Genomic DNA, 288,358 nt, shown 5'->3' with positions numbered 1-288,358 from the left:
TGCATTTTATAAAATCTTTGTAAGCAGATTAAGTTACAGGAAAAATGTTATTGTCTTGGTGTTTCTTAAAGAACGTTTGTCCCGCCTTATAAAACTTCAAGGTCTGAAATGGTATAACTTAATTTTGTCATACACTGATACCATCTTAGAAAACTTTTACTGGCCTGTTTTCCTCCTATCCACGTGTTAAATGACCAGTATCATCAGCATCAATCATTAGAAACACCCTCTCAGGCAAACAAAGGATGAACAAGCTAGAAGGGCAGGTAGGGGGTATTTGCTACTGAGTAAGATGTTTATTTAAGGATATGCTTCAATACTTGTCAACATCACAAAATTCTGTATTATGCTGAAATCAACAGTTTTTGAAATGAATAACCATAGCGTGACAGAGTATCACTTGGGCAGAAGGGGTCTTGTGCATCCATAGGCAGAGAAGGCTATGTTCAAGAGCTCTGCAGCATCTCCTATCTGGCTCTGAGGCACATTGACTGCAATGTCATTTGTTTTTCCTTCAGGTTAGTTCATTATCAGGCCAATGAGAGCTTCACATTTGTAAATGAACTACAAGCAAAGCTGTATAGATATGATGTGACTGTGCGAGTTCTATTGGTTTGTTAGCAGTGGTGTAGGCACATGTCATACGAGCATGTTATGAGTGTTACACCAGAAAGACTTTTGGCACATTAGATTGTTCTTTTTAGATTTCTAAGATGATGGATTTATGCCCTTTTCTATGTTCACATACAAAAAATTGCACAGTTTTGAATAATGTTTCAAAAATTACATGAACATGACAATGTCCTGCCAATCTTTTGGAGGGCCACTATGACATTGCTTTGTTGTTGTCTTTGTTGGCAGTCCTATAGTCTTACCTTACCTACAGAAGTTAGGGTTTGACTGAGTCCCTGTGCATTAACAATAATAAAAAAGGCAATAAAGTGTATTCCATGTGTAATAAGGACAAATGGAGTCACAAAAAGGTTTGGGGATGGACACCCTGTATACTTGGAAAAACATGGCAAAAAATAACCACGTCTTTACAGACTGGTGTCCAAAACAGAACTGCCTAACAGGTGGAAAAGCTGTTCTATAAATATAGCTGAACTGAGGAAGAGGTGGAGTCAGGGAGGCCGAAATGGGAAATGGCATGGCAGGAAGAGTGGTTCTGGGCACCGGATGTGATGTCATCAAATAATGCCAGAAGTGACATCAACAGGGGCTGGACTGGCGGTGATGTCTTTGGGAGGTAGGTTCTTTGGCTGGTCTGCAGAATGACAAAAGGAGAAAGGATCAGGTGGCAGCACCAACCCCTGGTCCGACTGAGAAATAGCACTATGTGAGCCTGTAAACCGTCTTCTATGCGTCACATGCTAAATCCCCCAGCCTCAATGGCTGACTGTCAAATGTTCATTTTATTGTAAGTTTTTCACAACTTTTTGGCAGGCTAGCAATCTTTTGATATGCATGATGGTGTAATGAAGTAGTATGTGACATCCTTTGATACGCTCATATTACTCACCTAACTAAATTTATCGAATGTCATTGCCCACTCTTGGTAATACCAAGATGATCAGCTCTTCCCAACCCTTTTGTCTTTTTCCATTTATTTTGCAATATTTTTGAAGCACTTCTTCCACCTGTGAAAAGATATTTTTGCATTATTTTTCTGAGTATGTTAAGCATGTTGTGCTTTTTGCAATCTGTTGTATTTTCTCTATTTAAAAATCGATTTATCTTTAAAGCACTGAGGAAGCAGATTTCCTCCCCATTTCATTTTCTTCTCCATTTACCTTTATTCACTTATTAATTCATCTATTGATTTATTTTTACTAGCTTTAAATGTTATTCTGCTGCCCATGCTCTCTTTCTCAGGGGTGGAGGTTGATTTGTTTTCAATCATATTTTTGTAAAATTAATCTATTTGTGTAGAATGTTGTGTGCTTTCAATCAAATCTACACCTCTCCCTGGCTTCTTTCTTTTGTACTTTTGATTTGTTCCCAGTTATTTTTGGTGTTATTCTTTTATATTGAGTTTTGAGCCAGCAGGGCCAGAGCATAACACACTATTATGACTCTCAGGTGCTGTGGTCATCAGGGCTGCAGTCACTGGATTTTTATTAATGTTGTTTTATTTTATTATGTTACACCATACCCAGGTTTTGACCTATGGTTCAAATATTTATATCTTTAGTTTGTTCAGTTTGAATGATATTACACTCATTTTGGGGCATTTTGGAGTTATAAAATTGAATTCTGATGTTGATTTTTTCATTTAACCGTTGTCACAGGTGGCTGGGGGGCGACCCGGCTGGGATGCCCTGGAGGACCGGAGGAGGGCTTATGCCTCCCCCAGACCACGTGGGGGCGACCCAATGCCTATGGAGCCCTGGACCTCAGCACTTCCGCCACACCTGGAAGTGCTGGGGGGAAGAGGATCGGGGACACCCAGAGTGGTTCCGGGTACACAGCTGGCACTTCCACCACACTGGGGAGAGCCATCTGAAGAGTGTCGGGAGGCTCCTTGAGCACATCTGGGTGATTATAAAAGGGGCCGCCTCCCACCGTTCGAGGGCTGGTGTCAGGAGGTCGAGAAGACAAGATCTTGGTGGAGAGGCAAGGAGGCGGCCTGAAGAGAGAGGCATTGTATTGTTGGCCTGGACTTTTGGGGAATTTGGGGTTGTGTGGCACAATTGTAAATAGTACATATGTAGATTAAACATGTGTTGGGTGAACTGTCGGTGTACGCCTGTCTGTGACCAGGCTGCTTTCCACACCATTTACTTTATTAATGGTCTAATTATCTAGTTTCTTTTGGTGGCCGTCTTATATTTTAATGATCACCATCATTTTAGACACCCTGTGTTGTCAGAGGCATGACCTCAGAGGTTGTGACCTATGGGTAATCGATGTGATGGGCTAAAAGGCCAGTTGAAAGTTAACTTCCTCATCTAACATGCAGATTCAAGACCCCTTTCTGTGTAAAACTATCAGTTGGATATTTTTTTTCAACTTTGATTTTTGCTGCATGTTTTGGCTTAACAATTGTATTTTTTTGATCTCCCAGTTTTGACCTTTTCTGCCCTTCATATATCTCTCGGTGCTCACTAAAAATTCCTTGTCTGTTTGCTTCACTTGACTAAACTTATGCTCACAATGCTTTTTAGTGTTCATTCTTAGTAGTTATATGCATGCGGCTACTGTCACAATGATTTGACCCTTAAGCCCCGCCCCTGTGGACTTTGGACCGGAAGTCCCACCCTATGATTGATGAACCTGAAGCCACGCCCCTATGACGCAATACCGGAAGTCCCTCCCGGCTGATGCAATACCGGAAGTCACGCCTCTGCTGACGTCACATCTCCCCCCACGTGACCTAGCCCCCGCCCTCTGGCACCTGATTGGTTCAGGAAACTGTCAAAGGCCTTTTGATGGATGTCTGCCCCCTGTTTGAACTCATCCCCGGCACCTGATTGGTTCAGGAAACCGTCAAGGGCAGTTTGATGGATGTCTGACCCTCCTTGAACCCGCCCCCACGGCACCTGATTGGTTCAGGAAAATGTCAAGGGGAATTTGATGGATGTCTGACCCCTGTTTGAACTCATCCCACCGGTGCTTAATTAAACAAACTGTCAAGAGCAGCCCCCCCTCCTTGAACGGGCATGCCCTGGGCATGTCCTGACAAATCCGGGCCATTTACAGACCTGTTGGTGTCCCCACTTCTCTCGAAGACACACAAGCGTTTCAAGGGGCTGAGCTGCCTGCCTCTACGGTTTGGGTAAGAACTCCTGTATCTATTATTTAAAATAATCTACGACTTTAAAGATCTAAACCTTAGTTCAGCACTTGTAAACCGTTTTTTATTTTATCTAAGTCAAGCCCCCAGACATTCTCTGCACTGACAAGATGTCCCTTCACTCACTCTACACAGTTGATGCGTAAGAGCTGAGAGCTGAGACAGCCTCTGCGTGCACCCCCGAGATGCGACTGGGTCGAAGCTCCAAGCGGACATGCAGTCAAGTTCGAAAGACACATCCCAGTCCCCCACACGTCCCTGCCAGTTCTGAAAGGCGGTATAAAAAGCGAAGCATTTTGTTCTATCTACGTTTTTAAGATGAACACGCAATTAAAACATCTGATCTTTGCTTCAAACTAAGTCAAGCTGCTTCTTTTCCATCTCACAGACAGATTCTGCAGTAAAAAGCAGCCTTAGCGGTGATTCAAGCATCCCACCTCACAGAAATCAAGCAGCCCCTGCTCTCAAAAAAATGACAGGCTCTGTGTAGACAGAGAGAGTCGGACAGCCCCCCTGCCCGGCCCTGTCATGCAAACTGTATGAGGCCGGAGCTCTGCTGACAGAAACACCCCCAAACCTTGCTGTGTTCTGCGAGCGCATGCTTGCCATCCCCCCACCCTAACCCGGAACGGGAGCGCGCATCAAGCTCGCACGTTCAAGAGCTGCTCAGTCCGGGAGAACAAGTTACGTGTGTAAGTTTTAAAGTTAAAGGATTTAAAAATCACTCGCACAGTTAAATAATAGGCCACAGGGACCTTTTAAAGAACGTTTGAGACGCTAGCCTCGGTTGTATATTTTGTATATCTTTAAAAAAAGCCCTGTTCCATCCATTACCTGCCATTTTACATAATCGCATACGGACAATCCTTCCTTTCCACAACCGTCAGTAAACTCCCCGCAGCCCTCTACTTCGCATACGGACAATCCTTCCTCTCCAGATCCGCAACCGTCCACTTCTATAACGGAGCGTCCAAAATTTAACAATATCGAGATTAGACACCGTTTCAATTTTTCTGAGGCCTACACACTCGATTCATTCGCCGAGGTATTTAATCATATACACGAGACCGTTCAACAAATATTAGACAGTTTTACGAGCACTTTGGATCCTAGGGATCTAGTGCAGTTAGAATTACAGGCTGAATCACTCAATCCCAGTGTTTTTTCCCTAACCCCCGTGGGTATGCTTTCTGTGGAGGATTTTTTTAATCAAATTGAATTACTTCTCCAGAGTCACGCTACTATTTTAGCCGATTCCAGTCTGACGCTAATCATTCAGGTAGTGAGGGTTCCATCCGGTGGTGGGGGTCCTAGGCGTAAAGCCCATACCCTTTTCAGCGATGTAATCGTTCAAAAGAAACGGAAACACCTATGGATCTCCTTCAACCCGGATGATCAGTGTTGTTTTGCCAGATGTTTGCTGGCTGTATTAAATGCTAGATTCAGAATCAATCAGAAATTGTGTGACCAAGAGGCTCGTCGATTGCACGTCAGGGTCGGATTATCAACGGATCAGAAAATAACGTTTTCAGATATTGAAAAGTTTGAGAGTTTAATGGGAATTAAAATTATCGTCTGGTACCGGGAACCGAGCACTAGCACACTATTAAAATTTGAAGCGGCATCACGAGCATTATTACGGCATTTTGAATCTAAAAGGCTTTATGGGTTTTTCCTACATCTGCGATTTTTGCTACACGGGGTATTCTAACCCTTCACGACATTGTTGTGAGCAACACTGTGACGTCTGTTTATCTACAGACTGTCACTGGGTTGACGGAGAGGCCTTCCGATGTTCCGACTGCCAGCGTTTCTGTCGATCAAGTCTTTGCCCAAATGGAATGAAAAGACGCGCAGGTCTGAAAGTATCTGCGACGTCCATAAAGTCTGCCCCCTCTGCAAACTGAGATACACCTCGAAAGACAATTCAAAACCTCACAAGTGTCGAACCAAACACTGTCGCGTTTGTAGAATGGTCCTGAAAAAATCGGATGAAAATCATCAGTGTTTTATTCAAAGTTTACGGCTAAGACCGCTCCAGGAAAAGTACGTGTTCTATGATTTTGAGTGCCGTCAAGATGACGGCATCCACGTCCCCAATTACATCCACTGCATGCATTGGAACGGTCAATCGTGGAGTTGGGCCGGGGAGGACTGTGTCGCAGAGTTCTTCCACAGATATCGATGTCCGAAATACCAAGAGTACACGTTCATAGCTCGTAATTCTAAGGGGTATGACGGCTATTTCCTACTGAAATATCTCGTTGAGAGGGGGCAAACTCCGACAGTTACAGCTCAGGGTTGTAAACTACTTTGTTTTATAGAAGAAGATTATGAATTGAGATTTATCGACTCGTTGAGCTTCTTACCCATGAAATTGAGCGGGATGCCCAAGGCCCTGGGATTCCAGGCTCAAAAAGGATACTTTCCCCATTTCTTTAACACCGCTGAAAATCAAAATTACATCGGACCGTACCCCGAGCCTAAATATTCAATACATGATGAGTCGGGAAAGAGAGGAATTTCTGTCTTGGTACGAATCGATTAAAAGCGGTACCTTCAACTTTAGACGAGAAATGGCTTTCTACTGTAGAAACGACGTGGTTATTTTGAGAACGGCGTGCATGAAATTTAGAGAGGAAGTGCTCAGGATCGGTAATATCGATCCTTTTCAGTGTATGACCCTAGCTTCTCTCTGCCTGTCCATGTACAGACAAAATTGCATGCCTGATAACATGATTGGAATCATTCCGAGCGATCATTACAAAAGTACTCACAAAGCTTATTCTAATGCTTCTATTCAATGGCTGATGTTTCTTTCCGAGAAGGAAAATATAAACATTCGACACGCCCTGAATCACGGTGAAGTAAAGATGGGTCCTTTTATCTAGACGGTTACGCTGAAGTTCAGGGCGTCCCGACGGCCTTTGAGTTTGCCGGATGTTTTTATCACGGCTGCCCCAATTGCTACGACGCGCAAGCTAAACATCCTCTCACAGGGACGCATTTTGCCGAATTGTTTAAGTCGTTTGACGACAAGGTGAAGGAATTGCGTGAAAAATTTAATCTGACGGTTAGAGTTCTCTGGGAACATCAATGGGAGAGCATGAAAAAAGAGGATTCGGAGCTTCAGGATTTCTTAAGACGCTTTGAGTGTCCTGAACCTATCAACCCCCGTGATGCCCTGTATGGAGGGCGCACCAACGCTATCAAATTATATCATAAGGTTCAAGGCGCCGAGCAAATGCATTATTACGATTTTACAAGTCTATACCCTTACGTCAACAAAACAAAAACCTACCCGATCGGCCACCCGACCTTTGTTTTTGAGGACTTTGGGGATCTTAAAGATTACTTCGGGCTTATTAAAATCACCGTGCTAGCCCTCGTAATCTGTATTTTCCGGTCCTCCCTTTAAGAATTTGCGGTAAATTGATGTTCACTCTGTGTCGTACGTGTGCAGAAACCCAAACAACTACCAGCCTTTGCTGTCACAATGATCGGGAAAGGTCTTTAACAGGAACCTGGTGCAGCGTCGAAATACTAAAAGCCTTAGATAAAGGGTATAGAGTTTTAAAAATACACGAGATATGGCACTACGAACAGAGCACATCCGATTTATTTGCCGATTACATCAAAATTCATCTGAAAGGCAAACAGGAAGCCTCCGGTTGGCCCTCGTGGGCCCAGGATGGGGCCTCCCGCTGGCGCTATGTTGAAGACTATTTCATAAAAGAAGGCGTCTTATTGGAGAGTAATAACATCGCCTCCAACCCCGCTAAGAGACAAATTTCCAAGTTATTTCTGAATTCTCTTTGGGGAAAATTCGGTCAGAAACCTAATCAACCGACCACAACATTTGTTAAACACAGCCAAGAGTTCTTCGATTACCTGTTCTCAGACATGTACAGGGTGTCCTATTTTGGTTTCGTCAGTGACGAAATCGCTCAAGTGCAGTGGAGGTATGCGGATGACAGATACGTTGTACCCGGCCCAGTCAATGTGGTGATTGCTGCTTTTACCACGGCCTATGCCCTTCTAGAATTGTATGGTTTGCTGGAACGTTTAGGGTCGAGGATTTTGTATCATGATACAGATTCCATTATTTTCACAGCTTCGCCCGGGCAGTACACTCCGCCGCTCGGGGACTATTTAGGGGAACTCACCAGCGAACTAGATCCTGACGATTTCATAGAAGAGTTTGTTTCTGGGGGTCCGAAAACGTACGCGTACAGAACGTTCAAAGGCAAGGTCTGCATGAAGGTAAAGGGCATTACTCTCAATCACGAACGGCTCAAGCGGTAAACCTATACTCGCTATTGGATTTAGTGCATAGTTTTGTGGAACTCGATCTCGAAAGAAATAACGGTTCATGGCGCTCAGATTTATAGGAACAAAAAGAACCTGACGTTACAAACTTGTCCACTCAGAAAAAGATTCAGAGTGGTGTACAACAAAAGGGTTCTGTTGCCCGATTTCACCACTCTCCCCTATGGATACTAAAGAGGGTTTTGACGTTAGATTTCAACATCCGTTCTCAAAAATAGTCTCGGGACCCTCTTGTTCGGGCAAATCGCATTATGTGAAAAAGCTCTTGGAGCACGGGACCATGTGCTTTCTTGCCGCCCTGACAATATAGTCTGGTTTTACAGCTGTTGGCAGCCTCTGTACGACGAGCTACTAGCTCGATTTCCCAAAACCAAATTTTTGGAGGGGCTACCCGCCTCCTTAAGCGATGACGAACTACTGCCCCCTGACCGCGTTAACCTGGTGATCGTCGACGATTTAATGGAACAGGCGAGTCATAGCGGTGAGATAGAGAGGGCCTTCACAAAATATACTCACCACAGGAATCTGTCCATCATTTACTTGGTCCAAAATTTATTTTTTCAAGGCAAGAAAAGTAGAACGATAAATCTGAATGCCAATTACATTACCCTCTTTAAAAACCCTAGAGATAAACTGCAAATTACCAATTTAGCGCGTCAAATGTACCCTGGGAGGGTTAAATTTTTCTTGGAGGCCTTTGAGGACGCTACAAGACAACCTTACGGTTATCTGTTGGTGGATCTAAAAGCCCCTACGCCTGACGAATTTCGTTTACGTACCGGATTGTTTCCTCCCGACTGGCCCGCGGTGTACGTCGTGAAAAGATAAAGACGGGCAATTTTCCGAGTATTTGAGAAAGAGCCGACATGTCGTGCAGAATAAAAAGAAATCTCCCTCTGCTCAAGACCCTACACAGGGTCTCCTGTCGTCGAAGAAAAGCGTTGCTGAGCGAGGCTCCGGACGATTTAATTTACGCTCTGTCAGAAATAGCTCTCAATACTTTAAAAGGCCGCGTCCCCCTGACGTCCAGACAGTTCAAGTTGTTGAAGAAGCATCGTTGCTCCGTTAAAAAACTTGGCGATAAAAAACTCACCGTTAAAAAGAAAAAAGCCCTTTTAAATCAGAAAGGGGGGTTTCTCGGTGCCCTATTAAGCGCCGCCATTCCTTTCATTACTAGTTTAATAGGGTTGAGAGTATAAATATGGAATACACGCGCAAGATGTACCTGGTCCCTCAACAACAAATGGCTCAATGGCGTCAGAAAGCCCCAAATTCCACCGGTCTTTTAAGCGCTACAGAAAGTGAACTGGATAAGCAAATGAAACTCATACTTGAACGCGGTGACTTGAGCGCCGACGCAAAAGTAAAACTTTATACGACCGTCTTGCAAAGATACCTGACCTTTGTGAAAAAAGCGGATAAACAATCCGGTTCTCTGACGTTATTGCTGCCTGACGAGAGCCAGGAGGAACCGTCGGGAGCTCTCAAACAGGCTCCTAGTACCCCAGAAGAAAGGGTGTACGACGAGATTTTGAAAAGTGCTCCGGATAAATCAAAGAAATATACCGAAATTATTTTACAGAAAATGTCGCATCACCCTAATACAACCTACTGGAATGGCTTGGGAGAGTTTGTGTTTCGCGGAGAACCTTTACCCGGTACGAATATGGTCGATCTAATGCGAAATTTAACCGCCCGTCACAACATACCGTCCTATCGGAGACCCAGGGGGTGGAAAGAATTTATGAAGGCCCTGGCCGGTTTGAACATTCCGACCTCTGCCGTACCAAACATCGACACGAGAGAACTTCTAGAGAGTTTCAAAACTACTCCCCCGGACGGGAGTTCTGCCTTTGCTGCCTCTGCTGCCTCGGTCCCTGCTTCCGCTACACCTGGGGCAAGAAAACCAAATCTCGCAAAAGAATGAATGGATTCCTTATTGAAATGTAATTATATTTTTGTTTAATAAAATATTACATTTGATTATACAGACTGTCTATTCTTTATTAAGATAATGACAGGGCATAGAACTTTGCATGCAGGGAAGATCCTGAAAACCTCGGGAATTGTTCTTAGACAATGTGTTGATAAATTTTTGAACCATATCATCGTTCTTGGTGACTTCATTAAAATACAGGTTCATAACCTCTTGATAAGAACGTCCTTTTCCTCTGTGATGCAGGAAAAAAATACAGTGTTGCCGCAGACGCTGGAAAACCAGCTTTGAAGCTGTCGGGTATGGTGAATAATTTCTTTACAGTTTCTGTTTAAAAAGCGGTATATTTCCTCAGGAAAATAGATAAAGTCTGGCGGGCATCCGTAAGAGTCAAAAAATTCACCAATTCCGTCTTCTCTGAGATGTATCGCCAACCAGTGCTCTCCGGGTTGGTTTTGACGGTGAGTATTGACGATGATCATGGCGGGAGGTTCGTAAGTATTTTTCCGGCAGTTCGTCGCACGCCAACACTCCGTGAAATAGATTTCCTGTGTACGGATTACCGGCCAGGAGTTCCTCGATCTGCAGGGTGTTCATGCTTTTTTAGTAATCATAAAGGATGTTTCTTCTCTGGTTTATTTCAATAATGTTGTCAAAGACGGCGTACACTATTAGATTCACAGTATGGGGTAGGGGCTGTCGAAAACGGATTTCAATTCTCATGTTCCCGGTTTTCACCAAGGAGAAATGGTCTCCGCATTCTTGATCGGGCGTCAAATCAAAGGCAAACAGGGTGTATCCCCGGGAGAAGTCAGAACGACTGATGGCTAGAGGCTGGTCTTTCAAATGCTTTCCGGAGGCCAACACGAGGTTGTAATATTCTCTAGCTGTGATGTCATTGCAAAATCAGGTTGAAATGGTTTGGCTGGAATCTGCTCTCCGTCCAAATACAAGGCCAGGAATTCCACCTGGTTATGCTTGAAATTGAAGGGGTTTCTGGCGTAATCTCCCGAAAAGGCATCATTATCCACCAGGCCTAGGACCACGTACTTGGGTATCTGTCCCAAGAACAGGTTCTCCTGATTGCTCACTCGTATCCCGGCTGGCATACTCAGAACTTTCATATTCACTCTTTCCACGGGGTACTTGGCATTGGCGGTGGTGAGAGCTTGGGCGTGCCCTATTTTCACCGCCGACGAAACTTTAACTTTCTTGACAAAAAGAGCGGCGGATAAAATGTTTACTTTGTAACGCTCGGCATCTCCGGACATCAGACAGAATTCATTTTTGCTCCGTACCATTTTTATTCTGACATCCACCCCATTTAGAATTAATTTTTCTTGAAAAATAGGTCGGAATGAATAGGCCCGAGGAGTTCTACTGTTTTACCCTGGGCCGTATATCCGTTTCTTTTTTTGAAACCATCATTCGGCCCGTCCAAGGCTGTGTTTTCATGTTCGTTGGCCGTGTCTTTGTAAAAAAGACCCGAAGCAAATTGGAACTTGAGAGTTTCATTGCTGTAATTTAACAGTTCCTCAAAAAGGGCCCTGTACGGGTAAAGGCTGGAACTCTGGGATATTAAGCGATCTCCCAAGGTGACATCCACTTGTGAAAATAAAGCGGCTATCGGATAATTAACCAAGGCTACCCGGGCCCTTGGCCCGGATTAGTTCCGTCGGCATTGACGATTTTGCATCGGATGTGTAGAAGCGTGTTATTCAGGTCCAAGTAGTCTTCCCCATTCCCAGTAATCAGAAACTCCAACGGGGCGACTTCCGATAGAGCTGAGAGAGGGGGGACCTCGACGTAGATGCTTTTTTCTACGCTAGTCTGAGTATAAGGTACCGTAAACAAGTCCAGTTCGGATTTCACACACTCTTGAGACATTCGATGAACGAAAGACATCTTGAACTAAAAATGTTTTTCGATTTCTTTTTTCTGCGGGACTTATCCTTGTGGCGGAGAGAAGAAAATGATGTAAAAGCTGAACGGCGCGTCTTTTTGAGGACGGGTCCGGCTCGTGATCCGGGCGGTCTCTTACGCTTAGTTTTCCTCATCACCATCAGACCCGACCCCGATTGATTTTCTTCGCTTCCTCGAGTCATCGCTCCCGACATGGCCCCTGCCACCACGTCTTTGACAATATTCTTAGCGGCTGATTTAATGTGAGGTTTGACAATTTCGAAACCTCTTTTTAAGAGAGGCAAAGCCCGTCTAAACAATCCGCGAAATATTCCGCCGATCCCAGAACCGTACATCACGGGGGCCCCAGAAAACCCGGGGAGACCGTTGCCGCTTGGGTTTCATAATAATGCACGTAGGGGCTAGGGTCCAGGTAAGATCTCATCTCTGTATTAGTCGTGTATACAACTTTTACAGGGTCTGAAATGTAACTTGACAATGACTTTACCAAACTGAAATGGAACCGGTTTGTTCTGATCCGTCTTTATTTCAACGGTCAAAGTATCAAACTGACTCTTGCTGACAGGAGCGTAGTGCGGCCTGTCGTAGGTGATTGTGGTAATCTTATTCATCTCATCCTCAATATGTACGCATCTCAAGAGAGGGACGTAGCTGTCTCCGACTCTTTGGTGAGACACAATATCGCTGTAGACGTACAAGGTATAAAAACCCGCTCTGATATCCGCGGGGTATGGAGCTTCATTCACCAGACCTATGCTCACGTCCCCATGAGCTCCTAAAAGCCTCGCCAACTGTCCCTTGACATGCAAAGATTCATCCTTCACGCTGCTAAAGACGTAGAATCTTCGCTCGATAGCGCTGTAGCGGAATCTCATAGTGTTTTCAGGTGTTGGTGTGTTGGCTGAACCGCCCTCGACGGCCTGGGGTTCTTTCGCCAACGCTTCATTCATCTTAGAAGTCACTTTCGAGGCTAGCGTAATACCCCGACGGAATAGTATAATATTTAACTATTCGCGGGGACACCACAATAAAATTATTATCCAGTTTATCTAGGGTATTCCAGGTGTGCGGATACTGAATTTCGGCCAATGCAACTTCCCAGGGGCCCTGTAGTTCGATGGGGGCGGCTAATTTGACGGTAAATTCGCGATGGTGTTATTAGGGAAAACATCCCGGGAAGAATTGCTGGGGAGAACGACGTAAAAGCTTTTTCTCTCCATCGTGAAAACCCTGTGAATGAAATACTATTTTTCATTCTCAGTATTTAACATCTTGCGCATAGCTTTCAGGGATCCAACTGTTAAACTTTTCGGGCCATCCGAGCCATTTCACCAAAATATGCTTTTTTCTACGGATATTTTTTCGCCAGAATCTTTTCAATCCTAAAGATGTCCGCCCTCAAATCTTTTGTAACTCTGCGTCGTAAAAGGAGCCTATAATGTCTTCGCCATCATAATCTTTGAGCCTGTAGACAGGCGGCTCCCTCGGGACTAGTTCAGAAACGGTAAATACCTCGTCTGAAAAGGTTTGTTCGTATCCTTTAGTAAAAGGATTCCGGGATTTCGACACTCTCACCGCATCACCGACTTTGAACTTATATATATAAAACTTATATATTGGGTTTCTTTGGGGTTTAGTTAGGCCGTATAAGGTTTTAAAGACTTTCCAAGAATTGGAACTATTCACCTCGGCGGGGGGCATTTTTATACCTCGGTGATGACTCAGATTATAAGATTTCACCAAGTCCTGTAACCCTTGCAGATAGGACCGGGTATTCCGGGAGCTGAAATAACGCCACATTTTGGTCTTCAGAGTTCGGTTAAATCTCTCCACCACCGAAGCCTTTAATTCACTAGCGGTGGTAAAATGTTTAATTCCGTGTTTCTTGAGCAGGCTTTGAAATTCCCGATTGAGAAACTCTTTACCGCTATCGGTCTGAAGTTTGACGGGAACTCTACCTTGCTCCAAAATTTCTCGAAAAGCCCTCGTTACTTCTTTACCCGTTTTGTTTTTCAGTACCCTGACCCAGGCATATTTAGAAAGAATATCTATACAAGTCAGTAGATACTTGTAACCCTGGTTATAGTCGGCCAGGTTTGTCATATCCACCAGATCGATCTGCCATTGCCCATCTATATTGGAAACGTACACCTTATTCCTTTTAAAGTGGACTCTGGCCGGTTTATGGATCGTGTAGGTGTATTGCCCCGATAACCAATCGGATACCTCTTGGTCCCCAATACGGTGCCCCGCATGCCGGAGAGCTCTTTTCAAGGAATCTTTACCCCCCAAGCCCCCGGCGTTCTCAGAGTTATAATATGTTTTTTCCAAGACCTGCTCCATCGCCGGTGATAAAACAGACACTGACAACACTTAACCTTATAGAAAACATTTATTTAGGAGTCTGAATTGTTCACACAGTTTCAGGTACAAAATTACAACTCAGTTCTATCATATCATCAAATTCCAGGTCATATTTAGTCCACAGGTTCATATGACCCTCATGATTAAGATTCCGCTTACAAAACTCATTTGCCACACGGCGGGCTACAGTGTAAGAGTATTCATCCATATCATAAAATGACTGCATTACTGTATCATGAATAGAGTTGGTATTATCAAACTCACACACAGTCTTTTCAACCACAGTGTGTATTTTGTGTATCGGCAGTAGAATATTAAAATAACCTAGAATTTTCACCACCAGTCCTTTCAGCCAAGACTTGCGAAAAATCTTCAGAATCTTCTGAAAGCGCCCTTGACGGTAGGTGGTTTCAGGTTCAAAGAGGCAGGTATGTCTTCTCTGGCTGGGATGGGCTATCTCGCAGCCTTGACATTCTTTTTTCTGATCGTAGTAGACGATGATATCCAGCAGACTCGTCATCAGCCCTTTAACAATTTGCTGAGCCTTTTTCCAGGTTTCAGGCAGCACACCATCCGGGCAATCCAATGCTGTCTCAGCCGGATCGATCGACATCGGTTCCTCCGGCTCCTCCGGACCTTGTCTGATCACCCATGGTTGTCCTGGAGCTAGGTAAGAGATGTCCGTCTGAGTACCCTTATCGGAGACGGTACTATCCGTCTGAGCACCATTGGCTGAGATGGGGTTATCCGTCTGATCATCAGCGGAGGCGGCGCAAGACCATCCCGGACCTGGAGAATGGAATCCGCAATCCGGCTCGAGGTCTCTTGACCAGAGACTGTAATCGGGTCGTATATTAAAATACCGGAGGTCAGATTTTTGGGGATCTTGAAGACCGTCAGTCCGGACCGAGTTATGGAACTGGTAAGTCTCAGACCACGAAGCTTCAGGCTTTGGAGATTCAGGCGGTATCCCGGAGGGTGTTACACCGATCCCCGTCATTTCAAAGTCAGTAGCTACCGACATGCTGGTGAGCTTTAAATGGTCCTTCTTTTGGTCCTCTGATTAACAGGCTGTGTATTTATGATAAAAGGGGAAGGCGTGGCTTAAAATAAAGGAGGGTTTTCAGTGGCGTCATCACACGAATCGAGTTACGTTTCAGCCCTCATAGTCCGTTACTCGACCGCCGTTTCAATTGGCAGAATTCAGTCCTTCAATACTAAAGCTGGCGGACAGTTTTCCTTGTTGTCCTCCGATAACAGCCGGGCTTCGCACAATTTAGACCGAGCTTCAGCTTCGAGAAACTCAGGCACCAAACATCTTTTAACCCTTCTCAAACGATCCTTCAAATAGATTCTGCGGAACGGACGCTTCACCGGGGCATTGGGCATAGATTCCATTTTTCTTCAGAGTCTTTAGAAAATGCTTCGCTTTTTATACAGCCCTTTTCAGAAGGGGTGAATGGCAGGGTCTGGATAGAAACAGGTCTGTAAATGGCCCGGATTTGTCAGGACATGCCCAGGGCATGCCCGTTCAAGGAGGGGGGCTGCTCTTGACAGTTTGTTTAATTAAGCACCGGTGGGATGAGTTCAAACAGGGGTCAGACATCCATCAAACTGCCCTTGACGGTTTCCTGAACCAATCAGGTGCCGGGGATGAGTTCAAACAGGGGGCAGACATCCATCAAAAGGCCTTTGACAGTTTCCTGAGCCAATCAGGGGCCGGGGGCGGGTTCAACGAGGGGACAGACATCCATCAAAAGGCCCTTGACAGTTTCCTGAACCAATCAGGTGCCAGAGGGAGGGGGCTAGGTCACGTGGGGGGAGATGTGACGTCAGCAGGGGCGGGACTTCCGGTGTTGCATCAGCCGGGAGGGACTTCCGGTATTGCATCATAGGGGCGGGCTTCAGGGCCATCAATCCTAGGGCGGGACTTCCGGTCCAAAGTCCAAGGGGGCGGGGCTTAAGGGTCATAAATCATTGTGACAGTAGCCGCATGCATATAACTACTTTCTTTGATTTTGATTATTGTGTTGAGGTGGTCATCTCTTTGGAAAAATTTGTTCAGTAATAGAGGTTCTTATACTGTATTTGTTGAGATGTTTGCATGTTGGATTGTTCTGACTTTTTATTTTGGATATTTTCGCTTAGTGTTACGATATACCCAGTTTCATCCATGGTTCAAGTTTGTTGTCATTTAATTGAACTCTTTTGTTGTTCTTTAAACATTTTGTTAGTTAGAACATTTTCAATTGTTTATTAAAAAACTACAAGAAGCAAAATTAGAATTTTTTTTAAACATCAGTCTTGCCAGAAATGTTACTGCCACCCGTACCTCCTCCCCCCATTCAAAGTCTGGCAGACCCCTAGGTAGCCATGGGCCCTAGTTTGAAAACTACTGCCATATTTCAGGACCACCACCCTTTCATCTAGGCAATATATTCTAAATAGCTAACAACTTTGTATCAAAGCCCACCAAAAACGTCTGCTAACATTTGCTCTGCATCACCTACTTACAATCAACATAAGACATGACATCTCTAAGGTATTTGATTCTTGAGACAATTCCTTTTCACAAAATAAGGCATCTATACTTCTGGGTCTCTTTATCAATGAACAAAATAAATCCACTGAAATCACCTAACCTTGACAGAGGTTAATATCCATAACAAACACACTAATATTTAGAATAAAAACAAAACAAAATGTCAAATCTGAATGGTCAGAACACATCTAAACGTACAGTATAAAAAGGAAATGAGCACAAAAAAGAACTGAAGAACAGAGTTGGGAAACTAATGCCAATCCAAAGAAGCAATGGCCACAGGTTGTTTAGGATAGCCTCGAGCATGGAACCAAACTGACTGTAGCACCCGAGGGTTGTCATGTAATCAGAGTGTTTTCTCATCTGTTTCTCAATAAACATAATGACATAATTAACACAGAATGTAACTAACAGCTAATAACAAAACCTAACAGAATCAAACTGGCAAAAATAACACAACAGAGTTGCAAGTAAAAGGGGAAATTTGACAAAAAAGAAAGAAAACAAAATGAAAAATAGTACAAAACAGAAATCAGGGGTGAGGCCCTTAAGGAATCCCAATGCTAAGTATATAATTGGAGAACACTACTCACTTGGAAACGTCACACTTTCAGACTGGAAGACACAAGTTTCTACATCGGCAGCTTTAGAAAGTTCATTCTTTACAATCAACAGATCTGCATATTTAGTAAGCATATGTTTAACAGATTTTTCCATAAATACCACATCAGTATTATTATACATATGGCTTTTATCAAAGGCAACCTCAATGAGCAATATACAGTATAACTGATTGCATGTGTTTTTTACATGTCTTTTAGTATTGACTTTAAAATGCTACAAATGATATTCAAATCTTTAAATAATCTTGCTCCTTCTTATATTTTGCAGTGCCTATCCCCCTAAATTTCAAATCTTCTAATAGCAGCCTACTTATTATTCTAAGAGCCAAGAATAAAAAAAGTGATGAGGCGGCTTTCTGCTCTAATGCACCAAAAATCTGGAATACTTTCCTGTTAGAGGTACACCAGGCTAACCCAGTGGATCATTGTAAAAAAACTCCTAAAATCCCACTTTTTTTAATTTGACCTTCTTGTAACTACAGTTTAGTTCTACCCTTAATAAACTAGATGTGCGTAAAATGATGCTACTTTTCAATGAACCTGCAATCTTTATTAACATTTACTTTTCTCTGTTTTCTTTTCCGGTTCTTCTGTGGTAGCGTTCTGTGCCACCACCATCTGCTCAGAGTCCTGCACAGCCACCTGTGATGTTTGAATGTTAGAATGACAGCGGATACCCCAACCTGCCACGAGACCCACTGCATCGAATCTTCTAAGACAAAGCCTTAAAAAATTAAATAAATAAATAAATAGAGCATTTCTTAAAATCACTGTTTTTTTTTTCCTGCTTAACTGGAGTGTTTTTGATTTTTTTTTTCTGTCCGTCCTGACCAACTAACCTTATTGTCGAGCTGTCATTTAAAGACTTAAAAAAAATCTGTATTTAAAGACTGTATTTTCATCCATCCATCCATTGATTTTCCAACCCACTGAATCTGAACACTGGGTCATGGGAGTCTGCTGGAGCCAATCCCAGCCAACAAGGCAGGAACCAATCCTGGGCAGGATGCCAACCCACACACTAGGGCCAATTTAGAATCGCCAATCCACCTAACCTGCATGTCTTTGGACTGTGGGAGGAAACCCACGCAGACACGGGGAGAACATGCAAACTGCATGCAAGCAGGGAGGACGCGAGAAGCGAACCCAGGTCTCCTAACTGTGAGGCAGCAGCGCTAAAACTGCACCACCGTGCCGCCCAAAGACTTTATTTTTCTTAATTATATACCTTTATTATGTAAATGTGCATAATTTATTTTTTGCATACTATGTGAAAGGAAATGCCTTGACACAGGAAAAGGTTTGGGGCAGCCACCCATATACTTGAATAAGGCTGCAAAGAAGTGAAAAGTGTGAAGAAGTGAAGAGTCCAAAACAGAACTGAGTTCACAAACAGAAGCTGACTGGTATTTAAAGCAGATTAGTAGAAGCAATGTCATCATGGCTGGAACAGGAAATTACATCATCGGGGCCGAAACAGGAAGCAACGGCACTGGGTCCAAGCAGAATCTTGTGTGTATTTGATCTGCAGTAATAGAAAGAGGTTTACTGCACCCTGCCACCCCCTGGCTTGGCGTGAAATTACCTTCTTTTGGTCCTTTTAGCTGCCTCCCATGTGCATGTGACAACTATTTATATATTAGATAGATACATTGATGATTATTATTGTTATCTACTTTTAATTTGTTTTTCTTTGCATGTAATTAGTTGCTGATATCTTGTAAAGCACTTTGATCCATATCCTCTGTACAAATGTAGTATAGAAATAAATGATGCTACTTACTGCTAGATCGCAGGCAGGCTACGTGACTAACTAGACTTAACACAGTTTGTTAAGAGCAGGAACCAAACCAGAAACCAGTAACTTTGAGGAATTAGATTCAATGTTGTCACAACTGTTCTGCCATCCACAGATATTTTTTTAAACAAAAGATCTGGAGATGAAACATAGTTAAAAAGCCAGGACAAGTTCAATACCAAAAAAACGTGACTTCTAATCCATCCATCCATCCATTTTCCAACCCGCTGAATCCGAATACAGGGTCACTGGGGTCTGCTGGAACCAATCCCAGCCAACACAGGGCACAAGGCAGGAACCAATCCTGGGCAGGGTGCCAACCCACCGCAGGACTTCTAATCCCCAAACACTAAACCAAAATTCTTCATCAAGAAGGCGCATGCAGAGAATCATTAACCAGAAAAACAAGTAAAGAAAAACTTCATTGACAAGCCTTTTCAAATTGCATCAAATTGCATACTGACTCAGCACAAGTTGGACCTCCCAGATAAGTTGCATTTATACTACAATCAACTGAAACAGAGAAGGTGATCTCCATTGACCTAATGACGTCACTTCTTAAACCAATTGGCTGCACCAGTGAGGATGTAGGTGTGTCATATTAAATAGGCTGCGGTGGGCTGGCACCCTGCCCAAGGTTTGTTTCCTGCCTTGCGCCCTGTGTTGGCTGGGATTGGCTCCAGCAGACCCCCGTGACCTTATAGTCAGGATTTAGCGGGTTGGATAATGGATGGATTGATATTGAAGGGGGTGAATACTTCTGTGTGCAATGATTATATTTGCAATTCATTTAGATAAAAATTAAATTAATTGTGGTTCAATATTTTGAAACAATAAAATGTGAAAACTTCCAAGGAGGTGAATACTTTTCATAGACATTGAATATTTATATAAATACACACACACGCACATATATATATATATATATATACTCAGCAAAAAAAGAAACGTCCTCTGACTTTCAACTGTTTTACTTTCAGTAAACTTAATGTGTAAATATTTGTATGAACACTAAAAGAGTCAACACCATAAGACATAAACTAAAAATGTTTCACAATGTGTCCCTGAATGAAGGGAGGCTCAAAATCAAAAGTACCAGTCAGTATCTGGTGTGGCCAACAGCTGCTTGAAGTACTGCAGTGCATCTACTGGAGCGCAGATGGAGAACAACAAAGCTACATGTCTTTCAAATTGCATGGACAGAGAGTGTAAATAAATATAAAAGAGCCCTCTTTAAAGCTCGCTCAGAATACTATTCTACATTAATAGATAGCAATAATAAAAATCCTAGGGTACATTTTAGAGCAGTGGCTAAATTAACAAATGGCAATTCAGATCAACAGTGCAAAATACCATCAGATATTAGCAGTACAGACTTTATGAACTTCTTCAATGAGAAAATTAAAAATAAAAGATCCCAGATCTCAGCATCACAGTACAAACCAAATACTAACTTAGCAGACCCTGTGCACATTGCATTCAGCACTTTAGTAATTTTAATCCTGTAACTCACCAGGAAGTCTTAACTTTAATTACTAAAATGAAGCCCACTACTTGTTCCCTAGATCCAGTGCCAACAAAACTAGTAATAAGTGCAATGGATGTTCTTGCAGCGCTATTCTAACCGTTATCAATAGTTCATTACTGCATGGCACGTACCTGATGCACTAAAAGTGTCAGTCATTAAACATTTACTTAAAAAGTCAGACCTAGACCCACACATACTAAATAACTATAGGCCTATTTCAAATTTACCATTTCTCTCTAAAATACTAGAGAAAGTAGTCGCCAGTCAGCTTCAGTCACACCTTAGCGTTACAATTTATTTGAGAAATTCCAGTCTGGCTTTCGCACTGGTCATAGTACAGAAACGGCACTAACACGGGTTGTAAATGACATTCTGATATCCTCTGTTGAAGGAAATTCCACTGTAATTATGTTGTTGGACTTAAGTGCAGCGTTTGACACCATTGACCATTCTATTTTACTGCACAGGCTAGAAAGCGATGTTGGGCTTACAGGCCCGTGCTCGCTTGGTTCAATTCTTATTTATCAAATCGATTCCAGTATGTACAGAAATGTGCTGACAGTACTCCATCATTATACACAGAAGTTCAATATGGTGTCCCAGGGCTCTGTACTGGGACCTTTACTGTTTTCACCTTACATGCTTCCACTGGGATCTCTCATTAGGAAACATAATGTTAATTTTCACTCGTATGCAGATGACACCCAGTTATACCTTTCATTTAAATCAAATGAAGTTTCTCCGATGTTGTCTTTAATTAGTTGTGTTAGTGAATTAAAGGAATGGATGAATGAAAACTACTTGTCTTTAAATACAGATAAAACAGAGATGTTAATTGTTGGAGGGAATGACACTGATCACAGGAATGACGCTGCGTCATTTAACTCAGTTGGAATCCCAATTCATTTTACTGAATCAGCCCGCAATCTAGGAGTTATCTTTGACTCTAGCAGTCATTTAAAGCGCATATTACAAAGTCGTCCAAAATATGTTTTTCCATCTTAAAAATGTTAGGAAATTAAGGCTTTCTAAATAAACAGGATTGTGAGAAATTAATTCATGCATTTATCTCTAGTAGGATTGACTACTGCAATGCGGTGTTCACCTGGCTGTCTCAAACTGTTCTTTATACTTCTCCAGTTAATCCAAAATGCGGCTGCAAGAATTATTACAAGAGCAAGAAAATATGAACACATAACCCCAGTTCTTAAATCCTTACACTGGCTCCCAGTTAAGTTCAGGGCAGATTTCAAAATCCTCCTTTTAACATATAAGGCATTAAATGGCCAAGGTCCGGCTTACTTGTCTGAACTTATCATGACTTACAAACCTGAGCGCACATTAAGATCTCAAGATGCCGGTCTGCTTAGGATCCCAAGGATTAATAAAATAATAGTGGGAGGTCGAGCTTTTAGTTACAGGGCCCCTAAACTGTGGAATGGTCTTCCTGCTTCCATAAGAGATGCCCCTTCAGTCTCAGCCTTTAAATCCCGGCTGAAGACTCACTACTTCAGTTTAGCATATCCTGACTAGAGCTGCTGATTAACTGTACATACTGCATCTCTGTTGTTAGTCATTAGCATAAGTAACATGATAATTATATTTGAATACTAACCCTCACCTATTCTGTTTCTTTTCTCGGTACCCAAATGTGGCAATTGGTGCCACGCCCACCTGCCAAGTTGTTTGCCTGCCTATGGTAAAGTCATCCCTGATGGAGGATCACAGGAATCATGAGAAAAAGGGGTCCTTTCATCGGAGCATCGTTTCAGCCGTGGCATGGCCAAATGGGGAGGCAGCTAGATGGATGAGGTCTCCAGGACTCTAAAAATATCCAAACCTAATTATGTCATATCATCTACTATTAAACCGTACTTCTAAAATTTTTATTATTATGCTGTCTTAAGGAATTGTTCTGTTCTGTATATTGTATTGTATTGACCCCGTACTTTTGACACCCACTGCACGCCCAACCTACCTGGAAAGGGGTCTCTCTTTGAACTGCCTTTCCCGAGGTTTCTTCCATTTTCCTACAAGGTTTTATTGGGAGTTTTTCCTTGTCTTCTCAGAGAGTCAAGGCTGGGGGGCTGTCAAAAGGCAGGGCCTGTTAAAGCCCATTGCGGCACTTCCTGTGTGATTTTGGGCTATACAAAAATAAACTGTATTGTGTTGTATTGTATCTCCTCCTCATGGACTGGACCAGATTTGTCAGTTCTTGCTGTGAGATGTTACCCCACTCTTCCACCAAGGCACCTGCAAGTTCCTGGACATTTCTGGGGAATGGCCTAGCCCTCACCCTGCGTCCCAGACGTGCTCAATGGGATTGAGATCCGGGCTCTTCAGCTGTCCTTCCTGTCTCCCTGTAGCGCTGTCTTAGGCGTCTCACAGTGCGGACACGGCAATTTATTGCCCTAGCCACATCAGCAGTCCTCATGCCTCCCTGCAGCATGCCTAATGCACGTTCACGCAGATGAGCAGGGACCCTGGGCATCTTTCTTTGGGTGTTTTTCACAGTCGGTAGACAAGTCTCTTTAGTGTCCTGCGTTTTTAGAACTGTGACCTTAAATGCCTACTTTCTGTAAGCTGTTAAGGTCTTAACGACCATTCCACAGGTGCATGTTAATTAATTGATTATGGTTAATTGAACATGCATGGAAAACATTGTTTAAACCCTTTACAATGAAGATCTGTAAAGTTATTTGGATTTTTAAAACATTATTGTTGAAATACACAGTCCTGAAAAAGGGACGTTTCTTTTTTTGCTGAGTATATATGTAAATATTTAGAGAGGTGGGCAAAAGTAAGTTTATAGTTATTCGTATGGAAAAGATGCAGTGGCGCCACATAGGGGATTCATTTGTTTATAGGTATGTCTGGTTTGCTGTTTGTTGAATGTGAATAACAACACCAGCCACATAAATTGTTGTTTTTAATTAAGGGCTCTGTATCTTTAAACAGGTTTGCATGGTTGTAGAGGGCTTGTGGGACTTTTGTAGTTTTGGGCACTGAGCACACAAAGATGTGGCGGTCTTCTTGATTTGTTCATTTTTGATCAACTTCATTTTGGCAGCAGCGAAACCCCTTTATTAACTGGATGTTTGTAGCGTAGAAGGATTGTGCACGCCAACAGATTTAGGGGCAGCAGTGGGTTCTTTTACCCCAATATAGTCCATCAATGCTGTTTGTGAAGAGGCTACTTCAGAAGACCATTTATCTTCTGCACTCTGGTGGTAGGACTGTGTTCTCTATCCATGTTCCCGGAAGCAATTTACTAAAGGGGAGTATTATGCCACATCTATCCGTCCATTAAATGGTGATTGCACTTCAAGATCCACCTTCATTATCTACTGTAAAGACTCTTTCCATGGATGTAAATATCATGGGATTGGGGGTTGTTCGTGATGTTCATTTTGTGCTCACCTTTGTTTGTTGTGTTTGTAATTAGTTATTGTTGTAAATAAGGAATATATATATTTCTTGATGAATACATTTAATCTATTTGGATCTTTTTCTGGTCTGTTGTTAATATTCTGGTGTCGGGGTGGAGATACTGTAGGACATGGGTTTTGGCCTGATTCTATCTGTCCCTCATTTTAAAAGCGGTGTGGTTTCTTCACTAAGCAAATCTGGAAGCAACCTCTGTGCTTTCCTAGAAGTCAGGGTTTGCTTCAGATTTGGCAACCAAACAAGGACCATGCAGGTTATGATTATTACAATAGCTTTATTAACTCAATAGCTTTATTAACTTTATTAACTGAAAAAGTCACAGTGCACTTAGTGCACTTAAGACATGAATAAACTTTCTTTCAAGTACTCACAACTGTATATATATATAATATATATGTATAATAATATATATATACTGTATATATATATATATATATATATATATATATATATATATATATATATAATTGTCATGCATGCACCTTGAAGGATCTCTACAAGTGCTCTGTTGAGGTATGTAATAACCGCTGCCAGGACGAGAGGGGGCACTCTCACTAACAATGTCTTCTCCTTCTCTGCACACAGCACCGAGGAACCGCCCAATCAAGGCATCTAACTCTGCCCCTTCTGGTTCCCTGACCATAAGAACCCCAGCTTTCCACAAACCGCCAAAAGTAACTCCCGAACTGATAACAAACTGATCTTACTTCCTGGCTAGGAGCCGGGCCTTACTTTATTATTTGAGGCCACAAGGCAAAGACAATAACACCTAAGGATTGTTTTCTTTTGTTTGAACTTTTTGTCAATTAAAAACAACAACCCAGTTGGCACCCCAGATTTTCCGAGTGATCACTGCTGCACTTGGCAACAATATATATATAGACAAAATATATTGTACTGTAATATAATGTCCCAATAAGCAATATAATGCCCCAATTCACCAACAAAAACATTTACTTCTATAGCACATTTTCATACATTAAATGTAGCTTAAAGTGTTTTACAAGATGTGAAAGAAGAAAAGAAAAGCAAATTAAAAATAGAAAAAAATGAGATAACCCATTAACTTCTCCAGCAGAAGCTTTGCTTTTTTGACAATCCATTAGACCCCCTGCAACTCTGAACAGGGGACAGCATGTTTGAAATTGGACAGATGAAGGAACTGAACTGAAAAGAGAGCAGTGGTTGCAGCTGTCATATTGAATTTATGATTACATAACACATATTTACATACTGAAAATGTAAAGAGGATAATTCAGAGTAAGATTCAATGTAAATATAACTTTAAAATAACCCAACTCGCTGGAGGCAAGGGAGCCTCAAAGTTGATCACCGCTTTCTGTTTTGTCAGTTTCTCTTTTATCTTCTTTTCATTGCTCTTTGTTAAAGATTTAATAGAAGTAGGAAAACAAAACAAAACAAAAAAACCCCTCTGCAGTCACTTAAACAAGACTGAACAGCAAGCACACTCCTTGCCTGTCCTCCAGGGTGAAAGCAGCACTTTCTGCATTTTGAACGCATCATCAGGTTCTACAGAGCGGTGCTTTCGACGGCCATTCCAAGGTCAGAGCCTAAGGATTTTCTCCAGCTGGCTTATGGGATGCAGAGAGTCAGCAACTGAGCTGTGATGTAACTCTGAAGTTCTGCTATCCTTTCTTCTGTGTAGTTCACAGCGAGGATCTCAAACCCTGCCCTGTCACCACACAAATTCAAAAGTGAACTCCTACTTTAAATTCACGTTTTTATTCAACTGTTCACCTAGTTTTGGGACCCTCTCATGCAATTTGAATTTCAGCTGGAGCGTATCCTGTCAGCATTAAATACAAAGCTAAAGAGAATTAAGGGCAATCACAGGAGATTGAAATCATCCCTACAGTCATGCATACCAAGCAAATTCAAAATTACTAATAAACCTGACAGCACATTTTTGGAATATGGGAAGAAAGTCCATAGATAATTTGAATGAAACATTTTGAGATATAGTGAAAAAGGTTAAAGAATTATCTCATATTTGCAGCCTTTTATGATTTTGTAAAGCATTCAACACAGTTGATTGAGCTGCCGTGTGGGACATCCTGAGGATTTGTGGGATCCCCTCAAGATTATCATGACTGGCCTGCACACTGGTACTGTGAGTGCTGTGCAGAGTGGAGGCAGAACCTCTGTGTTTTTCCCAGTTGATTCTGGGGTTCATCAGGGGTGTGTTTTTGCTCCTACTCTGTTCAATGCTTGTATGGACTGGGTGTTGGGCAAAGTTGTGGGGTCCAGCGGCTGTGGGGCATCTGTTGGTGAAGAAAGATTCACGGATCTTGACTTTGCTGACGATGCTGTGATCTTCACAGAGTCAATGGAGGCTCTGATCGGGGCGCGTGAGAGACTGAGCGAGGAGTCTGAGTGTCTGGGCTTGCAAGTGTCCTGGATAAAAACCAAGATCCAGGCCTTTAATGACCTTTTTGGCACAGCATTCAGCAGTGTGTCTGTTTGCGGAGAGAGTGTCGACCTTGTTGAGAGGTTTACTTACCTTGGCAGTGACATTAATGTCTCTGGTGACTCTTCCTGTGAAGTCAGTATATGGATTGGGAGAACATGGGGGTCATGAGGTCGCTGGAATGGGGTGTGTGGCGCTCCTAATATCTATGCAAAAGGACAAAGGTCCAAGTCTTTCGAGTCCTAGTGCTTCCTGTCTTGCTATATGGTTGTGAGACATGGACGCTATCCAGTGACCTGAGACGAACACTGGACCCCTTTGGTACTGTATCTCTCCAGAAAATCCTTGGGTACCGTTGGTTTGACTTTGTGTTGAATGAGCAGTTGCTCATGGAGTCCCAAAATAGAGGCACATTACCTGCATTGTGAGGGAGCGTCAGTTACAGCACTAAGGCCACGTGGCACGATTCCCTGAGGGTGATCCAGCACGTAGGATCCTTATTGTTGTGGACCCGTGTGGCTGGACCAGGCCAAGGGGACACCCATGTAACACCTCGCTTCAGCAGATAGATGGTCATTTCCGGGGGGTGGAACTAGACCGTGTGTCTGCCTGGGGGGTTGCCAACCGGGATCCCAAGCTTTTTCGTTGTGTGGTGTGTGCAGCAATGCACCCTATCAGTGCATGCTCCCCAACTTAACTTGACTTGATACAAACAGCCGGACAGCCATTCAGACTTATTTGTATACTCTGTTGACCTGTAGTTATTACTCTGAGGAGCAGTTAAAGCTCAGTCTCAATAGACAACTTGCTGATGTGGTCTTTTCATTAATAATAGTTTCATTATTTGTTGAGTGGGCATGGGTGAAGTTGCTTGCACCTTTTTTTTACTACTGACATCTATGTGGTGGCTACTTTCCATTCATTGCATCTTTTTTGCAAACAAGTACACTTATTTTTCCTCACATCTTTAAATTGACACTTTCTTTGGTGCACCTTTTGTAATTTGGTTATGGTGTTCTACCATAACAAAGCTCTGTCTCATCCTCCAAGGACAAGGAGTCAAATTGCCATGCATGCTTTTCCCTAAACAAACCTCTTGCCATTTTCTAGCAATAACTGCATCAAGTTACAGTGTGTGTCAGCACTGCATGAAATTAATTTTCTTCTTAATAATATCCTGAATCTTAAGAATTTTATAAATCCCAACTGAGATTTTATACGTCCAAAAAAAAACATGTCTGGTCAGCCTTTCTTACTTATCCAAATCTCCTTACCCTGGAACCAAAAATATCAGATCTCTTTAATTCAAAATCTTAACTAATTCTCTGTTGTGATTCTGGCATCACAAACTAGCCAAAAAGGGTGAGTCTTTCAAAGAGACCCACAAAAAACAGTCCAGAAACCTTACAGGTCTGCTCTTATGTAGGCCTTACCCAGGCAACTGGGAGGCCTCAGGCCAATCTAGACCCCTCACTGGAGAACATGCCCTTAAAGTTAAAAAATTACAAGAGAGTCTCAAAATTCTCAAAATATGTTTAAAAAGTGGGAGAACCATGAAAATTCCATCCTGCCAAGAGGCAAGTGCCAAAGAATCTTTATAAATGTTATGAACTAGGAGTCCCAAAGCACATAGTCCCAAATCCTACATAAACACTTCCCAAAATGAATGCTAGAGGGGGCTGTAAGATGCAAGAAGCAAGGATAAGGGCCGACACAGAATCCTTATGAAATTAAAAGATTTATTTTTCAGAATGCTCTGCCACATAAAAAAAAGCTCTGTGGAGCACAAGGGGCAAAAATGAATTGCTGAAAACAATAAGGCAATTCAAAGTAAAGACAGTCCCAATACAGAAATTACATAAGCACAGCAAAACACAAAAACTCACCAACTCCAGAGAACATTCACAATGAACTGCCAGAAACTGTGGGAAACACTCCAATTACATAGAGGGAGTGATTGGCAAGTGACCATGCCTCTCGGGGAACCACCCATAAAACACATGGCACTTAGCACAGCAGACAGTTAAGAGAAATGACATTTACATAAATGAAACACTCAATGAGGAGCAAAAAAGACACAACAGATCAGAGAACAGCCATAGGTGGATCCTATGTAGAAGAAAAAAGCCACCAGAGAGCAATGGAATGAACTATGGGCACACAAAATGTGAATGTTGGAAGCAGCCCCCTAATAATGAGGTAAGGGTGGCCCTGCCACAGGAGGATCTACCCATAAAATATAAGGAACATGGCAGAACAAAAATATACACATAGAAACAACATAATAACTAAAAAGAATAAAATTCACAGAAAATACATAATTAGACAAATAATAACTGCACGGAACAATATCTCTCTATTATAAAAAAAATCCTGGAGAAAAACACTAGGGCATCGAGACAGGAAGCCACTTAAAAGACCTGCGAGACTAAAGAGATCGGCCACAGAGCGTCTCGTGGGGACCTTAAACATGAGACTTTGAGCCAAGAGATTGACCCAGGACCGTCTCACGATGACGTAGAACATGAGATTCTTGCAAAACACTCCCTACTTACAACCAAATAAGAGCACGGACAGCCAGCAACACACTCAGTCGTGTTTTGGCTTTGAGCACACAGATCCAGGGCTCTCAGCGCATATATAACGTATAAGGACAATTTGTTATAAATGAAACGTAGACGACTAAGCGAAGAAGAAAGCAGCGGTGAGAAAAGAGACTCAAAAGTGTTGGAGAGACAAAAAAGAAAAAGAATAATCTAGGTGCAAATTCAGAAAATAAGGAAAGTAATTATCAGCTTGGAACAAGTGGAATTGAAAAAAAGCACGTCCAATCCAGATGTTGGCGCTATACACAAGCAGAGCAGGTTAGAGATTATGAAAGCAGTGAAATTCGAAAGGCTAAAAGAAAAAAACAGTGCAATACACATGTGGAGAAAGTTAAAGAATATGAAAATAGGAAAATTAGAAAGTATAAAAAAAAGAAAGTAAAGATCGCAGTAGCACAAACAAATGAAATTATTACTTGAAAAAGGGAAAATAATCACCACGGACCAGGTGTCATTAAAAAAAGCAGGACAAAGAGAGGTCAGAAATAAAAGACAGAGTAGAAAACAAAGTAAAACGTCATAAAGACGTTTAAAGATGTTAAAAAACAAGGAGGCCAAACACATGCAGAGCAGGTTAGCGATAATGAAAACTGGAATTCAAAAGACTCAAAAAAAAAACGTAGGCTCGAAACAAATGCAGAGCAAAATACAGAATATGAAAGCAGAAAATAACGACAGTGTCAAAACATAGAAAGTAAACATCGCGTTAGCGCAAAGAAAGAGAAATTATTACTCAGAGAAATAAAGAAAAGGCGAGTTGAGATCGAATATATGGACATAGGTGATATGTCAGAAGTATGTAAATATTGTAAGGCTTTGAAGTTTAAGTCAAGAGAATTTCAAAAACGGAGTTTACGTCACATGCATTTATTGGTTACTTTGCAAAAAAAATAATTAACTGCTGATGATGTAGATCATTTTGTCTGTGCTGAAATTCCAAACAGAGAAACCTATCCTGAATTATGGTACAAAGTCATTAAACACATCTCATTGACCTCATTTAAAAGATTCTGCACATTGGGACTTGAAAGATTCCAAATATTGCTTTTTACAGAAGTTCTGAAATAAAAGTGAAACTAATGAAATAGCAACAATTCAAAGAAAACAAATTGTGTATCCAGAAAAACAAAAACGGGGGTTGGCGAGCGAAATGAGCAGGGGGCAAAGCCCCCTAGTTTTAAAAATGGATGAAAATGAACAATAATAAAAAATGAACAAAAAAGACAAGAAAGGTTCTTTAAACAAAAGCCAGAGGAGGCTTGACCATAGCAAGCACTAAGTGCAAGGCTAAAGCCAGCAGATTAGGGGGCACATTCATGCATGCATGTCCACTCACTCATAATGGGCCAGTGTGCAGTTAACTAACATTCAAGACATAGTGGGGGGAGATCGGGGCATCTAAGGAAGACTCATCCACCCAATCCAACAACAACAACAACAAAATTTATTTATATAGCACATTTTCATACAAACAGTAGCTCAAAGTGCTTTACATATTAAAGAATAGAAAAATGAAAGACACAATTATAAAACAAAATACATCAACATTAATTAACATCGAATCCAAGGGTGACCCATTCATCCAAACATCAATCCATCAAATCTGCTTATCCTGTGCTGAGTTCCAAGACTTTTGTGCCTCTCCTGCAGCAGCTGGTACTGAAGAGAACCCACTCTGATCAGGGTGACAGTTCATTACAGAGACAATTTACGCACACGTGCAAACTTTAGAGTTAACCATAAACCTAATATCTTTGGGATGCTTCTTGTAAAACCAGGGCAACAGAGACAAATTTATGCAGGGTAGAAGGTGCAAATGTCACACAAGCAGAAGCTGAGCAAGGAACCAGAAGCACTGGAGCTACAGTATTGTTATACTTCAGCCAGGGTTCCGCCACTACTGGGTTTCAAAACTTTTATGTATGTTCCTTGTTATATTTGTTAATTTTGTTGATTATTTAGTTTCTGAATGTGAAAGCATCTTTTACTATGAGCCATGCGTTTTGTGGGTAGTCTCCCAAGAGACTGGTCATCTTCCCATCAATGTGAATGGACTGCCATCTTCCCTATAAAGGCTGAGGATAACCCACAGTCCCTTGCGGTTCATTGTAAATGCACTCGTGGTGGTGAGTTCTCCTGTGTTTATTGCTTTTGATTATTGTGAATTACTGGATTTGTATGACAACTCTTGGATTTGCGTACTGGTACTTTAGGGTGTTTGTTTTTAGGATTGCCTATTTTGTTGCCACAGAACATTTTTTGTATTAATAAACCCTTTAAAATAATAAAGATTCTTCATTGTCTTTTTTGTGTGTCCAACCAAGGTTGATAGTTTTGTCCTATAATGGGCATTTTGAATCTTTGTTTGGGACCTTAAGCTTAGGGACTCTCTGTTTCATAACAGCTATAAGGTTTCATCATTAACTAGTGCCAAACAAAACCCATGCAATTTATAACATTCTCAAATACAATTCAGGGTCACAGAAGGCTTGAACCACTCCCAGCAACATGCAAGTCAGGAAGTCAGGAAGTAGCTCTGGATGGGGCACTAGTCCATCACAGTGCCCACTCACACAGTCACACATGGAACATGTAATAAAGAAACATAGGAGGCAATCAGAATACCCAGAAGAAAAAAAACACACAGAGACACAGGGAGAGCACATAGACCAGGGGTCTCCAATTCAAGTCCTGCAGCACTACTATGGCTGCAGGTTTTCATTCTAACCATTTGCTCAATTAGTGAACACTTTGTGTTGCTAAGTAACACTTTTGCTTTAATTTTAATTGACTTACTTAAGACTCAGACGTCTTAATTATTTCTTTTTTCCTTAATTAGCAGCCTAACAACGATGAGATATAAAGCAAACCAACATATGACCATCATACAGTATCTAAAAAATAAAGAAAGTCTCAGTAATACTGATATGCTCAGATCCACAAGACATTTTAACAGTGTTCTTAGAAAAAAGAAAACCAACAGCTTTGTAATTATCTGCTGGCGCAAAAGGAGATCAGCAATAAGCCATAGAACTACAGTAAATGATGGATTTAATTAACTACAAGAATCAGCTTCTAATTAAGAAACAGGCTGGAATAAAATTGGTTGGAGTCTGAAGCTTTAACTTAGCTGGTCACCTGTTGGCTCCTTTCACATTTCATTTTTGTATGGCTGCCATTTAAGGAAAAAACTGAAGCATTTCAGAGGACCAAGCATTAAAAAACAAGTCAATTGAAACAGAATAGATAAGTTAATTAGCAGCAGAAAAATAGTTACTAATAAAGAAAAGGGTAAGAATGAAAATTTGCAGTTACAGTAATGCTCCAAGACCCAAGCTGGACACCTCTGATATCAACAGTGACTGATCTAGAAGCAGTAGCTGCTGCACTTCCATAACCGTAACAGGGCTTTAACAAGTCCTGGTTTTTGACAGCTCACCCAGCATTGACTCCCTAAGAAGGCAAGTAAAAACTCCCAAAAACCTATGTACAGAAAAAAATAATATAAGAAATCTTGGGAAAAGCAATTCAATGAGAGACCCCCTTCCAGGTAGGTTGGTGTAATTGGTGTCAAACAATGGGGTAAATACAAAACACAAAACAGAACACGAGTAATCCTCTTCACATACTCTAGCTAAATGGCCAGTTCATCATTGCCACCTCAGAAATGCAATACAAGAGTGAAACTACTTTGCTCTTGCAAAGTACTCCTCACTAAGTGCAGGCACAGAGTGCCATGACAACTCTCAAGGCAAAATGCAAGAAAAGATTATACCACTCACTAAATACAGAACTTTCACATATTGTTAAAATACATCAAAACAAAATGGAAACTAATTAATATAAATGAAAATAACAATATCTGTCCATCAGCTAATTGTAGAACCACAGCCAGATTGTAGAAAAGGAGTCAGACGAGCCAAACACGGTCAGAGTCCTGCAGACCTCTGACAACGAGTCGCCTCCTTCCTATTGGCCATTCCACAGCTGAATCAGTGCTGGGCCAGCCAATCTGACGTAAAGATCCTTCTACTCCATGATTCCAGTGCTTGTTTAAATGATACTGTGTGTATGACAATAGTAACATGTAAATATAACAGAAGCACTGGAGCTGGCAAAGGTCCTTAAAGAGACTCAAGTCCGTTCTTGGGCTCTCTTCCCTGTTGTGAACGCCAGTCTTTTCTGCTCATATCTGTTTCAGCACTGCAGCTAGCCATCTCTCTGATATCCCTCTGTTCTTCTTTTCAGGACAAAGGTGCCACAGATTTAAAATATAATCTTACAAAATAGGTTATAAAGCTGAAACGCCCAAGACCACACGTAGAGACACAGGCTCAGCAAGTTCAAAGACAGCCATTGTCTCTGTGTTCACAATTGTATACTGTATAATAAAAGAGAAAGCCCACTTCACTAAACCTGTGGATCAGGTTTCAAAATCAAATATCGCTGGTTTATATTGTAACACTGACTGTAAATAAAAAGCACACTTTGTGGCTTTGTCTTAAAGGTAAACACAAGCAGAAGAAACTGATAGCTCAGTTAAATATCCATCTATCTAGACGGGTTTTATCCTATTCAGAGTCACATTGGAGTGAAAAATATGTTTCACTAGGGGCAATAGTAAGATCAGGAATGTGTTCTGTGAGGAATGCCAATGCACTATCATTGAATTACAACAATTGAATCAGGAAATGGCTTCCCAGCGGCCTTTGCTGCAGGTGCATTATCTAAGAACTTTTGTTAATATTTGAAATTAATGGTCTGAATGGATTAAATTGTGACGCTCCCATGAGTTCACTCTTGTCTGGCCGTTTCATATTTTTCCTTTCAAATCCATGAATTGTAAGAAGGTTTATAAGTTTATTTGATTATATTTGTCATTTGTACAGGGTAACATGAAATTCTTACTTGCATGAACTAATCAAAATGCAGCAATACACTCTGGCATCATGATTCCTGAGTATAACAACCTAATGTTGAAACTTCAGCTGTCTTTTCCTAAAAACATCTCAGACCATATTTGTCTTTAGCAGAAGCTTAGAATGATCGTCCCATCTTAATAAAAGATCCTGTTGCTATGTCTCTGTTATCCAACAGATGGTGCACCACAAATATTAGCAGTGCTTTACCGAGTCCTGCACCAGGTGGCATGTGACAGAGACATAGCAAGGGGACAGGCACACTGCACTGTAAATGCTAACCCTGATAGTAACTGCCTATGGGACAGAAATAAGCTTATCCACCTTAAAAAAAGAAAATGTCTGTGTCATTCCAACAAATGGCATTTTATTACTACAAATGTTTGTGGTATGCCATCTGTTGTAATTGCAAAAGCAATGCATTTAACTACTACATGCATTACAAAATATGTTTCCAATAAACTAACACTGAGTTCTACATTGATTACTTAGATTTCAAAGCTAGTTTATAATATTAGAAAAGGAACAGGCAACTGCAGTATCTAAAACCACTTTTGAAAATGTGACTCTCTTTAGTCGTAGCAATAGATATTGTTAAATTTAAGAAAATACAGTAATGATTGCGTGCAACATTATCCAATATTTGAGTAACGTCAATTCTAAGCATGTACAAGATGATCTAATGTGTGGCCCCCTTTATGTGTGAGTGACATAATGAGTAAGGTCAAAAGTGATCAAAAGATCCATAAATTCTGTTCCTTTTGGGTTTTGATCAACGAATAAGGGGGAGAGGCAGATCTTCAGTTCAAATACACAACACTGTGGGATTGACATCTTCCCTGTCTGCATACAATGCAGAGTTTTCAAGAAGTAAATGTTAATCTAATAAATAAGCAAGAAGGTTTGTCTGGCCCAATGTTTGTCGCAATGCAACTACCAAGTGAAAGGAAGAGTAATTATCCAAAAGCTTTTGTTTCGGTGATTAATAAGATATTTAAATACTCTGTGGACCACCTGGGGGCGTACAGCCGCTCCAACCCAATCACAGATAGGTAAAGACACAATTCCAGGACACAGCACACATTTATTTTTCTGTGTGGGAAACACTTTCTCTTGTTTCCCACCTCACAGCACAGTCACAATAAGCATAGTCCACAGTACTTTCTCTTCTTTCTCTCTCTTCACCTCCATACCTCCTGGCAAGCTTCATCTTCTTCATTCCGACTCTGGCTCTCCGAGTAGCGTTTGCTGGCTCCTTTTATACAGCACCCGGAAGTGCTCCAGGTGCTGGTTGACCTACATCTGGCAGCACTTCCAGGTGTGGTGGAAGTGCTGAAAACCAGGGCTCAGCAGTAGATGCAGCACCCCGTGGCAGTGCTCATGGACCCCAACAGGGCTGCACCAAGCTCCAATTCCCATGGAGCCCTGTGGCAGTCCGAGGCACCACTGCACTGCCACCTAGTACACCGGCGGAGCCATGCTCTGGATACACTCCCTCACCTGGTTCTTCCAATGTAGAGGCATCCTGGCCATATGTCACAAGAAGAACATGATTCAAAAAATTAGAGGAAGTCCTGAAACAGTAAATTCTAATTTAATTCAGAAAAAAATTATATATGAAGGTTGTGCGAAATGCAGCAACAACAATGTCATCCAAACATTATTGAGGCTATTATTCTATCCAAAATCAGAAAGGGCGAGGACGTTTTCATTCCACATATATCTATGATTTCCAATTAACTTCCTTTCAAATTCAAACAACTTCAATTTCCAGCACGTCTTGCATTTGCAATGTCCATAAATAAAGCACACAGACAATCACTTAAAATTACTGGAGTTTACCTCAAAGCACGGTGCTGTTCATACGGCTGGCTACATGCCGCCTGTTCCAGAGTAGGATCAGGAAAGAATGTAAATGTTATTGCTCCTAATGGTGAAACTAAAAACATTGTGTATCATAAGGCACTCTAAATGATTCGTAGCAACTATAATCCATCCATCCATCCATTCTCCAATCAGCTGAATCCGAACACAGGGTCACGGGGGTCTGCTGGAGCCAATCCCAGCCAACACAGGGCACAAGGCAGAAACCAATCCTGGGCAGGGTGCCATCCCACCGCAGAACTATAATCCATTATTCGTTATTAATGGCACTTAGAATTTTGAACAGTGTTCAAATAATAAATTATTTGCCAAATAATAAATGGAAACTTTCTATTTTTTCCACCCTGAGTGACAGCTGGGTATCCCCGCTAGTAATATTTTAGCAAAATTGCACACATCTTTACCTTTTGACTATACAACTGGATATCAAACATTTGGAATATGTGACACAAAGTAATGTGAGAATTATTTTTTCTTCAATGGACATTTTTTCATATCATTTGCCATTGTCCAGAAATGGTCACCACAAGGCCCTGTTGAGCTTGAATATGTAATTTCTCTGTAATTTGTTTTGGCCACCTCTATAAAGTTCATAGGGTAAGTAAAATTTAAAAAACAATTTTTGGGTGGAATATTCTTTTAAGAGAGAAACTCTGGGAGTGGACCATTTCAGATTTGACAACTCAGATTAGAGTTTCATGGTGGGAATGTGTCCACAGCAATCTCCTATAAGAAAGGCTTTTGAAAAGTTCAGAAATTCAGGATTTTTGGTTGGAGCTCATTGATTTCGCTATTGCCTCGGGAACCATATCAAAGTTCATTTTCTGATTTCCTTCTCTGGTCTTGCATAACACACAAACACATGAACAAGTCATGCTTTTTAACATCTTTCCAAGTCTCTGACGAATAGATTTCTATTTTTACTTTTGATGCATTTAGTTCTGATATTTATGGGGCATAAGCCCCTAGTACAGAAACTGATTATGAGTTGATGCCAAAATAAACACCTTTCTTGTTTCATCAATGACATGAATTTCGCTGGAAGTGAAACATCATTTGTTTGAAATTTTTTTTGCAAAGTAAAACACTGAGTTTTTCTGAAAATTCAGTTTTGCTTGAACCGTTACACAAGGTAATGACAGAATCACAGTGACCAAAATCTGTAAAGTGGCAGCACCCAATTAGACTGACACATAGAGTGAAAGTACCCCTAAAAACAAGTACAGAAACTGACTATGAGTTGATGACACCAAAATAACAATAAAAAAACATAAAGCGTCAAGAGTAAAGATGAATTATGCACTAAATATATACAAACATACAAAAAAATCAATATCAGCGTGGTAACAAAATAATCAATAACAAAAATAATGAAAGTGGGTTTTTCTATAGATACTTTGGTTTTATCGCATATTCCAACAAGATTTGTATTAAGTTAATATGCAACTCTCAACTGGTTGTGCCTGAGTGGGTGCATCATTGTAGCTCCTACTTTGGGCCCAAAGGAATGGGTCCAGCTCCCTAAACATCCATAATGGAGAAACTGTATGGATTGTTGGATAAGGACATGCATGGATATTCACAAAGTGGAGAAGTCTGAGGAACAGCTTTTCATTATTTCAGAGTCTGAAAACAAATGTAGGTATTTGTTCACTTTAGCTTGAATTGATCTTAACTTGTTTGACAAAAAGTCAGATAATTACACTACAAAAAAAGTGTGGAATCCAGAGAATGAACACCCTTCAGGCTTTCCGTAAGCTGGGCAGTTTTCTAAAAAGGTGAAGGGTTTACAAAAGTTGGCTTTAGGGATATAAATATTTGAAGTCAGGGTTATATCTTCATTTGTCATTGACATAGATTTTCTTCAAAAGTTTTGCCTCCAAAGCCAATTGATCTGTTCTTTCCGGAAGGAATTTCTGACCTTAGGTATTGAGAATGAGTTTCTGCTCTGGTAACCTCCAAGACTTAACATTCAGAAAGAGGATATTTTCAAGGTAACTTGAGTCTATTAACTCAGAACACAACTGGAATGGTTGCTGTATTATTTTGTTTTTGATGTATGTTTTTCTTTGATTATGTTCTTTTAATTATTTAATGTATACATTTTGTTCTTTTCTTTTTTGTTCCTTGTGTTTTGTGTGTGGTGTGGGTACCATGGGGTGCTCCAGCACCCCAAACAACCAACACAAACAAGCATGGACAACATGTATAACCCCAAAGAGTCTTTTATTGGGGAAAATTCTTCTCAACAAGAATTTCCCACCACTACAGCCATAAGTATAAGCAATAAATACTATAAAGCACAATAAACACACTCTGTCTTTCTTCTCTTGGTCTTTCACTGCCTGCTCCACTCCTCTTTGCAAGCTTCGTCCACCTTCAATCTGACTCTGGCTCAATGATTCAAGGTAGGCAATTACTTTTATTTTAGCCACCCCGGATGTGCTTGCGATCTTCCACACACATGGTCATGTATGCACTTCTGGGTGAAGCAGAAACCCCATGACACAGGGACTCCCCAATCCAGCAGCTCCCCCTGGTGGCCCTCACAGGACTACAATACCTGCCATGTCCTGCGGGCGGTCATGGGGATCCATCTGAGCCTGGGCTTGCTGCCATTTAGCATTCTGGGGGAGACAAAACCCTGTGTAAGCTATCTCCCCTATCCTTCCATCTTAAAGGCATGTTGGCCAGCCGCCCCTTACAGTGAAATACCCTTGACATCACAGTGGAGGACTTCCCTCAGCCTAGATATTGTGAGATTGAGAACAACATCCTTCAATGGCTCACTTAAGGTTTATAGAGTGCTTAGTGAGTATTGTTTTTCTTTGATATTTTCCTGGTTCCTTGGATTTATTCACCACCATTCTTGGTTTTAATCATTGGATGACATATTGGGACTTGTTTGTTATGGATTGCCTTTTTCCCCTTGTTTCTCACATTTTCACCATTTTGTGCTTCTTTTTGTGACTTACAAATAAGTAACTTTATTTTCATAGAGGATCACTGGCCTTATTCTTTTTTGACTGTCTTTTAGTGCATGTTTGAAACTTTAAAGCCTGTTTCGTATTTTTAGGGCCAGGAAAGGCTGAAGCTTGTGAATAGAGTTTGGGTTCAGGTGCCCAAGGGTGAGGCCTATTTCTGGGTAGGCTAGTGAAGATCTTGGCCTGATTTATGAGTTTTTTTCGACGCCTTATATCTTTTTGCTGTTTTTAGTGTGTACTTAAATCACAACAACCACCATGACAACTTACATTTGAACAGGAAGGGTAAAATAAGGTTGTAAGATAAGACGCCTTGACACAAGACAAAGGTTTGGGGCAGCCAACCATGTACTTGACCTTGGCTGTCAAACAAGCAAAATATTCAGCACAATAATGTACAGAATGAAGTCTAAAACAGAACTGATCAACAGAGGAAGGGAGTGGGTTTTTATAGGGAGGTTGGCGGAAGTGATGTGGTCCTTGGGCTGGGAGAGGAAGTGATGTGGTCGTATAGGCTGGGACAGGAAGAGATGTCTTCAGAGCTGAGGCGGAAGTGACGTCTTCGTATTCAGGTGGAATTTACCGTGTCTGGTCTGCGGGGACAAAATAAGAGCGTTGAATACACCTAACCACCTTCTGGCTGGGCATAGATTTACTTTCTTTTGGTCCTTGTGGCTGGCTCCCATTCGCACATATGTGACACCATATACTGGAGCGGCATATGAGTAGGTCAGTCAAATTTTGTTTAAACTAGATAATTGTGGGTGGAGTTAGGACAAAATGGGCTTATTACTTCATATAAAAGTAACGAAGGTATAGTATTAATACAGATAAAGTTGACATTTCTAACTTACAGTTATAAGCCCAGAGAAAAGGAGTTTTAAACTAAATATTGCTTGGCTTAAGTATGAAAAATAAAAAAATGAATTGAGGTTGTATGTAGTTGCACATAATCATGATATTATACCAATAATGGAAACCTTGTCATGTCCAAGAGATGCGGATGATCTATATACTAAAACACTAATGTCTCTGTGTGTCCAGTCCTTCAGAGCAATCTGACTGGTCAGTTTTTCTGTGATCGCCCAGTCAAGTACAGTCAAGACAGGAAGCACCGTGCAGGGAAAGACATAGTAGGATCACTGAGAATTGTCTTCAGAGATAGCAAGTATTTGCAAGAATACTAATGATGTGTTCACAGAGGGTAATGGAGGCCCATCTACCATTGGTGGCAGTCAAAAACCTGACAGGAGGTGAGCAAGGCACCTCCAAATGACAGTCTAAGAAGCAGGCTTTACAGGAACGCAACTGACAGAGGACGCCGTGGCCAAGAGAGGCTGAGACACACGAGTATACTGAAGAAAGGTTTAGGAGGAAAGCTGAGGATCCATGTAAGGCAAGAGATATCAAATAGTATATATTTTTAAATGCATTCCGTTAGCTGTCTGACAGGTAACATAGCTAGTTGTAACCCAAATGGCTACACATAAGTCAGGGAAGACTGGAAAAATCAAAAGGTGGGAGAGTAAATATTATTATTATGAAGGAAATATTAAATGCATGTGTGCTTTAAATAGGTAATGAGTCACATCTTAGTGGGCACATTACACCACATGTGGAGTATTCTGTACCGTTCTGGTCACCACACTGTAGGAAAGACATAGCAGCACTGTGCAGAGGAGAGCAACTTTGGGCATCTCCGGACTTAAGGACATGTCCTACTGTGACAGATTCAAATAATTAAACCTGTTTAGAAGAGAGAAGGTTGCATGGGGACCTAATTCAGGTCTTCAGAATTCTCAGAGGCATTGATAACTTATATCCAGTGGAATTCTTTCAGCAAAACAGTGAATCACGTACTCAAGGACAAAAGCAAAAATCAAGGGGAAGAGCATTTAGGACTGAAGCTAGGAAGCTCTTTTTTACAGAAAGAATTGTGTGACTCTGGGACAAACTACCGAGACATGTAGTTGAAAACCTTTAAGAAGAATCTGAATGAGAAATTTGGACAACTTAGCTATTAGTTAAACAAACAAGTCTGATTGACTGAATGGTTTCTTCTCCTTTACCAAATATCTGGCGTTCTTATGTTCTAAAATTTAATAAATTATTTTTTTTTAACAAAGTAAACTTGTTGAACTCGCTGTTTTAATTCTTTTTTATAGCATACAGTGCAATGGCCATGGCAGCTGGTGGCCCATAGAGAAAAAGATTCCACCTGTCCCCATGGTTAATATGATCCTGGTATGCGTGGAGTAAACCCTTAAAAAACGTAAGTGACAAGGAGAACTTTACTATCTAATATTAATTCTAAACTCACTGGTGTCTAGTTAGGAGCCAGAAAATAAATAGTTTTACATTTTAGTGTTAGTTGTGGTCCTTACTGCCTTGTTTTGAATGAATAGTAAGTGACCAGTGAACAGTCAGATCATAAATAATTCAATAGTCAATTCTGCAAGAGACGAATGAATAAACTAGCTTTTCAAGATCCGTCAGCTTAAGAAACCATCTTAATTTCACAATATTTTTAAGCTAGTGAAAGCAAGATTTAGAGAAAATGTAGAAATGTGACAAATGAAGGGTAAATCCATGTCAAATATAATATGTACTGTAAATGATGGGTGGATTCAGCCAAACTACAATTTAAGCCTTGTGAGAGAGTAATTTGGAGGTAACAATAGCTAAGTATTTTGGTTTGCAGTGCACATTGAAATATATAATAATTTGTTTTAGAAATGTCATGAAGAGACTGCTGCGATGGTCAAGTAAACAAGCAGAATGTTCCAGGGGGATGGTTCAAGAAACTGGCTAATGTAATATTCTTTCATGCACCTAGTAAGACTTGCTAATTGGCACGTACATCAACAACAACATTTATTCATATAGCACATTTTCATACAAAAGATGTAGGTCAAAGTGCTTTACAGGATGAAGAAAGAGAAAAAAAGAAAAAATCAAAATATAAAAACAAAAGGTCTGATGGTCAGGGAAGACAGAAAAAACAAACAAAAAAAAAACAACCCCCAGACATCTTGAGAAATAAACAAAATCTGGGGTTAGTATGGATTTTGGAGCTACCAAGAATGATAATGATAATTAAATGCATATACAGAGTATCAGGATTAAACTAAAATGAAGCCATGAGAAAGCCATATAAAAAAATTAGTTTTTAGCAATTTTGTTAAAGTGCTCCACTGTATTAGCCTGGTAAATTTCTGTTGGTAAACTATTCCAGATTTTAGGTGCACAACAGCAGAAGGCTGCCTCACCACTTCTTTTAAGTTTAGCTCTTGGAATTCTAAATAGACACACATTTGAAGATCTAAGGTTATGATTTGGAGTGTAAGATGTAAGACATTCCGAAATATAAGGTAGAGCGAGATTATTTAAGGCTTTGTAAACCATAAGCAGTGTTTGAAAGTAAATTCTAAATGGCACGGGTAACCAATGTAGTGACATCAGAACAGGAGAGGTGTGCTCAGATTTTCTTTTCCTAGTTAAGATTCCAGCAGCTGCATTCTGCACTTGTTGCAATCGATTGATGTCTTTTTTGAGTGGTCCTGAAAGGAGTGCATTACAGTAATCTAACCGACTAAAAACAAAAATGTGAACTAATTTCTCAGCATGTTGCAAAGTTATAAGAGATTTAACGTTTGCTATATTTCTTAAGTGAAAAAATGATGTCCTAGTAATCTGATTAATATGTGATTTAAAATTAGGTCAGAGTCAATATATATATAATAACATATGCAGTTTTCATAACAAAATAAGAGCTGAATTCGAGAGATATTGAAGAACAAGGATATAATGGAGAAAGACTTTTATTCTAGTTGTTTGTGCTCTATGCTAAAGCACCTCATGTCTTTAAACCAGAGTATGATATGTAAGCATTAATACAGCACCGTTATGAAAATTAGTTTTTTTATAAAATGGACCTCTGCCCTTACTTTTTTGACCAATCTTTAACAAACTACTGTGATGAATGCTCCATCTTCAGCATTTGCTGAAGAGACAGAGATGCAGTGAAGAGGTTTTTAACGACTCAATGAACAGGTTTCCTCCTGCCTGGTTTCGAACTCAAAGAGGTTTTTTTCAAACTTGTCCTAGTAGAGGATAAGTTTCTTTCTTTAATCAATATGTTGATTTCTTACACAGCCTTTTCAGGCAGGACTTTTCAGTACAGCCTTGCTATTAACGCTATTGTGTTTACGAAAAGCACTCAGTTTTATTTGTATTTTATTTTAAAGGCAAACAACTTTCATTTATTTAGTTATGGTTGGAAGTCCCAAAGCATGAAAGTTCCAAAAATTCCCACTAGAGGAGGAAAAAAACTCCTGCTGGATACAAAAAGGGCCACTTAGAATCTTTATCAAATAAAAGATTTATTATCCCAAAAATGCTCAGCATGTACATTAAGATCCACAGAGAACACAATGCAAACAGCCAATAAGTCGCAATACACAATCTAAGCCAAGGTCAAGAAACAGAACAAAATGGTCGGAAATCTAAATAAAATCACAAAGCACGAAAGAACACAAGAAAACTCACCAAATCTCAGGCTTGTTGTAATTAACCTCCAGGAATTGTGGCAGTTCTTGGAGATGATTAGCAGGTGGCCTCACCTATTGGGGGACCACACCCAAAACAAATGGGGAATACAGATACATAAGACATAAAAAATACTACAAATCAACAGCAAAAGAAATAGTAGCACATACAAATAAATCAAAAATGTACAAGAGAGACCCAAAAGAAGCATCTGAACCCCAGTCAGAGAAGGAACCCTGGCTGAGATTTAACACATTGATTGTTTTACCACACCACAGGCAAACTAAATTAGCTACTTCATAAGGAAATTGAAGAAATATAATACTGTTTATTTCAAAAATGTCAATTAAAATGATAATGTTTACAAATAACAAGCAACATTTAATCAAAAAAATCAAGAAAAAGAAGTGGTGTCAGGAATGAATGCTGAAGGACACCAAGTCTAACTGGAGAGAGAAATGAATGTGCACTATTTTAGACTTCACCTGTTGAAAAGCTATTTGAAAATGAACAAATAAACCACAAATGAACAGTGTCTGCTAGTCTAACTAAAGTATCAGTTGCAGAATGGTGCTGTCAGTAATATCCAAATCTAAACACATGATGAATGTGGTATGAACTATTATTTCATTTTTTATAAATTGTCCCTAGTGTGTGCTTGGTGTATGTGTGTGTGCGTGCCCTGATATAGCGGGTTGGATAATGGATGGATGGATGTTCTTCCTTGAATATTTTGTGACCAACTGTACGTCATTTCTAGTCTCTCTTGATCCAAGGGATTCAATAATGATACTTATTTTTTGATCTAGGTTTACTTAAAAAGTTTACACATTTAGTACCGTGAAAACTTTTTTGTTTTCCACATGGGCCCCATCTTTTTCTGGCATTAATGTTGTTGGTTGCCATAGTGATGTTTTCCCAGAATTATTGGGGATGACTCAGCTTGTAACAATGAGACAGTATAAAAGTCTGCACAAACATTTCAACAGTATCCAAGATTAGATAAAAACTGTTTATTAGTAATTTTGTCTAAACAGGCAAATATATCACTAATCACTATAATAATAAATACAATTCTCTCCTCCACACCTCCCAGCAAGCTTTGTGCAGCTCCACCCGACTCAGGCTCTCATGTTGGGTCTCCAAGAGTCCTTTACATAACCCTTGACCCGGAAGTGCTTCTGCGCTTCCATCCACATGACTTGCTAGCACTTCCGGGTCAGATGGAAAACTGGCTTTTCTTCAGCCCAGAAGTACTTCAGAGCTTCCGTCCTCATGACTTGTGAGTACTTCTGGTCTATGGATGAGGCATGGCTCCTTTGGTCCTTTCAAAGCTCCTCCTGGCGGTACTCAAGTTACCCAACTGGGCTGAGAAATCGCACTCCAATTCCCAGGATGCCCTGCAGGAATCTGGAGCACCATTACATTCCAGGGGAGCTGCCATCTAGCGTTTTTGGGGGAGGCAGTGTCCAAAAGTAGCTGCCGGCTGTCTATCACAATAGACAGATAAACCTTTATTTGACCCCAGGGAGAATATGGAATTACATAAATAGAAAGATAAATAAATAAATATATACACACACTATGGTCTAAAAACACACCCGGATGACTAAAAAGCAAGACAATTTAAAAGAAAGACAGACTTGGCTGTCACAGTCCCAGTGAGTCTCATTATGCAGACGTACTGCTGTTGGTGCAAAGGAGCTTCAATCGCATTTCTTGACATACTTTTGCTGAATGATTTATTGGCTGAAAGTCCTCAGTGTTAGTGAGTCAGAGAGAGGATGTATAACATTGTTCATAATGGTACTCAGTTATCTGAGTTGTTTTGATTCTCCTCTTTGCTACTACCGCCAGGGACTTTAAGGAGCGTGTGCTTGTGGGGTATAGTGAGTCCACTAGTGACCAGTTTTTAAATAAGTAATTGAATAGCCAGCTCAATCTCCATGGATGTGCGGTCTCGTGCAGCTGCAGGAGGTGGTGAGTTAATTGATACAAGACGCACCTGCACATGAGGGTGTGATCCGTCTCGGTTGCTTCATCTGCCTTCTGTAGTGTGTGATTGAGGCAGTGCACCCACAAAGATATATAAGGGGGAGCCAACATGAGAAATATGGGAGACAAAAAAACAAAAATAACAATAACAACCAGAACCACTACCATCACCACCAACAAAGAGGCAGAAAAGAAAAGAAAAGAAAAGCAGAACCTTGAGAACAGCACTTTTGGGAAGAAGCAGGTATGAGCCAGCCAGTGTGGTGAAGGGCAGCGCAGGTTTGAGCCCTGTGAAGGAGTGAAGAGTCAGCACTCTAGGAGGGGGTCATTCCCACTAAATGAGGAGTGGGTGTCATCGAGATGGAATCCTACCCTAAGGATCCAAGGTATGCCAGGGGAGCAAGAAGGAAGACGGGAGGACAACCGATCTCAAGCAGTCTGACTGATGCCACTCAAAGGAGTTAAGTTTGGGGTCGGAAGGTGTGGACTACAGCTGCTCGTGTCTCCACCTGCTGAGTGAGCAATGGGTGAGCTGGGGAGACTAAGAAGTAGTTGCGCTGCGCTCATCCTACAGAGCTTGAAAATCCCAATGACTGTTGGTTTACTCTCATTTTTAATTTTGGTTTTTAATCCCATGGATTGTCACCTGTTTTTTAAAGATTATTTCTTTTTTGAAGACAGCACTGCACTCTTTGGACACTGCTTGTTTTAATTGTTTTAATAAAAGCACCAAGGCACATTTACTCCTTTCCCTTTCTATGTTTGTGTGTTATGCTGGCAGAGGATTCAAGAGGCTCCCCAAAAGGACCTGGTGGCGTTGGCCTAACCCGCACTGTCCCAGCTCTCTGTGGTGTATAGAGCATGTACACTTTTACTTTCATAAATGGTGCCCAGTGGGTAATAGTGCCCACTCGGTATCACCAGAGCTCAGCGAGCTTGTCCCTCTTTGTGTCCATAGCGTGGTGTCCTTCAGTAGCACAAACACCACCCTTCACATGAAGGCATTCTTGCTGGCCGCCTGTGTCACCTAATGGATTGACTGGCTTTGCCTAAAGACACAGATTAAACATTTAAACAAAAGTGGAGATTCATTATCTCTTTTTCACTCCAAAGAGAGATTTTGTGTCCCCACCTCTAACAGGATGGTTTGCTTTTGAGCTACATTTTTGTTTGTATGAAGATGTGCTATATAAATTAATGTTGTTGTTGTTGTTGTTGATGGCAAAATGATTAGTTAGAAGTAAGGCAATCCCACTATCTACTATAGTTTTAGGATATGAACAGAATTCCTTATCCTGACAAAAGATGAATGTTTTTCTCTTTTTCCTTCACTGTTTGTATCCTCTCAGTCTTTTTAATTTAATTAGTTACATCTACCCTCTCTGATGCCACTGATCTGCTTCTAGGCCTACAGCCTGTTTTTGGTCTATCTATCTTCATGTCTTTTCCAGTCCTGTAGAGCTAATGCTGCTCCTTTCATGACATTTGAATTAGTCCAGCGTCATTCCTATAACCACTGTGAGTTCTGACCTTACTAAATAAACCAACTTTGCACCCTTTTATTCTCCCCCACATTATTTATCCAATGTCAAGTCTACCTTTCTTATCTAAAAACTCTTCAATTCATAGTTTCTTTTCAACTTATTCAATATCTAACTATTTCCTTTCAATCTAAATATTTCTGCATGGATGTCAACCTGATTATTAAACTGAAGTGTTAATACTGGTTGTTCCACTTGACTACTCATAGTTCGGCTTGACCTCACACCTGCTTTTGCTGCTGCTGATCTCTTTTGAAATGTCTGAAAAATTGTGTTAGATGAAGGTCCAGTACTGCTGGATGTCTTCCTCTGTCTCTGGCTGTCCTCACAAGCAATTCCATTTCTTACAGCCTATTTCACTTATGAATTTAGATATTGTTTAACTTTTCATAGGTTATTTTGGATGTGTTTTCATACATTTAGTACCCTCCTGGGGTTTTCCATTGTGCTGAATCAGAAACTTTAATCAGTTTATTAGTTAAGATACATTTTGTGATTGTTATTTTATTTTAAAATCTTACTGCAAGGCCTTGTTTATTGTTACTAGGCTACTTGCTACCTTGTGATGACCAGAAGTCATGATAGGTGAAATAAAGGCTGCCAATGTAGATTTCTTTTTTGTCCAAGATTCTGGATAAACAACAACATGTGTTTTGCTTTCTTGGCAACATTTCTTTTTGAGGTCAAATTTTCCTTTAAGATTTCTGGTTTGCATTTTGGCTTAGGAATCACAGTTTGGTAACAAACCCACATGTGTTCTTCATACTTTGATTTTTGAAATTCACCTTCTCCCTGTCTATTCTTTCTTTCAAATCTGCTGTTTCCGGTCTGTAGCAGAACACTGTCCAGTGGGGTCTTCCAAGCTTCCAGACTCGATCAACTTCTTTTCTGCATCTACATGCTGTCAGTGAGGCAATTAGTTTGCTGTCACAACCTCAGATTGCCTGGGCACTCTATCTGTAGAGTTTGTGCATTCTTCTCATGTCTACACGAGTCTTTTTATTTTTGGTACTTTCCCACATCCCAAAACAGGCAGGTTAGTTTAATGTTAGATTCCAAACTTGCCCAATTTGATAGTGTGTGGGTGTTCTGTGATGGTTTGTACAGTGCATATAAAAGGTATACACCTCATTGGAAGTTTTCTCATTTCATTTTTATACTTTGAATTACTGTGGATTTAGTTTGGCTTTATAGGCACCGATAAACATAAAAAAGTCTCTGAAAAGTGGTGCAACAAGACCAACCTCAAGCATAAAGCCAAAGCTACACAAGAATGTCCTGAAGTCCAGATCAAAGTCCAATTAATAATTAGTACCAGGACTTGAAAAAGGCTATTAACTCACAGTCTCCATACAAGCTGAGCTTGAGAAGCTTTCTGAAGAAGAATAGAGAAAAATGGCCGTGTCCAGATGTGCAATGCCGATAGACACCTGTGTACAAGGCTGTCAAAGCTGTCAAAGGTGCAGCTACTAAATGCTCACTTGAAGGGGGTGAATACTTAGTTGATCAATTGCTTTGTGTTTTATATTTGTTAATAATTTAGAACATTTAGTAGGGATCTGTTTTCACATCTACATTAAAGACGCTTTTTATGTTATCAGTGATGTAAAAGCCACATATAACCCACTGTGATTCAATGTTGTATAGCAATAACATGTGAAGCCTTCAAAGGGTGTGAATACTTCTTATAGGCAGTGCATGTGGATGTTGGTGTGAATGTAGCTTATGCTGACCTGACATCCCATCCAGGGCCAGCTCCGGTTTTAAACTTCATGCTGCAGATCGGATCTGATCTCCTGCAACCATGCAGCGAAGAAAGGGGTTTGAGAAAATGGACGCATAGATGATAAAATAATATCCAACACTGGTATAATATTAATAAAAAAAACACATGCACATCCATTCCCTTGAACAGTGAAAACATATGACCTCATATTTGCTACACTTGTCCGATTTGGAAGGCCATTCTAGACGTCTGCTCAGCTAATTGCACTCTCCTCCATTTTCATAGCAGATGGTCTTACTCAACAGCACCAGGACAATCCTGTTTTTTCTGTTTTTTTCCTCTCCCTGTCACTAAGTAGTTCTTTACTCAAACATTCAGACTGCTGTTATCTTCTGATTTGCAAACTAGAATTTTGACATTCTTTGAAGACCTGTAGAAATTGGGGTGGATCATTTTGCATTCTTTAAATGCAATGACTGACACCCTTTAAAAAATATGTGCGAAAAGGAGCACTTTTTTATTTTTTTGTAGACTTTTTTTTTTTTGTAGCGTTTGCCAACCACAAAGGCAGCTCCTTTGGCTCAATATACTTTATATTCACCATTTTAGTGTGGGAGATTAATAACTGACCTTGCGTTTCAGCAGTTTCCCTTAAGGCAAATAGAAAGGTGCTGAAGATATCAGGTATGCTAATTTTTTCCAGCAAACCTCATAGATTTGCTCTAATTGGTGCCGGGTAGGATAATGCACTATTGTCTGCTGTCCTGAGAATGTCAGCCATGCTATTTTGGTGACAGAAGGGGGTGGCTGAGGCCCATGTTAGGTTGCTAAGTTCAGAAGGGTGTATTTGTTTGTGAAATGATTTGCTGACATTGTTCAAATGTTTGTCTTTGCCCACAAAGAGAGAGAGACAGAGAAGCTCACATTCCTTTGATCCTTTTGGCGCTCTGCTTGTGTGTAAATGATGAATGATCTATGTTACATGTTGAAATTTTCTAGGAAGCCCTGCCCACAAAAAATATTCCTGCCTGAGAATTCACAGCATTTACTCACACTTTGAATAATTAGCATGAAATGCAGTGCAAATGCTTTGCCTTTGTACGTTCAATGGGAGCAGTGTATAGGAACGAAAGGTATGAATGGGCTAGAAGATTTCTACTTGGTAAGCCTATGCTAGAAAACAGACCCCAGTATGCCTCTCACATCCAATGCGATGGTATGAAAAGATCATAGTTGTGCTTGGATTTAAATGAGGTGTCTCTAAATAGAAGGCAGTCAATAGGGCAAGGGCACCATTGGGATGGCACGTAGTAGGGACTGTAAGAACAGAGAGGATGAGATCAAGCTGGGGTGAAAAGGCAGGGTCCACTAGGGCGCAGTATGCTATACACATGTAGTGACTTCACGAGACAGGTAACTAGTAAGCAACTAGCAGAACTCCAGAGAGTGATAGAGTCGAGAAGAAGAGAGATGGAGAAAATGTCAGCAGTCAGGACATTTGAGGATATGTGATTCAGCCAGTAACCAGGAGAGCTGGCAGGTAGTTCAAACACCTCCTTACGGACTGGTGTCAGCGCATTGTTCCAGCTGAAGAGAGGTGGGAACATGTTAAAAGGTGAGCACTGGCAGGAACCCAGATCTGTTAGGCTGCAGCACATAGTCCCAAGGCTGGAAGGTGTAGGCTCACATTACCTTTTTTGAAAGCAGGCCTTAAGGACCCTAGTCTCCTAGAGCCATACAGTTGTGCTTGAAAGTTTGTGAACCCTTTAGAATTTTCTATATTTCTGCATAAATATGACCTAAAACATCATCAGGTTTTCACTCAAGTCCTAAAAGTAGATAAAGAGAAACCAGTTTAACAAATGAGACAAAAATATTATACTTGGTCATTTATTTATTAGGAAAATGATTGAATATTACATATTTCTGAGTGGCAAAAGTAGGTGAACCTTTGCTTTCAGTAACTGGTGTGACCCCCCTTTGCAGCAATAACTGCAACTGAACATTTCCGGTAACTTTTGATCATTCCTGCACACCAGCTTGGAAGAATTTTGGCCCATTCCTCAGTACAGAACAGCATCAACTCTGGGATGTTGGTGGGTTTCTTCACATTAACTGCTCGCTTCAGGTCCTTCCACAACATTTCGTTTGGATTAAGATCAGGACTTTGACTTGACCATTCCAAAACATTAACTTTATTCTTCTTTAACCATTCTTTGGTAGAACGACTTGTGTGCTTAGGGTCATTGTCTTGCTGCATGACCCACCTTCTCTTGAGATGCAGTTCATGGACAGATGTCCTGACATTTTCCTTCAGAATTCTCTGATATAATTCAGAATTCATTGTTCCATCAATGAAGGCAAGCCCAGATGCAGCAAAACAGCCCCAGACCATGATACTACCACCACCATGTTTCACAGATGGGATTCTTATGCTGGAATGCAGTGTTTTCCTTTCTCCAAACATAAAAAAAAGTTCTATTTTGGTCTCATCTGTCCACAAAACATTCTTCCAATAGCCTTCTGGTTTGTCCATGTGATCTTTAGCAAACTGCAGATGAGCAGCAATGTTTTTTTTGGAGAGCAGTGGCTTTCTCCTTTCAACCCAGCCATGCACACCATTGTTGTTCAGTGTTCTCCTGATGGTGGACTCATGAACATGAACATTAGCCAATGTAAGAGAGGCCTTCAGTTGCTTAGAAGTTACCCTGGGGTTCTTTGTGACCTCGCCGACTATTACACGGCTTGCTCTTGGAGTGATCTTTGTTGGTCGACAACTTCTGGGGAGGGTAACAATGGTCTTGAATTTCCTCCATTTGTACACAATCTGTCTGACTGTGGATTGGTGGAGTCCAAACTCTTTAGAGATGGTTTTGTAACCTTTTCCAGTCTGATGAGCATCAACAACTCTTTTTCTGAGGTCCTCAGAAGTCTCCTTTGTTCGTGCCATGATACACTTCCACAAACATGTGTTGTGAAGAGCAGACTTTGATAGATCCTGTTCTTTAAATAACACAGGGTGCCCACTCACACCTGATTGTCATCCCATTGATTGAAAACACCTGACTCGAATTTCACCTTCAAACTAACTGCTAATCCTAGAGGTTCACATATCTTTTGCCACTCACAAATATGTAATATTCGATCATTTTCCTTAATAAATAAATGACCAAGTATAATATTTTTGTCTCATTTGTTTAACTGGTTTCTCTTGATCTACTTTTAGGACTTAAGTGAAAATCTGATGATATTTTAAGTCATATTTTATGCAGAAATATAGAAAATTCTAAAGTGTTCACAAAATTTCAAGCACAACTGCATGCATAAAACATGCATCTGGAGACAACTATGAGTAAATGTGGCTTGAACATGGGTGGGAACAATTAGATGGTTTAGTCAGTTTGACATTTCTAAATCAGTTCAATGCCTCATGAAGGCAGAGCTCAGCTTGGTGATTAAAAGAGAAAAGTGTCACGGTGTGGTTGTTAACTTGGTGCTGAGAGACAACAAGCCGGTGGTAATGATGAATAAACCTTCTATGGCTGATAAATCTACTAAAAGATAGATAGATAGATAGATAGATAGATAGATAGATAGATAGATAGATAGATAGATAGATAGATAGATAGATAGATAGATAGATAGATAGATACTTTATTAATCCCAAGGGGAAATTCACATAATCCAGCAGCAGTATACTGATACAAAGAAACAATATTAAATTAAATAGTAATAAAAATGAAAAGAAATAAAATAAAATTAATGTTCGTGATTTACTCCGGGTGGAATTGAAGAGTCGCATAGTGTGGGGGAGGAACAATCTCCTCAGTCTGTCAGTGGAGCAGGACAGTGACAAAAGTCTGTCACTGAAGCTACTCCTCTGTCTGGAGATGACACTGTTAAGTGGATGCAGTGGATTATTCATGATTGACAGGAGTTTGCTTAGTGCCCGTCGCTCTGCCACAGATGTTAAACTGTCCAACTTTAATCCTACAATGGAGCCTGCCTTCTTAACAAGTTTGTCCAGGCGTGAGGCGTCTTTCATCTTTATGCTGCCACCCCAGCACACCACCGCGTAGAAGAGGGCACTCGCCACAACCGTCTGGTAGAACATCTGCAGCATCTTACTGCAGATGTTGAAGGATGCCAACCTTCTCAGAAAGTATAGTCTGCTCTGAGCTTTCTTACATAGAGCATCAGTATTGGCAGTCCAGTCCAATTTGTCATCCAGCTGCACTCCCAGATATTTATAGGTATGCACCCTCTGCACACAGTCACCTCTGATGATCACAGGGTCCATGAGGGGCCTGGGCCTCCTAAAATCCACCATCAGCTCCTTGGTCTTGCTGGTGTTAAGGTGTAAGTGGTTTGAGTCGCACCATTTAACAAAGTCTTTGATTAACTTTCTGTACTCCTCCTCCTGCCCACTCCTGATGCAGCCCACAATAGCAGTGTCATCAGCGAACTTTTGCACGTGGCAGGACTCCGAGTCATATTGGAAGTAAAACAACTCCTTAAAGATATAAATGTGTGTCACACTTTTCATGTGTTTAAAGTAAACATATATCAGGATAAATCAAAGAGTAAAGGTGATTTGTAAATTGTGCAATAATCTCAAAGGAGAGAAGCTAATACAATACAACACACTTGTGAAGGCTTATAAGTACGTCGAGCACACACACACACACAGCACAGCACTCTGCTCTTAGTCTAGTTGAAGCCAAGGTCAAATGAACACGGATGCTTCATTTCAGGATTGCACAATTGCTGAAAAACGCATTGTAGTGGGATTTCTTTGGGCAGAGGGAGTGAAACCTGTTGAAATTAACCCAATGATGTTGGCTTGTGCAGATCAGTAAGCTCTTAGGATGCACATCATGTGCAAAGTTAACGGTACCCCAAGTCATCATACACTATGACATTTGCAAATCCATATCAGATATCCCAATGTGTAGCAACAGTGGCCAACGTAATCTGACACCCTGCGTATTTTGTGTGTGTTACCTATAATTTTGTGGGCACCACTTGTTATTCATTTTCTGCCACATTTTAATTTTATTTTTTATTTTATTGTATTTGGCTCCTATCACCCCCCTCTATTTTATGCGTGTCACTTGTTTAAATTTTGTATGTGTCACCTTATATTGTGTGCATCACTTGTTTTAATTTGTTCCTGTTTGCCCTTTGGGGTCACTGTAAATATAAGTTAGACAGAAATTCACCAAACAAGAGAGACTTCAAATGCTTCTTAAATTCATTGAAGGAGTCAGAATTTCGAATAGAGGTGGGCAGCTCATTTCACCAGCTAGGAGCTATACATAAAATCAATCTGGACTGAGATTGTAGAAGTGGCCTCACAAGCTACCATTCATCACTAGACATGAAAGGTCAAGATGGAGCATAGGACCTCACCAGTGTATCCTCATGCATACTATATGTGCTGACCCATTTTAGTCAATACATAAATACACAATGCAGTACAGAAATACTAAATACTAATTAAAAATAACAATATTGTCAAGAATTACATATAAAGTAAAATATCACATGAAAAATCTTCTTCTTCTTCTTTTGGCTGCTCCCGTTAGGGGTTGCCACAGCGGATCATCTTCTTCCATAACTTTCTGTCCTCTGCATCTTGTTCTGTTACACCCATCACCTGCATGTCCTCTCTCACCACATCCATAAACCTTCGCTTAGGCCTTCCTCTTTTCCTCTTCCCTGTCAGCTCTATCCTTAGCATCCTTATCCCAATATACCCAGCTTCTCTCCTCTGCACATGTCCAAACCAACACAATCTCGCCTCTCTGACTTTGTCTCCCAGCCGTCCAACTTGAGCTGACCCTCTAATGTACTCATTTCTAATCCTATTCATCCTCGTCACACCCAATGCAAATCTTAACATCTTTAACTCTGCCACCTCCAGCTCTGTCTCCTGCTTTCTGCTCAGTGCCACCGTCTCCAACCCTTATAACATAGCTGGTTTCACTACCGTCCTGTAGACCTTCCCTTTCAGTCTTGCTGATGACTGTCTGTCACATATTACTCCTGACACTCTTCTCCACCCTTTCCACCCTGCCTGCACTCTTTTCGCCTCTCTTCCACAATCCCCATTACTCTGTACTGTTGATCCCAATTATTTAAACTCATCACCTTCACCAACTCTACTCCCTGCATCCTCACCATTCCACTGGCCTCCCTTTCATTTACACACATGTATTCTGTCTTGTTCATACTGACCTTCATTCTTCTTTCTGTAGAGCATATCTCCACCTCTCCAGGGTCTCCTCGACCTGCTCCCTTCTATCCCTACAGATCACAATGTCATCAGCAAACATCATAGTCCACGGGGACTCCTGTCTAGTCTCGTCTGTCAACCTGTCCATCACCATTGCAAATCAGAAAGGGCTCAGAGCCGGTCCCTGATGTAATCCCACCTCCATGTTGAATGCATCCATCGCTCCTACCGCAGACCTCACCACTGTCACACTTCCCTCGTACATATCCTGTACAACTCTTACATACTTCTCTGCCACTCCTGACTTCCTCATACAATACCATAGCTCCTCTCGAGGCACCCTGTCATATGCTTTCTCCAGGTCCACAAAGACACAATGCAACTCCTTCTGGCCTTCTCTAAACTTCTCCATCAACATGCTCAGAGCAAACATTGCATCTGTGGTGCTCTTTCTTGGCATGAAACCATATTGCTGCTCACTAATCATCACCTCACTTCTTAACTTAGCTTCCACTACTCTTTCCCATAATTTCATGCTGTGGCTCATCAATTTTATTCACCTGTAGTTACTGCAGTCCTGCACATCCCCCTTATTCTTAAATATCGGCACCAGTACACTTCTTGTAAAACAGCAATAAAATAGAAAATACACATAAGCAAGGTTCCCTGCTCATAACATAACACCAGGCACGAGAAAGACAGAGAGAGAAACCTTCTGTACGATGGGTCCTGTACATGTTGAAACACGGAAGCCACTAGGGGGTGGTATGTCCTGAATGCCTCATACCCTAGAAGGTCAGTAAGCTGGGACACCTGAGTATGACAGAGAAACAGAGAAAAAAGAAGACTGGAGAGATGTAATCCTCTCCTGGAATATTAGGGGACAGGGTGTCCATATGTAGGCAGCAATGCCTTCCGCTCTATAGAGAGAGAAATTGAGAATGAGAGATAGTAAGGCCAAGGAGGAATTTCCAGAATAAGGGGGTATGTTTGGAACCATACTATCCCCAAAATAGCCTAGGGGACAACATCACCCTTAAAGTCTAGCAGAGGTGGACTAGGAGCTGGTAAAAGGAGTTCTGGCTTGGAGCAAAATGATCCCAGGTTTGATTCTGAAGGCTGTCTAGAAAGTGACCCCAGGAGGAAGGCCATCTGAATGCAGAGGTGTTGAGGAGAGTGGGACAGATTCTCAGGGTGAGGAAGGTGGAGATTAGAGGGAGAGACTAGATGTGAGATGGATAGTGCTTTTATGTGGTACTGCTTTGGGCAAACAGGCCTGCCTAAGAGACAAGAGTTCAGTAACAGTTTAGGCAGGCCAAGAACTGCTGTTAGTTGTGTTGAACCTGTGTGTTCTCTCTGTTTATTCTTTCCAGTTCTTATTTTGTTTAATAAAGGAGTCATTGTAATTATAACTTTGTCACCAGTGTATTGATCTGGGTGCAAAGGGCTGGCACAAGGGTCCCCTTCTATCACAAAGTAAACTGAATTGTAATAATTAATCCAATATGACAGTGCATGCTGTGCTAGGAGGTGCACCCTGACCATGATCCTTACCCAGTAGTGTCTGTAGTTGGTGTGTTGCTTTTCATTTCGTTCTGGGTGTGTTAAACACATTGCAGTCCTCTTTGCAAGACACAGTCGGCATTGTTTTCTTGTGCCTGTTTGTGAGACATCTTCACCTTCTGAAGACCTAATTAAACAAATAAAATGACTCGATGGTAATGAGCAGGACAAAACTGGTTTGAAAAAGAAGACTTCAAAACAAACAGGTCAAGGTAAAAAAAAAACCTGTTCTTTGAATTGAATTTCTAATTTACACAGTGACTCACATTCATGATGTTTCATGGAAAAGAACATGATGTAGGGCCCTCTACAATTTGTACTTGACAACCAAAGATTCAAAATGTCATAATATTTTTTAACCCAGTTATTTCAGACCAGGGTTGTGGGGGTGTATTGGGGTGCTGCAAGCTAACCCAGTTAGCTAGCCCAGGGCTGCAGTCCATCACAAAACAAACAAAACACACACACACACATCCATACACCAAACACACATTAGGGCCAATTGACTTTCATCAATTCACTTAACCTATATGTCTTTAGGAAACTGGAGCACATTGAGGAAACCAACGCAGACATAGGGAAATAACGTAAACTCCACCGCAGGGAGAACCCAGAACACGAACCCTGGTACCCTTACTGCAAGGCAGCATTGCTACCACTGCACCACTTTGCCATTCAGATTCATAATGGCAAAGAAAAAAGGAACCAAACAAGCAATAATTGATTCCTCCACTTATTTTCTTATCTACTTATCCATTTCACAGTTCTGGAAAGCTGCTGCCCATCTCAGTAGTGCTGGGCACAAGGTATGTACTAAACCCAGGGGCAGTGCCAGTCTGTCTTCTGCACCTGCTCCATTACACACCCATGCTTACTCACATTAAACCAGCTTAACCAAACATGCAAGTGTTTTTGATGTGGGAGGAAAATCAGTAAGTAGCATGGTGACATCGCTCTGTATGTGCACCATAAGTCAGCTGAGTGGGTCACAAGTCAAGTACAAGACAGGCTGTAAACTCACAAATGTAAGGGCAAAGACATTAATGATGAGGTCGTAAAATTGTAATGAAACACCACAGGATTAAGTATTAGAGACAGACTGAAATGAAATTTTGCAAGCCCTCTGGATAGACCAAATTTCAGGTAATTGTCTGTCTACGTGAGGTCTTTATGTTCATGCTAGGTTTTTCAGGGATTCCTCTGCAAACTCCAGTTTCCTTTAACACAGCAAAGGCATACAGATGTTAAGGTGAGTGGAAAATCTAAGGTAGCTGAGCATGTGAGCATTTCATTTCATGGTATCAGTGCAGGTTTGGGTAACCCTGTGACATCATAAAAAGCAAAGTAGGTTAAACAATGGAACAAGAAATATAAATAATGACCGTGATAGTAATTATTATAGACAGACTTTCGCTCCCTATCAACATCCCTAGTATGAATTGGATAAAAAAAAAGTAAAAAAATCTAGAATGAATACAGCTATTATTTACTATCTTGCATTCAGTGTCAGATTCCCATAAATTTAAGATGCACCCCCGATCAAAAACTGTAGTGGAACAGTGTCTACAAAACGTTTTCATCCCCTTGGGAGTTTTCATATTTTATTATTATACAAAATTGGATCACAATGAATATCATTTTTTTAACTAATCAACAGAAACAGATCAGTGCAGAATGGTCTAAATTAATTACAAATGTAAAACACAAAATAATTAATAACTGTAGTAAAATTATGCAGCAGACTGAAAAAGGGTTAGGGATGGCAACCCTGTATATTGAAAAAAATCAGCAAAATAAAAGAAATACGTCTTTACAGATGCAGAGTTCTCAACTGAACTGACTAACAAGTTGTATACTCGTCTTAAATAAGGTGGAACAAAGGAAGAGGTGGAGTCGGGGCAGCCAGAACCGGAACTGATGTGGTGGTAAGATGGATTCTGTGTACTGGAAATTACGTTATCCTGGGTTGCCGGAAGTGACATCAACAGTGGGTGGACCGGATGATGATTTCATTTGGCGCTTTTCCACTGCATAGTACGGCACAACACGGTTCAGTTCAGTTCACTTTTGGGGGGTTTTCCACTGGGAACAGTACCTGGTACCTGGTCCTTTTTTTAGTACCACCTCAGCTGAGGTTCCAAGCGCCGAACCGTTACCAAAGCGTGGCGTGTAAACTCTGCTGGTCACTGATTGGCCGGAGAAAATCGTCATTACTGCGTCACTGAACTTGCGACACGAGACACAACAGACCCGCTAGATTTTTAGCACGGCCAGCGAAGGTTCGGACGCACCATTTTGTTTTAGCCGAGGAGCGGATCCAGCGAGAGCTGGATGGGGCGACGCGGAATGAAAAAGTTTTTCAGGAGGTCGCTTGTGGCACGTTTACGATGATGTCACGGCAGTAGAGGCGGCGCAACTATAATGACACGTGAATAATCCCGCCCACTCTAAAGCGGTACTAAACTGCAGTCGAACGCAAACCGAGCCGAACTGAGCCGAACCAAGGTGAGCTGTACTGAACCGTGCTGTGCCGTACTATGCAGTGGAAAAGCGCCTATTGAGAATCAGGGTCCTTGGCTGAACTACAGAGGAACAAGAGGAGAGAGGATCAGGTGAGAGCGCCAACCCCTGGTCTGCTGACGAATAACACTATTTGAACTTATAAACAGTCCCCCATGTGCACGTGTGACATCACGTAAGTATTCATTCCCCTTGTGTCACTATTTAGTAGCTGCACCTTTGGCAGCCATGACAGTCTTGAGTCTGTGTGCACAGGTATCTCTTCCTCTACTAGTTTTGCATATCTGGACACTCATTTTCCCCATTCTTCTTTGCAAAACTGCTCAAGCTGTTGGGGTCTTGTGGTCTGGGTTGTCATTTTCATGAAAAACAAATCTTCTCTCAAGGCACTGGTTTCTTGCAGATAGCATCAGGTTTTCCTTGTGAACCGACAAAATCGCGCAGACAAAATCGCGAAATTTTCATTAAATATGAATTACTAGTTTAACCCATATATAATAATGTTTATTTTAGAAGTCAATATTATGACTTCTGCCATCAGCACGGCACGCAGATAGTCCTTAAGATCACGCCCTGCATATGTAGGAAGAATTGCAGCAAGACGTCTTGATAGTTGAGCGTATTTAGACTTGGTGGCTGCCTGACTGCTAGTAATTCCGCTTTGTATATGACGCGTTATGCCAACCCTCGACTGAGTTATTTGTTCGCGGCATGTCATCAGCAGTTATAACAGATATAACCTAGCACTTAATGTCTATATAATGCGCACGTACGCGTCCAACTCTCTTGGCTTCTCTCGCAATTTTGTCGTGGCGATTTTGTCGGCGTGCATTTGTCGAAAACCAGTTAGCGGGTTTGTCGGCGCTCATTTGTCCGTCGCGGTTTTGTCGAGGCTCATATGTCTATCGCGCTTTTGTCGGTGAACCGGTTTTCCTTCAGGATTTCTCTGTGCTTTTCTGCATTTATTTTACTATCTACCCTGACAAGCCTTTTAGAACCAGCTGCAGAAAAGCATTCCCACAACATGATTTTGCCACCACTATGCTTCGCGGTTCTTGATAATGCCCTGGCATAGCTATGTGGGGTGGAGGGGACGGTCTGCTCTGGGCAGAACTATTTAAGGTGTGGCACTTTTTATTAAACTTAAGTCCTATACCTTTTCAACTTTTTTGACAATTTTGTTTGATAAGGCTTTGGCAAGCTTATGTGTGTTGTCTATGATAAAATGACTCAATTTTTAGTGTTTAAAAACTGTTACAAATGAATATGTTGCAAACTTATATTTTACAATCTTGATCAGTTCTCTGACTTACTCCGACTAAAGACTCTTTCAGTTGACTTACTCTGACCAAAAGAGACAAACCCTTCAGTGTTATTATTAATATTTTATCATTTTTCTCAATCTCAAGAAGAAGCAAACAAAAGAGAGTGGTACTGCTATTAGAAAAAAGAAAAAGGCTGGGGTAGAAGTATTAAAAGAGAATGAAGGGGCATTAAACAGCTTCACTTACTGAGAAATATAAATTTCTCACTCAATCCAGTCCTTTAAATACTGATTACGAGTGTCAATGACATTGACAAGGAAGAATTCCTCATTGAGGAATTGCTGTTGCTGCTATTTCAAGATGAAACAGAGGCGTGGAAATGTATTCAAAAATTCAATCATGGAAGTTCAGCTATAAATAACATAATACTTCAGCAAATTTTCATCACAATTGCTATTAGTGTTGTTAGCTGTGAGAGAAGTTTCTCCAAACTGAAACTTATAAAAAAATATTAAAAATTTCTTATAGTGAGTACTTTTCAATGAGTACATTGTGTTTAAGAAACCTTGCCATACTTTCCATAGTACTAGAGTGTTGTACTGTGTTAGCCATTATGGATGTAATGAGAAGTCAAGCAAAATGACCCCTTTTATTGGCTAACTAAAAAGATTACAATATGCAAGCTTTGGAGGCAACGTAGGCCCCCCTTCTTCAAGCAAGATGTAATACCTTCCACAGAGCAGCAACCGACCATCAAAATCAACATAAAAGCAACATAAGTAGTATTGCAGATTTATAATTTGAATAGTTGTTGATTATAGATTTTAGATTGTAATTAAATTGTAATTGTAATTAATAATTATGTACGTAGTTTAAAAGTTCATTGTCATTGTTTTTATTTACAGTATGTGTATGATATATATTTTATTTTGTAAGTGGGGTGGGGTGGCAAACTAAAAGACCTCCCTAGGCGACTAACACTCTAGCTATGCTACTGTGAAAATGTTCAGTGTTTTGCTTACATCAAACATGGTGTTTAGTCTGAAGGCTGAAAAGCTCAATTTTGTTCTCATCAGAACAATATATGCTGTGCTTATCAAAAGTACTCACCACTTGGAAGGTGAAGGTTATAATGGCACAAGATTGACTCCCAATGGATTTAACTTGACTTTTTAAAAACCTATTAACAGATCAGTGCAAAGTGCTCTCAATTACTTACAAACATAAAACACAAAAATAATTGCCTTTTGTCTGTGTGAGCAGGTGTCTGTCCGTTTTCTGCATCTGGACACTGCTGTTATTCTCCATCCTTCTTTGCCAAACTACTCTTGCTCTGTCAAGTTTTGTGGGGATTGTGAGTGAACAGCCTTTTTCAAGTTCAGCCACAAACTCTCAATGGAACTGAGATTTGGACTCCAACTCTGTCACTGCAGGTCTTTAACATTTTTGTTTTAAAGCCATTTCTTTGTAGCGTTGGCTTTATGCTTTGGGTTCTGATCTTGTTGGGAAACAAATCTCCTCAAAAGTTTAGGTTTCTTCCAAACTGCATTAGGTTGTTCTTCACAGGTTGCATTTTGCTGCATTCTTTTTACCCTTTGCCTTCAACATGCCTTCCAGGGTCTGCTGCAGAGAAGTGTCCATGCAGTATGATATCACCACCACCACCATGCTCACAGTAGATGAGGTGTACTTTTGATAATATGCAGGGTTCAAACATGGCATTTACTCTGATGGCCAAAAATCTCAATTTTATTCTTATAAGTCCATGGAACCTTCTTCCAGCTGACTTCAGAGTGTCCCGTGTGCCTTCTGGCAGACTAAGATTTCATGTGTGTTTTTTTAACAGTGGCTTTCTCTGTGCAACTGTTCCATGATGCTGTGACTGGTAAAACACATGGGCAGCAGTTGTTGTTTACACAGCCTGCCCAATTTCAGCCACTGTAGCCTGTAACTTCTTTGGAGTTCTCAGAAGTCTCTTAGTGGCTTCCCTCACTAGTCTTCTTCTTGCACAATCACTCAGTTTTTGTAGTTGGCCATTTCTGGGCAGATTTACAGTTGGGTCCATACTCTGTCCATTTCTTAATGATTGACTTAACTGGGATCTAAGGGTGACTTGGATATTTCCATCTGTCATTTCACCGATTTGTGCTTTGTAGTCACCTTTTCATGAAGTTGCTTGGAGTGTTCTTTTGTCTTCACCGTGTATTTTAGGCCACCATACTGACTCATCACATGTTGGACCTTTCAGATCAGGAGCATTTATAGTACGGTAAATGGAAGTCCCAGATAGATGCTCTCCATTCAACTAATTCTGGGATTTCTAAAACCAGCTGCTGGCACCAGTGATGATTTAGGTGTGTCATTTTAGTGGAAGTCAATACTTATGCAATCAATTATTTTGTGATTTATATTTATAACTAATTTAGATCATTTTTCAGAGATCTGTTCTCACTATTTCTGTTGATCAGTGCCAAATTCAATCCACTATGATTTAATGTTGTATAGCAATAAAAAGTGAAGACTTCCAATGAGATGAATACTTTTCTATAGGCACGGTATGTACAAGAATTACAAGTAAACATACCGGTATACCAAGATCTTTTTTTTCTCTCTTTGTGGAATCACTTTCCCTTGACAAGACCAAGCATGCTGGTTCAATTTCTGTTTCATAAACCTGTGTGCACCAATTCACTTTCTCCTTCACAAGCCCGTGTGAGCCTACTTATCGTATTTCTTTAGCTGCAGAAGCTCTTATGCACTGTAACAAAGAAATACCTTGAATTTGAGATTCACTCCAATTTTAAATTTGAAAACATATATGTCTTAAATTGGAAGCAATACAGTAATTACATTTTTCACATTGGCAGATTGGACAGTACAGTGACATTGTGGGTACTACTGCTGCCTCATAGCTTTGGAGTCCTGGATTTCAACACTCTGTGTCAGGTCCGCACATTCACCCCATTTCTTTTTTTGTTTTCCTCCGGGTACTCTTAGTTTTCCTCCTACATGACAGAGATGTTTATGTGTGGTTAATTAGCAATTTTAAAAGGGCACATTGTAGGTTTATACTCTGTGAACCCAACTTATACTCTCCACTTGTGTCCTTGACCCAGTCCCAACAGGAGATTTTAAAGAAGTTTCCAATGTGCTCATTGATAAGTGTATTTGACATAGTGAACTCGGCATTAGATACGGAGGTCTTCTCATATTGTCTAAAGACTGCAGTAGCTAAACCCCTACTCAAGAAAAATAATCTCGACGAAACCGCGATAGACATATGAGCCCCGACAAAACCGCGACAGACAAATGAGCGCCGACAAACCCGCTAACTGGTTTTCGACAAATGCGCGCCGCCAAAATCGCCACGACAAAATTGCGAGAGAGGCCAAGAGAGTGGGACTCATACGTGCGCATTATGTACACATTATGTGCTAGTTTATAACTGTTATAACTGCTGATGGCATGCCACTAACAAATAACTCAGTCGAGGGTTGGCATAACGCGTCGTATACAAAGCGGAATTACCAGCAGTCAGGCAGCCAGCAAGTCTAAATATTCTCAACTATCAAGACGTTTTGCTGCAATTCTTCCTACATATGCAGGGCGTGATCTTAAGGACTATCTGCGTGCCGGGCTGATGGCATGCCGTGTCTCATAATATTGACTTCTAAAAAAAACATTATATATACAGTACTTTAAACTAGTAATTCATATTTAATGAAACTCGCGATTTTGTCTGCGCGATTTTGTCGGTGCGATTTTGACGCCGCGTTTTACTCGCCGCTATTTTGTCGGTGCTCATATGTCTATCGGTCACAATCCTGGTTAAGTTTCAGAAAGATTTTAGAACAAATCTTTGTACAGAAACTGCACTGGTTAAAGTAGTCATGAGGACAGAGGCCATATATCTGTTCTTGTTCTATCAGACGTGAGCACAGAATTTGACACCAGAGACCACAATACTCTTATAAATCGCCTCAGACAATGGGTGGGCCTCTCTGCCAGTGTCTAAAATTTGGTTTCAGCCTTGTTTAACAGGAAGAAAATCCTTTGTTATTTGTGGTGAAGGAAAGTGAGGAATCCATGATATAACCATACTGTACCATAAGAATGTTCTGGGACTGCTGTAATTTAACTCTTTGAGGGCTGAATATTTTTTCCAAAAAACTCTGTTTTCTGAAAAGCACAAAAAGCAATGGTTTCACACATAGGTCAACATAAAACATCTGTTGCTATGTACTGTGGCTGCTGTTGGCACTTGTTCGGCATCTCTGTGGCTGCGTTGGGGGCACCTCAATCGTCAGCAGGAACACTTTAAGAAACATCTAAAATCCCACTTTTTTAATTTAGCTTTTTCGTAGCTTCAGTTTAGCTCTGGTCTTAATAACTTACAGTAGTCTTCTTATATAATATGCTACCGTGACTGTCTGTTTGTCTGTCCAGGATTTTAAATTACCTGTAGCTCACAAACCATTTGACCTATTGACCTGATATTTGGTACACATATACTACGTGGCATCTACTATCGGCTTTCAGGGTGATGATTGACCTCCAAGGTTATTCCTCTTTTTATTTTACTGTACAGTAGAATCAATTCTCGGCAGTGGGCAGCAGGGCTGCTGTGCAGCGCATGCATACAGGTGCCGTTCTCATTCTTACCACCTTCACCGTCACTTCACCTACCTCATCATATCTTAAATCATTCTTGAGGCAGATTGAAGACTTAAGTGCCAGTTTAAATGAAACAATAAGGAAAACGTACTAAGTAATTGCAACACAAACACTGACTTAATCAGTTTAAATGCAAAAAGATTCCGACGAAAGAAGAGAAGCAGCGGGCCGCTAAGGTAGAGAAAATAAGAGCTGCTCAGGAAGCAGCAAGAGCATCAACCTCTGAGCAAACGAATGCTAAACGTACAGAGAAAGAGTCTGAAAACAAGGAATGCTCAAGTCAAGTGTATTCACTGAACGTTATCATGCAATTTACAGTTACTGGTTATGCAATAATTAGCATTCTCTTCAGTGAATCTGCAATCATTATCAATCTTTACTTTTCCCTGTTTTCTTTTCTGGTTCCTCTATAGTGGCATTCTATGCCACCACCCGCAAATGAAAATTCTCTGTAGCCACCTGTGATGTCTGAATGAAAGCAGATGCCTGAGCTTAACACAACACGCGCTGTATTGACGAAGACGAAGCCTTAAAAAAGAACCAATAAAGAACCACTTAAGAACATTTATGTTGGGGCTGGGTGGTCTTTTGGTTTGGAACCCCTACTGATTTTGCTTTTCTCTCCGGCACAACTTTTTTTTTTTTTTTTCTGTCCACCCTGGCCATCTGACCTTATCATTAGACTGAGATTTAGAAACTTAAAAAACTATTCTGTACTTAAGGACTCTACTTCTCTTAATTACATATGTTTCTCGTGTTAGTGTGCATTATTTATGATATTTAGATTATTTATTATTATTATATTAGATTATTTAGATTACATTATTTAGATACAAAAGTCATTTGTATCTTATTTATTCATTATTATTCTTTTTATTCTAAACTGAATTTTCTTTTCTTTGCACATAACTACTTCTTTGACATGTTGTAAAACACTCTGAGCTACATCCTTTGTTTGAAAATGTGCGATGGGAAAACATAATGTTGTGTTGTTTTGATTAAGTGGTGCGCTGATCCCATCCTTGTACCAAATTCTGCCAGCATTGACAAAGGCTCTCTTAAGACCTGAAGTTAATAAGCAAAAGAAGACTTCATGGATCTTGGCTACAGGATTATTAAGTTAAGGCTGATCATAACACTTCAGTAAATCAATGGCTGGTTTGTTCTTTCTTGGGAATTCCTTGCTTATCTAGATGTTGCTGTTTGGTCAGTTTCTGCACTAACAAAGTACATTATAGAATCATTTTTGTTTTTTCCAAAAATATCCATCCATCCATCCATTATTCAACCTGCTATATCCTAACTACAGGGTCACCGGGGTCAGCTGGAGCCAATCCCAGCCAACACAGGGCCAAGGCAGGAAACAAACCCCAGGCAGGGCGCCAGCCCACTGCAGGGCACACACACACACACACACCAGGGACAGTTTAGGATCGCCAATGCACCTAACCTGCATGTCTGTGGACTGTGGGAGGAAACTGGAGTACCCGGAGGAAACCCACGCAGACACGGGGAGAACATGCAAACTCCATGCAGGGAGGACCCGGGAAGCGAACCTGAGTCTCCTAACTGCAAGGCAGCAGTGCTACCCACCGTGCCACTTCCCAAAAATATTCAACCAGATATTTTCTTTTGTATTTATATTTAATGCTGACATGTCATCCAGTATTTAGTTTGAGCCTTGTCTTATCTTCGAAATGTTTTAGATAGACCCTCTGAGATAACTAATACTGAAGAGTACTATATGAAAAAAAATGATGTGGAACAGATATGAATGATCAGCTTGTGGTTACTAGCCTGGATGGAAAACGATAATGTGCTTTTCAGTACACTCTCATTTATGACTGGTTCTAATCTATTTAGCCATTTTCTTCTCAGCCTGTCATGTGAAAAGCTCTTGCGAATGGTGAACACAGACATCAGTTGCCCAAAGAGACTATAAACAATTAGCTAAAATAATGGATGGCACAATGGCCCAGGGGTTAATGCAACTGCCTCACAGCCAAAATGTCACTGTCTAAATGGCCACATGGCTTTTCATCCAGGACTTCAGTTTCTTTCCACATCCTAAAGACATGCTGGTTTTTAAATTGCAGCTTTGGCTCCTTGTAATAGTGTATTTTATTGTATATATACGTCAGAAGATACTTGGTGGGATATACAGTCATCTAAGTATTTTCTTTAATTAAAGGACAATACTCAGATGTCTTTTGTCACTGCTTCCTGACAGACCATAATACCTGTAGGTGGTGACTTAACCAAACCCTTGAAGCTTTTTATATGTAGAGATATTGCTAGACCCCTGTTCGACTGTTTTTTCTTCTCAAAACACCAAAGGGGGCCTTTGAAGTGAGTTGTCCGCTGCCATCCTCTTCTCCTTTACGTCTCTTAAAGAAAAATCGTATAAGTGTAGTCGTTTTAGCAGTAGTATCATCACTGGTACAGAGTACAGTGAAATTCTTTCTTACAGCATGCAACATGTTCATAACTCTCCAGCACCACCTTATATAAACTGCAGCTGCACAGCCTGCCAGTCTCTTGCTCAGTCTCTTCTCTGTCCTAACCACACCCAGAAGTGCAGGAAGTGGAGTACTGAGGATGCCACCATGCCACACGTAACTGCTTTGCACTCCCAGTTTTTCACATGCAGTAACAATGTGAGGTCAATTGCCACTTACAAGTGACATTCACCAAGAGGTACTTCCACCCTAATGACACATAGCATGTTCATCTTTGAATTAGATTGCCCTATCATAAGATAAGAGCAAGTGGAGTATGCCTTCAACCAAAATCACCTTCTCCTCACTCAGTCACAGTTAGTGGTGCTGTTCCCAAAACAGGGACATCAGTTGGACTATGGGCTGCCAATGTCACACCTCAGAGGCTGGAACAAGTGCTAACATCAAGACCTATTGAGGTGTGACACGAAATGCTGAAAATGCCTTTATATTTTTTTTCAAAAAAGAACAACAGGACAATTTAAAAACCAGAACTCTGTTTACTGAACCTGTCTCTAAACTTTAAATTATATTAAAAAAAATCTCAAGTCACCTAGTCTTTTTTTATCAGATTTTACCGTTAATATTTCAAACTAGCATGTAACGGCATACATGTGAGGTTAGTTATTTAGCAGATAACTCATCTTTATTTTATAAAGAAACTTAAACTAAATGCAATTAAATAGCAATCATAACATAATGTCACATAAACCAAGTAGGTAAATCAGAAAAATTATTTCTGCACTTGTGATAGAAACTCCTTCCAAAATGGTGCCACAATGATTTAAATGATAAAAATAACAAGTAGAAAAAACTAAATTGCTTTGTAAAAAAAATGCAAAAATATGAACCCTAGGAATCTAAAACCAAAAATCATTGTCAGTCAGTGATTGTCTGGCCTGCTTAGACCTGAACAGGGTCATGTGGGTCTGCTGGAGCCTATCCCAGCTAGCACAGGATGCAAGACAGGAACAAACCGTGGACAGGGCGCCAATCCATCACACAGCAAACACACACACCCCAAGCACACACACGCATACACCAACCACACACTAGAGCTAATCTGGGATCACCAGTTCACATAGCTTGCATGTCTTTAGGCTGTGGGAGGAAACTGGAGCATCCAGCGGAAATCCACGCGGGGAGGACCCAGGACTCGAACCCTGGTCACATTACTACCACTGCCTACCCACCAAAAATCAAAACATGCTACATTTATCCTTACTCTAATTTATAATATTCTTTTTATACATGTAAGAGTCAATCCTAGAAAGTTAAAGCTTAGAGTTAAACTCATATTAGTGTCTACTTAATTTGAATAGAATATAAATTTCTTTCATAGTTATAGACAATGGTATAGTCTTTGCCCCCTATAAGTTAGTAAGAGATAGAACTTTCTTATTATAACTAAGATACAGTGTGATAACTGAGACAGTTGTTGTTTACAATAGGTCCCAGTAAACGGGGACTTGAAAGACCCATTTTCAACTCAGAAATGGGACAGGCATACAGTTTTCTGACTGTCGTCATTTTAAAATGGTTCAGAAACGTTTTTTGAAGTGATTTGTAGCGATTTGAAATGTAACAAGACTTTTCTTAACAAGAACTTTAATTTTTTTGCAATTTTTATTTTCTTTTTTGTGTGAATTGTTTAACTTTGAATTTTAACTAAAACTTTTAAAAACAAGGATATTTTGTCTGTGGAATTATTTCGGCACGTCAGGCTTTTGTTAAATCTCATTTTTTAAGTTAGAGCTGCTGAACTTTTGTAATTTTGGTAAAACGCAGCTACAATACATATATTCTTTTAAATTATATATAAATATTGTTTGCTTAATAATATACAAAGAGAGGTAAGCCACATCCATCTGTCTCTCCATCCAATTTTTTGAAGATGAAGGGTCTAAAATGTATGCCTGCATGAATGGGATAAACAAGAACAAAAATAATAGTGCAAAAAATCAAGAAGTACATTCCAAAAAAGCAAACCCAGAAGCTAACAAACCAAGTCCATAATCCAGAAATTGAGATGAAAAAACTTGGCCAAAGTTCAATAAACCAAAACTAATCAAACAAAAGCAGAAATCTAAGTTGTTATGTAAATATTCAAGAGCAAAATGAGTGCCAAACAGTAATAGTTCGGAACTAATGCGACAGCAGAAACGCTGAGGCTCGCTCAGACTTTTATTGTCCTGGAGGCAGTTCCACCACTGGAGCATCAAGTGGCCTCACCCCCCTAGGCTCAACATATAAATGACAAGGACAACAATCAACATCAATTACAAAATGATGAATAAACAGTGAATAAACACTATTACATAAAGAATTACAACATTAGAACATTAAAGGAGAACTAAAACATATTTAGTAACAAAATGTATAAAATACTAGTTAAAGAAAGTTGACAAAGGTAAATTTGTCTAATGTGTTAAGGTAAAAAAGTGAATCTGTATGTGTTTTTTAAGTAATGACCTTTTTGTCAGTGCTGGCTGAAATGTTAGTTATGTACAACACATTTGAATCAATTTCTCTGCTCACGAGTCAAAAATTTGTTCATTTTGTGTATAATTGGATTCCATAATTGTAGTAGTTGCATGGGCTGGAACTACCAACTGTGTTTTTTAGCATTTCATTGTTTACTGTGGTTTCATGAAAAGATGTTTGATCATATACTGTATTAGTAAACTGGATGGCTCTAATCTTTGAATCGTGATATGACATGTAAGCTAGGCAAAACTATTTTTTTTTGTTGCTCCCTCTATTGAACCTCTATTCATAATGAAACTTTTAATACTCCATAAACTGTTAAGCTGGGTTAACTGGAATATATATGCAAAATTTAATGAACATCCTCTCAGCTCATTTGCAATAATGTGTGGTTTTTGTGATATTGGCCCTCTCATTACGACCTCCTCCCCCCCATGAAATTATTTAAACTCTATGAAGCCAATATTTTAATGATGATGTAAATGCAAACTATTTTTGAGTGGTTCATAGTTTTTGTGTTGGCCTCCATTATTGTGCTCTGCCACCCTAAACTGGGTGGATTCAATTTATCCCTCAGCAAATGCATAATTACAGTGCTTCCTGAAAGTATTCACAGCGCATCACTTTTTCCACATTTTATGTTACAGCCTTATTCCAAAATGGATTAAATTCATTTTTTTCCTTAGAATTCTACACACAACACCCCATAATGACAATATGAAGAAAGTTTATTTGAGGTTTTTGCAAATGTATTAAAAATAAAAAAGATGAGAAATCACATGTACATAAGTATTCACAGCCTTTGCTCAATACTTTGTCGATGCACCTTTGGCGCAATTACAGCCTCAAGTCTTTTTGAATATGATGCCACAAGCTTGGCACACCTATCCTTGGCCAGTTTCGCCCATTCCTCTTTGCAGCACCTCTCAAGCTCCATCAGGTTGGATGGGAAGCATCGGTGCACAGCCATTTTAAGATCTCTCCAGAGATGTTCAATCGGATTCAAGTCTGGGCTCTGGCTAGGCCACTCAAGGACATTCACAGAGTTGTCCTGAAGCCACTCCTTTGATATCTTGGCTGTGTGCTTAGGGTTGTTGTCCTGCTGAAAGATGAACCGTCGCCCCAGTCTGAGGTCAAGAGCACTCTGTAGCAGGTTTTCATCCAGGATGTCTCTGTACATTGCTGCAGTCATCTTTCCCTTTATCCTGACTAGTCTCCCAGTTCCTGCCGCTGAAAAACATTCCCACAGCATGATGCTGCCACAACCATGCTTCACTGTAGGGATGGTATTGGCCTGGTGATGAGCGGTGCCTGGTTTCCTCCAAATGTGACGCCTGGCATTCACACCAAAGAGTTCAATCTTTGTCTCATCAGACCAGAGAATTTTGTTTCTCATGGTCTGAGAGTCCTTCAGGTGCCTTTTGGCAAATTCCAGGTGGGCTGCCATGTGCCTTTTACTAAGGAGTGGCTTCCGTCTGGCCACTCTACCATACAGGCCTGATTGGTGGATTGCTGTAGAAATGGTCGTCCTTCTGGAAGGTTCCCCTTTCTCCACAGACGACTGCTGGAGCTTTGACAGAGTAACCATCGGGTTCTTGGTCACCTCCCTGACTAAGGCCCTTCTCCCCTGATCGCTCTGTTTAGATGGCCGGCCAGCTCTAGGAAGAGTCTTCGTGGTTTCGAACTTCTTCCACTTACGGATGATGGAGGCTACTGTGCTCATTGGGACCTTCAAAGCAGCAGAAATGTTTTTGTAACCTTCCCCAGATTTGTGCCTCAAGATAATCCTGTCTCGGAGGTCTACAGACAATTCCTTTGACTTCATGCTTGGTTTGTGGTCTGACATGAACTGTCAACTGTGGGACCTTCTATAGACAGGTATGTGCCTTTCCAAATCGTGTCCAATCAACTGAATTTACCACAGGTGGACTCCAATTAAGCTGCAGAAACATCTCAAGGATGATCAGGGGAAACAGAATGCACCTGAGCTCAATTTTGAGCTTCATGACAAAGGCTGTGAATACTTATGTACAGTACATGTGCTTTCTCAATCTTTTTTTATTTTTAATACATTTGCAAAAACCTCAAGTAAACTTTTTTCACGTTGTCATTATGGGGTGTAGTGTGTAGAATTCTGAGGAAAAAAATGAATTTAATCCATTTTGCAATAAGGCTGTGACATAACAAAATGTGAAAAAAGGGATGTGCTGTGAATACTTTCCGGATGCACTGTAAATGTACCAGATATGCCTAGAGTGTCAGTTCAGTTATCACTTGACCGCACACTATGACTGCTTCACCTCTTCCTCACTAGCTATAACTAGGCAGCTGGAAGATATGAGTGCATGACGTTACCGAGCGCAGTATGCAATATATTTTCAAAATAATTAAAATATTTTGTAAAATAATATGATACCTTTGTAAAATAATTCAAGTCTTTTGCAAAATAACACAATGTTTTTTGAAATAATACAATACTATTCCAAAAAAAATCAAATCTTTTGCAAAATAAATCAAACCTTATGAGGAATAACACAATAAAACTTTTTTTTGCGTAGCAGAAATAAACTTCTGTGCATATTCTGTTCATTTTTTTATACAAGGCACTTCCATTTTCATGGCCAAAGAACCATATGTTATATTTCAGCCAGGATTACACTCCCACCGGCTGTGCTTCAAATTCACATTTTATGTCTGTTTTGTTTGTTCTTGATGCTTTTATTTATGCTAATGTTACTTAGGTTGATTATGTGCATTGTTCTTTGTTTTTTTATTTTGTCTATGTATGTAAGCTGCCTGTGTTACGTTCAATGTGTTTTGTTGGTGGTCCTCCAAATTACCACCAGGAACTGCTGTCAGCATTATAAATCCAGACGGTCTCCCACAGTTCTTGGTGGTTTATTTCGAAGGTGCTTTGGAATTGGTGAATGTTACATTTGTTTTAGCTGTGCTTTGCTATTTTGAGTCATTGAATGTTTGATCATTTCGCCATGTTTATTGACTTTACTACTGAATTGTGTAGTTGGGCTTTTTAGCCTTGGATTCTTCTTGCTGGCAACTCTGTTTTTGTCTTGTGTGCACTAGGGAGGTTTGTATACTTTCAGAGCATTTCTATGCTAATCATAAATGTTTTATTCTATAAAGATTCTACATGTCCCTTTTTGTATCTAGCTGGGGTTTTTAACAGGATTTCCCTCTCTAGTGGGCATTTTTGAAAGTGTTCTTGGAACCTTTAGTGCTTTGGAGCTGTCAGTCATATCATTATGCGTATTTACAATCATTTTCCTTCCTTCATGATCAGGGAACTGTGTGCCTATACCTTGCAGCACTGGGCTCAAGCCATGAACGAAGCATGGATGGGACTCTAGTCCTAAGTGGGGAAATTCAGTTCAGCCCAATTCCTCACCTGTTTACTGAACCTACTTAAACCAGTTTTAGACTTGTGGGAGGCAAGAGCCTGGCCCATCACCATCAGGCATAAAGAAAGGCTCAGTTGCAAGGAAACTCAATTTGTATATTTTAATAAGCAAATCAGGAGTTCTGAACATTTACAAATATGATGTACGAGTTGAAAGAGTATACAACATAACATGCAAATGTGGAAAATGTCCCATGCTGTATATGCCAGAAAATATGCATACTGTGAAACTTTCTTTTTAACATTGTAGATGTCAAGGAGGACAGACAGACATTGCGGCTGGAGGAGAGAATGACTTCTTGCCTGGCCAGAAGGATATAAGGGATGAAGTAGTAGAAGCCAGAGGCCAGGAGCAATTTCATTCCCCATACAACATGTGGCAGTCATTCTCGCATGGGAGCTGGAGTCTGCAAGTGCAGCCCTGTTGGGGTCCTTAGGTGCCATTAGAGGGATCTGCGGGGGGAGGGCTTACCTGGTTCCTGCACAACCTGGAAGCGCTTCCAATAGGACATACCACGGTACCAGTAACACTCCTGGTGTGCTGCCTCAAAACGTCTACTGAAAATTTGAATGTTCCTCTTCTGACGTTTTTTTTGGCTGATTTTATGGCTATTGACGTTCTGTTGTATTGGTGCTTGGTGTATGGGATTGTAAAGGTTGGGGTCTGGTCACAATATTTAAATGTAGGTTCCTGCCAGGCAGAAAATCCTGCCAACTATGTCAGTGTAACCTACATAACCTCAACAAACATATAAACTCACACCCACAGAGACAGTTTAAATATACTGTAGCAATTAATCTAATTGTGAGAGGTGACTGACAAAAAAAAAGGGAAAAATGAAAATTCCACACAGTTAGCTCTGTAGCCAGAGAATTGCAGAAGGGTGAAGAGTGATTGCTACCTGCTGTCCATTCCCTATAAAAATGCAAATTATATTAAATTTAATAAGCTAATGACATCCTCTTTGTATTGACTCCTGTAGGCACAACCTTCTCTCTTAGTCCTGCTGTCAGCCATCCCTGGAATAAACCACAATTCAAACAAGCTGATAAGAATGTGGGCCCTTCCTTTAAAACGAATACGGTTCTTAAACATATTTTTACACATTTTGTAAAGTATTACCCAAAATAAACAATCACAGAGGCAAGGATTAATGCAAAAAAAATATTTGTTCAGAATCCCCGCCCAGTAAAAACTAAACAATCTAAAATGTCTGTGACACTCAGCTGTCTGAGCTGTAGAACTGGTTGCCTTTCCATTTAAAAAGCCCAATTGTTTAACCTTCTTCTGGCTAATCCACGCCCATACTACATGTCTGTATGCAGTCTAGATGATTGATTGATTGTGAGTGTTGTATACCCTTAACCAAGGACAGTAACTGTATGGCAGAGCTGCTGACTCGTGTAGTGCCCATCCATTTAGATGTGGGTGTTTCATTTACTTGCAGTTATACAGATAGATAGATAGATAGATAGATAGATAGATAGATAGATAGATAGATAGATAGATAGATAGATAGATAGATAGATAGACTTTTTGATCCCAATTATTAAAAACTGTCAGATACACTCAAAAAGAACACACTTAAGTTTTAACAGTAAAAAAAATAAAATAAATCCATAAAAGATTTTAAACTTAACATATTGGAATGGCAGAAAATTAAATTCTAGTCAGAGAGTATATAATAAAGTCTAATGAAAGGTGGTAAGAAAAAATTTAATTGTGAACATATGTACAGTGGCTATCAAAAGTACTCACCCCCTGGAAGTTTTCACATGCTATTATCACACAAAACATTGAATCTCAGTCAGTGGCGTAGCTGGGGGGGGCGCAGGGGGCGGTCTGGCCCCGTCGGCACATTTTTGGGGACGGCATTATTGGCCACAAGGCTCAGTACAATTTGTGTGTAAGCAGCAGGGTTCGGAAAAATATCACTCATGTATGAAAAAAGTCAAATTCTCTGATTTTTAACCACAAATGCTTGAAAAATAACGTTCAGACTGTCCATGTGCATCAGACACAGCAGTTGAAATGTATGCAGCAATGACAAAAATAAACATAAACATTACACCGATAATAACTTCTAGGAAGATAAACAACTAATTTACAATTTATAATTTCATTTTGTTATTAATCCGAATGCGTTCTGGTTCTGCGCAGAAAACATCCCCACCTATTGCTTGTACCCTACTTTGGTTCTGGTTTTCACAGCGTAATTATATTAAACTAATAATTAGAACACGGCTTATCAGTGCATCTATACTATATTCTTGTCTAGTTGATACTTATAAATGTATATAAAAAATTATTGCTGGGGGCGGCACGGTGGTGCAGTGGTAACGCCGCTGCCTCGCAGTTAGGAGGGTTCAATTCCCGGGTGCTCCCTGTGTGGAGTTTGCATGTTCTCCCCGTGTCTGCGTGGGTTTCCTCCCACAATCCAAAGACATGCAGGTTAGGTGGATTGGCCATTCTAAATTGGCCCTGGTGTGTTTGTGTGTGTCCTGTGGTGGGTTGGCACCCTGCCCAGGATTGGTTCCTGCCTTGTGCCCTGTGTTGGCTGGGATTGGCTCCAGCAGACCCCCGTGACCCTGTATTCGGATTCAGCGGGTTAGAAGATGGATGGAAATTATTGCTGTTTCTTTATATATGAATAAATCTATGCAAAATGTATCTTAATTTTTCTCTATACGTCATTTTAATTTTCTATTTAAATAGTTTAACATATTCAGATATGTTGGAGGAGAGCAAATTGAAGCCCCGCCCCACCCAGCCCCGAGCGGCACGAACTCGAGCTATGCCACTGATCTCAGTGGATTTAACTTGGCTTTTTAAAAAATTGTAACAGAAAAAACAGGCCTGTGCAAAGTGGTCTCAATTAATTACAAACATGAGACACAAAGATAATTGATTGCATAAATATTTTCTCCGGTGATGGAAAACAGGACGTCAGCTTGCCCCAAACTCCAAAACATAAACACACCAGCACAGTCCCAGTTTCAAATGGTGGATGGTTTATTACAAAATACCTCCAAAAGTAAGAAAAGCATGAAGCACAGGTTTAACTCTCTTCACAATCAACACACAATTCCTCTCCTCTTACCTCCATACTGACCTCCTCCAGTTGAGTGTTGCCTTCTGCCCTCCCAGGTCCAACTCGCCTGGATAAGGGAGTGTAGTCCCTTTTATTGAAGACCAGGGAGTACCTCCGGTGGCAGGGCCACTGCCCGATGGAAGTTCTTCCAGGTCATATGGAAGTCACAGGAATCTTCCCCTTCGGCACCCACAGACACCAACAGGGCTGTGCTGCCAGACTACAACTTCCGTTTCCATATGGGTGCTGATATGGAGGGCTGCTGCCATCTAGTGCCTGCGGGGGATTAAACTTCCCCCAGAGACTGTCCTTCCCCGTCCTCTTCTTTTCTCATGGCCATGGAAGGTATTAAGCCCATGTCCGGTCAGGAAACCTGTCCATTTATTTGGGGCTCACTGCCCAGGTAAGGAACCATCAGTTCTGTTTGTGATGTCCATCCATCCATTTGGGCTTCCTAGTCCAGTTGAGACCTCCTTCCCTGTCTTGGCCGGGATGCCTTTATGTTCCCTCGGGGCCTCCTGTCTCAGTAAGTAATCTTCCATCGTTCCTGGCCGGGATGCTGGTTCTTCCTGTGTGCTGCCTACAACCCCTTCTAGTCAGTATTTAGTCTTTGAAAGCCAAGACAGTCTTGTCTGTGTGTACAGGTCTCTGTCAGCTTTCCACATCTGAACACAGCCATTACTCTCCAACCTTCTCAATTGAATTGTGATCTGGTCTATGATTGGGCTACTACAGGACATTAACATTCTTGTTTAAAAGGCTGTATAGGTTTCGCTTTATGCTTGGGGTTGTTGTCTTGTGGCAGACTGCATTAGGTTGTTCTTGGGGGGGTGCATTTTGCTACATTCATTTCACCTTCTGTCTTCAACAAGCCTCCCAGGGCCTGCTGCAGAGACGCATCTCCACATTATAGTGCTAGCACCACCATGCTTCACAGTGGACATGGTGTATTTTTGAGAATATGCAGGGTTCAGGCAAGCAGTATTTAATCTGGTGGACAAAAATGTCAATTTTATTCTTATCAGACCAAAGAACCTTCTTCCAGCTGCCTTCACAGTCTTGTGCCTACTGACAAACTCTAACTGAGATGTCATGTGTGTTTTTTTAACAGCGACTTTCTCCTTACCACTCTCCTATGAAGCTGTAACAGGTGACGCACCCAATCAACAGTTTTTGTCTGCATAAGCTGTCTAATCTCAGTGACTGTACCGTGTAACTCCTTTAGAGATCTCACAGGTGTCCTGGAAACCTCCCTCACTAGTCAAAAATCTTAGTGATTGTCAAACATGGATATAATGAGGCAATTAGAAAGAAACTTAATCACTTAGCTTTAAAAATCAAGGCAGAGGTAAAGAATTTAGGGCTAATCATTGACTCTGACCTAAACTTTAAATCACATATTAACCAAGTTATGAGAACTGCATTTTTTCACTCAAGGAATAGAGCAAAAGTTAGTCAGTCATTGTCCAACCCGCTATATTCTAAAACAGGTTCACAGGGGTCTGCTGGAGCCAATCTCAGCAACAAATCCCAGGCAGGGTGCCAGCCCACCGCAGGGCACACACTAGGGACAATTTAGAAATGCCAACTCACCTAACCTGCATATCTTTGGACTGTGGGAGGAAACTGGAGCACCTGGAGGAAACCCACACAGACATGGAGAGAACATGCAAACTCCACACAGGGAGAACCTGGGAAGCAAACCCGGGTCTCCTAACTGCAAGGCACCAGAGCTACCACTGTGCCACCCCAGAGCAAAAGTTAGACCCCTTAAAACTTTACAAGACAGAAAAATTAATTCACGCTGTTGTTTTTAGTCGACCAGATTAATACAATGCACTCCTAACAAAACTACTTAAGAGGTTGCAATTAGTGCAGAATGCAGCAGTGAGAATCTTAAACAGGAAAAGAAAATCTGAACACATCTCATCAGTTTTAGTGTTGTTTCATTGGTTACCTGAGCCATACAGAAGTGACTTTAAAATACTACTAATGGTGTATAACTCATTAAATAATCTTGTCCTATATTTTGGAATGCCTGTCCCCTTACACTCCAAGTTGTTGTAACCTTAGATCTTCTAATGGTGGTCTATTTATAATTCCAAGTGCTAAGCTTAAAGAAGTGGTGAGGTGGTCTTTTGTTGTTACGCACCTAAAATTTGGAATATTTCACTTATAGGAATTTGCCATGTGAAACATTTTAAAAAAACTATTGAAAACCCATTACTTTAATATGGCTTTTTAGTAGCTACATTTCAGTTGTATTCCTAATAGACTGTATGGGTCTTGTAGAATTATCATATTCTTCAGGGATTCTTAATCTGTACTAATGCCCATTATTCTCTGCTGTCTTTTCCGGTTCTTCTGAGGTGGCGATCTGTGCCACCACTTCCTGATGAAAGCACCATGCAGCTGTTCACCAAATCCTATCATGTGAAGCATGAAAACTAAGAGGTTTGATTTAAAAACACTTATGTGAGGCAGAATGCCCATTGGGGGCTTGGCAGTCTTTTGGATTTGGTACCCCTGCACATTTTGTTTTTTTCTCCAGCCTAACTGGATTTGTTTTTGTTTATTCTGTCCTTACCCTGTTTTGTTGTTATTTATTCTTTAATATTACTGCCTGATCTTAATTTTTAGTTTTTCTTTTCTTGTAACTTTCTCTTTGTTATCTTTTAAAGCACATCGAGATAAATTGTTGTATGAAAATGTGCCATATAAATAAATGTTGTTGTAGTCTTTGTCTTGCACAATCACTCAGTTTTTGTGGATGGCCTGCTTTGGACAGATTTACAGCTCTCAGATTTACTATTGAGTGAGGCAGGGTGAACCATCTGCAACTAAGCCTGGTGGTGGACGTCAGGATAAGCAAACATTCCCTGACTCTGATCTCCATCCACCTGAAACATTCTAGGTGATCCAAGTATATACAGTAGTATCTGGCTGTACAATTAAACAGACATCAGTATTGAGCTGTAACAAAATATATAAGAAGGGCAAGAATCAAATGTATTTCCTGAGGGGGTGCAGGTCCTGTAGTGTGGGAGCAGCATTCTTGCTTCTGTTCACTATGAGGTTTGTAAGTTTTTATACTACCATTGAAGACTTTTTTCTTATCACCTTTCATTACACTTTACTACATACCCTCTGACTAGAATATACAGTGGTGTGAAAAACTATTTGCCCCCTTCCTCATTTCTTATTCTTTTGCATGTTTGTCACACAAAATGTTTCTTATCATCAAACACATTTAACCATTAGTCAAATATAACACAGGCAAACACAAAATGCAGTTTTTAAATGATGGTTTTTATTATTTAGGGAGAAAAAATCCAAACCTACATGGCCCTGTGTGAAAAAGTAATTGCCCCCTTGTTAAAAATAGCCTAACTGTGGTGTATCACACCTGAGTTCAATTTCCGAAGCCACCCCCAGGCCTGATTACTGCCACACCTGTTTCAATCAAGAAATCACTTAAATAGGAGCTGCCTGACACAGAGAAGTAGACCAAAAGCACCTCAAAAGCTAGACATCATGCCAAGATTCAAAGAAATTCAGGAACAAATGAGAACAGAAGTAATTGAGATCTATCAGTCTGGTAAAGGTTATGAAGCCATTTCTAAAGCTTTGGGACTCCAGCGAACCACAGTGAGAGCCATTATCCACAAATGGCAAAAACATGGAACAATGGTGAACCTTCCCAGGAGTGGCCGGGCCGACCAAAATTACCCCAAGAGCGCAGAGACGACTCATCCGAGAGGTCACAAAAGACCCCAGGACAACGTCTAAAGAACTGCAGGCCTCACTTGCCTCAATTAAGGTCAGTGTTCACAATTCCACCATAAGAAAGAGACTGGGTAAAATGGCCAGCATGGCAGATTTCCAAGACGCAAACCACTGTTAAGCAAAAAGAACATTAGGGCTCGTCTCAATTTTGCTAAGAAACATCTCAATGATTGCCAAGACTTTTGGGAAAATACCTTGTGGACTGATGAGACAAAAGTTGAACTTTTTGGAAGGCAAATGTCCCGTTACATCTGGCGTAAGAGGAACACAGCATTTCAGAAAAAGAACATCATACCAACAGTAAAATATGGTGGTGGTAGTGTGATGGTCTGGGGTTGTTTTGCTGCTTCAGGACCTGGAAGGCTTGCTGTGATAGATGGAACCATGAATTCTACTGTCTACCAAAAAATCCTGAAGGAGCATGTCCGGCCATCTGTTCGTCAACTCAAGCTGAAGCGATCTTGGGTGCTGCAACAGGACAATGACCCAAAACACACCAGCAAATCCACCTCTGAATGGCTGAAGAAAAACAAAATGAAGACTTTGGAGTGGCCTAGTCAAAGTCCTGACCTGAATCCAATTGAGATGCTATGGCATGACCTTAAAAAGGCGGTTCATGCTAGAAAACCCTCAAATAAAGCTGAATTACAACAATTCTGCAAAGATGAGTGGGCCACAATTCCTCCAGAGCGCTTTAAAAGACTCATTGCAAGTTATCGCAAACACTTGATTGCAGTTAATCCTGCTAAGGGTGGCCCAACCAGTTATTAGGCTCAGGGGGCAATTACTTTTTCACACAGGGCCATGTAGGTTTGGATTTTTTTTTCTCCCTAAATAATAAAAACCGTCATTTAAAAACTGCATTTTGTGTTTACTTGTGTTATATTTGACTAATGGTTAAATGTGTTTGATGATCAGAAACATTCTGTGTGACAAAAATGCAAAAGAATAAGAAATCAGGAAGGGGGCAAATAGTTTTTCACACCACTGTACATTTCTGCCATTCCAATATGTTATGTTAAGTTTAAGTTTTAACAATATTCTCTCTATATATCTCCCCCATACCTCCCAGCAAGCTTCGTCCACCTCCACCTGACTCTGGCTCGCTTTTTGGGTCTGGCTTGCTTGCTTTTCTTCCTTCCATGTAACTTGCCAGCACTTCCGGGTAAGATGGAGAATTAAAATGCTTTAATCAGCCCAGAAATACTTCGGGGCTTCCGTCTTCATGAATTCATACTTCTGTTCTATGGGTAAGATATGGCTCCACAGCTTCTCTCATAGCATCCCCTGCCAACACCCATGGTACCCAGCAAGGCTGTGATATAAAACTACATGTCCCATTTGCCCTGTGGGAATCCTGGACACCGTTACACTGCAGGTAAACTGCCATCTAATGTCTTGGCAATGAGGATGCCTTTCCCCATCCTTCCACTCTGTGAGCATCCTAGCTCGGTTTAGCTGCTGGCCGTCTCTCACACTATCTATCTATCTATCTATCTATCTATCTATCTATCTATCTATCTATCTATCTATCTATCTATCTATCTATCTATCTATCTATCTATCTATCTATCTATCTATCTAACTGCTCACTCAATTGTTTGTTGCACCATTTGCAAAAGATCAGCAGGGATACAAGAAGCGAAGCACACTGAAATATAACATGGCTCATTTCTTCACTTTAAACACACCTTAACGTTTGTACACTATTTCTCAACTATGATGTCCTGTTTTGAGGAGATCTTGAAGTCCTGATCTTGTTTAATATGCCTTCTTGTTCTCTAGATTGGCTGTTGCTCATGTTTAAACTTGTACCTTAAAGTAATCTGCAGGTATCCCAATCAATGTTTATATACAGTACTTCTAAATCTGATTTTGATGGCACTGATGGTGCCCTTTCATGCCAACTCCACCTCACATTCTGTTCTCCGTTAAACATGAAAAAGTTCATTTGTCTTTACTGTTGCGGACAAACAAACAATTGTGTTCAAGCAATTCCATTTCAGAGTCACTGACGTCTAAAGTCTAGAAAGAATGACAGACACCAAAGACTGACCAGCATTTTTAGACATGTTCCTGAGGATGCTGGGTTGGAATTGCTTTAATATCTCAGGATGCACACCTCTTTGGATTTTCTTGCTGTCAGAACCTATCCCAGCACCAACAGAGCACAAGGCAATAAATTGTCCTGAATCATTCCTAGAAACTCATTAATACATTCAAGTGAAATACAAAGCCAACTGTCACTGTGATGAGCCCTACATAATGCTGATCTCTTTTGACCAATAATGTCATGCAATTAAAGTAAACTACAGAATGAGGATCTGTGGCGTCAGCCATCAGAGATGCTTCACTCTTATGTCATGACTTCCAAGAACTGTCAGCCTTAATATTCCAGCTCTGGAGAACATGTCATGGGAAAAGACATTAAATCTAATGTTAAACTTTAGGTCATTAGAACGCAAAAATGTAATTTTTGTAAGTTCATTTTTTTGTCCTCAGCAGCATATACAAGGGTATTCTTTGGATAACTCAATGAACTTGTTACATTCTTCAGTCTTGTGCAAAATCTCCATTAAATTCAACAACTTGGCACCAGACAGAAACAAGAGCAGGTATCCCATTTTTTTACCAGTTCGGATCCTGCACTTACAGCTACTGTACTTCTTCCCTTCATCAATAACAACAACAACAACAACATTTATTTATATAGCACATTTTCATACAAACAGTAGCTCAAAGTGCTTTACATATTAAAGAATAGAAAAATGAAAGACACAATTATAAAACAAAATAAATCAACATTAACATTGAATAATAATAATCTTATCATCCCATTGACAGCATCATTGAAGTCTCCAAAGAAGTAAAAATAGTTTTTGAACAGCTAATGAATTTTGCTACTGAAAACAGTAAATTCAATAAAGTCCCAAAAACACACATTACTGCGTGACACCATTTTGAGGGCCGAGTGGTCCACTGCAGTGAAAGGGTCGTTTTCTGGCACTCTTGTTATGTTGAAGCCTTGTGCTAAAATCATTAAAATTCATTTTTCCCTCATCAAACAACACTCAATACTATAGGATGACACAAGAAAAGCTGGATTTCAGAAAATGTAGCAAATGTATTAAAAATAAAAAAACTGAAATAAATAATTAATTGATACAAGTATTCAGATCCTTGGTTATTACAATTGAAATTGGACTCAGGTGCTATCCCATTCTAAGTCGAGTCCACATATTGGTTGGACATGATTAGAAAAGACACAGTCTTGCAGAAGCCAGATGTCTTCTTATATAATACGCTACTGTGGCTGTCCATTTGTCTACCCAGGATTTTAAATCACCTGTAGCTCACAAACCGTTTGACCTATTGACCTGAAATTGGGTACACATATGCTACATGACCTCTAATGTTCGTTTTCAGGGTGATGATTTTAATTATTTTTTTTATTTTTAGTTTATTTTATTGTTGAATCAACTGTCGGCAGCAGGGCGGCAGTGTGACGCATGCATACGGGCGCCGTTATCATCCTTACCACCTTCGCTGTCACTTCCTCTACATCTTCATATCTTAAATCATTCTTGAGGCAGATTGAGCACTTAAATGCCAGCTTAAGTGAAAAATGAAGATAAACACACTCAGTAATTGCAACAGAAAAACTGACTTAATCAGTTTTAACGCGAAAAGATGCCGACGGAAGAAGAGAAGAAGCAGGCCAATAGAGTGGAGAAAACGAGTTGCTCACGAAGCAGCAAGCGTATCAACCTCTGAGCAAACGAATGCTAAACGTACAGAGAAAGAGCATGAAAACTATAAGTTAAGTGCACGTTATAATGCAGTCCACCGCTACTGGTATAATTTAAATGTCCAGAGACAACCCGGAGTGAAATTTACTTAAAACTGGTTGGAAACAATTAGACGGCTCCCTGATTGACATTTTTTAAATCTATCCTACACCTCAGGAAGGTGCTGCTCAAAGTAGTGGTGATGACTTTGAACTGCAAAGATCAGAGGTGCTCTCGTTAACCTGGTTCGACAGACAGCAAGCTTTGGTTTATGGTTTCTACAGTCAACAAGTCTCCTAAAAGAACCCTAATAGACATATACGTGTGTGTTGCATGTGCAGAGAGCACATTGCACATTTTAAAAATAAATATAACCTAATGCAAGGGAAAAACTTTTCTGTAGCATCAGATTATAGGTTGGCATTCAATAGGATAAGTGGACGAGTGGTAAACGTGAACAATACGTTGTTGCAGGTGTTGCATGTGCTCTCTGTTGTTCAGGAATATGATATTAGTGTAATGAAAGGATTGGCAGCTATGTTCATGCAAAATATGCATTTGAAGTAAACATTATGTCACAGTCCATCAAAAGGACTACTGTTAGGAGAGCTGTTAATGAAGAGCCACAGGAGATGCAGATTTCAGCACTCAAAACACCTGAATCAACAAATCTGCCTAATAACTCCAGCAGAGGCACAGATCAGGCTACAAAACATCCACCTTCTGACTGCACATCTAAATAAAGAACTAAAGGAATTTAACATTACTGTCTAATTGGAAATGCAAACAAGCCATAAGAAAAATAGCTACTGCGTTATAACACGTTGTACATCCATAGACCACAATGCTTATCTAAACTCTGTTTGCTGTTGTTATGTCATACAGTGATGCAATAGTTAAAGCTACAAAAAGATATTATATCAGACAGAGACGCTTCTCAAACATTTGGAGCCCAGTAGCTGCAGTAGTCTATGTGTGTGTGTGTGTGTGTTTATCTGTGTCCACTGTCACTGCACTGATTACAATGTGCAAATGAATTATTAAGCTTTAGTTACTTTGTGCTACTGAACCCCTGAATGGATGACAGCAATTTTAGCTTTTTATGTCCTTACAGCATCAAGTCTTTTGTTCAGTATCATTTGCTGTTTCCCTGATACCCCAGCAGCCGTTTAAAATGCATAGACTGGAGGAATTGAGGTTGGGTGTTTTAAGAAGAAGCCCTGTGGGTGAAGCCTTTGCAGCACAGGATTTCGCTGTTATTTACTACACACTTTTTAATTTGTTGTTCCCCAGAAGTGTATTCTAGTTTGGGGATCATGTCTGGCCTACCCAAGACTAGGAAAAACACACGTCTGTCCATATAAGATTCCACAGTTGAGAAAGTGTATCAGAGCAAAAACCAAGCAATGATGATGACGGAATTGCCTGCAGAGTTTAGAGACAGGATTAATACGAGGCACAGATCTGGGGAAGGCTACAAAAAAATTCTTGCAGCATTGAAGATACCAAAGAGCACGGTGACCTCCATAATTCTTAAAAGGAAAAAGTTTGGAACAGCTATGACTCATCCTAGAGCTGATTACCTGGCTAAACTGAGCAATCGTAAGAGAAGGGTCATGATAACAGAGGTGAGCAAGAACCTGATGGTCACTCTGGGTGAGCTCTAAAGACCCTGTGTGGAGATAAGAGACATTTCCATGAAGACAAACATCATCACAACACTCCATAGATCTGGCTTTATGACAGAGTGGCCAGACATTGGCTTCTCCTCAGTTAAATACACATGGAATCCTGCTAGGAGATGGCAAAAGTACGTAAAGGACTCCCAGACTGTGAGAATCAAGTGCTACCATGTGATTAGATGGATAGAACATCACATGTTCTTGTATGGCCAAACTCAGTATATGACAAGTAACTAAAATTGCAACCTCCTGCTTTTGCTTTATTAATTTGTGTAATATTTAGTAGGTTGGCATCTTGAGATCATAATGCATGCTTTGGTTTTTAGGTAACAATAAGTTTAGATAGGTAAGCCGGACCTTGGCCATTTAAGGCTACCTGTACAAAATCAGCCCTAAACTTAATTAAAAGCCAATGTGATCACTTGGCCTTCTTGTCTGCCAGAGCTCTAAAGGAGTATTGCTGAGCACTTTGCCACCCTGATGTTCATGAAATAAATTTACAAAACAAATCCAGCATAAAACATTTTATACAGAAGCACTGAAATTCACATTTGAAATTGCAGATTTTCTGACACCTAGTCATTAAATAATGCCACAAACTAAATGTACTCAAGACTAAAAGGCAAGAAAGAAGTGGCAAGACTGTGGGGCACTGCAGGAAGCCCTATGAAGAAAAAAAAATCGGAATTTTACGTTGCCTATAGCGGGAACAAGCTAACATTGATGTGCTTCATTTGCCCCTTAAAGAGGAACACTGGAGTTCTTATTGCTTTGTATTTCTTGTTTTTAATTGTATGGAGGCCCCGGGACCTAACCTCACACGCCCTGCCAGAGTATTTTAAAAGAATGTCGCTTCATTTCAGCTTCTCTCCTCATTCTGTGAGCACACCCAAGTACAGGCCAGAAGCCTGGGATGGGCTCTTGCTCATGAGTCATGTACGGTACCAGGGCGGGCACTCGGCTTGCCTCAGTTTACACATTTATCTGTTGTAAGTGAGAGGCTGGAGACATTCCCAAAAATTTTGGCTGTGAGACCAGTTAAAGGGGCATTAAAGTTATTGATTTAATTACAAACAAAAGAAAAACAAGTTTATGAATTGTTGGAGTTTATAATCGCTCTCACGTCTTGCCTTTAATTTGCCTACAAATTTTTAATCTTTAAAGAGGAGTGGGAAATCACAGCACGGCTGTGTTGGTTTGCTTTTCTCAAACACCTCCTGGCGTCTTCTTTAGTGACACGCAGAGCGTCTTTATCTCCACTCTTAATGCCTCACACCCTTGATTTGTAGAATTCTTCATACAGAGCTTTTAGTAAATAGTGAAAACTCCATCATTTGACTTCGGGCCAATTTATAGTGAAACAAAGTATTTAATGGCAAAGTCTGTTCATATCTACAGATCTTTCTAAATGTTAGAAGTGAGCATGTACATGAGTGTTTGGTTTCATGTTTGTATGTTATTTTTATTTCTATAAACATTTTATTATTAGTTTTAGGATATCATTATGGCACTATTTGGACTACCATTGTTTTTGTATCATCACCATTTTGTGTATGGATTTTCTTGGGCACTGTCATGTCATTTGTGGCAACAGCATCTAACAAAACCCATTGCTATCCACGTGGTTGGTCGATGCATTGTGCATGATGTCATCATCATGATTTATGACTTTTAAACATGTATTTCTATGTACTATAAGAGACGGCCGGGACGCCCCAAAAGTGTAAGGATGGGGGAAGGCAGCTACCTCTCCCAAGACACTAGGTGGAAACTCCCTTGGAGTGTAGCAGGGCATCCTGGAACTTGGAGTTCAGTTTCTCAGCCCTGTTGGGTGTCGTGGGTGCTGCCAGGGGGAGCTGTCGAAGGACCTGGGGACTCATGCTTTCCCTTTCCAACTGCCCCACGACCCTTCCCTGCAAAACGTTTAAAAATGAATGAATGGATAAATGTCTACTGTGCTGCCATTTTGTGAGGGCATTATAAAGACATGACCATACATTACAAATAGAAGGTGTGTGCAGTTAAGGCCAGCTTGTAAGGTGCAGCGACAATAATAATACAAAAAATATGAACCTTACATAAAAATCCAGTTCCTGTCAGAAATATTTCATTTTAAAAGTTTCAAGTTTTACATACAGTATCAAAGTTTGCACAGCGAGGGTCCGATAATCAAAATGGCATATGCGCATTTCAAGGCTACATACGCTAGCATGAGATCTTCAGAGCATGTATCAGTCCAGGTCCGTGCAGGAGCTGGGAGCTGGGAGCTGGGTGAACAATGGTGCATGTAGAAGTACACCACTGCAGCTTTCCCTTCCACTGAATAATATTGGTCCCTCCTTCATTGATGACTAAGATTGAACAATGTCTTTTTACTGGTGAGCAGTGCTTACCTGCCACTCCACAGAGTAAATTCCTGGACTGAGACAGCGCAGTGAAAAGTGTGGTAGCTGCCAAAACAGGCTATAGGATGTTTCTAAGTATCAGGGTCTGAAAAATCTCTGATGAACAAAGGCAAAGTGAGTTCAACAAAGTGTAAGGAAAGCCTACAAGAAACTCTGCTGCACTCTATGAACAGGCTGAGAATTTCAAATATGATTCACCCTCCAGCAAGACATTGGCACTGCAGAGTCACTAATGAAACATAAATGTCAACATTCCAGAATGCCCTGGTCCGAGCTGTAACGCCCTACCTACCATTCCTGAAAATGAGTTCTATCAAACTTTTGTAAGACTGACAAAACTAGGGAAACACTGTTGTCTTCAGATTTACTAACCTGTTAGAAAAGTACTCATGAATTCTAGAATCAGATCTTTTTTATTTTATTTATGCAATTAATTTAAACAACTTAAAAAAGTCATAAAAAAAAATCAGATGAAAACTCCGCACTGTATGTACAGTGATATAACATTCTTAAACCTGTCACCCAGGATTGTAGGACTATATGGGACAAAGTAGGAGCCAACCATAGATGGGATGCCAATCCACCATAGGGTCTTCTCATATATAGGAGCAGACAGGGTCTCAAAACCGGCCCGTGCATCATTCAACAAGTGAGGTGACGTGTTCGACCCACTCAGCCCATTATTCATTTTAATTTTCTTAAAATTTGTGAAGTATGCGGCTCACTACTAGCTATGAGCCTATGATATGAACTCTAAAATCTAGACCGCTGCCAAACGTAATCTGTACACTCTTGTTTAGACACAACTTAAAATTTGACAACATGCTTAGAAATAAAATTTAATGAAAATACAAATTTAGTAACATGGCTTACATTTTTTTGAGTACATGTCAAATGTCAATGTCATGTCCAAGTGCCAGTACCCTAGTAGGCTAGTAGCTTAGCAGCCACATCATCAACAATACTGTTAGTGTCAAGTTTGGCTAGGATACTTTTCTCCACCGACATCAACATGAATGCCTCAAGATGTTCTTGCGTCATTGTGCTTCTCAGGTGGCTTTTGCTTCACTTCAACGCAGACAATTATCTTTCACACTGCCCCCTCAACACAGGCAGCGTTAGCAGTAGCTTGTAGGCAAGCCCAATGCTCTTGTAAGCATCAGTTAAGAGGTTCAACCGGAGTAGCACCTTGTAGCAGCAGAAAGACAGTCTTTACAAGACCTGCAAATTGACACAGTTGTCCCATCCTGGTGGTTAGGCGGCCTAAAGCAAAGTAAGTGATTAAAGGTATGAAACAATTATTTTCAACTCGAAAATCAAACTGCTCATTTACAACTAAATAATTTATAATCAAGGTTATAATGAAAACCTCACATGATTGAAATGTTCTATTAACTTAATGATAAACTATAAATGTTTTGTCCTAATATGAAAAATTCCTATCCTGTGCTTTATAACTTTATTTCATCATACTAATAATTGCAGCTGAAAACCACTATCACTCACACCACGGACCAGAGAACAATAAAACGCATAATACATAATCTAAACTAATTATAAGTACCGAAGAATTTAAATACTAGACATGAGATAAAATAAATTGCAATAATGTATAAGCTAACTGAAATGTAACGGTATCGAAACAGAAATCGGCGCAAGGCAGTTTTGACCAAATTTTTCGCTGCAACGTTGTGTACTGACAACTAAAACAACTTGATGACGTAATACAGTATATTATATAGGACTATATAAATCGCAGTGCCGGACAGATAATGTTTAGTAGTTTTAGAAATGTCAAACAGTAACCAGTACATAAAATTTATTTCATGACACGGCCGGGCCATGACCAGACCAGAGTCCGTGGCCAACCGGGCATTGCCCAAATGCCCTAATGACCAGTCCGCCCCTGTATGCAAGTGCCACTTACCATGGGGATAACCTCAGTAGTCATTCAGTATGGTGTTGTGGTTAAGGCTTTGGACTTCAAACCTTGGGGTTGTGGGTTCAAATCTTGCTATTGGCACTGTGTGACCACAAGTAAGCCACTTGACCTGTCTTGGCTCCAATTGGAAAACCAAAAGAAATAAAACAGATTGTATCATAAATATTGTAAATTGCCTTGGATAAAGGCATCAAATAAAGAAATGCATTTTGTATAGCACCTTGAACACCACCACCAAATAAAAAAATGGTTATCCCTCTTCTTTCACAAATATTGAGCAAACAAAAGGAATGTAGAACTCAAAGACTGGCCTTTGAAAGAATTTACAGGTCAACAGAGTAAAGGACTCTCCTTATCCAGAAAAATAACAAGGGTGATGGTATGGCGCATGTTTTAGAATAAAATGCCCAAGGGATGGATGAAGAAAGGGAACACTCAAAATAACAGGATAATAGCAGACACAGAATATCCTGTTGCCTCTTTGAGTCTGTTTATACAGGTCTTGAAACTCTGCTTGGTTAGTGGGGTGCTTTATCCACTTTCCCACATTCCTGGAACTACCAAGGCACTCCATAAACCTACCCCCAAAAATCCAATGTAATGCCACGGCCAGTAAGTATTGGCCAAAAAGATTTTCTTCTAGACTCCAATGTTACTCCAAGGTGAAACTGATTTCACTTGAATATATTAATGAGTTTCTAGGAATGATTCAGGATGGGGGCGGCTTGGTGGCGCAGTGGGTAGCGCCACTGCCTCGCAGTTAGGAGACCCGGGTTTCGCTTCCCGGGTCCTCCCTGCGTGGTGTTTGCATGTTCTCCCCGTGTCTGTGTGGGTTTCCTCCGGGTACTCCGGTTTCCTCCCACAGTCCAAAGACATGCAGGTTAGATGCATTGGCGATTCTAAATTGTCCCTAGTGTGTGCTTGGTGTGTGGGTATGTCTGTTTGTTGTTGTCGGGGTTTGTTTCCTGCCTTGCGCCCTGTGTTGGCTGGGATTGGCTCCAGCAGACCCCGTGACCCTGTAGTTAGGATATAGCGGGTTGGATCATGGATGGATGGATGGATCCAGGACAGTTTACTGCTTCGTGATCTGTTGGTCCTGGGATAGGTCCTGACAGCAAGAACATCCAAAGAGGTGTGTTTCCTGAGATACTAAATAGTTTCAGTGTGATGGAGCTCATGCAGCTTATGGCACAAGACAGAATTCAGCCTGGATTCTTATAGGCATTATAGGGTGTAAAGGATGGAAGGATGACTGGAGTCCCAAAGAATAGATCGGGTACCAAGCAGGCCACCCTGTTTAATAAAACAGAAAAAAAAATACACAGTCGAGAGCATGAGAGAAATAAGGCTTATCAAGCTTCCTCTAGGGGGAGTTCTGTTTATTTTTAATTTACTTTTGATTTATTCACAAGCCTGGACTGTCAGGAAGTGTATGCTGCTGATGGTCACAGTAATTAAGTCAGGTGTCGTACATTCCTTGTCATTCTGCCTGCCTGGCAACCCTGCATCACAAGCAGCAAACAATAGTGGCATCCATAATAAAAAGAAAATGGCACTGCTACAAGACATACAGTATTTCAAAAATATAATTTTCAAAAATGTTCTAAATCAGAAGAAAACATTATATTCCCTGACCTCTAAACCCCCCACAATGATATATAGGTTGGCCCTTGTGATTCACAGGTTTACGACTCACAGATCTGCCTATTTGCTGGTATGTCATTAATAAATAATTTTATTTATTGATTCATTTTCTGACCTATTGTGTAAAACCGCAGGTGATGTTGTAGCCCTGCTACTTAAATGGACTGCAACTCCCAGCAACAACTGGGCAGCTTCAGTGGTTGCAGCAAGTACTGCTGGGTGAAAGATGAGGGTGCTAGTTTTAAAGGTGAGCCATATCAAGGTTGCAGGACTGTAATAGGTGGTGTCTTCTTTGTTTCAATGCTTTACTGCACAATTGGATTACAATTCCATAAGCCCGTCAGGTTACAGGTTTCTATTGATTTATGTTCTTGTCCTGTGCCCGCTTGTTCATGTAAATTTGTCTGGGTTGGAAAATGCTTTCATCAGAGAGGGCTCACACCTTCTATAAATCTTCACATCCATCACAGCATCACAGTAGGACAAAACTTTGCAGAACTTTCAGGAGACTCTGCACAGGGGTTTTAATTTCATAACTACATCACCATCATCTGCATTCTGCAAAACTGTACTGTGTCGTGAGCGTTCATCGTTTTGTGCTTAGGGTTTTGTTGAATTTCTTTGTTTTTCTCACATCATTTTGCATGTTATTTAGTGCAATAAACTTATACAGGAATCAAGGGCCCAAGACGCATTCACAGATTTTTTTGAGGCCTAAGAAAAGCAGAAAAAATATCAACTAAAGTTCAGATCCTGACAATGATAAAACAAAAACATGTAATCTAATATATAAAGCAGAGTCTAAGTGTGTATGTATGTTTGTTTGTCCGCCATACAAATCTGTACCGGGATTCCGATCAGCACCAAACTGGGGATTGGGCTACTTTGTGACCAGCAGGAGGTCATGCGGTATGTTTGGTTGAGATAAATGTTCGTGGTGAAGCACAGGGCACCTTTTCACCAACACAACGTTCGGCAAACGCTCCCGTACTTATCATCGACAAGATGGCCGCACGTTGCAACAGACGTTCATAGCGGCGCCATCTAGCGGCAGCTTTGGTCTCTGTGTGTTGCTCTTTACCCATGTTTCTTTAAATTGCCAAGAGATGGCGGAACTGTCCAAGTATGAGAAGGCTGACTGCTTTGATCGGGTGAAGAGGAACTACCGTATGGATGTAAAATGTGAACGGCCCAGTGCACATGACTGGCTGACACACCCGCGTTTCTGCAGGTCACACTCCCACGCGCACTGATAGTGCTGTATTTCATTCGCCGACGTCCGTTATATGCAAGCACGTTTGAACAGAGACTCGCCATAAAAAGACAGCATCCTTCCCCCACCATGTTGTATGTCACTTCTCTCTGTAGTTACCATCGCCAACGTCCATTAGATGGCACCACGGTTCAACACAGATGCTCCTTACAAACAGACCACCCTTCCCCGCCATTTTACCCATTACGGTTTCAGTGCTACTCTTTCTCACTGGCTTTCCGTATTTGTGGTGCTATTTGCTTGCTTTCCGACTCACAGTACGATTTCAGTGTTGCTCTTTCTGACTGACTGGTGCTATTTGTTCGCTTTCCGACATATTGTAAATAACGTAAATTCATCTCACTGTGGTGCTTATTCCGTATGTAATACCATGTAACACATTATAATTGTTCTGCTTTTCACTAATATATCCATGCCACAGAAAAAAAGACATAGAATTGGAAGGTCCACTTCAGATGCCAGAAGAAAGTCCATTTCAAGGTTGTTGGAAACGCCATAGCAGACACAATCCAGAGTGGAGGAACTTACAATAAAATTTGAATCAGAAAACTGTTTGTTCTATTTCTATGTTTTGTTTCTGTCATTTGGGAAATTCCCCGGTTATACATTCCCGGGCAACGCCGGGTACTCCTGCTAGTCTTAGATAAAAGCTGAGAGAAAACTAAACTGTTATCCAAACTGGTTAATGCAAAAACAAAATATTAAATGAGATTCGGGTTTTGCAAGTGCTTGGCCTCTTATTTAGCCTTTGTATGCAATATCCAAGATGTCCTCCTGTCAGGCCCATCACACTCCTTCTGCCTGAAAGGAATTGTAGTCCTCACATCAGCATTGCCATAAGGATGCTAATGAGATGAATATGTTGGTAATAAAAGGGTTTTATATATACGAAACTTCTTTTTACTGGGTCAATGAATTTCACTGGTTGTGAAAAAGGACAGTTTTATAATTCTTCTTCGAGGCAAGATTCTAAGTTTCGCTATGAATTCAATTTCTTACTGATCTCTGGTTCATCATTAGTAATAGGAAGAAGGTAACATGGGACATCCTCCCAGTTCAGTAGCCTATGTTCACTCATACTGGGCCAATTTAGGAGTGCTAATAAGCTTAAAATGTACATTTTGGGGAAGTGGGAGAAAAATCCACATGAAAACCCAGGGAGAATGTGATAGACTCCAGATGGACAGTGACTTGAACTCAAGAGTCTAGAGCTGTAAAACAGCAGGGCTATCCAGTGTACTAGTATTATCTTTTAACTTATTTCATAATGATATTTGTCAGGGTTTCCACTGTCAAATGTACAACAGATTACCAAACTAACTGAAGAGATGAGCAACATAATTTCCACATTCCTGATGCGCCTCTGTGAAAACAATTTGTCAGTCACTCCATCAAATAGCACCCTTAGCAGAGAGCACCATCACAGACTGCTTTACAAAGAGCTCAAGTGAAGGCAAACACATTTCAAAGAAAGCTGTCATTAAGGGTTAAAATATCTGTCACTCGTGCTTGCTTGCTCACCTTTCAAATGCTGGGTATAAGGGAGGACAGCAGCACAGTCCATGTGTGCTCTTTACTCTGTTTTAAGTATGCGGTTCACCTGCCAAATCTCCCTCAAGCAGCTTTCCTTTCTTTTCCAAAACTTGCATTTGATCTGCCTGCCACTTATCTTCCTTTTCAGGGAATGTGAATTGTAGCAAATGCATCAGCCACTTCAGTGCCGCTCTCAGCATTTCTTCTGTCAAGTTAAACCGCTGATGTTTTGCAGTTCCATTGTGACAGCATTAGGCTAATTACAGCTACTGTATATCTTCTTTAGGCCTACTAGTTTGCCTGGCTAATTTATAGTTCACAATTTAAATGAATAAATGTTTATTTTATATACCTTGATTTCATTAACATTCAGCTGTATTTCAAGGCATTTTACAGAGCTAAAATAATTTACAACAATATAATATAAAACAACCAGAAAGAAAGTGAGGAATGCTGGCTGGGCTTTCATTTAATGGTGCCTCCCAAACAGACCTCTGTCCATATTGTGTTCCCACTTTGTTAGGAGCAGAAAGCAAGACCTAACCTGCATTATGATGCCAGTCCATCACAGACTCACACTTTAGAGTTGAGGCTTTAAGGACTTGCTGTAGTGTATCTGTTATTGCTACATAATACAATCACAGCTTTGAAGGTCGTAATTCTATTAGATCTTAGTGCAGCATGTTATACTGTATAGCATAACATTCAAATGTCCAAAATGGAGAACATTCTGAGTATCTCTGGCACCGTCCTCCAGTGGTTTAAGTTCTATCTAACTGATAGGCAAGAATTTGCTAGTTTTGACAACAGTAGGTCCAGCTTAGCGCCAGTCACACAAGGATTTCCTCATGGCTCTGTCCTCGGCCCTCTACTGTTTTCTGTCTACATGCTTCCCTTGGCCATATTATTCATAACTTTGACCGGTGTTATAATTTTTAGGCAGTTCAATTTCAGTGTTAAAAGTGAAAGGTCATCAAAGTTTTCTCAGCTCACATGAAATAAAAACTTGAATGGAACATAACTCTATAAAATTAAACTGCAGCATAACCCAAGTCAAGCCAATTGGCACTAAAGCTTAGTTTATGAAAATAAGCTCCTTTTTCAATCAAGAATATCATTAGAACTATTTCTTCTGCATGGCACGGTGGCGCAGTGGTAGCACTGCTCCCTTGCTGTTAGGAGACTTGGGTTCACTTCCCGGGTCTTCCCTGTGTGGAATTTGCACGTTCTTCCTGTGTCTGTGTGAGTTTCCTCCGGGTACTCCAGTTTCCTCCCACAGTCCAAAGACATGCAGATTAGGTGCATTGGCGATTCTAAATTGTGCTTGGTGTGTGTGCACCCTGCCCAGGAATTGTTTCTGCCTTGCATGCTGGGATTGGCTCCAGCAGAAGCCCATGGGTTAGAGGATGGATGGATATTTCTTTTGCTAGGAATCCTGGTGTCATTTTTTAAACCTCCCTTCCTTATTCTACCCAAATAAATCACATTAAGAAACTTTGTAACATATTCCATTTTTGCTCATTCTTCTCATTTTCTGATGCTGAGAGACTTGTCTGTGCTTTTATTATGTTTATTATGGCTGCTGTAACAGCCTACTGGCAGCTGCCCCTTCTGATCTGTTATCTCAGCTCCAAGTGGTTCAAAACTCTGCTAAAAGAGTCCTTATATGCAGCCGTAACACCCATCCTGTTCCATCTTTGCTGGATCCCAGCATCTTACAGGATTGAAAATAAAATTCTGTTACTAACCTATAAAGCTTTAAATGGTCTTACACTGGACTGAATCAGTAACCTCCTCCATCACTATACTCGTGTTTGCCCACTAAGGTCCACTGATGTAATCTTGTTCTGCTCCAAACTAATGCTCTATGTGTGGGTGAGCCCTCAGCTCTATAGCAGCTACACTTTGGAATGAACTCCCTAAATTAATCAGATCTGCTAACTCGATTCATTCTATTGCCACACATGTGCGAACAGGAGACAGCTAAATTGCCTGAGTAACAGTAATTCCAGGCCAGACCAGGGGGCGCTGAGGTTCACTAACTGTCTTTCTCGATCCCTTGCAGACCATTCTCAGGAAACCCTGCACAGTTCTGGCACCTATGATGACATCACTTCCGGTCCCGAGGACAACACTTCCTGGTCCGGTGCTGTCAACGATGTCACTTCCAGTCCCTGACGATGTCACTTCTGGCCCCTGGCCCCGATGACGTCACTTCCTCCACTGGCCTTTAAAGCTGCCATCTTGCCATTTTGGACTCTCACAATTATTTCAATTACCTTTTGTAGCCAAGGCATATTATACGGGTGGCTGCCCCAAACCTTTATGGTATTTTTGTGTCATTCTTGTGACACTATTAAAAAAACAATTCTAACGCTGCATTCAGTTTACCTTCTTTCTTCAGATGCTCAGGATGATTTGCATTCACATCACAAATGATGTTATTTGTTCAGGGTCTTCTTGTAGTATTTTATATATCCTGGTTTATTATCTCTTTGTCTAATTCAAAGCTTTCCTTTCTTACATTTACCTTTATTTAGTGTTTAATGCAGATATTATGTGTATACAATGCTGTATATGCCCAGTTGTTCATTTAGATTTTCTGTGAAGCGTTTTTGAGCATGAGAAAGGTGCTTATAAATAAAATTAATCTTTATTATTATTATTATTATTACAAAATATTGTGTGACTAGTATAGGTAGCCACCATTTGAAATTTCTCAATGTATTTTTAAAGTCTTATTAAGGCCAAACAAAGCATCTGTTAAGGTCTTGCTACATACCATTAACTGAATAATAGAGGCACTGCGGCCACATGCTGACCCCCACTCCTCTGTTAGAGCTGCTGTGCGGCAGCTGTGTAGAGGGCAGTATGGGTACTGCTTTACCTTTTTTATGTTATGTAGGCAAAACCGATGTTAGAATTTTGCAGATTTGGCTTAAACAGCACTAGACATGCCATTGATCACTAATTACAGCACTCCACAGTGATCTAAAGCAGCTGCACAGCGTCTGTAGGCTGGCTCAAGAGCTAGTGGATGGCAGGAAATATGTTTAAACGTAATTCACAACTTGGCTTAAAACTGGCCAGAAACTAGAAGAGTCCAATCAGGGTTATATTTGACACCAGTGGGATGGATTCACTGGTACTTCACAAACTGCATTCCTAAACTGTCTGGCAGCTCACTAGATATTTAATCACTGTGCGTTCGAATGGAGGACTAGGCATCTGTCCTTTGGAATCTGTAATAGGAGAGCACCACCTGCTGAACACATCTATAAAAAGAACAAAGTAACTGATCCATTAAACAAAGAAACTGCACTTTATCTTCAAATTTTTACAACAGCTTTGTCACAACCCGCATCCTGCTTGAAGATCTGTCATACCTTCACTCGCACTTGGCTGTCTGGCCATTCCTCTTTTTCACAAATATTGAGCAAACAAAAGGAATGTAGAAATTGAAGACTGGCCTTGGAAAGAATTCACAGGTCAACAGAGTAAAGGACTCTCCTCATCCAGAAAAATAATAACAAGGGTGGCTGTATAGTGCATAGAATAAAATACCCAAGGAATGGATGAAGAAAGGGAGCACTCAAAATAACAGGATAATAGCAGACACAGAATATCCTGTTGCCCCTTTGAGTCTGTTTATACAGGTCTTGGACCTCTGCTTGTCTGGTGGGGTGCTTTATCCACTTTCCCACATCCCTGGAACTACCAAGGCACTCCATAAACCTACCTCCAAAAATCCAGTGTAATGCCACTGCCAGTAAGCATTGGCCAAAAAGATTTTCTTCTAGACTCCAATGTCACAGAGCTGTGGTATGAGGTGGCATTAAACCCCTGGCACCATCACTGCATTCCAAGTCATTTCCAGTGTCAGGAACTCCCCCTACATACTTCTTGTGTATCTGTACCCCTGAAGTTTTCATTTATAAACCGTATGCATGCACAAACAGTGGCTCAAAGTGTCGTGATCTCACTTACAAATGTCAGGATTTATAAAAGAAAATGTGATGAGAGAACAGGCAAATGCATCTTCTTTATGTCTTCTGGCAAACTCTAGCTGAAATGTTGTGTGCTTTTTTTCCCTTTTCCACTCTACTATAAAGCTGTGACCGTTGTTGTCTGTATGGTCTCGTCAATCGGAGGCAATGTTGCTTGCTTTCTTTTTATTTTTATTAATTTTATTACAATCCATACAAAGCAATCAAGTTTTTACAAAAAGAAAAATTGAGTTAAGAACAGATCGATCCCCACCCCTGAGAGAGAGAGCAAGCCAAACGTGTAAAATTTAAGGCTTGTAAACATACCTAAATTAATAAATTCTCTGTGCTTTATAAACTTATTTTAAAATATTACTGATTAGATCCTGCCATGTTTTGAAAAAAGTCTGTACGGATCCTCTAACTGAGTATTTCATTTTTTCCAATTTCAAATAATATAACACATCAGTTTCCCACTGACTTAAAAGAGGAGAGTTTGGATTCTTCCAGTTTATCAGAATAAGTCTGCGTGCCAACAGTGTAGTGAATGCAATCACAATTTGTTTGTCTTTCTCCACTTTAAGACCCTCTGGAAGAACCCCAAACACAGCTGTTAATGGGTTAGGAGGGATTGTGAGTCCAAGGCTGTCTGAGAGGTAATTAAAAATTTTTGTCCAGAATAATGTTAATTTGGTGCAGGCCCAGAACATGTGACCCAGTGAGGCTGGGGCTTGGTTGCAACGTTCGCAGGTTGGATCATGCCCTGGAAACATTTTGAGAGTTTTAGTGAGACAGATGTGCTGATATATAATTTTGAGTTGTATAATTGTATGCTTTGCATATGGAGCTCGAGTGAATTCTCTGCATTGCTACTTTCCACTCCTTTTCTGATATATTAATTGAGAGATCTTTTCCCAGTGTCCTCTTGGATCTTTGAAAGGAAGGGATTGTAAAATGATTTTATATATTGTAGAGATGGAGTCTAATCCTTGAAATTGAGCAATATTTTTCCAGCATGGATGAGGGTGCAAGATGAGGAAAATCTGGAAGGTTCTGTTTAACAAAGTTCCTGATTTGAAGATAGTGAAAGAAATGTGTAGCTGGAATGTTAAATTTGGAATGTAATTGTTCATAGGATGCAAAGACGTTGTCTATATAAAGATCTCTAAGCAAGTTAATTCCAAATTTTTCCAGATATTAAAACTGCATATGTTTGTGAAGGTTGAAAGAGGTGGTTCTCTTGCAGGGTGCCACAGAAGAAGCTTCTCCGTCTTAAAATGCTTTCTACATTGGTTCCAGATTCTAAGTGAGTGGAGCACAATTGGGTTATTAGTGTATTGCCGATAACGTGTTTATTGGAGCACAGAGCAAGGAATACAAAGAAGTACTGCAGGATTTTACTTCTATTGCGGTCCAAGCCTGTGTATGTTCTTCTATTTGTGTCCAGGTTCTTATCGCCTGTATATTTGCTGCCCAGTAATAAAACTGGAAGTTAGGTAGAGCCATGCCGCCTTCTGCCTTTTGTCTTTGTAGGGTCGCTTTTGATGCGTGGATGTTTTGAATTCCAAATAAATGAGGTTATTGTTGAATCTAATTGCTTAAAGAATGATTTATTAATGTATATTGGATGTTTTGAAATAAAAAGGAGCTTAGGAAGAATATTCATCTTAACAGTGTTAATTCTTCCAGCTAGTGTGAGATGAAGGGTTGACCATCTATGCAAGTCTTGTTTAATTTTTTCCATGCAGACGCGAAATTTTGTTGATAAAGAGCTTTATGTTTACTTGTGATGTTTACCCGAGGTATTTAAACTGTTCTGCAATGATAAAAGGTAGGGTGTCTAATCTAATATTATATGCTTGAGAATTCACTGGAAAGAGTACACTTTTATTCAGATTAATTCTGAGACCAGAGAGCTTTTGAAATTCTGTGAGTGCTGCTAAGACTGCAGGCACAGAATTTTCTGGGTCCGATATATACAGTACCATGTCATCTGCATATAATGAGATTTTCTGTTCCAGTCCTTCTCTGCTAATCCCCTTTATCTGATCAGTATTTCGACAATGTATTGCCAGTGGTTCAATGGCAATTGCAAACAGCAGCGGTGACAAGGGCATCCTTGTCTGTGCCACGCTCTAGTTTAAAGTAGTCTGAGCAAATGTTATTGATGCAAACTGAAGCTTCTGGGTTAGTATACAGTAATTTAATCCATGCACAAATGTTCGGGCCAAACCCAAACTTCTCCAATAGTAAAAGGTATTTCCATTCAATCATGTCAATGCTTTTTCTGCATCCAATGATAATAATATTTCTGGGGTGTTTGATTTAGTTGGTGAGTATATTACATTAAACAGGCGAAGATTTGAAGATAAGTGTGGCCCCTAATAAATCCAGTTTGGTCTTGTGATATTACGAGGGAGCACTTTCTCCATCCTTCTAGCTATGATTTTAGAGAGTATTTTAACGTCGTTATTCAGAAGTGAAATTGGTCTGTATGATGCACATTGTAATAAGTCCTTATTTTGTTTTGGAAAGACAGTGATTAGTGCTTGGCGAAAGGTTTGTGGAAGAGATTGGTTATCTCTGGCTTCTGTAAATGTTGCTAATAGGAGGGAGCTAGCTGAGCGGAGAATTTCTTGTAAAACTCTGCAGGGTAGCCATCAGGGCCTGCTGCTTTTCCACCTTGGAGTGACTTTATAGTAATTCTGATAATGCCAGAGGTTTTTTAAGTTCCTCCACACTAAAGCGCCTATTTGTGGTATCTGTAATGTATCCAGAAATGCATTAGATTGTATATTGTCTTCTTTAAACTCAGTAGTATATAGGGATTTATAGTAGTCTCTGAAAGTGTGCATTATATTTTTGTGTTCGATGATTTTATCTCCGTTCGTGTTAGTGATTACGAGATTGCGTTGCACATTCTTGCTTGTGAATTTGTTGAGCTAAAAGCTTATTAGCTTTCTCCATGTTCATATAATGATGTCTGGATTTGTAAATTAGTTGTTCAGTTTCTTTAGTTGTCAAGAGGTTTAATTCTGAATGTAGAGCCTGCCTCCTCTTATGTAGAGTCTCGCTTGGTAGTCTGGCATGTTCTTCATCTATTTTAGTAATTTCGCTTTTATCTCTGCTACTTTCTTCGCTTCGGATTTATTTCTGTGGGAAAGATATGAGATAATCTGTCCTCTTAAGAAGGCCTTAAGAGTTTCCCAGAGTGTTCCTGCAGAGATCTCAGGGATGTATTTGTCTCTAGAAAGAATTTGATTTGTTTGGATATAAATTCCGTACAATTCTCATCAGCTAATAGAAGTGGGTTGAAACACCATCTGCGGGGTGAGTGTATGGGGCTTAGTAATTTCAGCTCCAAGATCATAGGTGCATGGTCCGAAATAACAATAGCATCGTATTTACAAGATTTAATCTTAGGCAAGAAGTTATTGTCTATAAAGAAGTAATCAATCCTTGAGTAGCAATGATGTACTGGTGAGTAGAAAGAATATGTTCTTGAATTTGGGTTTAAAAACCTCCAGGGATCTGATAAGTTGTAATCAGTTATAAACTTTGTAATTATCTTTGCACTGTTAGATGCCATTCCCCTGTGGAGGAAGTCCTATCTAAAAGTGGATTTAAAACACAATTAAAGTCTCCAGCCATTATAACTTTATGAGTGTTCAGATTGGGAATGGACAATGTACATTGGCAATGTAGCTTGAACCTTCTTCAGAGTTATTATTACTTATTGGCTTCCCTCTCTAGTCTTCCTCAAGTATGATCACTCACAGCCTGCTCCAGGCAGGTTCACAACTGTGCCGTACTCTTTCCATTTCTTAATGATAGATTCCACTGGACTCCAAATGAAATCACCTGACTTGTGCTTTTTCAATGACCAATTGTGATAATTCAGGTCTGTCAAATTAAAGGGGGTGAATGTGTATTTATGTGCCATCAGATAGTCGAACCTCAGATTCAGTAGGAACAGTGTGGTTTTTGTCCTGGTTGTGGAACAGTGGACCAGCTCTACACCCTTAGCAGGGCTCTGGAGTGTGCATGGGAGTTTGCCCAACCAGTCTACATGTGTTTTGTGGACTAGGAAAAGGTGTTCGACCATGTCCCTTGGGGAATCCTGTGGGGGGGTACTCTGAGAGTATGGGGTATTGGACCCCCTGATAAGAGCTGTTCGGTCCCTGTACAATCAGTGTCAGAGCTTGGTCCGCATTGCCGGCAGTAAGTCGAGCCTGTTTCCAGTGACAGTTGGACTCCGCCAGGACTGCCCTTTGTCACCGATTCTGTTCATAACTTTTATGGACAGAATTTCTAGGCACAGCCAGGGTGTTGAAGGGGTCCAGTTTGGTGGACTCAGGATTGCGTCACTGCTTTTTGCAGACGATGTTGTCCTGTTTACTTCATCAGGCCGTGATCTTCAGCTCTCTCTGGATCGGTTCGCAGCTGAGTGCGAAGCGCCTGAGATGGGAATCAGCACCTCCAAATCCGAGACCATGGTCCTCAGATGGAAAAGGGTGGAGTGCCCTCTCAGGGTTGGGGGTGAGATCCTGCCCCAAGTGAAGGGGTTCAAGTATCTCAGGGTCTTGTTCATAAATGAGGGAAGAATGAAGCGTGAGGTCGACAGGCGGATCAGTGCAGCGTCCGCAGTGATGTGGGCTCTGCATCGGTTTGTTGTGGTGAAAAAGGAGCTGAGCCGTAAGGCAAAGCTCTCAATTTACCAGTCAATCTATGTTCCTACCCTCACCTATGGTCATGAGCTATAGGTAGTGACCGAAAGAACGAGATCACGAATACAAGCGGCCAAAATGAGTTTCCTCCGTAGGGTGTCTGGGCTTTCCCTTAAAAATAGGGTGAGAAGCTCAGTCATCCAGGAGGGTCTCAGAGTAGAGCCGCTGCTCCTCCGCATCGAGAGGAGTCAGATGAGATGGCTCGGGCATCTGATCAGGATGCTTCCCTGGTGAGGTGTTCCGGGAACGTCCAACCTGGCGGAGGCTCCGCGGAAGACCTAGGACACGCTGGAGGGACTATGTCTCTCGGCTGGCCTGGTAATGCCTTGGGATTCCCCCGGAAGGGCTAGAAGAAGTGGCCGGGGAAAGGGAAAAGTCTGGACATCTCTGCTCAAGCTGCTGCCCCCACGACCTGATCTCGAAAATAGTGAAAGAGGATGGATGGATGGATGGATGGAATATTTATGTGATTAATTATTTTGTTTTATATTTGTAATTAATTTAGAACACTTTGCAGATATCTGTTTTCACTTTGAAGTTAAAGAGCCTTTTTCTGCTGATCAGTGACAAAACAGCCAGATTAAATCCACTGTGATTAAGTGTTGTAGAACAAGACAATGTGAGCACTTTAAAGGAGTGAATACTTTTCATAGGCACTGTGTGCGTACTCTTTTTAGATTGGGTAGCTGTAGTGTTAAGGTACTGTGGGTCTTTGCTTTGTTGTTCCACCATGAGCTTGACGATGCCGCTATTTTTCCCAGGCTGTTATGCCCTTGGGACCTTGTGGTAGCAGCCGCCACCATTTCCAACAACAATAAGGCAGTGTTGATGGTGACAACATACAAAATGTTGGTATCTCTCAAGAAAACCTTAAACAAAATAACATTGTAATGATGTCATGAAAATAACTATAAAAATGAATAACAATCAATATAATGCCAATAACACAAATGAAGTAAAATGAATCAGAATGTTCTTTGATGAAATCCTGGCACTTTTAGTCAGAATGTCAAACACTCTTATCATAAGCTGGGTTGCCTGCCCTCTTGTGTCCTTGAGAATATTGGCATCTTTATCCCAGAATACCACTTTCTCCCCAGGAAAAAACACTCAGCACACATACAGCCCACTGGTGATGCATTTCTTCTCACATTGGTATGTTGGCTTTCATCCCTTCTATCAAGATTACATCTTGCCTGAAGAAGGGGCCTGAGTTGCCTCGAAAGCTTGCATATTGTAATCTTTTTAGTTAGCCAATAAAAGGTGTCATTTTGCTTGGCTCTTCTCTACATTCATAATGGCTAACACGGTACAACACCCTAGTACTACATCCCTTCTATCACTAATGTGTGAACATTTTTAAATGTAAATTTCTACTGTGATTTTTAATGGTCAGTTGGTTTTACCAGAAACGAAAAAAAAAATAATTAAACTTATTATTTGTTTTTGCTTACCGTTCCTTTGAGAGACTTGTTCAAACATTCACAGCTCCTGTGATCAGGGTTCAAATCGCTGATTAGATGCTCTGTAATGTCTTCCCATTCCCGTTCAAGTTCGTGCTTTACTTTCCTTCTGCATCCAAAACACATGCGCTTAGGATGACTGGTGACTCAGCTGGTATGAACGGTTTTGTGACTGAATCACTAGCCAGAGACCTCACCGCATTGGGCAGCTGAAAGACAAATGAAGTGGACAGCCATCCATGAAACTGCCAATTGGGCAGAGAGAGCCTCACGTTGGCTTTGGCTCCATGTGTGTTAAGTTAACTGGTATCTCCAGACTGCATGTGTTAAAGGGAACTGGCATCCCTCTGTGGGTGTGAGGGTGTGAATTGTGATTGTCTGGAATCCCATCCAAGGCTGGTTCCTGCCTGGAACCCAGTGGTCTAATATACACTCAGCCTACCCAGAATATTTTATTTATCTTGGACTTTAATAATAAATCATGATTCATTTAGCTTATTGCAATAGCAGATCAGCTTATTCAGATAACTGCAACTGTAGATCTTTGAAACATATCTTAGGTTAAAACTGCAAATGAAAAAGCACTTTAACTGAGGAAGGTTTTACTTTGCTACTAATGTACAGTGTAACTCTAGAATGCAGCAGTAATTTATACTCTCTTAAAAGTTATAACTAAATTTTCGCCACTAGGTGGCAACATGTTAGAAGCTTCCTCGAGGAATGCCTCATTGCTCTCCACTCCTGATATTATCACAGATTATCTAAACATATTGATAAATGTGTATCTATTTATTAAAATGATCACATTGGATTAATGAATAAAACAATTTTTCATGTATTGAACATGCATTCCTATTCAGGACAGACTGTTTATTTGCTTGTGGATTAGGCTTTGGCTCTTCATGACCCTGAACTGCTTATAGAGGTAAGAATACTAAAGGCTGGACAGGTGATTTTTGCTAATTATATGGGTCTTATGGGCCATTCATGAAAGGATTGGTAGACTTAAATTTTTGCTTAATTATTGATTACCTAATTAAAAGATTTTTCTCAGTTTTTGTTTGCTAAAAGGTTTATATTTTATTTAAGTGAAATGAAATGCAAGAATTCAGTTACACATTTTAGAATATATCCTCATCTAAAAATGTAATTTTAAAAGCAGCTTGACAATATAATGATAAAAAGTTCAAAAATATATTATTGTTGTGTGACTGCAGCACAAAAATAGTGAAAAGGGGTGCAGGTAACAAAATACACAAAAAGGCCAGACCAGGACCCCAGTAGTCTTCTCCTAAAATAGGCCTTGTTATGAACAAGAGAGTATCTAAAACATAATAGTCCGAAAAAATCTGAAAAATGAAGATTAGGGGGGGGGGAAATCAGAAAACCCTGACATGTAATGAGAAGGGCAAAAGTGGAGTCTTTAATAAATAAAAAGATTTATTTTTCATAAATCGCCTGGAACCTAATGCGCCATTTTTGCTCTCTCCCTAGCGAGGAAGAAAAAACAATTCTTAAAATACCTGGATATTTAAGCACTTTCCCTTTGGCTAACTATTTATGCAGTTCTTCCTTCTGAATTTACAGTCTGTTGATCAAGAAAGTAGGTGGAACAGGCATTGCAGCAGAAGGGAGAGAGTGAAACACAATCTGAATTTACAGTTAATCAAAAGTGTAGAACCTTTCATTTACTGTCACAGACCTAACAGTGTCCTGTGTATTTTTCCGATTTGCTTTCTTCATCGGCAAAAAATGAGATCCTGGCTGGCTTCCCAACCCATTTAAGAAATTTTAAAGGGAATAATTATAATTTTACTCAGCTTAACTTGACATATATGTTTTTGAAATTTAACCAAACAGTTGGAATGAGGCAGTGCCAGTGGTCAGAATTGCTTGATCCTGACCCATGTATACTCATACAGCTCTATTCAGTCTGAAACACTCTACCCCATAGGGTGTAACATCTTCTTTTCCATAGTTTCCTTATCTATTATCTATCATTATTTTTTATATATATACGATCATGTTGTGCGCATGAGCCAGGGGAGTGTCCCATATGGGCATTGGTTCAGCTTGTCATGGGGGAAAGGAATCACTAACATGACTTTCATGTCCTCTAGCAGGGAAGAGAAGCAAATGGAAGATGAATGACATCACATCCTGTAGATTCCCTCAAGCCCCACCCCTCCCAGTCACCAAGTATTTAGGTCACTGCTCCAGCTCTGAAGTATCACATTATCAGGAAAAACATCTCTCTGGAGCAGATACGATCACAAGTTCACTATCTCAATCATTTTCTTTACTTCCTTCTCAGTTTGGGATATTAAACTCTTCCTCTTTTGTCCTTATTAATTTTCCATCCATCCATCCATTATCCAACCCACTATATCCTAACTACAGGGTCACGGGGGTCTGCTGGAACCAATCCCAACTAACACAGGGCAAAAGGCAGGAAACAAACCCCGGGCAGGGTGCCAGCCCACCACAGCCTTTGTAATTTTACAATATGTTAATACATATGTGTTATAATATATACATATGGTGGTACCGTTGTTAACACTGCTGTCTTATCAATCCAGTATCCTACGGTGGAATCATATGTCCAGTCGCTGTGTATGTGGATTTTGCTCAATCCCCCATGTCTCAATGAGGATTCCTCCTACATTTCTAAACAGATGCAGGGTATGTTCACTGGGGACACAAAACTGACCTGAGTGTGAGTGTGGATGTTTGCATAAGTGGGACCTCTTATGGACTGGCAACCCATCAAGGGCTTGTTTCCTGTTAATGTTGTGAGTATCAGTCCCAACCCTCACATGACCCGTATTGAGTTAAGCGAGTTTGAGGTTATTATGTTGTTCTTTAATATATTACTATTATTATTAAATAATAAATACTATTTTATATTGTTATATTAGAATAGTATGTTGTACTAAAAATCCAAGTCCTTTGAATCCAACTCTCACAGAGACGAGTCACAAAAATGCGTAACTCCAGCAATCCAATGAAAGATGAACATGGAAGGCACAGAGAGATAGCCAGTATGCCCCAAAATGGTGCCCACCACACATACCACAACCTATAAACCTCTGTGACAGCATTATCAACAGACTCTACTTTTACATTGCTACAACAGTAACTCAAAAAGTAAATGCAATTTGAAAATTACACGGTAACCAAAATAGATATATGTTGGCACAATACATTATATTTGTGATGGCTTATGGATATTTTGAACGTGCACAGCACACCACTCTTCCTTTAGTCTAGTTGAAGCCAAGGTGGTTGCTCTGCTGTAGGTTTGCACCATTGTTGATTGCACAATGTAGTGAGATTTCTCTGGGCAGAGGGAGTGAAACCTGTTGAGATTCACAGAGAGACAATGTCTTGTGCAGGTCAGTAGGCTATTTGGGTTCCCACATTGCAATCATTATTGCACGATGACATGTGCTGATCCATAGCTGACATCCAAATGTGCAGTAACAACGTACAACATAATCAGTCAATCATCTCTGATGAAGGCATTCACTGTTTCGATTGGGCTTGTACACACAATGTCGATGGATGTTGACCAGATCACGCTTTGTCAGTTATACCTGGTCTTGCTTCTCTAAACCTTTCTACCATTTCATATACTTTTCATTGAGTAATATAGTTTTCACATCCATACTGATGCAACATTAATTGGAGAATTTCAGCAGATTTCACTCTTTCAGCCTAACAAAGTCTTACTGTGGCACGTTGTTCAACAATAGTGTTATCCTGCAGCAGATTGTCCATGTTCATTTAACCTTAGCTTCAACTAGACTAATGGCAGAGTGCTGCACTGTGTATGTTCGAACTACCCATAAGCTGTCGTGAACATGTTGTATTGCATCAGCTTCTATCCATTGCAGGTACCATGTCATTTTGAAATTGCCATTACATTTTAATTTACCCTTTGTGACGACAAGGTGGCACCAGAGAACCCCAAACCCAAGACATAGTAAAGCAACGTTTTTAGATTAAATAAAGGGTTTTTATTCACACCAAGCACTTCACAGAATTCTATTTCCAATAACCTGCCACAAAACAATATAAAATATATCATTATTCTTCCTATGTCTACCTACACTGATTGCTGGCAAACTGCTTTCAGACTCTGACTCATCAATGTGAGCATGCATGCTCCCTTTGATGCTGGACCCTGGAATGCTTTCAGTGTCACGCCATGTCTTTCGGGAAACACTTCCAGGAAGTAGAGAAAGTTAGGTGGTCCTTCCTCCTGCCCTGTATCAACACCCAGACCACAACTCCCAAGCACTCCAGCAGATGTCCTGACTGAGCTGCCACATGATGACTACTGCCACCTGCTGTATGGGGGATGGAACCACTCCCACGTTCTAGCCTCCATTGGTCCATTCATTATTTTATACCGACTGGGCACAAAGTTATCTTCTCATGCAGCTGGCCGATTTTTCCTTCATTCCTCTTTACCCTTCCGTCCAGGTAATAAATCTTCCTTCTTCCCAGCCAGGTATGTCCGTTCTCCTCTTACACCTTGTATATAAGGATTCATCTAACATGGTTTTCTTTGAGACTGAATATTGTGTTATATGTTTTGTTAACATCAATCAGAAAAGCTGCACTTTGAGAGTGTGTTCTCTTTAAAACTCTGAAGAGGGGGTTGGAGCCAATCACAGAAATACTGAGCACAAGGCATGAGACAATCCTGGACAAGGTGCCAGTCAATCTCAAAGCAAAAATACGCGCACATCCAGGTCAGTTTAGAGTCGCCAGTTAGTCTAACCTGCATGTCTTTGGGGACATGGGATTAAAACCAATACAGACACAAGGAGCATTTTCATACTCCACACAGACAATGATCGGGTATGAGATGGCAGCCCAGGACAATGGAATTTACAGTAGTTGGGTAGCAATGCTAACAGCTGCACTTAATACTTTATTTTTCTAAACAAGGATTAAACTGCACTGAAGGATAATGCAGCTTGCTAATCAATTTAGTTTGTATTTAAGCCAATAGAAATTGACACCTTTGAGCTCAATTCATGCAGTATATCACAAGCTATAGGCCATAAAAAATGGATTCACGATGATCTGTCGACCACCAGGATTGCCACTATTGTAAAACCTTGAGCTGGAGAGAAACTGCTTAGCTTCTGTAGTAGGCTTGGTATTTTTCTCTCTGTGTGTTAGGGTGAGGGCCATTGAGGTTAAGAGGATCTGTGAACAGAAATACTCTCTAAGGCAAAACGTTCAGGAACACCTTGGCCTGAACTGGTCAAGGCCAAGTTTGCTAGGATAAGTCACACAATGTTATCAGCCGATAAACATTTTAATGCTTTTCTGGTGGCTTTGTGGTTTCCTTTCAGACAGATACAGATTAGGGTGTTACCTCTGAAGGAGACTTCTGACTGCCAACTGAAGTTGAATTTCAAGAAAACTTTATGCGATTCACCTTTGTTTATTCTAGAAAGTTTTAGAAAGTTGTGCTCACCCATGCAACAAAACCCCTGTTATGCAAAGAGGCCAATGACCCAAAGAGTTCACAGTGGAGGTATTGGAGACAACACTGGGAGGAAATGGAAAGTAAAAGATGCAGTCGAGCAGGCACTGGCTGGATAAATGGTGTCTGGCAGGGCAGACATGAGTGGAATCCCTATGCCTTGTAATGTCGAGGCTCAAAGTAAGGACAGATGCAAACTGACCGGGAGGAAGTGTGAGTATAGGTGCAAGAGGATCACGCCAATTAAATTAATTAAAACACTAGAACAATTCTGGCAAGAACTGGCCATTCACCTATGCTATTAATCTATTTTTTTCAAAAATAGTATTTAGTCATGTTTTGGAGGTCCTCACACCACACTACGTGGTAACTTATTCCATGTGTCTGCTGGAATGCAGCGTCAACGTTAATGGACAAGGTGGTAGCATGCGATGGATTAGAAGATCTCATGGTCTATACTCTAGCAACATTATCAACCAGTAGCTAGCTGGTGTTTGAGTTAATCAATAACGCAGTAGAGTTGCAACTGTCCTAAGTGATGGGTTTAAAAAATAGACCGTGGCATTTGAGGTGGGGGGTATCAGTGTCTTAAGCCCCTGATTGTTCAGTCGGATCTTCTTGCCCATCAACTACCTTTCACCTTCCCGTTATATGGAAAATCAGATCCTTCCCATGTTCTTTCATGTCTATGTAGTATTAACAAATTACTGTGTTTTACCTAATGTTAATAGCTAGAAGGGGAATCTTATTTCAGTTCCTTTTCTACTTTCATTGAATAATATTGATATTGATTTTACACTGAAAAAAAAAGTGATGATTCACATTTAATATTTTCAATCTGAACCAATATAATTCTTTTTAGCTTATTGATCCCACAATTTTTAAGTTGAGGCAAATCATTTAGCGTGATTGGGTGCAATTCACTCGTTTTTTTTTACTGAAGTAAATGTATTTTATAAGTTGTTCTTCTTTTTAAGCAGTTGGAAAGCCATCAAACTGGAAAGTTCGACTGAAAGAATATACAAACGGCCCCTCAAACACAGCATATGAACAACCTAAAATATTAAGGTAAATGAAATAGGATTTTTACATTTATTCCCTCCACCATAACTTAGTTTGGTACAAACAAATATTTTTACTTTGATTGAGATCTGAAACCAAATATTTCAAGCTGAACACTAAATGACTAATCTTAAATTGCTCAAAAGAGAAAATTTATGTTGAATGAACAACATCAATGTTATCCTTTGTTCAGTGTATGGTAATGTTGGTCATTTTGTATTAATAGATATTTTTCAATTGCTAATTATTGGATTCTACTGTTTTGGATATACTTTCAAAAATGTTATGTTTAAGAAAGCTGAACAACAATTAGCCACCAGCTCTCTCACCAGTAACACACATCAATCGATGCCATTTCCACATCACTTGAATTGTAGTCTGCTGTGTAGCCCAGCTATTGAGCCACCACAAACCCATTTGCGCTCCCTTTCAAGCTCCACTGTAAAGTGCTGTTTAATGTGGTCAACTCACACATATAATTGCATTCTAGTTTGTACAAAACTTTTTAATGATCAAAAATGTAATAACTGACTCTTGGATGAAGTAAATAAAAAATGTAAAATGCTCCAACTTTCATATTAGTTAACTTAGTTGCTGAACGCCTCTGAATGTTACTCCATGCATACATTTCCTGACTTGCTTTTTTTTTTTTGCCAGTCCCTTACAAAACACTAAATTAGGGTGCCTCTGAAGTTAGAGAAACTCAAATTAAATGTTGTGCATGGCCAATTTGTGGCAATTCAAGAGAAAACATATGTGTTGTTAACATAACAACAAGGAAACATTTTGAAGTCCCAGAATTCTTACTTTCTTATTTCTCTTTGAATACTGTATATCAATTTTTCTGCTTGAATGTGGGGCTGTCAGGTTACTTGACACATCTTTAGTCGTAGGCTCAAGGTCATCTTAAACGGGAAGAGGTGGCAGAAATTACAAGAAGATGTGCTCTATTTTGCCAGCTCCCTCTTGCACTGATGAATTGCAAACTTAGATGTTAGCTTTGATAGTCTGGCAATGGCTGGTTGTGTGAATTGCTTGCTTTGAGCACAATATTTTCTTTTGCTTATCATGATGGAGGCCTTCATTGTATATGAACTAACTTAATGCAGATTTCCAATGTCATCACATCCACCTGTCTACTGCCTGATGTCACACAACACAACATACCAGTTTCTCATTGCTTTTTTTATCTTAAAATATACTAACTATTTAAATATAATTTAAAAAAATTGTATGTCATTTTTTATTATTGGCTGATTGGAGGTCTGATGAATGGACCCATTGGTACTGATGAGAACAAATCACATTACTTAAAGTCTAGCATTTTAAGGTATGACAACAGGATTGTTCACTGTATTTGTCTTATTTAAGTTAAAATAAGCTTAAAATACTATATATACATACTATGTATGTTGATATTCTGTAACCTTTTCTAATTATGAGGACATAATTCTCTTAGATGTCACATTAACACAATTAAATCATGTTGAAATGAAACCTTTGAATTATTTTAACAGAAGTGTAACCAGCCCTGGGACTTGTTCTCTTTATTTATCTGTTTTAAGTGAATCTTATTCAAAATGAACACTTTTTTCATATTCAAAACATGGTATGTCCATTTTATAAACAGTTGAATTACTTAAAATATACCAGTTTATGTGGGTGATTATCCTATATTTGCATAATGATCCACCAATTTTGTTGCTTTGGGGTCCAATGGATCCCAACACCTTTATAAATTTAAATATATATAATATATACATAAATACACACACACTGGCAAATTTGTTTCCCACCCTACATACATCACAAAGGCATCTTTTTATTTGTCTCCTATATAATAGAGTTGACAATTTGAAGGTTAAATGAAAGTGCAATCAACCAAAATAAGCAGATATGAAATGTCTTACTATATGTTGAACTGTTTGTATTGATCAAGTATGAATTTAAGGAGGACCAATTTTCCGTGGGAGCAAACAGAGTTTCCTCTCTCTCTCTCTCTCTCTCTCTATCTATCTATCTATCTATCTATATAACTACTTAGAATAGAAATATGTGGCATATTTGATATGCATTTTTTCAATGAGTATATTATGACACATTTTTATTTATTATTATTATTATTATTATTAATAAACAATTTTTTTTTAAAAACTTACACATCTAAAAAATTTAAATTGTGTAAATCAGAGAAAAAAACATTTCAAGATTATACCATACACTTTAATGGATATTCGTTATACAATTGAAACACGTAAATCTTACAAAAGTGACCCAAATATTTCTTTTAATGGAGAAACGGTAATAAAATTAGTATATTTGAACCTATTACAGTTAATGAAAACAAATCGTATTAAGTAACTGTCTTTCTAAGGTATTATGCTTCACATGACATCATACTTCACATGAATCATTTTAATTGTATATAAATCAAAGAAAAGAGATGCTGTAAAAATGACTTGATCCGGTTTGATGGAAATTAGTTATACAATTGAAATGTGTCAATCTTAATGGAGCCAAATATTTTTCTCAGTGTGTTGTGCCCCTTAAATTCGCTTGTGTTAATGTGGGCATCAGGGCTCATTTTGAAATCACGAAACCGTTACTCACAAATCTGTTATTGTCTTCTCATTGTTAATTGTATAACCTGTTACGGAACTAAATAAATACAAGTACTGTCTGGAACTTTCTCGTGGATGTTCTTTAGGAAACCAAAAATGGTTCCTCTCTGGCACCTTTATTTTGGAAAGTGTGAGTAAGAGTGTTGTTCTCTAAGACCCTAAAACACAAAATAAAACCAGGTACCGTTAATGATGAACGATTTAGTCCAAGTGCATCAAAACAGTCATATTATAATCATTAGAATTTTTTTTCTGGTCTGTTTTTCATTGCATCTGTCTTAGCTTTTTCAGCAGGTTAAAGGCAGATGCGCGTGTTCGGGACAATTATTATTGCTTAAATTACAGTACACCCGTAAATGCCGTAAACTGGCATTTACCACCCCCTGCTGCGTATTTAGGATTAGAGGAGAGGGGGACATTTGCGACATCTGGCACATCTATTCTTCAATTTTGTTGATGTGTTTGTTTATTTCTTTTCATGCATGACAATCACCCCATCCCAAAGGCGCTGGTTTTGCCCCGGTGACTTCTTGTACTTGGCAGAGTGAGTGCAGGTCACTTCTGTTTACTAGACGGCTGAGTCAGGACTGGGTCACGTGTTCGGGAGATTAGGCGCGGGGTCACCGAGTCTCATTCCGGCTCTCAATCTCTTTATCATTAATTCGAGGTGGAATGAGTGCTGACAGATACACTGATTCAGCTCAACATGGAGTGAGCCCGTGATAGCCGGGAGAGAGAGAGAGAGAGAGAGAGAGAGAGAGAGAGAGAGAGAGAGACACACACACAGAGATAGAGAGAGAGAGAGAGAGATGCCGTTTTCTTAAATTAACGAAGAGCCCACAATTTCCTTTCAAGTTCTCCAGTCCACACGCGACAGAGGTGGCAAAACATCCCCCCAGGTTTGGATGAGATGTCCTATCTGAAACCCCTAGGCAGGCAGCTTGAACGTTTTGACGGACTCTCGCTCATTTACTGGTAAGTAACGGATTCGTTATTTCATATATCATGAGAGTTTGTTGTGCTTTATCCTTGCGTGGACCAGAATGCCAGATGAGATAATAACACGCATTCTTTGCTTCTTATTCTTGAGGACAATTTAGCCTCTCCATCTCAGCGCTTCCCGTTGCAATGTAAGTTCTAAGACGACTCATCTGTACCCCTTGTACTGCGTTATCAGACTTAAACATCCGTGGACATTTTAAGGTAGTTGGATATAACGTGCAGGTGAATGTCATCTAAAACGTTACAGCATCCGTCTGTAGTCTTACAATAAATCCCAAGCAGTAACGGAAGTGCTAGGCAAAATGCCAACTGCGTTGCAAATATGTGTACGTAAAGCAAGGTGCATTATAAAATCACATTTATAGAATTCATCTTGGGAAAGTATTCTAAAAGTCACAATAGCCACGTGTCGTTTTACATTTTAAATTCTAGTGGAGCACTAGTATAAAAATGTTATAGTAGGATCTCTCTTTCAGTTTACACTGTCATTAACTGTGCTGTTGTAATCTTAATTAAAGTTAGAAACAGACGCAGAAATTTATCTACAGGTAGAAAACACCCCCTTAGTTCTCCTTATATTAAACCAACTATGGAAAAAATATATGCAGTATATATATATGTGTGTGTGTTCACCTACATACCGGCTGATCGATTAATTTGGCTATTCAATTGTCTTCTATTGAAAATTCCATGAAATAAAGTCAGTACTTGCATTTGTTGATAAACTCAGCTGTATCACAACACCAGTTAAACTTGATTTGCTTACATCTGTGGATTTCATAATGTTACATCTCACTGAATAATTTTCTGTTTATTATATGTATGAATTTTTGGTGGATGATGGCTGTGTTTGAACAAAGCATTGTTTCTTAGTACTTGTGCTAGTGTACAGAATGTAGAATAACACATTATTCTAAAGCATATAAAACTGGAAAAGTGATATGTTGCTTGCTAATAAAAATTTTTAATGATAACAGCATATGAATAAATTACAGTGGCAAAGCAGTAATTGTATTTAATTAACAGAACAACATGTGAAGATTAAAAGTTGTAAACATTACATATCATTTTCTAGTAAATGATGATAATACATATTTAACATAAATTAACATAAACACATGTTTTGAATGAGGTAGACCTCTGTATTTATATAGGTTTATTGATGACAGACATATTTAATAATTACCTTTCTGCAGGTTTTCTATGGTATGTAGTGTATACATGCAACAACTACAAATACACACAGTACTATTATGATCAAGTAATTTCTTTTATGCTTGTTGCACCCCAGATGTTTTTCAGACATTTTAATTCCTCAATAAATAAAATGGGATACTTCAAAAAACAGTTTACTTTATATTTAATACAAATGACTATTTGTATATATTTGTATGTTAATGGCATTTGTTTAAATTTTATACTTTTTATGTGTTTACTTAGCCTTTATGTCATTGTAGTATTAAGATTCATTGCATGATAAAACTGTGGATTTATATGAGTCCAGATAAGAAGCTAATTGTTTTATTACAGCAGATTACCAAGCTGTTGTGAAATGTTCATTTAATGAACGTCTTTGATATTTACAGTACAAATACATTTTAAATAACAAATGTTGGGTTAAATTATATGAGCTTAAAATGCATGTGAATTTTAAATACATTTCTCTCAATTACGGCACTGCTTCTATTTATTTTATACATGTATTTATGCAGTAACATGTTAAATTCCTAAATCACCTAAATTCACATTTAGGTGAATGTGTCTGGATGATTCCTGATTGATTACAGTGGATTTGTTTGTCATCCTTATTGACTGAATGTGATACAGTTCCATTTATCATTTCCATAGCTGATTTTAATTGATAATCCTAATGTGCTGTGGGCATTCACAAATAGAATTTAGATAAAAATAAACAGTTATCAGTTATTCCACAGTACAATATTATCCTGATAAAAAATATTTTTATTTTTTTACATTATGCAATATATGAAATGTTCAAATCAGTACTAAATTGCTGTTTGCTCCCTTTTTATTTGTCTTAAGCTACAGATAAAATCCCAATTGATAAAAATGTCAAACTTATACCTAATTAGCATTCTTCACAGAAAGACTGGGAATATTAAGTTTCACTTTCAAACCCCAGCAAACTTGTTGGACCCTTTAAAGTTCTCAGAAACCAATGCAGGTTTCATTTTAATTAGTCACTAAAAAAAATGTGTGATGGTTTGTATCCACTTCATTTTTCTTACTTTAAGTAAGGTAGCCTTCTTCATCTTTATTTGAAAACAGGGGTGTCAGATCGGAAGGGGAGTGTGAATACGACTGGGAGAATAAAACTGAATAAAAAAAAACACTAACCTTTACAAGTACCATACATTTACACCGGCTGTTACAGACTCAAATCAAATGTAAGTTTTCATTGTATAATAATAACAATAACAGCAGCTTACTACTCAAAACGTTAATTCCGGTAAGCGGCCAGGATTGAACCCACGACCTCTTGATTATGTGAAGTTCTTATCTCTGTACCACCAAAGCAGTCATATCAGTGTTGTACTAATTTCTTTTTCTTCAGTTATATTCTTGAATTAAAGTGCACTTATTTTTTTATATGTGTACCTTTTGTGAAAGTGTTTATTTGATATTTGGACTTCACTACATGTCAAAATTTTGTCGTTAGTACTAAAACATGAAAAAATTTTGTGTTTTAGATAAATGTTCAACATTTCTTGTTTTTCTCACATTTCCTGTCATCCTACACATTACACAGATCGTTATAGACATGGATCACACATGAAATGAATGTGTTCCAAATAACAATATATTATTTACCCTATACATCTCCAGTCACCTCACACTGAGATGAACAAGGCTTACGCTGGGAGAGCTTTTTGCCCGAGTTGAGCTCCGTTCCGTTGGTGGTGGGGATGGGATAGCAGGCTGCTTGCATTTACAAAACAAAAGACACTGATGGAGAGGTGCGAAGAAATTTAAGGTGGGCCAGGGTTAAGAGTTTTTTCGTAGGCTTCAGGGATTCTAGTGAGATATATATATATGTATATTGTGGCAGATGGCCAGGGCCCATGCCTGGCCAGGATGCCCCTTCACCACATCTGCCAGGTGGACAAGTGTGGGAAGCCCAGTATCTCCCCCTGGACGCTAGATGGCAGCATCCCTGGGTTACAGTGGTACCTTGGACTCTCCCAGGGCTTCATGGGGATTGGAGTTCTGTGCAGCTCTGTGGGGTTCCGCAGGCACTGCTAGGGGGTGCTGCACCAGGAACGACTGGCCCCTTTTGGGCACTGGTTTCGTCACACCTGGAAGTGCAGCTGGAGGCCAGCAATCAACCACATGGAGCACTTCCAGGTGCCTGATAATAGGGAGCCAGAAACCACCACTCGTTGGCCAGAGTTGGAAGGAGGAGGACTGAGCTTGAGGAGGAGTGGTGGTGGAAGAGGTAGAGGATAGTGTTTGGGTGTTATTTGGGCTTGTGACTGTGTTGTGGCTGGAGGTATTACGGAGAAGACGCACCTTCCAGCTAAAGAAAAATAAAAGAGTATTTGTTTTACATGTGCCTCTCGTGTCCAATCTGTGTCGGGTTGGGCGCAATATAGCGCCTTTGTTACAATATATATATATATATATATATATGTATACTCTCTATATACAGTATAAAATCCTAAGCCTAAAAATGCAACGATTTTGTTCAATGATTTTATATGACGTTTTTATGTCACTTTTTTGCCACGCTTTACATCAGGCTTATTTTAAAACCGAGATGCAGATCATGTGGCACGGCAGCAGCAGCAAGCCAACAGCTGATAGAGCAAAGAGAAGGTAAAAAAAAACTGTAATTGTTTCCCATTGTATCATCATTTAAGAGGGGGTTTCGGAGAAGTGACCACGTCTCCTTGGGGTTGCGTTCAGCCCTCCTCTTCATAACGTGAGTGGCAGAGATGTGAAGTGGCTGGCGTGTAGCACAGGCCTGGGGGTTGGCGAGCGAAGCGAGCAGGGGCCGAACCCCAAGTATAAATATACAGTACAGAGAAGCTGAGCCATAACATGATGAGACAGTGAGAATGTTTGACAATGCCTACTGTGTTCCTCAGATGATGAGCAGTGTTGACTTTGCATCAAATAGTGTGAATCATGTGGCATTATGTCAAAAACTTTCACCTGGGCCAGTTGCACTCTTGCAAGATTTAATTATCTACATCCAGTTATTCATTGTGGAGGAATACCCTAATATTTGCAGTGTCATGGTAGTGTCATATTCTCTCCACTTTCTGAAAGTAGTCTTCCCAGAGATCTATGTTATGTGCAATCCCTTTAAAATTCTTTTATCTTTCTCATATATTCTGTCATTTTCAACAGTAAGGCCTTTTGTTAGCTTGTTATGGACAATGGCTATCTCGGAACTATGCAATCAATAAACCTTTGGGGAAATCGTACAGGAACAACTGAAGAAACACTTCTGCTGAAGGTGTAACACAGTTTTTACATGTTTTAAAAAGGGACTTGCACTGTTAAAACACCTATTTTAGGGTACACTTGCTTACACACTCACATTAACATATCTAGCCTATTTAGAGTTACGTATTCAACCTTGTATCTACTCAGGAGTTGGCTGTGTGCTGTTGTAGTGTTCAGTGCTTCCTACAGGGGAGATGGAGAGATAATGCAAGCTCCACAAAAACATGTCACAAGGTTGGGATTTAGAGCCATCCTCCTTAAACTGAAATTTGTTTGGCTAAGTGCCCTGTCATATTCCATAATATCCTGCTTTGAAAGTGACAGCGATGTCTGCTATATATCGGTTTAGCATATTGAGTTTTGTTTTGGTTCAGCATGCATAATTTGATGATTTCTGGAATGGGACTGGCGCAGCATTTTTTAAGACCTTTTCACAAAGCATTTGCCATTAAACCATCTGTGCCACTATGTCATCATACCTTTATGTTGACCCCATTTTCAGCAGTGAATCTAGCTCAGCATAATACATGTATGCGACCAATACCCTCTCCTTTGCAACTGAATACTGCCATAATGCTTATCTTATAAAGGAAAGCTTTGATTTGAAAGTAATTTTGGCATTATTGTTGTTAGGATCTTTTCAGCAAAAGCAGAAATCAAATTTGCATTTGTCCTTTGTAGTGCGTGGCAGAGATCAGTAAATAAACCAATGGGAAAGTAAAAGTAAATAAAGTAAAGGAAAGTAAAAAGTAAATGAGCAAAAGTGAAAACCCTAAACTATTCAATAAATGAAATTGCTCAGGGGGGCACTACAGTACCACAGTGCTGGCACTAGTGTCTCACAGTAAGGAGGCCAGGGTTCACGTCCCGCCCAGCCTGCTTGACCACACCCTGTGATTTGTCGCAGACATGCACTTATGTAAAACAATCCATGGCAACATAGTATTCAAGTTTCTAAATGGTAACATTCGACAATGAATTACATGCATCACACACAAGAAAAACATTTTAAAGTAAAAATTCTATGGGTTCCTTTCTCATTGTGACACTCACACATTTCACTTTCTTCTTCATAAATGTTATGCTCTGTTTCCATTTTATAGCATCCTGATCAAAGTAGGCATTCATGACCAGATAGTCTTCTCAGCATGTGTAGTCCTAGCCACAGCCTAACAGGTCTCTAAATCCATGGGAGAGGGAGAATTTGACAGAATGCTGAATCTGCCATACTTACTTTACAAAAGAGACAATGATGTTGTTCACTTAATGTAACGTTTACTTTATTTAATTTACTTTGTTTCACCAAACTATATGGAAAACTTTCAAGATGTGGAATAGGCCAAAGCGTTTGTGGAGCTCACCACAAACTATTTTGAAGGCGAGAATGATTGGTGAATACATTTTGTAAAGAAAATAAGGCATGTTGTTGAAGTCATGAGACACGTTTCACACTTTTGCATGAAAGTTCTACTTCAGTTTATCATAGGATCACCCAAGCGCAAGGGAAAAGTGTGAACAAAATTGTAATGTATATAAAATTAACTTAATACAACAACACAATATTCACAAATGTATTTGATAAAATTCAAATATGCTCATTTTCATTCATTATAATTTAAAGGGTAAATTTTCAGTATTTTAGAGGCCTCTCACATTTTCATATTGTCCTTTTTGGAGTGATCATGCATCTGTTAGGAGGGCTGAGCCCATCATAGCACCTTTTTATCTTGCACCAGAGTTGTTTTGGAGTAGGACCATCAAACCGTATCATCTACAGGTTTTTGTTCCAACCTCTTAATTAATAATCAAGTAATTCTATTAACTGGGCATATATATATTGCCTTCATTTTAAAGGAATTACTTATAAGATTCCTTGAAGGTTTGTGGAAAGTGATTTTTTGGTCTAGAAAAGATTTTGATGGTTCCTAATTCGATGCTAATTAAGAAACTGGAATGAAAGCAAGCAACTACTGCCACCCTTCAGGATCTGAGTTTCACACCTCTTATTTTAGAGTGTGCAGTGTTATTTTGTTTATGCAAAAAGAGATTCATTGTGGGCTTTCTCGACTTGTTAACGCCCCCCGTAAAAGACCAGCATTGTGGAACCCATGGGATATGTTTATGAGATGCTTGTATTTGTCATATCTTTAACATATTAACAGATCTATGGATGGCTCGATGGTAAGGCTTATTTCTTTATGATCAATTCCAATCTATCTGTACACCTCCCACTTTTCAATGACTGTACCAAGGGTTACTTAAGACCTTTGCCACATTTCTTCTCTTGCCCTTTTGTTTGCTGTTAGGCAGGCATTGTAGTGAGATAACTAATTCAATGAAGTGTAAACCAAAAGGTTTGTGGTTTAATCTCTTTCCCTGAGCCACGTCACCACTTCATGGTTCACCTGTAAAAAATCTAGGCACACAACTGTAATGTCCTCTGATTGCACAAGTCACCTTAGGTAAATATGTCAGGCAAATATACATCGGTATTAAACCTATTTTCATTTTTTATCATTTTCAGTATTTTAAGCTCTTGTTTTCTTCTTACAGGTAAAATACTAATGCATTGTATTTTGTTTTCAGACTGTTAGGCTAAATAAAAATACTAATTTTGAGAGGGTCAGTGGACTTTCTCTGGGTGCTGTATGTACTCAGATGTGAAATTTAAGCAGAAACTGAAACAGCTACAGTCAGCAAAATGACACTTCTATCCTGGGGGGGTTTGGAGCCAAGTCAAAAATTTTGAAAAGTGCTTACCTTTTTTAGCAACTTGGTTAAGAGTGGGTCAGTAGGTTTGAAGAGTGTGGGACATTAAAATTGCTTCAAGTGATTTGATGTGATGTGGCATCAAGTGATGTGACAACAGAAGTAGACTTTGAGCCATTCTGTGTACTGTACTGGGAATATGTTGAAGTCAACCTCTGTAAAAGAGAATGACAGCAGTTGCTGAAAAGTAGATGCCATAACTCTGAAAGGATTGTTGGAGGGAATCGGACCATCCACTTTACCTTTCATATGGGATGGTCCACCATTTAATGTGTTATCTTAAGCAATGCATCAGAGTTCAACGCAGGACAACGTAACTATCTTTATGCACCATTGATGGCTCCAAGTATTAATATTTTTGTTTCTTCATCACTGTTTCCCCTGGAAAACTTTTATTAGTGAGTAGCACTGGTTGCTAAGAGACATGGTGCTGAGAAAAAAAATGAAATAATAAAGATAATAAATAATGAAAAGACTGCGGTGGGCTGGCACCCTGCCCGGGGTTTGTTTCCTGCCTTACGCCCTGTGTTGGCTGGGATTGGCTCCAGAAGACCCCCGTGACCCTGTAGTTAGGATATAGCGGGTTTGATAATGTATAGATGGACAAAATAATGAAAAGAATACGTATCTTTATTTAACAAAAGGGCTTACATGCAGATTTTGATTTAAATCAGATTCACTAAAGGCAAGTCCAAAAAAAGTCATAAACTTTTTTAATTTGATCACATTTTGTTATAATGAAGTAGGAGGTCAGAGTACTGCTGTTTGCTTTGAATTATAACATAAGTTATTGAAAGAGGAAGAGGTTACTGTATGTAAATAGCAGCATGTGCCTAAATCCAAGTTTTCACACTGATTCCAAGAATCACATTGCGTTTGTGTAATGCAAGATGAGGGTGATTTTGGCAGGTATGCAGCAAAAAGAAAGCCAGAATATGAAACACTGCATGAAACAAACACCATTGAGATCATGTTGGTAATAGCATGTCCCCATTGAATATTAATTAATTAAAAATTTTTTTTTTCACTTCAAGATTGGACTCTGAAACACCTTTACTGAAATCTCTCCCCCTTTATGGGCTATCCCTCCTAGAGGTGGATTGCTGAGCAGTTAGTTGAGGTTATTGAATGGCCTGCCCAGTAATTTCAAAGGCGAGGAAATGCTGTCCTTCTTGTCTTATATTTCCAGTGAGCTGTGGTGGTGTTTGAGTTTTAAACCTTAACACTCCAGTTTCTGTCTCTCCCCCAACTCACTTGTAACCCAAGGAATGTTAAAAGGAAAAAAAAGATATTTCATGCCCCATGGCTTTGCATTAGAATCCAGTCATTCAATCAGTTTTTTGGCTGGATAGTGTAAAGCCGTCCGTGACTTAACAGGATGCTCAGTTACGCATCGGACAATAAAGGAGCCTGGCAGAAATAGCATTGTTAATTTTAGTCAGGTTTTACGACAGAATAGCAGGGATATTTTCCTAGATGAAAGGAATAGTGCAGGTGCCTCTGCCATCTCAGGTGCTCAAACCCGAGTCTCTCTGTTAAGAAGTTCAGATGTGCATGAATGGTTTAAGCAGCACCTTAAAAACCAAAGATTGAACGGTTTCAGGCACTTTCCTACTATCACTGCAAACCCAGGTTGTAATCAATACAAATAACAATTGGATGACATTTCATTTTATTAAATAAGATCTGAGTCTGTTAATAAAGCAATAAAGGCTTCCTGGCCAGGCTCTAAAGACATGTAAGAAAGGAGAACGTGTCCTTGATGCAATGCATAAATAAGCGCACATCAGCATTTAAAACATACACTCACAGGTCAGAGTCACCTCGTTTTAAAGATGTCAGCTCCATGTATTGCTACAGATTGTTGTTTAATTAAAACAAAATATATCTTAAACCACTAATTTTCAAAGTTCTCAGCCAGTGGACCGCTTTTGGAAAATAGTGGTGGGCCAGGGGCTGACAGTCCTAGATGCTACTTATTATTATTTTGATACAGCAATACATTATTTTTATGCTGGTTGTCTACTTTTTTGTAAATCAAGTTCAAGTTTCCAATGTGCATTTTTTAACATATGTTGTTAAACAGGAACAATCAATTAACAGCAATTATGGTCATAACTATATTAAATGCTATAAGTCAACCTTGGTGTTGTTTTCGGAGACATTGTAGGTCCGTGCTGTGTTTGCTGAAGACAGGGTTTTAATTCTTGTGCTGCATTCACCAGCATCTGCAACCATGAGGGCTGCGCTCTGACTCAGTTGGGTAGAAATACTGTTTGAGGTTCTGTGTTAAAAGTTGTTCTCGACATGCATTCTACAGCTTAGACTTTGCTATCTTCAGTTTAAAACTGTAATAGATAATTTAGCAAAAAAATACATGGATTTGCATGAAATCATCTTCTAGGGCTGGACGTTTAATAACAGTGAAGTAAAAAGAGTATGGGTGGCTTTAAGGCAACTAAGTTTTGCATAGTAGCCTTCCATAGTGAATACATTATCAAAGCCATTTACAATTATAGATCTGCAGTACTATTGTTTTCATATATTTTTATGATGCATTTTTATGGTGGCTCAGTGCTTGGTACCGCTGCCTCACAGCTCCAGGAAAATGAGTTTGAATCCTGGCCCATTCATAGTCTAAGTGGGTATTTTAGTTTTCTGTTCAACCCACAAAACCAGAGTTTTACCTTGATGGCTGGTAGGTATGAATGAGTATCTTCTACTGTGGACTGGTCCCCATTCCAGGGTTGGTTCCTGGTAAATCTCTGCCTCCATTTGATCCTTAAACTAGAGTAAATGATTCTGAAAATTGATTCATGGGTATTCTTTACTGTTGGAGTACTGGCAGGTGAAGATCACACAATAAGACAAGCTAGGTTTGACCCAGCATTGACCCTGTATGTCAGTTGAGATTAGCTTGGGACAACCCCTGTCGCTCAGTGCATTAAATCTGACTTGGGCTGACCCTTTTCCAACTCGGGCAGGCTCTCTCACATTAAGGCAGTGCAGTAGTAGAAGTGGTTAGCTGTTTTGGGCACAGGTCTCATAACTGCATGTTAACTCACATTAATCATTTAGCAGTAATGTTATCCAAGGTGGTACAGCATCCCAGAAACAAAATATATCAATGAAAATCTTAGATGAGCTACATTCTATCACAATAATCAATTTTTTCACAGTAAATTCGCATTCTGTTTGGAACTTTATATTTTCATTCCTGGGGGTATTTGACCTGTATCTCTTGGAGCTGTTTGACCATAATGTTAACTGAAACATCCACCTTACCTCCCCTATTTTATCATTATATGTGCAATTGTGAAAAACTGATCTCATCAACTCCAGATACTAATGTCAGTTCATCATAGATAGATAGATAGATAGATAGATAGATAGATAGATAGATAGATAGATAGATAGATAGATAATGAAAGGCACTATTAGATAGATAGATAGATAGATAGATAGATAGATAGATAGATAGATAATGAAAGGCACTAATAGATAGATAGATAGATAGATAGATAGATAGATAGATAGATAGATAGATAGATAGATAGATAGATAGATAGATAGATAGATAGATAGATAGATAGATAGATAGTGTGAGAGACGGCCAGCAGCTCAACCCTGAAGGGATGCCCACAGAGTGAAAGGATGGGGGAAGGCATCCTCATTGGGACACTACTTCTCCCAAGACATTAGATGGCAGCTTACCTGCAGTGTAGCAGTGCCCAGGATTCCGACAGGGCAAATGGGACATTATATCACAGCCCTGCTGGGTAGCGTGAGTGCCGCCAGGGTATGCTATGAGAGAACCTGGGAAGCCATATTTTACCCATAGCACGGAAGTACGAAGTCATGAAGACGGAAGCCCCGAAGTATTTCCGGGCTGATTAAAGAACTTTAATTCTCCATCTGACCCGGAAGTGCTGGCAAGTCACATGGAAGGAAGAAAAGCAAGCGAGCCAAACCCAGCAAGCGAGCCAGAGTCAGATGGAGGTGGACGAAGCCTGATGGAAGGTGTGGAGGAGAAATAGAGAGAGAATATTAAAAACTTAACTTGACATAACAAATTGGAATGGCAGCAATTTATATTCTAGTCAGAGAGTATGTAGTAAAGTGTAATGAAATGTGATAAGAAAAAAATCTTCAATAGTAGCATAAAAACTTACAAACCTCAAACTGAACAGAAGCAGGAATGCTGCTCCCACACTACAGGACCTGCACCCCCCCAGGAAATACATTTGATTCTTGCCCTTCTTATATATTTTGTTACAGCTCAATACTGATGTCTGTTTGATAGATAGATAGTGCTTTATTTGTCTCAAGGGGAAATTTAGCTTTTACACATTTTTAAGCTCAAGAAATCTGCACAAGAACAACAACAGCTTCCTTTAAATATGTACAAGAATTATAAAAAAAAGAAAAACATTCTGATTTGGCTAAAGGAAGGCAGCAGTCACATTGAGACATTATATTTATATATAACGGAGCCACAGTAGCATTTCATGATACACTTCACAATAATTTGTTGGCTGAAAGTACTCTTTATTAGTGTGTCACAATGAGTATTTGTAGCATTGTTCATAATGACCATCAGTTTTATCTTCACTGTTTGAGAGAGAGTGCCATTACTGAACCTGAATTCTTAAGCAGTGTGTTGATTTGGTGAATGTCTCATGAAGTGATATTACCAGCCTACACCACAGTGTAGAAAATCACACTGGCCATCACAAAGTTATAGAACGTGTTAAGGACCTCACTACCCACGTTAAAGAAAGGCATTCTTCTAAGTTCTGCTGTGTTAATAGACCAGTCCAGCTTGTCATTGATAGGAACCCTCTTGTACTTATGGCAGTGCACAACTTCGACATGCATAAAGGCTCATTGATGCAGCAAAAATCATGGGGTGCACACAAATTTTGGACCTCTTTAGAATCAGCCTGGTACAGTAATTTTTTTTTTACTGAGGGAGAAAAATTGCTTCTCCTGAGGAAAATAATTAAAACAGAGGGAGAATAATGAAACTCCACATGGAAGTCATCTGAACCAGAAATTAATGCTACAAGGAAGGAAAAGTATTCCACTATCCCGTCTAATAACATATATACTGTCTTAGAAAATTAAAATTCAGTTGAATCTATCTGATTCAGACCAGTTTTTAACCTCTCTGAATGCCTATTTGTTTCTCTAAGATTAATTTATCCATTCATTTCCTGAGTTCAGTGTGTTCAGTGGAAGTCAAAGACCAATTGTGGATAGAACAACAGTCCATCACAGGATATAATAACACATTTAGTTTCAGAAACTCTTCTACCAAGCAAGTTTTTGGAGTGTGATAGGAAAGAAAAAACACACAGACGTGCAAACTCCATACAAAAAGTGACCAGTCCAGAAATTGAATTTGGGTTCCACCTGAGGCAGAACCACTAACCACTGTGTCACAGAGTCGCCTGTAATTGACTAAATGACTTGGAGGGACTGAGTAAGTCCTACAGAGACAGTTAGCTTCACAAGTTCAGTGCTGGAAACTGCACGTGAGGTAGTTCACTTACAAGACTACCCATAATAACAGCAACAAGAACCAGTACTGAGCTTGTATTAAAGAATCATTCCATTTATAATCCATTTCAGGTTCTGCTTGTAACACCTCATATGAAATTCAGCAAACTGAAAGCAACTGCAGCAGTCAGGAGTCTCTCTCTCTGCCTCTTTCTTCATCTCTCTGTCTCTCTCTGTCTCATTTCTGTTAACTGAGGTTCTCTCTGTGCTCTGGCCGTTATTTTCTTCAGGTTCTGTCAGATTGTGCTGAAATTTGGAGGGTTGTGGTTTACAGAGTCAGAAGTGTCAGGTTTGAGCAGATCAGCATTTGTGGTTTTCCAAAGTGTTCGGGCATTTTCGTATAATAATCCATTAAGTGTTCATTTGGGAGGTTCACACCCCACACCCAGAAATATTGCAAACAAATGACATTCTCAGCTGAAGAAACATCCTCGTACAGACTGACACAACACAACAGTGAATGCAAAAAAAAAGAATGTACTGCAAAAGGAAAAGACAGAAATACAACACAACAAATAATAACACTAACAAGTAGAAACAAAATATATACTGTATATGAAAAACAACATAAAAAAGCAAATTGTTACATGATCACAAAGCTCACCAAGCACAAATACCACAGTGAAGCTCAAAATTCTAATTGAATTTCAGTATAAACCACGCTGAGTGTATACATGAGAAGATATTTCATAGAGTGGCGATTCCTGCCATTATTTTCTCTGACTTTAATGCACAGACATAAGGGGTTTCCTAGGTGATTGTTGTAATATTTAGAGCTCCTCCAATATTGAGACTTCTGTTTCTTTAAGCTGAGAGTTTCCAATTTCAGTATTCTACACCAAAGATAGCTTGTTTGTATTAAATGATGCTTTGTGTTTAACTATGAATTGGAAGTCCCCTTTTTGATTTCCTGTCAGAACATACGAACATATAACATTTGAAAAACGAAAGGAGACCATTCAGGCCATCAAACTTGTTTGTTTAGCTAATAGCTAAGCTGTCCCAGTGTCCCAGCCTGATATCTCTTAAAGCTTTTCAAGGTTTCTGAATCAACTTCTTGGCTCGTTAGTTTGCTCCAAATTCAGACAATTCTGTACAAAGAAGTGCTTTCTGGCTTCAGTCCTAAAGGAAAATGGGATGGGAGCGACTGTTTTAATCATAAAGCACTAACATACTGGCACTGTAACCAGTCGCATCAACTTTTAAAAACTTTCCATGAATGGGGAAATGTGAGAATGTCGGCTGCACTTAAGGGCACATAAGCCTTTCTTCACCTGCCCCATAACAGGCTGAGAGAACCTTTAGCATGTCATCCAAAAGGCAGCCAGCCATGGCAGAAGAAGTTTAGAATGAGACTTTAGAGCATAACCCAGAATGCCACATTGCCTAGAGCATCTTGCAGTTTTAATTTCATCCCAATATGAAGTGTTATATTGACACTCCTGAAATACATTGTACACTTCTGGTTGAAAGATTTTAGTTTTATGGTCCAACTTGTGGGCAGCACAGTGGCGCAGTGGTAGCGCTGCTGCCTCGCAGTTAGGAGACCTGGGTTTGCTTCCCGGGACCTCCCTGCGTGGAGTTTGCATGTTCTCCCCGTGTCTGCGTGGGTTTCCTCCCACAGTCCAAAGACAGGCAGGTTAGGTGTACTGGTGATCCTAAATTGTCCCTGGTGTGTGCACCCTGCCTGGGGTTTGTTTTCTGCCTTGCGCCATGTGTTGGCTGGGATTGGCTCCAGCAGACCCCTGTGACCCTGTAGTAAGGATATAGCGGGTTGGATAATGGATGGATGGATCCAACTTGTATATTTCATCAGTCCAAGGTAACATTGTGCTGAAAACAATACGTAGGAAATAAAGTCTTCACCGAATGAAAGCAGCAAGTGTCACTAGGCAGTGTGACAAGGTGGCTAAGACACTGGAACCCTTTCAGACCTCCACTGTGTGACTATGAGCAAATTACCTTTGCCTGCCTTCAATTAACAAAGCAAAAAAAAAATGAAATACCTTGGAATGGTGTTCTTTACAAGAATGATATACTGTAAACAGATTTACTTCGTCACATTGTTGAGATTAGTTTTAAAAAATAATTAGTAGTATGTTTATGTGTAACTGCTGTGCTCTCACAGCATCAGAAAATTTGAAATCTTATACCTATCTGGGCACAGTCTGTTTGAAATTTACATCTTGTCTCCAGGTATTCTGATTTACTCCCATACCGTAAAGATGTTAGATGGGTTAGATGTACTGGTGACTCTGATTTGCACTGATGTGAGTGGGACTAACCAGTGATGGGCTGCTATTCCATGCAGAGTTTTGTCCCTATTTGTTGTCCAGTACTGATAAGATAATCTCCAACCTTTCAGAACACTGTAATGGATTAAGCTAGTTCAGGAAATGAATGAAGGAATATTTTCCAGTAATACGCAGACCGTTTCATGCTATAATACTAAATCACTGAAACATATGAGATTTCCCCTGGCATTTTACTATACCTGATTACAAAAATTACTGGGGCACTGTCCTCCCCAGGACAACAGCTTGTACAGAGTTTTTGTTGGTGTGCCCTTTGTGCTACTCTGTGCTTTTATGCCCACTTGAGTTCCCCAAAATGCCTCTGCATGGAAGGAGAAGCCAGTGTGCAAATCCATTCAAAGTGAATGCACTTGTTTTTCATTTAAGATATTTTCACATTATGAATCACAGGAAAACTCTAATGTATTCTGCAGTAGGGTCTAATCAGGTAAAGCTTGTATGTTATTAAAAACCTCTGTAGTGAAGTGAGTTGTGTTACTTAATTAAACATACAGTATTTGGTTATTTCAAAATGTAAAATGACAGGCATTACATATAAAAAGACAAACTTATATCTTTGTGTCCTCAGATATGAATGCTGTACTGATCTGTCATTCAAAAGCATAACTTTCATTTAAAATATAAAGCATGTTGTGCAGTATTTAAAAGCAATTCATATTTGCACAGTGGAGTGCCACAGAGCGGATTGTAAATACCATGCTCCACCCCCAATGGATGCTTGCTTTATTTCTTTCTTTCCCAGATAATCCTTGCCCTTGTAACCTGCTCCCAATTTGCTACCTTATGTGTCCTGGGTTTTGCAGAAACCGGAAATCTGCATACTGCCAAGTCTTCAAGTGCCTCTAGGTGGCAGAAAGGCTGCAGATGTTCTGTGCAGCGCATAATGAGAAGACCCATTGAATGCAGCAGGCTCTCTCCAAACAGGGCTTTGTACACATTTGAAATATCTATAGTCAGCACCCGGCTCCACATTCTGTGTGTCAGAGTTCATTGTTGTATTACTTCAGTCTACACTTGGAAGACCAGAGGAGCAATTTTAGAATACGGGCAATACACAGTGGCGGTTGATGTGATGTCTCAGTGCTGCCTGGATTATCCTATAATCTGATAACAACCCACCATGTGGATTGGTGATTAAACGTCTGATGTAAACGGGGGTTGCTGTGGCAACAGCAGGGCAGAAAAGAAATTTATTTTTACTCGTGCATTAGTGTGTTCTTTCTTTTTTCATTTTGCAATGCTAGTCTGTCAATCAAAACAGTGCACACCCTTGTGATTATGGGTGTTATATGCAAGTGTTACTAAAGAAGGAGCAAGATGATTTTGACTTTATGGTATCAAAAAATATGCCTCTAACTCCTAATCCGAAGCACATGTAAATTTTGCAGGTAAAATGTAAAAAGATTTTCAGGAATCTTTTCTTTTCTGTAGTCAAATAATGAGGAGCTGAGATTAACATCTCTTTATGCCAGTATCCCTCACAATTTGGGATTATGAGTGACTGTATGTACTTTTGTATTTATTTACTTATATGCTCTGTGATAGAACCCCCAAACCCCATCAAGATTACACAATACAGTCCCGGTTTCAAATAAAGGATGATTTATTAACCACAATACCTCCACAAAGTAATAAAGCACAGGTTTTCTCTCTTCACAATCACCTCTCCTCTCTCCACCGCATTTCCCTCCTCTAGTCGAGTGTTGATGTCCATCCTCCTAGCTCTTACTCACCTGGACAAGAGAGTGCGGTCCCTTTTATTGAGGACCCAGGAGTACTTCCAAGGCCAGGGCTACTGCATGTTGGGAGTTCTGGGTCAAACAGGGAGTGGAAAAAGGGAGTACATCTCTCTGCATTGTCCTTTTACGGCACCCATGGATCCCAGCAGGGCTGTGTTGCCGGACTACAACTCCCAAATGGGTGGTGATATGGAGGGCTGCTGCCATTTAATGCCTGGGGTGAATAAACACCCCTTAGAGACAGTCCTTCCCTGTCCTCTTCTTTTATGTCAGCCAGGGAAGGCCCCCCGAAATATTTCTGGTCAGGAGGCTTTTCCCTCCTCCCGAGAAATCCTTTTCAGGTCCGATGCCTTTCTCTTCCTTTGTCTGGGAAGTCTATCTGTCCTCCAGGAGAATCCCATCCAGATAAGGCACCATCCCATCTCCTGGTCGGGATGCCCATCCATCCTGTATGCCACCTACAGCTCCTAATAAAATAATTTAACAGATAGGCTCCCAGTGACCATAAAAAAGAAATTAATAGATGGGTTTAGGAAAAGTAGTTGTATGTTAAAAAAAAAAACAATTGAAAGTTAGTTTCTTATTACTCATTGTGAGTATCTCAGTTTCTCATTGGAGTCTTTTTTATGTCTACAGGGGAATATTCTTTTAAGATCTGCCACTGATGCAAAGTGTATCATAACTATTTTTTTAAAGTTGTTCAGGATTATGCTTTGCAGTACAACTGGGTGGCCAGCACAGACAGTGTTTGTGACCATTTGAATGTATTAGTTTTATTTTCTTTTCTGCTATTTATGTTTTGATTAAAATGACATTCAGATTACAATTTATACTGCTTCTTAAAATATTTTACTCATAGGTGTAACTTGACTGCTGTGAGTACCAAAGGATGATATTGGTTTGAATACACAATGGGCGGTCGGAAAATCGAGAGTATACCTTATGAGAAGGATTTAGGATTCATAGTGGACTCTATGCTGTCAACTTCCCGATAGTGTTCAGAAGCCATTAAGAAGGCTAACAGAATATTAGGATATATAACACGATGTGTGCAGTACAAGTCCAAGGAGGTTCTGCTCAACCTTTATAATGCACTGGTGAGGCCTCATCTTGAGTACTGTGTGCAGTTTTGGTCTCCAGGCTACAAAAAAGACATAGCAGCACTAGAAAAGGTCCAGAGAAGAGCGACTAGGCTGATTCCAGGGCTACAGGGGATAAATTATAAGGAAAGATTAAAAGAGCTGAGCCTTTACAGTTTAAGGAAAAGAAGATTAAGAGGTGACATGATTGAAGTGTTTAAAATTATTAAGGGAATTAGTCCAGTGGGTCGAAACTGTTATTTTAAAATGAGTTCACCAAGAACACGGGGACACAGTTGGAAACTTGTTAAGGGTAAATTTCTCACAAACATTAGGAAGTTTTTCTTTACAAAAAGAACGATAGACACTTGGAATAAGCTACCAAGTAGTGTGGTAGACAGTAAGACATTAAGGACTTTCAAAACTCGACTTGATGTTTTCTTGGAAGAAATAAGTGGATAGGACTGGCGAGCTTTGTTGGGCTGAATGGCCTGTTCTCGTTCTAGAGTGTTCTAAATGTTCTAATGTTCTAATATAACATTATGTCTTTATGGCATTTTAATTTCTGTTGTACTGTCTTTCTTGTACTATGCCATTTGCATTGTTTAAAGCGTATTTCATGGCACATGACTTAGCACAGTCGACATTGTAATATGTCACTGGAGACATAATATTATAGTATACTGATTTTAAAAATCTATTTTATATTTACCTAGTTAATCAATTCTAATTTTGCTTGTTGCATTAGATATGTCATCAAAATATTTGTTTAAAGTATCTTACTCAGAGATATACTATACCCACTGGAGGCACCACAAGGTGGTATTGCTTTCTGCTATTTTATGACATTTTATTAGTTATTTTAAGTTGTGCCATTCATTTTCTGTCAGTTATATTATTTTGGATATATCATGACAACGGTTTTTAAAGGATATTTGCTCAGAGACATGCTGTATTCACTGTGTGCATTGTAAGAGGGTTTACTAATGTCCGTATTGCCATTTGTATGAAAGTATGTTACGTGTTGTGGCATTTTTATCAAAAGAATGTTGTTTTTGAAATAAGCTTTTCTGGGTACATGCACTACAAGATGGCATTGTACTTTAAAGTATTATTGGCATTGTTTGGTCCATTTTGAGATAAGCCATTCATATACTGTATACAGGTGTCGGTCATAAACTTAGAATATCATGACAAATTTGATTTATTTCAGTAATTCCATTCAAAAAGTGAAACTTGTATATTCGATTCATTCATTACACACAGACTGATGTATTTCAAATGTTTATTTCTTTTAATTTTGATGATTATAACTGACAACTAATGAAAGTCCCAAATTCAGTATCTCGGAAAATTAGAATATAAATTAATTATATATTATTGTAAAAAGCTAGCCTGGCTATTGTAAAAGCTAGCCTGGCTACAGACAGACACGACAACACAATGTCCACCACACACGTTTATTTACACAAATATTATATTTACAGTTATTTACAGTTCAGTCCTTGGTTCCATTGGCTGCCTCCACTCCTGTCCCTCAAGCTCCGTCCTTCTTCCACTCGACTCCGGCTTTTTGATTGGAGTGAGGCGGCCCCTTTTATCTCATCCCGGATGTGATCCAGGTGCCTGATGATGTACTTCTGGCAGCACTCCCCAGTGTGGCGGAAGTGCTGCTGTTGCACCTGGAAGCACTCTGGGCATAAACCATCCCTGGTCTATCAGCACTTCCTGGTGTGCCAGAAGTGCCGTCCCCCAGGGAGCAAGGACCGACCGAGTGCCCAGGGAAAAGAAGTGCCACTCTCCCGGTTCCTCCTTCCTCCAGGCAGGGTTCCTGGCCATCTATCACAATATATATATATATATATATATATATATATACATACAGTGCATCCGGAAAGTATTCACAGCGCATTACTTTTTCCACATTTTGTTTCTGTTACAGCCTATATATATATGCCCCAATCTACATATTGTCAAATAAATGAACCACACGTCATGAAAAGGTTCGCCTTTAGCGCTGACATCCGTGGTTCGATTCCCGAGAGAGGGTGCAGTGAGTGTGTACACCTGATGAGCCCAGAATTAGGGAAACATGTACTGCGTACACTTTGCATTATTTGACAGTAAAACTATTTATATATATATATATATATATATATATATATATATATATATCTATACTAATCAAAGGCAAAGCCCTCACTCACTCACTCACTCACTCACTCACTCACTGACTCATCACTAATTCTCCAACTTCCCGTGTGGGTGGAAGGCTGAAATTTGGCAGGTTTATTCCTTACAGCTTCCTTACAAAAGTTGGGCAGGTTTTATATTCGAAATTCTACACGTAATGGTCATAACTGGAAGCTGTTTTTCTCCATTTACTGTAATGGAGATGAGCTTGAACGCTGTGGGGACGGAGTTTCGTGTGACATCATCACGCCTCCCACGGAATCACGCAGTACATAGAAAACCAGGAAGACCTCCAAAAGCGCTGAAGAAAACATGCATTATATAATTGAGAAGGCAACGAAACAATAAGAAGCGGCGAGTGACATATACAACCATATTCATGAGTTCTGCTACTTGGAAACAAAGCACGATGTAAACCTACACTTTAAATTAAGTTCATAGACAGGCTGTCGCTGGCGTTTGTAATTTAGTGCCTGCCCATATAAGGCCGTCCGTCAGCGGCAATCCAATAGCAAACTCCCACTAAATATTCACGGGTGAAGGACTGTGCTTATGGAGAGGAAGATGAGATGGTCAGGGTGGTGTTTGACACAAACTCAGCGAAACTGCGAGAGAAAGTTTTAAGTGCCAGGACTAAGGTAACATTAAATACAGCCATGGACATAGCACGAGATGGCACCAGCACAGCTGGGAACCTTCGATGCATGTACACCGAGTGGCTCACGTGAACTGGCGCAGTGCACAGATAAAAGCAACAGTTCCAAAGAGCTGAACAAAACCGAATTACACAATTGAAAAGGCAGCAAAAGATATAAAGCGTCTGATACATACAAGCATATTCATAAATCCAGCTACTGCGGAAACAAAGCACACGTTGGAAAAGTCAATGTCCCGCTAAAATTTAAATAGAACTTGAACAAATACGATAGTTCATAATATCCACGCAGACTTGCGTAAGAGGGGAGTTATCCATTTTAACAAGCAGCGTATTGCACTGATACGTAATAGCTGTGTGTGTATATATGTAGATATGTATGTATATGTATATATATGTTTATATATGTGTGTGTGTATGTATATATATATATGTATTTGTGTGTATATATGTGTGTGTATGTATGTATGTGTGTATGCATATGTATGTGTATATATGTAGATATATATACTGTAAATGTATGTATATATGTGTATATATATGTGTATATGTATAGATATGTATATATATATGTTTATGTGTATATATATATATATATATGACAACAACACTCATCACTCACAACAGTGACAAAACAATTACATTGACAATCATGTTACGTTATTTTCAAAATGTTTCCTTTTCTTTTCATTGCTTCTTTAACAGACTACTTCTCCGCTCGGCCTTGGTATTTTGCTAGTTATATTATATATACACACACACATACATATATATCAGTGCTTCCTGATTTATTTTACACTCGTACCCCCTGTGACATACGATCCCGATTTCGCATCCCCTTGGTTTGAGAAGAAGTATGAAAAAATATGAGGTTAACGCAGAAAAACAGATCACCAATTGAAGCTTCATGAATAATGGATACTTTATTCGCCATCAATAACTGTTTTGGTAAAGCCATACTCAGTGTAATCCTCCTTCCATTTTCTAATTCTTTCGCGACTAGCCATGATTAAGTGAATGGTAAAAAAGTAAGAGCGAAGCGACGGTGACTTATTGAGGCAGGCAGGCGTGAGCATGATAACACGCAGGCTCGATGTAGTGCACGTCAAAATGTCGATCTAAAATGTGCGATCAGAATAGAAAAAATATATCTTTTCAAGTTCTATTTGGATATAAGTAGGTTCTATTTAGTTGACAGGAATATCTTTGGTAGGAATGTAAGTTGAATTTAGTCTTTAAATTTCTATGGTGAAGAAAAATTTATGCCATGATGACTAAATTTAACTTACATTACTACCAAACATATTTCTGTTGACTAAATAAAAATTACTTATATTTAAAATTTAAATAGAACTTGAACAGATTCGATAGTTTATAATACCCACGCAGCACTAAGTGCACATTAGAGCGGAGTCATCCGTTTTAACAAGCAGCGTATTGCACTGATATAAATAGCCTGCCCATTTAATTATTTAGGAATGGATAGATAAATTAAGATTTTGTACAAATAATGTTTTTCATTTTTCTTCCTCGATGGATTCTGGCACCCCTAGGAACAGCTGCTCGCACCCCAAAAGAGATATGTATATATATATATATATGTGTGTGTGTGTGTGTGTGTGTATGTATGTGTGTATATATATGTAGATATGTATATGTATATATTATACACTCACCTAAAGGATTATTATTAAAAAGGATTTTGTTTGAACAATTATTGCACACTTTCTGTAAATCCAATAAATTTCATTTCACTTCTCAAATATCACTGTGTGTGTCTCCTATATGATTTATTTAACTGACATTTTTTATGGTAACAACCAACGATTTATACAGGAAAATAATGACTATTAACAAGGTTGCCCAAACTTTTGCATCCCACTGTATACTGTATATTGTAACAACTGGGGGCACACAAGTCCCAGCACAACACAGGCTTTATTCAGCAGTGGGAAACGCTTTTCCTTCATTTCCCACCTCTGCAGCACAGTACAATAAGCATCAAATCAAGCACACAGCACTTTGTCTTCTCCTCTGCTGTCTTGTCCTCTCTCTTCCACCTCCACGCCTACGTCAAGCTTTGTCCTCTTCTTGTGCACTTTGGCTTTCTGAGTCGAGTGAGGTAGCTCCCTTTATAGAGCACCCGAATGTGCCCCAGGTGCCCTGTGATCTCTTTCTGGGCATATTTCTAGGTGTGGTGGCAGTCCTGTACGGGAGGACTTAGCCATCCCCCATGAGCCCCTGGCCCCAACAGAGTTGATCTTTCATACTCCAAACCCTAACAAGCCAGGGGGACTCTCTGTCATCCTGGGGGGGATACTATCCCATGCATGCTTGCTCCCCAAGTCAATCCATTATGGAGGCATCCCGGCCAGGTACGAGCCCCAGCCATTCGTCAGTAATATACTGTAATACCTTTTATTGGCTAACTGAACAGATTACAATATGCAAGCTTTTGAGGCAGCTCAGACCCCTTCTACAGGCAAGGAATGGGATGTCGGAGGCCCTCTCCCACTTTCTAAAGCTTTAAAGTAAGTTTTACTGGAAAATGCTCTTCTGGGCTGTTATTGGACAGTTTCTACTCTTATTTACAGCTAGTGTATTTTTGGCACAACTTCCTTAGAGTGAAGATGTTGTCTTGTTATCGTCCTCACGTAAGAATAAAAAAAGGAGTGACACGAAAGATGAATATTAAGATGAAAGGCAAATATAAATTTTGTAGTTTGGACTCTTTTCAGGTTTGAATTAAATAATAAAGGAGGGACAGAAATCTTGAGTTTTTGTTGAAATTTCTTCAGTTAAGGTAAGATAATTGTTAAATTATCAAATAAAAAAAATATTTGCAGATACTCTCAAAACACAGCCACCTCAGTACTTTGCTCTGTTGATGCCCTCCACTTCTTCATCATCTGCCTCACAATTCACATTCTTGTGTGTTAGATTTTTGAAAATGTCTGTACTTTATGATTCATTTTCATAAGCAGTTACAACTTTTATTTATTTGTTATTTATGCTTACAGTGACATATTTGTTTAAATAAAAAAATAAACTGTTGAAATGGAACATAGTACCTTATACTTTTGCATATTAACTAGGCTATTATTGATAGTGAAGTGATCTGCACTGTTTAAGTAAAAAAACAAAATCACAATTTAAATATACATCTTAACTATTTTTAAATTAAAATGTCTTTAAACAATTAGTTTACATGAAAAAATTACCTAAACTATACCCTAGCACCCTTCTCCCCACCCTTTGGACACAAGTATAACTATTTTCCATTAATATACTTTATATATTTTTATTAGTTATTTTAATATTTATTAGTTATTTTAATAATCTAAATAGTGTATCAGAACCCCACAGCCTAAATAAGTCTAAAGCCGTTCTGCTCTAACCTTTTTCAATAAGATGATGTTTTCAAACAGGAAGACAATGTTTGTGAGATGCAGAAATCACTACATCTGACACCAGACACTCATAACATGGTCAAAGACAAACATCCACCCATCCATCCATTTTCTACCCCGCTGAATCCGAACACAGGGTCACGGGGTCTGCTGGAGCCAATCCCAGCCAACACAGGGCACAAGGCAGGAACCAATCCAGGGCAGGGTGCCAACCCACCGCAGCAAAGACAAACAACGAAAACCCAATGATATTAGATTAATCACTGGAATGAGGCACAGGCTGTTGTTCAAACATAGACCCTTTAAGTTAATATACCTGTTTCTGCTTTGATAAAAATTTCATTTATAAGTCTTGGCAGAGGCAATCATTGTGCATTTTTGATTTCTTTTGAAAATGACACACTGCTCACTGTCTATTCCAGCTCCATCAGAATTCAGTAATGTAAAAGGAGGGTTCAGAAAAGTGGATGAAGGAATTATTTTAATAGATTGGTGCTGTTTGTGTCTAATCTATTATTATCATGATTACAGCATATGCAGTATACAGCGAGAGTATCTCTAAATCAAAATGACTGGGACCACAGGTATTTCACATTTTGGATATTTTTTGGATTTTGGAAAATTTGTAAATGAGATACCTTGGGGATACACATGATCAGTTTGGGAAATGCAGCCAAACCAGCTAAATGACATCTCACACATATAATAATACATATCAAAGAACTGTTACTATAATGAGTGTTGATGGGACAAACATATGTAATGACTCCACTATACAATGAATGCTGCAGTGCAGCGCTGAGATGGTGTAAGAAGATGACCGTGAGTAGGACAGAGGGGTAGGCTGAGGAATGAGAGAGAAGGAGGGGTGTGGTGAAGAAAAAGTGAGGATTATGGTAGCATGAAAAGTGAACATGAGAGCAGATAGAGAAGAGTCTTGGGTTTTGTCCACCATGTATAACAGCCTTCCCAGTAAGAGAATCAGCAGTCAGTGCAGCTCGGTGAAGACATTTCACTCACCCAGATCAGTAGTTCTGCCCCGCACCATCCTTACCTCCCTTGTTTTGAACGTCATCCCTAAAATACTGTACTTTTTTGTTTAACTGCATTCTCTAGCTCTGTCTTCCTTTCTTTTACCTGCAAAGAAGCCACTACAATATTAAACCTCAAAAGTGATGGAAATGAGGTACAGACTCTATTATAGTTCTCTTTCAAGAAGAAGAACCTTTTTGGATTTTCTTTAGTTTATATTGGGTACCTGTTCTTATTTCTCAGAGAACCAACCAAGAATTTTGAGGTCTATCAAATGTCTGGAGTTCAAGAACATCTTAGCCAGCATTAACTTCATTAACTTTCATGCCCGCTGCAGTGGAGGCCATTAACTGAATGACGCTAAATTTATGTTTAGAGTGGGTGTACATATATAAAACATGCCATGTTTTTGCTAACATAAAAGAAATAGCCAACAAATGAAAGGCAATTTGCAGCAGTGTCTGGTTTTCCTAATGTAATTGGAGCTTTTTACAACACTCATATTGTAATAGAGGCACCTGGAAAAGAAATTGAAGCTTCTTTTATTAACTGTAACCAGGGATAGTCGAGTAACAAGCCATCTGTGATGTTCTGAAACATATTCATGTATGCACATTTGCAAGATGATTGTGATTTATAAAGGTAAATTATATAGAAGTGTGTGTTTTGATTAGAGATATCTAAGCTTTATTAGTAGTTTTTACTGATAATAAATCAATCCTTACACCACTAATGTTTAGCTTGTGTTTTTCAGGCCAGCATGATACCATTTCATTCCACTTAAACTCCAGTATGATTTCTGTCTGTGTGCTGTTTTCATATGATTTTCATTCTAAGTGCTCAGATTTTTTTGTTTAAAACATACACTTTTAGGTTAATAGGTGTTTCTACATTTTTTGCTATGAATATATGGAATAATACTTATTTTTGTTTAACTTCTTCTTCGCTTCATTTGTTATTTCATTCATCCATTTGAGAGCCAGTGAAGGCATGTTCACTCATCAGACTTCACTCTCTCACACCAAATCAATTTACAGTCACCGTTCAGCCAAGCCCACACATTTCTGAGATGTGGAACACTGGACTATCCAGGGAAAGAAAGAAAAAACACATAAATATGGAGAGATTATCCATACTCAACAAGGACAGTTATTCTTTCAGAAACTAAATCTGAGTTGCATTTCTAAACACACCTAAATGTAGCCATCCATCCATTAACCAACCCGCTATATCCTAACTACAGGGTCATGGGGGTCTGCTGAAGCCAATCCCAGCCAACACAGGGTGCAAGGCAGGAAACAAACCCCGGGCAGGGCACCAGCACCACAGACACCTAAATGTAAATCAAATAAATTCAATTGGTTCTTGAATACCTTTGTACCCATTGGACAGGCTGAAAGCCAATGTAAATATAATGCAGTTACAGTGAAACAAAAGGCATCTTAAAGCAGATTGGATGGTAAGACATCGACTTTACTGTAGTAGCTTCATCAACGACAGACTTCAGCTTCAGGCCATCGCATGTTTCCTTTAGTGTGCCAGGCTATGGCACAGGATGTAAATCTATAGGATTTCATTTTTAACATTCTGTTCTACAAGCTTATATAAACAGAGCTGTCATTGTCTATCACAGTCTGTTCAGTGACAGAGAGTAGCACAGGGCCAACAAAGCATGAAAAATATGTCACTCTACCATCTCAGACAGCACAGTGCACTTAATCTGATTTACTGACTGCTGCAGAACTAAAGAGAAGTTCAACAGCCATTACCCTTTCCATGGAAAATGGCAATCTGCTGTAACTGAGAGCAGGTCTGGCGGTATTATTAAACATAAAAACATCAACTGGTAATACTAAATTGATTATTATGATGAAGGGAAGCTGTTATGAAGGGAAGCAGTTATGAATCTGTAGTAGGAAAGTTAGTCCCATCATAAGCATCTAACAAGAATTATGTCATACTAGACCTCACTGTAAATTTATAAGTCAAGGTGCTTCAGCCATCCATCTGTTCTCTTAACCCACTTTTTGCATTACAGGGTTGGAAGTAGCTGGAGCCTCTCCCAAAAGCATCAGGCGTAAGGCAGGAGTATGCCTTGTGTAGTCTACATCATGCACTGTGTGTGGGGCCCATGGGACTGTTTGGGGGAGGCAATCAGCCGGCCTAATGGTGTTATTGCTGTTTCATGAATTGTCAAATTGACGTTGTTTACAGTCACCTGTTGTGATCATTCTCCATTAATGAGCAGAGAGATTCTCTGAGAGATTCTAGTCAACACCAGTCAGGATCACAGAAAATAAAAAAAAATGAAAGCATAAAGACACAACATGTGCTGCCATGCAGGTGTGGTTAGAAATTTGAATTTGTCTAACTTCTAGAAAAACTAGCTAATGTTACATCAGTTACTTATACACTAAAACTAATGGTTTACTGCATTAACAATGGAGTAAGAATAGCATTATGTACAATAGTTTTGATATTGAGTGTTTAACAGATATCTGATCTTACAGCACTTATTTGAAAATGGTTGTGAATTATTTCTTGCCACCACATAGACCTCGGGACCCCTACACGTTGTTAAAGGTTGCTAACATTATTCGACATATGAAATGCTTTGAGTATTGTTGCATTAAGGACATACAGTATTTGTAAATTTTATCACTACACAGGCTTTCTTGCTTACTAGTTAGTTACTGGCTGAATTGAGAAAAAGCACCAGGCAAGCAGTTCTGACATACAGAAAGAGCAATTAGCTCAGATTAACTTCAACTGTTCAAATTTTATTATTATTATAATTAGTAGTAGTGGTAGAAGTAGTTGTATTTTATACTGTATTATTTTTATTAGTAGTAGTAGTAGTAGTAACTGTAATATTAACATTGTTGTTTTTGTTTTTGTATTACAAGTCACAAGTGACACTGTTGGCTATATTTGTATATACTGTAACTATGTTTATTTACTATTTATTTATCTATTCATTGTTCAAATTAAAGCTGCTATAAGAAATACTAATATAGTGGATTCAGTGAGAGGAGGGTTGAGAAGTTTGAGAGCTGGGGACCCAAGAAGAGGATACCACCCCAGTTTGGCCAGGGGCAGTGCTATCAGTTACACATCTACATTTATGATTGTTGCTTCCCTGTATCATTATTATTTATGTATGTTGATTAGTCAACATGTCTTTCCACATTTGCTAGGTGCCCAGAATCCATAATTTGTTTTTTTACCTTGTGGCTTTTGTTGATTACTACATTCTTTAATACACATACACTCCCAAAATTGGAAATGGAAAGACAAATCACTCAAACCTTATCAAAACATGCACCTAGCTGATTTACATTTTTAAACAGACAACTAGCAAAGCACTGAACAGTATTACATAATCAGGACAAGAGTCTCTGGTGCAATAGGATCATGGGTGAGTTTCTTTTATTTATGTGGCTCAGGCTTTGCTTGTTCACTTCTGACCAGGTGGCTTGGTTTGGGAAAAAACTGGATAGCCTAATGAACTCAACGATAACACTCATTGTATAGACAAAAAGGTAACAGCAGGGTGTGTGCTATAGCTACTTATTTAGTCATTTAATTCAAATGTTGTTTAACAGACCAGTTAAGAATTCAACACCCTAAACATTCCCAATTCACTATTTTCCTCTGTAGCCTGAACATTCTACCAAGTTCTTTGTTATATTAGATTTTGTGCTTGACATTCCTCTGTTTCTGCTTTTATAATTTGTCTCTGGATGGTTACATTTGAAAAAGGCATCATTGTATAGTTCAAAAATGTTCCTTAAATAGTGTTGCCATTAAGTGATAAGTTTTTTATTCTCTAAAATCTAAGATACTTTTGTGTGAGTATATAAAGTTACTGTATACACGCATATGTGAATACCTAAAATGTTGCGTACGCCCTTTTCCACTCTCAGATCACGATATATAAAAACTAAACTTGGCCTAAAGCCACACACATTCTTACACCAGCCTACGCAAGTTTTCGGCTTGGTTTTGCGTCAAAGCAGTGCTATTGTTCTTGTGTGATTTCCCTTTATTTTTTAGATTCTCGCGACTGTATCAAATACACTAAAATTGACCACATATCGCTTATTATTTTAAGGCATCTGATTGTAATAAACCTGTAACAATATAATGGTACATGGAATTGCCAAACTATTCCTAATACCATAGCTGCTTTAGCGTTGCTCATCTTGGTGCACTACTCTGAGTATTTTAACCCACTGTATCTGAGTGTGGAATCATAGCTCTACAGCAGCTGATCAGAAGGAGGATTATCAGGATACAGCATATAGCACACGCTGCCTCTGCCATGTGCACAGTATATTTGGACTTCTTCCATACATAAAATGCTTCAGAGCCTTTTCCAAGCTCTAAATGCACTCAATCAGTCCATCAAGTGCTCCTGGTAGAACTGCTTGTACTTATAAGTACAATAACCTCACTGTAAACTTGCACTAGAGTTGTAATATTGCACAACCTGAGCCACTTACATTTTGTATGTTTTTCATTGCTTTTGTATTGTATTATTATTATTATTGGTGTTGTTGTTATTTTATTATTCTATTTTGTAGGAAAATACATTTATGGAGGTTTTGCATATAGAATCTCATTGTACCATACAATAACAATAAAGAAATTCAATTCAATTCAATAGAAGAGAGTATGTATTTTCAGATGATAACAATTGGCTTCTAAATCAATTTATATTTCCAAGCGCTATCTTCTTGGAGTTCTTGGTACCAATTTTAAGATGAAATGCAGTAAAGTATATATGTTACATGATACAGATACAGCAACTTCTTTGCAGTAATGAAGCTGGTGCCCCGTTCATAGGTTGTTCCTGCCTTGTGCTGTATGCTTGCTGGGACTGGTGCTACCCTGGATGGATAGATGAATGGAATAATTAAACACGTACAACAAATATATTTCAATATTCCTTAAAAGTTTTGAAGAATCTGCGTTCTAAGCTTACAGATGGCTTGACATTTATTAAAGAGCTGATTGTGTGGCGATTGGTTACTTGGAGAAAGCAAAGGAATGATAGGAAAGTGTTTAGCATGTTTTAAAGAGAAAGTACTGCTGTAATAAATTATTTAATCGAGGGTCATGCATCTTGCAAGAGGCAGGAACAATCTCTGGATGGGGTGCCAGCACGTCGTTACCACTGCTCCACAGTGTACTCATGTTTAATACATGCTTTAATTCCTATCATTATGACAATGATATCAAGTATACATCTTAGTATTTAAATTGTTCAGAGAGCTGTAATATGAATATAATGTATTCTATGTCCTGTCAATGTAAGAGAAGGCCTGTTTAATAAGCATGTAGTGAGTCACACACAGAGTACATAGAAGAACACATAGAATACAAAGCATTTAACGGGCTATTTTATTTACAATGAGATTTGAGAAACTAATAAATTAAATGATTTTAAGATGAAGTTTACAACATTCTGTTTTAACGACAAAATAAACTACGAGACTGAAGTGTACATTTTGACCTTTTTTAACTGTGTCTCTATTTTTTCTCTTTTCTCTGTACCCTAATATGCTTCCGTATGACACTCAGGGCAACGACTCACCTTTTTACAGCGACTTTGATATCTGACCACTTATTTTTTATTTCTTTTTTATTTCTGAACTTGAACTTTCGAGTTTCTCCGTCACTTTGTCAATCGATCAACTTCCTTTTATTGTTTAGTAGCAAAATACCCGTGCTTCGCAGCGGTGAAGTACTGCCTTAAAATTTTTATTAAGAAAAAAAGTAAACATTTTTAAACTGAGGGAAAATATACAAATAATTATTTCTTAAGGATCTCTTTGTATACCATGTTGTCAGTTCAGCCCTCCGGTTGTAATATGACCAAGCTGTGCGCTGAGCTTACTTTTGAGCATGCAACATACATTTGGCCGTGTGAAAAGCAATCCCTCTCAAATCAATGCCTTTTATAGGGTTTGTCCCTGAGACTTATTAATTGTCATTGCGAAGCAGAGCCTTACTGGAAATTGAAGGCGTTTGAATTGAAATGGGAGATCAGAGGGTATAATGGGGATGCGAGGAATAAAAACTTTCTCACCTGAGCCACTGCCAGTAAAAATAGTTGCCTCAATTAGGTTCTTTTGCAGACACGTGACCTGAAGTCTCATGCCGTTACAAAGTTTCGGTGGCTGTAAATTTCTCAGTAACATTATTGGTGCCCCAACCTTCAAAATAAGATTATGCTCAGGAGTGCCTGGAGGATTCAGAGTGTGGAGAAACTCTACTGTATAGTGCACCGCGTTTTCCACTTCTACAACTGAATCCACAGACTGATATGTTTTCAGTTGTGAAGGTAGTTCTTGAAGTAAAATGTGATTTATAGTCGTAGTCATGTCATTTCTTGGTGTCAGGATAGCTCTTTCCCTCAACCATGACACATAATTTTCGTGGCGATTTCATATATTGGGGTAAACATTTTGAAGAAGGCTTTGTAAGGTATTCATGAGGAGACAGAGATTTGTAGGAATATTTATTTTCCAATTTTCTTGAATGAAGGTGCCATCACCTATACTCATCAGAAGAGCAGAGAACTCCCTGGTTTTTTTGTCGCCTTTCAAATGAATCCTCATGTTAATTCTTAAGGTAACAATATTGATTTGTGGCCATAGGTATGAAGACTTCAGACATGATTTAACTTCGTCAGTACATGTTCCTCTAGGCACAACTGGTAGGGTTTGCCAGAAGTCTCCAGCCAGTAACACTGTCAAGCCTCCCATAAGTTTGTTGATGTTTCGGATGTCTTGGAGGGTCCTGTCTAAAGCCTCAACACCTCCTCTGTGTGCCATAGTGCATTCATCCCAGACAATAAGCTCACAATGTCGTAGTACTTCAGCTATGTTGCTCTACTTTGATATGTTACACATGGGGGATTCAGTATGGCTGAGGTTCAGAGGCAGCTTGAAAGCTGAATGAGAAATTCTGCCACCCTCAAGAAGAGTTGCAGCAATGCCAGAAGAAGCCACAGCTATGGCAATGTTACCTTTCGCTCAGATTTTTGCAAGGAGAAGGTTTATGAGGAATGTCTTACCAGTTCCTCCTGGAGCATCAAGGAAAAACACCGTGCCAGTGGCCGAGACAACGCTCCTCGTGACTTGCTCATAAACTGACTTTTGGTCACTATATAGCAACAGTTCGTTATTTGTGACTATACTGGCCAATTGTGAGGTGTTATAAGATGTCTCTTTCAAGTACTCTGGATTTGACGTAAGTTCTGCCAGTGATGATCAAGAGATTGACCTCCAATAGAAATGACGTAGTTTACAAGCAACTGTAGACACTTGTTATAGATCAAATGTAACCACTGGTGGACTTCTGTTCGTATATGATCTCTTTCAGTCTGTCTCCTAACATCTGCTATGCTGTCTTTATGTTTTTCCCATAGGTTTAAGGGGTTTTCCATTTGGCAGAACACTAGCATGACAGCAAAGAGTTCATGGATCTTTTGAGGTGACCGAGACAGAGCAGCTTCCTGTAGAGTCTTGTCCCAGTTGATATCGCCCTGTAAAAAACCAAGTGCCCTGCAGGCCGACTTATAGGTTGGATGTAGGACACCATCAACTGTTCTGAGAGATATGAAAGACGTGGAACCTGTGATTTCATCAAGCAGCAGTCGAAGATGGTAGCATTCAGTTATTCGGGTGCACAGTGTAGACCCGTCTCAGCACATTATCTTTTTTCACTCTTGAATGTCCTGGTACAGTGTTCCCCTGCTTCCTCCGATGAAACATGTTGTTTGCCCACACATAATATGATGGAATTTCATTATAATGAAGTTGTTTTGCAAAAAATTGTGGTTGCAAAGGTCAAGGAATGCTAAATGGCTCGTCTGTGGTGGATTGTGTACTTTATTGGCAACAACGCCTTCTGTGAAATAAATTCGTTCTCCGTTCTCAGGATGCACAGCAAGATGAACGACCGGAGGGTAACGTTCGTGAATGGGAAAACAGAAAATGCGCCAGGCTGCTTCAGAGCTACTAATGTAACGACCAGCTTCGTATAGAGATACTTCGTCATTTTGATTTTGTATTGTAAATACTGCCTGGTCACTTCCCTTGTTAACATACTTGCAGTTGTATTTGATCGATTTTACTGAATTGCAAAATTTGACATTGATGTGAGCATTGAAGAAGCGGGACAGCACAGGACTATAAGGGACCAACTATCTGTTGTAGATATCTACTCCATTGATGTTAATTGTATGACCTCCATCAGCAGGTGCGCGCCGGCGGTACAGAGGGTAACCACCTTCGCCGGTCTCAGTTTCTGAGATGAAGGGACGCCGGTACTTCTTACTGCATATTCCGTTGGTCATGTAGGGTGAGATGATATTATGAGGTCCACATGGGCCGTTAATCATGGTGGATTTTACTATTTTGTGGAGGGCAGGATCAGTCTGTGGATCAGGAATTTCCGCACGGATGACTTGATCAATGACAGCTGGTTTAATCCTATCCTTTAGCCACAACAGAATGTGTGCATGGGGAATACCTTGCTTTTGCCACTCTATGGTGTACATGTAAAAATTTGTACAGCCGAAAATGTTACTCTTCGTGAGCAAGTCCATCATTTTGCGAATCTTCAGATGAAATACACGACTGATAAGGTTGTGGCGATCGTAAGGTTTTTGACGTGGAAGGAGAACTTCAGTGATGTCAGTCCATTTAGGATTGCAGCATGAACTTGAGGTATAGACACAGAATAGCCGTCTTCACCATAGCAGAACATAAGGGGATATTGAAGTGCATCATAGGATCTGTGGGTTTCCTTAATGCGTTGCAGTTTATTGTCTCTGCTTTTCAAGACAATATCCCTATTCTTGAACGTTTGCCCAACGATGACAACACCAACTTGATGTACCGTAGATTTATTAAACCTGCCTTTGTGTGCATGTAATGGTTTTTTGTCGGCGTGTATGACAACTTTGAAGTCTTTGTCTTCATCTGAAATACTGTCGATTGCGGAGTGGAAGTCCTGGATGTGTTACAATCATGCAGCATTTTTTGTAATTGCTGCACCAGGGGAGGGTTAACTCCAGAAACATTAGCGCACCGCATTTGTGCTTCCTTTTCATCGTCCCAGATGAAATAAATTTACAAAAATTTGTATTCCTGAGTCTGTATAGGTAAAAGACTGCCAATCAAGTGATACAATTGTCCCTGAACTTTAAATGAAGGCATAATATTTCCCTCAACGATTTGGCTAGCACCAAATGACATCATTTGAAATGCGCTGTTGTACTTTCAAATGTTGTTCAAGAAATGCTCACTTTGAGGATGTTCGCCATTTAACAGGCCCTCAAGAAGTTCAGGAAGGAGTGAGAGAGACTTTACCACCATTACAGCACAAACCAGGAGACTTACATTTCCACCTATGAGCTTGACAATAGTCACAGTGAACATCCATGGATCCAACGTGTACTGTTTTGTCAGATTCATAATGTATGTTTGGGTCGTACACAAATCCACAATCGGCTTTTTTGAGCCAAACCTGTTGTTTTCATATGAGCCGCTTTTCATTATTGGGATCGTACCTAGAAACAGAAGCTCTATTAACTTGTGGGTTTGCATGCGAGTATTTAACGGCAGTGTCTCTATTAACTTATGGATTTACCTGCGAGTATTTAGCAACAGCGTCTCCATTATGAACTTGTGGATTTCTCTGCGAGTATTTTTTTGAGTTTCGTGGTTTGTTTCAATTATGTTAGTATTTGCAGGACTTGTTGTGTTGAAGTGACATTCGGCATCTGTCAAGTGATGTAAGCATACAACCGGTTTCGTCAATAACTTCGCATCCAGCTTTTGAGAGTTGAAACATTCATAAACATCAAAGTGTCCACTACTCAAATCGTCACCTTTGAATCTAAGATGTTTAAGAGGCATTGGCAGTTCTCCAAAGGTGTAAAATATTTGGCCATTTTGGTATGGTTGAAAGCGACAACCGAACAATTCAGCGGCAGCCATCAACTCACATGCAGAACCATAGGTGAAGGGCTTAAGCATTTCACTCTTATAGTACTCCTGTGTAGTATAATTATCTCCTGTACCGTCATCAGTCCACACCTTGAACCTGTCCCAGTCATTCAATACATAAGACACAATGTTCCTCTGGATATCAAGAGTGAGCCTGAATTTTTCAGGACAGTCACATTAGTATCCATTTTTCTTCACTGTCCATATTTGAATCTTAGGAACGTTAGCTGGCTGCACATCACACAAATACCAGTCAAAGGGAATGACAAACTTAATGACTGAAATTGTGGAATCTCGTCACCTTGAAGATGTCAGATTACATGAGCAGGAATCACAGGGATTGCCAAATTACTCATCCCCATGCAGAATTTTCAGCATAGTTTTGCATTTACATAGTATGAGGGTCTTGTTGCATACTGAAAGCCAATAGCATGCTTCCTGACAGCACCAGCCTGTATGACGTCTTTCGAGGTATGGCATGTTCAGCTGCAGTCTCTACCCTTTTTTATTTCCTTTTTTATTTCTGTCATGGTATTTCAGACACAAGATATCCAAAGGATAAGCATCTCCTGTGTTCACACAGTCCAAAACACCCATGTTTCTTCTTTCCTCAGAACAGAGCTGTATGTACTGTACTTCTGAAAGAAGCACGTCAGGTTCATGATATCACTTTTGGAGGGTCGCAAATGTATTTATCCTGGACTTTAGTTTAATTGTGGTGCTTTGTAGAAAGGCTGTGGTTCCATTCATTAAAAAGTCTGTGAGGCCAGGTTTCATCTGCCTTTACTTTATCCTGCTAAGTGAAAAATAAGCTTTGCATCAGCTCACTTACCTTTGCAAGCACTTATCAAATTAGACAATTTCATTACCTCTGGCACCTCCTTGCTATGGTGATATGTTCATTTATCCGGGGTTGTTCCCTTACATTTAGCCTTTACTAAACTAGTTCATATTCATATAATTCTTAAGGTAACTTGACTCACTAAATAATTATATTGTTGTCTACCATCTGTGTCTAGGTTCTAATTTTTAATGCCTTTGTAGAATGTTGTATATTTTTAGTTTTGGGAACCACTCAAGGTATGCACACCTGTGTTCATTTCAGAAATTTTTTTTCTGTTGGTTTGATTGGGTTCTAGGGATTTAGGAAGCTGTAATCCTAGAACATTCATGCCATCACTCTGGGTCAGCAGGTACAGCAATAAAGCTATTTAATCTGGTTTATTGTCAACTGTTATTTGCTTAATTACCATGTCTCCTTTACTTCTATAAGGCTCTGTTTATTGTTCATGCCCAACTCTTTTTATTGCTCCTGTTATTTGACAGGTTTCTATGTTTTGTAGAACAAGGAAACCATTGTTGGTGGTTTGCATTTTAATTATTATTAAGGTTATTATGTAATGTATGTATTTATTTATTGATTTATTAGTTTAAAAATATGACCTGTTTTCTTTCAATAACAAAAGCGATCCCCCAATAGCCACCCAAGCAGTAGTTGGTACAGTTAATACAATCTACTCTTTCTCGACTATAGTAACAAATACCACATCACACAGTTACCCACTAAATGCCAACATATAAAACGTAAAGTGAAATTAAAAAATAAATAAAACCATTAATGCAAATGCAAAATTGCCAATACATACCAATGCATAAAATCACAATCAATAGGTGTTTTCCCACCATGGGAACTTTGTTTTCAAGAATCAATGAGTTCCTGTACAGTGAAGGCCCTGGGCCACTTGTGCATGTTATGTTCCTACTGCACAACAGAAACTGTAAGCTGTATGCAAAATATGTGATGTACCTACAAAGAAGAGTGATGTGATGCAAAATGAGATGTATTCTCGAGTCCACCGGTTTTATTTTTACTGCCCTATAGTTTTAGATGCCACCTTAGCTTCATCTGCTTTGTCCTACCACAGATTTTGCCAATTGCAGTTGCACAATCCACTTCTGATTATCTTCTCTCTAAGGTGCAAATTCACTACCTCCCTTCTGAACAATAAACTTATTTTGTGGGCGCTGTCAGGCTACATGAGGTTATGTTGCTAAATCTTGGTTCTGTAGACAGCACTGGTGATTTCTGGGATACAATTAAAGACTATATTTGGAGTGTTACCATTTTTCTCCTCACGTCTGGCCTGCTTCAAACACCAAAGATAGTGTATTGCAAATCCCAGCTTTCTTTCCTGCAAAATAGGCTTCCCTGTTGCCAATAATCAAACTTCTAAATGCCAATACTGGAACTGAGCTTAATAGACTTAATACCCCAGAGAGCACAGTCAGTAATTTACCATACTAAGATTCATTAATGTTTAGCTAGGGCTAGACCAAAGAGGTTATTTTCAATAAGAATCAGGACAAGAGACTCTTTTAACCTTATCCTTCAATCCATACGAAGTCTGGCTCAATTTCAAATGATCCACTGATAATCAATAATTCATTTTTGATTACCACCTGAGTCCTCCAGCACTGCTCTCTCCTCTGATAATAATTAATCATTTTTTTAGCAACCTTCCCTTCCTCATCTCACAGTTTTGCTTTGGTTAGACATTTTGATCCATAGTCGTTTTGTAACAACCTTACTTTGTTTTCTAATACTAGGATGCAGTCAGAATCCTGCCACAGTCTTTTGTAGGATTTGCTGGTGCAAACTGGCACATGACCTCTGGTGTCACCACACAGGGCTACTGCTGGCCAAATGGGTGCCCTAAGCAGAAATTTACTTTTGTGCCCCTCCCCCAAATATATTACGGAAGTGAAAAAATAAAATAATAAAAAACACTTACTATAGGGGCCAAAATAGAACTTTATTCAAATAAAAGTAAATACATGAGGCGTCTGGCGTCTTCACGTGTGCTTAGCCTACTCTGCGTTCACTGTAAAATGCAATATATACGTTTATATTTTTGTTTATTTATATATGTATATTATTAATATTAATTTATTAGTATAATATATAAAACGATTTTTGAGCAGCTGGGATGGTGCCCCCCTGGGAGTTGGTGCCCAACGCAGACTGCGTACTCTGCATATAGGGAGTGGCGGTACTGTCACCACATATCTGATAATGGCTATAGCAATTGCAAAGCAGTATTAATGTGCTAATGCCAAAAGTTCATAAAATTGTGGTGGAATTGGAGTCAAAAACGGCCAAGTAAAGCCAAATATAATATCCAAAATAGTAGAAAATCGTAACATTCTGTGACCCCGTGATACAGTTTTTCCCCACTACAGCCATTCATTGCTTTTGTAGTGTGGTTTGATCATGATTTCTTTTCCCTTTTTTGTTTGGGGTCTAGGTTAGCCAATAATACCTGGCCCTTGGCTCACCTTGAAATAGGTAGAATATAGTGATTGTGTTATTTTATCTAATCATTTTCTTATGTTACTCTGCAATTTTGTTTAATGAAAAATAGATTATAAAAAACTATGATATAGGTCATTGATAAAATGAAAAATTCAGAGTAATATCATTGAGAATATTCTGCAAAATATGTCGACATCCTATTAATGGCATGGCTCTACTTTGCTCCCATAGCCGTCTTTCCCAATGATCCGGTGCAGAAAGAGATTTTTGCCACCACTAATCTCTTGGCCGGAATAAAAAGAGATTGACTGTGTCAGCTTTCAGCTGGGGGTGTGAAAAAAGTCAAGTCAGTTCTGTTTTGCACTTACCTAATTCTTCTCTACCTAAAGCTATGCAATAATCTGTAGCCTCTCCCCTGTCCCACCCTCATCTTCACTTAACAAGCTCACTCAGACTAGACTGCTCTCAGCTCCTTACCTTCCATGCAGTAATCTTATTAAGCAGCTCAACAATCAAATCGGCTCGATGTTGTTCATCCCCTAGGGTGTTCAAAACAAAATATACTCCCTCCTCTTTCAAAGAATCTGTTGCCAGAAAGTGGCCCATGCTTTTGTTTTTCACTCAAGTTTTATTTATAAATAAAAATATGACTTCCCTAGTGGTTTAGAGATATGGCAAATAGAGCACCTGACCAAATGATGTAGTAAAAGCTACAACATAACTGAATACATCCACTTTGAAGCAAAAAACAGTTTTGGTTTCAGCAGACATGACTTCTAAATTTGGGAACTGTAGTTATGATAACAATTATGAGGCAGGTTGTAATTAATTTCATCTCACATTCTTGGCACTGCCTTTCCTGGCTCTTGGATATGTGTTATCTTATCTGGATGACAGCAACGGGTGTAGGTGGAGTTTTCATGTAAATAGTACCCCATGCTACAGACCTAGTTGAAAGTGCTATGACAGAGGATAAAATGAAAAATCTGAATGTTTAACACATGCAGTTTCTGTAGTTGTTTAGTGTGGCAAATGGTTTAGAAATGTGCACACCCATGAGGTAAAAATGAGCAAAAGGTGTAGAGGCGTTTGTGAACTTAGTTATGGGACCACTGAAATTCATTTCTGTAATGTTAGTAGGCAAAGTGTAATCATTTATTTTTCAACTTATTGAAATATTTTATTATTTTGATGGTGTAGTCATTATGTTGCCAGTTTTGTGCTTGTTTTACATGTTTTTCAATATGTGCAATGTGGTTTATGGGTTCATTGTACTTTGCTGGTGTCATACATGTGACATTATTATGCAATCAAATCAGAGTTGACATATTCAGTATGTTTTAAGGTTTTCATTTCAGGTTTACTCATGCTTATACCATTTTCATTTAAAAGTTCATCCATCCATTTTCCAAATGTGCTTATTATTAAAGGTAATAGGAATGTACACTTATACTTATGGCATCAAGTACAAGGCTGGGGCCAACCATAGACTGACTGAGGCCTAGTTACAAGAAATACACGCTCTCATATTGGAAAACATGCATGTCATTTAGGATAATGGAGAAAGGGTGGCAAATGTGCAGATACAAAGAGAACTTGTGAAGAGAGAGAGAGAGAGGGAGAGAGGTTGGGAGCATGCATTGATTACAGCGCATTGCCACATCCTCCACACGATGAACCACCCAGATTTGGATCGGAATGCAGCCGTGCAGCGGGTGACACCACAGCACCACACTGATCAGTGGGAGGTTTTCTACAGTGGCTGGAGTGCCAATCCTGCCACCAGTCCCGAGTTGTCCCTGCAAGTTGGAGAACCTATTTGCAGGGCTCGATGCAGAGTAATGTCATGCTCAAGGGTGTATAGCAAACTTAATAATAGTGAATTCAAAAACAGAAGACATGAAATAGATAGATAGATAGATAGATAGATAGATAGATAGATAGATAGATAGATAGATAGATAGATAGATAGCAATAATTTGGACCCATTCATAATAGATCTTCTGCTGTTGTAAACAAGATGAAAATTAGGGAAGTGTACACTCGAATGTATTGAAATTTAGAACTGTTATAGAGCCAGCCAAATTATTATACAGTATACTGTAAGAACAGGCAGGAGTCATTTTAGTAAAAGATTGAGAAATCGGTTGACAGAACCAAAAGGTCTATGGACAAAAGGGCAGAAGCATTGTCAGTATGAAAACTAACAAAAGATTTTTCTTAAAATGCAATGGCATGAGCTCTTTTTTAGTTATGTAAAAGGTTTGATGCTTTTTATACCGTATCATAAATAGTGATTGTGTGATGATGGCATCTGTTGTGGCACATGCAATCATGCTGGCATCATATCTACAAACGGCATGGCTGGAGTCATGAATAATAGGTGGAAAACAGCAGCACCCATGGTTAACATCCATTCTAAAATGGTACCCAGATGACATCACCATTATTAAAAGTAAATATCCACCAGAAAAACAAAACAAATTCACACAAAAAAGGTTAAAAGATTAATTTTAATAAGGCAAAACTGGGAAATCATAATACCTGTGGTCTTGATTGCTGGACAGAGGCTGGCTATCATGCGATTTTAGTTTTCTGCCTGCAGCCTGCATTAAAGGAAGGAAGGAAGAAAGAAGGAGGAAAGGAAGGACGCATCCGAACTTGACCTATTGTTTTCACTTTAGTTCTGTTTGAGATGTAAAATAAAGTGTCATGCACCAAATGTAGAAATAATCTTGTAAGTAATTGGAAGTAATATTAACACTGCTTGCAATAATTCTTCAATTTGAAATGCAAAAAATAGATATGAAAAGTACTCTAGTTATGTGTAAGATTCAAGAATGGATTAACTGAAATGTTCCAAATGTTAACAGAGATAAAATGCCTTGATTATCTCTAATATGCACATATGGAACCATAGAGTAGTCTGTTGACATTTCATGCATAGACTGTAAAATATCTTTACTGGGATACTTAGGGGAGAAAATGAGGGATGAATGGGTTATTGTACGGCAGTGTCAGAAGTTGTGAAAAGTTACTCACATAATGTTAATATGGAAAAGGATACAAATGTATACAAATAGTTATCTTAAACCAAACTATGCAAAAGCATGCAAGACCTGACCAAGTGAATACAGTATTGTTTCAGATAGAGAAACATATTTTCTGGGCCATTTTTTTTTTTGGTAGGCTTTGCCAGCCACAGTATATACATCAGCAGTCATGGGTACAAAAATGTGTTAACTTGTGGGGTCAATATCATTTTATTTTACTGGAAATATGCGGATACAAAGCCTCTTTGTCTTTTTTTACTGTAGAAGCCACTTGTCATATTTTAATGTTGATTGAACGTTTTGAGGCTGGGGGCACTGTGGTCAGACTGTTTGGGATAGGATCATAGCATTGACAGAACCTGACTTAGTCACAGGACTAAAGTCTCATCTTTGGTACTGAGGCAAAAACAGCTAGAAGAGAGGAAGTGAGAGGATTTTCTACTGAGCATAAGGGCACTGGATTAGGCGGCATGCACCAAAACCTGCCATTCCAACTACACGCTTCATTCTTAGTCCAAGAAATAATTTCTGAAGAGGTCTGCCTATCCATGCAATATGCAAGTGTGATTTTTTAAATAAGAATTATGTTTCTGTTTCCGAGGAGAGTTTCAAGCTTGGCTGATTTTGTTAATTATAGTTTATTCTGTTTAAAATGTCAAATTCTACAACTAAAATACCCCTTAATCTCATATTATATAACCTTGCTTCACATGCTTCAGAACAGGATGATCGTAGCACTGCAGTGGGGAAATGAATTTTTACCTTGTAACTTTGCCAAATAATAAATTGAAATGTATAAATATCTGGATTATACTGCTGAATGGAGGGAGCATTTAAAGCAAACTGTTGCAGACAGTTGTTTATGCTGTTTAGGGATTTGCTGTTTTTCACAGGGCATTTTATAACTGAGGGTTAATAAAAAGCTAAATTTCCTAAAAATCATCATAAGAAATGAAAAAGATAATATCCATTAAGAGCTTCAGGTCTACATTTTAAATATTGTTATATAATGACGTGTTTTTTGGTGGTGAAATCTAGAGCTGCTAGGCTTTTTCTTGTCCTTTTCCTTCTGTTTCTGTTTTCTGCTGGATTTTTAATTTCATTGATTTGTTTTCCCAAATAAATAGTTCTAGTTATTCATTTCCTTGTTTTGCCTAAAACAGAGGATCTTGAAATGAGTGTTCATTAATCTTTATACTTGTAATAATTTTCTATGCCATTCCTTATTTACTATATAATAAAATACTAAGGTCTTTGTATGTGTCCAGTCACATGGTCAGTTTGGCCTTGGTGTGATTGGTCAGTTTGGACTTGGTGATGCAATCGAAAGAGAAAGTGTGGGTGTTAAACATACGAGGAGGAATAAAGTTGTTGGAACTGCACTAAGATTTGCCTTCAAAGATGGAAAGTATAGAAGTGGACAGGAGTCAAGCAAGGCACCTCGAAAGTAATAAGAGTCAGTAAAGCAGGCTTTATAGGAACACCCTTGACTGAGGGAGCTCTGGTCAGGAGAGGTTCAGACATGCAAGGACACAGAGGAATGGTGCCAGAAGTACACATAAATCAAAAGATATCAAACATTTATTCGACCAATAATGTGGCTAGTTGTTAATTAACAGCGTTAAGCATTTTTAGGAAAATATTTTTTTATTTGTAAGTTACTTCTCAATTGTGAGAAAATTATATGGAGGTGGAAATAGAGGAAATTATGATGTGAAGAAGAAAAAATAATTTGCCCTTATGGGCCCTTGAATATAAACAATCGATTGGATAAGAAAGTAAAAGTCACCAGTATTCTATCATCATCATCATCATCATCATCATCATCATAATCACTGGATTAACTGCCACTTTTCTGAGTTTCCCAGGTTAACTGGTTTCATCCCAAATCTTCCTCCTCCACTGTTGACTGACAGCATTTCCTACCATGATTTCTTTGGTCTCCTCCTTGGCCTCATCCCCTCCATCTCGAACCTGGTGCTCCTCTTCACCCCAATCACTCCACAGATAACCACCTTGAACCATAATTCCAAATTTTAGGATATACAGGGTGGTCCAGGTCTAATTATGCAACTTTTAATGCAATGCAGGAAAACAAAACAAGACAAAAGAATTGTTGGAAATATCTTGTAATAAACAAAAATGGACTTACATTGAATTCATTCACTGATTTTTTTGTGAATTCACTGATTTTTTGTGAATTCTTTGTGAATTCTCTATGTAATAAACTTTATAAGTTAAAGCGTAATGTAAATTGCATAATTAGATCTGGACCACCCTATATTTAATACATTGCAGGACAATGTGCTTATGATGTTAGCTTAGAAAAGTTATCAATTTTAGTGCTGAGCAGCTGCAGTGCTGCTCTTTTATTTTTAAATTGGTCTCTGACTGGAGCTATTATTTCTTTTATTTTGTACATAGTTGTGTATTCCTTACAAGTGATTATGACTGCTGATGGCCACTTTTTCACTTTCACCCCATTGTCATCTTGCTACCATTGAAAGTGTAAAATACACTTATCTCCTGTTTTGTGACTATCACTGTGACATGCGGCTATAATAAGGTCACCAACCCTCTTGCATGTCTTAAAAGATGACTTAAAGAAACTCCCACCTATTCTTAGAAAATGTCTGCCACAATACCCCCTTAGTGATGAGATATAATGATGAGTGTTCTATTGGGTAAACAAAAATACCTTCAGAAAAAGGGATTCCAGTAGCTAACTGCCTTCAAAAAGCAATGTAGTTCATTAGGATGATTAGGATTCTATAATGTCCTAACTTTTTTTTAGAATTGAGGCTGTAATATAGTTGCAACCATACCTTATGATTAAAATAATGAAAATGTGAAATCCATTTTAAAAGGGGCCATGCATCTTAATTATTACAATTACACCATATACAAGAAAATTGTTTAGCCATCCTGTGTTGGATTGTCAGGTAGTGTCTGGTGTTGCACGCAAAATTACCTTATGATAGTGTATCACATGCTGCCCATAGTAGCCACTATGTTTATACAGCTATGCAGTATTTGACAATGGGCAGGGCCCTAGATTTTAACCCTGTTGCAAGATAGTCTGTCAAATATGAGTAGGAGGTTGCTGAAAGTAGTGCTGATTACTGAAATATAATAAAAGCACAATAGCAGTCAGTAAGACTGATGTTAGAAGTCCTCTAATGTAATAGGTGGCAGCATGAAAGTTCTTTCTCTTGTTAATTGTTATATTGTATAATAAAGGGAAATAGTTAATTAGCAGCAAAAACTGGTCACTAATTAAGAAAAGAGTTAGAATGTAAACTTGCAGCCACAGTAGCTCTCTAGGGTGCTCATGCATAACGCCATGCATCGAATTCACACTATAACATGGTGTACGCACAAAAGCAGAAATGTGTGTACGCACAAAAAAATCCAGATGCATAAATCTGTGCCAATGCCAACTTCCATGTTCTGCCTCTACATAAATCCCGGTCAGCATGAAAAGTATGAAACGCTTGTGCACAAGCCTGCTGTCCTGCCCCGTCTCCACCCAGAATTACGCCTCTTTGAATATGCAAATCAATATAAATAGCCATTAAGCTCAGCATTCTGTGAAAAAGCAATGGCAAAAGCCGGGGGGGGGATTTTAAGAATTTCAGCGAATACCAAGTGGAGGCAAGGAAAAACGTATTATTTGTTGGTTTAAATAGTGGTATAAACAGCAAAATGAACTTGATCCAGTTACATAGAGTGTCAGAAACTCGAATGCTCAAGTTCACAAAGTTGCACCGTGCCCAAAATAAAAAAGAAGTTGTCAGATGTCAAAGTCACAGTGAAAAGGCGAGTCATAGCCCACCGTCTGAGTGTCATATGAAAGCTTATTAGGGTACAGAGAAACAAAATAGGCACACAGTGGGAAAAAAGCACGAAATGTCAACTTTAATCTCTAATTTTCCACCTTAAACACGTAGTTTATTTTGCCATTAAAGTAGAACATCATAAACTTCATCTTAAAATCGTTTAATTAACTAGTTTCTGAAATCCCATCGTAACTAAAGTAGCACGTTAAATGCTTTGTTTTGTATTTGATCTTCTATGTGCTCAATGTGTTTGAATCACTACGTGGTTCTTAAACAGGCTTTCTCTTCCTCCGACAGGACACAGAATCCATTACATTCGTGATATTACAGCTCTCTGAATAATTAAATGCTGAGATGTATACTTGATATCGTTTTCATGATAATAGGAGTTAAATCATGTTATTAAACATGGGAACACGGTGGCGCAATGATTGTTCATGCCTCATTCAAGATGCTTGCTGCACCATGCGTGACCTTCGATGAAACAATTTATTGCTGCAGTACTGTCTCTTTCAAATGTACTAACCTCCAATTCCTGTTCTTCCTTTTCTCCAAGTTTCTAATCGCCACACAATCAGCTCTGTAATAGACGTTAAGCCATCTGTAAGCTTAGAACATCGATTCTTCAAAACTTTCAAGGAACATTGAAATATCTTTGTAGTATGTGTTTAATTATTCTATCCATCTATCCTTCCCTTGTCGCATCAGCCCCAGCAAGAATACAGCACGAGGCAGGAACAATCTGTGTAGCACTGCGGCACCATGTCTTCACATGTTTAATTATTAACAATATACAGTAGATTATTTAAATGAAGTTGAAGTTTTTTCTGTATAATATAATAAACATATATTCTGCTGCATTTCTTAAAAATGTTATCGTCATCATATGTAATTATGCGCTTTATAAAGTGGCTCAGGTTGTGCATATTATAACTGTATCGCAAGTTTACAGTGAGGTAATTGTATTTATTATTATTGTATGGACTGATAGAGTGTGTTTATAATTCAAGAGCAGCAACATTGTGTCCAGCCGGTCAATTACAGTGAATAGACCGCCTAATTTTTCAAGTCAGAAATTGTACGCTTTGTGGAAAAACAAAATCTTTATAGCAATTTCCTTGCCCAAAAAACATTTTATCTTTTATATTTTAAACTAAATAAAAAACCTAAAATAAATTTGAAAACTATCATATAACTAAGGGCATTAAAGTCAAATGAGTGCCTTATTGTTAGGTGTGGATATTCTAAAGTGACTAGAGCTCAGTATATTTCCATGGTATCAAGTTGTCTGCTTCCAACAGCATCTGGAAGGGTGGCTCAGTAGGGCAAATGGGGGCACAGGCCGAGAGGAAGAGCTTTGTCTACTGGTTGTGAACAGCTGGAGATTAGATCAGAAATAGCTGGTAAGCAAAAAAAAAAAAAAAAAGATTACTGAGTACATGTAAGTTGTTTGATTATGTCAAATAAGATATGTTTAACGCAGTTTAATATTTCATATATTTTTGCAAATTTGTAGAGAGATTAGTGAATGACGCCTAATCATCTTTAATAGTATGAAGTACAATAATAACTAGCTTTGTGTACTGCCATTCTAGTTAGAGAGCTATTTACTATATTTTGTGATCTTTTTACATGGAGTTTTGTAACAAATAATTAATATAACATATCTTTAATTAGTTAGTCAAATGACACACGTTATACTAGGTAAACTAACCGGTGTTCAGTTTAAAGCATGTTTACACAGCAATTGTGGGAATGAAAAAATGTATATAGTTTTTTTGCCTATGTGTATGTTTTACACATGTTTAAAAAAAACCAAAGGTTTAGGTGTTTTTTTTTAAAAGGTGACCCTGTTGTAATGGCTAGCAGTCCCATCTGTCATCTACACTGCCTCTGTATCTTTGTATCTGGTCTCGTGAGTCAGGAATTTGAACTTTTTGGGTCCGATTAATTTCCAGAATTGCAGAAACTTCTTTCTGGGTTGTAACCATGAACCATGTCATGTCTGACTCATCCTCTTACTTCAAGGTGGTCTGTATATGTATACATTAGGCATTATTTACTGTATACTAGGCTACAGGGGATGCACAAACCCAGGTGGATTCAAATTGTTCTATCATGGTGTGGATAGGAGGAGAAATGGGGTAGGGATTATTCTGAAGGAACAGTATGTCAAGAGTGTTTTGGAGGTGAAAAGAGTGTCAGACAGAGTGATGATTATGAAGCTGGAAATTGGAGGTGTGATGATGAATGTTGTTAGTGCATATGCACCGCAAGTTGGGTGTGCAATGGATGAGAAATAAGATTTTTGGAGTGAGTTGGATGAAGTGATGAACAGTGTACCCAAGGGACAGAAAGTGGTGATTGGAGTGGATTTCAATGGGCATGTTGGTGAAGGGAACAGTGGAGACAAGGAGGTGTTGGGTAGGTATGGTGTCAAGGAGAGGAATGAAGAAGGTCAGAGGATAGTGGATTTTGCAAAAAGAGTGGACATGGCTGTGGTGAATATGTATTTTAAGAAGAGGAAGATGCACACAGGTAGATTACATCCTATGCAGAAGAGTCAATCTGAAAGAGTTTGAAGACTACAAACTAGTGGCAGGGGAAAGTGTGGTTAAGCATCATAGGATGGTGGTCTGTAGGATGACGCTGGAGATCAAGAAGAGGAAGAGAGTGAGGACAGAGCCAAATATCAAATGGTGGAAATTAAAAAAGGAAGACTGCAAGGTCGAGTTTAGGGAGAAGGTGAGACAGGCACTGGGTGGCAGTGAAGAGTTACCAGACAATTGGGAAACTACAGCAGATGTAGTAAGGGTGACAACAAGAGTGGTGCTTGGTGTGACATCTGGACAGAGGAAGGAGGAAAAGGAAACCTGGTGGTGAAATGAGGAAATACAGGAGAGTATACAGTCGGAAGAGGATGGCAAAGAAGAAGTGGGATAGTCAGGGAGATGTAGAAAGTAGACAAGAGTACATGAAGATAAGGCGCAAGGTGAAGAGAGAAGTGGTGAAGGCTAAAGAAAAAGTGTATGATGAGTTGTATGAGAGGTTGGACACTAAAGAGGGAGAAAAGGACCTTTACTGATTGGCTAGACAGAGGGACAGCTGGGAAAAATGTGCAGCAAGTTAGGGTAATAAAGAATACAGATGGAAACGTACTCACAAGTGAGGAGAGTGTGTTAAGCACATGGAAAAAGTACTTTGAAAGGCTTATGAATGAAGAGAACAAGAGAAAGAAGAGGCTGGATGGAGATAGTGAATCAGGAAGTGCAACGGATTATCAATTAGGAAGTAAGGACAGCTATGAAGAGGTTGAAGAATGGAAAAGCCATTGGTCCAGATGACATACCTGTGGAAGCATGGAGATGTTTAGGAAAGATGGCAGTGGAGTTTTTAACCAGATTGTTTAATGGAATCTTGGAAAGTGAGAGGATGCCTGAGGAGTGGAGAAGAAGTGTGCTGGTGCCAATATTTAAGAATAAGGGTGATGTGCAGGACTGTAGTAACTACAGGGGGATAAAACTGATAAGCCACAGCATGAAGTTATGGAAAAGAGTAGTGGAAGCTAGGTTAAGAAGTGAGGTGATGATTAGTGAGCAGCAGTATGGTTTCATGCCAAGAAGGAACACCACAGATGCGATGTTTGCTCTGAGGGTATTGATGGAGAAGTATAGAGAAGGCCAGAAGGAGTTGCATTGCATCATTGTGGACCTGGAGAAAGCATATGATAGGGTGCCTCAAGAGGAGCTGTGGTATTGTATGAGGAAGTTGGGAGTGGCAGAGAAGTATGTAAGAGTTGTACAGCATATGTACGAGAGAAGTGTGACTGTGGTGAGGTCTGCGGTATGAGTGATGGATGCATTCAAGGTGGAGGTGGGATTACATCAGGGCTTGGCTCTGAGCCCTTTCTTATTTGCAATGGTGATGGACAGGTTGGCAGACGAGATTAGACAGGAGTCCCCGTGGACTATGATGTTTGTTGATGACTTTGTGATCTGTAGCAATAGTAGTGAGCAGGTTGAGAAAACCCTGGAGAGGTGGAGATACACTCTAGAGAGGAGAGGAAGGAAGGTCAGTAGGAACAACACAGAATACATGTGTTTAAATGAAAGGGAGGTTATTGGAATGGTGAGGATGCAAGGAGTAGTTTAAATACTTGGGATCAACAGTACAGAGTAATGGGGACAGTGAAAGAGAGGTGAGAAAGAGAGTGCAAGCAGGGTGGAATGGGTGGAAAAAAGTGTCAGGAGTGATTTGTGACAGACGGATATCAGCAAGAGTGAAAGGGAAGGTCTACAGCAGTGAAAGGCAACCTTTTTCGAGTTGCGGCGCACTAAGTCCAAAAATTTTCTTTTCGCGCACCTGAGGGACTGCCCATAAATAAAGTCGTGACGACACAATCTATGGACAATCGCCAATAAAAACAGTTAATTTTACAAGTTTGAAAGACATTTTATTAATAAAGGAATCAAAGGATAAATCTTAAATTTAATTAATGTGAATGTTGAGATTGTTTTTCAGCACATATGAGATTGATGCGAGGATCAATTTTCGAAAGGCAGATGCGCATTTCCTTGTCGATCATTTGAAGTCTCTTGTGTTTCTTAGACTTCATTTCCGTAAGTGTTCCGTTATCTGTTTTTCCACCATAAAATATATTTTTTTAAACATTATCTTTTTAATCAACCAAAAGTTCAAAAACACTAGCAATTTTAAATATTTTACAAAAGTTTTCGCGGTGCCCCTAGAAAATTCCACGGCGCGCACCGGTTGCCCAACAATGGTCTACATGATGGTAGTGAGACTGGCTATTTTATATGGGTTGGGGACAGTGGCACTGACCAGAAAGCAGGAAACAGAGTTGAAGGTGGCAGAGTTAAAGATGCTAAGATTTGCATTGGAGGTGGCGAGGATGGACAGGATTAGAAATGAGTACATTAGAGGGTAAGCTGAAGTTGGACGATTGGGAGACAAAGTCAGAGAGGCGACATTGCGTTGGTTTGGACATGTGCAGAGGAGAGATGCTGAGTGTATTGGGAGAAGGATGCTGAGGATAGAGTTGCCAGGCAAGAGAAAAAGAGGAAGGCCCAAGAGAAGGTTTATGGATGTGGTGAGAGAGGACATGCAGGTGATGGGTGTAATGGAGCAAAGTGCAGAGGACAGGAAGATATGGAAAAAGATCATCTGCTGTGGCAACCCCTAACAGGAGCAGCTGAAAGAAGAAGAAGAATCAATCAATCAACATTTATTTATATAGCACATATTCATACAAAAAAATGTAGCTCAAAGTGCTTTACAAAATGAATAGAGAAATAGAAGACACAATAAAAGATAAACATAAGTCAACATTAATTAACATAGAATAAGAGTAAGGTCCGATGGCCAGGGTGGACAGAAAAAACAAAAAAAACTCCAAAGGCTGGAGAAAAAAATAAAATCTGTAGGGGTTCCAGACCAAGAGACCGCCCAGTCCCCTCTGGGCAATCTACCTAACATAAATCAAACAGTCCTCTTTGTATTTAGCGTTTTCATCGAAGGACCTGATGATGATGGTCACGTAGACTTCTGGCTTTCAGTCCATCAATGTTGGTGCATCATGATGCTTTGAGTAGGTGGTGGTGGCGCCACCACAAAGAAACCGGAAAAAGAAACAGAAGAGAGAGTAGGGGTCAGTACGGATTTTAGAGCCACCATGAATAGTTATTATGAAGAATTGAACATACAGAGTATCAGGATTAAGTTAAAGTGAAGTTATAAAAAGGCCATGTTAAAGTAATGTGTTTTCAGCAGTGTTTTAAAGTGCTCTACTGTATTTGCCTGGCGAATTCCTATTGGCAGGCTATTCTAGATTTTGGGTGCATAACAGCAGAAGGCCACCTCACCACTTCTTTTAAGTTTAGCTTTTGGAATTATAAGGAGACACTCATTTGAAGATCTAAGGTTACGATTTGGAATATAAAGTGTCCAACATTCCGATATATAAGATGGAGCGAGATTATTTAAGGCTTTATAAACCATAAGCAGTATTTTAAAGTCAATCCTGAATGACACAGGCAACCAGTGTAGTGACATCAAAACTGGAGAAATGTGTTCGGATTTTCTTTTCCCAGTTAGGATTCTAGCTGGCTACTAGTTGATAGCCAGAGGGGTTTAGATCATAATGACTTTAAGAAACATGTACTGCCACTATACCACGTAAAGAATTGATGATATCAGTCATGGAAACAGTACAGTCAGGTTGACAGAATTCAAATCATGGGCTTTTGTGAGACTCAGTAGTCAACTTGATGTATTGTGGTTCAGTTTGGACACACAGATGTGACAGTGGTACAGTATTGGCGATAATAGTTGCAAGAAGGCTGTCATGGTTATTCAAGGGTATCTGTTTACTGTTGTTGATTGGGTCTGGCCTGTTGTCAAGCTTAAACAGCTTGCTATTCCTTTATGGCTGATGACCTCTAGATTTTCACAAGGAAATGATGCAAAACATTTATAGTCTATGACACATTCTTTCCTGTTTAATCAAGCAGGGAAACATCAAGGAGTTCCTGTCACCACTTACACAGACTTTCTTGACAGACCTGCTTGGCGCCATTTTTTGCAATAGCAAAATATTTGACCACCCATGACTTTTCTCACCTGGAAAAGTATTTTCCCTTATTATGTGACATTATCAGGGATGTCAAGTACATGTTAACTTCACATCCTCAGCTGGCAGTTGCCTCCTTCCCTGAAGGAACATTTTTACAATGATTGGTTGGCTGTACCAGGGCACCATTCAGCTCTTGTATGATACCATGCTGCAAAACATACATGCCTTTTTGTTTTTATCAGCAACCTGAGTGTTGCGCCTAATTTTAAGGACTTTACCCCATTGGTAAGGTAATTTTGTAGTCGAGTTTCCCTAGTTTTGTAAATAGTTTTTCATACATGTTGGACCAACCACTGCTTCTGGGTGAAAGTAACTTGCAAAAGGATTTAGACTCTTGACCAATTTTCCATTGTTGTTAAATAGCAAAACCAAAGCTTGAATTTTTATTACATTGGTGTTTTTATTTCAATTAAGTGAAACTAAAAATTTAATTTTTAGTTTAACATTTTTATGTTAGAAAACAGCCTTAAGATTAGATTGAATTATGTTTTGTTATTGTGTTTTATTCTTTAAATAAAAAGGAAGAAATGCATTTGCTTATGTATTCAATCTCTGTGGTGTAGAAGTTGTAAGTTTACACAGGTGAACTGTAGCGTAAAAATTGCCACACAATTGGTCTCCAGCAGTCCATCATTCAAATAGATACCACTTTTCCTTCATAAAAAGCAAAGAGTTAAAGCCTGAAGCATAGATGTGAGCTTGAAAGATAGATGTGAAAATGAAGAATACAGAGCTTTCAATAGAAGTCAGAAATGAAATAAATCAAACACATACATTAGGAAAAGGATATGAAACAATATCCAAATATCTGGAAGTCCCAGTGGGTTAGTTCAATTATCAGGAAGTAGACGTTACAGCAAACCATCCACATGTTGTATATTAAAAGTCATCCTTAAAAAGCTATCCACACAAACAAGAAGCCCAACAGTCACTTTGAAGGAGATATTCAGTTAGGGAGTAGAGGTGCACCAGTCAGCCATATCAAGACGTCTGCATAACACAAGCCTGTATGAGAGGGTGGCAAAAAAAAAGCCATTACTGAAAAAGAGACATTTAAATGCATGTCTGGTGTTTTCCAAAAGCTGTTACTCTTGCAAAAGGTGGCTTTGCAAAATAATAAAGTGTTTACATTGAATATGTATGCAAACATCAAACTCATATTTTTTATTCTTAAGATTTCTTCTAACATAAGACATGTCACATTAAAGAAAATTAAGCTATATTTCAGTGCTTTGAAGAATAAGCTTGGTATTCTTGAAGTTATTTCTTCATACTCATGGTATATATTAATTTGCCAGACAAAATTGTGTTCTGAATTGAAGTGTTTATAAATTTTAAAAAATGTCCAGCATTGTCTTATGTTTTATAGTGGAGCTAATGGGTACCTGGAGTCCAATGTGAAAAAAGCCTTAAAATGTATTAAATACATCTGAATAAATGATCAAATCTGCTTCATATTTATAAAATGCGCTTCACTTTCATGTTTCACGTGGCAAATTAATATATACCATGATTGTGAATAAAGTCTTTAATCTTCAAAAACAACAACTTATCCTTTAAAATGAAAGCACAATATTTTAAGATTTTGCCTGGCTCGTGAAACTCAAGACGCAGGCCTTAATATAAAAAGTAGGCCTAAAGGCTTCAAATTGGCCTGAAAACAAGGTAAGTCTTAACTCTACCGTTGAAAATTAAACTGCTTAAAACAGGGTCAAGGATTATATTTCACAAAAAACCACAAAAGTAAAAGTTGAAATGTGAAAAGCCCAAGTAACACAAAGATTGTACGTTAATATTTAAAGATTTATTAAATTAAGATACAACAATGGGCGGCACGTTGGCGCAGTGGTAGCGCTGCTGCCTCGCAGTTAGGAGGGTTCAATTCCCGGGTGCTCCCTGTGTGGAGTTTGCATGTTCTCCCCGTGTCTGCGTGGGTTTCCACTGGGTACTCAGTTTCCTCCCACAGTCCAAAGACATGCAGGTTAATGTAGTTAGAATATAGTGAGTTGGATAATGGATGGATAAAAATACAAGAACAAACAGGAATCAAAAGGATAACCCAAATGGTAAACATAAAGGCAAATACATTCAGTTCATGATCCAGCAAATGAAAACTACAACCAGAAGGCTCATATATGAACCTTCATAAAACCAACCAGACACAAAGTCAGATGTGATCATTTTCTTGTGTAGTCCTTCATATGCTTTGTAGTAAATCACATTCGACTCCTTTTTACCTCATTGGCCTGAGTCACTGATAATTTGCGGTATGAATATTCGCCTCTGTGCCACCTGATCACACTGTTTCAACGTATCTGTAGCAGATAGCTGTATTAAAACTAAATTGACGCTTTATTATAATGTTTGTGCTACTGGAGTTCATGCAGTACACTCTTCTGCTTGGCTGAGCAATTAAGCACTGTGAAGAAGCTACATACCAGTACTTATGCTTCTTTCCTTACACCCAGTGCTGCTGGGATAATAATAACACTGGTATTTTTACTTCAGTAAAATAAGCATTGTATTATGTTACTTTAAAAAATAATTGGACTATTTAATGCATAATACTTTTAACCTGTTACCCTACTGCTCCAAAGATTGTGCTGGCCCAGCCAAATCTCAGATTTACAACCCAGTGGAACATTTGTGGAAACACCTGACCTGAAGATGACAGTTTGGTCTAAATATTTTGGCCAGGGTCTTTTTTTTTTTGTCTATACAAATGGTAATATACTGTTTTGCACTGCTGTCTCACAATCAGAAAGTCCTGGAGTTGAAAACACCTTGGTCATTTTCTCAGTTGAGTTTCAAATACTCCCTTTACTTGTGTGTGTGGCTTTCTGCAGGTCCTCAAACCTTTCTCGCACATCACAAAAACATGCATATTAAGTTATCTGAAAACTTTAAAGTGTCCTTAAATGAAGGACTAAGTGAGTTCTACTAGAATAGAAGTACTTGACATTATTCATTATTCCCACATCAGCAGCTGCTGTACAGGGTGGACAGCCTCTTTCATGCTAGAACGATGCATATAAGGGAATTAGCATCCCCTTCCCATATCTCTAAATTTTGGGGGAGATTTTGGTGAGTAGTAATGTAAGCCAAGCCTTCTTGTGATTCTACTAGCTGCGATTAAAGAGGTTAAATATAGATATTCTCTTGAGACAATGTGCTGTAGTTTCTACCAATAAGTAACCTGATTAAATAAATTAAATATTTGTTTTTAAATTTACAACAAATGCTAAAGTACGGTTCAGTTTACATGTGTACTTTTGACTTTAGAACCCTGGCCAATGTGTGCAAATCTGCACACTATAGTGGAATTCATTGTGTAAGGTGAAGATGACCGTGGTGTGAAAAGTCCCTAACCTAAACAAATGCAATACCTAAACACGCTACTCTGTCAAATGGACTTTTTCTCATTTTCAGATTTGCATCCACTCAAAACAACATCTCTGCACCTACTATTAAGAAGGTTACTTTTATTATCTAAAATGTGTTTGAAAACTTTTCAGTTTAATTTTGAATTTTCCATTTGCTAATGGAATATGAGATATGTCCTAAATTGACAGACTGCACACTGATTAATTCATCATTTTGCTAAATATTTGACAATAAGCTATAAAATTTGATATTGATGCACTTCTATATAGTAAAAAAAATATTATTTTTAAAGATTTAGTGTCTATTTAGTGGAAATGCTGCATTCAGTGAAAGCAATATAATGTGCCAAATAATATTAAAGAGTCCCAGAAGCAGTTATTTTCCAATTGGAACACATTATTTTTGTATTCCAAGAACACACATGCTTTGAGTAAAACAGATTACACCTGTTACTCAGTGACATGTTCACATGAATCCTCTTATTGCCGATGAGGTCATTTCGTTTGTGCTGGAAAAACTTTTTTTGTTGTTAACGTAAGTCACTCTGTTTTTTTAAATGGCAAATGATAACATGAATATACTCCACAGGTGCTGACTAATAGCGTTTGGATGTTTGTTAATTTTCCAGTTGGGGTGCCTCATGCGTGAGGTTTATCTGCTCTTCTTATGTCCTCGTAGGATTCATTTGTGGTTACCCTCCATTATTTAAATAAATTCTGTAGTCTGGATTGTGTTCTCTGAATTTCTCTTGTGAATGTATTTATGCCATGATGATGGCTGTTTTTTGCTTGGATATAGAGTTACTCTGTGGATCATAAAGGTAAAAGAAACTATGGTCATATACTGTATAAAGTATATATCAATATAGTTCACAGTAGAACCTGAAGAATATTGTCTTTGAAGACAGGAACAGTTAATTTATTATTATATTAGCATAACCTTCTTTCTAGGAAACGGACATCTGTTGTTGACACTTGACAGGCGGACACAGCAGGGATTAAAAGCTGCTGCTTTCTGTTCTTAGAACACGCTGTATGGTAAGACAGTCAAAGGAGCAGCCTCATCCTAAATCCCTACCTTCACTTTGCAAACTGTTAACTTCTTCTTGTAATTGCTTTATTTTATTTTATTTTTTTGGTCAGGCATCAAATATGCTCATAAAAGCTTCTGCTCAATTTGTTTCTCTACTTGCATAAGAGTTAATCTGTCAGGAAAGTTGGTAATGTTTTGGATGATCTGTTAATAGTAAGAGGAATTAAACAGCCATAAGAGAGGATCATGTGGGCAGTCTTTGCTGAATGCGGTACATGATGCTGCTGCGCCAGGGAAAGATCAGCTATTTGTCCAGCCTGGATGTGAAAAAACTGAGTCAAAAATGCCAACGTTTTCTATGATGTACAAAGGAGCCATAATCATCAGCAGGTAATACAATAATAGTATTTGTGTTAGTTGAGTACATGTAACGAAACATGGAATAACATCACTGGGTTCCACTGGAAGGCTACTTTGTGGAGCAGGGGGGTGTTCATGGAATTGCATGTTTCATTTTGTACTCTTTCTGTATCTTGCCAGTACTTTAACGGAGTTAATCATTTTCTTTGATTACCGTCTGTGCTTTGGGCTCCTAATGTACATTTTATGGTGGAATAGTGTTTTGAGTGTGTTGTTGACGGTTTAATCGTGCTTTAATCCTATTTAGGTTTTCATACAGTACATGATCAGTGGTATAGCAGTACACCACTCATACTGTATATATAAATTTACACAGTTATTATGTTTTGGGTAAATGACTTGGGATGATGATAATCCAAAAAGCCATCTCAGACATGGTTGTAGCACGGGCCTCAGAACTAGTATGGACGGGGCCTGCACAATGACACAAACCCAGGATCCATGTTGATGGCAATTGCATCTTCTATGCTTTACAGTATCTTTATATTAGGCTAAAGATAAATAAGAGTTTCAAAATATAGTTTTTCAATGTTCTTCTCTAGACTATTTTTACTTGTATGTTATTCACATAATCATGGTGACTGAAGTTGCATGTTATGTTCTTTTACTTCTACTTAATACAGCATAAGAAAATATTCCTGAATTACCTCGCACGGCCATGAATTCGATTATGTGGGATTGAGGATGTTATGTTATGATCACCCTTGCATTATTTGAATGCATTTTCTACAATTAGACCAATTCTGAATTATTTACTGAATAGTTATGGCTCAGATTTGTAACAGACCTTGTATAAAATTCAAAGAATTAGAATGATTTTGTGAGTAAAGATACTAGTAATGGTGGATCAAGCAACTGGTTGTGTTATTCAGCCATTGCTGGAGTATGCAGAGCATATAAACTTATTGCAAGTTTGGTAAAATAAGCCCACCAACAGTTTCGATAAGCAAAGTGAGCAAGGAACAGAGCACCTAAAATATTATATGTGTATGTGTGTATATATAAATATATTTACTTGTTATATATTAAGTTCATTTCTCCATCTGGCCTCCACAGACCAATCTGAAGGTCATGAACCTCAGTTCATTTTAGTCATACTTTCAATTGTAGATGCTATATACTATTACAAATATAACCCATCCATCTAGTAGTTTTGTCCATTTTGTCCAGTATAGGGTCATCAATGTCAGAGCCAAAACAATACATTTAAGAAAAAGAACATTCCAAGCAACAAAAACACTCAGTGCTGGTCACAAAAGTAGCGTGCAACTTATACACCGAAACTATGAACAGAAAATAAAATGAGAGGAGAAAAATATCCAAAGAGTGCGTCATTCTAGACAAGGCAGGCATTATAAAGGACAGCTAGAAAGGGTTACATTCAACTCAATTATGACTGCTGTCTTGAAGGTGAGTGTGTGGTTGTGTATGTGTGCAATGTGGCCCTGAGCTATTTAATTGTAGATGTGGATTAGCAGTGAGATGTTCCTCATAGTTAAGATACATTAGAGTGACACCTGATCCCCTTGAAGAGACAACAGAAATTGCCATGTCCTTTCAATTCTAGATCTGTCTTTAAAGTACAGTAAGAGAATGATACAGATGTCTCTTATGAGAAAAATAATGAACATAAAAAGAAGATCTAGAGGTTAGAGATTGAAATAGACTAAAAACTGTGAAATGTATGTTAATTTCCAAACATCAATGCATGAATTTGGTAGCCAGGAATTCATTGTATTTCTCCTATAAAATCCCCTTCTTTGTACAGTACTTTCCATTTAAAAATAAAATCATATTTTTTGTTGTTCTGAAGTTCTTCCGATATGGATTCCACTGGTGGCATAGTGCAAATGTACAGAATGCATGTTGTATGATTTATGGCTGATGATAATATGAGGGTGGCTGGTACATATGTATATAGAATGTCTCAATCATCCATTAATCTATTTTTTCTATACCTTTGGTTTTCTGCTTTGCTTTGAGGCATGGCACAGCTGAAAGAGCAATTTTCACTTTTTTGCTGAATTGATCAGATATCTTGTAGAATTTGCCTGTAATTTGCACTGTCCATATTCTACAAAAAAACTAAAAGGTCTCACACCTGAATCTGATGCGAAATTACCCCGTGAAGGACTATAGGTATGGACTTGACAGAATAAAACCCCATTCCCTGTCTCTGCCAAGGGGCTGGCATGGTACACCAGCATGGATGGACAGGCTTCCCAGCTAGGTTGAAGAGAAGTCCCTTACCCAGCCAGGAGGCCATTGTAATGAAAGGATGACCCTGTAGCTAGGATATAGCGGGTTGGATAATGGATGGATAGATGATGGATAGCCTTTCAAGATTATATGCTCCCCTGATACTCTGGGTGGCATGCAATACCGGACTGGTGCACCTATTCTGTAGTTCTGCAGGACATACTGGAAACTATAGTCCAGTTAGGCAGCCCTGCTGGGTTTCGTGGGTGCCACCAGCGGGATCTGTGGTGAAGGACCATCCCTACTTAGGTAGGCTTATGCCTGACACAGAAATTATTTCTTTGGATAATGCCCTGGTACTGGAAGTACACCGAGAATCAGAGTCAAGAGAGGAGTAGGGTGACACTAACCTGGGGAGATTTGTAGAAAGGAAGAAAAGAGAAAGTGTTAATTGTTGTAGAAGACTGTTCGAGGATATTGTGCTTAATAAAATAAGTCTATTTGAACCCGGGACATGTGTCTGGTTTAATTGTATCTGGTGTTTGGGGCTCTGCTATGCCCCCTACAGGTCACACCAGCTGCCACCAGTATATCTGCCATCATTCATAATGTTGACCTGGTGAAGTCTGGGTTTGCATGAGATAAATCAATTTATATTGAAAACCCAAAGCTACAATTTACCACTATATGACTACAGAATTGTCTCTGATCTGTGATTATTACTCTTGTCTAAAGTGGGCTTTGAAAATGAATGCATTATTATTATTCCATTACTTTTGAGTGTACTACAGTATATAAAACACATGTATGCAGTGTTTTATTTGTTTTTGTATTCAGTTCTATTAAATTTTGACTTTTTTCCTTACTCGTGTGTGTATTGGGAAAAATAAAATGTATGTGAAGCTTAGAATAATGGTATGCACCATGCCAAGGCCTTGAGACTGCTATTATTAGAAAATATTTTGAAGTTGTGACATGTTATTTCTTTACTTTGTCTCTTCAGGACATTGATGGGGCCATATGGCGTTGACCGAGCTGTGCATTCCATGCACTTTACAGACTGTGAGAATGGCTTGGGTAGGTTTTGCATTTTTCACTGGAATGTATTTAAAGATATAATAAAGAAGTTTCGAATGCAGGCATTTTTATTATAAGCTACAGTATGTCTCTTTTTACCAAAGGTAGAATAACAGCACCAACTAAAGCGCCAATATGATTATACTGCATAGATAGATCTTTATTAGTCCCAAGTTTGAATCTCAGCTTTTTACAGAACCTCATTAATTAAATTTATATTATAACCAACAATAACAACAACTCCCATTTAATATTCAAAAGAATTACTACTAAAAAGAGAAAACTTCTATTTTGGCTGCAGATAAAAAGAGCAGTCACAATGAGGCATTATAGACAATAACAACAACATTTGTTTCTATAGCACATTTTCATTCTCAGGTGTAGCACAAAGTGCTTCCCAAAATAACAAATAAATAGTAACTACAAAAGAGAAACAAATTAAACTTAGGTAAGAATAACAATGAATAAGTAATAACATTACAGAGATATATAAATAGCAGAAAAGTAGAGTCAGAAGTGATTTTTAAGTCCCTAAAGATGATTCCGATAATAAGGTCAGAAGGCCAGGAGGACAGAAAAAATAAATAAATTAAATATCCAGATAAGCTAGACAAAAAACAAAATCTGCAGGGGTCCCAATGCCAAAAGACAGTCAAGCAGCCTCTGGGCATTCTATCTAAAATAAATATTCCTAAGTCCTTCCTCATTGGGTTCAGGCATTGTTATAGAGAATTCGAAACAGTGGGTCTCATGGACAGCCACAGCACCAGCCTTCATTCGAGCATCACAAGTGGTTGCAATGTGTCTTGATCAAGTGGTGGTGGCACAAAATGCCACCACAGAAAACTGGAAAAGAGAGCAAGAGAAAAATAGAGATTAGTAGAGATTGCAAATCTATGAAGAACAGAATTTTATGCATGTATAGTCTATTAGGAGTACAACTAAAATGTAGCTTCCAAAAAAATGTTTTTTCAAATATTCTATGGTAATAGCCTGGCATATCTCTATTAGTAAAGTATTACAGATTTTTGGTACATAACAGCAAAAAGCCACCTCACCGTTTATTTCATGCTTAGCTCTTGGATTAATATGCAGACCAGTATTAGAAGATCAAATGTTGTAGGGGGACAGGCATTCCAGGAAGGAGCAAGATTATTTAAAGCTTTATATACTTTCAGTAGTATTTTAAAATCATTTCTAAGGGACAGTAGTAATTAGTGAAATGATGCTTGTGATACGGTATGTGTTCAGATGTTCTTTTTCTAGTTAAGATTCTTAATGCTCCATTCTGAAATACTTACAACTAATTGATGTCTTTCTTAGGTAGTCCAGTTAGGAGTGCATTACAGTTATCTAATCAACTAAAAATAAAACTTTTTATTTCTCAACATTTTGTAGTGTTATACAAGGTTTAACTTTTGTAGTGTTCATTAAATTGAAAAAATGCAGTCCTAGTAATTTGGTTAATCTGAAATTTAAAATTTACGTCAGGGTCCTTAATTACACCAAAATTCTTTACCTCTCCCTAGACTTTTTTAATGCTAATGGATTGTAATAAATGGTCCATGGTGTCAGTAAAATTTGAAACAAATAATCGTGACCCTTAAAGTGCAGGCTCCGATCGGGCACAGGTATGCGTGAATGCGATTCACTCCAGGGATAGTTGGAGTGCCTGGCTTATTGCATGTGCACGTGTGAATGCAAGCGTCAGTCAGGTGCCTCTTTATTGCCTTGGAGGGAGCAGTGCTTTATACCTCTCTGCATGGCAGAGATGGGAAAGAGAAGAAAACATCACATGGAAAACAAAGAGTGAAGAGAACGAAGGATGGTGGTTAAAGGATAGGAGAAGAAGGCAGGAAGAGGAGAGATCTGGTGCAGAGGATAAGAGGGAGGCACAAACATGGATAAAACATGCAAACTCTATATAGAAAGTGACAGAGATGGAGACTGAACTCAGGCAGAAGAAATATTTGTACTGCAAATCAGGTATAGATAAGAGAAAGATGTATTGTTGTGTTGTCGGTGTAAATTTGTAGGCCATATAATGAAACTGACATGCACAATTGTGAAAACATGTGATAACACCATGTGCATGTCTGTGACCTAGAAGTGACTTCTCAGTGGCAGTTTTGAGAGCCACAGATGAACAAGCATCACTTCTCCAAAAAGAAAAAGATTCAAATTAGCTGAGAAGTGCGTTAAACTATGCTTTAAAGAATCCAGTTTAATTTTTCATTTTCCTGACTTTTTGATACTGAAATCTGTTTTGTGTCTTCTTGTAGCCATTTACCTGTGTAATATGGCACACATGCAAGTGTGTGGGTGCATGGATGATTTCAACCCCTGTAGTAATGGTGTTGTGCAGAAAAGCTTTGGGCTGAGAGAGAGAGAGAGATCTCAGTCAACTTGCAATGTTCAGAAGCAGTCTCTGTACGGCTGAATCTAAGAGTTCTCACACTGTAAGTAAGAAGTCTGCTTCTGAGACAGATGTTGCAAAATCATGACTAACTACAAACCTGGAAACTGGGTGAAAGTTGATGAACTTTATCAAGTTTTTACTTTTGCTTAAGTAAGGAGTATTTCAGTTAAAATACTATAGTTAAACTAAAAAAGTATCGGCTTTCAAAAATATTCAAGTACAAAATGTAAAAATACATTTTATGGTAATGAGAAAGTGCAAGTTTGTCTAGAGAACAAAATACATCCATCCATCCATTATCCAACCCACTATATCCTAACTACAGGGTCACGGGGGTCTGCTGGAGCCAGTCCCAGCCAACACAGGGCGCAAGGCAGGAAACAAACCCTGGGCAGGGCACCAGCCCACTGCAGGGTACACACACACACCAAGCACACACTAGGGACAATTTAGAATCGCCAATGCACCTTACCTGCGTGTCTTTAGACAGTGGGAAGAAACCGGAGCCCCCGGATGAAACCCACACAGACGTGGGGAGAAAATGTAAACTCCACGCAGGGAGGACCCGGGAAGAGAACCCAGGTCTCCTAACTGTGAGGGAGCAGTGATACCCACTGCACCACCTTGCCACCCAAAACACTTTTCATTTATTTTTAAACAACACTCACACAGTATTTCTGCTATAGAAATGTACTACAGATTAATGAATGCAGTCATGCCTTTGCTCAGTACACTCCTGAAGTCAGTTAAACAGTGTGGTACTAGCTAGTGTGGATATGACTTACACTGTGCCTCCCCTATCGGGATACCCAGCGACAGTAGATGAGGAACCCCCTACTCCAGAGAGAAGATTAAGAAAATTAAGTGAACAGCTCACAACCTTATCAACTGAATAGATACACAATAAAAAGCTAAGTGTAAATTAGCACAGATTTGGTTTATTTTATAAGGCAATTTTAACATTGAACAGTAACACAACAATTTCAGAATTGCTTATCTTTAATAAGAATTCTCTTAAAAAAGATGTGGTTTCCTTTGCCCAATTCGGTACCCCATTTTATCTTTATAATTACCTGCCCCAGTACTCATGTAAACTACAGAATTAATTACAGTTAAACTCATGGCATTATTATTAAGTCTTCAGCATCACCAGATGCATACCATTTAGTTGTCTCATAATATATATTCCTGTTTTCTATGCACTCGTATAGGCAATTTAATAACATTTCCCCCCACATATAAGTATTGAAAACCAACTTGCACTAAAATCACATTCGAATAATTCAGAATCACAATAGAACATAATAAAATGGCAATTACAAATCTGAGGGTCAATGTTGAATTGAAGACGTTTTGAACATGGGTTAGTTCTGTTAAAGTTAAATGCTTTCTTCTGAATTGCATAAAGGATTAATAAAAAGGACAGCTCAGAGAAAAAAAAAAGTCACACACTTTGTAGTTCAGTGGAAGACAGAGTAACAGATGTGCAGTAATCACTGAGTAATTCACCAAGACAAAATATATCACTACTCAAAGTTCACCCTTTTACACATAACTAGAATATTCACTCACTATAGCAGCTATATTTTCCTTAGTCATTGTGTAGATTCTGGTCAGCAGGGCAGTGTTCTGTTCGCTTTCCCTGTGCTCTAATTCTATAAGTTAGCAACAAAAACACTTATCTGTGCTTAAAGGAAAGCTGACACCCCTTTTATGAGCTTTCACATAACAAGGGACTGCAAGACCGTGGCATCACAGCCTTCACAGGCCATGAGATCTCGCTGGAATCTTAAGTCTATCTTTTGTTAACCAGCAACTTTTATGGCCAGACTCACTCTATCATTTCAGTAATTACACTTGTAACAATCTGCTATATGTATAACATAAATATTGTTCACACAATATTTAATTGTGTTCTCAAGATATTAATTATTAGCATAGCATCTTGTTTGCCCAAATGGCACCGCTGCAGGGACTATACAGGTATATGGGATAGCTTAAGAAGAGGAAAAAAAATGCTTACTTCAATATGCTTCTTTAAATTTGAAAGCAAATTCTTGAAATCAGAAATTTATTTAGATTCTGTTTTCAAATATGACCGAGGGGAAATTGCACATTCAGTTTCCATGTCTTAACAGTGAGTTGGATGCATGGGAGTGACCTACAAAACAAGTAGATGAAAGCGCACTATTATGCTTTTATTTTTGAATGATGTAGACATTCTATTGGTTTGTCTGAGCAATGCTGAACTATGACGTAAGTTGACAACACACGTCTCTTTTATGAATTTAAAATAGTTTGATGTGAGTAGTGAGTAACAAGGACTTGCTGGAAAAATATAACTGAAAATGTAGTTGGGTAAAATTGAGAGTATTCCTTAATGAATTTTACTGAAGTAAAGTAAAAAATACCTGACAAGCTCAGATAAAGTAATAAAGTAGTTGTACCTTGTTATTTTACACTTTTGGTCCACAGCAATACATTTGGCAACAAGGGTGGGATTTGAACTTTAGCGTCGTGTAGTACAAGTGCAGTGTAGGGACGGTGTTTCACAATAAAGGTCAGGGTTGAAAGATAGAAAGACCTCCATAGACATCTCCAGGAAATTCAGAAGCAGTCTGAGGTAGTCCTCATTTGGTTTAATTTGCTGTGAAAATATGAGTATGCCTGCTCTATGTATTGGACACAGCAACGCACAGAACATGTTTTCATCCTGGAACAGGTAATGTTTGCATTGCTGTTGTGTCATGTTTTTAAAAAAGGAGATTTACAATATTACTGCCACCGAAATTACACAAGGAAATATTATGGATCCTTATTCTGTCTGAATTTCTCCATGGGATTTATAAAGTTTATCTGATCTCATTTAATATAGTACAACTGTAACTTCATGAATAAAATGTGGAATCAGAGTAAACAGTAAAAGTCATTGCTTCAGCCACAATCTCATATGTGAATTATGACTTCGGACAATTTCTTGTCAAGCTTACCCCTGATTACTACTCAGGACTTCTTCCAAATAATTTCTTATTCATTCAATTAATGTGCTTGAGCCAGGCGAAGTGATTTGCTGCTGAGGTGCTGTGGGAGCACCAGACTAGGTGAAGGCCGATGTGAGCGATGAACAGCAGTGAGTCTTAAAGTTTAGATGTGAGAACACCATTCCCTTTGGACAAGTAATAATAAAATGATATTCAAAGTTATAATGATGTAACAGTTTGCAATTTGAAAGAAGGCTGTAGTCACTGAAAGCACAGCTATCACTGGTACAGTAATCCTGCAGGTTACAGACCTCTTGGCAGATGATCAACCACTTTATGGCGAGGGTACAAGGCAGGAGAGCTGTAAAAATAAAAACAATTTTGGATACAGTCTATTTGACTACTCTCTAAATTATGTAGTAAGCTAACAGTATAACTAATCAGAATGTTTTTCTATTAAATATGTTGTATTGGTTTTGTTTTCTTAGTGCTTCAGTAGTTAAAATGTCTACGCCCAGAACCAAAACCAGAAGACAAGCTGCGGTTGAATCGATGTAACAAATTTCACAAATACGCAAAACTAGAATCATAATAATAAATGTATAAGTGAGAATTTGAAATTTTTCATTTTTTATAAAAAAAAACTTTTAATTGTTAACTTTTATTTAAAGTTTAAATGAACATCTGAAAAAATTCACCCTTTGCGTTTATTACATTACCAAAAGATACCGTTGGGCTGGGATTTGATCCTAGGACCCTGAAACTACAAGATAGTAGTGCCAACTGTTAATAGTGCCTTCTTTAAATTAATGCCCATTTTTAAATAAATCATTTATTTATTTATTAGATGCATTTTATTATTTTAATCAAATACACTCATAGTTACATTTTAGAGATGCCAATGTAAGAATAATTCAGTTTGAAAAGCTGATAGTCAAGATTCAGTTACATCAGATTTAATCAGACATACAAAATAAACCTATGGTATGTTTGTAAACTGTATGAAAGTTGATTAGTTAATCAAAGTCTAAGGTTAGTTTTAAGTGTATTGACTTTGGTATTCACTGCTTAAACAGGTTAAAGGAAGAAATTCATTTTAATATCTTGATTGGTAAAAAGAATAGAAAATGTACAAATGTCTGGCTTTCAGTTTACAATTGTTTTCTTTATTGTTCAAACCAGATCATTACCCACAATATTGTTATTTGCTGTTATTTGTTGTGCTTTAAAGATATTTTTTATCATATGTTTCCAAGTAAGAGGCTTTAGACAACAAATTATGTGAAAATGTTGATTATCATAAACATGATAAGTGAAGCAGATGGTTCGAGAGATAGGTTTGATTTCTTAGTCTATTGTTTGCTTCTCCCAAAATATCAAGAAAAAAATGAAGTTAAAAAGAAAATATAGAAACGTTAAACAAACCTTTACTATTCAAATACTGCAACTGTTCTGTCGGTCTACACTTAAGAGTTGATTACGGACTTAATACTCACATCATGTTGGATGTAGGACCTGACCTAATAGTAGCAATCAGTAATTGAGACTCGGCAGAAGACCATAAGACTTGAACTTGACTTAACTCTGTGTTATGTTTAGAGTGGGCTGGGTGGAAGGGTGTCAAAAAATCAACTGTAAGCTGTATCCATTTTAACAGGTTTTAATGGTGTGCACAAAGGTGTGTCAATTTGTAGTTGGAATGACAAAATTAATGTAACTTCTAGGTGTGACTTTGTGTAAAGATAACCTTGTGGAAGTAAATAACAAAACTGTGAAGATTTCATACTGTGTAACATACTATATAAAATAAATACAGACTGATTGAATTCAGGAAATGAATGCATTCACTGCATAGATTCCTGTGTGTTTATTTTTTTCTCTTACTCCTTAGGAATTAAAGTTATTGGTGGAGTCAAGGAATTAACTGGTGAAGAATATGGAGTCTATGTGAAAAGAATTTTACCAGGGGGCCTTGCTTCAGTTGATGGTGAGTACACCCTTACAAGTCCTATTAAATAAGTTACATGATATTGCAATCTGGTAAAGAAGGAACCTGACATAAAGAAGACATACTGACACCAACTTGAACATTTTCATTGTTCCCTTGTGCATCAATGACCATGTTCATATTCAAAGAATTGAATTGCTATTCTGTTTAAAAAAACACTATTCAGTGATAATAAATCATTGTAGAAACTCTTTATAAACATTTTCATCAGGCCATTTTTACAAACTCTTTATCTAGTAAACAGTGGCATAGATTTCTATCCAATGAGAGAAAGACACAAGAATAAACCCATCCATCCATCCATCCATTTTCTAACCCGCTGAATCCAAATACAGGGTCACGGGGGTCTGCTGGAGCCAATCCCAGCCAACAAAGGGCACAAGTCAGGAACCAATCCTGGGCAGGGTGCCAACCCACCGCAGGACACACACAAACACACCCACACACCAAGCACACACTAGGGCCAATTTAGAATCGCTAACCCACCTAACCTGCATGTCTTTGGATTGTGGGAGGAAACCAAGACTAAACCAGAACACAAAAAGTTGGGTAAAGGTTATGTTCATAGCTAAATTCAATCCTCCTGGGGCTCTTTAGTGCATGTGTTTGAACAATAGAAGGAAACGCCCAATAATATAACCAGGATCTGAGCTGTGTGTAGTGGCAATGCTACCTGCAGTGTCGCTGTCTAGTCCGCCAGCATTTGACCTGGCATTGGTAGAAGAGTTAACATGCAGTGCAAAATGGAGATAGGCCAATATGGAATGTAATCAATGATTCCTAAACAGTTCTTTTAGCAGGTGAAAATGTGTTTATTTAAAGTGTTATAAGATCAGTCATCTTCTTATATAATATGCTACCATGGCTGTCTGTTTGTCTCTCCAGTATTTTAAATCACCTGTAGATCGCAAACCATTTGAACTATTGACCTGAAATTTGGTACACATATACTACATGACGTCCACTATCCACTTTCGGGATCATGATTGACCTCTACGGTTATTCCTTTTTTTATTTTTATTTTATTTTATTGTAGAATAAACTCTCGGCAGTGGGCAGCAGGGTGGCCGTGTGGCACATGTGTATGGGCGCCGTTCTCATCCCTACCACCTTTGCCGTCACGGCCCCTACCACTTTTACATCTTAAATCATTCTGGAGATAGAGCGAAGACTTAAGTGCTAACTTAAGTGAAAAATTAAGGAAAACGTACTAATTAATTGCAACACAAACACAGACTTAATCACTGTTAATGCTAAAAGATGCCGACAAAAGAAGAGAAGCGGGCTGCTAGGATGGAGAAAAGAAGAGCTGCTCAGGAAGCAGCAAGCACATCAACCTCTGAGCCAATGAATGCTAAACATACACGAAAGAGTATGAAAACTATGAGTGCTCAAGTCAAGTGAATTTACTGCATGTTATCGTGAAGTGTGCCATTACTGGTTTAATAATAAATACCTTCTGCTTCATTATACCCTGAAACGGCTATCCTCTGTGATTATAGTAGTAAGTTAATCATTGAAAATGTTGAAGAGGGTGTTCTTGCTTTAGTATAATTGCATGGAAGAATGTGTTTGGACTGGAAACAGAATTCAGTGTAGAGTCGTGTATCACACATACAGTATGTGCCAATTACCTATAGAAATAGTGGCTAACAAATCAAGATAAGGACCCACACATTTTTCAAGATCAATCACTGTTAAAATAGAGCCAAAAATGTAAATAGTGCAGTTTGATTTAAAGCAAAACAAGAATGGAAAACAACAACAGCTAATTGCATAACACATTGTTTTCATGTTAGCCTTAGCTGTGAAACTGTGGATGGCTGGTAACCTACGAGGCGGGATGCCACTTTCCTGCTCAATGACCACTAGGTCACTGTCAAAACAAAAAAGCTGACAATATGCAGCAAAATTTTAAGAATAATCTAAGAGGCAGTTGTGCGGGGTTTTGTTTCTACTCACCCAATCAATGGCTTAGGCATTCAATGAGGATTATCAAATATCTGGTAAAAAAAATAAATGACAAAATGGGCCATTTATTAGGGAGCAAAATTGTCTCTAATTATACATTTGAAATTCGAAGTAACTATTAATCGTGTTCCAAATTTATACACTCATCTAAAGGATTATTAGGGACACCATACTAATATGGTGTTTGACCCCCTTTCGCCTTCAGAACTGCCTTAATTCTACGTGGCATTGATTCAACAAGGTGCCGAAAGCATTCTTTAGAAATGTTGGCCCATATTGATAGGATAGCATCTTGCAGTTGATGGAGATTTGTGGGATGCACATCCAGGGCACGAAGCTCCCGTTCCACCACATCCCAGAGATGCTCTATTGGGTTGAGATCTGGTGACTGTGGGGGCCATTTTAGTACATTGAACTCATTGTCATGTTCAAGAAACCAATTTGAAATGATTCGAGCTTTGTGACATGGTGCATTATCCTGCTGGAAGTAGCCATCAGAGGATGGGTACATGGTGGTCATGAAGGGATGGACATGGTCAGAAACAATGCTCAGGTAGCCCGTGGCATTTAAACGATGACCAATTGGCACTAAGGGGCCTAAAGTTTTCCAAGAAAACATTCCCCACACCATTACACCACCACCACCAGCGTGCACAGTGGAAACAAGGCATGATGGATCCATGTTCTCATTCTGTTTACGCCAAATTCTGACTCTACCATTTGAATGTCTCAACAGAAATCGAGACTCATCAGACCAGGCAACATTTTTCCAGTCTTCAACTGTCCAATTTTGGTGAGCTCGTGCAGACTGTAGCCTCTTTTTCCTATTTGTAGTGGAGATGAGTGGTACCCAGTGAGGTCTTCTGCTTTTGTAGCTCATCCGCCTTAAGGTTGTGCGTGTTGTGGCTTCACAAATGCTTTGCTGCATACCTCGGTTGTAACGAGTGGTTATTTCAGTCAAAGTTGCTCTTCTATCAGCTTGAATTAGTCGGCCCATTCTCCTCTGACCTCTAGCATCAACAAAGCATTTTCGCCCACAGGACTGCCGCATACTGGATGTTTTTCCCTTTTCACACCATTCTTTGTAAACCCTAGAAATGGTTGTGCGTGAAAATCCCAGTAACTGAGCAGATTGTGAAATACTCAGACCGGCCCGTCTGGCACCAACAACCATACCACGCTCAAAATTGCTTAAATCACCTTTCTTTCCCATTCTGACATTCAGTTTGGAGTTCAGGAGATTGTCTTGACCAGGACCACACCCCTAAATGCATTGAAGCAACTGCCATGTGATTGGTTGATTAGATAATTGCATTAATGAGAAATTGAACAGGTGTTCCTAATAATCCTTTAGGTGAGTATATATGAATATGTAAAGGCTATTATGGCTCTATACATATTATGCATGTGCCATTGTGTTTAGAAAAATGTTATTGCTAAATTTAAGCTTTGTATATTTTTCATTAAGAATTGTCTCTGACTCCCTCTTAACATGTACTGAAAAAAATGATGTACAAAACAGGCGGGACAGAACATTTGGGATTTAAGACTTTCAAATATTTGTTTGTTTAAAAAAAAAATGGGAGAAATATACTTTGAATAACCCCACACCCCTACATGTTATTAAGAATGTTTAAGAATGTTATATTTTGAATACCACTGAACCTAAAGTTTTAGGAGCGGTTTCTATAATGGTGTCACTAATAGAAGGCCTCTTTCAGAGTGCCTCTTTTAAAAGAGTTCAGACAACACTAATCATCTGTTTGATTCACCAGTGATGGTACAATTATCCAAAGCCAATCACACTTATTGGCAATGTATTTTTGCTGTGGCCATGAACCTTGGTAATCCTCTTAAGCATCGGTAATGCTAAATTGCTGGGATCAAGGTTTCAGCTTTTCTGTATTGACTGACAGCAGTAAATTTGCTTTTAGCTTTGTGTTTAATTTTGTTTTTTTTCTGTTAGGTTGGCTAAACATTTTTATCAGGTTTTATGACACATGCAGGCACACTTACTTTATGTATTCAGTGTCTCCTGAGTTAATCACTTGTTTGTTGTGTTTATGGTGCTATTTAATCTGCTGGATTACTTCAACACAAGAGGCATCTTTTACTACAGTGTACTGTAAATTTTGAAACTAAACCAAATGGCCCCACTCTCTGCAGCACTCTTGCTTTGAGCATTCAATAGTTGCAATCAAATGGATACATTAGATGTGTCTCTGGTGTGCAGAAATGTCATGCAGACTGCTGGATGTAAATTGAATTTTGATCTATTCCAACACATTACAGTATCCATGAGCACTACTGTTTTCAATAAGTAGTTTCTCTGTATGCTGTTTGATTGTCCAGAACAGAGTTGGGCTTTGGGTATTGAATAATTCTGTTGGACACTTTGTAATGGAAGAATCATGGCTGCAGGGGTTTGTTTATCTCCTGGGTTTTTCTGATATTTTTGTTAACCTTCCCTGTCACCAAGCATTTGACATATGCAATTAATATGTAAAGGAGACATAGTCGGCCACTGCCTAGATTCCTGAGTTCAAATTGTGCCCAGGCCTTTGAATCGATAGAGTTTGCATGCTTGACATCTTTATGTGGGGTTTTCCTCTAGATTTCCTCACACATGCCAAATGACAATTACAGTTTGGCCCATTGTAAGTAACTCTGCCCTTTGGAGTACTGGCACCTAGACCAAACGTTGGTTTCTGTCTTACTCTTGATACTGGTGCCATAGGCTTTGGCCTTTTGCACTACTGTATTAAAACAAGAAGATTTGGAAATCAACTAAAACCTGCAGGAAATGTTATTTCTAATTGCTGATTTTGGATTTGATCTCCCTTTTTGATGGTTTGATTGATGTGTATATATATACTGCTCAAACAAATTAAAGGAACACTTTTTAATCAGACTATAGCATCAAGTCAATGAAACTTCTGGACTATTGATCTGGTCAATTAAGTAGCAGAGGGGTTTCTTAATCGGTTTCATTTGCTTTGGTGTTAATGAAATTAACAACAGGTGCATTAGAGGGACAACAATGAGATGACCCCCAAAACAGGAATGGTTTAACAGGTGGAGGCCACTGACAGTTTTCCCTCCTCATCTTTTCTGACTGTTTTTTCACAAGTTTTGCATTTGGCTATGCTCAGTGTCACTACTGGTAGCATGAGGCGATACCTGGACCCTAACAGAGGTTGCACAGGTAGTCCAACTTCTCCAGGATGGCACATCAATATGTGCGATTGCCAGAATCTTTGATGTGTCTCCCAGCACAGAGGAGATTCCAGGAGACACGCAATTACTCTAGGAGAGCTGGACAGGGCTGTAGAAGGTCCTTAAACCATCAAATGGACCAGTATCTGCTCCTTTGGGCAAGGAGGAACAGGATGAGCACTGCCAGAGGCCTACAAAATGACCTCCAGCAGGCCACTGGTGTGAATGTCTCTGATCAAACAATTATAAACAGACTTCATAAGGGTGGCCTGAGGGCCCCACGTCCTCTAGTGAGCCCTGTGCTCATTGCCCAGCATCGTGGCGCTCGATTGGCATTTACCATAAAATACCAGAATTGGCAGATCCACCAATGGCACCCTGTGCTTTTCACGGATGTGATCAGGTTCACCCTGAGCACATGGAGAACCCATAGAAAATGTTATGCTGTCTGTAACATCGTTCAGCATGACCGGTTTGGTGGTGGGTCAGTGATGGTCTGGGTAGGCATATCCATGGAGGGGCGCACAGAACTCTACAGGTTAGACAACGACACCTTGACTGCCATTAGGTATTGGGATGAAATCCTGGGTTCCTCCTGGTGCACGACAATGACCGGCCTCATTGGATAATGGATGGATGGATATGGTGAGAGTATAAAGGCAGTTCTTGGAGGATGAAGGAATTGATCCCATTGACTGGCCCCCATGCTCGCCTGACCTCAGTCCAACAGAACGCCTCTGGGACATTATGTTTCGGTCCATCCAACACTACCAGGTTGCACCTCAGACTGTTCAGGAGCTCAGTGATGCCTGTTGTCTCTTTAGGAGCATGTGACCCCAAACCCATCTGACGTTGTCAGGCATGCACACAAACACATGGGGGCCATACAAACTAGATGATTTTGAGTTGCTGCAATGAAATTGCATCAAAATGGACTAGCCTGCTGCATCATTTTTTCACTTTGATTTTTGGGGTGTCTTTGAAATGAGCCCACTCTAGGTTGATAATTTCCATTTCCATCAAACTATGTGGCATCCTTTCATTTCTAACACAATACCCAGTCCATATCAGTAAAGATATCCAGCAGGATTTTTTCCCATTAAGATCTGATGTGTTTTCAAAGAGTTCCTTTAATTTATTTTTTTGAGCAGTTATATATATATTTGTAACTGGAAATCCACAAAAAGAGCAAATGAATCACGTATCTTAAAATAGTTTTTTTTATTCTTAAGCTTTCGATTCCTACCAGGAATCATCAGCAGAGGAAAATGATTAGACTTAAAGGAACCAATGGAATGATTTTCATAACCACCCCCCTTTGTGGATTTCCAACTACATAGTGAAGACTAGGGGGTGCCACAGAGCTCCAAAACCTAAACACAAACACACAAAACAGGATTCAAATGAACAGGTACTTATTACAAAATACCTTGTATAACAATGACTAAAAAGGGTGTTTGTTTTCTTCTCCTACTCCCTCGCACTCTCTCTCTCTCTTTACTACATCGCTACTCTTCCAGTCCAGTGTTGCCTATCTCTGCTCCCATCTCCGACTCGCCTGGACAAGGTAGCATGGTCTGTTTTATTCAGGATCCGGGAGTACTTCCAGTGCCAGGGCTTCTCTCGTTGAAAGCACTTCCAGTCATATGAAAGTCCCAAATAGTAGGAAGTGTAATTCCCTGCAGAACCCCCGTGTGGCACCAACAGACTCCAACAGGGCAATATTCCCAGCATTCTCTGCTGGTGCTTGAATGCATACTGATATCCATGGCTGCTGCCACCTAGCATATTGGTGGAGACAATAGCCTGAATATATTGCTCACCCCTTCTTTTGATATTACTGGTGTCCCTATCAGGTAAGGTTTCCAAGACAACTCTGGTTGGGATGCTGATCCTCAGGTGTTATCCCTCACAATATACACACACACACACACACACATATATATATATATATATTTATATATATCCTCTTTAATAAAACCCCTGTGTGCGTCCTGGTGTCCATGTGTGTGTCTTCTGGTAAAGTGTGCATGGGCGGGGCCAGACAGCACGTGTTCGTACTCTTTCTGTGCATTCTCTGTGTGTGCAGAGAGAGAAAGAGACACATACAGGCGCACGAGAGACAGACACACACACAGGTGCGTGAGAGACAGTCTCACACACACAGGCACGCGAGAGACAGACACACACACAGGCATGCGTGAGACAGACACATACACACACACACAGGCACGCGCAAGACAGACACACACACACATGCGCGCGCGAGACAGACAGACACACACACAGGCGAGAGAGACACACACAGACCCAGAGGCGTGCGCTTAAGAGAGACACACACACACGTGAGAGACAGACACACACACACGCAGGCCCGCGAGAGAGACACACACACAAAGGCACGTGCGTACATTGTTGCAATGTTACTTTTCTTGGTTGTTTATTAAATTACGGATTTTTTAAATGTTCATTTTTTTCCCTGTGTTTAAAAATCATTAAAAAAAAGTGTTTTGTCGTAAGGCTATAGCGCGAACTCTTGCAGTGTTAGTTTTCTCTGTTGTTCAAGGTTTTCTTAGTGTTATTCAATATTTTTACATTTAGTTTACTATCATGCTGTGCATTCAATGGTAGAATTTACTATATTTGTGCTTAACAACTTAAAAAATATATATATATTTACATACAGTTCATACGGTCTGGAATGGATTAATTGTATTTACATACAATCCTATGGGGGAAATTACTTCGGTTCACGACCAAATCGGTTTACGACCGAGGGTTTTGGAATGAATTATGGTCATGAACCAAGGTTCCACTGTATTACTGTCAGACAAAATTACAGGCATTTTACTGAAATACAAACCAGTATTACTGAGAGAGAAAATTAAAGGCACACAATACAGTGACGCACATTACAGCCATATACAAGGTCCCTTGCTATTTAATATAAACTGTTCCTACTAATGTTTATGCACTACTGTTCTAGTGCCCGTTATTGTAACGGGCTTAATGTCTAGTATATATATATATATATATATATATATATATATATATATATATATATATATATATTTATATAGCCCTCCATATATATACGCTTAATCATATTAGTCTAACACCAACTCAGTTAAGCTTCAGAGATGTCAATCTGTCCAGTTAGAAAGCATAAGCGATTATGAATCAACTTCACATGCTTTGGTGCAAATTTAAGTGACAACAAATGCACTGGAGAGGCAACAGCAAAACAACCCCCATCTTCACACTGAGCACATGTGACAGACGTGGAAGTGTCTGGATACGCCGTGGTGACCGTTAAACACCCTGCAACATCATCCAGCATGACCAGTTTGCCACTGGGTCAATGATGGTCTGGGGATGCATAATCTTGGAGGATTGTACAGATCTCCACTTGCTAGGCAACATAGTGGGTAAGCAATTCCTGAATGACAAAAAAAGGCATTGGTGCCGTTGACTAGCCTGCACATTCCCCAGAACTGAACCCAATAGAGAACCTCCGTGGCATTATGTATCAGTGCATCCAATACTGTCAAATAGCATCACAGACTGTCTTGGAGCTCATTGATGCCCTGATCCAGGTCTGGGAGAAGATCTCACAGGAGATCATCCATCGCCTCATCAGGAGCATGCCCAGATGTTGGGAGTGCATACAGGCACACAGAGGCCATATACACTACTGAGTCACATTATGAGTTGCCATGATAAAATTCGCACAAGTTTAATCAGCCTGCGATTTCAATGTTTGACTTTGATTTTTGATGTGATGTTGAGTCCAGCCCTCAATGGACCTTTGCTACATCTTCCACTTGAGTATTTTGTTCATCAAAATCCAATGTTTGGTTTAAGTATGCACTTAATATTTGGCCAGTTTATATATAGACATCCTTAAACTTTTGATCTTTTTTTCGTGACAAGTCTGTTTCCTAATTACAAATTATATACAATATACAGTAAAGAGAGAGCAGCCTGGTGGTACAGTGGTTAGTTCTGTTACCTCACACTTCAGCATATAATGGGGCCGTTCCTCCTCTAATAAACAATAGAAAAATTATTAAGACTACTTTGCCTTATACAACTTTCAAACCTTAAAATTGAAGGTTATTCAGTACCCAAAGAAATAATCCAATAATATTTATAAATATTAAATTAATGGTAGTTAGTCAATCACTTTTAATTGAAAATGTATTTTATCTTTTTATCTTGAGAAAGTGAAGAGTCTTGTGACTTGAGGCCCTTAACATTTTAATTATAGAATGTGTGACAGCAGGAGTATCAAGATTTTACTATCCCCTCTCTAAAAAATGAAACTGTTCAGATGTTTATCAGCAGTTTACTGGAGTTGTGCCAAACCAACATGGAAAACTGCATAAATACTAACACGCACATATCTGATGTGTGGAATTCATTCAGCTTGTCTGTGGTAACTTTGTTGGTTTTATTACACAGTACTGTAGAAAATAACTTTTTAATCATTAATTCATATCTCATATACAGATATTATATATTTACAAAAAATGTGTTAAGCTGTATAGCAACACATTTTTGCAAATAATCACTGCTCTGCAGCATTGTACAAAAATCAATTGAATTGATTCGGAAAGTAATCAATATTGTACAGGCAAAATTATTTATAGTAGGACGCCTAATGGCAGGGACCTGCTTTACACTGTAGACCAAAGAGAGAGGGAGAAAGTAGGCCACTAAAAGACAATGAAAATGTACAAATATCAGTAAAAGGAAAACACTAATGGATTACAAGAGATCTTCACTAGAGATTCGAAAACAGTTTGATTGGTTTACACAGGATGGCAGCTGTCATTCAGCTTTTTATGAAACTTAGAAGAAATCTGTAGCATTGTGAAGACACATCTATCATCGATCATTTAAATAGTTATATATTAAAAAATAATGCCCTATTTAAGTTAGTTCCTTTAATCTATCATCGATCATTTAAATAGTTATATATTAAAAAATAATGCCCTATTTAAGTTAGTTCCTTTATCAGTGGTCATTTCTCAGCTTAGAAATCCGTTTATTAATAGATGTTGCCTGGCCGTGACTAAAGTGGTGACTTGATGCTTTGACTCATCAGGGCTTTAATGGTAAAATACCCAGAGTTAATGTTCTTACGCTAATACTGCATTGTTATTCTTTCTGAAAGAAAGTCTGGCCTAAAGTAAAAGCATTAGATGTGTAGGACTAACTCTTTATTAATATATATTTTTTTGAGGTAGAAATATTTGATTTTATATCTTTATAAATAGGACTAACTCTTTATTAATATATATTTTTTTGAGGTAGAGATATTTGATTTTATATCTTTATAATGTTTTTTTTCTTTAGGACATCTTCAGCCAGGTGATCAGATCTTAGAAGTAAATGGAGAAAGCTTGATTGGAGTTACAAGTGACAGGTGCGTGACAGGTACAGATTTTCACCATCTCCCATAAAACCTCATTTTTTTTACACATAATGGTTGTGATAAACTATCTGTGTAAAATAACAGATACTTTAGTAAAAGTGCAGTTTGCTTGTAAAGGTTGACATTTCTTCAGGTCGCAGGGTAAAGGTATATGCTAGCATTCTCATTCTATAAAAAATAAAGTTGTAATTACTTATACCCAATGAGGATTTGCCAGTGTGGACAAATGTTTTTAGCTAAAACAAAATGAATCTGTTTACACCTGCGTTAACATGTGTCACAATCACCGGGTGTAAACACGATGGATCACACAGTCCACATTTATACTTAACATGACAAGAAGTGAAAATGCATTTTCTATTGATGTGCTACATCCTTGTCAGCGGGAAAGACACAAAACAATTGTTTAGTGCGGAGGCAGCAGCTGGATAAGCTGTGGAATTGTGCAGCTTTAAAATAAGAATGCAGTGACAACAGCAGCAGCGGCATCTTGGTAAAGTCAGTTTACCATCTTAACTCCTTTGGCATCATATTAAAAAAGTAAAGTTCTTTAAGCCAGTGTGACGTCACCTTTTTTCTCTTTTTCTTGTAGGCAAATTTCTATACTGTAGTCTTGTCTATTATAGCAGATAGAAAGTAAAATATACAAATATTGGGTTTTGCCAGTTTATGGAATAATAGTACAGTACAACCTCAACTTATACAAATTGAATTAAAAAAAATTAAACTGCACTTTATATGCACTTACAAAAACCATTGACTCGTTGAACTAAACAATAAGGAAAATAATGCAAACATAAATATTATTGTGGTGTACATAGGCCCAGTACTTCTCTTATATGGTGGAGACTCAGCGTATCTCATTCATTGCGATGTGCAGTTGTTCAGAAACGTACTCTTCCTCTATCTCATTCACTGCAAAACAGGCTTCTGTAGTCTTAATGTGTGTGAGAAGTAATGTGTCTCCCATATGGTGTACCTGTTCCTGTACTGTTGTTTTGCCTCACTCACTGTATTGCTCTGCTCTTATGGTATGTCATAATATGTGATTTGAGAACCTCTACGACAGCCTTCTGTGAGGAGCCTGAGTCTTAATCATGTGCTCAGGTTTGGTCCTGGAGGGCTACAGGTTTTTCATCTAGTTGCTTAATTAGAAGTTCATACTTTTATTTAATTGTATTGCTTGTTAGTATTTTTATTCTGCTTCATTGAGTCATTGTTCTATTAATTTTTTCATTCCTTACAATAGCAACATCTACTTCTATAGCACATTTTTATACAAGTGCTTTACAGGAAGTTAAAAAAAAAGTTGCAAAAAAAGGGAAAACAATAAATTAGAAATAAATAAGTATATAAATAATTTTACTAAATTCCAAAAATAGTGAACAAGAATTAATCAATGCATACTTAAATAATACAGATATGCAACTAGTAATTAGAGATTGGACTCTCATGATAACAATAAGTTTGTTGCTAAGGTCAGATGACTAGGGAGAACAGAAAAAAATTAAAATACTCTAGCTGACAAGATGTTTAAAGAAAATCTGTAGGGGTTGCAAGTCCAAAAGATTACACAGTTCCCACTGGACATTATCCCTGAAATGTGCTGAAGTAGTTCCTATTGATTTTAAACTCTGTTCTAGAAGATTTGATGTAGTGGGTCTCGTCAACAGAAACCTATAAAAGACAGCAGAGAAAAGTTATAGTTATTGAGAGAATATCAACCTTGTGATTTCTAGGATAAAGAATTTTCAGTCCTTCTCTTTTTCTCTTCTATTTCTTTGTAAATACTCTATTAAAGTAGATATTTTATGATAAACACGCTCAAGCGTAAATGGGACCAACTTGGATCATGAATTGCCAGTTTGATTGTCATTTGCATCTTGTTCTTAAGTGTGATTTGGCTAAGAAATAAAGAAGCTGTTAAAAACATTGAATGCAACTGTTAAGACTAAAGGAAGCAAGGGTTGTACATCTTAAAAAGTGAGTTAAATAGAAAGAAGTACAAAGATGTTGCTTCTATTAAAAAGAAAATAATTTGGAACAAAATCCTGTAGTATTGTGGCCCTCCAGGACTGAATTTGAACATCACTCTGTCATAACATTATGGTACACATTTATGTTGTGTTTGAACTTATTGATGTACATTTGTATTTTAAGTTTTTGATGTATATGCATACTGCACATAATAATGTGTGTAAACAAAAGCAAGTTTTCTAAATTGGCAGGAATGATGTGAGGTACATTACACCATATGTGCTTTTCTGTTATATGTGATGCTGAGGAGAGTATCCTCACATATGAGGTTGTACTGTACAGTATTCATTTTTTTAGTGTTGATTTGTTATTAATATATATATTTATAACATTATTATTATTCTCAAATTCTTTACGTAGGATGACATGACCACTTTACAAAATGTTCCATGTTTTTATATTTAGATATTTTTTGCCTTCTTTGTATTAATAGAAAGTGTTTTCATTTTCCTGTTTGTAGAGCTGTCGATATTCTTCGTTCAGCTTCTGCTACTAATCACATGCGCCTTCTTGTAGCAAGAGATGAAGAGGCAAGGTGCGTGTACATCTTTTCTTATGTCATGTATTCTTAGATAAACAGATACCTTCTATGTGACTAGACATAAAAAGTATGTACTATATATCAGTGTGAGTAGCATCTGATCTATTCTTTACATACTACATGCATTCTTGTATAAACGCAGTAACAGAGATGCAATATTCATAGACGCATTGCTATATTTATACAAAAAGTGATCAATTTATTAGTTACACTAACCTTGTACCAATCTGAGCCCACCTTATTTCTCAGAAAAGCTTGGTGTCAGTTGGGCTTAGCTTAAGAGATGCAGGGAAGCTAACTCATGCTGAATATAGTGTATCCAGTAATCAATGAGAATTCCCTGAAGGTGAATCTCTACTGTGGATGACTAGTAATTAAAGAAACTGTTGTACTAAGATGAAATCAGTGCCATGTTCATCCCATACCTTTTTTAGTCCTGTGGCAGCTACCATTATTTTGCTAAAATGGTGAATTTGTTAATGGATGCACGTGTGCCATGAAGGTACTGTATACATCTATTTGGACATAATGCTCAGACAGCCTGTGGCATTCAAACATTACTCTACTTGTGTCAATGGATCCAGTGTGTACCACACACAGTAGACCACAATAAATGATTGAACCGTTAAATACATTAAAGTTGGTTGGTTTTTTAATGTGGTTCTCTTTCAGAGTGTTGTGTCAATTAGTACATTTCCCATGTGTGCACTCTCTCTCTGGAATAAAATAGACCCTTGTTCATACTGTACGGCTCTGTTCTTCCATAATGGGAGAGAATCTATATATATAATTCACTAAGGCAAGACGACCATGGAAAGTACGCCGGAAGGGGCGTGGATTCACTAAGCCGCCGACAAGTTAGACACCTATGGCGCACGGAGGAAGGAGCCACGCCCACCAACTCCAAGACCATTGGATACGACGACAACTCACAGAGCCACGCCCACCAACTCAGACGCGACACAGAAAAAATGGCGTCATTTATATTCGTCTGTCATAGAGGTCACATGCAGCTCCGACCCACGCTGACTGTTAATAGAGGCATGTTTCCCGCGGAGGTGAATCGCCATATGCAGCGTGTAAAACGGTTTGCGAGGGGTATCCCATGGGATCCTTAAAACATTCCTTTACAACTGAGGTTAAAACACAATAAAGTAAGCAGTCTTTAAAAAACGAGTTTTCGGGTTACGATGCACGACCGCGTGCACCCTGGCAAACTGTTTTACACGCTACATACAGCAATTCGCATCCGCGACAAACATGCGCACTTTGTATGCACCCACCTCGCTACTACCGTGGTCGGGTGTCTTGGTGGATTATATAAAGAAAGGCAGCCAAAACCGCACAGAGCAATGAAAAGTCTACGTGAGTCACAGGTGCATCTGGACTGTACAAAGACGACAACGACTCGAGTGACGAGTTGAAGGTGGGCACATGAGCAAGCAGTGCATACTGAACGAGAAATCAGCAGACTAGCATGACGGAGGGAGCGGAGTGGATGTCCTTCTCCTCTCCTCCTGTTCCACCCTCCGCGCCACACGGACGATTGTGTGTTGGTTCGTTCCGTGCATTGGTTAAAACCCAATGAAGGAAGCAATCTTTAAAAACCAATAAGCCCTGTGCCTCTGTTTCATTACCGTCTCACCTGCTTCACCAATGCAGGCCCCGCAACAGGGCAGCCAACCGGGTAACCAAAGTCTTTGGGTTCAGCGGGGAGTATGGTTACAAAGCTGAAACTTAAAGGAATTGACGGAAGGGCACCACCAGGTGTGAAGATTTTGCTTCATTTGACTCAACACAGGAAACCTCACCCGGCCCGGACACGGACAGGATTGACAGATTGATAGCTCTTTCTCGATTCTGTGGGTGGTGGTGCATGGCAGTTCTTAGTTGGTGGAGCGATTTGGCTGGTTATTTCCGAAAACGAATGAGACTCCCACCTGCCAAATAGTTACACGACCCAACAGCGGTCGGCGTTCAAATTCTTAGACGGACAAGTGGCTTTCAGCCACGTGAGATTGAGCATTAACAGGTTAGTGATGCACTTGTATGTCACGCTACACTGAATGGATCAACGTGTGTCTACCTGGCGCGGGGAGCCGTGCGTAAGCCGTTGAACCCCATTCGTGATGGAGACCATGGCTTTCAATTGTTCTCCACGAACGAGAAATTCCCAGTACGTGCGGGTCGTACGCTCGCACTGATTACGTCCCTACCCTTTGTAAACCAACCACACACCCCCCCTCCCCCCATGGTCGGGTGACTTGGTGGATTATATATAAAAAAGCAGCCGGAACCGCAAAGAACAATGAAAAATCAACGTGGAAACCGACTGAGGCGGTGTTTGGAAAATTAACAGTCAACGTGACTCACAGGTGCGTGTGGACTGTACACAGACGAAAACGACTCAGGTAGGGAGTTGGGGGCGGGCACATAAGCGGGCAGTGCCAGTTTTCAGTCACGAACAATTGTATGTTGGTTCGTAGCGTGCATTGTTGCAATGTTACTTTTCTTGGTGGTTTATTAAATTACGGATTTTTCAAATGTTTATTTTTTCCTCTGTGCTTAAAAATCATTTAAACAGCGGCCTGATTATGCGGCGTATGCTACGCCGCGGGTTGGCTAGTAACTTATAAATCACATCTCAGTCACTCAGCTGTGACTTCTTTTCACATCAGTTGAATGGGATAGCTTTCAACTTATATATTTATTGATTATATGTACAACACGGAAGAAATACCACTGCTTGAAATTTACCACTGATATTCAACTCGATCTCACCATATTGATGAACATTTCTATCTTCCTGTAAGGGCCATGAACTGCAGGTGTTGGTTGCTTTTTCTTTGGCTATACATAGCCTGTTTTATTCATCTTTTTTTTTTTAAATTGTAACTCTCTGAAAATAGAATAGTGATGAGATCTGGAATTTGATAGAGGGGTAATTTATCCCTGGGAGCGTGGGTGTAATTCTTCTATTGGTACTTTATATTCTAATTTTACCACTTGTCAATACTCGCTGTGGTATTTTTCCAAACTATTGCAGAACCTGAAGAACCTGTTATAAAGTCAGGTTGCCATTGTCTAAACAGTGGCCTGGAGCATTCATTCAGAGGACAGGGTCTAGAACAGTTGTGTTCCTGAACAAATCCCTAACTTATATGCAGTAATGTATTTCAACATGGGTGAAACATTCTGGGTGCTACATATACATTCCTGAATGAGGTACGTGATACCCACAATTACACTATTAATGAGATCTTATCATAATGGATTCCTTACTAAGCCTTCATATTTTGTCAAGCCATGACACTCAAAGGGTGGCACAACGATAGAGCTGCTGCCTTGCATTTAGGAGACCTGGGTTTGCTTCCCGGGTCCTCCCTACGTGGAGTTTGCATGTTCTTCCTGTGTCTGTGTGGGTTTCCTCTGGGTGCTCTGGTTTCCTCCCACAGTCCAAAGACAAGCAGGTTAGGTGCATTGGCGATTCTAAATTGTGCTTGGAGAGTGTGTGTGTGCCCTGTGGTGGGCTGGTGCCCTGCCCAGGGTTTGTTTCCTGCCTTGCGCTCTGTGTTGGCTGGGATTGGCTCCAGCAGACCCCCGTGACCCTGTAGTTAGGATATAGCGGGTTGGATAATGGATGGATGGATGACACTCAAATTTAACCAGCACTGTTTTTCTCCTGTTGAAAACAAAACGTCTAGAATAGGTAAAAACTAGAAAAAATGCCCTATAATGTTCCCTATCCTTTCACAACTTTCTTTATAACTGTTTTCTTCTTTTCTTTAAGCTCATGCTTGATTCACACTTCATGTGGTGGCCATGTTTGAGTTGGTGATCAGGAAAGCAGCAAAAAAAGCACCCATAAGGCATGAATACTTATGATTTGTGTACTGTTGATTGTGAACCCAGAAATTCTTGAACAAATGTAGCAAGTGACTCTTTAAAAAAGCATTATGGATTTATTCAGGATTTGCACCCCTCTGCTCTTCTCCTAAATCTATTGTGCACTTAGCCTGTAAACTATTAACAAGTTTTACTAAACTGCTAATTTTCAGTTAAACTTGAGACTAACTGTAGTAACGCTTTGAGTACTGAGAAAAGCGCTATATAAATGTAATGAATTATTATTATTATTACTAAATTATTTGTGACCTACTTTTAAATGTACAGTAGTTCTCTTTTGTTTATTAACTTTTCATTTCCATGCTAATCATTAAATATTGTTTATAAATTTTTTGTAAGTGGGATTGAATAAAGGCATCTACTATACCTAAAAGGTAAACTATAGGTTAGCAAAAGAAATCTGTAATCCTAAAATCATAGTCCTTTTAAGCTATGTCCATAACCAAAAAAACAGAGTGAAAAGTAACTTAAATAACTAAATTCACAAGAGAGTCAAAAAAGAAACTTTTAACAAATGCTGAAGTGATGGACTTTAACCTTTTAGCCCAATATAAAGGCTTAGAGTGTCACTCAGCTGCACAATCAGGAGAGGCCATCCCACCTTGTTAGGTTTTATTTTATGTGTACATTGCACATATTTTAAAGTAAAACATCTATATATAATTCACTTAGGGCACGCAAGACAGTGAGCACAAGCAAGACAGAGCCCCGCCCGCCAACTGTAACCCTCCTACCACGTCATGGGATACGCACGACAGAGCCACGCATGCCAACTGTAACCGTCCTTCTTCCGCGTCCAGCGTCGTTCTCGAGGCACGCAACAACTCACCAAACACAGCCTCAGTCACTTTTATCTGTGCAGAAGTCCCAATGCACCTCTGAGCCACGTTGACTTTACACCGCACGCAAGACAGAGAGCCACGATCGCAAACTCACAGAGCCCCGCCCACGAACTCTAACTAAGGGCAAGCAAGACAGAGAGCGCATGCAAGACAGAGAGCCACGGCCGCCAACTCACAGAGCCCCGGCCACCAACTCTAAGACCATGGGATAAATGGACTCTTACACCGGCTAGTTTAATATAAAATAATAATTGATGTAAAATATTCAAGTCAGCATGGGAAGCATGCATTAGTACAGCGTGTTGCTGCACTCACCTCATGACAAAACAGCTCGGGATCCTGCAGCCAGGTGTTACGTGGGTGTTGCCTTGGCCTGGTCCAGCCACTCGGGTCCCCAACAATGAGGATCATATGAGCCGGATCACCTTCTGGGAATCGCGCCACATGGCCATAGTTCCATAAGTTATGCACCCTCACAATCCAGGTAATGTGCCTCATTTGGGACTTTCATGAGCAACATAACTCATTGAACACAAAGTCAAATCAGCGGTACCTAAGGATTCTCCGAAGAGATACAGTACCAAAAGAGTCCAATTTTTGTCTCAGGTCACTGAATAGCATACATGACTCTAAAGACTTTGACCTTCGTCCTTTTGGAAACATATGGTCTCCCACATCACCTTAGGATCAGCAGTCGTACCCAAGGCTATAAGTTGCTCACACAAACTGTGTGCAGACTCATCAGAAACAGCCTAATCTTGGAGTCTGGCCAGTTCCAGCCTCATTCTCCTAGTTGGTGGTAGCCTACTGAACCTAAGCTGGATCGTCAGCGTAGCAACAACAAGTATGTGGTCAGAATTCACAAACTCATTAAAAAACAGACATAAAAAAGAACACAAAAACATAATTTTGTAAAACACAATATTTTGAAAACATAAAACATTAATGATTAAAGATAAAAAGAAAATCAGCCTTGAGCCAGGGATCAAACCCTATGTATTTCATAAGAATTGCCTGGCACCAATGAGAGAACAATATAAAGTAGATACAACAAGAAATAAAAACCACATATGTTACCATAATGATGAAAAACAATTAAAACATTTATAACTGACACAAAAGAAAGCACAAAAATAATGCAACACATTTCTAACACTCTGTTTTACTGTGTGTTTAATATAGATTTTGTGTTCATTTATGCAAATGTTGTATGGTTGAGCATGTTAATGGTAATGCTGTACAGTTGTATGTGTGGCATACTCTCCAAAAAGAAATTGAAAAAAGAAATTGATTCTGTATGTAAATTGGGATTTTTGCCAGAATTTTTTCTGCACAAAATGTTGCTCTGTGCCACAGGTAGAATGAGACCCACAGAACAAAGTTTGTGCTTTTTTGTTTTGAGCAAGAAATCAGTATTTGCTTCCATCTGGCTGCTTTACTTGAAACAAGGAGTGGCAATAGATTGTAATAACTCTTCCCCTTTTTAGAAAAGAAAAAGGCTAGTATTTAAATTCAGATAATAAAATAACATAGAATATAGAAATATAATATAATATTTAACATATTAACACAATACAGAATAATAGCAATACAACACACAGAATGAGCACAAAGTCATGTTAGAATTTACTGAGAATCAACTAATGTGATAAGATATATGAATTATTAACTCACCTCTGCACAGTTCACATGAAATTATTCCCATACATGTATCCTTCTTTTTTAACTTTTATCTTTTGAGTCTCTTGCGACTAAGCAGTTGTAGTCAAAATTATGAAAATATGAGAGGTAAAATAAACAAAAGTTCCTTTAATTCGACTGATCAAAACTGTCCATTTTGTGCTCTGGGCAGTGGTAAGGGTCTATATTTAGACACCAGAAAGTAGATGCTTGAGGTACAAAATGGCCAATTTGGTTGTTGTTACTTATACACTTCATTTACATTTGTTGGAAGCTGCATATGCTTTATTGCTGACCTCTTCACCATATCATAGTTTTTCTGTCCTTAAAGCCTGATACAGAGGCACATTTATTAATACGTACTTAAAAGTTAGGCTGTCATCAAAATGGTCTTCTACTGGAAAAGCCTTTGGTAGACCCCTTTGAGTTTAAATGAAAAGATGTATGTGTTGTCTAGGATGTCTGTATATCAGGTGATAGCAAAACCACGAGTTTTCTGATTTAATAGTGTGCAGTCGACATTTATTAGTGTAAAAATGTACCTATTATTGCTTTTGATGATTTTTAGTTTCTTCTTGTTCATTATGGCAATATTCTACAAATAAAAGCTTATATATTATTTGTTCATATCTCTTTTTGTGTTATGCTTTATTTTACTTAATAGGAGAGAGTTTGCTGAATTGCTAGAGAAATATGGCTCAAGTGGCAGTGCTGGCTCTTCACGGAACTCCCCAATTCAACAAAGTGGAAGTAAGTAATCTTCCTTTCCAATTTTATTTTCTGTCACACCAGTCTTCTATGTGGAACAAAATGCCAAGTAACACTGTGTCAAGGAACAAGGTCTCTTCTTCATTGGTGACAGTCCATTACTGTAATGTATTGTACAGTTGACAAGAGCACATTCAGTATAATGTGAAGAGGTTACATTTGAAGTGACTTAAGGATTTAAGGAACAGTCTAAAATAACAGTTAGACGGGATGGATCAGTTTCAGTAAGAAAAAATAGCAATCAATCCAAAAATCCTTAATAAAATTGAAATCTTTGTCATTCAAAAAGCTCAAAAACTTCTTTTTCTTCTTTTTTCAGTTGCTCCCGTTAGGGATCACCACAGCAGGTCATCTTCTTCCATATCTTTCTGTCCTCTGCATCTTGTTCTGTTACACCCATCACCTGCATGTCCTCTTTCACCACATCCATAAACCTTCTCTTAGGCCTTCCTCTTTTCCTCTTCCCCAGCAGCTCTATCCTTAGCATCCTTCTCCCAATATACCCAGAATCTCTCCTCTGCACATGCCCAAACCAACGCAATCTCGCCTCTCTGACTTTGTCTCCCAACCGTCCATCTTGAGCTGACCCTCTAATGTACTCATTTCTAATCCAATTCATCCTCGTCACACCCAATGCAAATCTTAGCATCTTTAACTCTGCCATCTCCAGCTCTGTCTCCTGCTTTCTGGTCAGTGTCACAGTCTCCAACCCATATAACATAGCTGGTCTCACTACCGTCCTGTAGACCTTCTCTTTCACTCTTGCTGATACCCGTCTGTCACAGATCACTCCTGACAATCTTCTCCACCCATTCCACCCTGCCTGCACTCTCTTTTTCACCTCTCTTCCACAATCCCCATTACACAGTACCGTTGATCCCAAGTATTTAAACTCATCCATCTTCGCCAACTCTACTCCTTGCATCTTCACCATTCCAATGACCTCCCTCTCATTTACACACATGTATTCTGTCTTGTTCCTACTGACCTTCATTCCTCTCCTCTCTAGAGTATATCTCCACCTCTCCAGGGTCTCCTCAACCTGCTCCCTACTATCTCTACAGATCACAATGTCATCAGCAAACATCATAGTCCACGGGGACTCCTGTCTAACCTCATCTGTCAGCCTGTCCATCACCATTGCAAATAAGAAAGGGCTCAAAAACATTAAATAATAATAAGAACAGAAATCACCCCAAAAGCTAGTCTTTCTCACTGATGAACCTTTTTCTTAAAAAAAAATACCGTGGACAAACACGAGAATCCACTTTTCCACATTAAATACTATAGATGGATTCTGTGACATTATAAGCATGGGTGGCTTAACATTACACAGCATCATGAACAACAGATCAACAAAATGGACCTAAATGCCTCAAAGCAGTAAATATTTAGCAAAAAACAAAATGGCAAAAATACTTACTTCTGGACAATTAGTCTGAATTGTATAGGCTGATTGGTAGGTTTTCTACGTTTTCAGCACATTTGATAGCTGTACTATTGTTGTCTGTAACATTCACTTTTGGAAATGTGTGCAAATTACAGTATTCCATTATGCTGATTATTGGGTTCATATCACATATCCAATCTCTTCTTAACAGCTGGAAGATATTTGGAGAGCTCCTCATCTGGATCTTCTTCAAGGTCGCAGAGCCCTCTTCTTTTAAGCCCTGCTAACTCTCACTGTGCTTTTAATGGAAATAATGGATCAATACTGCGTTCTGCCAGGTATGGTGACTAAGGACCTAATGCTTTGGGATGTATTTTAGAATAGTGGGTGTGCCCATGTGCATAAGTGAAATTGTATCCACATTTTGCTGGTTGTATGTGCTGGTAGAATTAGTGTGCAGTTGGAACCCCTACAGCCTAACATCGTACATTTTGTAAAAACAGGCTTTATTTACTAAATAAGTGGAGCATCAGATGTTGGTCTCAGGTACTTTGGTAGGATTCAGACCCCTGTCAAGCCCTGTACAACTCATTTGTCAAGAGCTTTTTGTAAGAGTTAAAATAGGATACATTTGACAATTAAAGATGAGAAAAGTGTTGAGGAACAAACATCAATAAAGCCTGACCAGAACACAGAAACAATTGACATGGATGCAGAAAGGAGTTAAATGTTTTACATTTTCAGTGCCAGCCTTTTCCATTTACACATCTAGAAATTTATCATTATTAAGCACATATAGGGCGGCACGGGGGTGCAGTGGGTAGCGCTGCTGCCTCGCAGTAAGGAGACCTGGGTTTGCTTCCCGGGTCCGTCCTGTGTGGAGTTTGCATGTTCTCCCTGTGTCTGTGTGGGTTTCCTCCGGGTACTCCAGTTTCCTCCCACAGTCCAAAGACATGCAGGTTAGGTGCATTGGCAATTCTAAATTGCCCCTAGTGTGTGTGTGTGCCCTGTGGTGTATAGTATTGCTGTACCAGCTATTTTGATGCCATCAGAACAGGCTGATGTGTGGTATTTGCTACTTTGAATATTAATCAGAGACTTTAATGGTAGTTTATTCAAGAAAATGTAGCTGCTACGCAGATGAATGATTAAGTGAAGTATATTTCTCCTAAGATATACTATTAAATCATCTACCAACATGCACTTAAAAATAGCAGTGACAAAACAAAAGAATTCTTGCTGGAGAAAAAACTAGCATGTGCCGCATGCAGAGAGATTTGAATAAACATTGACTTCTCTTTAGCATGCACTTCAAACTACCAAGACCAAACCAGTTCTGTTGATGGTTTTGGTTTTAAATCACAGATATTGTTGTGAATCGAAAAAGAGAAGCACATGAGATTAGAAATAGCCGACATCTTTAGCATTGCTGCCCTACAGCTGAAGGTATCTACAATAGTCAGACTGAAGTTAAGTGATCCACAATTAGCCAGTGACACTATGTATTTCAGGTTAAGTGTGACTGGAGATCATGTTTTGGTACATTGCTGCACCCACCACATGACGAAACAGCCCGGGATCCTGGTTGGCAACCCCTCAGGAAGAAGCGCGGTCCTGTCCCACTCTCCGGAAATGACCATCTATCTGTCACAGACAGGTGTTACATGGGTGTCCCTTTGGCCTGGTCCAGCTGCTCGGGCCCTCCAAAATGAAGATTCTGTGAGCTGGATTACCTTTGGGGACTTGCGCCACATGGCCGTAGTGCCGTAGCTGATGCTCCCTCACAGTACAGATAATGTGCCTCATTTGGTACTCTGTGAGCAACTGCTCATTTGACACAAAGTCAAACCAGCAGTACCCAAGGATTCTCCAAAGAGACACAGTACCTAAAGAGTACAGTCTTCATCTCAGGTCACTGGATAGCGTCCATATCTCACAACCAAATGGCAAGACAGGAAGCACCAGAACTCTAAAGACTTGGACCTTCGTCCTTTTGCATAGATATCAAGAGCACCACACACCTCTTTCCAGCGACCTCACGACCCCCCCTTGCTCTCCCAGTCCGTCTACTGACTTCACAGGAAGAGTCACCAGAGACATGAATGTCACTGCCAAGGTAAGTAAACCTCTCAACAAGGTCGACGCACTCTCTGCAAACAGACACACTGCTGATGGCTATGCCCAAGAGGTAATTAAAGGCCTGGATCTTGGTTTTTATCTAGGACACTCGCAAGCCCAGACACTTAGACTCCTCACTCAGTCTCTCGAGTGCCCTGATCAGAGCCTCCATTGACTCCGTGAAGATCACAGCATCATCAGCAAAGTCAAGATCCGTTATTCTTTCTTCACCAGATGCCCCACAGCCGCTGGACCCCACGACCTTGCCCAACGCCCAGTCCATACAAGCACTGAACAGAGAAGGAGCAGAACCCACCCCTGATGAACCCCAGAATCAACTGGGAAAAACGCAGAGGTCCTGCCTCCACTCTGCACAGCACTCACAGTACCAGTGTACAGGCCAGCCATGATATCCAGCAACCTCGAGGGGATCATGCGAACCCTTAGGATGTCTCACAGGGCAGCTCGATCAACGGAGTCAAACGCTTTGCGAAAATCGACAAAGGATACAAAGAAACTCTGCCAATATTTACATTTGTGCTCTGTGAGAACCCTCAGTGCCAGGATGCGGTCGATGGTAGACTTCTTAGGCGTAAAACAGACTGTTCTGGATGCTGGTAGGTGAGCAAGTGATCACAGATCCTATTGAGGACAACCCAAGCCAGGACCTTACCCGGCACCGAGAGCAGTGTTATCCCCCTGTAGTTGCTGCAATGCAGGCGATCACCCTTCCCTTTCCAGATAGGGACGATAAGTCCCGTTTTCCAGTCAGTTGGGAAAATGCCAGTCTCCAAAATGAAAGCAAAGATTGCTTGCAATGCCAGGAGGACAGCCTTACCACCAGCCTGGAGAAGTTCACCTCGGATACCACAGATCCCTGCAGCCTTTCCACCACCTCAGCTGGTTCACCACCCGATTGCACTCTCAGTGAGACTGGGTGGTTCACAGCTAATTGGAGGATCAGCCTCAAGAACCGTGGACCTAGAGATATCCAACGTCCTAGCCAGAGGATCAGCTTTGAACTACTGCTCAACATTAGCCAGCCCAGCGGGTCACAACTGCAGTGTCACCCTTAAGGACCGTTCAATCAGCCGCCCTGACTGCGACTCTCCAAAGAACAGATTCGGATGTGCATAATGCTTTGAGTCCTCTGTAAGCAGGACGTGGGTCGCTAGACCACAGATGGTGTGTCACTTGCTCACAAACGCCTCTTTATCTGCCCTCAGAGCCCTTGCAGCCGTCCTTCTCAGTTGCCGGTACAGACCAGAGTTGCCATTGAGCCAACACCAACAGAACCCTCAGCAACCTTCAGGGTCTTGTCACGGAAGGTCTCCCACATCACATTAGGATCGGCACTCATACTCAAATCTGAAAGTTCCTCACACAAACTGCATGCAAACTCATTAAAAACAGCCTGGTCTTGGAGTCTGGCCAAGTCCAGGCTCATTTTCCTAGTAGATGGTAACCTACTGGACCTAAGCTCGATCCTAACAGTAGCAACAAGTCTATGCTCAGAATTCACAAACTGGCCACTTCTGTAGACCCTGCAGTTTTGCAAGAGCCTCCAGCGTCTGCCCACGAGGATGTGATCGACTTCCTTCACCGTATCACCAGTATTGGAGTACCAAGTCCAATGATGCAGTTCAGGGTGCTGGAACCAGGGTCCAGCGATTTGCAGCCCCTGACCTTTTGCAAAGTCAAGGAACATGGAGCCACTTTCACCATGGGGACTGAGACAATCCTCATAGCCAGCCTTGTCAGTGCCAGTGGCTGCATTGAAGTTGCCCATGACCAGAGGAGTGTCACCTTGTGGGCACCCATGAACCACTGAGCGAAGCTGCAAATAAAATATCTCCCTCGCCAAGACATCACTCACCGCGGTAGGAGAATACACTGAGACAACAGACAAGGCACCCAGGGAGTGGCGTAATCTGAGTCCCATAGTGCGCTCATTGAAAGGTGTGACATAAGACACCATTGGAAGAAGCCAATCCACTACAGCAATAGCTACTCCTTGAGTATGACAGCCATCAGACCGACCAGACCAATAAAAGGTGCATTTACCTACAGATACTGTATCTGCCCGAGGGCTTTCCCCAATCCCCTTCATGATGCAAGCAGCCTTCCTATGGGCGGCCGCAGCAGAGCTACTCCTGCGGAGAGCAAAAAGGAATCCTTTCTGTAGTCTCGGTGCTGTGTGAAGTTTTTTTACAGTGGCCGGAGTGCTAATCCTGCCACCAACCCCCATGATTTCCCTGGAAGCTGGAGGACTGCTTGCAGGGCCAGATGCAGTTTAACGTCATACCCAAGACCGATCTAAATTATGGCAAATAAATATCCAACTGACAATATTTAAATGTTGAATAGAAGTGCACCATATGAGAGTGCATAACATACACCACAGGATAGAGGCTACAGCGAGTATAATTCATACATTATGTGCGTCTAGAAAAATAGGAGAATTCCCAGGAAAAGGCCTACTGATGTAGTTCTGTATAATGTTTAGTGAGACTACATATGGAGTACTGTGCTGAGTTGTGGTTGCCAAACTACAAAAAAAGACTGAACATCTGTACAGAGAAGAAAGACTATGTGCATCCCAGGACTAATGGCAGGGCACAGGGAATATAACCTTCTTTAGCAGAGAAGGCTGCATGGAGACCTACTTCAGATCTTGGATTCAGAAGAATTATTTCAATTAATTAAACAAAAATGATGTATTTAATGACACCACTGAAAATAAAGAGGAAGTGTATTTAAGATAGAAGCCAGGGTGCACTTCTTCACACAGAGTTGGCAAAATCCGGAAGTACCAAGTCATGTTGCTGAAGTGGAAACATTAACAATTTTTAAAACGGTTATTTATTAGCTAATCAAAAAAGCTTGGTGGAATAAATGGTTTTCTTTCATTTGTCAGAGGTTTTGTGTCTTCATGTTTAGGCATTTTTGGGAGAGTTTTTTACACAGATAATACAAAAAGAGATGTATTTTCTTTTGTTACAAAATGATTAGCATCTGCCTAAAAGACACTAAGGGTATAACCCAGGATTAGTGTAACAGATATAATAACCAGGCAAAATTTTAACTGGATTGGAAAAATTCATCGTATTCGGTTTATATAGGTTTCATTTTTTTTCATTTGCAGTCATCAGCCTGAGAGTGTAATTCAGTTGATCTCCATTCCAAGGAGTTCTGGGCTTGGGATCATGATCAGTGGAGGTTCAAATAAGCCTGATGGGCCAGCAGTATTTATACAAGAAATCTTACCTGGTGGTGACTGCCATAAGGTGAGAGCTGCAAAAGTTTGTTCTCTGGTTTTAGAGTTATAATATAATGACTGTGTAGAGTTATAGTCGTCTCTGTTCCCACCTTTGCAGAAATGTGGTGTCGCATAGAGGTGTCCCTTCTTTATTGGTGTTGGGATGCTTATCTATTTTACTTTCTTAAGAGTGCTGAAAAACATCTTAGTGTGACAAATGTTTAATTATAGAAGTTTCCCAATGCAAACCATGATTCATTTCACTCCATGTCCCTTAATTAAAGGCATACTCTTACCAAAAATGATAACTTTTATATCTGATATTTACTCAGAGTTGTTTGCAGTATTGTTTGAAAAAATCTGTAGTCTCATGTTTTTGTGGAAAATGAAGATAACAAAGTGCAAAAAGTTAATGCCTACTAAAGATGTCTTCATTTGTTGATTGTGTTTTTTTTTTCTTTGTACAGGATGGCAGACTCAGACCAGGAGATCAGTTAATTGCAATTAATAAGGAATCTTTAATAGGGGTCACAAGTGAGGAGGCAAAAAGTATGCTAAGCAAGGTCAAGTTCAGGTACTTACTCATTGTTTTTATTTATTCTTTAATTCTTGATTTCAGTCAATGCCAAGAGGATGTCACTGTACTTGAACTGCCTAAAAGTACAATGGGGTGTACAACTGTTTTTCTGTTATAATTTAAAATTCATTGGTTAGATCTTGCTCATGGAGAATGAGACAGCAGGAAGCTCACCATATTTACTGAGTGGGGTTAAAATAGGTTGAAAAGATTAAAATAAAGAAACTTTGAAATAATACAAACAATGGCAGTTACTAAGCAAATCCATGAGACATTTTTGCTGTCCCAGAAGCTTTACTTAAATCAGTCAATCAGTCAATGATTATTTTATAGAGTGCCTGTTACAAAACACCCATCACAAGATGCTTCACAAAACAAAGAGTACAATTTAAAGCAACTTTCTAGCTAAAGATGAAAATAAATAGTACTAAAATGAACATTTTTTTTACACGTTTTGAAATAGCATAAATTCTCAGTTTGGTCAAAAATGTGATGTGACTTAATGACAGCAAGAAATTCTAAACTGATTTATGCTATTGGCTTTGCAATAGTCAACAGAAAAGGTGAAAAATCGCCCTTAATATTCATTAGTTTACCCATTCTTTATGTCTTTCAAGCCGCACCAGTGTCACAAAGTAAGAATTACCCTTGCTTGCTAGTTTGGGGCTTGTAAAACAACCTAAAATGCTAATGTTATGCCATTGGTATTGTTTTTATTGTGCCTAGCTCAATTAACCATGTTTTAGGAAATGCTGACCTGCCATTTTAGCTTGACCAGCAAAATATGTCTGTAACCATGTCAGCTCTATAGGCTGACAGTAATTCTTCTTCTTCTTCTGGCTGCTCCCACTAGGGGTTACCACAGCAGATCATCTTCTTCCATATCTTCTTCTGTCCTCTGCATCTTGTTCTGTTACACCCATCACCTGCATGTTCTCTCTCACCACATCCATAAATCTTCTCTTAATCCTTCCTCTTTTCGTCTTCCCAGGCAGCTCTATCTTTAGCATCCTTCACCCAATATACCCAGCATCTCTCCTCTGCACATGTTCAAACCAACACAATCTCACCTCTCTGACTTTGTCTCCCAACTGTCCAACTTGAGCTGACCCTCTAATGTCCTCATTTCTAATCCAATCCATCCTTGTCACACCCAGTGCAAATCTGAGCATCTTTAACTCTGCCACCTCCAGCTCTGTCTCCTGCTTTCTGGTCAGTGCCACCGTCTTGCTTATTGTAAACTCTTGATGACAGACGTGTAGTCTGAGCAGTATATTATCACAATCTTGATAAATCTGTGTTGCCTAACCAGATTAATTGCCTGACTCGAACAACTAAGAATATCAGAGGGACCTACACATGATTTCAGTGTTGTCTAGCACCACTGATGTTCCTTTTTTCCCAATTGTATTTTAGACTGCTACATATATTTATTTCTGTAACAATGGGCCATTTACCCTTTCTATATTTCTTTGTCTGTCAACTCCAGGGTAGCTTTATAGGTTTATAGGGTGATTACTATCACATACATTCTGTCCCTTGAGATTTATACTTTAATTTAATGCCAAAATATTTCATTGTTATCCTGAGAATCTCAGTATTTCATTTTGTTTTTGAATTATGTTATCTTCATTATCTTGTGTTGCAGGGTGTTATTTGCATATCTGAAGTACTGTATATTGATACAATGCTGTTTACATAAAGTGCTATTTAAAGTGAATATTCTTTGATTAAGTGGTGTCCAAATTACATTTTCAATCTGTTATCTTTAACATTACTGTTTTTTAGACAAGAAGAAACAGTGGAGATAGCATTCCTTCCTGGTAAAAGTCCCTTACCAGTCAGTAACTCTGTGCAAAATGGCATCCAAAGAAATGGCTACAGTGCCAGCAAATTAAAGGTTTATGCACGAACTCCTGAGGTATACTTTGCATTTTATTACTCATCCTTAGGGATGTGCTTTGAAACCTAGCGAAAAGGTATTTTAATAGAAATGTGCACAGATACAAATTAACTCCTAACAACAGAGCATTTGAAGTAATGCACTGGGTCAAATCGGTAAATTTACATTGGTTAGGCAACAACCTTTACAAAAACTGGATTTAAAGGATTAAATGTTTTTGGTCTCCCACTTTGTGGAATTGAAAAAAAGATATCTAAAATGGGGAGAAAACATATTCATCATAATTCATCAGCCTCCAAAATTGAAATCAAGCTGACATTAGTTAGAAAATATAATTCCAAATCTCTCCCAATGCCACTGAACCACAGTCCATGGTCTTGGAGCAGGCGAGATCTCAGACAACAGTGACTTCCAAAGAGTTTCTCACCCCCCGCAGAATTATGCATCAGTCCAATGAGGAGTCTCGAATCCCAGCGCTGTTCAGGCCTTTTTAATGAGTTGGCTAACGAAAGTCATCAGGACTTTAAACATTTGCTGTGGTAAAATAGCTTTTGTAGAACCTTGCTCACTATAATTGTGCACAGAATTGTACAACTTGTACTGTATACTGTATGTGTTGCGTTCTACGTATACTTTTTAGTGTTTGTGTCTTTTGTTGGTGTTGGTTTATTGTCAATACCCTGAAAAGACATGTAAGTAAGAGTGATCCTTAAAACTTCAGGAGCAGTGATAGCCAAAGAGCAGGTCACAATCACAGTGCTGCTGGTCAATTGTAATTCTATTTGGTTAAAAAAGATAACAAATTAGCTATTTCACAATTTTTTCAATAGTCTAGTTGTCCATTTACTGCATTTTTTTTTTATATATAACATCATTCAATTTATGGTCCTTAGCTGTCTTTAGTCCTTGTTAAATGCATTGTAAAAGCCTCTGTTGTTTCTTTCACTTTAAAAGCATGCATTATATAATTATGGTGCAGTATATTTGTATCAAGGACAGGCACACCAGATGACTCGGCATAGAAAAAAGTAAAGGTGAAGATTAAACAGGAAACCTGCTCTCTAATGCAGACATTCACACACCCATGTAACAGGCTAGTTTGGAGTCATCCATTACAGTAATATGCATGCATTTTGAGATGTGAGAGAAACCTTAGAGCACTAAAAGAAAACCCCAAATAGACACAGGGAGAACATACAAACTCCACACTGACAGTGACACAGCAGGAGTGTGAGGCAACAGCACATTCCCTTATTTAGTTTGATATCCAAGAAAATGTGCTTTAAAATCAGTGCACAGAACAGGGGGCACATGAGTAACAAATTATTCTAAAAACAGAAAAAAAGACAAATCCTCTGTCTAAAAGTGTTGTTTAATATAGAGGTCCAAAGTATTGGGTAGTGCTCTTATAAGGAGCTATGCTTATTGAATTAGGATACTACACCATCCATGTTTCAGGTGTGGCGTGCAGTGGACATTGAGGCAATGACCCTTAAACCCTAGGGTTAGTGATTTACTTTCAATCTTTAACTCACTGAGTGTCCCTGAGCACATCTGTGCTCCAACTGTAAAAAATACCGTATCTGGAAACAGTTGTAGCATAAAGGAAAAATAAGTTATGTTAAAGAAAAGTTTCAGCCAAATAAGTAACAGTAATTGCTCTAATTTAGGCTTAGAAAATCTGATGTATGCATTCAATTTCTATTTGTAATTGTTAGCTACTGTTGTAATCTTTCACCATTACAAACACCTTTCAAACTAAATGGCACAGACTGTGATCAACCAAATTGCTAACGACATCTTCATTAGGAAATCTGATCAACAACGATGATGATCATAAAGAAAAAAGGTGTCGACAGGAAAGAGAATTGTGTATAAAAAGTAAGGATAAACAGGCAAATTTTTCCACAAAAGATCTGGCTATCCTTTTTTTGTCACCACTTTTTCTTCAAAATTATCACAACGATAAGTACAAGAGTGATTCCCATCATTCACATGTAAGGTAGGAACAAATCATATGTCACTTTCACATGTTTATACGCATATACTATACTTGATTCCTAATGGGCCAATTTAGAGGCATGATTAGCATAACACATTCAAATCCAGATGTTTAAATAACAGAAAGTACGTAGTGTGAACAGCACCTTGGTGTCTTTTTTTCCCATTTTGTATGTTATTTACTTTTATGTGCTGTTTCCATCCAGTCTAATCCTCTTGTAGTCACGGTCATTGTGTAAAGTGTTACATAAAATAAAGATTCATCAGTTGCCTACAAAGCTAATAAATGAAATACGCTAGTTCTAGGCAACTTAGGTTTGAGTATTTGCAACCTTGGGAGAAAAAATATAAAGTAGATAACTTTTCTTTAAAAAAAAAATACATCTTGCCTGAGGAAGGGGCCTGAGTTGCCTTGAAAGCTTGCTTATTGTAATCTTTTTAGTTAGCCAATAAAAGGTGTAATTTTGCTTGACTTCTCAGTACTGAATTTCCCCTTGGGATTAATAAAGTATCTACTGTATCTATCTATCTATCTATCTATCTATCTATCTATCTATCTATCTATCTATCTATCTATCTATCTATCTATCTATCTATCTATCTATCTATCTATCTACGATTATATAGTGCCTAATCTATCTATCTATCTATCTATCTATCTATCTATCTATCCATCTATCTATCTATCTATCTATCCCAGGTCTAAAGGTTATGAACCTCCAGGATGGATCTGAAAATTATGTCATTGCCACCTAGTTAATCTGACCTGGACACATACAGCAAAAGCAAAATTCTTGTTGACAGTACAGACATTAGTTAAATAGAAATGTCAATAGGCTGTTTATGCTTATTTATGGCAAAGGGGACATTTGAAATCTCTGTTATTTTCTGCTCAGCCTTGCTCAGCATTTCTTACTTAGATGACAGCCACTTACTAATACAGATAAATAGAACATGAAGTATTCATTCAAAGGACAGAGCCACTCATTCAATACAGGTGAAGTTTGAGCAGCCCAGTAGAGGGCTGAGCAGATACATGTTTATATCACTAAAGGACAGAGACAAAAGCATATATGCAAATGTGTTCCTTTGTTTGCCATATCTATAAGAGGCATTCACCATTCTGAAAAAGTATTCACTGGGTCCAAAATTTGAATGGATTGTTGGTACTTTACACTGCAGATTAATTTGACGTTTGCCCCAATGTAATTCAATTAACTTATATTCTTATTTACTTCTCTACCCTGAAATAGAATGGATTAACAAACAGAACAGCATATTATTACCCGTTAAAGAGAGGCACACTGCAAAAAGTGAAATCTAACTAAGTGAAAAGTATTTATATTACAACATTAAATCATGCTTTCCTTATTGTTAAGAATTGCTGACTTATTAAAAATTGTATTTACAATTTGTTTAGCTTACTTAAAGAAAACTTGTCAAGTTAATTTTGCATTTGCAGATATTTTTGCTAAATTAAAGCAAAACAACTCCCAGTTAGAGTTTTTTTTATCTAGTTTATGTATGTGCATTTTATGCAGTCCACAAAGTGGCAAAAGTGGATGAAGGAATTATTGTTGTTAAGAATATGTTCATGTTCATAGTTGTCATGATTGTTTATTAATTTACTTATTTATTGTGTTATTAGTCCATTTCTATTATTTTTAACATCAAATAACACCATTTTCTTTCTTTGTTTACATTATGGGCACAGTCATGTTGTTGTTGTAAGCAACACGTGTTGTTGTGCATCAGTGATGTCACTATAGCAACACTATTTAAGGTGGCAGGATGCATTATAACAGTTTTCCCAAATGCCGGTCTGCAGACCAGTACCAGACCATAGAATATTTTATACTCGATAGAAATCAACCTGTCCCCTGGTCATGTTGGTAAGCCAGCGTGAACATTTTTCAGATAATATTTTGAATGAAAAATTAAGTCATTATGTGTCTAGATGCTCGAAACTTCAAATGGGAACACCCCAACCACCACCACTACTCTCTGTTTGAATTGTACAACATCTGGATACCAACAACTCCAATGGGGAACAATCCACTATACTCTCAGATGAAATGTTAATAAATGTGGGTACTTTAAACACCTAAGGGACCCTCCCCCATGTTCTCCAATCTAATGTTAGTAAATCTGGACAATCTAATCTCGAAGGAGCACCTGAGTCTCAGATCTGAGGTTAGAAAATTAGACGTTCTAAACACCAAGGTGGGCAAAGGCCTCTAATGAAATGTTAATGAAACTGGACACTCTAAACACTAATATCAAAATACCTACCAATGGAATGTTAGTATATTCAGATGCTCAAAACATGAAGGAGGATCTGTGCCTCAGATCTTACTAATGCTAGTAAATCTTAATGCTTGAAACTGCAAGAGGACCAACCCCACCAATGCTCTCTATAAATCTGACTCCACTCTACTAAGAAATTAAAGAATAAAAGAGCATTAGAACGTGTGTATTTCCACTTCAAAAACTAGTTGGACAAATTATGATACAGAATAAATAAGTTTATTATATTTTTATATCCTCCTTGTTCTCCAAAGATAGTTCCAATCTTCTGCTGGTCTACAAGTGAAAAAGGTTAAAAAACTGATGCATCTAATCTTTTGATTCTTCTTTGAACTGCACATTTCATTTTTAGTTATTTAGTCTAGGATTAGGAAAATCAATTACTGCTTTCATCTGGCTTATGTTTTAAAGTTTTTGATAGTTTTGGTGGCCAAGGAGTCAAGTCCTTATTGTTATTGTCCAAAAGAATGCTTCAATGCTGTTTTTTGGGTTTTTTTTTATAAAACTGACACAGGATCAGTCACCTTAAATAGCAGATATAAGCATATAATATGTTAATATTCCTTATCACAAAATCAGTTTAATTACAGAATTTGGTAACACATTTTTAAGTAAATTATTATCACACAGAAGGTTTTATATCTGGCAAATTGGAATGTTAACAGATTGAAAGAAAAATTAAGTAAAATGGTAATTCATATTATATTATATTCAAGAACAGATATAATCCCTTGCTGGAGAGAAAGAAATATGATCTGACCTGCTCAGCTTATTGCTGCAATGGCCCTTACGGTAACAAGAGATGTAAATAACAGACACAGAGATAAAAAAGATTACATTAGTGAAGCAAAATAGTCATAAAAGATATGAGAATAATACTGATTTCAAACCCTACATCTAACAGGATATGTATGTACAATTGTTTCTACTGTATGTGTGCTGTGACTGAAATGATCACTATTCAGGTTTAACTTATTATGACTGAAAATGAAGTAATTAAAAATATATATATATTTTCTTTTGATTCAAATTTTTAAGGGCAAACAGGATGATCCAACACCAGTGCCTTTATCATCTCCTGACGTCTGTCCTGTGGAGCTCACTGCCTCAGGTATAGAATTAATAAGGATTTAGGGTTTTTAGAAACTTGATGCTGAAAGTTTCTATCTATCTATCTATCTATCTATCTATCTATCTATCTATCTATCTATCTATCTATCTATCTATCTATCTATCTATCTATCTGAAAAGGCTCAACAGGGGTGAACTGTGCTACATGAAGATGTGGGCTGATGTTCTAAAAGAAACTTGACCCATTATAATTTATTCATGAAATAAAGCAAACCATTCTGTTTTTCCATGATATATGGTGACAGTGATTGCCAATATTTAATGATCCTTATGAATAGTAGACTATTTGAAACTAAATTATCCAGTTTTGGTTAAGATATAATTAAAACCAAAATTGTTACTTCTTGACATGTGTGATTATTAGAGGAGTAAACCATACTTCTGCAATTTTCTTTAGAGGAATAACATGACATAATTATCCAAAGCGTTATTAAATCTGTTTAATCCAATTCAGGTTCCAAGAGGCTAGCACCTGTTCCTGCATTGTTGGACACAAGGCACTACCCATCCTTGTTGCATCAATCCATCACAAAGAGTTCACAAAAAGTTTCATATTTATGAACCGTCAGTCTGTTTTCCAAACCAGCTTTTTTCTGTTATGTAGTCACAGAGCCCTGAATAACCCTCAACAAGATGCCAGTTTAGCACATTCACTCATACCTGACCAATTAAGAGTCACCACTTAACCTTGCATGAAAGTTTTGATATGTGAAAGGGAAAACAGAGTACCTGGAGAATACCATCATGGACATGGTTAAAATATATAAACTCAGCATAGGAATTGGTGGGGAAGGGAATGAAACACTGGAGCACTGAGCCAGTCTGCTAACTAATCTAACAACATGCCAGTCTCTTCCTCTTGCCTCCTTGAGAAATGTCCATCAGCAAGGAGCAGCTGAATTTTTCAGGTGGGCTGGATTGTGTAGTGACTTGTAGACCAATGTCATAATGCCAGGCATGCATGCTATAAACAGAATGAAGAAATCTCCTTTTATCACCTTCAAAATGAATTGTTCCAAAACATTTGTTTTATATCCATACTGACAATATGGTATTGTGTTGTTAATTGATATGAAATTTCCAGTTGAGGCTGGCTTCATTCTGGGATCAGTTTTGTACCTCTTGCATTACTCTATGAATGCTATGGCTCGCCTTTATTCTCTTCATGCAGTGTGATCGTAAGAGTGCTGTGCAAACATGTTACTTAATGTAATAATAAGCATAATGCTGACATTTTTGGAAAACAAAATTACATCTGGCCATATATAATATACGCTATACATGAAGTAAACAAGGTTGCAGCATGGTGCAGAGGTAGCATTAAGGAGACAAGTGATTGTTACACTTACTCATAGAACACAGCAACTATTTGCTCATTCCTTGGAAATTGTGATGAATGCGGTTACGCTTCAAATATATTTTAAAATTCAAAATACATTAGTCTGCTTTCAGTTTATTAACCTGCAGAACCTGGCCTAGACTTGTATTGCTGCAATAGGTGGAATTAAATGAGAGGAGGATGATCTGAATGCGCTTCTAATGAAGCAAACATCAGTGTACCACAGCCCAAAGCAGTCTAACCAGAACTGAAAACTGGGGATGATCCTTGCTTTTAGACATTTTTAGGTTTTGTCAAGATATTTCAAGTTTCTTATCAGTTTGTTTCTGTAGAGGTCCAGCAAGGTATTTTTAAGTTTTGATGATAAATTTTTGTCCTGTGCAACCCTCAGTTTTGAAAATAAATGAATGGGTGTTGCATTTTATACAATGATCATTCTCGTTCTCCCTTCTACATGTCACTGGTAAAAACAATGATTTCGATCAACTTCACGAGTTTCCTGTAAGATAACCTACTCCTCCTCTTTGAAACTTAGCCGATGGTCTGTGTTTTCATTCTATGTTTTTATAGACTAACAAGACAGGGACCTGAGATGAAGACTGGACTCCTTTGTTACTGTGTCTCTCCGGAAAATCCTTGGGTACCGTTGGTTTGACTTTGTGTCGAATGAGCGGTTCCTCATGGAGTCCTGAATGAAGCACATTACCTGCATTGTGAGGGAGCGTTAGTTACGGCACTATGGCCATGTGGTGCATTTCCCTGAGGGTGATCCAGCTCGTAAGATCCTCATTGTTGGGGACCCGAATGGTTGCACCAGGCCAAGGTATCACCCACGTAAACCAGGCTATGGCAGATAGAGGGTCATTTCCAGAGGGTGGGACTGGACGGCGTGTCTGCCTGGGGGGTTGCCAACCGGGATCCCGAGTTGTTTTGTCATGTAGTGGGTGCAGCAACACACTGTACCAGTGCATGCTCCCCAACTTGACTTTACTTGATAGACTAACAGCGTGACAGGGATCCAGAATTCTATTAGTGGATAAAAAACACTAAGTGCTTGAATGCTTTGCTTCGTACTCCTTTACTGTATTTACAACTTTATACATATGTTATAGTGTAAATAATCATGATATTTTCTTATGCTCAACAGGGTCAAACACATCATTGAATACTAAAGCAGCCAAAGGAAGCAAACAAAAGGTCTCTCTGGATCCTCACATACGATTAAAAGCAGACAAGCTTGACTTGGTAAGAATGTCAGCAAGAAAGCCTTTTGAGTTTGTAGTATTTCTTTTTCCAAATAGTGTAATAGTATAAAATGCAGCATTTGAGTAAAACTTAATTGTAGCCTAACTTACAGACTAACAACCACAGAAAAGCAGAACTTTTTTCTGACTCCCGGAGCATCCATTTATATTTATTTTTTAACATTTATATTTTTTAGTTTGGTTAAGTCTGATCCATCTAATTCCATGAGTGACCCAAATCTACCAGTCGATTAATAGGATTGCTTCTTAGAGCACTGAGTGTGGACTGTAGACACAATGCTGCATTGAGCAGGAAAGAAGGTATATTTATAGGTCTGCCCTAAGAATCTGCATTGAGCTATCTAAAATTTCTATTCAACACATTTCCATTCAACATTTTTATTATCATTATTGTTAATAAATGTTTCAGTTAGTTAAATACTTCTTGTTACTCTATATAGTATATTAGTAGTTATTAAGCAAGCTGTATTGTATTCTTGTTTTCTTCCTAACACATTTTAGGATTATTGTTTGCAAATGGTACATTATGAGGAATGGCAATAACGTTTTCAGCCTGACTTCACTGGTAGTAAGGGTGGCTCTTTTTTCCACCTGTGGCACTGGGTAAAGTAATTGCTACCAGAGGACTGTGTAATTTTAGTCCTGCCTGAATCACTCAAATGACAGAATTTTACTGACAAGTCAATTTGCATGGGACAAGTTTAACGGGGTTATTTTTTACTGCCTCCTTATGGAATGTAAAAGCTCACATAATCTTTACTGAGACATGAACATGCAGTCAGTAAAAAGTTACTGACATAAGTGATTTGGTTGGGACTCAATTGCAGAGGTCCTACTGTAGTAATTACTTTACCCCACATTATCATGTAAATCTAGCCATCCATCATCCAACCTGCTATATCCTAACTACAGGGTCCTGGGGATCTACATGAGCCAATCCCAGCCAACACAGGGTGCAAGGCAGGAAACCATAAGCAGGGTGCCAGCCCACCGCAGGTCACACACTCCCACACACTAGGGACAATTTAGGATGGCCAATGCACCTAACCTGCATGTCTTTGGACTGTGGGAGGAAACCCATGCAGACACGGGGAGAACATGCAAGCTCTACGCAGGAAGGACCCAGGAAGCGAACCCGGGTCTCCTAAGTGCGAGGCAGCAGCGCTACCCACTACACCACCATGCCCATGTAAATCTAATTCCCTCTAAATAAGACTTTAGAATATCAGGAAATAAATGCTTCAAAATGCATTTTTACATAAATCCAAGCAATAACACCATGCCCAAAATGCTACATAGGCCTATTGGATTCTATCAATATTTTTTTAGCCATAGGATGTGCTTTTCATGAGCAAAATAAGATGACAGTATTTATTCAATAATTTATCCTACTTAAAACTGTTAAAACTTTGCATTTAATGTTTCAGCTCAATATTAATTACTGTTTGCAGTGTTAGTCATAGAGCTTTGCAGATGATTACACTTCTAAACAGCACAACAATAAAATGTAACATATTTATTTTATTTTCTACAACTATAACAAGAGTAAAAGAGTTTTGTGAGGGAAGTAGCCAGTACTACATATAAAGATTAATTTGAAAGGAACTATAGAATATACACTAGTGATTGAAAACAAACTAAAATGTATGATGTAGATTTTGAAAACAATAAATCTTTTGGTTATCGATGGTTCTCATAGAACAGGGAAGGCTGAATTGTTCAAACATTGATTTTTATTTATTCAGTTCTCAGAAAGCCACAGTGCTTGTAAGTAGAGGACTATAGTGGACCATTTTTTTAATCCCTTCCATTCGTATTTTAAAGGTTTCATTCTGCTTCTGACCACTTAAACACAGAACCAACTTTAGTGTCACCCATTCCTGCCTGTAGTGCCACAAAGTATCGAATCCTGTGCATAAATTCAATAAAGCCTTTGCCAAAGACCATATACTGTAATACAGTATGTTTAGATATCCTTTTAAATAATACCTGCACTCGTTTAGGTCTTGTGTCAGTTGTATGCTTGTTCTGAATGACAGTTTAGTTTGTCCTTTGGCATTAATGGATAATGACTGGCAACTCAGAAGTTAGGTGCTTCATTTTTGCCTGTTATGCAGTCAAATCTTCAATCTCCATCACAGCAAACAAACACCAGCTGATTTATTTACTTATTAATGACTTTGGAAATAAACTGTTATTACTCTGCATTTAGGCCCTCTGGGATTTAATCTTTAAAATTTTACATTGCTTTAATTTATTTTTCACATTGTTTATTTTGTCATGATGTATTTTTTAGACTGATCTTATGGCAGCTCCATTTTCAACAGATTTTTTTTTTATAGATGTCAGCTTTTAATGCTGATTGTTCCATGGCCATAGCCATATTGTTTAAAATGCTGATATACGTTATGTGCCACATGACCTCCAGTACCATGACATGTGACACATAACGTTGTCACAAGGAATATAAAACATGGCAGTATGGTGAAATGGCCACCCAAGCTTTCGATTCAAAACAATATAATATGTACAGTTAGTGATAGTGAGGACATAAGATTCTGAGTTAGTCTTATGACTTTTTCAGTGTTTATTTTGGCTTACTTCTGCATTTAGGGCAGAGTGGTGACTCTGAGGCTAGGGATCTGTGCCAGCAATCGGAAAGTTGCCGGTTTGAATCCTGAAAACACCAGAAATGACTCTACTCCATTGGGCCCTTGAGCAAGGCCCTTAATCTGCATCCAGCCCTGCAAGAAGGTCCTCCAACGTACAGGGAAAACTTGGGGGCAGGATTGGCACTCCAGCCACTGTAAAAACCTCACACTGTTCCATTGTGGTGCTGAGGTGTCACCCGTAGCATGGCTGCACACAGGGTCCCAATCCGGGTGGTTTGTTGTGTTCTGGGTGTGGCAAACACGCCGTATCAGCGCATGCACCCAACTTCTCTCTTTCTTTCTGCTTTTGGTGATTCATATCTTATCACTTCTTCTTTTGATGACTGCCTGTTCCCAGAATGCAATTTCTGGTTTCCCCCTTTGTAAGTCTCATCTCCCTCCTTTCTCTCTATTTTGCCTTTCCTTTCTTGCGTTGTAGATAGCTCTAACTGCCATCTATATGATTTTCCTTTTATTGTTTTAATGGGCTTTAAATTGCAAAGGATCTTATAACTACCTCACACCAACACAAAGTTTTACACTACAGTAATACCTCGGTTAATGAATCCTATGAGAACAAAGCTCCTTCATAACAATGTCTGCATAAAGCATGCTAAGGCATGTATGCAAATTCAGGTACCAGAGTGGCAGTATTGTGCAGCTTCCTTACACAGAACAGTCACTCTTTGTCATTGATATTGTGCGTACTGTAAAACTGTGTTTCTCAACCACTCAGTTGTTCACGGGCTTCCATTGGTGGGTCTCGAATTGCTATTATTTATAATGGTAATGGGTCGTATTGACTTGCGCTACTTCAAGGATCATGCTTGACCACCACTCTGATGTTCATGTTCAATTCACCAAGGAGGATCAACTCACTGCTCTAATGATCACGCACGATTCACCAAGGGGGAAAAATCTCATCCATCCTCTGCTGGGTCACAAAGACACTAACAGAGATAAAAGTGGGTCGCAACACCAGAAAAGTTGATAAACACTTCTGTACAACACAAAGTTATTATACATGAGTGCTTAGTTAATTCATAAGTACTGCCGCTATGTATTTTTTATAAACTAACAAATATAATTTACCCAGTATGTTACAAAACTATAAGGCAGCATTTTTATAAACCAAAATGAAGATTATAAAGTGGGTAAGCACTTGAGAAACGAAATGCCATTTAACAGAATCATTTGAGTTAGCACTCGATCATGAAAGCAGCTACTTCAGAGCCTGAAAGAGAAGGCATGGATAGCGTGCACTTACCTTCCAGCACTTCAGAGAGGCTTCTCCACTATTAAAGTCATTTTGTCTCTGTGCGTGGCCACCAGTGAGTCTTCTTAATAATCCTGACTTGGATTATTCCACAGAGTTGATGAAAGTGAGACAGATAGTGAACCGAGCAGAGGTGTAAGTTACAGCCAGTGGCATGAAATGTCTAGGTAGTAAACGAAGCAGATCAGAGTGTGGGGAGCCATATGAAAAAGCCATGCCAAATTGGGGTGCAAGCAGCAGCGTTGTAGGGTGGGCAAGAAAAGAGACAACAGCAGTGTTATAGGACAGCCAAGGAATTAGATGGTAGACAGCATGAGCCCCACGACACCCTTCCAAGCCAAAACGATCCCCACAAGGTCATTATGATATGTATCCATATTCAACATGTGCTAAATCTGTAAAATCCTGGAGTGCATCTACTTTATTAACTGATTTATTACTGAAGTTTGTAGCCATCCAATGAGACATTAGAATATCTGGCTGCTTGTGTGCAATGTTGGCCCATACTGTGCAAATCAGCAACACCTAGCTTTAAAAACGATTCAGAATTAGGCAACGAGTGAAAAAACTACATTTTTAAAGACTTGTGTTATTTTGGTTTCACATTGTATTATTTAGCAAACCGCTCCTGGTCTTGAGGCATTAGTTTGATTATTCTAGTTTAAGATTTTCATTGCTGCCCAGTTCTTAATCAGAAACCAATTATTGTTGCTATTAAAACATGACAAGCGCACCAGCAATATCCAGACGACTTGATGTAATTTGTACTTCTGTGTGTTCTTTATTAATTCTCTGGTTCAGTAGGGTATTCGGGCTAAAATTAAACAGAAAAACGCAATCAACAACAGCATATTCAAAAATATTTGAATGTTTTCTGAAAAGGAAAATCTGCAATGTTTGAAATGTTAAACATAGACAAGTGGAAATACTAACATTAATCATAGACTTTTAATTTAAAAAATGGATAATAAGTCTGCAGTCACTGTGGCCCACCTGGATATGATCTTGACAGATCAGTTTTGGAGAATAAGTCCAGCCTATATTGCAGTGGTACATAAGAAAGTTTCCAATTACTGTTTTAAATGGCATTTTTATTTTGGAGATTTTTACTTTGGGCGTTTTGTGGGTTTAAAGTTTATTGATTCTACCTCATGCTTCCAAGGACCTGGGTTTGGTTCCCAGGGCTGGCTAAGTGAAGCCTGCATGCTTTCGCTGTGTGTCTGTGTCTTCTTTTTTTCCACGTGGTACAGTTTTCTTCCAGAAATCCTAAAGATGTACAGTACTATACATTAGGTTATTGGCATCCATTGTGAGTGGGCATAAGATTGCCTTGGTGTCCCATAAAGGTCTATTCCTGCCTTGTACTTAATAAAACATATTCAAGCAATGGATGGAAGGATGGTTTAATTTTTAGTGGCCAGCTGTGTGTATTGCTGCCACCTTGTGGATATATAAATAGCTAAATTGGTAAAGTAATACTGTAAATTTTATAATGTTCTCTACTGTCTGGGACAATTTCTTGGAGATTATATTGACTTTAGTTTGTAGACTACAAAGTAAACGGCTAGTGGGACAATTAACCTACCTCCCTCAGTTTACTTTGAACATTTCTCCAAGGACTGAGAGGACCCAATTAGTTTATTTAGTTAATTTAGTTTCCATTTTTGTTTTCCTTTACTTTGTTTCTGCCATTCTTTAAGCATGTATAGCATACGATTTACCATGTTTTATCTTGGCTGTGTTTTTTATTAATTCTTTGTCACTGATAATCTCAACACTGCTTTGTGTTTCATAATCTGTCCAGTTAATCAACTCTGAATGTTGCTGTATAAAAATCCAGTGAGTGCATTCGAGTGAATTAAGATGCAACAGATGCCATTCTTGTAGATCGGTTTAACTCAGGACCTACATACTACTCACACAAAGCCAGGGGTTAAGACCAGAATTGGTCGTCTGAGCCATGATGTGAAAGTCAGATGTGAAAGTGCCAGAAGATGTGAACATACAGGATTTCTGTTATTCTAGGCGCTGAGTTACCTTGGTTTTGATGTCACAGAAGAGAAAAAGAAGAAACTGAGACATAGTCTGGTAACTGATCCACAAGGAACAATAGCGTTTGGTGGTAAGGGACATTTAAAGATACATTCATATTTTGCTTTTAACTATCCAATATTTGTACATATGTGCTGTTCTCATAGTTGTGAAATGGGAGTTTAATGTATGAGAGTAAATGGAATTTAATATAATAATGAAAATCTACAATTTACTGGTAAACTGTGTTAGCTTAGTTTCCTGCTTTGCAACCAATGCTACCAGAATAGGCTAAGAGAAATTAAACAGGTTTGAGAATGTTATGTCATGCTATGTTATGATATTAAATATCTACAGTGGACTGGAACCCTCTGAGGGGCTGATTTCTACCTTGTGCTCGAAGCTAAGAGAATAGGCTTAGCCCTGCCATAATGCTGAATTGAATTAATCTGTCTGTTGAGAATGTCATTTTATATATAATGTGGAAAAGCTGCTGACCTCTTCAGGAAGATACCCAGCTTGTCACTGTCAATATCTCCTTGCCCGAGTCTGTTTTTTAGTTGCTCAGAGGACATGTTTGTGATTCTGTAAACAAAAAGTTGCTTTGCTTCTGTTAAGTTGGATTGACACTCTTACTCTTTATGTTTTTATTATATTATGATTTGGTGATATTTCCAATCAATTTAATCCTTTTCTGAACAGATATGTAATGCACCATCATTTAGACCATTTCTTGGTACCATTTCAAGCTAAACTCCAGGCAATCCTTGCTGTCTTGGGGTGCCATAAACTTTAAAGGGTTCGTTCCACAGTATACACAGACCAGGCTTAGAAGTGCATAATAGAAGAAACACACACTGTTGTATCCTCACTTAATCCAAGTACCATACATCCACCTTGACTCATCTTTTCTCTTTTTCCTTTCTTGGCCATTTACTAGGGGAACTACAGCTTGCACTGATCAGATTCCTTACTTTGGTCTGCGAACCTTTTCTTTTCAGTATTATTAATAAAATCCACCCTTTTTGGTTCAAGGTATGCCCCTCCAGGTGGTGTACCCCATGGAAGAGGTTGAGTTATTTTGAGTTACAATTACAGTGGGAGGACTGCTGTGCTACAGTTCAAGTTGCTGTAGGCTGCTGTTAATGTGCATGTGATTGAGACAGAGGACACTTCTGTGAAGTAACACCTTTGAGTCCAACTCAGATTTTTGAATGTCCTAGAAAATCAAACAACACTGTAGTGATGTTTAGGTTAGGTAGATGTGTATCATTCTAGAGAGATATTTATTTGCAGTATGAAAGTAAAAAAGATAAGACATTGTTAAACACATAAAATGAGACAACATATGACAACCATTGCTAGAATCAGTACACACAGCCATAAGATTTCTGCAAGTAAGAATAATGAACTCAGACAGTGCACTATAGAAATTAAGAAGTCAGCAGGATCCTTACAACTACCAGAATTCAAAATGCTTACCAGTTCAGTCAGTCATTGTCCAACCCGTTGTATCCTAACACGGGGTCACGGGGGTCTGCTGGAGCCAATCCCAGCCAACACAGGGCACAAGGCAGGGACAAACCACGGGCAGGGCGCCAGCCCACCGCAGTACCAGTTCAGTAACAGTCTAAAATAAGCATCTAATTGACAGATTCACCTCTGTGATCCTCCAGGTCCAAGATGGACACACTGCTACCAACATTAATTTTGGAATGAGTGTGTAAATACAGCACCTGGAAACATGTACAGTATATTGCTCTTATGAACATGGGGGATATTATGGGATGCTAGGACATACATTATTTTAAAACTATCATTAACTATGATTTATTTGCTTGTTCTCTGAACAGATTTTGAAGATGCTGTGCGAGATGTTCTTCATGATAGAGTAGAAGAAGCGGGTCTGGCCAGCACTCCTTTTTCGTTTTCATATCATGAAGCTGCCAATTTAATGGATACATCTGCATTTCATTCTCCCGTAAGTATTGCTGTGAATTTTACCACCAACCTCAGTTAGACCAAATATTCATTTACCAGCACATCATTGAAGAACTGTCACTGTAATGCTATTAAGAAAACTGGATGGAGGAGGAATGCATTTGTATTAAAAAAAGCCAGACAGACAAATAAAAGTAACTTGTGGCTCTTACTCCTTCTCACAAGCCTCAAGAGTGGGAATCTGAGTTGTGAAGAAGATAACATTTTCCACATTTTCAGCCAACTATATGGTGCATATATACTACACTAGTAATTCTATACATTTTGAGATACCTCAATTCACTGAAAGCGTGCCTAAATCAATAGCATCTTCTTCCACTAAAACATGCACAATTTGGAATGAGAATGCAGTATCATACATCAGCATGCCAGCACAATGTTTTGGAAACAAACTTTAACATTAATTTTACTAAAAGCTTAGGAACATACTGTATATGTTGTAGATGCCATCTTGGATGAACAGGTATCTCATCAGAGGTGATAGGCCATAAGAAATGAACTGCATAAGAGGAGGTGCAACCCGGCCTGGGATGGCCTTAATTTTCTATCCTGGTTGGGGATATCATATAATGGACATACTGGGAGAGAGTGGTTATCAAGTTCAGTTTATGCCTCAGGGTGAAAGGTGGCAGTGCTACTCTGATATGGCCCCAGTTTGGACTCCTGTGGGGTTCCATGGGACCTGTAGTTGGGATGGGCAGCACTGTTGGTATCCCTGGTACTGTCAAAGGCACTGCTGGGAGAAGTTCTCTCTAATTTGGGGAACTTTCACATGACCTTGAAGTATTTCTGCCATTTTATGTCATGACATTGGAAGTCCAACATAAATGGAGCTATCTTGTCACGCTTTGGTGAGTCAGAGCCAGTAGGAAGAGGATGACACTAACTGTGAAGGTAGAAGGAGACAGAAAGGTATTTATTAGATTATATTATGAGGACTGTCCAGTTATTGTTATAACATAAAAATAACTTTGTTTCATGAAACTTGGTCTGGTGTTTGTGGCTAACTGGCGCCCACTAGAGGCCACAATGTTTATATTTTCAAAGCAGGCCTAATCATCAACGATAATGAATAAACCACCATAAAAATGCTGAAAAAGGTAAAAGTCAAATCACTGTGAACGGCATACTGACAAAAGCGCACAGGGCAGTCGGGTGTCAACAAAAGAGTGCGGTGACATCCATGTGCAGGAAAAAATGTGCATGGTGATAAATGGGTGCAGCTAATGGGCTTCTCTTTTTATCTGGGATAGATGCTATTGAGAAAGTATAGTAATATCATTCAGTGGACACTTATAAAAACAGCACATGTCTTGCATATTAAAAATGTCATTAGCTTTAAGTTTTGAAGTTAATATCTTAAATGTAATATCTTTGTGTATGGACTTGTTTGTGGTCTGTCAATCTGTCAATCTATCATTGCTATTCCAATGAAGGAAAATGTGGAAAGGTACTTTCGAACTGTTCATAAAAACTACAAAACTGACTTCCTTCCAAAAAGCGATCTGAGAAAGAGAAAGGAGAGGGAACTAAAATCGCAGTTAATCGGACAGCTGTCATTTTTCACTTGGCTGAATTCAAAAGCTCCTTGACTGCATTATTCGGCTCTACTTATTTATGCGAGTCAGCCTTTTCCCACATGACGATTATTAAATCCAAATACTGTAGTGACTATAAATGTATTGAATTGTTACTGTGCCATAAAGGTTATTCAGTTATGCAAGGTACGACAACATACATTTTATGTATAAAGTATACTCAGTATGTATACAGTATGTATATATAGCCTGGTTCCTGTCTTACATATATTCCTCCCAGTCTTGGAGAAAACACGTTTAGAAAATGGATGTGTGCATGTTTAATCCTACTCATTACAGTTTGCAACATAAAACGGTACTTTATAAAATAGTCAATGGGGAAACAACAGTGTAGATAATTTATGCTTAGTCTTTAAGATGTGGTCATGTCTGCTGTGTGTGTCACCTCATCATAAAATACTGAATAAATGGTAAAATAGAGGTAAAACATCATAGGATCCCTATGTATGCTTTTAACTGTTTAAGTAAAAAACAAGTTGGAAAAAATATCATCTCTATGTCTTAGGTTATGAGAGGAATGTGTAGCTGCTTCATTAACAAAGAAAAACCTAGGCATTCAGTAAGAAAAACAAAAGTGATCAGTTATAGTGAGTGTTTAAACACTATGCCTATCAATTGATAATCTTTATTTAGTCTGTTTCCAGAGCCACCCCTGAGTGCATAGACTATAAGTTACTATAAATACTTTAAAGTATGTGGCAGAAATTACCCAAACTCCATTCTGAGTTTAAAGGCAGGGAGGGCTCTTACAGATTAAAGATATATTTTAATAATGCAAGCTACAGTGAGCCATGACTCCTTAAGTCAAATGAAACAACATTTATTTATATAGCACATTTTCATACAGTACGTGTAGCTCAAAGTGCTTTCTAGGAAGTTAAAGAAAAAATTAAAATTACAAAGAAAAATAAATAATTGTAAATAAACAAAACACAAAATAAATAAAATAGTAAAAAATAAATAGAAAGTTACACAATATAGGTAAACAAATAAGTACAAGAAACTGTAAAGTTCCTAGACATTAATTAAATTGCTATTAACTAATCTCATTTTTTTTTATTCTCTAGTTCTAATAACAGTAAGTCCAATGCTGTGGTGAGACGGCTAAGGAGAAGAGAAAAATAAAAATGTCATTTTTGAACAAGCTCATGGCTGGTGTTTTCTTTTTCTCTTTGCAGACATTTGAATCAGTCAGCTCTTACAACACGGAGGACCTCAGACAGTTTCAGTCGGAAGTCACACAGCTACAGCATCAGATCAGAAAGCTGAAGGTGCGTAACCTTATGAAATGCATTTTGAATTGTTAATCAAAAAAAACATTATTTTATATAGTGCTTATTTTTGAGCACATGATTGCTCAAAATTGCTATACAAAACAAACAAGAACTCACACTTACAAATTAACAAAATAAAATATAAGATTGTTCAATAGAGGATACATTTCAGGGAAAAAAGTAGAACATGTATTAGCTGTGAGTATTGACAATATGAGAAGACTGTAGCTTTGTTTCTTTGAGGCTTCCAAAATTGTACAGCTGCTGAAATGGAGAAGGTTCATATTTTGAGTAGGATGTGTAACACAAGAAATGCAACAGTTCAGGTATCTTTGTCTTAAAACTGTTAGTGAAATTCAAAGGAAAAACATTTCATGCAAAAAAAGAAAACACCTGTATAGTACGTGCAAAAAATGGAAAAAATATTTGTGAAATGGAAAATACAAGGAGATGAAACACAGTGTTTAGGAAAGTCGATATTTCATCAGGGGACATGCAGCTGTTCAAAAATCAGAAACAAACTATACCAAGATGCCAAAACAGGGACACAGAAAGAAAAATCTTAACTCAAAACCTAAGCAGATTTAAAGCTAGAGAACCTAACGCAACCCTTGGTTTCTTTCCTTTAGCTTACATTACCACACGGTTCTGTTTTTTTTTCCAGAACTGAGCCAGCACTAGAATAACAACAAACCTATACATTTTGATCTTTAAATAGATATGGAGTGATAATTCAATATGACATGTGACCAGCAACTGGCATGGCAACCATAAACTACACGGCCGTACAGAGAAAGTCACAAAACACCATGGTGGCAACCCTGTAATAGTAATAAAATAAATAAACAATAAGCAATACATTTATTATCAAAATTCCAAAAATAAACCAAATAAATTCCAGGGAAGCCACAAAACAGATTAATGACAGTGATGACAGAAAAGTAAATCTTTTTCACCCCACATTTTAAATTAAGGTTACAACCACAAGGCTCTAAAATACGGGTAAAGTATGTGAAGGCTTATTTCTGGATTCTATTTATAATAAATTATTACTATTTCCTTTTGCCCCATATGAAAGCAACTAAGAGAAAGATAAAAGTGAATATATCAATAGTTTCAGATGTTCAGTTGTTTAATGAGTTATACTGAGCAAATGCTTAGACAATAATAAATACATAAATGAAACGTCACCAAAATCCTTATAAAAACCCCATCCAGAGTCCCCAGTGCATTTACTTCCCACGGTCCTCTTTGTGTCATTTCTGGCAGATGTCATAAGAATAACTAATGGTCTGGTATCCACCAATTTAAAAATAGTGACGCCACAGGTGATTTCTCACATTACAATCTGGCCATCAACTTCCTCCTCACCACCCACTTTACTGGTTCATGGAATTCCAGCCACAGCCTCTTCTCTCAGGTCAATATGTAAATGCAAAACAAACAATAAAACTCCCAAGATGATCCAAGAACCGCAACAAGCTAAAGGAACACAACCATGTTAAATACTTTACAGTATACTGTACATAAAACAGCAGATACCTGATTAATTCAGCAAGCATGACTTGTACTACTACTTCATTATTAAAGGGCTATTATATCCGCTTACTTCAACTACAGATAAAATTGAATTGACATATATACTGTACATGATATAAATTAACAATTCCAATAATAATTTATCTACTACAATCCTGTAACAGTTGACAAGTAAAGTCTGAAACATCAATATAACTGTCTGAGATTCAAAATGAAGAGACATGCTGTTTTAATGCCTGATGATAACCAGTTTGAATTAGTAAAGTTCTTCCCACACTTTGGTACAGTCTTACATGAAGTACTCCTTTTGTTCAGAGACATATTGTATACAGAAACATCTCAATGATGGCTTCCATAGCATCATGGTGATGTTATAATATCACAGACCTTTTCTGGGTCTTGCTACAACTACTACTACTAATAATAATACATTTTATTTAAACAGCACCTTTCCCAAATTCATCTATACAGAAACTGACTAATTAGAAACTGAAAATTGACAATTGGTTGGAAAGAAGTGATATTTTTGTTGATCATATTTATTCATGGAAACTCCTTTTTGCTCTAACTCCAAGCTCTTCTCTCCCTCCCAACTCATTTTCCTCAGTTGTCTTCAGCGTGGAGAAGTGGTGTCACTATAGAGCAGATACAGCTATGAAGCCCAATAGGCATAACATACAATGAGCACCCTAGAAGATTACACAATACACCCAGAATGTATACATTCAAGAAAGATCTTCCTGAATTTGTCACTAAAGCTGCAGAGTAACCCCTTGTTTTCAAAGCAGATTACAGCTAGTCTTTAAATATAGGCTTTATCAGTATCCCAGCTCTCTTTTAAAAAGTGACCAAGAGGGTAACAGTGAGGAAGAACCATGTTTATCTCACGTAAATGTGAAATAGCAGTGCTACGTAATTGTAGCGTGGTTCTATAGGTGATAGCAGATGATGTACTGTAGATATCCTGAGGGCAGCAGATTAGGTGACTTGTGTTTGACCCCTGGCTAATGTCTTTTCTGGGCACAGCTCACCCTGGTTGGTTGTATTTGGAGTACAGCTCTAGATCAGGTTGCAGATATGACTTCCCAGTCCTTGCCCCTTTCATGTGATTTGAAGATTGAGGTTACAGTCATGAATGGCTCAACAATAGAAACCATAACTGGAGTTACACATGTACCATACAACAGATTCTCAAAACTCAAAACAAGAGGCAGCATATTCCTAGTTTTTTAAGAGGCAGCATATTCCTAGATTTTTTTTTTTTTCTGGTTTACAATTCATTAATAGATATGCATGCCAGTCAAACACTGTAAAAAAATAATTTTTAAAGTCTGCTTTTTTTAACAGGTGCTTCTGAAAGACACCCAGCACAGTAAAAAAAACTTGGAAGAGGAACTCCAAAAAACCTGTCAGGTACAATTTACATCTTTCTAAACTGAGCTGTTCTTCTGCACTGCATAATTAAATGCTGCATGCTATCTGGTTATTTTAGGGTTCCAGTGTGCAGTAAGATGAGGTTTGTAACCATAATTATTAAGATATGGTGTATATTTTTATGTTATTGTGTTTTTTATTTATACTTTTATTGCTAATCTTTTTTCTGCTTTGAATGTGATTTGTGTGTAGCACAGACTAATATAGATTATCTATGTAGTCTGCCCATTTTCTGAACCTTGTTGTTCCAGTTCAGGATCACATAGTAACCACTGTAATACCGTGCTGCCCATAAAAAATAATAATTAGATGATAATAACAAATATAATTCATACAAGTGGAGATTTCAACATTAAGTGATTTACTGTAACGTGAAGTCCTTTAATAGAGGTTTGACAGGTCATTCTGTTGGAAGCTTTTGACACCGTTCTTCATTTAGAAAATCAATCTAATCATGTCCTGTTGATGGAGAGGAACCTCAAACTTTATATTCTAAATGGTCAGCTTGATTCTGATCTGGTGACTGAAAATGTTATGATGCATGGTTTGTTTTTGTTACCATGCTCTTCACACAGTTTCTGACCTCAGGTTCTTTTCGGAAATGAAAAACTGAGAAAAACGTTCAAGGATGATTCATTTGAGCGTATCTCATTTCTCCACCTCTCAGTATACTCTTTGTACTGCTGTACTTTACAAAAACACGCATTGCCAAACGTATTGAGTGGTATCTGGTTCTTTATGCACTGTTTTAATGAAACAACCCACTCATGCCCTAGATTGAAACTTGCAAAGTGAAGGGCTAGTAGGATGAAAAATGTTCTAATCCTGACAAGTATGGTTTAGACATTTCTGTAAAATGTATGAAAAAATATCAAGAGGAACAGCAATTGTGCGTGTATTTACTATAGCATCACAAATATTGTTGAAGAGCTTAGACTTAATAAAGCAGTCCTTCTGTATTCATTCCCTTTTTGATTTATTCAATTAATAAAAATTCTAACTAGAAGCATCTGTAATTACATTCAGAATTAATTTCAGATACTATACATTTAATCTACTTTAAATATCTTTATATATAATACGCTACCTTGGCTGTCCATTTGTCTCTCCAGGATTTTAAATCACTTGTACTCTCAAACCGTTTGAACTATTAACCTGAAATTTGGTTCACATATATTGTGTGACATCTACTATCCGCTTTCAGGGTGATGATTGACCTTCTAGGTTATTCCTCTTTTTTTTTTTGTTTTATTTTATTGTTGAATCAACTCTCGGCAGCGGCCAGCAGGGCAGCTGTGTGGCACATGCATACGGGCGCCATTCTCATCCCTACCACCATCTCATTGACTTCCCCTACCTCTTCATATCTTAAATCATTCTTGAGGCAGATTGAAGACTAAAGTGCCAGCTTAATTTAAAAACTAAGGAAAACGTACTAAGTAATTGCAACACAAACACTGACCTAATCACTTTTAACGTGAAAAGATGCTGGCGAAAGAAGAGAAGAAGGGCGCCAGGGTGGAGAAAAGAAGAGTTGCTCATGAGACAGCAGGCGCATCAACTTCTAAGCAAATGAATGCTAAACATACAGAGAAAGAGTATGAAAACTATGAATGCTCAAGTCAAGTGTATTCATTGCACGTTATCATGCAGTGTGCCGTTACTGGTCACAAATATAATGTATGTAATGCATGTAAATATTATTATTCAAATTATTTTTAGAATTTTTCCTTATGAAAACGTGATCATAGATACATAATATACTCTTCTTCTTCTTTCGGCTGCTCCCATTAGGGGTTGCCACAGTTGATCATTTTCTTCCATACCTTTCTGTCCTCTGCATCTTGTTCTGCTACACCCATCACCTGCATGTCCTCTCTCACCACATCCATAAACCTTCTCTTAGGCCTTCCTCTTTTCCTCTTCCCTGGCAGCTCTATCCTTAGCATCCTTCTCCCAATATACCCAGCATCTCTCCTCTACACATGTCCAAACCAACGCAATCTCGCCTCTCTGACTTTGTCTCCCAACCATCCAACTTGAGCTGACCCTCTAATGTACTCATTTCTAATCATGTCCATCCTCGTCACCCCCAATGCAAATCTTAGCATCTTTAACTCTGCCATCTCCAGCTCTGTCTCCTGCTTTCTGGTCAGTGCCACCGTCTCCAACCCATATAACATAGCTGATCTCACTACCGTCCTGTAGACCTTACCTTTCACTTTTTCTGATACCCGTCTGTCACAAATCATTCCTGACACTCTTCTCCACCCATTCCACCCTGCCTGCACTCTCTTTTTCACCTCTCTTCCACAATCCCTATTACTCTGTACTGTTGATCCCAAGTATTTAAACTCATCCACCTTCACCAGCTCTACTCCTTGCATCCTCACCATTCCACTGACCTCCCTCTCATTTACACACAGGTATTCTGTCTTGTTCCTACTGACCTTCATTCTTCTCCTCTCAAGAGCATATCTTCACCTCTCCAGGGTCTCCTCAACCTGCTCACTACTATCGCTACAGATCACTGTGTCATCAGCAAACATCATAGTCCACGGGGACTCCTGTCTAATCTCATCTGTCAACCTGTCCATCACCATTGCAAATAAGAAAGAGCTCAAAGCCGATACCTGATGTAATCCCACCTCCACCTTGAATGCATCCGTCACTCCTACCGCAGACCTCACCAATGTCACGCTTCCCTCGTACATATCCTGTACAACTCTCACATACCTCTCTGCCACCCCCGACTTCCACATACAATACCATAGCTCCTCTCAAGGCACCCTGTCATATGCTTTCTCCAGGTCCACAAAGACGCAATGCAGCTCCTGGCCTTCTCTAAACTTCTTCATTAACATTGTTAGAGTAAACATCGCATCTGTGGTACTCTGTCTTGGCATGAAACCATACTGCTGCTCACTGATCATCACCTCACTTCTTAACTTAGCTTCCACTACTCTTTCCCATAACTTCCTGCTGTGGCTCATCAATTTTATACCCTGTAGCTACTACAGTCCTGCACATCCCTCTCTTATTCTTAAATATCGGCACCAGTACACTTCTTCTCCGCTCCTCAGGCATCCTCTCACTTTCCAAGATTCCACTAAATAATCCAGTTAAAAACTCCACTGTCATCTCTCCTAAACACCTCCATGCTTCCACAGGTATGCCATCTGGACCAACGACTTTTCCATTCTTCATCCTCTTCATAGCTGTCCTTACTTCCTCCTTACTAATCATTTGCACTTCTTGATTCACTATCTCCACATCATCCAACCTCTTCTCTCTCTCGTTCTCTTCATTCATAAGCCTCTCAAAATACTCTTTCCATCTGCTCAACACATAATATATGAAAAGCACAAAACATTATATCTTAAAATAGTTGCAATAAGTTTCAACTAGTCAAAATATACTTACAGGCATCTCATGCTAAAAACTATGTAAAAATCAATTGGGAAACAATCTACGGTTGTATATACTCTATAGTGAAGTACATTATAAATATCTTTAATTCACATTTTCACAAATCAATATTAAATTGTACTGTAGATACTTGCATCTCTCATTTTTCAGGAATATGTTGTGAATGTCTCAGAAGACACATTGACACTACCAAATCTCAAAGCTTAAATCGGAATTAAATCAGAATCCAATGTCTGTAATGTTAAATGGTTTAAATATGGCATGAGCATTTACATGCATATCCAACTTCTGTGAAATGAATGCAGTGATACAGGTAAAGTGGATACCTGGATCCCCACATATTTTTTTCTCTGCTATTGCTGTCCAGTTTTCTTCTTTTTGATAGAAAAACATTGTTTTCTAAATTGTTGAATAAGCATAGTACAGAAATGTATTTCTTCACAACACTACTGACCATTTACATTGATGGCCATGATTGTTTTAATATGTCACATGATGCACAACAACTTATGTAATTAGGACAAATCTGTTTAATCACAGATTAAATATGACAGACCACAATTTAACCAAAATTCAGTTGCACATATGAAAGCAGCCTGTATCCAACCTCAGTGGTTTTGGGTGTTTACACCAAAATCAAAATCTTACAGTATTAAGTATTATGACTTAGTGGTAAAGTCAGAATCAGATCACATTGGAGGGGTGGTGTTAATGCGGCACAGTGGACTAGTCGGAGTTGTACTTTAGATGTTTAAAGTGTAATCTTGAATTATCAGAAAATAATAATCATTACTAACCTAAAGCACGCATTAAATGTTAAAATGTTTTGCATTACACTGCAGGCTTGTAACCTTTATCCTGGGATGCAAGTCAGAAATATCTAAAAATGCAAGCATCGCAGTTTACAAGCAAACCTTGTAAAACAGCTGATGTTTGTTCTTCCTCAGAAGAGGAATGATTACAGTATTCCAGGCAAACCTGCAATCACAACAAGAAAGGAGAGAGCCACTGGCTGCAGCAGCAGACAGTTTCCAAAGAAAAATACTCACAGGAACACTACTAGATTAAAATTAAGATGGCCACATCACACAGCTCAGCAGTGTGCACTTATGTGAGTAAACCACAAGCCTCATCATCTCTCCTGGATGTATTTGTCACCTCACCTTTTTATTGGCACACATTTCTTCTGAGCGCTTTTGTCATGAAACTAATTGATCTACTTGTCTAAGGAGAATTTCATAAAGGGCATATACAAATGATGGTACAGCTTTTTTTAGGCTTAGATTAGCAATCAGTTTCCAGCTCTTCTTCATATAGAAATGTGTTTACGAGGTGTGGCAGAAAAGTAATGAGGCTGGCAACACTGCAAGCGATCCGGCAACGCTGCGCTGTTGTCCTTGATAGAGCACGTGTATCAGTCCCCTCCCATAGCTCAGTGCGAGTTTCAACTCCTTCCGTTAACTACGTGATTTTTGTGACTGCTATTAGCGAAGTTGTGTTTTTGGTTGTGCGTCACGCAAAATGGAACAGCGGAATTTGGAGCAACGTTGTGCCATTAAACGGCAAGTGTGACGTTTGAAAAGTTAAAACAGGCCTATTGGGAACATTCATTATCCCGAGCTCAAGTTTTTCACTGGCACAAATCTTTTTTGGAAGGCAGAAAACACGCTGAAGATGAACACCGTTCAGGGAGGACTTCAACTTCGAAAACCAATGAAAACATCGAACGTGTGAACACTCTTGTGAGATCAGACTGTCGTTTAACATTAAGAATGTTGAGTGAACAATTAAATTTGAACAGATTTACCGTTCATCAAATTTTGACTGAACATTTGCACATGCGAAAGGTCTGTGCCAAAATGGTGCCGAAAAACTGCCCTCTCCATAACAGAATTTTTGACCTCAAAAGGCATTCCTGTGGTTCCCCAGCTCCCTTATTCACCTGACCTCAGTCCGTGTGACTTTTTCCTAAACTGAAAAATGTCCTCAAAGGACGGCATTTTGGGACTTTAGAAAACATCCAAAAGAGTGTAACGGACATGCTGAAGACCATACCAGTTGAAGACTTCCAGCACTGCTACCAACAGTAGGAACAACGTCTCCATCGGTGTGTAGCTGCTCAAGGGAACTACTTTGAAGGGGATAACATTGATGTTTGAAAAAAATAAAAACTTTGGTAAATAAAAAATCAGTCTCATTACTTTTCTGCCACACCTCGTATGTACAGTAGATTCAGAAAGCATTTAGACCCCTTTACTTTCTGTAGACTTAATTCTGTTGTAGATTTAATTTTAAATGGATAAATTTGCCATTTTTGCCCATCATTCTACACTCATAGTGACAAAGTGAAAAAATGAATTCAGAAAACTTTGCCAATTTATTACGTATCAAAAACTGTCTCACTTATATTAATATTTAGTCCCCTTGTTGTGGCACTCCGGTCTGTAGATAGGTGCATCCTGCTTGCTTTAATTATCCTTAATTATATTTAAACAGTATTTGACATGCAAGAATAATAAGGTGCATCAGTCCAACCATTCTCAATGATGCCACTCTGAACAGCAGGAGATTTTTTTAGCTTAATTCCTTCTCTTGTGCCTCCTGGTAGCTGCAGTACTGGGAGCTTCTGTTCGCTCTTACACAGAAACCGGCCATAGTGGCAAGGGCCACTCATAATCCTGACTATAATATAAATGCATATGTATATATGCAGTGCAGAGATAAAGAGAGAGCGAGACAAACAAAGACACATTGATGATTGGAGTGGTCTTGTGGTCTTGGCCAATGTGTGTAGAGATGGGCAGTCAGGGCTGGTAAGTGGGTGACTCAGAAGGGAGTTGTTCAAGGGTGCCACAAGAATACAAAGAGTATGGTGGACTAAAATGGACCTCCAGAACACTTGATAATAAAGTGATTTTGAAAGAGAATGGGGTTCACAAAACCCTTTATAGAACTTGTTTGCTTAATTGTAATTATTTCTGGTTTGGATCCAATTGTATTAGAGGGTACTGTCCCTGATTAAGCAACAACTCCTGAAATAATTGAAAGTGTATCTGCTGGTAACAAAAGAAAACGGTCCTCTTTGAGACTAAAGTCAAGAGGGAAGTTAGAGAAAAGGATCATTGTCTAGGAGGCAGAAGAATCTGATATTCTGAAGAAAAAGAAACCATTTAATGGCATGTAAAAGGTGAAAAATTAGGTGCATCACCCCACCAGACTGTTATGTGAAAAAACAAGTGAGACTATGGTTCTTTTTTCTACTTTTATGTTGTCCCTACAATCATGCTTTGACATCAGTAGAACTATAGGCACAGTTAAAAATTTATTAACTAGAAGCTTTGTGAAGTCTGTCAATTTGCATAATTTAATATTTCTTACTTGTTTGGAAATAGTTTTGTCACTCATTGTGAAACACTTCAAAAGATCTCAAGTCTGCTTGTGCAGACATTATGACATTAGAAAACATTTTGTTGTGCAATACATACAGTTCTTCACTAAACTTTTTTATAATAATCTATCTACCCATTTCCTGGTGTAATTGTTTAGTACGTTCCTTCTCAACAGAAAACGTCTGCTACAGTTGCTGAGAATAACAATCTGAAGTGCAAACTGAAGAAGGCTGAAGCTGTTCAGAGACAAAACAACAGTGCTGAGCAGGATTATGAGGAGGTTATCCAGCTCCTAGAAGCAGAAATCAAAGATTTAAAGGCCGAACTTGCAGCAGCAAAACCCCAAAAATGCTCAGAAGCCACAAAAGTAAGTACATGTTCTTAGTAGTAAGCTGTTCCTGTCTAGAGGGTACACACTTTAAAGTAGGGGCACAACATTAATTATAGGTATCTGTCTACATGCACAGTGTCTGTCTTATCTGTAATCAGTACCTGCACTAGTTAACTTTCATTTACTGCATTTTTGTGACTATAAACAGTAGTGTATTATCTATCTGTTTATATCAACACATCAGCAATAAATGTTTATGACTAGTGATAAGACTTTATTAATAAGTAAGTTTAGACTTAAATAAATAGAGAGAGATTAGCATTGTAGAAAATACATAAAGGTTAATAAGTAACATCTAGTAAGCAAGCAAGTTTTTCCTTAACTTGTGTAAAAAGCAAACAAAGAAAAGATGACTTTTGGAAGTGAAAGAAGTTTCAAGCTCATAATCCCTCTGGGGTCTGCATCTGAAGACCGCACTAAATGTGACACTTGAAGCATAAAGATTTAAATCCACGCTACAGGCAATTCACCAATCAAAAACAGTATACACTAGAGCCCACCCTCTCAACTTTGATGGGTGAAAATGACAGTTTTCATTTAAATATATAATTCATGTTGCCATTAATAGACACATATTAGGCACAAGAAGTAGACACAAAGAAATAAACAAAAAAACATTGAATTATTTAACGCACATTCACTGTTTTCTTTCTTTTTTTTCTCCATTCCCTTTTAAATCTGACTATGTAATTTATATGAAAAATGGGGTTTTGGGACCCAGTGAATATGATTTTCACATTTATTTTACTTTAACCAATATTTTTAAAGTTGAATTTTGATATCTTATCACAGCACTATCTCTATATATATAAAATCCAACGTCTGTCTGTCTGCTTTTCACGAGAAAACTACCTGACGGATTTAGATTGGGTTTTATTCTATAATTTGCTTGAATTTTGCGACCTCTCTCATCGTGCTAAGTATCATAGTTCGCTTGCGGTGATGATTTATTTGCGCAAATCCGAGAGAAACGCAGCAGACCAAGGGGAGGGGGCAGAGCCCTTCTCACTCCCTTGCCAAACTCAAGGAATATCTTATATCTGCTTAGCTAGCAAACGAGAGAACTACTTCACAGATTTAGATCTGGTTTTTTTTATAATTTGCTTGAACATTTCGGTTGATTTTGCGACCTCTCTCATTGCGCTAAGTATCATAGTTTGCTTTTGGTACCAATTTTTTTGCACAAATCCAAGAGACGCAACGACTAAGGGGAGGGGGCAGGGCCCTCCTCACTCACACACCAGCCTCGGAGCGTATCTTATCTCCGCTTAGCTAGCGAACGAGAGAACTGCTTAACAGATTTAGATCTGGTTCTTTTCTAGAATTTGCTTCAACATTCCAGTTGATTTTGCGATTTCTCTCATCACGCTAAGAATCATAGTTCGCTTGTAGGTGTGATATATTCACGCTAATCTGAGACAGAGGCTGTGGGCTGAGGGAAGGTTGAAGAGTGATATCAAGAGTGGGGAGTTGGTGTAGCTGTGTTTTGGAGCATAACTTGCCTCCGCTTAGCTAGCGCTACCTTTTTGTTTATTAATTTTTAAAGTTTGTCCTGTTTCACTACTATGCGGGCGGAGCTGCGGGGAATGGCTTGTATTGTATATAGTAGAGTGTTTTATGCAAATCTCTTTAACCATTGCTATGGAGATCTTTCCCATAAACACACATGGGAGTATGTGATGTATGACATAATTCGGGGGACACCGGCATAAAAAATGACACTTTCTGTTCTGGAGTATCCAATATTAGGATTGCTGTGTTGGTGTTTATTGCTTATTTTGATTGCTCTATTCCATGTTTTGAACAAATATATGTTTGGTTTAAAGACTTTGATTTTTGCTTAGCATTTTAAACTTGAGGGTGGTACTGTGGCGCAGTGGGTAGCGCTGCTGCCTCGCAGTTAGGGGACCTGGGTTCGCTTCCCGGGTCTTCCCTGCATGGAGTTTGCATGTTCTCCCTGTGTCTGCGTGGGTTTCCTCCTACAGTCCAAAGACATGCAGGTTAGGTGTATTGGCGACTCTAAATTGTACTTGGTGTGTGTGTGTGCCCTGCGGTGGGCTGGCGCCTTGCCCGGGGTTTGTTTTCCTGCCTTACGCCCAGTGTTGGCTGAGATTGGCTCCAGCAAACCCCCGTGACCCAGTAGTTAGGATATAGCGGGTTGGGTAATGGATGGATGGATGGATTTTAAACTTGATGACTGATTGGCTAACATTTCTTATTTCGACCCTTACCTATTTTTCTTGACCACATCTCATTTCCTGATCCTTTTCTCATGTATTACCTTGAGTCAGCACAGAAAGCTTCTTTGTCATAAAGGGCCAGCATACCTAATACCAAAACTGGTGTGAGGCCTCTAAAACAGCCATAAAACAGTCCAAAGCCCTCACTAACCTGGGCTCCCCTAAAGCAGCCTGACCCGAATTCTCTGCTGGCTGGCTTTGGCCTGCACAGCCCACACTTCAATGCCTCAAAATTATCAAAATGCCCTTCAAGGAAGAGGGACTAGACATAAAAACCTCTGACTTAAGGACAACGCAAATGCTAATCTTTATAAATCATTTTTATTTATATGAGTAAAAGATCAAAAATGGCAAAGGCAGACAATAACTAAGGTAGAAACGATTTTCCTAATAGTAAAAACACTGTGAATACTGTAAATCCCAATTGTAATCCAAATAATCAATGGTTCAAGCAGAAGCAATGCATTGAAAAACACAGAAAATTAATACTGAAGAATTCTATGAATTATGATTTTCTCATTTAAGGGTGGTCTCTTAGCAGTAACATAAGGGTGGCCCTGCCACTTCATGCTTCACCCACAAAATTCAAGTAACATCTGAGTACAATACAAGGTACTTTTGTATTTGTTTAATTTTGTCCAAAATATTCCTCCAATTGATTGATAAATGTTTCTTTCTTTGGAATATGGTTTATAAAATCAATAAAAGCAGTATGAGCCGTGCACGTGAGTGAACTCTGGTTTGAGTCTTAAACCTGCACCTTCAACTGCCAAAATATTTTCTGGCCCATCAACACCAAATGGGAATAAACTGTTTCAGAAAATGGATGAATTAATTTTGTCTGGATCATTTAGTAGAATAGTGGAGAATTTCCAATTTGTTTGATTATTTTTTCTGTCATCTTGTTTATGTCCTGAGCAGCATCACAGAACTATAATTGCTGACAATGTCGTGCGAAAGCCCCTGTCATTTAGATCTGTATGTTAGGCTAGTGGATTATTTATTCATCTCCCTCTTTCCTGAACTTGCTCCTGGCTTAGTTTGACTGCTTATCTTATTTGATGTATGTCTACAGGCAGTGACAGTGGCTGACCACTTATTACTGCTTTTGTAAATGTAATGATTGTGTGTATATGAAATATTTATTAAACAGCCAGAGTGGTGATATAAATGTTTCCTGCTTGGCAAATGCTTTTGTTTCTAAATTGCCTATAATTATTCAGTTCAATTTATTTTCTTTTTATACATCATTCTTCACATGAGTTCACCCCGATTTTTAAAATTTCAAAACACAATTTAACAAAATATAACTACAGATTTAAATAACTGGCATCCAAAGAAAAAACTTAATTAAAATGCATCAAATAAGCATTGATGCATTGGTTATCACTGTTTCACCACACTAAGGCACTTGTAAGTAATAGATGCAATTTTCCAGTACCTAGCTAAAGTGTTACTGCCAAATCTAAATCAGCCTGGGTGTAAATGAATGTGTATGCCTTTTCTGTGTTGGACTGGTCCAGATTGAGTTCCTGTCTAGTTTTTTAATGCTTCCAGGATTAGCTGCAGCCACTCATGACCTGTTATTGGAATAAGTGTGTAAATTAACAAATTCTAAGATATCTCTATATGGGAGAACAGATTTTCGCTCCGGATCTTTACCTCTTCCATCCTCTGATAAGCTTGTTTAGATTTACTCTGCCATTGCAAGGCTAAGGATGAAAGTGGTTTGTCATGGAACGTCACTGGGGATGAAAAATGGATTCCTTAATTTGAAGTGTAGACCGTCATCTGGCTTCTTTTTGGATGATTTGTAAGACTTAGCAGGGAAAGTCACCATTATACTTTTTAGGATGCAGAAGGGGTGATTTTGGTTGACATTATGCCATATATTCAAACTGAAAGCTCAGATATATACTTTCAAACTCTAAGAAAGATGCAAAAGCATTTAAGGAGTGTTTAACCTCACAACATTTTGCTGAAATCCTCCATCAATATGATAAAGCACTACCACACATGATTTCGATGTGATGCTGAATCCACCTCTGAATGGGTTGGAGATATTGGTTTCCTTTTGTTCTCAACAAATTTTCCACTTGAATATTTCATATATTTTTTATATTTAGAGGCTTTGTAGCAGAAAACTCTACCCTAAATGGTAATGAAGTTTTCCCTTGGAATGATGAAATAGCTGGTGTTTCGTAATCAGGGGAAGAACTTTTAATTAGTGCAGCAAGTCATAGAGGACAGAAACTCTTCACAATTATTTATGTCAAAAGTCACATCTGCTGCCTTGGGTATCCTTTGGGTGAGACTTGTATTATTTATATCATCTGACAGCACCTCCAACCATCTCTTCCCTATCCTGCCCCTTGACCTCATTCCCTCCACCTATATCTTATTCCACCTCTTTACACAGCTATCTTCTTGGGCACCAAATTCCCAAACCACCTAAACCTGTTTGTCTTCAGCACAACACTTATTAGCCCCACACCAAGACTTTATGTTAACTCATGACTCGTCTTCCTCTCAGCATGGGATGTGCCACAAATGCAGCTGATCATACTTATTTCTGTTAGTTTCTGCTTTGTTTTGCATTTCACTTTCATTACCCACATCTTCTTTCCACCAGACTTTTGGCTTCACACACAGCTTTCATAAACTTTTACCATCAATACCAGAGAGGCTCTTTTAGTAGTCAGAATGAGGGATAGCACCAAGGAATTACTTCCATGCACCTCTCACCTTTGCAATCACTGCTGTACACATAACTCCATTTATACTTAACATTTCATCTGTGTATTAGACTGAGATCTGCCAAACCTGATACTGACAGAAAAAGCATCGACGCATAGGTCAGTCTCTAAGTTTTCTTGTGTAGCGGTTTTGCTTCACAAATGTACTGTGTATGTATGTATAAGTAGCTTTAATAAGATACTAGGTACCAGCCTCCAAGTAAGTCACAAGCCAAGAGCTGAAGCAGATAAGCATTAAAAAAGTCAATGCCTGCTATTTACTGAGTGCCCTGGCCATTGTTCATGTGCTTACAGGGTAAGGATAACGTCACATTGTTGTGTGGAGGAGGAATTTCTCAGCTATGGTTTCATCTCTGCTAAATGGACTGACATCTCTTAGGAGACAGAGAGACCAATATTGTGTCTCATAATGATCCCAAAGTCTGAAGTAACCATTTTAAATCATGATGCTCAAAAAAAAGGAGGTCAATATAACAACACAGACTATGACTAGACAGGTTAATCTGGGTCACTGTAGTAATAGCACAATTAATTATCCATTAATCAATTAATGTATTAGATGGTTTATCTTATTATAAATGAATCAGACTATCCATTAGTCAAGTAATTAATGAAGTGATAATTTGACTGATTTAAGTTTTCATTCAAAAGTAAAATGCATGTATATTCTGATTATATATATATATATATATATATATATATATATATATATATATATATAAATCAGAAAGTCAGTGTCTCCAGGTGAGGTAAAATTTATGCAAATATCGAGATGTACACTATACTTGCTATTCATCATGTTTTGTTCTGTATGTTTGTGCAGCCAAATCTGGAGGATTCAAAGTTAAGCAAACCTACAAAGATGTGCATTTGTTATGCAAACATACAGGTTTTGAAATCTGCACATCTGCTTTATTACTAGGAGGATGTCACTGAGCTGAAACGACGGCTTTCTGTCATTGACTGCCAGTTACGGAAATCGGAGCTCACTCGGAAGCACCTTGAGATCTCAAATAAGAAGCTGCTTATGTTTGCTCAGGTATGCTATGTTGGATTTAAATGGTGTCTTATAAATCAATGTACATACATGTCTTTCTCCTGAAGCTTTTGTCATGCTGGGCAAAGAAGGAACAGGACATTACATAACATGTTTAACCCTGTACTGTATGCCACTATTTAAAGAATATTTAATGGAGGATGTATGATAGTTTGCAAATAAAGGTGACAATTCATTGTGTGTGTCTGTCATGTGTAACCTGCAAACACCTTTCCAAAAAATACAATGAAAAGATTAGATGCATAATAAAGCATATCCATGACTAAAAAAAGAAAAATCAGGATTAGAAAGAATAGATGTTATCAATGGCACTGTGCTGTGGAAGTCTCTGGTCCCTGAGATAAGAGTTATTTCCATATTATCTGTTGAACATGCAGTGATAGTGAGAAATGGGTGAAATCATATAAAAGATTCATGAATCTAGTTAAAACACAATGTTCCACACAGATTTAACACATCATTTGTCAAAAGATTGTATTCCACAAACTTTGATTGCAATCCATTGTCACTATATCAAACTTAACTGAGAATAATGTACATTTGCATTTATCACTATTAATGAAACATTTGTTTTATAATGTGCCATTAGTAGCAGTCACCATTACAAAGCACTTTATAGAGTAAATATAATTATAATATCAGACTGAAGTTATAGGTGCAAATACAATTTAAACATTAAAAAATGTATAAACACCCATGCAGTTTTGACAGATCCTTTGAGGATCTTCAGGGAAAAATAGCTGAAATCAGAGATAGAGAAAAATGCACCATGAAGCAGAGGAAACAACTGAGACAAGAGAAGCTGTAGCTCAGTCAAGTATGGTAGACTCCATAACAGGCACTCTGTTAAGAGAAAACCAAACAATAAGGTTGTGGGTATCAGTTTTACTGTCAATAATGAAAGTTCTTTTTTCATTTGTAATATGTAAAAAGTACATCCTAAGTCTAATTTGTATTTCCCCCGGAAGTGCTTTGCACCATCCATTAACAGTTCTAAAGGTCTTGGTTCAGATCTCAGCCTACTCACTATCTGTGTGGATCTGAAGTGCTTCCAAATCCAAAAGACATCCGGGATACTTTAACTACCCTTATTCCTAATCTTAGTGAACTAAAGTAACCACAATGGCCTCCGCAGTCAGTGAGAAATCCTTGATCCACACAGAACTGAGCTATGAAGAGAAGTGAGAGCCCCAAAATTGATATAATGCATAGTGCCCTAAAAAGGCTAGAAATAGTCCTCTCGTAACTGTAAATTTATCCACTGTGCCATCAGTAGTTGTTGTCCAGTGACCAATGGTCCAACATAGGCTCAGTGACAATGTTTTGGAATAAGCAATTTTGTAATATTTAGTGATATTGCTAAAATATTAGAAAACATGTATGTAAAATAAAACTGCAATCATGTAATATACTAGCCTACCTCCAGTGTAGATAGATTGGCACCTCATTCAAGGCTGGTTCCTGCCAAGTGCTGGTGGAATTAGTTAAGATTCCTCCAGTATCCTGGAATTAGTGTATTTCATAATGTTATGTTATTTTAATTCTTATACAGAATTCATAAAGTGAGGCAGTACATTATCTGGATTTTTTAGTCTTTGGGGAACAGTAGCAGTAAATGTGATTATTGTGCTCCTTTTGTAGTTAACAGTGATTGTCCAATGCCCTGTGTCTGATGGTAAATAGTAAGTCACTTACTGTAAATTTGGCTCTATGAGCCAGTGCATTTAAGGGGCGCTCTAGAAATACAAATTGAATTCAGTGTAAGCACACTGTAATTAAGATATGTTAAAATAATGTCTGATCTTTTTCTTCTTCACTTGACATGTACACAAATCTGAATGTGTTCTTGCAAGCTGAAATCTAACTCTCTGTGTTTCTACACTCTTCACAGAATGTGCATCGGGTGTTGACATCTTCTAGTTTATTTAAAACTGAAGACAGGTAAGTAGTTTATAATCTTCTACTTTTTCATGGTGCACATGCAATCAAATTTACAAAAAAAGCATAATGATTTGGATGTGTATAGCCAGAGAAATCTGTTTTATTACATAATATTCAGTAGCGCTGAATCCTTAACCAGAGAGACATGTAAAGGAAAGATGGGTGGTTAGAGGGATGTTAGGTTGCGTGGATTGCTGCCCATTACACCACTGTCCTTGCTTCCTTGTTATTTCCTATTATCATCAGTTTATTAAAACATTTTTTCTCAAATTCCTCAGCATTTAACAGTCTCTGACAATTTTATTTTGGTAAATTGGCCCACAGTTAATTTGTAACATACTGAAATGCAAAAAAGAATCAAACTTTTGAGATCAAAATAACAGGGGAAACATACAAGTGCATAAAAGAATAATTATCTGTATATCTGAATGTGATGTTTGTCCATGAACTGCCCCTCATATGGAGGAGTATTTCTATTCACCTAGAACGTCCTCACCTTGACACATAATGCTCTCAAAGATTCAGAGACTCTCCAGTTTTTTGCTTCTAGTTCAGAGATGCCTTATTTACGTTGACTGTGACCTATGGATAAATGTGTGTACATACTTGTCTCATTCTTTATTCCTGCTATCCCTCTATTGTTTAATGGGATTAGTCTTAGCTTGCTGTCATTTTGTTAAGAATAATAGCAGATATCATGTGGACATCAGTGCTCACTCTCTGTCTCTCTCAATGTGTGTGTGTGTATATATATATATATATATATATATAAATATACTGCTCAAAAGAATTAAAGGAACATTTTTTAATCAGAGTATAGCATAAAGTCAATGAAACTTATGGGATATTAATCTGGTCAGTTAAGTAGCAGAGGGGGTTGTTAATCAGTTTCAGCTGCTGTGGTGTTAATGAAATTAACAACAGGTGCACTAGAGGGCAACAATGAGATGACCCCCAAAACAGGAATGGTTTAACAGGTGGAGGCCACTGACATTTTTCCCTCCTCATCTTTTCTGACTGTTTCTTCACTAGTTTTGCATTTGGTTACAGTCAGTGTCACTACTGGTAGCATGAGGCGATACCTGGACCCTACAGAGGTTGCACAGGTAGTCCAACTTCTCCAGGATGGCACATCAATACGTGTCATTGCCAGAAGGTTTGCTGTGTCTCCCTGCACAGTCTCAAGGGCACGGAGGAGATTCTAGGAGACAAGCAGTTACTCTAGGAGAGCTGGAGAGGGCCATAGAAGGTCCATAACCCATCAGCAGGACCAGTATCTGCTCCTTTGGGCAGGAGGAACAGGATGAGCACTGCCAGAGCCCTACAAAATGACCTCCAGCAGGCCACTGGTGTGAATGTCTCTGACCAAACAACCAGAAAGACTTCATTAGGGTGACCCAAGGGCCCCATGTCCTCTAATGGGCCCTGAGCTCACTGCCCAGCAGCATGCAGCTCGATTGGCATTCGCCATAGAATACCAGAATTGGCAGATGCACCACTGGTGCCCTGTGCTTTTACAGATGAGAGCAGGTTCACCCTGAGCACGTGACAGAAGTGAAAGGGTCTGGAGAAGCCATGGAGAACATTATGCTGCCTGTAACATCATTCAGCATGAGCAGTTTGGTGGTGGGTTAAAGATTGTCTGGGGAGGCATATCCATGGAGGGTCACACAGACCGCTACAGGCTTGACAAAGGCACCTTGGCTGCCATTAGGTATCAGGATGAAATCCTTGGACCCATTGTCAGACCCTATGCTGGTACAGTGGCTCCTGGTGCACGACAATTCCTGGCCTCATGTGATGAGAGTATGCAGGCAGTTCCTGGAGGATGAAGGAACTGATACCATTGACTGGCCACCACACTTTCCTGACCTAAATCCAATAGAACACCTCTGGGACATTATGTTTTGGTCCATCCAATGCCACCAGGTTGCACCTCAGACTGTCCAGGAGCTCAGTGATGCCCTGGTCCAGATCTGGGAGGAGATCCCCCACAACACCATCTGTCATCTCATTAGAAGCATGCACCGATGTTGTCAGGCATGTATACAAGAACACAGGGGCCATACAAAGTGCTGCGTACAATTTTGAGTTGCTGCAATTAAATTTTGGCAAAATGGACTAGCCTGCCACATAATTTTTTCACTCTGATTTTTGGGGCGTCTTTGAATTCAGGGCTCTGAATTTCTATCAAACGATGTGGCATCCTTTCGTTCCTAACACATTACCCAGTCTATATCAGTATAGATATCCAGGAGGATTTCTTTTTCCCATTGAGATCTGATGTGTTTTCAAAGTTTTCCTTTAATTTTTTTGAGCAGTTTATTTATATATTGTAGCGAATTCAGGCTCGAAGAATAGAAATGAAAAAAACAGACAGATGTAGTAAAGTCTCACCGAAAAGTTTTTACTTGAACAATCAAGAAAAAAGAATGCTGACTCCGTAACCCCAAACACACCCCCTTTTAAAGCACGCTCTCCAACCCCTCCTGGTCAAAGGTCAAAGCAGACTATACTTTCTGAGAAGGTTGGCATCCTTCAACATCTGCAGTAAGATGCTGCAGATGTTCTACCAGATGGTTGTGGTGAGTGCCCTCTTCTACGCGGTGGTGTGCTGGGGTGGCAGCATAAAGATGAAAGACGCCTCACGCCTGGACAAACTTGTTAAGAAGGCAGGCTCCATTGTAGGATTAAAGTTGGACAGTTTAACATCTGTGGCAGAGCGACAGGCACTAAGCAAACTCCTGTCAATCATGAATAATCCACTGCAATCTCCCATCCTGGGTCCCACCCCCGTGCTGTACTCCACCCTCCCTCAATCGGACCTAACAGTCAGTCAAAAAAAAAAAGGCTTGAACCTGGCTGGAACGCTCCGTAGAAATCCCTTGCCCTCGAGGGAATCTCGAAATCTGCCACAGATTCTCCATGGCCAGGCTCCAGTCTGCAGCAGCCCCAACTGATTCAGCCTCAGGCAATGACTCAAATTTTGCAGTCCAGGGTATACATCCATCCATCCATCCTCTTCCGCTTATCCGGGGTCGGGTCGCGGGGGTAGCAGCTTAAGCAGAGAGACCCAGACTTCCCTCTCCCCGGCCACTTCGTCCAGCTCTTCTGGGAGAATCCCAAGGCGTTCCCAGGCCAGCCAGGAGACATAGACCCTCCAGCATGTCCTGGGTCTTCCCCAGGGCCTCCTCCCAGTAGGATGTGCCCGGAACACCTCACCAGGGAGGCGTCCAGGAGGCATCCTGATCAGATGCCCGAGCCACCTCATCTGACTCCTCTCGATGCGGAGGAGCAGCGGCTCTACTCTGAGCCCCTCCCGGATGACTGAGCTTCTCACCCTATCTTTAAGGGAAAGCCCAGACACCCTGCGGAGGAAACTCATTTCAGCCGCTTGTATTCGTGATCTCGTTCTTTCGGTCACTACCCATAGCTCATGACCATAGGTGAGGGTAGGAGCGTAGATCGACTGGTAAATTGAGAGCTTTGCCTTACGGCTCAGCTTTTTTTTCACCACGACAGACCGATGCAGAGCCCACATCACTGCGGATGCCACACTGATCCGCCTGTCAATCTCACGGTCCATTCTTCCCTCACTCGTGAACAAGACCGAGATACTTGAACTTCTCCACTTGGGACCGGATCTCTCCCCCAACCCTGAGAGGTCACTCCACCCTTTTCCGGCTGAGGACCATGGTCTCGGATTTGGAGGTGCTGATTCTCATCCCATCCGCTTCACACTCAGCTGCGAACCGATCCAGAGAGCTGAAGATCACCTGATGAAGCAAACAGGACAACATCATCTTCAAAAAGCAGTGACCCAATCCTGAGTCCACCAAACTGGACCCCTTCAACACCCTGGCTGCGCCTAGAAATTCTGTCCATAAAAGTTATGAACAGAATCGGTGACAAAGGGCAGCCCTGGCAGGGTCCAAATCTCACTGGAAATGGGCTTGACTTTCTTGCCGGCAATGCGGACCAAGCTCTGACACGGTTGTACAGGGACCGAACAGCTCTTATCAGGGGTCCGGTACCCCATACTCCCGAGCACCCCCACAGGATTCCCGAGGAACATGGTCAATGCCTTTTCCAAGTCCACAAAACACATGTAGACTGGTTGGGCAAACTCCCATGCACCCTCCAGGACTCTGCTAAGGGTGAAGAGCTGGTCCACTGTTCCGCGACCAGGATGAAAACCACACTGTTCCTCCTGAATCCGAGGTTCGACTATCCGATGGACCCTCCTCTCCAGAACCCCGAATAGACTTTTCCAGGGAGGCTGAGGAGTGTGATCCCTCTATAGTTGGAACACACCCTCCGGTCCCCCTTTTTAAAGAGGGGGACCACCACCCGGTCTGCCAATCCAGAGGCACTGTCCCGATGTCCATGCGATGTTGCAGAGGCGTGTCAACCAAGACAGTCCTACAACATCCAGAGCCTTGAGGAACTCGGCGTATCTCATCCACCCGGGGCCCTGCCACCAAGGAGTTTTTTGACCACCTCGGTGACTTCAGTCCCAGAGATGGGAGAGCCCACCTCAGAGTCCCCAGGCTCTGCTTCCTCATTGGAAGGCATGTTAGTGGGATTGAGGAGGTCTTCAAAGTACTCCCCCACCGACCCACACTGTCCCGAGTTGAGGTCAGCAGCGCACCATCACCACCATATACGGTGTTGACACTGCACTGCTTCCTGAGGCGCGGACGGTGGACCAGAATCTCCTCGAAAGTCGTTCTCCATGGCCTCTCCAAACTCCTCCCATGCCCGAGTTTTGCCTCAGCAACAACGAAGCCGCATTCGCTTGGCCTGCGGTACCTATCAGCTGCCTCCAGAGACCCACAGGACAAAAAGGTCCTATAGGACTCCTTCTTCAGCTTGACGGCATCCCTCAACACTGGTGTCCACCAACGGTTTCTGGGATTGCTGCCACGACAGGCACCGACCACCTTGCGGCCACAGCTCCAGTCAGCCGCCTCAACAATAGAGGCACGGAACATGGCCCATTCGGACTCAATGTCCCCCACCTCCCTCGGGACGTGGTTGAAGTTCTGCCGAAGGTGGGAGTTGAAGCTACTTCTGACAGGGGACTCTGCCAGCCGTTCCCAGCAGACCCTCACAACATGTTTGGGCCTACCAGGTCTGACCGGCATCTTCCCCCACCATCGAAGCCAACTCACCACCAGGTGGTGATCAGTTGACAGCTCCGCCCCTCTCTTCACCCGAGTGTCCAAGACATACTGTATGGCCGCAAGTCCGACGACATGACCACAAAGTCGATCATCGAACTGAGGCCTAGGGTGCCAAGTGCACATATGAACACCCTTATGCTTGAACATGGTGTTCATTATGGACAATCCGTGGCGAGCACAGAAGACCAATAACAAAACATCACCATTCCTCCCAATCACGCCCTTCCAGGTCTCACTGTCATTGCCCGTGAGCATTGAAGTCTCCCAGCAGAAGCGAGGGAATCCCAGAAGGTATGCCCTCTAGCACCCCTCCAGAGACTCCAAAAGGGTGGATACTCCAAACTGCTGTTCGCTGCGCACAAACAACAGTCAGGACCCTTCCCCACCCGGGCGGAGGTAGGCCACCCTCTCGTCCACCGGGGTAAACCCCAATGCACAGGCTCCAAGTCAGGGGGCAATAAGTATGCCCACACCTGCTCAGCGCCTCTCAACGGGGGCAACTCCAGAGTGTTAGAGATTCCAGCCCCTCCCAAGGAGATTGGTTCCAGAGTCCAAGCTGTGTGTTGAGGTGAGTCCGACTATATCTAGCCGGAACCTCTCGACCTCGCGCAGTAGCTCAGGCTCCTTCCCCTTCAGTAAGGTGACATTCCACGCCCCAAGAGCCAGTTTCTGTAGCCGAGGATCAGACCGCCAAGGTCCCCGCCTTCGGCCACCACCCAACTCACACTGCATCCAACCTCCTTGGCCCCTCCCATAGGTGGTGAGCCCATGGGAAGTTCGGGGTAGCCTCATGTTATTCATGTTATTCACTCGCAAACGAAGAGGCAAACTGCCTGGAATTGTCAGCGTTCTCTGAGTAAAATCTATTTGAGCTTTAGCACGGCACAAAAAGTCCATTCCCAGGATACACGAGTCCTGAATGTTGGCCACCCAAACCATCTGAGTCCACTCCTGCCCTCCTACGTGTAGGATGGCTATGGTACACCCTCTCATAAGGGCAGACTCGCCCTTAGCTGTTACAAAGCGGGCAGTGTTTCCTTGGACCAAGTAGTCGGGAGAGAGGGTATCAGGCCATACTATGGAGGCAGAGGCCCCAGTGTCCACTAATGCTCTTATTGTCCGGCCCCAAAGTGTCATTATAAGCTGATATCGCCCTCGCTTCCCTATATGCCCAAGCGGAACAATATCTATACCTCTCCATCTGGGACCTCCCCTTACTCCGAACCCCTGTCGTTTCCCATCACTTCTCCTTCTTCTAGACCCAAAGAGACCCCACGAAGGAGACAAAACTGGCGTATATGGCCTGGGCATCCACATCTCCAGCACGTTGCCATAGCCCTGGTACCTGCGTTCTCCCCCAGCATTGTGTAAACTAAACTTGAGTGGAATGAGCAGGTGTTGTCCGATTGGCTACTGGGCCATTGTGTTATAACACTCCTGATCTTGCAGTAGAGTGTTATAACTGGTCAATTCAAACTCTCGAGCTTCCTCTAGTGCTTCTTCTAGTGTGCTCGGTGGGGTAAGATGAACATGGCGTCTTAGTTCAGCAGGTGTGACCCCCTCTCAAGAACACGTTACGTGCCAATTCAGCTTGAGCAATATGGGAAAATTGTGGATAGGCCCGACTCACCAGTCCCTGAATCTCTGCTGCAAAAGTACCAAGACGTTCTCCTGCCCGTCTGGTCCGTGAGTGCAACCACTGCTGTAGCCCCAGGATTGATTCGGTTCAACCGAAACGTCGTTCAATCGCAGGGAGAATCCAAGACAGTTCTGTAAGGGTCTCTCGAGGGCCTGTCTTCCAAAACTTTCAGCGTCTCTCCTTCTAAAGCCGCTATCAACTGCTCTCTTGGGGACCAACCATTCGCAGCAGCTGTAACTTCAAACCACGCCCAATAAGTCTCCCATGGTCCAGTACCATCAACATGACCAGACATTACTGGTGTAGCTGTCTCTGCACTCGGCAGAATAGCACTGGTCGCAGCCGCTGGCCCCAGACCTCTTGTAGCCTCAGCCAAGGCATAGTCCGAAAGTTCTTCCATCTTGACATCCAGTACGTTGGGTGGTGGTTCTGGCCAATCTTCCCTGTCCATCCTCGAATCTAGGTTGCCTACTCCGTGAATCCCACTTCTGAGCACCAGTGTAGCAACTTCCGCGTCAGGCTCGAAAAAGAGAAGAAGTAAAAAAAACAGACAGATGTAGTCTCACCAAAAAGTTTTTACTTGAACAATCAAGAAAAAGAACGCCAACCCCGTAACCCCAAACACACCCCCGTTTAAGCACCCTCTCCAAATCCTCCTCCTGGTCCCGGTCTACAGTAGGTGAAAATAAGAATCATAATCTTCCTGAATTAATAAAACACAACCTATTCAATTTGTTGTTAATACGGAGGGCAATGTTTAAACGTTACCAGCCAGGGCAGGAAAAACTATGTGAATCCCTGTATTTAGTAAACAAGTGGAAGATGAAAGAAGTCACATTCACCAAGTATTTTCTTTTGCACAATGGTCAAGAGGTAATTGAGACCATTCCCCCTTACAAAATCGTTTCAGCTCATTAATATTTATGGGATCTTATGGTTCACCTGAACAGAACTTTTTAACTAGAGCAATCTCTGTTAGTAACCAAACATTGTGTGCCATTCTTATTGGTAGGGGCACCTCAAAGCCACCATTCAAGTCTCATCTTATTGATTGGAACACCTGACAATTAACTTTGAAGAAGTTCAAAAGAAGCTCTCTGTGGTCATAAAAGATCTCTCGGCATCCTTCGTAATGAGCAGGGTGTATCCTGATGTATCCTAAATTGCCCTCCATGGCCTAATGATTCTGGCCCCCTAATCATCTCCTGTCTCTAACTGACTATCTGTCTCTCACCACTTCACCACCTAATTCCTAATGTGTAGTGAGTGTACTGGTGCAAAAATGGCAGCTGCCACTTCATCTAGGTGGATGCTGCATATTAGTGATGGTTGCAATGGCTCCCCACTCATTATGAAAAGCACCTTTGAGTAGTGAGAAGAGCACTATTTAAATATAAAGAACTATTATTGTTATTATTATTATTATTATTATTATTAAGAAGTCTTTACCATTAGAATGCTTCCATATCATTAAAATGTTTGAACAGTGTGCTCAATATTGGCAAGAAGGGGTATATTTGTTTGTGTGTTATTAGTTTAAGCATATTGTGTTTGTCTGTCATTGTACATTATAGCAGACCACATTTTTACAAATAATTAATGCTGAAATCTAGGTCATTCCAAAGGGGTTCAAAAACATTTTATTACAGCTCTATACCTTCCTCTTTGTGTTTTTTTATTTCTCTTCCCGAGGTACTCTGTTGTTCATATGACATTATGCATAATGATGACCGGTGTCCCATCCAGGTTGCAGTGCTTCCTTGTATTCTGTAACTGTATTCTCTTAATGAATAAAGCAGTTTTTAATGTTGAACTCAGTAGATGCATATTTATTTTATGGTGGCTGTCTTGAAATGATTAGGGTCACTCTAAAAATACTCGGAAACAATACAAAATAGAAACAGTAAGTTATTATTTTTTTCTTTCTTTTCACTATTTAAGCTTGAATATACAGATATCAGATTCAATGGCGGAGGGCAGCCTTAGTGACCCACCATTACCTCCACACCCGGCTGGCCTCCTAGCAGCAGAAGCTAAAGAATTAGTAGAGCACGCAGGTTCCATCAGCTCCAGTCAAAGTGAGTAATGAGGCCTTATCAACACATTCTTATTTTGAGATTTCTGGTCTTTGTTATTTTTCTGTTCCATTGTTAAATGCTTTTTTAATATTATGTATTTACAATACCTATAGCACAATAATTACTGTAGTCAAGTTTCCAGGTTATATAGTGATTTCTTTTTTTTAAGGCTTATGTTCTTTACTATCATTTTTAACTGTTTGGAAAATACTTTATTTTGTCAACACTGAGTGGTTCTATACATGTCAAGAAATAAATAATCTGTAGCTTTTTAGGCTTGTGTGTATTATACCTCATATTTCTCATACCTTGCCCAAAATGTTAAACAGGAAAATCAATAAAAAATATTATAGCTATACAGTTTATTATTAATATATAAACAGTTTAATAAAATAATGTATGTAATGCATATTCATCCATTTAATTTCAGACCTGCATAATAGAATAGAATAGAATATGATATAATAAGACCTTTTGGTTGAGTGCAAGCCTCGCTGTGTGCATGAGTGGGCACTGTGATTGAATGGCAGTCTGTCCAGGGCTGTTTACTGCTTTGTGCCCATGTTCTACTTTGAAAGGCTTCAGCCCTCCATGAAGCTAAAAACTGCAGGCATCAGAGGTAACTTACAAAACTGGATCTCAGGTTGATTATCTGGCAGGAGACAAAGAGTAAAAATGAAAGGGGAATACTTCCAGTGGAGTGAGCTCTTGAGTGGATTTTCTTAGGGGTCTCTCCATAGACCATTGCTTTTTCTGATTTACATTAATGAAATTGATTTAAGTATAGTTAGTAAACATGTAGAAATTCAGATGAAACTAAACTTGGAGGACATTGATAAGGCTGCAAAAATTCAAAAAGAGTTGGACAACCTTTAGAAATAAGTGAACATGGGAAAATGCAGAAAAGCAGAAAATACTACGCATGGACAACTGGAATGTCACTTCTAAATAGAAAGTGAGCTTGTCAGGATTCACACCTGAGCTAAGAGACAGTAGGGCTAACCACTGTAATCCTAAAATAATGACATGTTTGAATAGCCCAGATCAATGTTAGTGTTGTTTTTGTCACCTGTTTAGTTTTGGCGTTCCATTTTGTATTTATTGATGCATTTTATTCTGCCATCTGTGTAATTTTTCTACTTGAAACAAAAAAAAAAAATCTAATTTAAATGTATTTTACACCCCATCAAGCATAGATGGTAACAATGCAATTGTGTCCTTGAGCGAGTCATTTAATTTTTATCAGATTAGTCAGCCCCTTTAGATACAATTCATTTAATGTGGAACACTTTCAGTTGAATTATTTAAAGAATATTTTTTTAGTTAAATGTTCTTTGTTTTTTACAATGTTTTGTTTTCATATGTAAGGAAACAATATGCTCAAAACATCCTTAAACCTTAGAAGGAGCACAGCACATTGGACTGTCTGGTCTGAAGGTATTTTCGGCTTTTTACACAACTTTTTTAGTTCCTGCAAGGTAATGCTAAAAGACCCTTAACTGATGGACTGAAAACTCTCTGCGTAAACTAGCAGCAAATCACACACCACTTTCTCACCCACTTATGTTCCCAGCTCTGCTTGCATTTCTTTGTGTTAACAATAACTCTGCTTGTTTATATTTGCCTTGGGCCTTGTTTAATACATTATGCTGTTTTGATTTCCAGCTTCAACCTGTTACAGTCACATTTCAGATTCCAAAAACTTGTCTGTCTGCTGTTTATAATCTATACAAAACCACACCTCTGTGCTCTGTCAGGACTCGGCATGCCAATAAACAATACACGCAGGGGCAGGTCATGTGCTTTAAGTTATTATTTGCTTTGTTGCCTTTTATTTTAGTTAGATTACTAAGTAAGGATTGTCACTTCTTGATGAATTTATTTTTGTAGGTCACATGGCAGCATTAGTGTTGACTTGTGCATACACTTGACTTTAAATTATTAATATTTAAACACTGACTGCAGCTTGGAGCAGATCATGCTTGAACATAGCCATTCACTAAACAAAAGCTATTTAAGAGTGTTTTAGTGTTAGTTTTCTGTTGCCTATATTTCTATTAGTTTTTATATTGTATTTTGTGTTGACCTTTAGTTCAGGAATAAATATATCTGTCCCATTTGGCTACAAGTGAATTCTGGGCTGGCACATGAGGTGAGGCTGTGAAGCAATCTCCTCAGGCAGCGCTTTAGTAAAGATGGCATTTTCATGTGACTTAATTTTTAACATTAAGAAATGCAACACAAAAGCATTATGCATGAACCTTATGTCTTACACACACACACACACACACACACAGTACCTTATTTACTGTAAATATTACTTTTAAAAATGGTGAGAAGTCTTTTCTTTTTAAAAGTGTCAAATCTGTCATAATGCAGTTCACAGCACCACAGCACACTGCGAGCATCCATTCAAGACAGCGCATGCGCATTTCAAAGCCAACTGCCAATCCATGGTATTGGCATTCATTTTCCTGGCACCTATCCTGAATCTGCAAAATTAACAATAATGACTTTATCAGACAGATGTATCCTTATAAACGTAGCTAGCAGTTATACTCTCATTTCAAGACTGTTTACAGCCCATTGATATTTGCGGTGGAATCATTACTGCTGAATGATTTTCTCAGAAAGTTCATTTGAAGTATGACATTTTTGCAAACAAACAGGAACTTTTTTTTTTTATTTCACATTTCTGTACAAAGAATCACATCTAATGTCACAAGTAATATCACTCTTGACATTGGGTAGTTTGGCTTTTTCTTTTTTAAACTGGAACCGTTTAAATTACATTTAGGCTCTTGACCAAATCTTCCTAGCCTAATCCAGTATCATCACAAATTGAAAGAAATCAAACAATACTAACATTTACCCATAATTCCACTTTACCCTATCATTGCTAATTAATGCAAAAAATGCAATATTATTCTCCACTGAATACATGGTGTCAGTTTTTTGCTACTGTGCAGAGCCTTTTTAGGGTGACAAGATAAGGAGTGAATGTGAAGAGTATAATCACCAAGTCATTGATGGTGCTGAACAACAGAGGATGGGATTTGTGGAGTTTTAATGCAAGTTTTAATGTAAGCCCAACTGAGAGATGCTTATACTTTAAATTAAACCTGCCTTTAGCAATGCATTTAAAGTCTACAGCTGCAGTCCTGTTTAATTTTACTTTGCCATGTCTATGTCTTTTATTCTATGACAATTTGAGGATTTTTATTATTATTGCTGGATTATTACCCACATGTAGTAGCCTATAATTTTTGCCCTCATCCCTCCAATGTTCGTGACAGGTTGATGCACATGCATATCTCATTGCATATATTCTGATGATGCCATTTTGTTCATTTCTGAAATCTCTTAATGGTGTCTGTCACAACTGATGTACTGTACGCATGTTACAAGTAAGTTTGCACCGTGCCTATTAGCGTGCAGGGCAGAGTTCCAAATTAACAAAGGTGTTTAGATAAGCATGCAGTATGAGCAGAACAGCCAATTTTGTTTCACATTAAACATTTGAATTGTTTTTAATGTCTGTTTTGTATTTTATTAGTTTAAAGCTAATCTTCTTTTATTTTTTTAAATATTTTTTCCAAAAATTAAATATGTATTTATTTTTTTCTCCTTTGTTCAGAGAATGGACTGGTTTGTTAAGCCTAAGTGTAGCGTTTCATGCCTAGTAAGGATTAATCTTGTGTGTGTGTGTATTGAGGAATTGGTATGGAGGGTGTGGGGTTGGCACTTAAGGGGTGGCAAAAATGAATTTTACCTCAGGAGGCATCATTCCATGCACAGGTCCTCAGTGAATCAAAAGGATATCTTCAGTTTAGCCAGACAGTTCAACCAGAAAGACTTTAATTGGGATTATTTCTAACTGGCCAAGACAAAAAATGCCAAGTGAGAACAAAATCATTTTAAAATAATGAAGTGTGGGTACTCAGCACTTTCTGTTTAGTATTCTACAGAGGCACACTCAGCAGAATTTCCACTCCTGAGGAGAAATCTTTACTGCCTTTGCACATTTGGAGGAAGTTCAGCTTTTACCTCAGTTATAAAATTGTTCAAGCTGGATGAGAGCAATTGTTGAACATCAATTTTCTTTTTTTTTATGTGAATTCACTGAACAAATTATTAGGAACATCTATATATCTGCTTAGCTATGCAATCATCTCATAAGCTAATCTTTTACCAGCAGTGCAGTGCATACAGTTATGCAGATACAGGTCAGGGGCTTCATGTTCATGGTAAATACCAGAATGCGATTTCGATGGTGGCATGATTGTTGGTGCCAGATGGGCTGATCTGAATATTTCTCTAACTGCTGATCTCCAGGGATTTTCACACACAACATTCTCTAGCGTTTATACCAGACTTGTTCAGGCTGACAGAAAGACAACAGTAACTCAGATAACCACTCTGCACAACTGTAATCAGCAGAAAAGCATCTCAGAATGCTCGACACATTGAACCCTGAAGTGGATGGGCTAAAACAGTAGAAGAGCATGTCAGGTTCCATTCCTGTCAGCCAAGAACAAAAAGCTGAGGCTGCAGTGGGCACAGGCTCACCAAACCTGGACAGTTTAACACTGGAAAGATGTAGCCTGGTCTGATGAACCTTGATTTCTGCAAACAGGTGACAATGTGAGAATTTAGCATCAACAGCATTAATCCATGTACCCAACCTGCACTTTGTCAACAGTCCAGGCTGGTGGTGATGGTGTAATGATGAAGGGAATGTTTTCTTGGTACACTTTGGACCTGTTATTACAAATCAACCATTGTTTGAATGCCACAACCTATTTGAGTATTATTACTGACCATGTGCATCCCTTCATGGTTACAGTTGACCCATTTTCTAGTTGCTACTTCCAGCATGATAATGTACCATGATGTCACAAAGCAAAAGTCATCTCAGACTGCTATCATGAACGTGACAATGAGCTTAGTGCTCTTCATTGGCCTTACAAGTCAATGGATCTGAATCCAGTAGAACACCTTTGGGATGTCGTGGAATGGGAGATTTACAACATAAATGTGCAGGTGACAACTCTTCAGAAATTGTGTGATGTAATCATATCAACAAGGACTAAAATCTAAAGGAAATGTCCTACTCTGACAGACTCAAGAGAATTAAACCCATTTAGTCTCAAACAGAGGAGACTGAATGGGACCTAATCCAGGTATTTAAAATCTTCAAAGGCATAAAAAAAATTCTCAAGGGCATAAATGAATGAAAATTCTTTCGGCTTAAGGGTGAATAACATACTCAAGGACATCAGTGAAAATTAAGGGAAGTGCATTTAAATATGAAGCCAGAAAGCACTTCTTTACACAAAGAGTTGTGGGACTCTGGAACTATTAAGGGTGTAGTTTAAGCAGAAACCAACCTTGACAACGTTTAAGATGGATCTGGATGAGATATTGCTGGCACCCTGCCTGGGGTTTGTTTCCTGCCTTGCGCCCTGTGTTGGATGGGATTGGCTCCAGCAGACCCCCGTGACCCTGTAGTTGGGATATAGCGGGTTGGATGATGGATGGATGGATGGATGAGATATTGGAACAGCTTAGCTGTTAGCTAAACAAACAGGCTTGATGTATTGAATTGTCTCCTCTCACTTGTCAAATTTCTTATGTTCTTAATCTCAAAGTAATGTGGAATCCATGCCATGAAGAACTGAGACTATTTTGACAGCAAAAGATCCTAAAAATATGCTTAATGAGCGTACTGTATATTCAAAAAGTCTGTCTTTGACTAGAATCTCTAGAATGTTGACCTTTGGTTTTTAAGCCACTTTGAGGTGTTTACAAAGTGTTACTTTATTAACATATATTTCATGTTTCTTTTCTTTTTACGTCATGTACGTTTCAAATTTATTGTGCTGGTGGCACAGGGCAGCAGCAGTTTAAATTAAGATGGACTCAGAAGATGCACCATAATTTTAATAAGACAATAAGGGTGTAACTGGGAGGACAGAAATTAAATAAATAAAGGCCAGGACATGAAGACTTATTTAAAAATAATGTCCACAAAAACTTTCTGAATTGCTTGACCTCTGAGACCTCCAGAATATTATTTACATCATTTTTAAAAGATCACAACCTTTATGATATCATTTGGTTTGTCTTAAAGAAGTAAACTTTGGTCAACCAGATTCCAGGTGTTTTTTTCATTACAACCAATAACTCTAAATTAGGCATTATTTGCACAATTAGTGCAATAAATTTAAATAACTGTTTGCATACTTGTTTGCATATTACATATGAAAGAAATGATTCAAATGCTAGTCTTTCTTAAACTTTTTTCATGTTCACCTATGTGGCATTGTTACTGATCAAGTGCTTGCATTTTGTCTGTTCACTCTCTATTTTGCATGCAAAAAAGTATTGTACAAAACTAAGCCAATCCAATGAACTTGCATCATTCACTCCTGCATAAAAACCCAAGCAGCAAACTAGAATTCAGTGAAAACGCGGAAATGATCATGAATTTTGGTGAACTTGAAGAAATGCTTTGAAGTCAAAGGAGAAAGAGAAACTGAACTAGTTTTGAATGGATTATAATGCTAGCGTGGTCTTTTAAATGTCCCTGGGGAGCTGGGGAAACTTTTGACAACTGTGCTTATCCAATTATTGGGGTTAAAAATGTGATCTGAGCATTGTGGCAGAAGTGCTAACCACCACACCACTTTGCCTCCCCAAAATTAAACTATACTTTGAGAGCTTTATCTTTCCCTGCATCTACCATGTTCCTACTACTATGACTAACACCCACTGAACCTATGATGCAAGGAATCAGCGGTATACTCAGAGCGCTGTCCCTGTCATTTCCTGATCTACGCTACATAGGGAGGAGCATAACATGTTTAATCCAGCAATGAAGACGTAACATACATTATATCTATGCAGAACAACCACGCCATTTCATAATATTTTCATTATAATCAGCTAATATACCCCTCAAATTAAAATACTGCAAGTTTTTTTTTTTTAAACACATGCAGAATGCAAATTTAGATGGGGTACCAGTGACATCACACATGAGTGTATATGTCTTAAATTATTTGCACATGGAAAAAGCAGATTGGGTAGGCAGTGCCATATAGTGTGAGGTGAAGTACACTTACAGTGAACAAGCATGAAAGTTCCACGCTTGAGCAATGTAAATCAGGCCAGTAGCACAGATTAAGTAGTGTCAATCCCCATCCAACATGGCTGCTATAGTGCTAAGATGTTACCCTGGCCTGGCAAAGCATCATCAAGCACAGAGGAAAATAAAATGTTAATCTAAGCTGACCACACAGTGAATTTTCAGGGTTACATTCAGCAAACAAGGTCACTAGCAAACACAGTAAATTCACTGTAAAAACTCTTTGGTGAATTTCGTTAAACTACACCAAAGCTAAACTATTAGCTACCAGGATTTTATTGAACTGTTACCAGAAAGCAAAAGTTCTTTATATGGAGCCGGACCCAACTATGCCAACAAATGTCAAGTGTGATTTCCAGTATCTTTGGAAAACCACAGTCAAAACAAAACAAATATGCTTAGCCAGATTCCAACCAGTTTCTAGCTGCTGGTAGAAAATCATCAGTAGTGCTGGTTGCTGTTATGAGAAGTAAAATAAAAAGCCCAAATATCTCAGCATTAACTTGACAATTCTGTTTTAAAAGCTCTTCAAAAATATCTTTGTTAAACCTCTCTCTCTCTTTACTTACTACAGACTTGAGAAGATGTGGTTGATTTTTCCCTTTCAGTTTGTTAACGAAACATATTGGTTATGACTCTAATTTAATCAATGATACCTCTTTCACTTAAAAAGATCAAATCTATAAGGTTTTTCATCTCAATGAATTGCATGATGTTGTAGAATGACTATTAAAATATGTCACATATGTAGGCACACCAGACTAATCCCCAGTCAATCTAAACACACTTTCTTTAACTATGACAGCATATGTGCATGAACAAGCGTAAAACCTGTAGACTACACATAAAAGGAACTCTGAACAGGAGATGCCATCATGCTGCTTCATGATGTATTTCAATAAGTCATTTTTAATTTTGTAATAAAAGTAATAAAGAAACAATTCACATATGAAAGAAAAGAAGCTACATACCACTTTGAGGTTCAGATTACATACCTCAGGAAAAATGCATAGGTGTGAATCCTTAGGTGGAGCAGAACCTGCCTTGGAGCAAGATGTGATGGTTGGAATCACAGAGGAAATATGTCAAGTGAGTAATCAGCAGAGTAAGTCAGACTGACTTGTGGCAGTCATGCCGGTAAATCCAGTAGTGCCATATTGCTTGATTAAATGAGTGAAAGACTAAAATAATCTCGGACAATCTGAAAAAACTGACGTTAAGTAGAGGGCAGACAGATCATCTGAGTTAGCTCTGCAAAAGGCACACATGCAACAACATATTACTGTTTGAGCAAGACACAGTTTTTAAGACAACCCCCTCAATAGGGAAAAGGGGGAAAGGCTGAACAATTATGATTCAGTATAAGTTTTCTTTTTTGCTTTAAAAAGTACTTTAAAATAGTAAACTGTTATTTTATTGTTTTCCTGTCAGCCAAGAACAAAAAGCTGAGGCTGCAGTGGGCACAAGCTCACCAAACCTGGACAGTTTAACACTGGAAAGATGTAGCCTGGTCTGATGAACCTTGATTTCTGCAAACAGGTGACAATGTGAGAATTTAGCATCAACAGCATTAATCCATGTACCCAACCTGTACTTTGTCAACAGTCCAGGCTGGTGGTGATGGTGTAATGATGAAGGGAATGTTTTCTTGGTACACTTTGGGCCTGTTAATACAAATCAACCATTGCTTGAATGCCACAACCTATTTGAGTATTATTACTGACCAGCTTTGCAAAAGGCACACGTGCAACAACATACTGTATTACTGTTTGAGCAAGACACATTTTTTAAGACAACCCCCTCAATAGGGAAAAGGGGGAAAGGCTGAACAATTATGATTCATTATAAGTTTTCTTTTTTGCTTTAAAAAGTACTTTAAAATAGTAAACTGTTATTTTATTGTTGTTATGATTTTTATTAAATAACTAATGAGGTAGTAAAATGACTACCTAATAGTTAATTTACTTTTGATCTGACTTTTTTTTTTGCTAAGTAATAATGAAAGAAGCCCTGTTGGGAACAGTGGATAGTGAATTCAGCACCCCCAGAGGAAGGTCAGTTCTACAGGCAGAAAGTGCATAATCCATACCCCATAGGCTATGTATGTACTGCTTTTGGTACATCTATGAACTCCTTTGGGGAAATCTGCCTGCCTTGCCAAAAGCATGAGGACATCGGGTCTAATTTGTTATTTTCTGATAACATCTTTAAAACAGTTGTTTCTTTGTCCTAGAGAAATGGCTTGATGGCATAGCTAGTTTTTTGTGAGAACCTAAACGGAATACTAACACAAGCCTTCATGTTATTGGCCTGTTTGCCCTGTCGGCATCCCTTGAGTTTGGACCTGTCAACTCTTACTATGGTACACGAGACTGATGCAGCTGTATCAATAATTGAAAAGATGACACTTTTTGCCTTTTGGGGAAAGTTGGATTTAGAGTCCTATTTACTTAAACTACATTGGAGAGACCAAGTATAGGATGAAGAGAATAGCATCGGCTGTGCTAAAGACTACAAAATAGTAGCGGAACAATACTTTACACTTGTTCAAGGCCTTTCAGTTCTGTCTCAGCAGTTTTCAATAACCCCTTGAACATGGTATTGGTTGATTAAAAGGCCCTCTTCTCTGCATGCATAGCCTGATTGTGCTCTGTAATCTCTATAAGTAGTAAAGAAGGTGGTCCTCTTAAAAGGTAAAAAATTCTTTAAACACGTAGGAGCTACTTGATATTCTGGGGCTGTTGGAGTTTCTGTAATAAATGCCTCCTTTGACATTGTTGGCTGTATATTTAGATCACAAAGAATTAGTTTACACATAAAAATGTGTGCACTTTGCCCTGAAAGCCTCTCATCCAATTAGGCACTTCTGATCATCCACTGCCAGAAAGAATTATAAATGACTGCTGGAAGCCGAAAGGCAGCCAAGCTTGTGCTGCGTTCACCTGCTGCTAAAGGAGTGCTTAACCAACAGTGCAGTCTGATATTGCCCTGCATGAGTTGGAGAAAATGCTAAATCCATCATGCTCATGCTGTCTTATAGGCAACTTTTGTCTGTTTTATCTATTTTTCTCGTGTAGTCCTTTACATGTGTAAAACACGTACAAAGTCAATCTATAGTGGTATGGATCAATAGTCGAGGAAGATTATTAATTTGCATTAGATGGCTGTGTTTTGTCCAAATCCATCTCAGTTTTGGCACTAAAACGTATTAAGCCTTTCCTGGCTGTGTGCCGCTTGCAACTACATTTCAATTTCTTTTTCAGTACTGTATGTGCAAGTAGCCCAATGTAGAGAGCAAAAAGCAATACTTGAAGTTGGAAGACACAGCAAGATTTGAAGGAGAAAGCTCTTCCGAAAGTGAAGTTTAGGGGAGGGTTGAAAAGTGTGTGTGTGTGTATACATGTATTAATGATGATTCTTTACCTCAGCCAAGCCCATAATAATCACTAGCAGAGTTCTTCTTTCGCTCAATTAGCTATGAGCTTTGTTCTTCCCTGTTCCACACTGTAGGTGTAGCAGCTGCTAGGTCCAGAATTTGTAACCTAAAAGAGGATTGTGTTTGTATCTTTGAACTGCCAGCTCTCTTAAGGCCATTCCACAACTTTTACAGCATTTTTCAGTTGTACAGTTCTTTACATAGTCTTGGTGAGTCAGAGGCAGATGTGGCACACTCCCATGGCCACATAGTCTGACATACCAAGCAACTCACTACAAATAGTCTGCAGCCCATCCCAACAAATCAGATACAGTATGTTTGAATTTGTTTTAAGACAGAGGTGGTCTGTTTGTGCATTAGAGCTGACAACCAGTGATCACCCACCAGGAAGAACAATGCATATAATTCAGCAACACGGAATAAGGAATGCAGGTGTTTTAGACTTTGAAAACAGAAAAGATGCTAAACTAATTATGGCTAGACTCATCACATTTGTAAACCCTTCTATACAGTACCAGTTTCATCAGGCAGCACATTACTGGCTGTCACAAAAAAGGCTGAGAGTATAATTGTTTGGAAGTGTGAAATTCTGCTAGAAAATCATCACACAGTCGTATAATTTGACATGCCCAGGGATTTCCAGTCATGTTATTTCACATGCTCCAGCGATGAGATCAGCAACTGCAGCTGTCAAGGCAGACATCCCCTCCGACTAGAAGTAGTGTAGTAGAATGTGACAACAGCTGTAAAATCCAACACAGCTGAGTTCAACTCTGTGATTTTATCAGGTCCAAACTTATAAACAAACTAAATAACCAGAACCTTGTGTGTGTTGGAATTTTTGGAATTGTTTGGATGGGCTAGGGCTATAGCAATATGGGTGTTTGTATTCATAATGATTAATTACATTGGTCTTTGAAACCACACATTCGTTGAACTAAATACACGTTTTCTTTTGTTTTAATTTTATTCACAAGTTATTAACAACAACAATTTGTTTAATGTTTCACACAAACTAGCTATGTACTGTACACAAAACAATAATCCCAAAATGAAAGTGGCCAAAAACTAAAAGAGGTGGTATGTAGGACATAGCATTAGTCCAGTTCAAATTTCTGCATTCCGTGATGCCCTGGTTACATACAGCTGGCAATTCATCCTTCTCTTGCACCCGGACGTCGATAGTCATGTACCAGGATGGATTAGGCAATAATGAAAAATACTTACAGAAAGAGATGGTGCGAAAGTTTCTGTTTTCAAACAATATAGTGCTCCCAAAGAAAGTGCAGTGCAGTTTCTTCAAAAATGAAGTCAATAAATAATTCATAATAAAAACAGTGTTAAAGTGGAAGTTAAAATCAATCAATAAATAACCCACAAACGTTAAAAAAAAATCTACGATTAAAATCTCAAAAATCAAAATCTGTCCCTAAAACCATCGCGGGTCCCAGTACATCCATCTAAAATCACTTCTGTACTGTTCACCCATTCGGTTTGCTCAAAAAGCAGGAGATGCCTGCCAACAAGCACAGTCTGCCATTTATGTAGCCCGTGGCCAGGCCGCCATCCCTCAGTATTCAGCAGCATCCCTTGGCAACCTGTAGGAATCTCTCAGAGCAGCTGGTCACTCCTGGTACTCTGGACACTCAGAAGGAGTAACCCTACTCTATGACCGCTGTCTGCTTGCTCAACACAGGGTTTCATCCCTGATTGCTTGTCTCTGCTCAGCCTCACTGGCTCCTTTCCTTTTCATTTTAACTTTTGGCTTTTCTCATCTTCTTTTCTTTCTTTCCTGATCTGCCTTTGCTTTCTCACATCAGGCTCTCTTATATTAATGTGGGTGTAGGTGCCTTGTTTACGATCCCCAAAATGATAATAAGGAAATTGATTGGCCCCACTGCATCTACACGTGAATGTGCAATCAGCCAATTTCCTCACCAATGCTCAGGTTTTTCAGTGCACTGTTTTATTTAAAACCTACTCACCACCACAGACCTCTAAATGTGCTTTACCACATGTACATGGATCCATACTTGTAAAAGTGCATAAAACTACATCATTTTTATGTCAATCCAGATGTTTGCATTCATCTGCAGAGCTGTCTATGCACCTCCAAGTTTATGTGGGTGTACCAAGGTCAGGTCAGATCAGGTTCAGGTTAAGGAGCATGCATTGATACCACACATTGCTGCACCCACCACACGACAAAACAGCTCGGGATCCTGGTTGGCAACCCCCCAGGCAGACACACGGTCCATCCCACCCTCAGGATATGACCCTCAATCTGTCGCAGATAGGTGTGGGTGTCCCCTTGGCCTGGTCCAGCCACTCGGGCCCTCAACAATTATTATCCTGCGAGCTGGATGACCTTCAGGGAATCGAGTCACATGGCCATAGTGCTGTAACTGACGCTTCCTCACAATGCAGGTAATGTGTCTCATTAGGGACTCCATGAGCAACCACTCATTCGACACAAAGTCAAACCAGCAGTACCCAAGGATTCTCCAAAGAGACACAGTACCATATAGCAAGACAAGAAGCACCAGGACTCTATAAAGACTTGGATCTTCGACCTTTTGCAGAGATATCAGGCATGCCACACACCCCTTTCCAGTGACCTCATGACTCCTCATGCTCTCCCAATCCATCTACTCTACTACTGTGTACCAAGTTGTCCACAATAACTGCACACATACAAGAAACTGCACACACACTTAAACATGGATGCTTTGGAGAACAGTAGATATACACATGCACAACACTGTGAGACAACCTCTTTAGACATGCATGTTCAACATCCACTGAAGTTTTTGTAATCCCTTAAGGTATGGTGCACAAAATGCAAATACAGTACTGTTATTTAACAATAAAGAAAGGAAGACGTATAATGTTACAGCAACTTTCATATTTTACTAAAGGCTATGTCACATTAGCCAACTTTGCATTCGTAGCCTTCATTTACATAATTTTAGCCAGTCAGAAGCAGTTGGCAGTGTGCTCCCCTGAAGTCAATCATCTAATGTGACATAGCTAACCAGTAAGACCAATTAGTCTGCAACTGGCTAGGCTAAAATTAAACAGGTTTTATTTCCTTGACAGTTGGAGGATCAGGCTATGTCCACAAGAGAGGTGACAATCAAATGAGCCAATGAATGCTCATCCAGAAGTACAGTGCATAGAATGTAGCGGTCAGGAATATGGAAAGTGCCTTTTTTTTTGAACCTCATAAACAGACAAGAAGCTGGTGTCTCATATTTTTCATATCTAAACAGAGTAGAACAAAGAATTAAAGGGCAGAAAACTTGTTGCACCTGTGTAACCATTCATAAAGCGCCACTGCCTCAGACAACACGCTATTGGCTGTCATAAAAAGGGGCGAGCACAAATGAGCTGGAAGGTCGGCACTTACTCGGTAAAAGTGACGTGGGCTGTGATTTTTCAGTCATGTAATTTGACGTTGTGCAGCAACAAGATCTGTGACTGTGATTGACAAATGTGATATGCCCTATGATAAAAAGTCACATAATGTGACATCAGCTTAACACACATTTATAAAATGTAGCTGTGTAGAAACTATTGAAATTGTTAGAAAAACATTCAAAATGTAGAGATGTCAGGTAATTGAAAGGAACTACTCTGGGTGTCTCTCTCCTAGGAGGTTTTGTTTTACCATCATGCTCACATCACATGTACATTAGTGGCTAAGCGACTTTGTCTTTCTTCAGAGATTTCATTTTGCTGATGTGCTCGCCTCGCTTGTGTATTAGCGGCGGGAGGAAAAGTAAAAAGGGATACCGTTTTGCCAATGTGCTCGCCTCGCTTCCTCAATTAGCAGCTAAGCGAGTGTCTCTTTCTTAGGAGGTTTCGTTTTACCGACATGCTGGCCTCGCTTGTGTATCCTCAAAGGTGGAGCCCTTACCCCAACTCCACCTCTCACCTCCGGGCCAGACAGACAGACAGACACACACTTCCATGTGTAGATGTTTATTTGTAAGAAACCAAGTTTTGCCCACCAGTCACTGACCATGAAGCCCCCTTTAAAGAATATAGACTCAGCAATGCCTCCTTCCCAACCAGTCCCACTATATTCTCCCATGGCAAGCTTATGTCGTTGACTGTCTCTGTCTATGATAGAGGCTCACAATGTGCTCCACTGAAAATTTTCACACACCAAATAGCATCATTGATATTGCTACATGTCTGACTCCAAAAAAATTAATTTGTTTACTTTTTGGAACGTTTTGAATTTTGTAATTATTGACTAACTGTATATAACTGCATACAAGCATATGAATAGAAATATATGAAATATAGAATACAGAATCTAAACTTAAAATTTAGAAACAGAAATAATACTGAGAAAACAACAATCAGACTTAAAGGTCTCAGGTAGAGAAACTCTTTAAATACAGATTCTCCTTTAAGTCCTGTTTATAAATGATATAGCCAGACCTGCTTAAAGTGACAAAATGCGTAAAAGAAGGCATTTCAAAGGGCATACCCATGAGGGCAGGAATCTCTGTAAACAAAAAGAGCCGGGAGGACGTGTCTGAAGTACAGCAGGCAAAGTGGGAAAGCAGCTAAGGCAATGGAATTTATTAAGCAAAGTTTGCTGGATCACCACAAGTTTAATGTCACAGAACACACTTTTTGTGTAATTCATACTACCTGTCTGCGTTACAGTTGTAACATTTGTCCTGATAAAGCTGTTGAATAAATACAGTATTTCACAATAATAATAATGTAGCAAAGGAAATAGATGTGGCTTTGGGACTGACATAATGCGATGATGTGTGAAATATGAAGCATCTCTTTTTGGCAGTGGAAATAATATTGTGTTGGATCACTTACAATATTTTGTTATTAAATCCAGTACAGCTAAAATAAAATCATAAACTTTAACATAAAGACAGTGTATTAAAACTCATTTTTGATCACATCACCTTCAGAAAAGCTTGATACTTAATGGGTATTTTCTATTTTTGTCTAATTCAATTGCATATTATTGGCTGAATCCTCTCTCTAGGGTGTGCTAATCATAGATCTCAGGCACCTATTTTGTCTAGTTAAGGTTGTGCTTTAATTTTCATAGAGTTACCACTTTACATAATACAAAATAATTGGATAATGGAGAGTATTTTTACTGAAGTGGGATTTCCCTAATCTTCGAAAAAGTATCTGAACATAATACCTTCACTATAATGGTCCTCACCCTTCCGGTCTCTTTATTACTTTTCTTATGTTTGCATTCCCATAATAGTGGAGAACACCTACAGTACATGTAAGACTCCATGCAGACAATGACTTATTTTTGTCTTTCTTCACACTACACTTTTTAAAGCATTTTAGTACACATTGAGGATACCTTTCATTATATGCAGCATTTTAAAAAGCAGATAATAAGAGGCTCAAAAGTAAACCCTTTTGGAATTTCCAGTGCATTTGAACTTAAGCGCAAAAACAACATTAATTTGCTGTTTGTGGGTGTGAAGCCTGGAATAACAGGGGAAGCTATTTTTTTTTTCTTTTTATAATTCCTGTATAGTCATGGGAAAATTACTAACTGAAGACATGGGGGAGCGTAAATCTTGACTTTTTGTATCTAATTGTAGCTTGTTTGTTGTTTGTTGATTATGGGAGATTTAATGGTGAAAGTGTGCTTATGATGAAAATGTCACTGACTACAAGTAGCAGCATGACTTGGCCACTCTGGTTGTGTAAAACCTTTGACTTCCTCATATTACATTTTTGAAGAGTATTTTACTTATATGTCTAACTTCTCTCTTATTTGCCATCGAGTCAATGACAATTCACAATGTCTTTACTGATAGTTGTTCAGCTAATCATCGAAGATTTCAGCTAATCAGCTAAGATCAGCTAAGTCCATGGCTGCAGTGACTGTATCTGTAGGCTGCATTGTAGGTCTTCTTCCTCTTTTGCATTTAGTTTTTTCTTATACATAGTGGCAAATACCTTGCTCATCTGTTTTGTATATGAGAGTAAGCATTTTACATGGCTAGGAAGTCAAACAGAGCAACACATCAACAACAATGTGTATTTTTATAGTTTATTTTCATACAAAGAATATACTTTACAAGATGTCAAAGAAGAAGATGTAAGAAATAAAACAAACATATTAGAAATTGATAACAATAAGAATGAATAAATGACATGTCAAAAATAGAAGATAAGACACACTTACATAACACAAATATAAAGGTAACAGAAAAAGTAGAGTCTTAATATATAGATTCATTTAAAAGTCTCTAATGATAGGTCTGATTATAAGGTTAGATGGCCACTGCGTAAAGCTCAGCTGTTTCCATGCACCACCATAAATTGTACAATAGGGTGACCACTGGAGCAATAAACATGATAGTGAGTAAAGAAAAAAATGTTGATCCCAACATTTCTAATATCCAATTACTCGATTCAGGAAAACACACATAAAAAATAAGCTGGAGTGAACAAACTCAAAAATAGTACCACAAATTAAAGGTCAAAAACAGAAACCAAAGTTGCTTAGACAAAAGTCGAAAATCCAAAGACTAAGCCAAGGTCAAAAACACACTAAAGAAGTGAAGAGAGAGAACCCGCTAGAACAGGGCTTTCATATCCTGACAGCTCCCCTGGCTACACCCACGGAATCCAATAGGGTGGCCCTATGAGACCACAACTCCCATGCTACTCTGTGAACTTTCATATAAGAACTCACCACAAGGAATACTGCCGCCCAGTGTATGGGGGAATGATGTGCACATACAGTAGGAGGCAGTCTCCCACTGTGCCACATCTCTTCTGGCCTCCCAACCAGGAAAGGAACCACATACCATCCTAGTTGGGATGCATTTCCACCCAGGTTGACCATCCATTGGCTTCCCCACCAGGTAAAGGATTCCCAACAATGGCTCCTGGGATGCCAGTCCTGGTGCACCAGCTGCCACAGCGTCCTTCTATGCACACTTCCCTTCCTGATCATCTGATATACTGGTTTTCTGGCCAGGTAAAGGTTTGTGGTCTGTCAGTCCACCCATCTCACCAGTCATATATGTATAATAAATTAAAAATCAGTAATTTCAAACAGTAATAGCCTTTAGCAACACTAGCAATGTCTGTTGTGCTTTTTTAATTCTATTTGTAAGGCATCTTGATAAAAAGGTACCTGTTTCTTTAAAAAGCATGAACATTTCTGGCTGTTCCCAAACTTTTGACTGGTAATGTAATTGTAATGCTGAATTTACAATAAACATTCACTGCTAGTCATTGGTGGTCTGCCATATCTTTGATTTTGGCACACTTGTCCTTAGTCCAGAATACCTTGAGAACCACTGCTCTGGTTTGCAGTAGTAGAATATACATGTATCATATACAATATATCATAAGTTACTATAACTATAATTATTAAAACTTTCTTTAAAGAGAGGGTTTTTTATGTAAGGCCTGAATTACAAGTCTATCATTTTTTTTTTTTAATAAGGATATTCAGTCCATTATTATAATAGTGCTTTTGTTTTTGGGTATTAAATCATTTTGAGGCTTTAAATATTATTCCTTTATTTTTTTGCATTGCAGCTTCTGACATCAATTGAGAACCAACCCCTCCATCAGACATTACAAACTGGACCTTAAGAGAATAAACAGTTCCTGGCTCCTTTAATACCCTTTGAATCTGCAAGAGCAAGGATGGAGATCTGAGAGATGATGAGCTGTGCTACTGAGAGGAATTCTGTTCTTCACCCTTTACCTTTGAACACCTTCAAATGAGAGACACATGCTTGTTTCAAAACAACTGTTGTGTCTGGTTTGTATAACAATTATCGCAAGAGCCAAAATTGTTTGGTCTCTCTAGGATGAACTCATTGCTGTCATGGAAGTGAAATGGAATACCGGCTTCCATAATGGAAGTGAGAGGGTGAGAAAAATTTGCAAGAAACAGCTTGCCACTCCTTCCTTTCTATTACCGTTTAATGTGCCGAGTCCTTGTGCACCACCAAAAGTCTCCGAGTACCTCTTCTTATGTTTTTAAATGATTCAAATTGCCATATCTAAGCAGGAAGCCTAGAGATCTGACACTCTGTTTGTGTTTCTTGAGTACTGTAGAATTACAGCTTGGAGAAAAGGTAAGATGGCTAACTTCAGCTTCGCAGGAAAGAACACTACACACTCTCTCCGACTGTCCAGAACCTCCAGTGAGAAGCCAAAACCAAGAGAAAGAGTGATGAGTATAAAAGGGCCTCAAAAAGCACAGAACTCCACACATTTTGGACAGGTTGGTGAACCAAAGAGGAGCAGGGGTGATTCGTATCCTACTGTCTTTAACTAGAAGTGACAGACTGTGGGATTCTTGTTGCCTAATATCCTTTTACAAAAGAAAAAGGATTTTGGGAAATACATCAATAAGTAAAAATCCACTGCATTGGTGATGAACTTAGCAACAAGGTCAGTGAACATTAGTAAACATACATTATACAGTACATGGAATAAATCGGGATTATTGCACATTTGTTATTAATGCATATGTCAAGTGCTCTGAGATTTTGTATAACTCACAGCAGCTGTTTTAAAAAAGAACTGAGAAAAGTACTGTACATTTAGCCATGGATTTTATGTCCAGTTTACTGATTCCTAGCATGCATTCTATGTGTGGCCTGAATTTCTTTTGTATTAAAGAGCTATGAAGAGTATATTGTTTGTCTCTAATAATTTTATGTAGTCTGCATCCATATAAGCAAACACTGGGTAAACAGTCCTACTATTCTTTTTTTCAAAGATGTTCTTGAAATGTTTTCTTTTGATAAAAATCTCAATGTGCACATTATGTCAGCTTCTTTTCAGAAAAAAGTCAAAAGTGGGAGAGTGCAATGTCTTGGGATTCTTATTCAGATTATCTAGTCGCAGATGCACAGATGTATTCACTTTCAGCCCATTTCATTTTCTTTAAATTTCTTGACATCCACGCCATTCTTTTATGTATGTGGCAGTCACAGAGCAAAATGAAAGCATCCGATAAAGTCGTACCAGCTGAAGTGTGCACTGCTGTTACAGCTCAGCCCAATAGTAAATGGAACAAACGGACATTAAAAGGAGACATGATTCAAGTGTTTAAAATTATAAAAGGAATTAGCGCAGTGGACTGAGACTGTTACCTTAAAATGAGTCTATCAAGAACAAAGTGACACAGCTGGAAATTTGTTAAGGGTAAACCATGCATGAATGTTAGTTGTTCACACAGAGAACCATATACTCTAAACATGGAAGTTACTAAGTAGTGTGGCAGACAGTAGGACATAGCATTGGTGAGCTGTGTTGGACTGAATGGCCTGTTATTTCCAATGTTCTAGTGTTCTTGTACAAAAATGCACATAATGAAAGTTTAGTTTTTAGCAATTGTCACTTTAGAGCTTGGACACATGGCAGGGCTGGTAAATAATTAAGATTACATTTCACAAAACTGCAAAACCTAGTGTTTTTGTGGTCAAGCAAAAGAATACAATAAATACTAAGGTGCCATCTAGGTCAACCCTTTTAATAACAGTGCTGGCAAGGCAACAGATAACAAGCACACGATGGCACAAACAGTTATTAGGCTGTAGGGCCTCCAAAACAAAGGATAAGTTAGCTCTAAGAGCAGGTAATGCTTTGGTTGAAGCGCCATCCTGTAGTCAGCTGTTTCCCAAATGAGACACCACCTTCCAACATATGCCAGCTTAGAAGGAAGAATATCCAAAAAATTAAAAAGATTTTATGACCAACACTCTAGGAACCCAGCCTTATTAATCCACCCCCCTTACACCCACATCCCCTTCATCTTTTGCAATATATTGCTTCTGATTCCTAATAATGTTTTCTGTGATGATGACACCTGGTAGGTTGTTGAAAGCTTAGGAATAAAAACATATTTTAAGAAATGTGACTCATTCTCTCCCTTTGTGGTTTTCTAGCTACTAATAGAATATATACAGTATATATATTCGCTGTGTGTGGTGTTCAGGACAAAATACAACCAGAAGACGACTTAGCACTTTTACTATATTCGTGAACTTGGAGAGGCATCAGCTAACTCTTAAGAATTACCCAGGGCAGAAGATGTGGACCACCTGTGCTTGTTGCGCCACTAGCTTTCATAAAAAGACAATGAGGATACCATTATCTTAGCCGTATTGCTGGCATACAAGCCTTATTAATCTTTGTCTGGAGAAAATACCTCCAGATAGACAATGCTTTTAGTGAAAACTCCATTGCTGAGGTGTTTTACTTGCACGTTATTCAGCTGTGGCAATTGCTACATTTTCACATTGTGTCTTATCATCTGCATCATTAGCACAATATCATTGTTACATGGCGGCATTGGCTGCTCAGAGGTCTTTTATAGAAAGTGCTGAAAAAATGTCAAAGTGCATGCATGCTTCATCTAGTGGCTGCAGTTGAGCGTGAGCAGAGCAAACAGCTCCATACACACACTCAGGTCTTTTGTATATATATATATCTAATACAATATATACAGTATATATATTGTGGCACACGGCTGGGGGTGGTACCCAGCCAGGATGCCCAGGAGGACCGGAGGAGGGCTTGTGCCTCCTCCAGACCACGAGACCACGGTCACAGGACCGCCCTGGTTGCTGTGAGGACCGCGGGTACAGAGCTTTGAAGCTCAACTCTGTAGGGGCCCGTGGTCTCTGACAGGGGGCGCCCCAATGCCTGGAGAGCCCTGGACCTCAGCACTTCCACCACACCTGGAAGTGCTGGGGGGAAGAGGGGCAGGGACACCCGGAGTGCTTCCGGGGATGCGGCCGGTACTTCCGCCACACTGGGGAGTGTCGGTGGAACATTGCTGGGAAACACCTGGAGCACATCTGGGTGCTTATAAAAGGGGCCGTCTCCCTTCATTGAGAGCTGGAGTCGGGTGAGGAGAGTGACAGAGCTTGAAGGAGAGGAGTGGAGATGGTCTGAAGAGTGAGGCTGAGTGTGAGAGGCCTGGACTTTGGGGGAGTGTCTTGAGGTGTGTGTGCATTTATATCTGTAAATAATAGTGACTGTAAATAAACGTGTGGTGGTGTCAAAAACATGTCTGCCTGTCTTTGTCCAGGGCTTGTGCCACTATATGTATATACACTCACCTAAAGGATTATTAGGAACACCATACTAATACGGTGTTTGACCCCCTTTCGCCTTCAGAACTGCCTTAATTCTATGTGGCATTGATTCAACAAGGTGCTGAAAGCATTTTTTATAAATGTTGGCCCATATTGATAGGATAGCATCTTGCAGTTGATGGAGATTTGTGAGATGCACATCCAGGGCACGAAGCTCCCGTTCCACCACATCCCAAAGATGCTCTATTGGGTTGAGATCTGGTGACGTGGGGGCCATTTTAGTACAGTGAACTCATTGTCATGTTCAAGAAACCAATTTGAAATTATTCGAGCTTTGTGACATGGTGCATTATCCTGCTGGAAGTAGCCATCAGAGGATGGGTACATGGTGGTCATGAAGGGATGGACATGGTCAGAAACAATGCTCAGGTAGCCCGTGGCATTTAAACGATGCCCAATTGGCACTAAGGAGCTTAAAGTGTGCCAAGTAAACATCCCCCACACCATTACACCACCAGCACCAGCCTGCACAGTGGTAACAAGGCATGATGGATCCATGTTCTCATTCTGTTTACGCCAAATTCTGACTCTACCATTTGAATGTCTCAACAGAAATCGAGACTCATCAGACCAGACAACATTTTTCCAGTCTTCAACTGTCCAATTTTGGTGAGCTCGTGCAAATTGTAGCCTCTTTTTCCTATTTGTAGTGGAGATGAGTGGTACCCGGTGGGGTCTTCTGCTGTTGTAGCCCATCTGCCTCAAGGTTGTGCGTGTTGTGGCTTCACAAATGCTTTGCTGCATACCTCGGTTGTAACGAGTGGTTATTTCAGTCAAAGTTGCTCTTCTATCAGCTTGAATCAGTCGGCCCATTCTCCTCTGACCTCTAGCATCAACAAGGCATTTTCACCCACAGGACTGCCGCATACTGGATGTTTTTCCTTTTCACACCATTCTTTGTAAACCCTAGAAATGGTTGTGCATGAAAATCCCAGTAACTGAGCAGATTGTGAAATACTCAGACCGGCCCGTCTGGCACCAACAACCATGCCACGCTCAAAATTGCTTAAATCACCTTTCTTTCCCATTCTGACATTCAGTTTGGAGTTCAGGAGATTGTCTTGACCAGGACCACACCCCTAAATGCATTGAATCAACTGCCATGTGATTGGTTGATTAGATAATTGCATTAATGAGAAATTGAACAGGTGTTCTTAATAATCCTTTAGGTGAGTGTATATATATATATATATATATATATATATATATATATATATATATATATATATATATATACTAGCAAAATACACGCGCTTCACAGAGGAGAAGTAGTGTGTTAAAGAAGTTATGAAAAAGAAAACGAAACATTTTAAAAATAACGTAACATGATTGTAAATGTAATTATTTTGTCACTGTGTTGAGTATGAGTGTTGCTGTCATATATATATATATATATATATATATATATACAGTATATACTGTATATATATATATATATATACTAGTAAAATACCCGCGCTTTGCAGCGAAGTACTGCCTTAAAATTTTTATTAAGAAGAAAATAAGTACGTACATGGGTTTCGGTTAGCGCAGGGAAGCCGCCTACGAAATTTCGTGAAGATGGGGCCATAAATAAGAAAATTCAACATGGCGGACGTTGTCGACCGTTATCGACCGTTATGACCGTTACGTGTAGAATTTCGAAATGAAACATGCTTAACTTTTGTAAGTAAGCTGTAAGGAATAAGCCTGCCAAATTTCAGCCTTCTACCTACACGGGAAGTTGGAGAATTAGTGATATTCATATACACATATATACATATATATACATACTAGCAAAATACCCGCGCTTCGTAGCGTTGAAGTACTGCCTTAAAATGTTTATTAAGAAGAAAATGAAACCTTTTTAAACTGAGGGAAAATATACCAATAATTATTTGTTAAGGATCTCTTTGTATACCACATTGTGAGTTCGGCCCTCCGGTTGTAATATGACCAAGCTGTGTGCTGAGCTTACTCTTGAGCATACAGCATTACAGTTGGCAATGTGAACAGTAATCTTGTTTCAAATCTCACAGCTTGGATTGCTGCTGTCATAATCGGTTTGAGTTTCATGGTTTGTTTTAATTACGACAGTATTTGTAGGACTTGTGTTGAAGAGACATTCGGCATCTGTCAAGCGTTGTAAGTATACAACCAGTTTCACTGATAACTTCACATCCAACTTTTGAGAGTTAAAACATTCATAAACATCAAAGTGTCCACTACTGAAATCGTCACCTGTGAATCTAAGATGTTTAAGAGGCACTGGCGGTTGTTCAAAGGTGTAAAATATTTGGCCATTTCGGTACACTTGAAAGCGACAACCGAACAATTCAGCGACAGCCATTAACTCACATGCAGATGCATAGGTGAAGGGCTTAAGCATTTCACTCTTCTAGTTCTCCTGTGTAGTATAATTATCTCCTGTACCGTCATCAGTCCACACCTTGAACCTGTCCCAGTCATTCAATACATAACACACAATGTTCCTCTGGATATCAAGAGTGAGCCTGCAATATGTAACAAAGAGAATGGAAAAGGTAGGTGCCATCTCCAGGCATGGAAACCACTCGGTAAGTGACAGTTCTTTGATCGATGGTGATCACCTCGATAGACATGTTAATGGGGGTACGGTTGGAATGATAAAGGAAATGGGTACCTGAGCAATGCAAAGTAAGTCTAAAATACCTACACAATAACTATAATCACAATAAACGAACAATAAAACAGCAGAGAATCCGTGGATTAAATAAAAAGGCTGTAGTTATCGGCAGGGAGACGTAAATCCTGTGGCAAAGGCAGGAAGGGAATGTAGAGACCGGAGAGACGGACGGCCTTATATAGGCAGGCAGCCAACAACGTAGGAGGTGTTGGGATGGGGGACCCAACGCTGCCTCACACGGTGACCGAGCTGCAGGCTATGGATGTATATATGTATGTAAATAGGATTCAGTTAGCGTTGGGAACCCGTGTACCAAATTTCTTGAAGGTGGACCCATAAGTAACAAAGACCATTATAAAGTTCAATATGGCGACCAACAGTAGCGTCATACCACCAAAATAAGTATGTATATCAGTTTCAGTTAGCGCAGGAAAGCCGCCTACCAAATTTCGTGAAGATGGGGTCAGCCTTCTACCTACACAGGAAGTTGGAGAATTAGTGACGTTGGAAAGTTTAATATGGCGGCCGACATTGGCGTCATACCACCAAAATAAGTACATACATCGGTTTCGGTTAGTGCAGGGAAGCTGCCTACCAAATTTCGTGAAGATGGGGTCATAAATAAGAAAGTTCAACATGGTGGACATTATCGACCGTTATGACCGTTACGCGTAGAATTTCGAAATGAAACCTGCTTAACTTTTGTAAGTAAGCTGTAAGGAATGAACCTGCCAAATTTCAGCCTTCTACCTACACGGGAGGTTGGAGAATTAGTAACGTTGGAAAGTTCAATATGGCGGCCGACAGTGGCGTCATACCACCGAAATAAGTACGTTCATCGGTTTCGGTTAGCGCAGGAAAGCCGCCTACGAAATTTCGTGAAGATGGGGCCATAAATAAGAAATTTCAATATGGCGGACGTTGTCGACTGTTATGACCGTTACGTGTAGAATTTCGAAATGAAACCTGCTTAAATTTTGTAAGTAAGCTGTAAGGAATAAGGCTGCCAATTTTCAGCCTTCTACCTACACAGGAAGTTGGAGAATTAGTGACGTTGGAAAGTTCAATATGGCAGCCGACAGTGGCGTCATACCACCGAAATAAGTACGTACATTGTTTTCGGTTAGCGCAGGAAAGCCGCCAACCGAATTTCGTGAAGATGGGATCAGCCTTCTGCCTACAAGGGAAGTTGGAGAATTAGTGACGTTGGAAAGTTCAACATGGCGGACGTTGTCAACCATTATGACCATTACGTGTAGAATTTCGAAATGAAACCTGCTTAACTTTTGTAAGTAAGCTGCAGGGAATAAGGCTGCCAAATTTCAGCCTTCTACCTACACGGGAAGTTGGAGAATTAGTGATGAGTGAGTGAGTGAGTGAGGGCTTTGCCTTTTATTAGTATAGATACACATCTACGTATATATATATATATATATATAACATATCAACATATATATATACACATGCATATACACACATACATACACACGCATATACTTTGTACATCTATACTAATAAAAGGCAAAGCCCTCACTCACTCACTCACTCACTCACTCACTCATCACTAATTCTCCAACTTCCCGTGTAGGTAGAAGGCTGAAATTTGGCAGGCTCATTCCTTACACCTTGCTTACAAAAGCTGGGCAGGTTTCATTTTGAAATTCTACGCCTAATGGTCATAACTGGAAGGTATTTTCTCCATTAACTGTAATGGAGTTGAGCTGGAAAGACGTGGGGGGCGGAGTTTCGTGTAACATCATCACGCCTCTACGTAATCACGTGAACTGACTGTCAACGCAGTACGTAGAAAACCAGGAAGACCTCCAAAAAGCGCTTAAGAAAACATGCATTATATAATTGAGAAGGCAGCGAAACAATAAGAAGCGAGCAAGTGACATATACAACCATATTCATGAGTTCTGCTACTTCGGAAAGAAAGCAAGGTGTAAACCTAAACTTTAAATTAAGTTCATAGACAGGCTACCGCTGGCGTTTCACATGCCCACAGGTAATGCGGGATACAAGTTTAATGAGAGGGCGCAGGGATATAAGCGAGAGTTTTGATCACTTTGTAACTAAGTTAAAATTGTAGGTGAAGGGGTGTGCTTATGCAAAATCCGAGAGACTGTGTTTGTGGGGGATTGACAGTTAAGGCGGGTGGGGGAGTCACGTCATCATCTCCCCTCCCATTTACCTAATTTCGCTCTGAGCTGAGCTCATGCTAACGCCGTCTTCGAAACAACCGTCCCACTGCCACCAAATACTCACAGAAAAATCCACAAGTTAATACACACGCTGTCTCTAGAGTTTCTCCACGCTGAATCCACCAGGCACTACTTACAAAAGGTTACACTGACAATGCGTGTTACGTTATTTTTAAAATCTTTCCTTTTCTTAGCACAAGCACAGCTGAGAAGCTTCGATGCATGTGCTCCATAACGTGTTAAAAAATAATGCATTTAATCACACTTTGCATTACAAGTAAAGGGAGCTTTTGTCAATGCATGATTTCCTGGTACACCGATTACATTGATCAGCGCATCCCGATTCATTTTACCCTCGCACCACCTTAGTTTGAGAAGAAGTATGAAAAAATATGAGGTTAACACAGAAAAACAGATCACCAATTCAAGCTTTATGAATAATCGATTCTCCATCAATAATTGTTTTGGTAAAGCCATCCTCCTTCCATTTTATAATTTTTCCGCCACTAGCCATGATTAAATGAACGGTAAAAAGTAAGAGCGAGCGAGGTGACTTATTTAGGCAGGAATATATATGACAGCAACACTCATGACAATGTCAATCATGTTACGTTATTATTAAAATGTTTCCTTTTCTTTTTCATTACTTCTTTAACACACTACTTCTCGCTGCGTAGCGGGTATTTTGCTATATATATAATATATGAATTACCTCCAAAGCGCTGAGACTTTTGATATCATGAGCGTGTGTACAAAGGGGTCTCCTGCCCAGCAACTGTCGAGCAGCGGCGTGCGCGCGCATAGCTGTGCCGCCTTGAGGCGCTGACTGCGCTTCTGCCTTAAGTCAAAGTGAGCACTTTTAATTTTTTTCTTCCTCCCCCTGCGCTATAGCCCAGACAACTGCAAACATGGCTTTGCCTTTTATTAGTATATATATATATATATATATATATATATATATATATATATATATATATATATATATATATATATATATATATTGTAAAAGAGATATAAGAGACACACATAAAAGTTTGGGTTTCCGGCCCCGTATACTGTAAAATTATCCACAGTAATAACAGAAAATTCTCGGTCAAAAAATACATAGACACGTTGTATATCGCTGACAGTCAAAGATGTCGTTGAAGGAGTTTTTATGGAGGTGGGGTCGGAAGTGGAGGAATGCTGGGAAGGAGCCGTGGTGGATGATGGGATTGCTGACATCATTGATGGCGGACAGAGGAAGGGCGGAAGTAGCATACTGCGGGAAGGAGGTAGGTTAATGGCGGCGGTACGTCTTTTTTTCTGTAAGAGAAGAAAGAAAGGTTAGTACCCGCCACTCCCTCCTGGCGTATGGCTTCATGATCGAATTAAGGTCTGTCCAGCGGTCCCCTACTGCCGTGCATGACAATATATATATATATATATATATATATATATATATATATATATATATATATATATATATATATATATATATATATAATACCTGGTAAAAAACTTCAAGGACACCTGGAGAATATAACAGCTCCCCACACATAACCATCCATTCATCTGTCTTCCAAAACTACTTATCATGAGCAAGGTCACAGGAGCATATCCCAGCAAGCTTTAGATTCAAGGCAGGAACAATCTCTTGCAGGGTGAACACATGCATTCACACACACACACACACACACACAAAAATAAAGAATCACTAGGGCTAATTTAGCAATTGCAATCCATCTGACCCGCATGTTTTTTAACTGTGAGAAGAAAGTGGAGGATATCCATGTGGACACAGGGAGAGCATGCAGATTCCACACAGAAAGCACCATTGACACAAACCACAGTCTCCTTGTTGCAAGGCAAAGGCTCTACCACTGCCCACCATGTCACACTTCACAGGCAATCAAATAAATCCCTGTTTAATTGCCATTTGTGCAAAAAATGTTAAAAACAACATTCTTTTCAGAAAATATTAAAAATAGTCCTGGTCACCATGCTACAAGAAAGTCATACCAACACTTGAAGCTGTGCAGAGGAGAGCACCCCAAACAGTTAGACATGTCCAACTCAGAGAGACTCAGAGAATTAAACCTGTTTAGTCTCGAGCAGAGGAGACTGTGTGGGGACCTAATCCAGGGATTTAAAATCCCCAAAAGCACTAATAAAGTAGCTCAAGCAGCATTCCTTCAGCTTAAGTGTGAATCACGTGCTTTAGGACGAGGGGGATTAAGGGGAAGTGCACTTCTTTACACCGAGCCATGTAGTTCAATCAGGAACCTTGACAACCTTTAGAAGTATCTGGATGAGATATTGGGGCAGCTTAGTTATTAGTTAAACAAACAGGCTTGATGGACTGAATGGTCTTCTCTCGTTTGTCAAATTTCTTATGTTTTTTGCTTTTATGACCAAAAGAGGAAAACTTTTTTCAAGATTTTATTTTGACATCAACAAAAGCTGAAATTCTAATAAAGCATTTTGTACATTGGAAGTGTAGAAGGGGGTGGGTGGGCATTCCACCTGGGCTTGAGGAAATGTTGCTACCCAGCCAGGAGACCATAATGGAAGGAATGTAATAATGGAGGCACAATCTGCCTGGGAAGATCTTGCATTTTGTCTATCCTGTTCAGGAAGGACAATTCATGAATGGACAGTTCGTCCCCCAGAACAAGAGTCGGCAGTGCTCAGCTGACTGTTTCCCAATTTGGAAACTTGCAGGGTTGCCTGGGAATCATACTGTGGAAGGGCAACACTGTTGGGGACCTTGGGTGTCACCAGGGGGCGCTGTGGGGGGAGGGCCGTCTTGTTGTGTTGTGTTGAAGTGCTTCCATCATGCAATGCTGTGGCACCGGAAATACTCCTGAGTCCAGGATAAAAATAGGCATTTTGCATCACTCAGGGAGTTGGAGTCATGAAGTAGAGGGCAAGGCTTGCCTCAAGGAGAGTGCAGGAATTATTATATTGGATGGAGACTGTCATTTGTATTAAAATGAGAACCTGTGGATGATATTTAGTAAAATAAATACACTTTAATTCATACCCTTGACTGTGTTTGGGCACTTGTGTTTGGAGTCAGGGTCTCTTGGGGCACCACTCTGTTCACTCTGTATGTAAACTTTCAATGGTAAATCAAAAATATCAACCATATTAATGTTGAGATGAACTTAACAGCTACAAGAGACATTACAAATATAACATTTTGCAGCACAGCCCACCTGCTTTACACTGTGCTTGATTCAGCAAGTCTCAAGCTTTGCTTACCTTCATAAAAAATATTTTCACTCTGCTGACTATCAAATATCCACTACTTTCTTCAACAGATGGCTGCTAAGGAAACATCAGGGTGTATGGGGCAGGCGGTTTCTTCTTAAAAAGAGTTTTTTAAGTGTGTGAGCAGCAACAAAGGGACAGGTATATTTTCATGCAAAAATGGGACACCTTAGGCCTCAGCACTTACTCCA

At 39.3% G+C, this 288,358-nt stretch overlaps 1 protein-coding gene and 1 long non-coding RNA gene across 4 annotated transcripts in view; one reads left to right on the top strand and one right to left on the bottom strand.

Moving 5' to 3' along the window:
* Window positions 1–105,179, bottom strand: part of LOC120543196 — a 106,754-nt gene extending 1,575 nt beyond the window's left edge. The window contains exons 1-3 of one of the 2 annotated variants that reach the window (XR_005636307.1): window positions 104,893–105,179; window positions 56,710–56,845; window positions 43,656–43,729 (exon numbers count right to left, since the gene is read on the bottom strand). This is a non-coding gene — a long non-coding RNA (uncharacterized LOC120543196). The remainder of the gene's footprint in view (window positions 1–43,655; window positions 43,730–56,709; window positions 56,846–104,892) is intronic. The other variant, XR_005636306.1, reaches the window with a different exon arrangement.
* A 9,666-nt stretch (window positions 105,180–114,845) lies between these two features.
* si:dkeyp-72e1.9 (syntaxin-binding protein 4) lies at window positions 114,846–277,592 on the top strand. Of its 2 annotated transcripts, XM_039775611.1 has the most exons (22): window positions 114,846–115,065; window positions 175,240–175,313; window positions 182,605–182,700; window positions 193,270–193,339; window positions 195,846–195,920; window positions 203,019–203,104; window positions 204,724–204,850; window positions 209,776–209,917; window positions 210,357–210,463; window positions 212,255–212,387; window positions 217,716–217,788; window positions 220,295–220,392; window positions 226,365–226,461; window positions 228,224–228,351; window positions 231,148–231,240; window positions 234,130–234,195; window positions 241,210–241,401; window positions 247,344–247,460; window positions 249,370–249,419; window positions 258,186–258,322; window positions 259,691–259,759; window positions 276,481–277,592. In XM_039775611.1, exons 1-22 carry the CDS (start codon window positions 115,001–115,003, stop codon window positions 276,495–276,497), a joined length of 2,112 nt encoding a protein of 703 aa, XP_039631545.1. In that variant the 5' UTR covers window positions 114,846–115,000; the 3' UTR covers window positions 276,498–277,592. The 2 variants fall into 2 exon arrangements, with proteins under 2 accessions (XP_039631545.1, XP_039631546.1); XM_039775612.1 differs by lacking the exon at window positions 259,691–259,759 and having other exon boundaries at window positions 114,847–115,065.
* Window positions 277,593–288,358: the final 10,766 nt, after the last annotated feature.

Source organism: Polypterus senegalus, chromosome 13 (genome assembly GCF_016835505.1).
Source record: "Polypterus senegalus isolate Bchr_013 chromosome 13, ASM1683550v1, whole genome shotgun sequence".
Taxonomy (NCBI): Eukaryota; Metazoa; Chordata; class Cladistia; order Polypteriformes; family Polypteridae; genus Polypterus; species Polypterus senegalus.
This window is presented reverse-complemented; position numbering and strand designations above follow the sequence as displayed.

Bases quoted from the DNA above. Each gene is read 5' to 3' on its own strand.
- si:dkeyp-72e1.9 (XM_039775611.1), top strand. From the start codon at position 115,001: ATGTCCTATCTGAAACCCCTAGGCAGGCAGCTTGAACGTTTTGACGGA. The intron at 220,393-226,364 runs GTAAGAATGTCA...CTGTTATTCTAG, and splicing joins AAGCAGACAAGCTTGACTTG to GCGCTGAGTTACCTTGGTTT. The intron at 228,352-231,147 runs GTAAGTATTGCT...TTCTCTTTGCAG, and splicing joins CATCTGCATTTCATTCTCCC to ACATTTGAATCAGTCAGCTC.